Source organism: Phyllobates terribilis, unplaced genomic scaffold (genome assembly GCF_046119375.1).
Source record: "Phyllobates terribilis strain yellow unplaced genomic scaffold, ASM4611937v1 Scaffold_7__3_contigs__length_470593459, whole genome shotgun sequence".
In the NCBI taxonomy this organism is placed as follows: Eukaryota; Metazoa; Chordata; class Amphibia; order Anura; family Dendrobatidae; genus Phyllobates; species Phyllobates terribilis.
Window position 1 is genome coordinate 152,986,617 of NW_027362767.1, and position 215,245 is coordinate 153,201,861.

General features: G+C 40.0%; 2 protein-coding genes across 9 annotated transcripts in view; both read right to left on the minus strand.

Annotated features, from left to right (window-relative positions):
* The window catches only part of LRRC71 (leucine rich repeat containing 71), a 47,541-nt gene extending 23,103 nt beyond the window's left edge, over positions 1 to 24,438 (minus strand). Inside the window, exons 1-14 of one of the 8 annotated variants that reach the window (XM_073637651.1) lie at positions 24,118 to 24,438; positions 23,953 to 24,041; positions 16,025 to 16,054; positions 14,572 to 14,706; positions 10,375 to 10,512; positions 10,197 to 10,272; positions 10,042 to 10,116; positions 9,245 to 9,313; positions 8,930 to 9,068; positions 8,765 to 8,848; positions 5,795 to 5,884; positions 5,584 to 5,715; positions 5,337 to 5,451; positions 5,175 to 5,257 (exon numbers count right to left, since the gene is read on the minus strand). In XM_073637651.1, the coding sequence (XP_073493752.1) occupies positions 5,175 to 5,257; positions 5,337 to 5,451; positions 5,584 to 5,715; positions 5,795 to 5,884; positions 8,765 to 8,848; positions 8,930 to 9,068; positions 9,245 to 9,313; positions 10,042 to 10,116; positions 10,197 to 10,272; positions 10,375 to 10,512; positions 14,572 to 14,706; positions 16,025 to 16,054; positions 23,953 to 24,022 (1,236 nt within the window). In that variant the 5' untranslated portion in view covers positions 24,023 to 24,041; positions 24,118 to 24,438. The other 7 variants (XM_073637650.1, XM_073637649.1, XM_073637657.1 and 4 more) reach the window with 7 other exon arrangements.
* A 5,605-nt stretch (positions 24,439 to 30,043) lies between these two features.
* On the minus strand, positions 30,044 to 204,430 carry PEAR1 (platelet endothelial aggregation receptor 1). The gene is made up of 25 exons (XM_073639448.1): positions 204,284 to 204,430; positions 112,960 to 113,073; positions 112,358 to 112,462; positions 111,903 to 112,003; positions 102,833 to 102,925; positions 102,017 to 102,263; positions 101,815 to 101,938; positions 101,600 to 101,736; positions 53,995 to 54,207; positions 53,685 to 53,859; positions 48,231 to 48,351; positions 47,841 to 48,004; positions 47,294 to 47,396; positions 47,069 to 47,215; positions 46,737 to 46,865; positions 46,430 to 46,558; positions 46,212 to 46,340; positions 36,800 to 36,928; positions 36,468 to 36,596; positions 35,578 to 35,790; positions 35,377 to 35,492; positions 34,306 to 34,420; positions 32,986 to 33,042; positions 32,565 to 32,777; positions 30,044 to 32,183 (listed from the first exon to the last, which is right to left on the minus strand). The coding sequence occupies exons 2-25, from the start codon at positions 113,070 to 113,072 to the stop codon at positions 32,017 to 32,019; spliced, it is 3,369 nt and encodes a 1,122-aa protein (XP_073495549.1). The 5' UTR covers position 113,073; positions 204,284 to 204,430; the 3' UTR covers positions 30,044 to 32,016.
* Between the last annotated feature and the right edge of the window lie 10,815 nt (positions 204,431 to 215,245).

Below are 215,245 nucleotides of genomic sequence, written 5' to 3' on the forward strand. Positions count from 1 at the left end.
GTACATAGGAGCAGTATTATAGTAGTTATATTCTTGTATATAGGGGACAGTATTATAGTAGTTATATTCTTGTACATAGGAGCAGTATTATAGTAGTTATATTCTTGTACATAGGGGGCAGTATTATAGTAGTTATATTCTTGTACATAGGGGTAGTATTATAGTAGTTATATTCTTGTACATAGGGGGCAGTATTATAGTAATTATATTCTTGTACATAGGGGGCAGTAGTATAGTAGTTATATTCTTCTACATAGGGGCAGTATTATAGTAGTTATATTCTTGTACATAGGAGCAGTATTATAGTAGTTATATTCTTGTACATAGGGGCAGTATTATAGTAGTTATATTCTTGTACATAGGGGCAGTATTATAGTAGTTATATTCTTGTACTTAGGGGCAGTATTATAGTAGTTGTATTCTTGTACTTAGGGGCAGTATTATAGTAGTTATATTCTTGTATATAGGAGCAGTATTATAGTAGTTATATTCTTGTACATAGGGGCAGTATTATAGTAGTTATATTCTTGTACATAGGAGGCAGTATTATAGTAGTTCTATTCTTGTACATAGGAGGCAGTATTATAGTAGTTATATTCTTGTACATAGGGGGCAGTATTATAGTAGTTGTATTCTTGTACTTAGGGGCAGTATTATAGTAGTTATATTCTTGTAAATAGGAGCAGAATTATAGTAGTTATATTCTTGTACATAGGAGCAGTATTATAGTACTTATATTCTTGTACATACGGGCAGTATTATAGTAGTTATATTCTTGCATATAGGGGACAGTATTATAGTAGTTATATTCTTGTACATAGGAGCAGTATTATAGTAGTTATATTCTTATACATAGGAGCAGTATTATAGTAGTTATATTCTTGTACATAGGAGCAGTATTATAGTAGTTATATTCTTGTACATAGGAGCAGTATTATAGTAGTTATATTCTTGTACATAGGAGCAGTATTATAGTAGTTATATTCTTGTACATAGGGGCAGTATTATAGTAGTTATATTCTTGTACATAGGAGCAGTATTATAGTAGTTATATTCTTGTACATAGGGGGCAGTATTATAGTAGTTATATTCTTATACATAGGAGCAGTATTATAGTAGTTATATTCTTGTACATAGGAGCAGTATTATAGTAGTTATATTCTTGTACATAGGGGCAGTATTATAGTAGTTATATTCTTGTACATAGGAGCAGTATTATAGTAGTTATATTCTTGTACATAGGGGCAGTACTATAGTAGTTATATTCTTGTACATAGGGGCAGTATTATAGTAGTTATATTCTTGTACATAGGGGTAGTATTATAGTAGTTATATTCTTGTACATAGGAGCAGTATTATAGTAGTTATATTCTTGTACATAGGGGCAGTATTATAGTAGTTATATTCTTGTACATAGGGGCAGTATTATAGTAGTTATATTCTTGTACATAGGGGCAGTATTATAGTAGTGATATTCTTGTACATAGGAGCAGTATTATAGTAGTTATATTCTTGTACATAGGGGGCAGTATTATAGTAGTTATATTCTTGCACATATGGGCAGTATTATAGTAGTTATATTCTTGTACATGGGGCAGTATTATAGTAGTTATATACTTGTACATAGGGGGCAGTATTATAGTAGTTATATTCTTGTACATAGGGGCAGTATTATAGTAGTTATATTCTTGTACATAGGGGCAGTATTATAGTAGTTATATTCTTGTACATAGGGGGCAGTATTATAGTAGTTATATTCTTGTACAAAGGGGCAGTATTATAGTAGTTATATTCTTGTACATAGGAGCAGTATTATAGTAGTTATATTCTTGTACATAGGGGGCAGTATTATAGTAGTTATATTCTTATACATAGGAGCAGTATTATAGTAGTTATATTCTTGTACATAGGAGCAGTATTATAGTAGTTATATTCTTGTACATAGGGGCAGTATTATAGTAGTTATATTCTTGTACATAGGAGCAGTATTATAGTAGTTATATTCTTGTACATAGGGGCAGTACTATAGTAGTTATATTCTTGTACATAGGGGCAGTATTATAGTAGTTATATTCTTGTACATAGGGGTAGTATTATAGTAGTTATATTCTTGTACATAGGAGCAGTATTATAGTAGTTATATTCTTGTACATAGGGGCAGTATTATAGTAGTTATATTCTTGTACATAGGGGCAGTATTATAGTAGTTATATTCTTGTACATAGGGGCAGTATTATAGTAGTGATATTCTTGTACATAGGAGCAGTATTATAGTAGTTATATTCTTGTACATAGGGGGCAGTATTATAGTAGTTATATTCTTGCACATATGGGCAGTATTATAGTAGTTATATTCTTGTACATGGGGCAGTATTATAGTAGTTATATACTTGTACATAGGGGGCAGTATTATAGTAGTTATATTCTTGTACATAGGGGCAGTATTATAGTAGTTATATTCTTGTACATAGGGGCAGTATTATAGTAGTTATATTCTTGTACATAGGGGGCAGTATTATAGTAGTTATATTCTTGTACAAAGGGGCAGTATTATAGTAGTTATATTCTTGTACATAGGAGCAGTATTATAGTAGTTATATTCTTGTACATAGGGGGCAGTATTATAGTAGTTATATTCTTGTACATAGGAGCAGTATTATAGTAGTTATATTCTTGTATATAGGAGCAGTATTATAGTAGTTATATTCTTGTACATAGGGGCAGTATTATAGTAGTTATATTCTTGTACATAGGAGGCAGTATTATAGTAGTTCTATTCTTGTACATAGGAGGCAGTATTATAGTAGTTATATTCTTGTACATAGGGGGCAGTATTATAGTAGTTATATTCTTGTACATAGGGGGCAGTATTATAGTAGTTATATTCTTGTACATAGGGGCAGTATTATAGTAGTTATATTCTTGTACATAGGAGCAGTATTATAGTAGTTATATTCTTGTACATAGGGGCAGTATTATAGTAGTTATATTCTTGTACATAGGGGGCAGTATTATTGTAGTTATATTCTTGTACATAGGGGGCAGTATTATAGTAGTTATATTCTTGTACATAGGGGTAGTATTATAGTAGTTATATTCTTGTACATAGGAGCAGTATTATAGTAGTTATATTCTTGTACATAGGAGCAGTATTATAGTAGTTATATTCTTGTACATAGGGGGCAGTATTATAGTAGTTATATTCTTGTACATAGGAGCAGTATTATAGTAGTTATATTCTTGTACATAGGGGGCAGTATTATAGTAGTTATATTCTTGTACATAGGAGCAGTATTATAGTAGTTATATTCTTGTACATAGGAGCAGTATTATAGTAGTTATATTCTTGTATATAGGGGACAGTATTATAGTAGTTATATTCTTGTACATAGGAGCAGTATTATAGTAGTTATACTCTTGTACATAGGGGGCAGTATTATAGTAGTTATACTCTTGTACATAGGGGCAGTATTATAGTAGTTATATTCTTGTACATAGGAGCAGTATTATAGTAGTTATATTCTTGTATATAGGGGACAGTATTATAGTAGTTATATTCTTGTACATAGGAGCAGTATTATAGTAGTTATATTCTTGTACATATGGGGCAGTATTATAGTAGTTATATTCTTGTACATAGGGGTAGTATTATAGTAGTTATATTCTTGTACATAGGGGGCAGTATTATAGTAATTATATTCTTGTACATAGGGGGCAGTAGTATAGTAGTTATATTCTTGTACATAGGGGCAGTATTATAGTAGTTATATTCTTGTACATAGGAGCAGTATTATAGTAGTTATATTCTTGTACATAGGGGCAGTATTATAGTAGTTATATTCTTGTACATAGGGGCAGTATTATAGTAGTTATATTCTTGTACTTAGGGGCAGTATTATAGTAGTTGTATTCTTGTACTTAGGGGCAGTATTATAGTAGTTATATTCTTGTAAATAGGAGCAGAATTATAGTAGTTATATTCTTGTACATAGGAGCAGTATTATAGTAGTTATATTCTTGTACATACGGGCAGTATTATAGTAGTTATATTCTTGCATATAGGGGACAGTATTATAGTAGTTATATTCTTGTACATAGGAGCAGTATTATAGTAGTTATATTCTTATACATAGGAGCAGTATTATAGTAGTTATATTCTTGTACATAGGAGCAGTATTATAGTAGTTATATTCTTGTACATAGGAGCAGTATTATAGTAGTTATATTCTTGTACATAGGAGCAGTATTATAGTAGTTATATTCTTGTACATAGGGGCAGTATTATAGTATTTATATTCTTGTACATAGGAGCAGTATTATAGTAGTTATATTCTTGTACATAGGAGCAGTATTATAGTAGTTATATTCTTGTACATAGGAGCAGTATTATAGTAGTTATATTCTTGTACATAGGAGCAGTATTATAGTAGCTATATTCCTGTACATAGGGGCAGTATTATAGTAGTTATATTCTTGTACATAGGAGCAGTATTATAGTAGTTATATTCTTGTACATAGGGGCAGTATTATAGTAGTTATATTCTTGTACATAGGAGCAGTATTATAGTAGTTATATTCTTGCACATAGGAGCAGTATTATAGTAGTTATATTCTTGTACATAGGAGCAGTATTATAGTAGTTATATTCTTGTACATAGGAGCAGTATTATAGTAGTTATATTCTTGTACATAGGGGCAGTATTATAGTAGTTATATTCTTGTACATAGTGGCAGTATTATAGTAGTTATATTCTTGTACATAGGAGCAGTATTATAGTAGTTATATTCTTGTACATAGGAGCAGTATTATAGTAGTTATATTCTTGTACATAGTGGCAGTATTATAGTAGTTATATTCTTGTACATAGGAGCAGTATTATAGTAGTTATATTCTTGTACATAGTGGCAGTATTATAGTAGTTATATTCTTGTACATAGAGGGCAGTATTATAGTAGTTATATTCTTGTACATAGGGGCAGTATTATAGTAGTTATATTCTTGTACATAGGGGCAGTATTATAGTAGTTATATTCTTGTACATAGTGGCAGTATTATAGTAGTTATATTCTTGTACATAGGGGCAGTATTATAGTAGTTATATTCTTGTACATAGGGGGCAGTATTATAGTTATCAGGGGTGAAGTGCAGATCTTAGGGTGGTCTCGTCTCTCACCTCGTGCTCGAGTAGTGGCGCTCTTTTGGTAGCAGACTTCACTGCTTTTCCTCGTGTGTTCTTCTCCTCAGTTTTGGACATTTCTATGACATATGATGGCAGTATTCAGTATTACTACTCTGAGACTGTAGCAGTTTTTGGGAAGCAGATCAGGTTTCTTACGTTTTTTGGCGGCTTTAGCGTCCTCCTTCTTAGCGGCTGCAGACTGCGTTCCCACAGTGGAGGGTCCAGTTGCCGCCTGGCTTACATTAGTCTTCTCTTCTTTCTTTTGGGGATCCTGAAACATATTCACACTAGCTCTCAGTGTGTGCGTTCTCCACACAGAGTAAGGCTGGCCATGTGGGATTTCCGGCGTGCTCTCGCACATGGGGAGATCTGGCTATGGTCAGGCCCGGGCCATTGTGCTCACCTTCTCCTTCTTCTTTGTGACGCTCGTTTTCGTCTTCTGCCCCAGCGACTTTTCAGCTTTCTCCACTGCGGAGCCGCTGCGGTGGCTGAGCGGTCGCTCACTCTTGGCGTCGGCGTGCCGCGATGTGGACGGCTGTAAAAATAAAGACAACTATTAATCGTGGCATGAGGAGGTGGCACACATCGCCCACTATGGTGGCGCTGCTCCTCACCGATCTGGGCTGGTCCTGAACCTCCTTCTCCAGGAACAGTCGTCTCCGCTCCACAATTTCCGGATGAGTTAACGCAAAACGTCTCAGCACCTAGGGCAGAGCAGGAGAGGGCGGTGTGCTGTACCCACAGGGCAGCAGAGGGCGGTGTGCTATACCCACAGGGCAGCAGAGCAGGAGAGGGCGGTGTGCTATACCCACAGGGCAGCAGAGCAGGAGAAGGCAGTGTGCTATACCCACACGGCAGCAGAGCAGGAGAAGGCGGTGTGCTATACCCACAGGGCAGCAGAGCAGGAGAGGGCGGTGTGCTGTACCCACAGGGCAGCAGAGCAGGAGAGGGCGATGTGCTATACCCACACGGCAGCAGAGCAGGAGAAGGCGGTGTGCTATACCCACAGGGCAGCAGAGCAGGAGAGGGCGGTGTGCTGTACCCACAGGGCAGCAGAGCAGGAGAGGGAGGTGTGCTATACCCACAGAGCAGCAGAGCAGGAGAGGGCGGTGTGCTGTACCCACAGGGCAGCAGAGCAGGAGAAGGCGGTGTGCTATACCCACAGGGCAGCAGAGCAGGAGAAGGCGGTGTGCTATACCCACAGGGCAGCAGAGCAGGAGAGGGAGGTGTGCTATACCCACAGGGCAGCAGAGCAGGAGAAGGCGGTGTGCTATACCCACAGAGCAGCAGAGCAGGAGAGGGCGGTGTGCTGTACCCACAGGGCAGCAGAGCAGGAGAAGGCGGTGTGCTATACCCACAGGGCAGCAGAGCAAGAGAGGGCGGTGTGCTATACCCCAGGGCAGCAGAGCAGGAGAAGGCGGTGTGCTATACCCACAGGGCAGCAGAGCAGGAGAGGGCGGTGTGCTGTACCCACAGGGCAGCAGAGCAGGAGAGGGCGGTGTGCTGTACCCACAGGGCAGCAGAGCAGGAGAGGGCGATGTGCTGTACCCATAGGGCAGCAGAGCAGGAGAGGGCGGTGTGCTATACCCACAGGGCAGCAGAGCAGGAGAGGGCGATGTGCTGTACCCATAGGGCAGCAGAGCAGGAGAGGGCGGTGTGCTATACCCACAGGACAGCAGAGCAGGAGAGGGCGGTGTGCTGTACCCACAGGGCAGCAGAGCAGGAGGGGCGGTGTGCTATACCCACAGGGCAGCAGAGCAGGAGAAGGCGGTGTGCTATACCCACAGGGCAGCAGAGCAGGAGAGGGCGGTGTGCTATACCCACAGGGCGGTGTGCTATACCCACAGGTCACAGTAGGAGAGGGCGGTGTGCTATATCCAGAGGGCAGCAGAGCAGGAGAGGGCGGTGTGCTATACCCACAGGACAGCAGAGCAGGAGAGGGCAGTGTGCTGTACCCACAGGGCAGCAGAGCAGGAGAGGGCGGTGTGCTATACCCACAGGGCAGCAGAGCAGGAGGGGCGGTGTGCTGTACCCACAGGGCAGCAGAGCAGGAGAGGGCGGTGTGCTATACCCACAGGGCAGCAGAGCAGGAGAGGGCGGTGTGCTATACCCACAGGGCAGCAGAGCAGGAGAAGGCGGTGTGCTATACCCACAGGGCAGCAGAGCAGGAGAGGGCGGTGTGCTATACCCACAGGGCAGCAGAGCAGGAGAGGGCGGTGTGCTATACCCACAGGGCAGCAGAGCAGGAGAAGGCGGTGTGCTGTACCCACAGGGCAGCAGAGCAGGAGAGGGCGGTGTGCTATACCCACAGGGCAGCAGAGCAGGAGAGGGAGGTGTGCTATACCCACAGGGCAGCAGAGCAGGAGAAGGCGGTGTGCTATACCCACACGGCAGCAGAGCAGGAGAGGGCGGTGTGCTGTACCCACAGGGCAGCAGAGCAGGAGAGGGCGGTGTGCTGTCCCCACAGGGCAGCAGAGCAGGAGAAGGCGGTGTGCTGTACCCACAGGGCAGCAGAGCAGGAGAAGGCGGTGTGCTATACCCACAGGGCAGCAGAGCAGGAGAGTGCGATGTGCTGTACCCATAGGGCAGCAGAGCAGGAGAGGGCGGTGTGCTATACCCACAGGGCAGCAGAGCAGGAGAGGGCGATGTGCTGTACCCACAGGGCAGCAGAGCAGGAGGGGCGGTGTGCTATACCCACAGGGCAGCAGAGCAGGAGAAGGCGGTGTGCTATACCCACAGGGCAGCAGAGCAGGAGAGGGCAGTGTGCTATACCCACAGGGCGGTGTGCTATACCCACAGGTCACAGTAGGAGAGGGCGGTGTGCTATATCCAGAGGGCAGCAGAGCAGGAGAGGGAGGTGTGCTATACCCACAGGGCAGCAGAGCAGGAGAGGGCGGTGTGCTATACCCACAGGGCAGCAGAGCAGGAGAGGGCGGTGTGCTATACCCACAGGGCAGCAGAGCAGGAGAGGGCGGTGTGCTATACCCACAGGGCAGCAGAGCAGGAGAGGGCAATGTGCTGTACCCACAGGGCAGCAGAGCAGGAGAGGGTGATGTGCTGTACCCACAGGGCAGCAGAGCAGAAGAGGGTGATGTGCTATACCCACAGGGCAGCAGAGCAGGAGAGGGCGGTGTGCTATACCCACAGCGCAGCAGAGCAGGAGAGGGCGGTGTGCTGTACCCACAGGGCAGCAGAGCAGGAGAAGGCGGTGTGCTATACCCACAGGGCAGCAGAGCAGGAGAGGGCGGTGTGCTGTACCCACAGGGCAGCAGAGCAGGAGAGGGCGGTGTGCTATACCCACAGGGCAGCAGAGCAGGAGAAGGCGGTGTGCTATACCCACAGGGCAGCAGAGCAGGAGAAGGCGGTGTGCTATACCCACAGGGCAGCAGAGCAGGAGAGGGCGGTGTGCTGTACCCACAGGGCAGCAGAGCAGGAGGGGCGGTGTGCTATACCCAGAGGGCAGCAGAGCAGGAGAGGGCGGTGTTCTATACCCACAGGGCGGTGTGCTATACCCACAGGTCACAGTAGGAGAGGGCGGTGTGCTATATCCACAGGGCAGTGAGGATATATGGTTATGTACCAACCTCGGCCAACGCCAGTGCCCCCTGGTCTCCGATCAGGTTACTGGACAGGTTGAGAGACAGCAGTGACCGGTTGAACCGTAAGGCCTGTAATAAAGTATGATTCTGGGTCATGACCTGCCGATTCCCACTCCGGGGGTCCTGGACCAACAGAAGGTCTATCCTTACCTGGGCGATATAGCCTGCCCCCAGGTCCGTGATGTGATTGTAGCTGAGGACGAGGGCGGCCAGGTTCTTGTTGGCAATCTTCAGGCCCTGCAGGGCTCGGCCGATGAGTTGGGCCCCGGCGTCATTGATCTGGTTATTCCTGAGCGATATATGGACCAACCTGTGCAGGTGAAAACATTGCAGAGCCTCTGCTCCCTGTCTTCTCCTCTGCATTCTCCACTAAGCTTTTCCGCCCCTTTATAGTCAGGATATTAATAGATGAAACTGCCCCTAACCATGAAGTGATGGCGGATCCTAGCGGACCCCTGTACTTACCCTAAATCCTCTGAGATTAACCTGTGATACGCCTGGGCGGGCAGGGGGTTTCCTTCTAGTGACAGAACCCTGGAAAACACGGACAGGTATGTGCTATGACATTATATAGGGGGCTTCATCCTCCATACTAGTACATGGGGGGTGTATGGGGCGGGTTTAGCGGCTGTGTAACGCTGACATCACCGCCTGTAGGTGCAGCGACCAGAGCGAGCTCAGAGCGCTGCTATCAATCTCCTACAGGAGCGTTTATAAGGCACAAGGAGGTGCAATCCTCCCCCGAAAACAAGATCATGGGGAACCCCTGGGACAACAAATCCCTCCTCATCAACCTCCACCATCTAGGTCAACCTATGAAGGCAGGAAAGAAATGCGGCATATAGTGCAAAACAATCAAACGATTGCAACCAGGGAGCAAAAATACATTATAAAGTCATAAGAGAAAAAAATAAGAGGAAAAAAAAATGGAAAAAAATATAAAAAAAAATAAAATAAAATAAATTAATTAATTAACGTTTAAATAAAAAAAATAAACAAATACAAATAAGTTTAAATAATAAACAGAAAAAAAAACATTAAAAACATCTGATCCGTCAAAGTCCGATCGATGAGAATGGACATTTATTTAACCTTACGGTGGTCACCTTTTCACAACATTTCAATTCTCCTCCATTTTTGTGTGGAGGGAGAAATAAAAAAAAGCTATAGCTCATGTAAGAAGGGGAGAAAAAAGCCAAAAGCAAAAAAAATGTGCAGGTAGAAAAGAGCGTCTAGAAGCCCCCCGGACCACCCCTACTTACTTGACTCCTGGACAGCGCTGCAGGACGGTCACCAGGGAGGAGAAGGTTGCGTCCGTCAGGCCGACGTTCCACAGACTGGGAAGAGACACAAAGGACGGCAGTCAGGGCTGTGCAGCACTCGGGGAGAGCGTCAGCAATGCTGATGGTTTCCTCACTTGATCTTCTGGAGGTTGGGCAGAGCCGGCAGACACTTGGCGAAGACTCCCATCATCTTCTCGTCAATCTTCCAGCCTGTCATCAGCAGACATGGCGGTGCGGTTTAAGGGATGCTCTGCCTATAAGTGGCAGGGGTCAAGACACGGGCGATAACAAAACTAAGGTGACCCCACTCACCCCTGATGGAGACCTCCTGGACAGATCGCCCGTCCTCACCCTCCAGCTCCACCCGAATGCTCGGCCTGAAGTAGGAGTAGCGGTCTCGGGGGGCCGCACCGCTCAGGCTGTCCTTGTCCCAGGAGTCGGACTCATCTGCTGGAAATCACAGTGCAATAATGGGGGAGAGGTGAAAGGGGAGCTGTGCCCGAGACTTACCGAACCCGCTCCTGTCAGAGGCCGGGGTGCCCGGGGGGCCGCGGGGAAGAAAGAAGGGTGAAAGGGGAGCTGTGCCCGAGACTTACCGAACCCGCTCCTGTCAGAGGCCGGGGTGCCCGGGGGGGCCGCGGGGGAAAAAGAAGAGTGAAAGGGAAGCTGTGCCCGAGACTTACCGAACCCGCTCCTGTCAGAGGCCGGGGTGCCCGGGGGCCGCGGGGGAAAAAGAAGAGTGAAAGGGAAGCTGTGCCCGAGACTTAACGAACATGTTCCTGTCAGAGGCCGGGGTGCCCGGGGGCCGCGGGGGAGAAAGAAGGGTGAAAGGGAATCTGTGCCCGAGACTTACCGAACACGCTCCTGTCAGAGGCCGGGGTGCTCGGGGGGGCCGCGGGGGAAAAAGAAGAGTGAAAGGGAAGCTGTGCCCGAGACTTACCGAACACGCTCCTGTCAGAGGCCGGGGTGCCCGGGGGCCGCGGGGGAGAAAGAAGGGTGAAAGGGAAGCTGTGCCCGAGACTTACCGAACACGCTCCTGTCAGAGGCCGGGGTGCCCGGGGGGCCGCGGGGGAAAAAGAAGAGTGAAAGGGAAGCTGTGCCCGAGACTTACCGAACCCGCTCCTGTCAGAGGCCGGGGTGCCCGGGGACCGCGGGGGAGAAAGAAGAGTGAAAGGGAAGCTGTGCCCGAGACTTACCGAACCCGCTCCTGTCAGAGGCCGGGGTGCCCGGGGACCGCGGGGGAGAAAGAAGGGTGAAAGGGAAGCTGTGCCCGAGACTTACCGAACATGTTCCTGTCAGAGGCCGGGGTGCCCGGGGGCCGCGGGGGAGAAAGAAGGGTGAAAGGGAAGCTGTGCCCGAGACTTACCGAACACGCTCCTGTCAGAGGCCGGGGTGCCCGGGGGGCCGCGGGGGAGAAAGAAGGGTGAAAGGGAAGCTGTGTCCGAGACTTACCGAACACGCTCCTGTCAGAGGCCGGGTGCCCGGGGGCCGCGGGCGGGGGAGAGAGAAGGGAGAAAGGGAAGCTGTGCCCGAGACTTACCGAACCCGCTCCTGTCAGAGGCCGGGGTGCCCGGGGGGCCGCGGGGGAGAAAGAAGGGTGAAAGGGGAGCTGTGCCCGAGACTTACCGAACACGCTCCTGTCAGAGGCCAGGGTGCCCGGGGGCCGCGGGCGGGGGAGAGAGAAGGGTGAAAGGGGAGCTGTGCCCGAGACTTACCGAACACGCTCCTGTCAGAGGCCAGGGTGCCCGGGGACCGCGGGCGGGGGAGAGAGAAGGGTGAAAGGGGAGCTGTGCCCGAGACTTACCGAACACGCTCCTGTCAGAGGCCAGGGTGCCCGGGGGCCGCGGGCGGGGGAGAGAGAAGGGAGAAAGGGAAGCTGTGCCCGAGACTTACCGAACATGTTCCTGTCTAAGGCCGGGGTGCCCGGGGGCCGCGGGCGGGGGAGAGAGAAGGGTGAAAGGGAAGCTGTGCCCGAGACTTACCGAACATGTTCCTGTCAGAGGCCGGGGTACCCGGGGGCCGCGGGCGGGAGAGAGAGAAGGGTGAAAGGGAAGCTGTGCCCGAGACTCACCGAACCCGCTCCTGTCAGAGGCCGGGGTGCCCGGGGAGCCCCGGGGGAGAAAGAAGGGTGAAAGGGAAGCTGTGCCCGAGACTTACCGAACATGTTCCTGTCAGAGGCCGGGGTGCCCGGGGGGGCCGCGGGCGGGGGAGAGAGAAGGGTGAAAGGGAAGCTGTGCCCGAGACTTACCGAACACGCTCCTGTCAGAGGCCGGGGTGCCCGGGGGGCCGCGGGGGAGAAAGAAGGGTGAAAGGGAAGCTGTGCCCGAGACTTACCGAACACGCTCCTGTCAGAGGCCGGGGTGCCCGGGGGCCGCGGGCGGGGGAGAGAGAAGGGAGAAAGGGAAGCTGTGCCCGAGACTTACCGAACACGCTCCTGTCAGAGGCCGGGGTGCCCGGGGGGCCGCGGGGGAGAAAGAAGGGTGAAAGGGGAGCTGTGCCCTAGACTTACCGAACACGCTCCTGTCAGAGGCCGGGGTGCTCGGGGGGCCGCGGGGGAGAGAGAAGGGAGAAAGGGAAGCTGTGCCCGAGACTTACCGAACCCGCTCCTGTCAGAGGCTGGGGTGCCCGGGGGGCCGCGGGGGAGAAAGAAGGGTGAAAGGGAAGCTGTGCCCGAGACTTACCGAACATGTTCCTGTCAGAGGCCGGGGTGCCCAGGGGCCGCGGGCGGGGGAGAGAGAAGGGTGAAAGGGAAGCTGTGCCCGAGACTTACCGAACACGCTCCTGTCAGAGGCCGGGCTGCTCGGGGGGCCGCTGAGGAGAAAAAAGGAAGAAAGGGGAGCTGTGCCCGAGACTTACCGAACACGCTCCTGTCAGAGGCTGGGGTGCTCGGGGGGCCGCGGAGGAGAAAGAAGGAAGAAAGGGGAGCTGTGCCCGAGACTTACCGAACACGCTCCTGTCAGAGGCCGGGTGCCCGGGGGGCCGCGGGGGAGAAAGAAGGGAGAAAGGGGAGCTGTGCCCGAGACTTACTGAACACGCTCCTGTCAGAGGCCGGGGTGCTCGGGGGGCCGCGGGGGAGAAAGAAGGGTGAAAGGGGAGCTGTGCCCGAGACTTACCGAACACGCTCCTGTCAGAGGCCGGGCTGCTCGGGGGGCCGCGGGGGAGAGAGAAGGGTGAAAGGGGAGCTGTGCCCGAGACTTACCGAACACGCTCCTGTCAGAGGCCGGGGTGCCCGGGGGCCGCGGGGGAGAGAGAAGGGTGAAAAGGAAGCTGTGCCCGAGACTTACCGAACATGTTCCTGTCAGAGGCCGGGGTGCCCGGGGGCCGCGGGCGGGGGAGAGAGAAGGGTGAAAGGGAAGCTGTGCCCAAGACTTACCGAACACGCTCCTGTCAGAGGCCGGGGTGCCCGGGGGGATGCGGGGGAGAAAGAAGGGTGAAAGGGGAGCTGTGCCCGAGACTTACCGAACACGCTCCTGTCAGAGGCCGGGGTGCCCGGGGGCCGCGGGGGAGAGAGAAGGGTGAAAAGGAAGCTGTGCCCGAGACTTACCGAACATGTTCCTGTCAGAGGCCGGGGTGCCCGGGGGCCGCGGGCGGGGGAGAGAGAAGGGTGAAAGGGAAGCTGTGCCCAAGACTTACCGAACACGCTCCTGTCAGAGGCCGGGGTGCCCGGGGGGATGCGGGGGAGAAAGAAGGGTGAAAGGGAAGCTGTGCCCGAGACTTACCGAACACGCTCCTGTCAGAGGCCGGGGTGCCCGGGGGGCCGCGGGGGAGAAAGAAGGGTGAAAGGGGAGCTGTGCCCGAGACTTACCAAACACGTTCCTGTCAGAGGCCAGGGTGCCCGGGGGCCGCGGGCGGGGGAGAGAGAAGGGTGAAAGGGAAGCTGTGCCCGAGACTTACCGAACACGTTCCTGTCAGAGGCCGGGGTGCCCGGGGGCTGCGGGCGGGGGAGAGAGAAGGGTGAAAGGGAAGCTGTGCCCGAGACTTACCGAACACGTTCCTGTCAGAGGCCGGGGTGCCCGGGGGCCGCGGGCGGGGGAGAGAGAAGGGTGAAAGGGGAGCTGTGCCCGAGACTTACCGAACACGCTCCTGTCAGAGGCCAGGGTGCCCGGGGGCCGCGGGTGGGGGAGAGAGAAGGGTGAAAGGGGAGCTGTGCCCGAGACTTACCGAACATGTTCCTGTCAGAGGCCACGGTGCCCGGGGGCCGCGGGCGGGGGAGAGAGAAGGGTGAAAGGGGAGCTGTGCCCGAGACTTACCGAACATGTTCCTGTCAGAGGCCGGGTTGCCCGGGGGGCCGCAGGCGAGGGAGAGAGAAGGGTGAAAGGGGAGCTGTGCCCGAGACTTAAAGAACATGTTCCTGTTAGAGGACGGGGTGCCCGGGGGGCCGCAGGCGAGAGAGAGAGAAGGGTGAAAGGAGAGCTGTGCCAGAGACTTACTGAACACGTTCCTGTCAGAGGCAGGGGCCGTGGGTGAGGGAGAGAGGAGGGACAAAGAGGAGCTCTGCCCGAAACTTACCAAACACGTTCCTGTCAGAGGTCGGGGTGCCCGGGGGCCGCGGGCGGGGGACCACTCTAGGGATCTCTGTGAAGCCCAGACGGGAGCACAGCTGAGAGAAGTCCTGCTCCAGGAGGCCAGTGCACTGGTAGTCCTCTGTGGGGGACGGGCGCGAGATGGTTAGACGAGCTGAGCCCCCCAGATAGTGAACCCCCCCAAATAGTGAGCCCACCCCCCCAGATAGTGAGCCCAGCCCAGATAGTGAGCCCCCCACAGATGCAGAGCACCCCCCAGATAGTGAGCCCCCACAAAAAGTGAGCCCACGTCCCCCAGATAGTGAGCCCCCCAGATAGTGAGCCCACCCCCACAGATACAGAGCACCACCCAGATAGTGAGCCCCCACAAAAAGTGAGGACCCCCAGATAGTGAACCCTACCCCACAAATAGTAAGCACCCCCAGATAGTGAGCCCTACCCCTTAAATAGTAAGCATCTCCCCCAGATAGTGAGCACCCCCCAGATAGTGAGCTCTACTCCCCAAATAGTGAGCCCCCCTCCCAGATAGTGAGCACCCCAGATAGTGAGCCCCCCTGCCAGATAGTGAGCATTACCCCCTAAATAGTAAGCATCCCCTCAGATAGTGAGCCCTACCCCCCCAAATAGTGAGCCCCCCTCCCAGATAGTGAGCCCTACCCCCCAAATAGTAAGCAACCCCCCAGATAGTGAGCCCTACCCCAGACAGTGAGCCCCCCTCCCAGATAGTGAGCCCTACCCCACCCAAATAGTAAGCAGTCCCCCAGATAGTGAGCCCTACCCCAGATAGTGAGCCCCCCTCCCAGATAGTGAGCACCCCAGCTAGTGAGCCCCCCACCCAGATAGTGAGCACCCCAGATAGTGAGCCCCCCTCCCAGATAGTGAGCCCTTCCCCCCAAATAGTAAGCATCCCCCCAGATAGTGAGCACTACCCCCTCAAATAGTAAGCATCCCCCCAGATAGTGAGCCCTACCCCAGATAGTGAGCCCTAGCCCCCCAAATAGTAAGCATCCCCCCAGATAGTGATCCATACCCCCCAAATAGTAAGCATCCCCCCAGATAGTGAGCACCCCCAGATAGTGAGCCCTACCCCAGATAGTGAGACCTACCCCCCAAATAGTGAGCACCCCCAGATAGTGAGCCCTACCCCAGATAGTGAGCCCTACCCCAGATAGTGAGCCCCCCTCCCAGATAGTGAGCCCTACCCCCCCAAATAGTATGCATCCCCCCAGATAGTGAGCATCCCCAGATAGTGAGCCCTAACCTCCAAATAGTAAGCATCCCCTAAGATAGTGAGCACCCCTCCCAGATAGTGAGGCCCTGGAGACTAACTACTATACACAGCTATGGTGGCCAGAGGAGCCAGTGCAGGACCACCGACCTACTGACAGACAGGGGGCGAACCAGGCATGTGCTCAGAGGAAAGACCCCACTAATCTTACCGGCCGACAGCAAAAGCTTCTCCGGATTACCTAAGGAGAGAGGACGTATCAGACCAGATTAGATACACAACTCAGCAGGCGGTATCACACAGGATAGGATTAGATACACAACTCAGCAGACAGTATCACACAGGATAGGATTAGATACACGGCTCAGCAGACAGTATCACACAGGATAGGATTAGATACACAGCTCAGCAGACAGTATCACACATGATAGGATTAGATACACGGCTCATCAGACAGTATCACACAGGATAGGATTAGATACACGGCTCAGCAGACAGTATCACACAGGATAGGATTAGATACACGGCTCAGCAGACAGTATCACACACGATAGGATTAGATACACAACTCAGCAGACAGTATCACACAGGATAGGATTAGATACATGGCTCAGCAGACAGTATCACACAGGATAGGATTAGATACACGGCTCAGCAGACAGTATCACACAGGATAGGATTAGATACACGGCTCAGCAGACAGTATCACACAGGATAGGATTAGATACACGGCTCAGCAGACAGTATCACACAGGATAGGATTAGATACACGGCTCAGCAGACAGTATCACACAGCATAGGATTAGATACACGGCTCAGCAGACAGTATCACACAGGATAGGATTAGATACACGGCTCAGCAGACGGTATCACACAGGATAGGATTAGATACACGGCTCAGCAGACAGTATCACACAGGATAGGATTAGATACACGGCTCAGCAGACAGTATCACACAGGATAGGATTAGATACACAGCTCAGCAGACAGTATCACACAGGATAGGATTAGAAACATGGCTCAGCAGTCAGTATCACACAGGATAGGATTAGATACACGGCTCAGCAGACAGTATCACACAGCATAGGATTAGATACACTGCTCAGCAGACGGTATCACACAGGATAGGAGTAGATACATGGCTCAGCAGACAGTATCACACAGGATAGGATTAGATACACGGCTCAGCAGACAGTATCACACAGGATAGGATTAGATACATGGCTCAGCAGACAGTATCACACAGGATAGGATTAGATACACGGCTCAGCAGACAGTATCACACAGGATAGGATTAGATACACGGCTCAGCAGACAGTATCACACAGGATAGGATTAGATACATGGCTCAGCAGACAGTATCACAGGATAGGATTAGATACACGGCTCAGCAGACAGTATCACACAGGATAGGATTAGATACACAGCTCAGCAGACAGTATCACACAGGATAGGACTAGGTACACGGCTCAGCAGACAGTATCACACAGGATAGGATTAGATACACGGCTCAGCAGACAGTATCACACAGGATAGGATTAGATACACGGCTCAGCAGACTGTATCACACAGGATAGGATTAGATACACAGCTCAGCAGACAGTATCACACAGGAGAGGATTAGATACACAGCTCAGCAGACAGTATCACACAGGATAGGATGAGATACACGGCTCAGCAGACAGTATCACACAGGAGAGGATTAGATACATGGCTCAGTAGACAGTATCACACAGGATAGGATTAGATACACGTCTCAGCAGACAGTATCACACAGGATAGGATTAGATACATGGCTCAGCAGACAGTATCACACAGGATAGGATGAGATACACGGCTCAGCAGACAGTATCACACAGGATAGGATTAGATACATGGCTCAGCAGACAGTATCACACAGGATAGGACTAGGTACACGGCTCAGCAGACAGTATCACACAGGATAGGATTAGATACACGGCTCAGCAGACAGTATCACACAGGATAGGAGTAGATACATGGCTCAGCAGACAGTATCACACAGGATAGGACTAGGTACACGGCTCAGCAGACATTATCACACAGGATAGGATTAGATACACGGCTCAGCAGACAGTATCACACAGGAGAGGATTAGATACACAGCTCAGCAGACAGTATCACACAGGATAGGATGAGATACACGGCTCAGCAGACAGTATCTCACAGGAGAGGATTAGATACATGGCTCAGTAGACAGTATCACACAGGATAGGATTAGATACACGGCTCAGCAGACAGTATCACACAGGATAGGATTAGATACATGGCTCAGCAGACAGTATCACACAGGGTAGGAGTAGATACACGGCTCAGCAGACAGTATCACACAGGATAGGAATAGATACATGGCTCAGCAGACAGTATCACACAGGATAGGATTAGATACACGGCTCAGCAGACAGTATCACACAGGATAGGAATAGATACATGGCTCAGCAGACAGTATCACAGGATAGGATTAGATACATGGCTCAGCAGACAGTATCACACAGGATAGGATTAGATACACAGCTCAGCAGACAGTATCACACAGGATAGGACTAGGTACACGACTCAGCAGACAGTATCACACAGGATAGGATTAGATACACGGCTCAGCACACAGTATCACACAGGATAGGGTTAGATACACAGCTCAGCAGACAGTATCACACAGGATAGGATTAGATACACAGCTCAGCAGACAGTATCACACAGGATAGGATTAGATACACGGCTCAGCAGACAGTATCACAGGATGGGATTAGATACACGTCTCAGCAGACAGTATCACACAGGATAGGATTAGATACACGGCTCAGCAGACAGTATCACACAGGATAGGATTAGATACACGGCTCAGCAGACAGTATCACACAGGATAGGATTAGATACACGGCTCAGCAGACAGTATCACACAGGATAGGATTAGATACACAGCTCAGCAGACAGTATCACACAGGATAAGATTAGCTACACAGCTCAGCAGACAGTATCACACAGGATAGGATTAGATACACGGCTCAGCAGACAGTATCACACAGGATAGGATTAGATACACGGCTCAGCAGACAGTATCACACAGGATAGGATTAGCTACACAGCTCAGCAGACTGTATCACACAGGATAGGATTAGATACACGGCTCAGCAGACAGTATCACAGGATAGGATTAGATACACGGCTCAGCAGACAGTATCACACAGGATAAGATTAGATACGTGGCTCAGCAGACAGTATCACACAGGATAGGATTAGATACAAGGCTCAGCAGACAGTATCACACAGGATAGGATTAGATACGCGGCTCAGCAGACAGTATCACACAGGATAGGATTAGATACACGGCTCAGCAGACAGTATCACACAGGATAGGATTAGATACACAGCTCAGCAGACAGTATCACACAGGATAGGATTAGATACACGGCTCAGCAGACCGTATCACACAGGATAGGATTAGATACACGGCTCAGCAGACAGTATCACACAGTATGGGATGAGACACACGGCTCAGCAGACCGTATCACACAGCATAGGATTAGATACACGGCTCAGCAGACAGTATCACACAGGATAGGATTAGATACAGGCTCAGCAGACTGTATCACACAGGATAGGATTAGATACACAGATCAACAGACAGTATCACACAGGATAGGATTAGATACATGGCTCAGCGGACCGTATCACACAGGATAGGATTAGATACACGGCTCAGCAGACAGTATCACACAGTATGGGATGAGACACACGGCTCAGCAGACCGTATCACACAGCATAGGATTAGATACACGGCTCAGCAGACAGTATCACACAGGATAGGATTACATACAGGCTCAGCAGACAGTATCACACAGGATAGGATTAGATACACAGATCAACAGACAGTATCACACAGGATAGGATTAGATACACGGCTGAGCAGACAGTATCACAAAGGATAGGATTAGATACACGGCTCAGCAGACAGTATCACACAGGATAGGATTAGATACATGGCTCAGCAGACAGTATCACACAGGATAGGATTAGATACACAGCTCAGCAGACAGTATCACACAGGATAGGATTAGATACATGGCTCAGCAGACAGTATCACACAGGATAGGATTAGATACACAGATCAACAGACAGTATCACACAGGATAGGATTAGATACACAGCTCAGCAGACAGTATCACACAGGATGGGATTAGATACACGGCTCAGCAGACAGTATCACACAGGATAGGATTAGATACACGGCTCAGCACACAGTATCACACAGGAAAGGATTAGATACGCGGCTCAGCAGACAGTATCACACAGGATAGGATTAGATACGCGGCTCAGCAGACAGTATCACACAGGATAGGATTAGATACACGGCTCAGCAGACAGTATCACACAGGATATGATTAGATACACCGCTCAGCAGACAGTATCACACAGGATAGGATTAGATACACAGCTCAGCAGACAGTATCACACAGGATAGGATTAGATACACAGCTCAGCACACAGTATCACACAGGATAGGATTAGATACACAGCTCAGCAGACAGTATCACACAGGATAGGATTAGATACACAGCTCAGCAGACAGTATCACACAGGATAGGATTAGATACACGGCTCAGCAGACAGTATCACACAGGATAGGATTAGATACACGGCTCAGCAGACAGTATCACACAGGATAGGATTAGATACACAGCTCAGCAGACAGTATCACACAGGATAGGATTAGATACACGGCTCAGCAGACGGTATCACATAGGATAGGATTAGATACACGGCTCAGCAGACGGTATCACACAGGATAGGATTAGATACACAGCTCAGCAGACAGTGTCACACAGGAGAGGATTAGATACACGGCTCAGCAGACAGTCTCACACAGGACAGGATTAGATACACGGCTCAGCAGACAGTATCACACAGGATAGGATTAGATACACGGCTCAGCAGACAGTATCACACAGGATAGGATTAGATACACGGCTCAGCAGACAGTATCACACAGGATAGGATTAGATACACGGCTCAGCAGACTGTATCACACAGGATAGGATTAGATACACAGATCAACAGACAGTATCACACAGGATAGGATTAGATACATGGCTCAGCGGACCGTATCACACAGGATAGGATTAGATACACGGCTCAGCAGACAGTATCACACAGCATAGGATTAGATACACGGCTCAGCAGACAGTATCACACAGGATAGGATTAGATACACAGATCAACAGACAGTATCACACAGGATAGGATTAGATACACGGCTGAGCAGACAGTATCACACAGGATAGGATTAGATACGCGGCTCAGCAGACAGTATCACACAGGATGGGATTAGATACACGGCTCAGTAGACAGTATCACACAGGATAGGATTAGATACACGGCTCAGCAGACTGTATCACACAGGATAGGATTAGATACACAGATCAACAGACCGTATCACACAGGATAGGATTAGATACACAGCTCAGCAGACAGTATCACACAGGATGGGATTAGATACACGGCTCAGCAGACAGTATCACACAGGATAGGATTAGATACGCGGCTCAGCAGACAGTATCACACAGGATGGGATGAGATACACGGCTCAGCAGACAGTATCACACAGGATAGGATTAGATACACAGCTCAGCAGACAGTATCACACAGGATAGGATTAGATACACTGCTCAGCAGACAGTATCACACAGGATAGGATTAGATACACGGCTGAGCAGACAGTATCACAAAGGATAGGATTAGATACACGGCTCAGCAGACAGTATCACACAGGATAGGATTAGATACACGGCTCAGCAGACAGTATCACACAGGATAGGATTAGATACATGGCTCAGCAGACAGTATCACACAGGATAGGATTAGATACACAGCTCAGCAGACAGTATCACACAGGATAGGATTAGATACATGGCTCAGCAGACAGTATCACACAGGATAGGATTAGATACACAGATCAACAGACAGTATCACACAGGATAGGATTAGATACACAGCTCAGCAGACAGTATCACACAGGATGGGATTAGATACACGGCTCAGCAGACAGTATCACACAGGATAGGATTAGATACACGGCTCAGCACACAGTATCACACAGGATAGGATTAGATACGCGGCTCAGCAGACAGTATCACACAGGATAGGATTAGATACGCGGCTCAGCAGACAGTATCACACAGGATAGGATTAGATACACGGCTCAGCAGACAGTATCACACAGGATATGATTAGATACACCGCTCAGCAGACAGTATCACACAGGATAGGATTAGATACACAGCTCAGCAGACAGTATCACACAGCATAGGATTAGATACACAGCTCAGCAGACAGTATCACACAGGATAGGATTAGATACACAGCTCAGCACACAGTATCACACAGGATAGGATTAGATACACAGCTCAGCAGACAGTATCACACAGGATAGGATTAGATACACAGCTCAGCAGACAGTATCACACAGGATAGGATTAGATACACGGCTCAGCAGACAGTATCACTCAGGAGAGGATTAGATACACGGCTCAGCAGACAGTATCACACTATAGAGGATTAGATACACGGCTCTGCAGACAGTATCACATAGGATAGGATTAGATACACAGCTCAGCAGATAGTATCACACAGGATAGGATTAGATACACGGCTCAGCAGACAGTCTCACACAGGACAGGATTAGATACACGGCTCAGCAGACAGTATCACATAGGATAGGATTAGATACACAGCTCAGCAGACAGTATCACACAGGATAGGATTAGATACACGGCTCAGCAGACAGTATCACTCAGGAGAGGATTAGATACACGGCTCAGCAGACAGTATCACACTATAGAGGATTAGATACACGGCTCTGCAGACAGTATCACATAGGATAGGATTAGATACACAGCTCAGCAGATAGTATCACACAGGATAGGATTAGATACACAGCTCAGCAGACAGTATCACACAGGATAGGATTAGATACACAGCTCAGCAGACAGTATCACACAGGAGAGGATTAGATACACAGCTCAGCTGACAGTATCACACAGGATAGGATTAGATACACGGCTCAGCGGACAGTATCACACAGGATAGGATTAGATACACAGCTCAGCAGACAGTATCACACAGGATAGGATTAGATACACGGCTCAGCAGACAGTATCACACAGGATAGGATTAGATACACGGCTCAGCAGTCAGTATCACACAGGATAGGATTAGATACACGGCTCAGCAGACAGTATCACACAGGATAGGATTAGATACACGGCTCAGCAGACAGTATCACACAGGATAGGATTAGATACACGGCTCAGCAGACAGTATCACTCAGGAGAGGATTAGATACACGGCTCAGCAGACAGTATCACACTATAGAGGATTAGATACACGGCTCTGCAGACAGTATCACATAGGATAGGATTAGATACACAGCTCAGCAGATAGTATCACACAGGATAGGATTAGATACACGGCTCAGCAGACAATATCACACAGGATAGGATTAGATACACGGCTCAGCAGACAGTCTCACACAGGACAGGATTAGATACACGGCTCAGCAGACAGTATCACATAGGATAGGATTAGATACACAGCTCAGCAGACAGTATCACACAGGATAGGATTAGATACACGGCTCAGCAGACAGTATCACACAGGATAGGATTAGATACACGGCTCAGCAGACAGTATCACACAGGATAGGATTAGATACACAGCTCAGCAGACAGTATCACACAGGAGAGGATTAGATACACAGCTCAGCTGACAGTATCACACAGGATAGGATTAGATACACGGCTCAGCGGACAGTATCACACAGGATAGGATTAGATACACGGCTCAGCAGACAGTATCACACAGGATAGGATTAGATACACGGCTCAGCAGACAGTATCACACAGGATAGGATTAGATACACGGCTCAGCAGTCAGTATCACACAGGATAGGATTAGATACACGGCTCAGCAGACAGTATCACACAGGATAGGATTAGATACACGGCTCAGCAGTCAGTATCACACAGGATAGGATTAGATACACGGCTCAGCAGACAGTATCACACAGGATAGGATTAGATACACGGCTCAGCAGACAGTATCACACAGGAGAGGATTAGATACCTGCGCCCCTCGCCTCCTCCTCGGTGGTCTCTCTCCCGGTCTTGTCTCTCTTTTCCACCTTCTTCCCCATGGTCACAATGCTGATGATCCTACAGATAGAAGTGTCAGCTCTTAGCTCTGCTATCACCTTGCTGGGATCTGTAGTGCCACGGACTACACACACACCTCCCGCCGCCTCAGCGTCCCGTCACCATGGTAACCAAATAACGCGAGTCCGGTCCAGCTATCAACTAATCAGCTGCAGACGGCACTTTGATACCGGAAGTAGGGCGAGAGAAAGAAACATGGCAGCGGCGGCTTCATGGCGGTTGTAAGAGCAGCAGTTCTGTACAGTGCATAAGTAACCTATGTGCGCGGTGCACGGGACCGGAGAGCCGGGCAGGTCTGGCAGCTCACTGAGCGGCTGTGGTGTCACTACTGGTCAGGCGCACAGCGCTGTAGTGCCAGCCAATGCCGTAAAGTGCCACACACACAGCTCGTCCGCCGTTGTCATGCCAACGCGTCATTGTCATGTTCCTGCCATTAGGAGCCACCTAGTGGCCACACTGTGCCTGCATCATTATTGAAAAAATGTGGGGTTTTTTTGTGGGGGGAGAGTTAAAGGGTTAAATATGTAGCTGAAATTTCTCATTTTTTTAATGAATGTACAAGATTTATAGTGTGTAAGTGACTGAGGGGCTGATAGGCCGTACAATGTGGCGCTCACTGCGGGTTAGGCCCTGGGGGGCGCAGGCAGAGGGGCTCTTGGAGTTGGGGGCGCAGAAGGAGGAGCTCTTGGATTTGGGGGCGCAGGCGGAGGGGCTCTTGGATTTGGGGGCGCAGGAGGAGGGGCTCTTGGATTTGGGGGCGCAGGCGTAGGGGTTCTTGGATTCGGGGGCGCAGGAGGGGCTCTTGGATTCGGGGGCGCAGGAGGAGGGGTTCTTGGATTTGGGGGCGCAGGAGGAGGGGTTCTTGGATTCGGGGGCGCAGGAGGAGGGGCTCTTGGATTTGGGGGCGCAGGAGGAGGGGCTCTTGGATTTGGGGCGCAGTAGGAGGGGCTCTTGGATTTGGGGGCGCAGGCGGAGGGGCTCTTGGATTTGGGGGCGCAGTAGGAGGGGCTCTTGGATTTGGGGGCGCAGGCGGAGGGGCTCTTGGATTTGGGGGCGCAGGAGGAGGGGCTCTTGGATTTGGGGGCGCAGGAGGAGGGGCTCTTGGATTTGGGGGCGAAGGAGGAGGGGCTCTTGTATTTGGGGGCGCAGGAGGAGGGACTCTTGGATTTGGGGGCGCAGGAGGAGGGGCTCTTGGATTTGGGGATGCAGGAGGAGGGGCTCTTGGATTTGGGGGCGCAGGAGGAGGGGCTCTTGGATTTGGGGGCGCAGGAGGAGGGGCTCTTGGATTTGGGGGCGCAGGAGGAGAGGCTCTTGGATTTGGGGGCGCAGGAGGAGGGGCTCTTGGATTTGGGGGCGCAGGAGGAGGGGCTCTTGGATTTGGGGGCGCAGGCGGAGGGGCTCTTGGATTTGGGGGCGCAGGAGGAGGGGTTCTTGGATTTGGGTGCGCAGGAGGAGGGGCTCTTGGATTTGGGGGTGCAGGAGGAGGGACTCTTGGATTTGGGGCGCAGGAGGAGGGGCTCTTGGATTTGGGGGTGCAGGAGGCGTGGCTCTTGGATTTGGGGGCGCAGGAGGAGGGGTTCCTGGATTTGGGGGCGCAGGCGTAGGGGTTCTTGGATTTGGGTGCGCAGGCGTAGGGGTTCCTGGATTCGGGGGCGCAGGAGTGGCTCTTGGATTTGGGGGTGAAGGAGGAGGGGCTCTTGTATTTGGGGGCGCAGGAGAAGGGACTCTTGGATTTGGGGGCGCAGGAGGAGGGGCTCTTGGATGTGGGGGCACAGGAGGAGGGGCTCTTGGATTTGGGGGCGCAGGAGGAGGGACTCTTGGATTTGGGGCTCAGGAGGAGGGGTTCTTGGATTTGGGTGCGCAGGCGGAGGGGCTCTTGGATTTGGGTGCGCAGGAGGAGGGGCTCTTGGATTTGGGGGCGCAGGAGGAGGGACTCTTGGATTTGGGGGCGCAGAAGGAGGGGCTCTTGGATTTGGGGGTGCAGGAGGAGTGGCTCTTGGATTTGGGGGCGCAGGCGTAGGGGTTCTTGGATTTGGGGGCGCAGGCGGAGGGGCTCTTGGATTTGGGGGCGCAGGCGGAGGGACTCTTGGATTTGGGGGCGCAGAAGGAGGGGCTCTTGGATTTGGGGGCGCAGGAGGAGGGGCTCTTGGATTTGGGGGCGCAGGCGTAGGGGTTCTTGGATTCGGGGGCGCAGGAGGGGCTCTTGGATTTGGGGGCGCAGGAGGAGGGGTTCTTGGATTTGGGTGCGCAGGCGTAGGGGCTCTTGGATTTGGGGGCGCAGGAGGAGGGGCTCTTGGATTTGGGGGCGCAGGAGGAGGGGCTCTTGGATTTGGGGCGCAGTAGGAGGGGCTCTTGGATTTGGGGGCGCAGGCGTAGGGGCTCTTGGATTTGGGGGCGCAGGAGGAGGGGCTCTTGGATTTGGGGCGCAGTAGGAGGGGCTCTTGGATTTGGGGGCGCAGGCGGAGGGGCTCTTGGATTTGGGGGCGCAGGAGGAGGGGCTCTTGGATTTGGGGGCGCAGGAGGAGGGGCTCTTGGATTTGGGGGCGAAGGAGGAGGGGCTCTTGTATTTGGGGGCGCAGGAGGAGGGACTCTTGGATTTGGGGGCGCAGGAGGAGGGGCTCTTGGATTTGGGGATGCAGGAGGAGGGGCTCTTGGATTTGGGGGCGCAGGAGGAGGGGCTCTTGGATTTGGGGGCGCAGGAGGAGGGGCTCTTGGATTTGGGGGGCGCAGGAGGAGAGGCTCTTGGATTTGGGGGCGCAGGAGGAGGGGCTCTTGGATTTGGGGGCGCAGGAGGAGGGGCTCTTGGATTTGGGGGCGCAGGCGGAGGGGCTCTTGGATTTGGGGGCGCAGGAGGAGGGGTTCTTGGATTTGGGTGCGCAGGAGGAGGGGCTCTTGGATTTGGGGGTGCAGGAGGAGGGACTCTTGGATTTGGGGCGCAGGAGGAGGGGCTCTTGGATTTGGGGGTGCAGGAGGCGTGGCTCTTGGATTTGGGGGCGCAGGAGGAGGGGTTCCTGGATTTGGGTGCGCAGGCGTAGGGGTTCTTGGATTTGGGTGCGCAGGCGTAGGGGTTCCTGGATTCGGGGGCGCAGGAGTGGCTCTTGGATTTGGGGGTGAAGGAGGAGGGGCTCTTGTATTTGGGGGCGCAGGAGAAGGGACTCTTGGATTTGGGGGCGCAAGAGGAGGGGCTCTTGGATTTGGGGATGCAGGAGGAGGGGCTCTTGGATTTGGGGGCGCAGGAGGAGGGGCTATTGGATTTGGGGCGCAGTAGGAGGGGTTCTTGGATTTGGGGGCGCAGGCGGAGGGGCTCTTGGATTTGGGGGCGCAGGAGGAGGGGCTCTTGGATTTGGGGGCGCAGGAGGAGGGGCTCTTGGATTTGGGGGCGAAGGAGGAGGGGCTCTTGTATTTGGGGGCGCAGGAGGAGGGGTTCTTGGATTTGGGTGCGCAGGAGGAGGGGCTCTTGGATTTGGGGGCGCAGGAGGAGGGACTCTTGGATTTGGGGGCGCAGGAGGAGGGGCTCTTGGATTTGGGGGCGCAGGAGGAGGGGCTCTTGGATTTGGGGCGCAAGCGTAGGGTTCTTGGATTCGGGGGCGCAGGAGGAGGGGCTCTTGGATTTGGGGGCGCAGGAGGAGGGGCTCTTGGATTTGGGGCGCAGTAGGAGGGGCTCTTGGATTTGGGGGCGCAGGCGGAGGGGCTCTTGGATTTGGGGGTGCAGGAGGAGGGGCTCTTGGATTTGGGGGCGCAGGCGTAGGGGTTCTTGGATTCGGGGGCGCAGGAGGGGCTCTTCGATTTGGCGGCGAAGGAGGAGGGGCTCTTGTATTTGGGGGCGCAGGAGAAGGGACTCTTGGATTTGGGGGCGCAGGCGGAGGGGCTCTTGGATTTGGGGATGCAGGAGGAGGGGCTCTTGGATTTGGGGGCGCAGGAGGAGGGGCTCTTGGATTTGGGGATGCAGGAGGAGGGGCTCTTGGATTTGGGGGCGCAGGAGGAGGGGCTCTTGGATTTGGGGGCGCAGGAGGAGGGGCTCTTGGATTTGGGGGCGCAGGAGGAGGGGCTTTTGGATTTGGGGGCGCAGGAGGAGGGGCTCTTGGATTTGGGGCGCAGGAGGAGAGGCTCTTGGATTTGGGTGCGCAGGAGGAGGGGCCCTTGGATTTGGGGGCGCAGGAGGAGGGGCCCTTGGATTTGGGGGCGCAGGCGGAGGGGCTCTTGGATTTGGGGGTGCAGGAGGAGGGGCTCTTGGATTTGGGGGTGCAGGAGGAGGGGCTTTTGGATTTTGGGGCGCAGGAGGAGGGGCTCTTGGATTTTGGGGCGCAGGAGGAGGGGCTATTGGATTTGGGGGCGCAGGAGGAGGGGCCCTTGGATTTGGGGGCGCAGGAGGAGGGGGTTGCTGGATTTCTACACATGTATATTGTTTTGTTTTCCTGCTTTCACACATTAAAAACAGTTTTATAGAAGAGCGCTGTTTTCCTCGCCGTCGTCTGAGGGCTGTATCTGTCTTCTTTCTCGCTGATGGAGCTGTGTGGGGACGAGTATTTTGTGGGACACAATTTCGATTTCAGCGGTACCAATTCTATTCACATACTTTTCATCGCGTTTTATTCCACTTTTTGTTTCACTGTATGATGAAAAAAAAACGTTTTTACCACCTTGTTTATTTGTTATGGTGCACCCTGTAGGGGTTAATATTGGGACAGATTCATAGATCATGTTCTTCTGATCGTGGTGATACCAAATATCAGAACTTTTATATTTTTATATAAAAATACCTATTTATCGTCATTTTTTTGTGATTTTTTTTTTCAGTTCTTTGTGTTTATTTTTTTAATTTTTTTTCCCTTTTTTACTTAGTCTCTCTATAGGACTTCAGCTTTTATTTCTCTGATCAATACCAAGTACATTAAACAGGTGGTGAAGTCTGGAGACCCCCAGCTAGGACCCACGGCGGGAACGCGAGTGGGGACTCCGCGCCTGGAGGGAACCGAGTGTTACTCCACATGGGCGATACTGGTGTAAAGGGCGGAGGAGCATATTAGTGAATCCTACATTTTGAGTGAGTGGGACATTTTGGGGTTTGAATTGAGTCTGCGTTGTGTTTGGAGGAGCCATAATAAGTTATCGAGGGTCAACGGCTGGCATTCAGGGGCTTCCAAGGAAAGCCAAAGAGATGGTTCCAAAGAGGTTTGATATGAAAGATGTGGTCTCATCGTGACAACCCCGGGCTATATACCCCGTGTGAGCAGAAGCACATCAGAGGTGGGACCTCAACTCAAGACCACCAGACATGTAGTTGGGCCAGGTGGCTGGCTGTATTTCTTCAGGTTAGGGATGTATCTTGGTGCACACAGCTTGCTGCTGAATTCTTGGGTTTCTATCTCACCTTCTCCACTTGTCTCGAGCTGTCATTTTCGGTATTCCCCGGAGGTATCTTCTCCTCCTTCGTCGGGTGGTGACTTGTCCTGTGCCCACAGCTGCCTGCTTGTCTGCCTGCTCTCCTTTCAGGACGTGTCAGTGGTGGGATATCAGTATCTGGTCCCCATTCTCCAGTCAATAGACGGACGACTTGTAATCACATGATTTATTAACGAACGTGTCCAGATAACAAAGGACTCACCTGAGCCATCCCCGCCCGTCAGACAGCGCTGCGTGCCTTGTGTACGGCCTCCGGGCGCTCAGCTTGCCCTGTGGTAACAGTATGGGCAGCAATCTGTGACCTAATTGACATATCATGCCTTCCCATTGTCATCGAGTAGCCCAGACCCCAGCTATGTCCCAAAGGGCATTAAGGGCCGATGAAAGAGTGGTCTCATCATGACAACCCTTGGCTATATTGAATATGTGGGTGTAAGAACATCACAGAGGTGGGATCTCCACTCAAGACCACCAGGCACGTAAAGGCTTAATGGCAAATTCAGCTATAGATTAGATGGATGGATCCAAACATGCACATGATATAAGATACAAAACAAAAGGTGTAAAATTCATTTCTTTTAATGAATCACTTATTTTATTAACACGTTGTAATTTCCATGTTATTTTCTACATTTCTACGTCACATTGAGAACTTCAATACAGCAGACACAACGCTCAGTCCGATCCAGATTGATGACCCTTCTCTTCTCCATCTAATAAGTGTCCGCACACATCGTCTGTACTATCTATAATTCTATGTGAGCAGTCTAACATCAAGAAGATTAGATGCCTCATGAAGTATTATCAACGCTTTCATCACGACAAGGTGAGGTGGAACCGTCAACCAACAGACAAACTATCTCCAAGAAAGCAGGGAACATTTTGAAGTAGACTTGTCAAGTCAAGATTCAATTGCCAAGAAATTGAGTGGATGCCTCTAGAGTCTAGAGGTACCACTAGATAAAGTCCGTTTTCCAAACAGTAGATGTTTGACAAACTAGTTGACACCTATAGAAGCTGATGTAGATGCCTACAAGAAGACAGCATATGCATACGAGGTAATTGAAGAAGTCTATATCTAGAACGATTGAAAATGCCTTTGAGATCAATTTTGAGTCTCATCTCTGTTATAACCAGATTTGGTTGATGCCTTCACCAAGACTCATCGGAGTCTCCAGCCTCCATCATGATATAGTTGCCTTCTAGAAAACTGCATCTATATTAGGTAAGATACTGTCAAAGAAGTCTGTTTAGAGGTGTGAAGGGGTGGCCTTATAAGAAACTAGAAGAAGACTTCAAGAATTCTCAGTCCTTTTTATATAAAAGGCGAGATATGGTAGATGACTTCACCAAGACTCATTGAAGAGTCCAGCTTCAATCAAATATCGTTGTCGCCTAGAAGACTGCTCCTGCATAAGATATTATCTAAGACGTCTATTCAATCTTTGGAAGATAGAAGATGGCTGGAAGATAGAAGATGCCATTAGGTACACCTCTGAATCCCATCTCCATCATGGCCAGATGAGATGCCTTCAAAAAGGCTCATCCAGCCTCTCATCCTGACATTGTTGCCTGCTAGAAGACTGCATTTATATTACGCAAGATGGTATCCAAGAAGTTTGTTTAGAGGTCTGATGGTAAGGTTATGTCATAGGAAGATAGAAGAAGCCTCTGAGAACGCTATGAATCCCATCTCTATCGTGGTGAGATGTGGGAAATGCCTTCACAAAGACTCATAGGAGAGCCCAGCCTCCATCATGACATACCTGCCTTCTAGAAGACTTCATAAGATGGTATCAAAGAAGTCTTGTTTAGAGGTCTGGTGGCCAAGTCTCTAACATTAGAAGATGCCTTCAAGACCACTTCTGAGTCCCATCTCTACCATGGTCAGATGTGGTAGTTGCATTCCCAAAAACTCAGAGTCCAGCTTCCATCAGGACATAGTTGGCTTTTTAGAGGAGTACATCTACATTAGGTAAGATGCTATCCAAGAGTCTCTTTAGTGGTCGTCTACATCATAAGAAAATGCCTTTGAAAACATTTATCAGTCCTAACTCTAACATGGCCAGATATGGTAGATGCCATCTCCAAAAATCATAGAAGGGTCCAGCCGCCATTATGACATAGTTGCCTTCTATAAGACTGCACCTATATAAGATGTTATTGAAGTAGTCTGTTTAGAAGGCTGAAGGACAATTCTTTATCATTAGATGATAGAAGAAGCCTTCTAGAACACTTATGCGCCCCATGTCTATCATGACCAGATGTGATGGATGCCTTCACCAAGACTCATCGGACAGTCCAGCCTCCATCATGCCTTCTAGAAAACCTTTGGAGAATCCAGTCTCCAAAGCTAAAACATGTATTTACAGTCATGCAGTTCATTCACAGTGAGGACGAACCTTCATCTTAATTGTACCCCCATCAAAATGTGTGACTCTCATTCTGTAAACCAAGTAAAAATTTGTGTCACAGATAGGGAAGAAGATCCAGAAGATACCACAGGTTCCAGCTTGGGCTTCAACAAGGTCCAAGCGGAGATATCTGACATAAACAGTTCTTGTTGGTGTAATCATCGGGCTTTGCGCTTTGTTCCGGGCGATGGGGGATACTGTCGGACCGGAGGCATGTCGTAGTGGCTGGGAATGTGGCTGTTTTTGGGAGAGTCGTAATGGTTCGTCTGGAGGCTGTTTCGAGGAGAACTGGTTGAGGCGGCTGCTGCTCCTCGTATGAAGCTGTCTACAAGCAAGAAGTAAAGTCTATATTATTGTTATGGTCTGTGGACAATAAAAATATACGTGGCTGAACATGAAATTCTGGACAAGTTTAAACAAATGGGATAAAACCCTAGACCTCTAATCTAGAGTATAAAGGCCAATGGTTTTGACCTACAGCCCCTTTCTTAGAAGCTACTATAGATCCAAAAAAGATGGAAGCCATCTGGTCATAAGGCTCTATTGTTGGATAACCCGGAGAGGCAGCCCAAATCTTGATTCTTTGAGGTATACATCAAGATGTAAGAGCCTAAATTGTTTACGAGACCTGGATCCATTGAATAAGCCACCAGTCCTTGATCTATAGTAGAGTCTAGATTAATAGTTGGTCACCCAGTGATCTCACCTTGTTCCTGTGAATCCACTTGGTACATGGCGTCTTCATCAAAGAGTCCGATTTCTGCGTAGGACATTTCTCGATGGACTGGAGACTTCATCTCCATGTAATTCCCCTCCGAAGTTCTGGACATCAGCATTGGGAGATCTTTGATGGTGGCGTATGGATTCTCACTATTCAGGGAGCTGTTACTGATGCTGAGAGCAGAGTCTTTCACGTATTCTGGAAAGAAAAAGAGGACATTAATTATGGCCGTCATCTGTCAACGAGGGAATTGGAGCTTGCCAAGAGTTCCACTTATTGAAATGGAGATGTTTTTGCTGCCAATCTTTGATCTACGAGAACCAAAAGGGGCACATTTTGCCCAAAAACTGGGCTTTCTAACATCTAAAATCTAGAGGGAGTAAAACACCCATCACTGTGTACTCACCATTTCCTTTATTATAGTAAACTCCAACACTGTAACTTCGGTCTATGCCATGTCGTCCTGAAATTAAGAAAGCATTAAAATTACCTTTTCTTTTACATATTTTAAATCCCCTTTCTCCATGTAGGCACCAATCAAATTGGCTTCAGCCATGGCAGAGCAAAATACTAGTTTAATATGCCATTGTTCCACTAGGAACCAGCAAGTCTTATGTAATAGCAAGCTACTGGACCACCAGAGATCAAAACTCTCAATATTCCACTCGCCAACAGGGATCATGACTCAATATTCCTCTACCCACCGGGGATTAACACTCACTGACCAACAGTGATTAAGACTCTCAAAATTCCAGTAACCACCAGGGATTAAGACATCCAATATTCCACATCCCAAAACAGTTAATGACTTATTATTTCACTAACCACCAGGAATAAAGACTCTTAATATTCCAATGACCACCAGGGATCATGACTCTCAATATTCTACTGACAACCAAGGAACTTTGCTCCCAATATTCCACTGGCCACCAGGGATTAAACCTTTTGATATTCAATTGACCCCCGGGGATCTAGATTTAATATTCAAATGTCTTCCCAATATTTTATTAACCACTAGGGATGAAGATGCTCAATATTCCGCTAACCACCAGGGACTTGGCCTTGACTGCACTATTGACTATCTAGATGATTACTTAATCGTAATGTTCCAGACTTATAAAGAGGTCTTCCAGGACTCTGACCATAGTAACTCAGATTTCCCATAAACCCCATGTATTATCCAAATTAGGCAAGTACGCAAGTGCTATAAAAATACAACTTTTTACCAATAACATATAAAAATTACAATTCTGAGGTGTCATGGATTCTTGAACATGAAAAATAGTGTTGGGGTCAATAGTTATAGGGTCAATGCGCCAACCAGATGTTCCAAACATACAACATGCTTTGTGTGTGGGTCACTGGGGAACAAGGCTGATTCTTTTCAGCTGCTGGATCAAACTATTATGTCTTCCATCATGGCTCCAACGTTCACTATGAAGATAATCCAAGGAGGACACTTCATCTCGAAACTAAATGTATGCATCATAAGAAATGAGATCAAAAGATTGAAGGAGCTACATGAAGAGCTTTTCTAAAGAACCACCATTCCTCAAGGCAAGAGAAGTTTCTGTGATAGTTTCCATGCATGGATCTCAATCAGTATGATGTGCATGAGATAGCTGCACTTCAATGGTCCTCCAAAGTGAGACCCTCGCAACTACAGCAGGTCAGTCATACCATTGGATTGACCTACTATGGACACCTCTTTGATGTTGTTTTGTACCTTTAGGTGCTGTCTGGTGTTTCCAGTCAGCTGGCAATGTGGCATTGTGGTCCGAACAGTAAGAGCTCATTCTCTCTCTTTCCGCGTTCATCACATTAGAAAAATGAGGATTCATCTAGATAAAAAATTAAGAATAGATATTTCATTACTCTATCCATCTCTGTGAACCACCAAGCTTCTCTATGGGCTTCATGTATGAAGAAAAGTAAGTCAAATTTATGAGTAATTTAGATGGTCGAGATGAAGCCATCATGACATTTTCAAAAATATCGCTCAAGTCTTGAAGAAATCGGGAAAACCCTTCTGGTATCTCGAGAGTCCACAATGTAGACTATGCTCGTGGTAACATGATCATAGAGCATGGTCTGTCCTGGCCAAAAATTTGGCTCAACCACGGGGTTACAACCAACAGTTAATCTAGAAGACCCCTCTGGTATTTTGGGTGTCCACAATGTAAACTATATGCTCAAGAAAGACCATAAGGAAATGTTACCTTCTTGGAGCTTGGTCTGTCCAGGCCTAACATTTGTCTCAACCCCTGGTTTACTACCAACCATGGATCTGGAAGACCCTTCTGGTATCTCTAGAGTCAACAATGTAGAATATTTATGCTCAAAAAAGACCACAAGGGCACGTTACTTTCTCAGAGCCTGTTCTGTCTTGACCAAATTGTGGGTTACTAACGACTGTGAATTTTGGAAGATCCATCTGGTATCTCGAGACTCTACAATGTAGACATAGACTATGTATGCTCAAGAAAGACCATAAAGGCATGTTACCTTCTTGTAGCTTGGTGTGTCCTGGAAAAAATTTGACTCAACCCTTGGATTACTACCAACCGTGGATCTGTAAAACCTTTCTGATATCTCAAGAGTCTACAATGTAGAATATGTATGCTCAAGAAAGACCATAAGGACATTTTACCTTTTTGGATCCTGGTCTGCCTTGGCCAAAAATTTGTCTCTAATCTTGGGTTACTACCGACCGTGAATCTAGTAATACCGTTCTGGTATCTCCGGAGTCAACAATGTAAACTATGTATGCGCAAGAAAGAACATAAGGACAGGTTACCTTCTTGGAGCCTGGTCTGTCCTGGTTGCTTGGTACCGGTGGTGGGTTGGGTGCACACTGGGACAGCGTGTGATAGCTGGGGTTGGTGTAGTAGTGCATGTAACTTGGAGGCACGTCTATAAAGATGGAGTGACAATGAGATCATTGACTTGCAGGCATTTTCGTAATGTCCAGTATGGTCACATTTTTGTGTCTACCAACCTGGGACTTCATATACAGAGCTGGCCGGCCTGGTAGACGTGTATGCCACGGCTAAGTTACGGCTCTCCTTGTCTTTCTGCCAATGACGGTAGACCAGAAATAAGGCAATTAACGCTACCACCAAGATGACTAAAGCGATGATGCCAATCATGGGTCCGATGGAGTCAGCGCTCACAGAAGTTTTCGGAACCATGGTAAACGGGACGTCGGGTGCTGAGTAAAAAAGACATTACTACTGATATAACTAGGGGGAAAAGGGAAGGGCACCCACAGAACGAGCATTAAATACAGTGCTATAGAGTAAACCCATTCCCACGCTTTCCTTTTTTTCTTACAAGATCTCTAACTTTTTTATTTTTTAATTTGCGATCACTTTGCAAGGAGGCTGCTGTTTGCACAAAGCAGTGCTGCCCACCCCTGGGTTTGCATGCCTTAGATGCCTTTTATCAGAGATTGACAGCTACATTTAAGGGTTTAAAGGCAGCAAATGGCCTTTGCTGCTGTTAGAGGCAGGTGCTGGCTGTATAACACAGCTGCCAACTCCCAGGTATGATGTAAACTCAGCTGCTAAGACCATTCCATGTGTCACACTGTACGGAAGATATCGGGAAAATTGGGGACCACTATGGGCAACCATAAGGTCCCTTACGTCGCATTCCTCACACAGAAGTGAAAATAAATACATTTTCTGTCTCAAGCACATAATTTTTTTAGTCGTGGTGTGTGACCCTTCAGGGAAATGGGATGGACACACATCACTGAGCCATAAAAGAGGGCATCAGGACGTCAAGCCTCATCCTTAGTCTTCAGAAGATCTTTTAGGCTATGTCTCCATGGCATGAGAGAAATGAGACTTCTGAAGGTCAATGATCCAAAGAAGGTCTCCATACCTTTTTCACAGCGTGCTCCAGACCAACCCGCCTCACATTGGCAATGACCCGTCACGTAGTCGCAGGTGGAATTGTGGAGGCAGTCACAGACCTGGTGGCATCTGAGCCCGTAGGTCCTAGAAGGGCACCCTGATGGTGGAAAATAAGGAAGATATAACTAATGGAGAACCCCTTTCTATAAAGCATGTGATGTATGGAGGATGGAGCAGTCTCAGCCTCTGATTGGACAGAAGGTGGATTTCAGGCTCCCACAGACTCCATTAGATGAAACTGAAGTGCACTTTGACCAGTTGTGGTGACATACATATATATATACTGCCATCTTCACTCACGATTGTCACAATAGGGGCCGTGATATCCGGGCAGACAGGAGCACTTCCCAGTCGTGTGATCGCATTCGGCTCCATTTTGGCATCTGCATTTGCTCATGCAGTACTCACCGTACGTCCCTAGGGGGCAGACTACACAAAGCAGAACACAGTGTACGTTACAAACAATTGGAGGCTTGTGCGTTCCCAAATCAGCGGCCTTAATATAAGGGGTACTGCGTGTCCCGATATTATTGTGAGCAACTGCGATCATGAGAGATCAATGTGATAAACACAACTGTGAGGGGCGGCCCCCCGATCACTATATATTGTGTGTGTATATACACAACTGTGAGGGGCGGCCCCCCGATCACTATATATTATGTGTGTATATACACAGCTGTGAGGGGCAGCCCCCCAATCACTATATATTGTGTGTATATACACAGCTGTGAGGGGCGGCCCCCCGATCACTATATATTGTGTGTGTATATACATAGCTGTGAGGGGCGGCCCCCCGATCACTATATATTATGTGTGTATATACACAGCTGTGAGGGGCGGCCCCCAATCACTATATATTCTGTGTGTATATACACAGCTGTAAGGGGCGGCCCCCCAATCACTATATATTGTGTATATATACACAGCTGTGAGGGGCGGCCCCCCAATCACTATATATTGTGTGTATATATACACAGCTGTGAGGGGCAGCCCCCCGATCACTATATATTATGTGTGTATATACACAACTGTGAGGGGCGGCCCCCCGATCATTATATATTGTGTATATATACACGGCTGTGAGGGGCGGCCTCCTGATCACTATATATTCTGTGTGTATATACACAACTGTGAGGGGTGGCCCCCCGATCATTATATATTGTGTATATATACACAGCTGTGAGGGGTGGCCCCCCGATCACTATATATTCTGTGTGTATATATACAACTGTGAGGGGCGGCCCCCCGATCACTATATATTGTGTGTATATATACACAGCTGTGAGGGATGGCCTCCTGATCACTATATATTGTGTGTATATACACGGCTGTGAGGGGCAGCCCCCCGATCACTATATATTCTGTGTGTATATACACAACTGTGAGGGGCGGCCCCCCGATCACTATATATTGTGTGTATATATACACAGCTGTGAGGGATGGCCTCCTGATCACTATATATTGTGTGTATATACACGGCTGTGAGGGGCAGCCCCCCGATCACTATATATTGTCTGTGTATATACACAACTGTGAGGGGTGGCCCCCCGATCATTATATATTGTGTATATATACACAGCTGTGAGGGATGGCCACCTGATCACTATATATTCTGTGTGTATATACACAACTGTGAGGGGCGGCCCCCCGATCACTATATATTGTGTGTATATATACACAGCTGTGAGGGGTGGCCCCCCGATCACTATAGATTGTGTGTGTATATACACAGCTGTGAGGGGCGGCCCCCTGATCACTATATATTGTGTGTATATACACAGCTGTGAGGGGCAGCCCCCCGATCACTATATATTGTGTGTGTATATACACAGCTGTGAGGGGCAGCCCCCCCTGATCACTATATATTGTGTGTATATACACAGCTGTGAGGGGCAGCCCCCCGATCACTATATATTGTGTGTGTATATACACAGCTGTGAGGGATGGCCTCCTGATCACTATATATTGTGTGTATATATACACAGCTGTGAGGGGTGGCCCCCCGATCTCTATATATTGTGTGTATATACACAACTGTGAGGGGCGGCCCCCGATCACTATATATTGTGTGTGTATATACACAGCTGTGAGGGGTGGCCCCCCGATCACTATATATTGTGTGTATATACACGGCTGTGAGGGGTGGCCCCCCAATCACTATATATTGTGTGTATATACACAACTGTGAGGGGTGGCCCCCTGATCACTATATATTGTGTGTATATACACAACTGTGAGGGGCGGCCCCCGATCACTATATATTATGTGTGTATATACACAGCTGTGAGGGGCAGCCCCCCGATCACTATATATTGTGTGTATATATACACAGCTGTGAGGGATGGCCACCTGATCACTATATATTCTGTGTGTATATACACAACTGTGAGGGGCGGCCCCCCGATCACTATATATTGTGTGTATATATACACAGCTGTGAGGGGTGGCCCCCCGATCACTATAGATTGTGTGTGTATATACACAGCTGTGAGGGGCGGCCCCCTGATCACTATATATTGTGAGTATATATACACAACTGAGAGGGGCGGCCCCCCGATCACTATATATTGTGTGTATATATACACAGCTGTGAGGGGCGGCCCCCTGATCACTATATATTGTGTGTATATACACAGCTGTGAGGGGCAGCCCCCCGATCACTATATATTGTGTGTGTATATACACAGCTGTGAGGGGCAGCCCCCCCTGATCACTATATATTGTGTGTATATACACAGCTGTGAGGGGCAGCCCCCCGATCACTATATATTGTGTGTGTATATACACAACTGTGAGGGGTGGCCCCCTGATCACTATATATTGTGTGTATATATACACAGCTGTGAGGGGCAGCCCCCCGATCACTATATATTGTGTGTGTATATACACAACTGTGAGGGGTGGCCCCCTGATCACTATATATTGTGTGTATATATACACGGCTGTGAGGGGTGGCCCCCCAATCACTATATATTGTGTGTGTATATACACAACTGTGAGGGGTGGCCCCCTGATCACTATATATTGTGTGTATATATACACAACTGTGAGGGGTGGCCCCCCGATCTCTATATATTGTGTGTATATATACACAACTGAGAGGGGCGGCCCCCCGATCACTATATATTATGTGTGTATATACACAGCTGTGAGGGGCGGCCCCCTGACCACAGTATGTTGTGTATATATATTCTCGGCTGTGAGGGGCGGCCCCCTGACTCCAATATGTTGTGTGTATATATATGGCTGTGAGGGGCGGCCCCCTGACCCCAATATTTTGTGTGTACATATATGGCTGTGGGGTCAGCCCCCTGACCACAATATGTTGTGTGTATATACACGGCTGTGAGGGGCGGCCCCCTGACTCCAATATGTTGTGTGTATATATATGGCTGTGAGGGGCGGCCCCCTGACCCCAATATGTTGTGTGTACATATATGGCTGTGGGGTCAGCCCCCTGACCACAATATGTTGTGTGTATATTCTCGGCTGTGAGGGGCGGCCCCCTGACCACAATATGTTGTGTGTATATTCTCGGCTGTGATGGGCGGCCCCCTGACCACAATATGTTGTGTGTATATTCTCGGCTGTGAGGGGCGGCCCCCTGACCACAATATGTTGTGTGTATATACACGGCTGTGAGGGGCGGCCCCCTGACCACAATATGTTGTGTGTATATACACGGCTGTGAGGGGCGGCCCCCTGACCCCAATATGTTGTGTGTACATATATGGCTGTGGGGTCAGCCCCCTGACCACAATATGTTGTGTGTATATTCTCGGCTGTGAGGGGCGGCCCCCTGACCACAATATGTTGTGTGTATATTCTCGGCTGTGAGGGGCGGCCCCCTGACCACAATATGTTGTGTGTATATTCTCGGCTGTGAGGGGCGGCCCCCTGACCACAATATGTTGTGTGTATATACACGGCTGTGAGGGGCGGCCCCCTGACCACAATATGTTGTGTGTATATTCTCGGCTGTGAGGGGCGGCCCCCTGACCACAATATGTTGTGTGTATATACACGGCTGTGAGGGGCGGCCCCCTGACCACAATATGTTGTGTGTATATTCTCGGCTGTGAGGGGCGGCCCCCTGAACCCAATATGTTGTGTGCACATGGAGCCTAGTTCTTGAAAGTAACACACAAGTCCAAACTGATATCTTGTGTTATTAGAAGAGCAGGATCTGAAGGGTCGGAGCATCACAAAGTAATAATCTTCATGGATGGGCATTTGGAGCCCCACAAGCAATGGCGTAGTGTGGAGTAAGCACGAGGGCTTCTGTGCGCCAACATCTACTGTATGTTGAGGCAAAATTATGCCCCATCTACTCTCAAATGAGCGGCGCTGGCAAACGTCTTTTTCTTACAGCAACACAGTGAGTGGCTGCCTACGCAGAGCATAGCAGTTGAGGTGAGCTTGCCATCAGCTGATGTGTTCTGCAGCGACAGAGGTGACAAATCCCATGGTACTGAGCTCTGTCATTGCCTACGCAGAGCGCAGCAGCTAGTGAATGAAATCAGTATTGAACCATCTGTACTGCACATTATTCAATACTGTTTTCATAGGGTGGAAGCTGGTGTTAGGGTAAAGGCTAGGGTTAGTATGAAGGCTAGGGTTAGGGTAAAGGCTAGGGTTAGGGTGAAGGCTAGGGTTAGTATGAAGGCTAGGGTTAGGGTAAAGGCTAGGGTTAGGGTGAAGGCTAGGGTTAGTGTGAAGGCTAGGGTTAGGGTAAAGGCTAGGATTAGTGTGAAGGCTAGGGTTAGTATGAAGGCTAGGGTTAGGGTAAAGGCTAGGGTTAGGGTGAAGGCTAGGGTTAGTGTGAAGGCTAGGGTTAGGGTAAAGGCTAGGGTTAGGGTGAAGGGTAGGGTTAGTGTGAAGGCTAGGGTTAGGGTAAAGGCTAGGGTTAGTGTGAAGGCTAGGGTTAGGGTAAAGGCTAGGGTTAGTGTGAAGGCTAGGGTTAGTATGAAGGCTAGGGTTAGTGTGAAGGCTAGGGTTAGTGTGAAGGCTAGGGTTAGTGTGAAGGCTAGGGTTAGTGTGAAGGCTAGGGTTAGTATGAAGGCTAGGGTTAGTGTGAAGGCTAGGGTTAGTGTGAAGGCTAGGGTTAGTGTGAAGGCTAGGGTTAGTGTGAAGGGTAGGGTTAGTGTGAAGGCTAGGGTTAGTATCAAGGCTAGGGTTAGTGTGAAGGCTAGGGTTAGTGTGAAGGCTAGGGTTAGTGTGAAGGCTAGGGTTAGTGTGAAGGCTAGGGTTAGTGTGAAGGCTAGGGTTAGTGTGAAGGCTAGGGTTAGTGTGAAGGCTAGGGTTAGTGTGATGGCTAGGGTTAGTATGAAGGGGTTAGTGTGAAGGCTAGGGTTAGGGTAAAGGCTAGGGTTAGTGTGAAGGCTAGGGTTAGTGTGAAGGCTAGGGTTAGTGTGAAGGCTAGGGTTAGTATCAAGGCTAGGGTTAGTGTGAAGGCTAGGGTTAGTGTGAAGGCTAGGGTTAGTGTGAAGGCTAGGGTTAGTATCAAGGCTAGGGTTAGTGTGAAGGCTAGGGTTAGTGTGAAGGCTAGGGTTAGTGTGAAGGCTAGGGTTAGTGTGAAGGCTAGAGTTAGTGTGATGGCTAGGGTTAGTATGAAGGGGTTAGTGTGAAGGCTAGGGTTAGTGTGAAGGCTAGGGTAAGGGTGAAGGCTAGGGTTAGTGTGAAGGCTAGGGTTAGGGTAAAGGCTAGGGTTAGTGTGAAGGCTAGGGTTAGTGTGAAGGCTAGGGTTAGTGTGAAGGCTAGGGTTAGTATCAAGGCTAGGGTTAGTGTGAAGGCTAGGGTTAGTGTGAAGGCTAGGGTTAGTGTGAAGGCTAGGGTTAGTGTGATGGCTAGGGTTAGTATGAAGGGGTTAGTGTGAAGGCTAGGGTAAGGGTGAAGGCTAGGGTTAGGGTAAAGGCTAGGGTTAGGGTAAAGGCTAGGGTTAGTGTGAAGGCTAGGGTTAGGGTGAAGGCTAGGGTTAGTGTGAAGGCTAGGGTAAGGGTGAAGGCTAGGGTAAGGGTGAAGGCTAGGGTTAGGGTGAAGGCTAGGGTTAGGGTAAAGGCTAGAGTTAGGGTAAAGGCTAGGGTTAGTGTGAAGGCTAGGGTTAGTGTTAAGGCTAGGGTTAGTGTGAAGGCTAGGTTTAGGGTAAAGGCTAGGGTAAGGGTGAAGGCTAGGGTAAGGGTGAAGGCTAGGGTAAGGGTGAAGGCTAGGGTTAGGGTGAAGGCTAGGGTGAATGCTATGGTTAGGGTGAAAATTAGGCTGAAGGCTAGGCTGAAGGTTAGGGTTAGGGTAAAGGTTAAGGTGAAAGTTAGGGTGAATACTAAGGTTAAGGTTAATGCTATGATTAGGGTGAAGTATAAGGTTGGGCTGAAGGCTAGGCTGAATGTTAGGGTTAGGGTGAAGGTTAAGGTGAAAGTTAGGGTGAAGACTAAGGTTAAGGTTAATGCTAAAGTCATACATGCACACACACACATACATACATATACTACTCACAAAAAGTTAGGGATATTTTGCCTTTGAGTGAAATTTATGGAAAACGTAAAAAGCTACAGTGATATTCTATCAAGTCAGTCGTGCATTTAAGTAGAAGCAGCAATGGTGATTTCCTTATCTCAAAAAATTTATTGAAACAAAAGCCAATAACAGTGGTGGGTATACCCCAACAAATAATGTCCATCTCTCAATAACTTGTCATGTGGCCTTGACCATCAGTTACAGCTTGACAACGATGTCTCCTGCTGTTCACAAGTGGAGTTATTGTCTGCTGAGGCACGGCATCACACTCTTCTTGATGGGCGGCCCTCAGGTGATTGAGGTTCTGGGGTACAGAGTTACAAAGCTCTACACGGCGACTCAGCTGATCCCATCGGTTGTCTATGGGAATCAGATCTGGAGAAAGTGCAGGTCACTCCATTTGAGGTTCCCCAGTCTCCAGCAGCCGTTCCCTAATGATGCAACCTCGATGAGCTGGAGCACTGTCGTCCATGAAGATGAAATTAGGCCTGTGTTGTTTGTGCAGAGGCACAATGACTGTCACTACTAGGGGCTAGTCACTACTATTCACAACGTGTACAGTCATGGCCAAAAGTATTGAGAATGAGACAAATAGTAATTTTTCCAAAGTTTACTGCTTAATTTTTTGTAATGGCAATTTGCTTATACTCCTGAATGTCAAAGAGTGATCAGCTTAACAGCAATTACTGTACCTGCAAAGTCAATATTTGCCCAGAAAATGAACTTTAACCCCCAAAACACATTTCAACATCATTGCAGTCCTGCCTTAAAAGGAGCAGCTAACATCGTTTTAGTGATTGATCCATTAACACAGGTGTGGGTGTTGATGAGGACAGGGCTGGTGATCAATCAGTCATGATTAAGTAAGAATGACATCACTGGACACTTTAAAAGGAGGCTGGTTCTTGGTATCATTGTTTCTCTTCAGTTAACCATGGTTATCTCTAAAGAAACACGTGCAGCCATCATTGCACTGCACAAAAATGGCCTAACAGGGAAGAGTATCGCAGCTACAAAGATTGCACCTCAGTCAACAATCTATCGCATCATCAAGAACTTCAAGGAGAGAGCTTCCATTGTTGTCAAAAAGGCTCCAGGGCGCCCAAGAAAGACCAGCAAGCGCCAGGACCGTATCTTAAAACTGTTTCAGCTGCGGGATGGGACTACCAGCAGTGCCGAGCTTGCTCAGGAATGGCAGCAGGCTGGTGTGAGTGCTTCTGCACGCACTGTGAGGCGGAGACTCTTTGAGCAAGGGCTGGTTTCAAGGAGGGCAGCAAAGAAGCCACTTCTCCAGAAAAAACATCAGGGACCGACTGATATTCTGCAAAAGGTACAGGGAGTGGACTGCTGAGGACTGGGGCAAAGTCATTTTCTCTGATGAATCCCCTTTTCGATTGTTTGGGACATCTGGAAAACAGCTTATTCGGAGAAGAAGAGGTGAGCGCTACCACCAGTCTTGTCTCATGCCAACTGTAAAGCATCCTGAAACCATTCATGTGTGGGGTTGCTTCTTAGCCAAGGGAATCGGCTCACTCACAGTCTTGCCTAAAAGCACAGCCATGAATAAAGAATGGTACCAGAATGTCCTCCAAGAGCAACTTCTCCCAACCGTCCAAGAGCGGTTTGGCGCCCAACAATGCCTTTTCCAGCATGATGGAGCACCTTGCCATAAAGCAAAGGTGATAACTAAATGGCTCATGGAACAAAACATAGAGATTTTGGGTCCATGGCCTGGAAACTCCCCAGATCTTAATCCCATTGAGAACTTGTGGTCAATCATCAAGAGACGGGTGGACAAACAAAAACCAACAAATTCTGGCAAAATGCAAGCATTGATTATGCAAGAATGGACTGCTATCAGTCAGGATTTGGTCCAAAAGTTGATTGAGAGCATGCCAGGGAGAATTACAGAGGTCTTGAAGAAGAAGGGGCAACACTGCAAATATTGACTTGCTGCATTAACTCATTCTAACTGTCAATATAACCTATTGGTCCTCATAATATGATTGCAATTATATTTCTGTATGTGATATAAACATCAGACAAACACTAATAAAAACCAGAGGCCAGCAGATCATGGGAAAATATAATTTTGGTGTCATTCTCAAAACTTTTGGCCATGACTGTAGGGCAGTTCTGTATTGACTAGACACAGCTGTCCACGCTGTAACACCCCCCAAACCCCCAAAGACAACAGTGGCTAACTGATGCATAGCGTTCTCCTTGACGTCTCAAACATTGTTAGTGGCCATCATTTCTGCACAACGTGAGTCGACCTTCATCAATGAACAGAACTGAAGCCGTTGGTCCATCGCTTCCTGGTCCATGCAAGATGATGACGCCTGTGCCTGGTGGGGTGGTCAGGTACCTTGCAGGTCATCTACCAAGCAGATCACACTGACGTGAACGGTTTCGAATGGTCTGACGTGACTCTTGGGTGCCTCTCACCTCCCTTACATGTGCCTAGAGTTGTGTGGCATTCATCATCCGGTTCCTAAGGGCATTGTTCACAATGAAGCGGTCATCAGTGTGGGATGTGGCCAAAGGGCGAGCACTTCTCTGCCGTTCTGTGACTCTTCCAGTCTCGGTATCTCTGTTGCACTCTGCTGGTTACACTGACCCTCTAAGCTCAGTGGCCACCTCCATCTGAGAACATCCTGCTTGAAGCCTCGCAATGGCGAAGTACTGGTGATCAATTGTCAGGTGTCGTCTTGGTCTCATTACGTCAATGAAGACTATTTATTACCAATTCTAATTGATCCCCGAAATGTATAAGCCGATTCATGGATCAAACGCCTGTTGTGTATTTTGCCATTAACCTCCTCGTTAGAGAACAGCAAGTTATGGAAATAGTACTGAGACACTGAACAGCTGGACACGGGCATTCAAGAGTTTAGAGACGTCGCAATAAGTTCTCCTGAAAAGGTTAGAGGGCATTTTTTGGGATCATCCTGAAATTTTGGCCGAAAGACAAACATCCCTAACTTTTTGTGAGTAGTACATTTTTGAAATTTTATGTCAGAATTCAGCAAAAAGCAGAAAAAATTTAAGGGTCCAAGGACAATCGCTAATAGATCAGTATTTCTTAAAGTACAGCACACATGATTGGGGGATGAGGGGCTCAATATTGGACTTGTGGAAGGGACTTTCCTTGCCCCGGGTACTGGCAGCATACAACGCCATTGAGCCATGGTGGCCCTACCTTCAGAACAGGTTTTCCCGGTCCATCCCGCCAGGCAGGCACAGGTGCCATCGATGGCGTTACATTGCCCTCCATGTTGGCAGTAGCAGGTGTTGGCGCAGTCTTTCCCCCATAGTCCTAAAGGACAAGCTGAAATAAAAAGTGCCATGTAGTGAGTGAGTCAATCTAATCTGCCCTCCGATGCTCAAAGATAGGTCCGAAATCCAGGGCTGCGTTACCATCAGAGCACGTCTTTCCAGTCCAGCCCGGTAGACAGTCGCACCTCCCGTCTATAGGACTGCAGAGTCCTCCATAATGACAATAACAAGAACTGGCGCAGTCCTTCCCCCAAAATCCTGGAGAACAGGCTGAAAAGACAACAAGGTCAGACTAATAAGTAAAAGGACCTAAGAGTACTCATATAAAACCGCCATACAGCACCTATGTAATACCACTACAGGTACGAGCTGACCCAGGGTGATAAGGTACCTAAAGGGGCCCCCAAATGGTGCAGAGTCATGGTCTATGGTCCCATTCTGCACTTACGCTCAGAGCAGTCGTTGCCTTTCCAGCCGGGAGAACATGTACAGGAGCCATCGGTGGGGTTACACGTGGAGTAGTTAGAGCATTTACAGTAGAAGGTGCATTTCTTCCCGTAACGTCCAGGAGGGCAGCCTGGAACAGAAAATAGGTTTTTAACTAGGAGAAATAGCGTCACACCTGTTCTCAGGTTTTGTAGGGTAGTGCAGTTCTGACCAATTTACTAAAGTAAAGCTACAGTTCCAGGCACGCACACTAGGAGCGGCCCAGAAGAGGTCATGTCACTCGCATTGCTCAGCAGAGGGCGACACTGAGCATACAGAGAAGCATTTTCTTACTGTTCTGGCAGTTGGTGCCCTGGAATCCGGCGGTGCAGGCGCAGGATCCGTCCTCCGCCGAGCAGGACGCCCCGTTTTTACAGGTGCAAGACATATTACAGCTCCTCCCCCAGTGTCCTTCTTTACAGGTACTCTCACAGTGCTCCCCTAGAGAACAGGATATATAAGGAAGTGTAGAGACCCCGGGATCAGCCATCTACCCATCATCCTCCATGCATCCCTCACCCATCCATCCGGGGAGACATCTGCAGGTGCCGGTGATGGGGTGACAGCCGTCGGCGTTCTTACACTCACACCTCTGGGTGCAGCCAGGCCCGTAGTGTCCCGCCTGTGTACAGAGGAGCCGTCACCGATCGTCCTCTCCGGAGGGACAGCTGACGATTCTGACACTCACCCATCTGGGTTTTTGGAACTCTGTTATGGGGGACCTGGTGATGTTTCCTGACACTGCTATGGGGGCACTGACATTGCTATGGGGGCACTGTCCCTGACACTGCTATGGGGCACTGAAACTGTTATGGGGGCACTGACACTGTTTTGGGGGCACTGTCCCTGACACTGTAATGGGGGCACTGACACTGCTATGTGGGCACTGTCCCTGACACTGCTATGGGGGCACTGTCCGTGACACTGCTATGGGGACACTAATATTGCTATGGGGGCACTGTCCGTGACACTGCTATGGGGGCACTGACACTGTTATGGGGCACTGTTTCTCTAGACCATTAATCTCCGCTATAAACCATAGCCACAGACAAGCAGGTGTTTGTACCTTGCAGGGGAGCTCACACCTCTCCCCGTACCACCCGGAGGTACAGGAGCAGTGCCCGGTGAGGGGGCTGCAGGGCGCCCCGTTGGCACACTCGCACGTCCGGTTGCAGTTGAACCCCCAGCTTCCCGCAGGACATGGCACCGAGCAGTCTCCTTTCTGCCAACCTGAAACACAGAGCATTGATTTCAGTAGGCAGCGAGTAATGCCGCATAGTCTGCAGGGTCCTAGCACCTGACCCCTCGATGATTAGTCCAGTTTTTGGGGGCTACCTCATATCTCCATCTGTACTGACAACATCAGCCCCTCCGTCATCTAGGATTGCCCACAGGGATAGATAGTGGAAGCTGTATGGCGGATGTATGCCCCGCAGTGCGGACAGTGTGCGCTCACCTTCCTTACACACACAGGTGCCGTCTGTAGGGGAGCACGCCAGGTGGTTGATGCACTTGCACGTCTGGGAACATCCTTCTCCGAAGGTTTCATCAGGACAGAACTGAGAACAGTGACTTCCCTGACACAATGTAACGAAATGGCAGTCAGAATGGATTATATAGGGAGGTGGGGTAAAGCAGACAGCAATGAGATGGGAGGAGGACCAGTACTTGCTCACCTTTATCGCTACTTCTGCTTCCACACTGTTAGCTCTCATGCTGCGGATCCTAAAAGCCTCCCTGTCCTCGCCTCATAGTTTAACTTACATAACTAACTTTTATAAAAGTTTTGATATCTTGTCACCACTTTTTATTTGTTTGATTAGTAGGGGCTCGTCTCCTGAGAACCCCACGGACCGCCCGAAATAAGTGGGAGCGCTCAGAGTCTCCTTGAAGAGCGAGCGGAGGAGCACATGTACTGCTCTCTGGTTAGAGAAGGAGGGGGTCTGCAGGGGATATAAGTGTCCCCTCTGCTACATCTGGGCTCACACCCCAATCACAACCTGACATGCACTCAAGACATTGCTCTCATTCTGTTGGCTCTCAGGCTGCGAAACATTACTTCAAGATTTTGCTTTTATCCTGTTAGATCTCAGGCTGCGCACTTAGCTTCAAGACATTGCTCTCATTCTGTTAGCTCTCAGGCTGCACACTTTGCTTTAAGATTTTGCTTTTATCCTGTTAGCTCTCAGGCTGCACACTTTGCTACAAGACATTGCTCTCATTCTGTTAGCTCTCAGGCTGCGCACTTTGCTTCAAGACTTTGCTCTCATTCTGTTCGCTCTCAGGCTGCACACTTTGCTTTAAGATTTTGCTTTTATCCTGTTAGCTCTCAGGCTGTGCACTTTGCTTCAAGACATTGCTCTCATTCTGTTAGCTCTCAGGCTGCACTCTTTGCTTCAAGACATTGCTCTCATTCTGTTCGCTCTCAGGCTGCACACTTTGCTTCAAGACATTGCTCTCATTCTGTTCGCTCTCAGGCTGGGCACTTTGCTTCAAGACATTGCTCTCATTCTGTTCGCTCTCAGACTGCGCACTTTGCTTCAAGACATTGCTCTCATTCTGTTCGCTCTCAGGCTGCACACTTTGCTTTAAGATTTTGCTTTTATCCTGTTAGCTCTCAGGCTGCTCACTTTGCTTCAAGACATTGCTCTCATTCTGTTCGCTCTCAGGCTGCGCACTTTGCTTCAAGACATTGCTCTCATTCTGTTAGCTCTCAGGCTGCGCACTTTGCTTTAAGATTTTGCTTTTATCCTGTTAGCTCTCAGGCTGCGCACTTTGCTACAAGACATTGCTCTCATTCTGTTAGCTCTCAGGCTGCGCACTTTGCTTCAAGACATTGCTCTCATTCTGTTAGCTCTCAGGCTGCACTCTTTGCTTCAAGACATTGCTCTCATTCTGTTCGCTCTCAGGCTGCACACTTTGCTTCAAGACATTGCTCTAATTCTGTTCGCTCTCAGGCTGGGCACTTTGCTTCAAGACATTGTTCTCATTCTGTTCGCTCTCAGGCTGGGCACTTTGCTTCAAGACATTGTTCTCATTCTGTTCGCTCTCAGACTGCGCACTTTGCTTCAAGACATTGTTCTCATTCTGTTCGCTCTCAGGCTGCACACTTTGCTTTAAGATTTTGCTTTTATCCTGTTAGCTCTCAGGCTGCGCACTTTGCTTCAAGACTTTGCTCTCATTCTGTTCGCTCTCAGGCTGCACACTTTGCTTCAAGACTTTGCTCTCATTCTGTTAGCTCTCAGGCTGCACACTTTGCTTCAAGACTTTGCTCTCATTCTGTTCGCTCTCAGGCTGTGCACTTTGCTTCAAGACATTGCTCTCGTTCTGTTCACTCTGAGGCTGGGCACTTTGCTTCAAGACATTGCTCTCATTCTGTTAGCTCTCAGGCTGTGCACTTTGCTTCAAGACATTGCTGTCATTCTGTTCGCTCTCAGGCTGTGCACTTTGCTTCAAGACATTGCTCTCATTCTGTTCGCTCTCAGGCTGCACACTTTTCTTCAAGATTTTGCTTTTATCCTGTTAGTTCTCAGGCTGGATGACTTTGCTTTAAGATTTTGCTTTATTTCTCATAGCACTCAGGCTGCAGGACCTTACTTCAGGATTTAGCTTTCATTCTGTTCGCTCCCAGGCTACAGGAACTTTAAGATTTTGATTTAACATATATACCTTTTCCTGGCTAGAGTACAAAGGGGTCTACACAAAGTATATTTTTCCCCTCTGCTATATCTCTGCTCACATCTGAATCACAAACAGATTCATGATTTTGCTTTTAGGCTATGTTCACATGTCCAGTAATGATCAGTTAGAACGGATCCAACAGAAAGCCTTTTCTTGCCGGATCCGTCACAAATAGACAACTGCAGATGCCGCATTAACGGATCCATTGCTCATTGACTCCAATGGTAAAATAACAGATCCGGCAGAGATCAGTTAGTGAATAACAGACTCAAAAGTTGTGTCAGCCCAACTTGTTTCCTAACGGATTTCTGCTGGATCCGTTCTAACGGATCGTTACTGGACATGTGAACATCGCCTTATTCTGTTAGCTCTCAGGCTGCAGGACTGTAACTCAATATTTAGCTTTTTATCCTGTTAGCTCTCAGACTGCAGATCCCCTCTGCCACATGTCTGCTCACCCCGCAATCACAACCAGAACTGCACTCAAGACATTGCTTTCATTCTGTTCACTCTCAGGCTGCAGGAACTTCAAGACTTAGATTTGGCACATGTCCTACTGTCTGGGTAGAAAAGGACGGGGTCTACATGAAATATACTGTACGTGTCCCCTATGCCATTCCTCTACTCACACCCCAATCACCTCCAGAACTGCACTCTGTATTCTGCTTTCCTTCTGTTGGCTCTCAGAGTGCAGATCCCCTCTGCCATTCCTCTACTCACACCCCAATCACCCCCAGAACTGCACTCTGTATTCTGCTTTCCTTCTGTTGGCTCTCAGAGTGCAGATCCCCTCAGCCATTCCTCTACTCACACCCAAATCACCCCCAGAACTGCACTCTGTATTCTGCTTTCCTTCTGTTGGCTCTCAGAGTGCAGATCCCCTCTGCCATTCCTCTACTCACACCCAAATCACCCCCAGAACGGCACTCTGTATTCTGCTTTCCTTCTGTTGGCTCTCAGAGTGCAGATCCCCTCTGCCATTCCTCTACTCACACCCCAATCACCCCCAGAACTGCACTCTGTATTCTGCTTTCCTTCTGTTGGCTCTCAGAGTGCAGATCCCCTCAGCCATTCCTCTACTCACACCCAAATCACCCCCAGAACTGCACTCTGTATTCTGCTTTCCTTCTGTTGGCTCTCAGAGTGCAGATCCCTTCTGCCATTCCTCTACTCACACCCAAATCACCCCCAGAACGGCACTCTGTATTCTGCTTTCCTTCTGTTGGCTCTCAGAGTGCAGATCCCCTCTGCCATTCCTCTACTCACACCCCAATCACCCCCAGAACTGCACTCTGTATTCTGCTTTCCTTCCGTTGGCTCTCAGAGTGCAGATCCCCTCAGCCATTCCTCTACTCACACCCCAATCACCCCCAGAACTGCACTCTGTATTCTGCTTTCCTTCTGTTGGCTCTCAGAGTGCAGATCCCCTCTGCCATTCCTCTACTCACACCCAAATCACCCCCAGAACGGCACTCTGTATTCTGGTTTCCTTCTGTTGGCTCTCAGAGTGCAGATCCCCTCTGCCATTCCTCTACTCACACCCCAATCACCCCCAGAACTGCACTCTGTATTCTGCTTTCCTTCTGTTGGCTCTCAGAGTGCAGATCCCCTCAGCCATTCCTCTACTCACACCCAAATCACCCCCAGAACTGCACTCTGTATTCTGCTTTCCTTCTGTTGGCTCTCAGAGTGCAGATCCCCTCTGCCATTCCTCTACTCACACCCAAATCACCCCCAGAACGGCACTCTGTATTCTGCTTTCCTTCTGTTGGCTCTCAGAGTGCAGATCCCCTCTGCCATTCCTCTACTCACACCCCAATCACCCCCAGAACTGCACTCTGTATTCTGCTTTCCTTCTGTTGGCTCTCAGAGTGCAGATCCCCTCTGCCATTCCTCTACTCACACCCAAATCACCCCCAGAATGGCACTCTGTATTCTGCTTTCCTTCTGTTGGCTCTCAGAGTGCAGATCCCCTCTGCCATTCCTCTACTCACACCCCAATCACCCCCAGAACTGCACTCTGTATTCTGCTTTCCTTCCGTTGGCTCTCAGAGTGCAGATCCCCTCAGCCATTCCTCTACTCACACCCCAATCACCCCCAGAACTGCACTCTGTATTCTGCTTTCCTTCTGTTGGCTCTCAGAGTGCAGATCCCCTCTGCCATTCCTCTACTCACACCCAAATCACCCCCAGAACGGCACTCTGTATTCTGGTTTCCTTCTGTTGGCTCTCAGAGTGCAGATCCCCTCTGCCATTCCTCTACTCACACCCCAATCACCCCCAGAACTGCACTCTGTATTCTGCTTTCCTTCCGTTGGCTCTCAGAGTGCAGATCCCCTCAGCCATTCCTCTACTCACACCCCAATCACCCCCAGAACTGCACTCTGTATTCTGCTTTCCTTCTGTTGGCTCTCAGAGTGCAGATCCCCTCAGCCATTCCTCTACTCACACCCCAATCACCCCCAGAACTGCACTCTGTATTTTGCTTTCCTTCTGTTGGCTCTCAGGCTACAGGACCCGGCATCTTCCTACGGTTTCACATGTTAAAACCATTTTATAGCTTGTTGGATCAGTAGGGATCCCGGCCCTGACGATCCCAACAATCACTAAAATAAAAGTCAAAAGTGCTCCGCTTACCCTCGAAGCACAAGCTACTATTGGACTCGTATTGCACCGCTGCTCGAAGCTGAGGACATCTGGACTACTACTGTCCCTTCTTCTGGGCAATCATTATGGGCTTCCACCCATGAAAGCTACTAAACTTTGGCTAGAACGTCACATAACTTATTGAACATCTTAAACCAGGAGGAGACAGAAGGAAAGAGCTCGAATCCTGAGAGCGAACAGAAGGAAAGCAAAAATCTCCAATACATCTATGGTTGTGATTGGAGTGTGACCAAAGGAGTCCTGGGTGCAATCAGGAGTCCTGCCACCCTTCTATCTGACAACGTAGAGGTCTGAGCAAGCACTGGGCCTTTACTCTTTAAAGGTGCCGTACCCCCTCATTAAAGGGGCTGTACCCCCTTATTACAGGGGTGCCCATACACCTTATATAGCTGTAGGATGCTCATTCAGCCTCTATACAGCTCACCTTGGGGAAGGGAATAAGCAGCCATGTAGGAGGCTCATCCCCACTTTAAGAATAAGGGATGGGGCATGTTGACATCAATATGCCCAATCTTTTTTTCCTTTTTTGAAAATGATCTGTAGTGCTGTGAATATGACGTACCGTAAAGCCCAGAGCACAGTGGCACTGCCCTGTCTCGCTGTCGCAGGATCCGCCATTGAGGCACAAACATGGCTCCTGACAGTTGGCTCCGTAGTAGCCGTGGGGGCAGGTCTCGTTGCACGTTAGTCCGGCCCAGCCCGTCTTACATGTGCACTCACCGGTCATTGGGTGGCAGCTGTAAGCCAGGGATTAATAAAGTTAGCAATCTACAAGTTTTTGGAAAGTTTTTGAACGGCCACCATTATTTAAAGGGGCAGTACGCTATTAATTTTATTGGGTCAAATAGGATGTCAGGTGCCCTTTAACTCACCTCTTGGTATGCTGGGCATCACACTGACATGGCAAGTGGCATTGTAGGCCGTAGCTGGTATCTGAGCACATCCTTTCCTCACATTTGGCACCAAGGAAGCCGGCCTCACACAAACAGGCCCCGTCAACATGGTAACAGCGGACGGCGTTGACGCAGTCGCACGTCTCCTTACAGTCCCTGCCGTACTTTCCGATAAGACATTCCTCCAGGCAGCTGAGGAGACACAATTTTTTTTGCTAATTTTTAGGTAGTGTTGCCCTTTAATCAAATGACAATTAGCCCTAAAAAGGGCACAATATGTAACTATTGCACAATGAAATGTTCTGTACCTTACTCATATACTTTTTGTTTCGGATTCTAACCAATTTTAATGTCTGTGAGTTAACGCCTTCCAAAAAAAAATCAAAATATTCAGATAACAGAGAACAATAACAGCAATATGTATCCAGTGACTTATTTTTACTAGAAGTGTTAAGGGCCCTTCAAGAAATACTAAACATCTAGTGAGACGCAGCACAAACTGACCCAGGGACCCCCAGACGATGTGAACAGTGACCCCAATGCAAAGCTTATGACAGCCACAAAGCTGATCCCGAGCCCGGTCACTGAGCAGCCAGGTTACTGCAGTGTCACAACGTGTGCGCCAAGGGGACACACTGCAGCTGCTGACCCCCGACACTACTGCGGATCACATTTCCAATTTTGGAATAAAAAGTACAAATATCTTTCACATTTCAGCAATTCCTCATAGACATCCTAAAAACAAACCGTCTCATAGTGCCAAATAATATGTGGATATACAGGGCCTCACAGCCGGGGAAGTATAAATCTACGAGTAGTGTTAATGTAGTTATATATAGTTATATTCTTGTACATGGGGGGCAGTATTATAGTAGCTATATTCTTATACATAGGGGGTAGTATTATAGTAGTTATATTCTTGTACATAGGGGGTAGTATTATAGTAGTTATATTCTTGTACATAGGAGCAGTATTATAGTAGTTATATTCTTGTACATAGGAGCAGTATTATAGTAGTTATATTCTTGTACATAGGGGGCAGTATTATAGTAGTTATATTCTTGTAAATAGGGGGCAGTATTATAGTAGTTATATTCTTGTACATAGGAGCAGTATTATACTAGTTACATCTTGTACATAGGAGCAGTATTATAGTAGTTATATTCTTGTACATAGGAGGCAGTATTATAGTAGTTATATTCTTGTACATAGGGGGCAGTATTATAGTAGTTATATTCTTGTACATAGGAGGCAGTATTATAGTAGTTATATTCTTGTACATAGGAGGCAGTATTATAGTAGTCATATTCTTGTACATAGGAGCAGAATTATAGTAGTTATATTCTTGTACATAGGGAGCAGTACTATATTAGTTATATTCTTGTACATAGGAGGCAGTATTATAGTAGTTATATTCTTGTACATAGGAGGCGGTATTATAGTAGTTATATTCGTGTACATAGGAGGCAGTATTATAGTAGTTATATTCTTGTACATAGGAGGCAGTATTATAGTAGTTATATTCTTGTACATAGGAGGCAGTATTATAGTAGTTATATTCCTGTACATAGGAGGCAGTATTATAGTAGTTATATTCTTGTACATAGGAGGCAGTATTATAGCAGTTATATTCTTGTACATAGGGGGCAGTATTATAGTAGTAAAATTCTTGTACATAGGGGGCAGTATTATAGCAGTTATATTCTTGTACATAGAGGGCAGTATTATAGTAGTTATATTCTTGTACATAGGAGCAGTATTATAGTAGTTATATTCTTGTACATAGGAGGCAGTATTATAGTAGTTATATTCTTGTACATAGGGAGCAGTACTATAGTAGTTATATTCTTGTACATAGGAGCAGTATTATAGTAGTTATATTCTTGTACATAGGAGCAGTATTAAAGTAGTCATATTCTTGTACATAGGAGGCAGTATTATAGTAGTTATATTCTTGTACATAGGAGCAGTATTATAGTAGTTATATTCTTGTACATAGGAGCAGTATTATAGTAGTTATATTCTTGTACATAGGAGGCAGTATTATAGTAGTTATATTCTTGTATATAGGAGCAGTATTATAGTAGTTATATTCTTGTACATAGGAGGCAGTATTATAGTAGTTATATTCTTGTACATAGGGAGCAGTACTATAGTAGTTATATTCTTGTACATAGGAGGCAGTATTATAGTAGTTATATTCTTGTACATAGGAGGCAGTATTATAGTAGTTATATTCTTGTACATAGGAGCAGTATTATAGTAGTTATATTCTTGTACATAGGGAGCAGTACTATAATAGTTATATTCTTGTACATAGGAGGCAGTATTATAGTAGTTATATTCTTGTACATAGGAGGCAGTATTATAGTAGTTATATTCTTGTACATAGGAGGCAGTATTATAGCAGTTATATTCTTGTACATAGGGGGCAGTATTATAGTAGTTATATTCTTGTACATAGGGGGCAGTATTATAGTAGTTATATTCTTGTACATAGAGGGCAGTATTGTAGTAGTTATATTCTTGTACATAGGAGGCAGTATTATAGTAGTTATATTATTGTACATGGGGAGCAGTACTATAGTAGTTATATTCTTGTACATAGGAGACAGTATTATAGTAGTTATATTCTTGCACATAGGGGGCAGTATTATAGTAGTTATATTCTTGTACATAGGAGCAGTATTATAGTAGTTATATTCTTGTACATAGGGGGCAGTATTATAGTAGTTATATTCTTGTACATAGGGAGCAGTACTATAGTAGTTATATTCTTATACATAGTGGGAAGTATTATAATAGTTATATTCTTGTACATAGGAGCAGTATTATAGTAGTTATATTCTTGTACATAGGAGCAGTATTATAGTAGTTATATTCTTGTGCATAGGAGCAGTATTATAGTAGTTATATTCTTGTATATAGGAGCAGTATTATAGTAGTTATATTCTTGTACATAGGAGCAGTATTATAGTAGTTATATTCTTGTACATAGGGGGCAGTATTATAGTAGTTATATTCTTGTACATAGGGGCAGTATTACAGTAGTTATATTCTTGTACATAGGGAGCAGTATTATAGTAGTTATATTCTTGTTCATAGGAGCAGTATTATAGTAGTTATATTCTTGTACATAGGAGGCAGTATTATAGTAGTTATATTCATGTACATAGGAGGCAGTATTATAGTAGTTATATTCTTGTACATAGGGGCAGTATTATAGTAGTTATATTCTTGTACATAGGGGCAGTATTATAGTAGTTATATTCTTGTACATAGGGAGCAGTATTATAGTAGTTATATTCATGTACATAGGAGCAGTATTATAGTAGTTATATTCCTGTACATAGGGGCAGTATTATAGTAGTTATATTCTTGTACATATGAGCAGTATTATAGTAGTTATATTCTTGTACATAGAGGGCAGTATTGTAGTAGTTATATTCTTGTACATAGGAGGCAGTATTATAGTAGTTATATTATTGTACATGGGGAGCAGTACTATAGTAGTTATATTCTTGTACATAGGAGACAGTATTATAGTAGTTATATTCTTGTACATAGGAGCAGTATTATAGTAGTTATATTCTTGCACATAGGGGGCAGTATTATAGTAGTTATATTCTTGTACATAGGAGCAGTATTATAGTAGTTATATTCTTGTACATAGGGGGCAGTATTATAGTAGTTATATTCTTGTACATAGGGAGCAGTACTATAGTAGTTATATTCTTATACATAGTGGGAAGTATTATAATAGTTATATTCTTGTACATAGGAGCAGTATTATAGTAGTTATATTCTTGTACATAGGAGCAGTATTATAGTAGTTATATTCTTGTGCATAGGAGCAGTATTATAGTAGTTATATTCTTGTATATAGGAGCAGTATTATAGTAGTTATATTCTTGTACATAGGAGCAGTATTATAGTAGTTATATTCTTGTACATAGGGGGCAGTATTATAGTAGTTATATTCTTGTACATAGGGGCAGTATTACAGTAGTTATATTCTTGTACATAGGGAGCAGTATTATAGTAGTTATATTCTTGTTCATAGGAGCAGTATTATAGTAGTTATATTCTTGTACATAGGAGGCAGTATTATAGTAGTTATATTCATGTACATAGGAGGCAGTATTATAGTAGTTATATTCTTGTACATAGGGGCAGTATTATAGTAGTTATATTCTTGTACATAGGGGCAGTATTATAGTAGTTATATTCTTGTACATAGGGAGCAGTATTATAGTAGTTATATTCATGTACATAGGAGCAGTATTATAGTAGTTATATTCCTGTACATAGGGGCAGTATTATAGTAGTTATATTCTTGTACATATGAGCAGTATTATAGTAGTTATATTCTTGTACATAGGGAGCAGTATTACAGTAGTTATATTCTTGTACATAGGAGCAGTATTATAGTAGTTATATTCTTGTACATAGGAGGCAGTATTATAGTAGTTATATTCTTGTACATAGGAGGCAGTATTATAGTAGTTATATTCTTGTACATAGGAGGCAGTATTATAGCAGTTATATTCTTGTACATAGGGGGCAGTATTATAGTAGTTATATTCTTGTACATAGGGGGCAGTATTATAGTAGTTATATTCTTGTACATAGAGGGCAGTATTGTAGTAGTTATATTCTTGTACATAGGAGGCAGTATTATAGTAGTTATATTATTGTACATGGGGAGCAGTACTATAGTAGTTATATTCTTGTACATAGGAGACAGTATTATAGTAGTTATATTCTTGTACATAGGAGCAGTATTATAGTAGTTATATTCTTGCACATAGGGGGCAGTATTATAGTAGTTATATTCTTGTACATAGGAGCAGTATTATAGTAGTTATATTCTTGTACATAGGGGGCAGTATTATAGTAGTTATATTCTTGTACATAGGGAGCAGTACTATAGTAGTTATATTCTTATACATAGTGGGAAGTATTATAATAGTTATATTCTTGTACATAGGAGCAGTATTATAGTAGTTATATTCTTGTACATAGGAGCAGTATTATAGTAGTTATATTCTTGTGCATAGGAGCAGTATTATAGTAGTTATATTCTTGTATATAGGAGCAGTATTATAGTAGTTATATTCTTGTACATAGGAGCAGTATTATAGTAGTTATATTCTTGTACATAGGGGGCAGTATTATAGTAGTTATATTCTTGTACATAGGGGCAGTATTACAGTAGTTATATTCTTGTACATAGGGAGCAGTATTATAGTAGTTATATTCTTGTTCATAGGAGCAGTATTATAGTAGTTATATTCTTGTACATAGGAGGCAGTATTATAGTAGTTATATTCATGTACATAGGAGGCAGTATTATAGTAGTTATATTGTTGTACATAGGGCCAGTATTATAGTAGTTATATTCTTGTACATAGGGCCAGTATTATAGTAGTTATATTCTTGTACATAGGGAGCAGTATTATAGTAGTTATATTCATGTACATAGGAGCAGTATTATAGTAGTTATATTCCTGTACATAGGGGCAGTATTATAGTAGTTATATTCTTGTACATATGACCAGTATTATAGTAGTTATATTCTTGTACATAGGGAGCAGTATTACAGTAGTTATATTCTTGTACATAGGAGCAGTATTATAGTAGTTATATTCTTGTACATAGGGGGCAGTATTATAGTATTTATATTCTTGTACATAGGGGGCAGTATTATAGTAGCTATATTCTTGTACATAGTGAGCAGTATTATAGTAGTTATATTCTTGTATACAGGAGCAGTATTATAGTAGTTATATTCTTGTACATAGGAGCAGTATTATAGTAGTTATATTCTTGTACATAGGAGCAGTATTATAGTAGTTATATTCCTGTACATAGGGGCAGTATTATAGTAGTTATATTCTTGTACATATGAGCAGTATTATAGTAACTATATTCTTGTACATAGGGGGCAGTATTACAGTAGTTATATTCTTGTACATAGGAGCAGTATTATAGTATTTATATTCTTGTACATAGGGGGCAGTATTATAGTAGCTATATTCTTGTACATAGTGAGAAGTATTAAAGTAGTTATATTCTTGTATATAGGAGCAGTAATATAGCAGTTATATTCTTGTACATAGGAGCAGTATTATAGTAGTTATATTCTTGTACATAGGGGGCAGTTTTATAGTAGTTATATTCTTGTACATAGGGAGCAGTATTATAGTAGTTATATTCTTGTATATAGGAGCAGTATTATAGCAGTTATATTCTTGTACATAGGAGCAGTATTATAGTAGTTATATTCTTGTACATAGGAGCAGTATTATAGTAGTTATATTTTTGTACATATGGGGCAGTATTACAGTAGTTATATTCATGTACATAGGATCAGTATTATAGTAGTTATATTCCTGTACATAGGAGCAGTATTATAGTAGTTACATCTTGTACATAGGAGCAGTATTATAGTAGTTATATTCTTATACATAGGGGGCAGTATTATAGTAGTTATATTCTTGTACATAGGGAGCAGTACTATAGTAGTTATATTCTTATACATAGTGGGCAGTATTATAATAGTTATATTCTTGTACATAGGAGCAGTATTATAGTAGTTATATTCTTGTACATAGGAGCAGTATTATAGTAGTTATATTCTTGTACATAGGAGCAGTATTATAGTAGTTATATTATTGTATATAGGAGCAGTATTATAGTAGTTATATTCTTGTACATAGGAGGCACTATTATAGTAGTTATATTCTTGTACATAGGAGCAGTATTATAGTAGTTGTATTCTTGTACATAGGGGGCAGTATTATAGTAGTTATATTCTTGTACATAGGGGCAGTATTACAGTAGTTATATTCTTGTACATAGGGAGCAGTATTATAGTAGTTATATTCTTGTACATAGGAGCAGTATTATAGTAGTTATATTCTTTTACATAGTGGCAGTATTATAGTAGTTATATTCATGTACATAGGAGGCAGTATTATAGTAGTTATATTCTTGTACATAGGGGCAGTATTATAGTAGTTATATTCTTGTACATAGGGGCAGTATTATAGTAGTTATATTCTTGTACATAGGGAGCAGTATTATAGTAGTTATATTCATGTACATAGGAGCAGTATTATAGTAGTTATATTCCTGTACATAGGGGCAGTATTATAGTAGTTATATTCTTGTACATATGAGCAGTATTATAGTAGTTATATTCTTGTACATAGGGAGCAGTATTACAGTAGTTATATTCTTGTACATAGGAGCAGTATTATAGTAGTTATATTCTTGTACATAGGGGGCAGTATTATAGTATTTATATTCTTGTACATAGGGGGCAGTAATTTAGTAGCTATATTCTTGTACATAGTGAGCAGTATTATAGTAGTTATATTCTTGTATATAGGAGCAGTATTATAGCAGTTATATTCTTGTACATAGGAGCAGTATTATAGTAGTTATATTCTTGTACATAGGAGCAGTATTATAGTAGTTATATTCTTGTACATAGGGGCAGTATTATAGTAGTTATATTCTTGTACATAGGGAGCAGTATTATAGTAGTTATATTCATGTACATAGGAGCAGTATTATAGTAGTTATATTCCTGTACATAGGGGCAGTATTATATTAGTTATATTCTTGTACATATGAGCAGTATTATAGTAGTTATATTCTTGTTCATAGGGGGCAGTATTACAGTAGTTATATTCTTGTACATAGGAGCAGTATTATAGTAGTTATATTATTGTACATAGGGGGCAGTATTATAGTATTTATATTCTTGTACATAGGGGGCAGTATTATAGTAGCTATATTCTTGTACATAGTGAGCAGTATTATAGTAGTTATATTCTTGTATATAGGAGCAGTATTATAGCAGTTATATTCTTGTACATAGGAGCAGTATTATAGTAGTTATATTCTTTTACATAGGAGCAGTATTATAGTAGTTATATTCTTGTACATAGGGGGCAGTATTATACTATTTATATTCTTGTACATAGGGGGCAGTATTATAGTAGTTATATTCTTGTACATAGGGAGCAGTATTATAGTAGTTATATTCTTGTATATAGGAGCAGTATTATAGCAGTTATATTCTTGTACATAGGAGCAGTATTATAGTAGTTGTATTCTTGTACATAGGAGCAGTATTATAGTAGTTATATTTTTGTACATAGGGGGCAGTATTACAGTAGTTATATTCATGTACATAGGAGCAGTATTATAGTAGTTATATTCCTGTACATAGGAGCAGTATTATAGTAGTTACATCTTGTACATAGGAGCAGTATTATAGTAGTTATATTCTTATACATAGGGGCAGTATTATAGTAGTTATATTCTTGTACATAGGAGCAGTATTATAGTAGTTATATTCTTGTACATAGGGGCAGTATTATAGTAGTTATATTCTTGTACATAGGGGTAGTATTATAGTAGTTATATTCTTGTACATAGTGAGCAGTATTATAGTAGTTATATTCTTGTACATAGGGGCAGTATTATAGTAGTTATATTCTTGTACATAGTGAGCAGTATTATAGTAGTTATATTCTTGTACATAGGAGCAGTATTATAGTAGATACATCTTGTACATAGGAGCAGTATTATAGTAGTTATATTCTTGTACATAGGAGCAGTATTACAGTAGTTATATTCTTGTACATAGGGGGCAGTATTATATTAGTTATATTCTTGTACATAGGGGCAGTATTATAGTAGTTATATTCTTGTACATAGTGAGCAGTATTATAGTAGTTATATTCTTGTACATAGGAGCAGTATTATAGTAGTTACATCTTGTACATAGGAGCAGTATTATAGTAGTTATATTCTTGTACATAGGAGCAGTATTACAGTAGTTATATTCTTGTACATAGGGAGCAGTATTATAGTAGTTATATTCTTGTACATAGGAGCAGTATTATAGTAGTTATATTCTTGTACATAGGAGCAGTATTATAGTAGTTATATTCTTGTACATAGTGGCAGTATTATAGTAGTTATATTCATGTACATAGGAGGCAGTATTATAGTAGTTATATTCTTGTACATAGGAGGCAGTATTATAGTAGTTATATTCATGTACATAGGAGGCAGTATTATAGTAGTTATATTCTTGTACATAGGGGCAGTATTATAGTAGTTATATTCTTGTACATAGGGGCAGTATTATAGTAGTTATATTCATGTACATAGGAGCAGTATTATAGTAGTTATATTCCTGTACATAGGGGCAGTATTATAGTAGTTATATTCTTGTACATATGAGCAGTATTATAGTAGTTATATTCTTGTACATAGGGAGCAGTATTACAGTAGTTATATTCTTGTACATAGGAGTAGTATTATAGTAGTTATATTCTTGTACATAGGGGGCAGTATTATAGTATTTATATTCTTGTACATAGGGGGCAGTATTATAGTAGCTATATTCTTGTACATAGTGAGCAGTATTATAGTAGTTATATTCTTGTATATAGGAGCAGTATTATAGTTGTTATATTCTTGTACATAGGAGCAGTATTATAGTAGTTATATTCTTGTACATAGGAGCAGTATTATAGTAGTTATATTCTTGTACATAGGGGCAGTATTATAGTAGTTATATTCTTGTACATAGGGAGCAGTATTATAGTAGTTATATTCATGTACATAGGAGCAGTATTATAGTAGTTATATTCTTGTACATATGAGCAGTATTATAGTAGTTATATTCTTGTACATAGGGGGCAGTATTATAGTAGTTATATTCTTATACATAGGGGGCAGTATTATAGTAGTTATATTCTTGTACATAGGGAGCAGTATTATAGTAGTTATATTCCTGTACATAGGGGCAGTATTATAGTAGTTATATTCTTGTACATATGAGCAGTATTATAGCAGTTATATTCTTGTACATAGGGGGCAGTATTACAGTAGTTATATTCTTGTACATAGGAGCAGTATTATAGTAGTTATATTCTTGTACATAGGGGGCAGTATTATAGTAGTTATATTCTTGTACATAGGGGGTAGTATTATAGTAGCTATATTCTTGTACATAGTGAGCAGTATTATAGTAGTTATATTCTTGTATATAGGAGCAGTATTATAGCAGTTATATTCTTGTACATAGGAGCAGTATTATAGTAGTTATATTCTTGTACATAGGAGCAGTATTATAGTAGTTATATTCTTGTACATAGGGGGCAGTATTATAGTATTTATATTCTTGTACATAGGGGGCAGTATTATAGTAGTTATATTCTTGTACATAGGGAGCAGTATTATAGTAGTTATATACTTGTATATAGGAGCAGTATTATAGCAGTTATATTCTTGTACATAGGAGCAGTATTATAGTAGTTATATTCTTGTACATAGGAGCAGTATTATAGTAGTTATATTTTGGTACATATGGGGCAGTATTACAGTAGTTATATTCATGTACATAGGATTCGTATTATAGTAGTTATATTCCTGTACATAGGAGCAGTATTATAGTAGTTACATCTTGGACATAGGAGCAGTATTATAGTAGTTATATTATTGTACATAGGGGGCAGTATTATAGTATTTATATTCTTGTACATAGGGGGCAGTATTATAGTAGCTATATTCTTGTACATAGTGAGCAGTATTATAGTAGTTATATTCTTGTATATAGGAGCAGCATTATAGCAGTTATATTCTTGTACATAGGAGCAGTATTATAGTAGTTATATTCTTTTACATAGGAGCAGTATTATAGTAGTTATATTCTTGTACATAGGGGGCAGTATTATAGTATTTATATTCTTGTACATAGGGGGCAGTATTATAGTAGTTATATTCTTGTACATAGGGAGCAGTATTATAGTAGTTATATTCTTGTATATAGGAGCAGTATTATAGCAGTTATATTCTTGTACATAGGAGCAGTATTATAGTAGTTGTATTCTTGTACATAGGAGCAGTATTATAGTAGTTATATTTTTGTACATAGGGGGCAGTATTACAGTAGTTATATTCATGTACATAGGAGCAGTATTATAGTAGTTATATTCCTGTACATAGGAGCAGTATTATAGTAGTTACATCTTGTACATAGGAGCAGTATTATAGTAGTTATATTCTTATACATAGGGGCAGTATTATAGTAGTTATATTCTTGTACATAGGAGCAGTATTATAGTAGTTATATTCCTGTACATAGGGGCAGTATTATAGTAGTTATATTCTTGTACATAGGGGCAGTATTATAGTAGTTATATTCTTGTACATAGTGAGCAGTATTATAGTAGTTATATTCTTGTACATAGTGAGCAGTATTATAGTAGTTATATTCTTGTACATAGGAGCAGTATTATAGTAGATACATCTTGTACATAGGAGCAGTATTATAGTAGTTATATTCTTGTACATAGGAGCAGTATTACAGTAGTTATATTCTTGTACATAGGGGGCAGTATTATAGTAGTTATATTCTTGTACATAGGAGCAGTATTATAGTAGTTATATTCTTGTACATAGTGAGCAGTATTATAGTAGTTATATTCTTGTACATAGGAGCAGTATTATAGTAGTTACATCTTGCACATAGGAGTAGTATTATAGTAGTTATATTCTTGTACATAGGAGCAGTATTACAGTAGTTATATTCTTGTACATAGGGAGCAGTATTATAGTAGTTATATTCTTGTACATAGGAGCAGTATTATAGTAGTTATATTCTTGTACATAGGAGCAGTATTATAGTAGTTATATTCTTGTACATAGTGGCAGTATTATAGTAGTTATATTCATGTACATAGGAGGCAGTATTATAGTAGTTATATTCTTGTACATAGGAGGCAGTATTATAGTAGTTATATTCATGTACATAGGAGGCAGTATTATAGTAGTTATATTCTTGTACATAGGGGCAGTATTATAGTAGTTATATTCTTGTACATAGGGGCAGTATTATAGTAGTTATATTCTTGCACATAGGGAGCAGTATTATAGTAGTTATATTCATGTACATAGGAGCAGTATTATAGTAGTTATATTCCTGTACATAGGGGCAGTATTATAGTAGTTATATTCTTGTACATATGAGCAGTATTATAGTAGTTATATTCTTGTACATAGGGAGCAGTATTACAGTAGTTATATTCTTGTACATAGGAGCAGTATTATAGTAGTTATATTCTTGTACATAGGGGGCAGTATTATAGTATTTATATTCTTGTACATAGGGGGCAGTATTATAGTAGCTATATTCTTGTACATAGTGAGCAGTATTATAGTAGTTATATTCTTGTATATAGGAGCAGTATTATAGTAGTTATATTCTTGTACATAGGAGCAGTATTATAGTAGTTATATTCTTGTACATAGGAGCAGTATTATAGTAGTTATATTCTTGTACATAGGGGCAGTATTATAGTAGTTATATTCTTGTACATAGGGAGCAGTATTATAGTAGTTATATTCATGTACATAGGAGCAGTATTATAGTAGTTATATTCTTGTACATATGAGCAGTATTATAGTAGTTATATTCTTGTACATAGGGGGCAGTATTATAGTAGTTATATTCTTATACATAGGGGGCAGTATTATAGTAGTTATATTCTTGTACATAGGGAGCAGTATTATAGTAGTTATATTCCTGTACATAGGGGCAGTATTATAGTAGTTATATTCTTGTACATATCAGCAGTATTATAGTAGTTATATTCTTGTACATAGGGGGCAGTATTACAGTAGTTATATTCTTGTACATAGGAGCAGTATTATAGTAGTTATATTCTTGTACATAGGGGGCAGTATTATAGTATTTATATTCTTGTACATAGGGGCAGTATTATAGTAGCTATATTCTTGTACATAGTGAGCAGTATTATAGTAGTTATATTCTTGTATATAGGAGCAGTATTATAGCAGTTATATTCTTGTACATAGGAGCAGTATTATAGTAGTTATATTCTTGTACATAGGAGCAGTATTATAGTAGTTATATTCTTGTACATAGGTGGCAGTATTATAGTATTTATATTCTTGTACATAGGGAGCAGTATTATAGTAGTTATATTCTTGTATATAGGAGCAGTATTATAGCAGTTATATTCTTGTACATAGGAGCAGTATTATAGTAGTTATATTCTTGTACATAGGAGCAGTATTATAGTAGTTATATTTTTGTACATATGGGGCAGTATTATAGTAGTTATATTCTTGTACATAGGATCGGTATTATAGTAGTTATATTCCTGTACATAGGAGCAGTATTATAGTAGTTACATCTTGTACATAGGAGCAGTATTATAGTAGTTATATTCTTATACATAGGGGGCAGTATTATAGTAGTTATATTCTTGTACATAGGGAGCAGTACTATAGTAGTTAGATTCTTGTACATAGGGAGCAGTATTATAGTAGTTATATTCATGTACATAGGAGCAGTATTATAGTAGTTATATTCTTGTACATATGAGCAGTATTATAGTAGTTATATTCTTGTACATAGGGGGCAGTATTATAGTAGTTATATTCTTATACATAGGGGGCAGTATTATAGTAGTTATATTCTTGTACATAGGGAGCAGTATTATAGTAGTTATATTCCTGTACATAGGGGCAGTATTATAGTAGTTATATTCTTGTACATATGAGCAGTATTATAGTAGTTATATTCTTGTACATAGGGGCCAGTATTACAGTAGTTATATTCTTGTACATAGGAGCAGTATTATAGTAGTTATATTCTTGTACATAGGGGGCAGTATTATAGTATTTATATTCTTGTACATAGGGGGCAGTATTATAGTAGCTATATTCTTGTACATAGTGAGCAGTATTATAGTAGTTATATTCTTGTATATAGGAGCAGTATTATAGCAGTTATATTCTTGTACATAGGAGCAGTATTATAGTAGTTATATTCTTGTACATAGGAGCAGTATTATAGTAGTTATATTCTTGTACATAGGGGGCAGTATTATAGTATTTATATTCTTGTACATAGGGGGCAGTATTATAGTAGTTATATTCTTGTACATAGGGAGCAGTATTATAGTAGTTATATTCTTGTATATAGGAGCAGTATTATAGCAGTTATATTCTTGTACATAGGAGCAGTATTATAGTAGTTATATTCTTGTACATAGGAGCAGTATTATAGTAGTTATATTTTTGTACATATGGGGCAGTATTACAGTAGTTATATTCATGTACATAGGATCAGTATTATAGTAGTTATATTCCTGTACATAGGAGCACTATTATAGTAGTTACATCTTGTACATAGGAGCAGTATTATAGTAGTTATATTCTTATACATAGGGGGCAGTATTATAGTAGTTATATTCTTGTACATAGGTAGCAGTACTATAGTAGTTATATTCTTATACATAGTGGGCAGTATTATAATAGTTATATTCTTGTACATAGGAGCAGTATTATAGTAGTTATATTCTTGTACATAGGAGCAGTATTATAGTAGTTATATTCTTGTACATAGGAGCAGTATTATAGTAGTTATATTCTTGTATATAGGAGCAGTATTATAGTAGTTATATTCTTGTACATAGGAGGCACTATTATAGTAGTTATATTCTTGTACATAGGAGCAGTATTATAGTAGTTGTATTCTTGTACATAGGGGGCAGTATTATAGTAGTTATATTCTTGTACATAGGGGCAGTATTACAGTAGTTATATTCTTGTACATAGGGAGCAGTATTATAGTAGTTATATTCTTGTACATAGGAGCAGTATTATAGTAGTTATATTCTTTTACATAGTGGCAGTATTATAGTAGTTATATTCATGTACATAGGAGGCAGTATTATAGTAGTTATATTCTTGTACATAGAGGCAGTATTATAGTAGTTATATTCTTGTACATAGGGGCAGTATTATAGTAGTTATATTCTTGTACATATGGAGCAGTATTATAGTAGTTATATTCATGTACATAGGAGCAGTATTATAGTAGTTATATTCCTGTACATAGGGGCAGTATTATAGTAGTTATATTCTTGTACATATGAGCAGTATTATAGTAGTTATATTCTTGTACATAGGGAGCAGTATTACAGTAGTTATATTCTTGTACATAGGAGCAGTATTATAGTAGTTATATTCTTGTACATAGGGGGCAGTATTATAGTATTTATATTCTTGTACATAGGGGGCAGTATTATAGTAGCTATATTCTTGTACATAGTGAGCAGTATTATAGTAGTTATATTCTTGTATATAGGAGCAGTATTATAGCAGTTATATTCTTGTACATAGGAGCAGTATTATAGTAGTTATATTCTTGTACATAGGAGCAGTATTATAGTAGTTATATTCTTGTACATAGGGGCAGTATTATAGTAGTTATATTCTTGTACATAGGGAGCAGTATTATAGTAGTTATATTCCTGTACATAGGAGCAGTATTATAGTAGTTACATCTTGTACATAGGAGCAGTATTATAGTAGTTATATTATTGTACATAGGGGGCAGTATTATAGTATTTATATTCTTGTACATAGGGGGCAGTATTATAGTAGCTATATTCTTGTACATAGTGAGCAGTATTATAGTAGTTATATTCTTGTATATAGGAGCAGTATTATAGCAGTTATATTCTTGTACATAGGAGCAGTATTATAGTAGTTATATTCTTTTACATAGGAGCAGTATTATAGTAGTTATATTCTTGTACATAGGGGGCAGTATTATAGTATTTATATTCTTGTACATAGGGGGCAGTATTATAGTAGTTATATTCTTGTACATAGGGAGCAGTATTATAGTAGTTATATTCTTGTATATAGGAGCAGTATTATAGCAGTTATATTCTTGTACATAGGAGCAGTATTATAGTAGTTGTATTCTTGTACATAGGAGCTGTATTATAGTAGTTATATTTTTGTACATAGGGGGCAGTATTACAGTAGTTATATTCATGTACATAGGAGCAGTATTATAGTAGTTATATTCCTGTACATAGGAGCAGTATTATAGTAGTTACATCTTGTACATAGGAGCAGTATTATAGTAGTTATATTCTTATACATAGGGGCAGTATTATAGTAGTTATACTCTTGTACATAGGAGCAGTATTATAGTAGTTATATTCTTGTACATAGGGGCAGTATTATAGTAGTTATATTCTTGTACATAGGGGCAGTATTATAGTAGTTATATTCTTGTACATAGTGAGCAGTATTATAGTAGTTATATTCTTGTACATAGGGGCAGTATTATAGTAGTTATATTCTTGTACATAGTGAGCAGTATTATAGTAGTTATATTCTTGTACATAGTGAGCAGTATTATAGTAGTTATATTCTTGTACATAGGAGCAGTATTATAGTAGATACATCTTGTACATAGGAGCAGTAATATAGTAGTTATATTCTTGTACATAGGAGCAGTATTACAGTAGTTATATTCTTGTACATAGGGGGCAGTATTATAGTTAGTTATATTCTTGTACATAGGGGCAGTATTATAGTAGTTATATTCTTGTACATAGTGAGCAGTATTATAGTAGTTATATTCTTGTACATAGGAGCAGTATTATAGTAGTTACATCTTGTACATAGGGAGCAGTATTATAGTAGTTATATTCTTGTACATAGGAGCAGTATTATAGTAGTTATATTCTTGTACATAGGAGCAGTATTATAGTAGTTATATTCTTGTACATAGTGGCAGTATTATAGTAGTTATATTCATGTACATAGGAGGCAGTATTATAGTAGTTATATTCTTGTACATAGGAGGCAGTATTATAGTAGTTATATTCATGTACATAGGAGGGAGTATTATAGTAGTTATATTCTTGTACATAGGGGCAGTATTATAGTAGTTATATTCTTGTACATAGGGGCAGTATTATAGTAGTTATATTCTTGTACATAGGGAGCAGTATTATAGTAGTTATATTCATGTACATAGGAGCAGTATTATAGTAGTTATATTCCTGTACATAGGGGCAGTATTATAGTAGTTATATTCTTGTACATATGAGCAGTATTATAGTAGTTATATTCTTTTACATAGGAGCAGTATTATAGTAGTTATATTCTTGTACATAGGGGGCAGTATTATAGTATTTATATTCTTGTACATAGGGGGCAGTATTATAGTAGTTATATTCTTGTACATAGGGAGCAGTATTATAGTAGTTATATTCTTGTATATAGGAGCAGTATTATAGCAGTTATATTCTTGTACATAGGAGCAGTATTATAGTAGTTGTATTCTTGTACATAGGAGCAGTATTATAGTAGTTATATTTTTGTACATAGGGGGCAGTATTACAGTAGTTATATTCATGTACATAGGAGCAGTATTATAGTAGTTATATTCCTGTACATAGGAGCAGTATTATAGTAGTTACATCTTGTACATAGGAGCAGTATTATAGTAGTTATATTCTTATACATAGGGGCAGTATTATAGTAGTTATATTCTTGTACATAGGAGCAGTATTATAGTAGTTATATTCTTGTACATAGGGGCAGTATTATAGTAGTTATATTCTTGTACATAGGAGCAGTATTATAGTAGATACATCTTGTACATAGGAGCAGTAATATAGTAGTTATATTCTTGTACATAGGAGCAGTATTACAGTAGTTATATTCTTGTACATAGGGGGCAGTATTATAGTAGTTATATTCTTGTACATAGGGGCAGTATTATAGTAGTTATATTCTTGTACATAGTGAGCAGTATTATAGTAGTTATATTCTTGTACATAAGAGCAGTATTATAGTAGTTACATCTTGTACATAGGAGCAGTATTATAGTAGTTATATTCTTGTACATAGGAGCAGTATTACAGTAGTTATATTCTTGTACATAGGGAGCAGTATTATAGTAGTTATATTCTTGTACATAGGAGCAGTATTATAGTAGTTATATTCTTGTACATAGTGGCAGTATTATAGTAGTTATATTCATGTACATAGGAGGCAGTATTATAGTAGTTATATTCTTGTACATAGGAGGCAGTATTATAGTAGTTATATTCATGTACATAGGAGGCAGTATTATAGTAGTTATATTCTTGTACATAGGGGCAGTATTATAGTAGTTATATTCTTGTACATAGGGGCAGTATTATAGTAGTTATATTCTTGTACATAGGGAACAGTATTATAGTAGTTATATTCATGTACATAGGAGCAGTATTATAGTAGTTATATTCCTGTACATAGGGGCAGTATTATAGTAGTTATATTCTTGTACATATGAGCAGTATTATAGTAGTTATATTCTTTTACATAGGAGCAGTATTATAGTAGTTATATTCTTGTACATAGGGGGCAGTATTATAGTATTTATATTCTTGTACATAGGGGGCAGTATTATAGTAGTTATATTCTTGTACATAGGGAGCAGTATTATAGTAGTTATATTCTTATACATAGGGGCAGTATTAGTTATATTCTTGTACATAGGAGCAGTATTATAGTAGTTATATTCTTGTACATAGGGGGCAGTATTATAGTATTTATATTCTTGTACATAGGGGGCAGTATTATAGTAGCTATATTCTTGTACATAGTGAGCAGTATTATAGTAGTTATATTCTTGTATATAGGAGCAGTATTATAGCAGTTATATTCTTGTACATAGGAGCAGTATTATAGTAGTTATATTCTTGTACATAGGAGCAGTATTATAGTAGTTATATTCTTGTACATAGGGGGCAGTATTATAGTATTTATATTCTTGTACATAGGGGGCAGTATTATAGTAGTTATATTCTTGTACATAGGGAGCAGTATTATAGTAGTTATATTCTTGTATATAGGAGCAGTATTATAGCAGTTATATTCTTGTACATAGGAGCAGTATTATAGTAGTTATATTCTTGTACATAGGAGCAGTATTATAGTAGTTATATTTTTGTACATATGGGGCAGTATTACAGTAGTTATATTCATGTACATAGGATCAGTATTATAGTAGTTATATTCCTGTACATAGGAGCAGTATTATAGTAGTTACATCTTGTACATAGGAGCAGTATTATAGTAGTTATATTCTTATACATAGGGGGCAGTATTATAGTAGTTATATTCTTGTACATAGGGAGCAGTACTATAGTAGTTATATTCTTATACATAGTGGGCAGTATTATCATAGTTATATTCTTGTACATAGGAGCAGTATTATAGTAGTTATATTCTTGTACATAGGAGCAGTATTATAGTAGTTATATTCTTGTACATAGGAGCAGTATTATAGTAGTTATATTCTTGTATATAGGAGCAGTATTATAGTAGTTATATTCTTGTACATAGGAGGCACTATTATAGTAGTTATATTCTTGTACATAGGAGCAGTATTATAGTAGTTGTATTCTTGTACATAGGGGGCAGTATTATAGTAGTTATATTCTTGTACATAGGGGCAGTATTACAGTAGTTATATTCTTGTACATAGGGAGCAGTATTATAGTAGTTATATTCTTGTACATAGGAGCAGTATTATAGTAGTTATATTCTTTTACATAGTGGCAGTATTATAGTAGTTATATTCATGTACATAGGAGGCAGTATTATAGTAGTTATATTCTTGTACATAGAGGCAGTATTATAGTAGTTATATTCTTGTACATAGGGGCAGTATTATAGTAGTTATATTCTTGTACATATGGAGCAGTATTATAGTAGTTATATTCATGTACATAGGAGCAGTATTATAGTAGTTATATTCCTGTACATAGGAGCAGTATTATAGTAGTTATATTCTTGTACATATGAGCAGTATTATAGTAGTTATATTCTTGTACATAGGGAGCAGTATTACAGTAGTTATATTCTTGTACATAGGAGCAGTATTATAGTAGTTATATTCTTGTACATAGGGGGCAGTATTATAGTATTTATATTCTTGTACATAGGGGGCAGTATTATAGTAGCTATATTCTTGTACATAGTGAGCAGTATTATAGTAGTTATATTCTTGTATATAGGAGCAGTATTATAGCAGTTATATTCTTGTACATAGGAGCAGTATTATAGTAGTTATATTCTTGTACATAGGAGCAGTATTATAGTAGTTATATTCTTGTACATAGGGGCAGTATTATAGTAGTTATATTCTTGTACATAGGGAGCAGTATTATAGTAGTTATATTCCTGTACATAGGAGCAGTATTATAGTAGTTACATCTTGTACATAGGAGCAGTATTATAGTAGTTATATTATTGTACATAGGGGGCAGTATTATAGTATTTATATTCTTGTACATAGGGGGCAGTATTATAGTAGCTATATTCTTGTACATAGTGAGCAGTATTATAGTAGTTATATTCTTGTATATAGGAGCAGTATTATAGCAGTTATATTCTTGTACATAGGAGCAGTATTATAGTAGTTATATTCTTTTACATAGGAGCAGTATTATAGTAGTTATATTCTTGTACATAGGGGGCAGTATTATAGTATTTATATTCTTGTACATAGGGGGCAGTATTATAGTAGTTATATTCTTGTACATAGGGAGCAGTATTATAGTAGTTATATTCTTGTATATAGGAGCAGTATTATAGCAGTTATATTCTTGTACATAGGAGCAGTATTATAGTAGTTGTATTCTTGTACATAGGAGCAGTATTATAGTAGTTATATTTTTGTACATAGGGGGCAGTATTACAGTAGTTATATTCATGTACATAGGAGCAGTATTATAGTAGTTATATTCCTGTACATAGGAGCAGTATTATAGTAGTTACATCTTGTACATAGGAGCAGTATTATAGTAGTTATATTCTTATACATAGGGGCAGTATTATAGTAGTTATATTCTTGTACATAGGAGCAGTATTATAGTAGTTATATTCTTGTACATAGGGGCAGTATTATAGTAGTTATATTCTTGTACATAGTGAGCAGTATTATAGTAGTTATATTCTTGTACATAGGAGCAGTATTATAGAAGATACATCTTGTACATAGGAGCAGTAATATAGTAGTTATATTCTTGTACATAGGAGCAGTATTACAGTAGTTATATTCTTGTACATAGGGGGCAGTATTATAGTAGTTATATTCTTGTACATAGGGGCAGTATTATAGTAGTTATATTCTTGTACATAGTGAGCAGTATTATAGTAGTTATATTCTTGTACATAGGAGCAGTATTATAGTAGTTACATCTTGTACATAGGAGCAGTATTATAGTAGTTATATTCTTGTACATAGGAGCAGTATTACAGTAGTTATATTCTTGTACATAGGGAGCAGTATTATAGTAGTTATATTCTTGTACATAGGAGCAGTATTATAGTAGTTATATTCTTGTACATAGGAGCAGTATTATAGTAGTTATATTCTTGTACATAGTGGCAGTATTATAGTAGTTATATTCATGTACATAGGAGGCAGTATTATAGTAGTTATATTCTTGTACATAGGAGGCAGTATTATAGTAGTTATATTCATGTACATAGGAGGCAGTATTATAGTAGTTATATTCTTGTACATAGGGGCAGTATTATAGTAGTTATATTCTTGTACATAGGGGCAGTATTATAGTAGTTATATTCTTGTACATAGGGAGCAGTATTATAGTAGTTATATTCATGTACATAGGAGCAGTATTATAGTAGTTATATTCCTGTACATAGGGGCAGTATTATAGTAGTTATATTCTTGTACATATGAGCAGTATTATAGTAGTTATATTCTTTTACATAGGAGCAGTATTATAGTAGTTATATTCTTGTACATAGGGGGCAGTATTATAGTATTTATATTCTTGTACATAGGGGGCAGTATTATAGTAGTTATATTCTTGTACATAGGGAGCAGTATTATAGTAGTTATATTCTTGTATATAGGAGCAGTATTATAGCAGTTATATTCTTGTACATAGGAGCAGTATTATAGTAGTTGTATTCTTGTACATAGGAGCAGTATTATAGTAGTTATATTTTTGTACATAGGGGGCAGTATTACAGTAGTTATATTCATGTACATAGGAGCAGTATTATAGTAGTTATATTCCTGTACATAGGAGCAGTATTATAGTAGTTACATCTTGTACATAGGAGCAGTATTATAGTAGTTATATTCTTATACATAGGGGCAGTATTATAGTAGTTATATTCTTGTACATAGGAGCAGTATTATAGTAGTTATATTCTTGTACATAGGGGCAGTATTATAGTAGTTATATTCTTGTACATAGGGGCAGTATTATAGTAGTTATATTCTTGTACATAGTGAGCAGTATTATAGTAGTTATATTCTTGTACATAGGGGCAGTATTATAGTAGTTATATTCTTGTACATAGTGAGCAGTATTATAGTAGTTATATTCTTGTACATAGGAGCAGTATTATAGTAGATACATCTTGTACATAGGAGCAGTAATATAGTAGTTATATTCTTGTACATAGGAGCAGTATTACAGTAGTTATATTCTTGTACATAGGGGGCAGTATTATAGTAGTTATATTCTTGTACATAGGGGCAGTATTATAGTAGTTATATTCTTGTACATAGTGAGCAGTATTATAGTAGTTATATTCTTGTACATAGGAGCAGTATTATAGTAGTTACATCTTGTACATAGGAGCAGTATTATAGTAGTTATATTCTTGTACATAGGAGCAGTATTCCAGTAGTTATATTCTTGTACATAGGGAGCAGTATTATAGTAGTTATATTCTTGTACATAGGAGCAGTATTATAGTAGTTATATTCTTGTACATAGGAGCAGTATTATAGTAGTTATATTCTTGTACATAGTGGCAGTATTATAGTAGTTATATTCATGTACATAGGAGGCAGTATTATAGTAGTTATATTCTTGTACATAGGAGGCAGTATTATAGTAGTTATATTCATGTACATAGGAGGCAGTATTATAGTAGTTATATTCTTGTACATAGGGGCAGTATTATAGTAGTTATATTCTTGTACATAGGGGCAGTATTATAGTAGTTATATTCTTGTACATAGGGAGCAGTATTATAGTAGTTATATTCATGTACATAGGAGCAGTATTATAGTAGTTATATTCCTGTACATAGGGGCAGTATTATAGTAGTTATATTCTTGTACATATGAGCAGTATTATAGTAGTTATATTCTTTTACATAGGAGCAGTATTATAGTAGTTATATTCTTGTACATAGGGGGCAGTATTATAGTATTTATATTCTTGTACATAGGGGGCAGTATTATAGTAGTTATATTCTTGTACATAGGGAGCAGTATTATAGTAGTTATATTCTTGTATATAGGAGCAGTATTATAGCAGTTATATTCTTGTACATAGGAGCAGTATTATAGTAGTTGTATTCTTGTACATAGGAGCAGTATTATAGTAGTTATATTTTTGTACATAGGGGGCAGTATTACAGTAGTTATATTCATGTACATAGGAGCAGTATTATAGTAGTTATATTCCTGTACATAGGAGCAGTATTATAGTAGTTACATCTTGTACATAGGAGCAGTATTATAGTAGTTATATTCTTATACATAGGGGCAGTATTATAGTAGTTATATTCTTGTACATAGGAGCAGTATTATAGCAGTTATATTCTTGTACATAGGAGCAGTATTATGGTAGTTGTATTCTTGTACATAGGAGCAGTATTATAGTAGTTATATTCTTGTACATAGGGGGCAGTATTATAGTAGTTATATTCTTGTACATAGGGAGCAGTATTATAGTAGTTATATTCTTGTACATAGGGAGCAGTATTATAGTAGTTATATTCTTATACATAGGGGCAGTATTAGTTATATTATTGTACATAGGAGCAGTATTATAGTAGTTATATTCTTGTACATAGGGGGCAGTATTATAGTATTTATATTCTTGTACATAGGGGGCAGTATTATAGTAGCTATATTCTTGTACATAGTGAGCAGTATTATAGTAGTTATATTCTTGTATATAGGAGCAGTATTATAGCAGTTATATTCTTGTACATAGGAGCAGTATTATAGTAGTTATATTCTTGTACATAGGAGCAGTATTATAGTAGTTATATTCTTGTACATAGGGGGCAGTATTATAGTATTTATATTCTTGTACATAGGGGGCAGTATTATAGTAGTTATATTCTTGTACATAGGGAGCAGTATTATAGTAGTTATATTCTTGTATATAGGAGCAGTATTATAGCAGTTATATTCTTGTACATAGGAGCAGTATTATAGTAGTTATATTCTTGTACATAGGAGCAGTATTATAGTAGTTATATTTTTGTACATATGGGGCAGTATTACAGTAGTTATATTCATGTACATAGGATCAGTATTATAGTAGTTATATTCCTGTACATAGGAGCAGTATTATAGTAGTTACATCTTGTACATAGGAGCAGTATTATAGTAGTTATATTCTTATACATAGGGGGCAGTATTATAGTAGTTATATTCTTGTACATAGGGAGCAGTACTATAGTAGTTATATTCTTATACATAGTGGGCAGTATTATAATAGTTATATTCTTGTACATAGGAGCAGTATTATAGTAGTTATATTCTTGTACATAGGAGCAGTATTATAGTAGTTATATTCTTGTACATAGGAGCAGTATTATAGTAGTTATATTCTTGTATATAGGAGCAGTATTATAGTAGTTATATTCTTGTACATAGGAGGCAGTATTATAGTAGTTATATTCTTGTACATAGGGGCAGTATTATAGTAGTTATATTCTTGTACATAGGGGCAGTATTATAGTAGTTATATTCTTGTACATAGGGGGCAGTATTATAGTAGTTATATTCTTGTACATAGGGGCAGTATTATAGTAGTTATATTCTTGTACATAGGAGCAGTATTATAGTAGTTGTATTCTTGTACATAGGGGGCAGTATTATAGTAGTTATATTCTTGTACATAGGGGTAGTATTACAGTAGTTATATTCTTGTACATAGGGAGCAGTATTATAGTAGTTATATTCTTGTACATAGGAGCAGTATTATAGTAGTTATATTCTTTTACATAGTGGCAGTATTATAGTAGTTATATTCATGTACATAGGAGGCAGTATTATAGTAGTTATATTCTTGTACATAGAGGCAGTATTATAGTAGTTATATTCTTGTACATAGGGGCAGTATTATAGTAGTTATATTCTTGTACATATGGAGCAGTATTATAGTAGTTATATTCATGTACATAGGAGCAGTATTATAGTAGTTATATTCCTGTACATAGGGGCAGTATTATAGTAGTTATATTCTTGTACATATGAGCAGTATTATAGTAGTTCTATTCTTGTACATAGGGAGCAGTATTACAGTAGTTATATTCTTGTACATAGGAGCAGTATTATAGTAGTTATATTCTTGTACATATGAGCAGTATTATAGTAGTTATATTCTTGTACATAGGGGGCAGTATTATAGTATTTATATTCTTGTACATAGGGGGCAGTATTATAGTAGTTATATTCTTGTACATAGGGAGCAGTATTATAGTAGTTATATTCTTGTATATAGGAGCAGTATTATAGCAGTTATATTCTTGTACATAGGAGCAGTATTATAGTAGTTGTATTCTTGTACATAGGAGCAGTATTATAGTAGTTATATTTTTGTACATAGGGGGCAGTATTACAGTAGTTATATTCATGTACATAGGAGCAGTATTATAGTAGTTATATTCCTGTACATAGGAGCAGTATTATAGTAGTTACATCTTGTACATAGGAGCAGTATTATAGTAGTTATATTCTTATACATAGGGGCAGTATTATAGTAGTTATATTCTTGTACATAAGAGCAGTATTATAGCAGTTATATTCTTGTACATAGGAGCAGTATTATAGTAGTTGTATTCTTGTACATAGGAGCAGTATTATAGTAGTTATATTCTTGTACATAGGGGCAGTATTATAGTAGTTATATTCTTGTACATAGGGGCAGTATTATAGTAGTTATATTCTTGTACATAGTGAGCAGTATTATAGTAGTTATATTCTTGTACATAGGGGCAGTATTATAGTAGTTATATTCTTGTACATAGTGAGCAGTATTATAGTAGTTATATTCTTGTATATAGGAGCAGTATTATAGCAGTTATATTCTTGTACATAGGAGCAGTATTATAGTAGTTATATTCTTGTACATAGGAGCAGTATTATAGTAGTTATATTCTTGTACATAGGGGCAGTATTATAGTAGTTATATTCTTGTACATAGGGAGCAGTATTATAGTAGTTATATTCCTGTACATAGGAGCAGTATTATAGTAGTTACATCTTGTACATAGGAGCAGTATTATAGTAGTTATATTATTGTACATAGGGGGCAGTATTATAGTATTTATATTCTTGTACATAGGGGGCAGTATTATAGTAGCTATATTCTTGTACATAGTGAGCAGTATTATAGTAGTTATATTCTTGTATATAGGAGCAGTATTATAGCAGTTATATTCTTGTACATAGGAGCAGTATTATAGTAGTTATATTCTTTTACATAGGAGCAGTATTATAGTAGTTATATTCTTGTACATAGGGGGCAGTATTATAGTATTTATATTCTTGTACATAGGGGGCAGTATTATAGTAGTTATATTCTTGTACATAGGGAGCAGTATTATAGTAGTTATATTCTTGTATATAGGAGCAGTATTATAGCAGTTATATTCTTGTACATAGGAGCAGTATTATAGTAGTTGTATTCTTGTACATAGGAGCAGTATTATAGTAGTTATATTTTTGTACATAGGGGGCAGTATTACAGTAGTTATATTCATGTACATAGGAGCAGTATTATAGTAGTTATATTCCTGTACACAGGAGCAGTATTATAGTAGTTACATCTTGTACATAGGAGCAGTATTATAGTAGTTATATTCTTATACATAGGGGCAGTATTATAGTAGTTATATTCTTGTACATAGGAGCAGTATTATAGTAGTTATATTCTTGTACATAGGGGCAGTATTATAGTAGTTATATTCTTGTACATAGGGGCAGTATTATAGTAGTTATATTCTTGTACATAGTGAGCAGTATTATAGTAGTTATATTCTTGTACATAGGGGCAGTATTATAGTAGTTATATTCTTGTACATAGTGAGCAGTATTATAGTAGTTATATTCTTGTACATAGGAGCAGTATTATAGAAGATACATCTTGTACATAGGAGCAGTAATATAGTAGTTATATTCTTGTACATAGGAGCAGTATTACAGTAGTTATATTCTTGTACATAGGGGGCAGTATTATAGTAGTTATATTCTTGTACATAGGGGCAGTATTATAGTAGTTATATTCTTGTACATAGTGAGCAGTATTATAGTAGTCATATTCTTGTACATAGGAGCAGTATTATAGTAGTTACATCTTGTACATAGGAGCAGTATTATAGTAGTTATATTCTTGTACATAGGAGCAGTATTACAGTAGTTATATTCTTGTACATAGGGAGCAGTATTATAGTAGTTATATTCTTGTACATAGGAGCAGTATTATAGTAGTTATATTCTTGTACATAGGAGCAGTATTATAGTAGTTATATTCTTGTACATAGTGGCAGTATTATAGTAGTTATATTCATGTACATAGGAGGCAGTATTATAGTAGTTATATTCTTGTACATAGGAGGCAGTATTATAGTAGTTATATTCATGTACATAGGAGGCAGTATTATAGTAGTTATATTCTTGTACATAGGGGCAGTATTATAGTAGTTATATTCTTGTACATAGGGGCAGTATTATAGTAGTTATATTCTTGTACATAGGGAGCAGTATTGTAGTAGTTATATTCAAGTACATAGGAGCAGTATTATAGTAGTTATATTCCTGTACATAGGGGCAGTATTATAGTAGTTATATTCTTGTACATATGAGCAGTATTATAGTAGTTATATTCTTTTACATAGGAGCAGTATTATAGTAGTTATATTCTTGTACATAGGGGGCAGTATTATAGTATTTATATTCTTGTACATAGGGGGCAGTATTATAGTAGTTATATTCTTGTACATAGGGAGCAGTATTATAGTAGTTATATTCTTGTATATAGGAGCAGTATTATAGCAGTTATATTCTTGTACATAGGAGCAGTATTATAGTAGTTGTATTCTTGTACATAGGAGCAGTATTATAGTAGTTATATTTTTGTACATAGGGGGCAGTATTACAGTAGTTATATTCATGTACATAGGAGCAGTATTATAGTAGTTATATTCCTGTACATAGGAGCAGTATTATAGTAGTTACATCTTGTACATAGGAGCAGTATTATAGTAGTTATATTCTTATACATAGGGGCAGTATTATAGTAGTTATATTCTTGTACATAGGAGCAGTATTATAGTAGTTATATTCTTGTACATAGGGGCAGTATTATAGTAGTTATATTCTTGTACATAGGGGCAGTATTATAGTAGTTATATTCTTGTACATAGTGAGCAGTATTATAGTAGTTATATTCTTGTACATAGGGGCAGTATTATAGTAGTTATATTCTTGTACATAGTGAGCAGTATTATAGTAGTTATATTCTTGTACATAGGAGCAGTATTATAGTAGATACATCTTGTACATAGGAGCAGTAATATAGTAGTTATATTCTTGTACATAGGAGCAGTATTACAGTAGTTATATTCTTGTACATAGGGGGCAGTATTATAGTAGTTATATTCTTGTACATAGGGGCAGTATTATAGTAGTTATATTCTTGTACATAGTGAGCAGTATTATAGTAGTTATATTCTTGTACATAGGAGCAGTATTATAGTAGTTACATCTTGTACATAGGAGCAGTATTATAGTAGTTATATTCTTGTACATAGGAGCAGTATTACAGTAGTTATATTCTTGTACATAGGGAGCAGTATTATAGTAGTTATATTCTTGTACATAGGAGCAGTATTATAGTAGTTATATTCTTGTACATAGGAGCAGTATTATAGTAGTTATATTCTTGTACATAGTGGCAGTATTATAGTAGTTATATTCATGTACATAGGAGGCAGTATTATAGTAGTTATATTCTTGTACATAGGAGGCAGTATTATAGTAGTTATATTCATGTACATAGGAGGCAGTATTATAGTAGTTATATTCTTGTACATAGGGGCAGTATTATAGTAGTTATATTCTTGTACATAGGGGCAGTATTATAGTAGTTATATTCTTGTACATAGGGAGCAGTATTATAGTAGTTATATTCATGTACATAGGAGCAGTATTATAGTAGTTATATTCCTGTACATAGGGGCAGTATTATAGTAGTTATATTCTTGTACATATGAGCAGTATTATAGTAGTTATATTCTTGTACATAGGGGGCAGTATTATAGTATTTATATTCTTGTACATAGGGGGCAGTATTATAGTAGTTATATTCTTGTACATAGGGAGCAGTATTATAGTAGTTATATTCTTGTATATAGGAGCAGTATTATAGCAGTTATATTCTTGTACATAGGAGCAGTATTATAGTAGTTGTATTCTTGTACATAGGAGCAGTATTATAGTAGTTATATTTTTGTACATAGGGGGCAGTATTACAGTAGTTATATTCATGTACATAGGAGCAGTATTATAGTAGTTATATTCCTGTACATAGGAGCAGTATTATAGTAGTTACATCTTGTACATAGGAGCAGTATTATAGTAGTTATATTCTTATACATAGGGGCAGTATTATAGTAGTTATATTCTTGTACATAGGAGCAGTATTATAGCAGTTATATTCTTGTACATAGGAGCAGTATTATAGTAGTTGTATTCTTGTACATAGGAGCAGTATTACAGTAGTTATATTCTTGTACATAGGGGCAGTATTATAGTAGTTATATTCTTGTACATAGGGGCAGTATTATAGTAGTTATATTCTTGTACATAGTGAGCAGTATTATAGAAGTTATATTCTTGTACATAGGGGCAGTATTATAGTAGTTATATTCTTGTACATAGTGAGCAGTATTATAGTAGTTATATTCTTGTATATAGGAGCAGTATTATAGTAGATACATCTTGTACATAGGAGCAGTAATATAGTAGTTATATTCTTGTACATAGGAGCAGTATTACAGTAGTTATATTCTTGTACATAGGGGGCAGTATTATAGTAGTTATATTCTTGTACATAGGGGCAGTATTATAGTAGTTATATTCTTGTACATAGTGAGCAGTATTATAGTAGTTATATTCTTGTACATAGGAGCAGTATTATAGTAGTTACATCTTGTACATAGGAGCAGTATTATAGTAGTTATATTCTTGTACATAGGAGCAGTATTACAGTAGTTATATTCTTGTACATAGGGAGCAGTATTATAGTAGTTATATTCTTGTACATAGGAGCAGTATTATAGTAGTTATATTCTTGTACATAGGAGCAGTATTATAGTAGTTATATTCTTGTACATAGTGGCAGTATTATAGTAGTTATATTCATGTACATAGGAGGCAGTATTATAGTAGTTATATTCTTGTACATAGGAGGCAGTATTATAGTAGTTATATTCATGTACATAGGAGGCAGTATTTTAGTAGTTATATTCTTGTACATAGGGGCAGTATTATAGTAGTTATATTCTTGTACATAGGGGCAGTATTATAGTAGTTATATTCTTGTACATAGGGAGCAGTATTATAGTAGTTATATTCATGTACATAGGAGCAGTATTATAGTAGTTATATTCCTGTACATAGGGGCAGTATTATAGTAGTTATATTCTTGTACATATGAGCAGTATTATAGTAGTTATATTCTTGTACATAGGGAGCAGTATTACAGTAGTTATATTCTTGTACATAGGAGCAGTATTATAGTAGTTATATTCTTGTACATAGGGGGCAGTATTATAGTATTTATATTCTTGTACATAGGGGGCAGTATTATAGTAGCTATATTCTTGTACATAGTGAGCAGTATTATAGTAGTTATATTCTTGTATATAGGAGCAGTATTATAGTAGTTATATTCTTGTACATAGGAGCAGTATTATAGTAGTTATATTCTTGTACATAGGAGCAGTATTATAGTAGTTATATTCTTGTACATAGGGGCAGTATTATAGTAGTTATATTCCTGTACATAGGGGCAGTATTATAGTAGTTATATTCTTGTACATATGAGCAGTATTATAGTAGTTATATTCTTGTACATAGGGGGCAGTATTATAGTAGTTATATTCTTATACATAGGGGGCAGTATTATAGTAGTTATATTCATGTACATAGGAGCAGTATTATAGTAGTTATATTCTTGTACATATGAGCAGTATTATAGTAGTTATATTCTTGTACATAGGGGGCAGTATTATAGTAGTTATATTCTTATACATAGGGGGCAGTATTATAGTAGTTATATTCTTGTACATAGGGAGCAGTATTATAGTAGTTATATTCCTGTACATAGGGGCAGTATTATAGTAGTTATATTCTTGTACATATGAGCAGTATTATAGTAGTTATATTCTTGTACATAGGGGGCAGTATTACAGTAGGTATATTCTTGTACATAGGAGCAGTATTATAGTAGTTATATTCTTGTACATAGGAGCAGTATTATAGTAGTTATATTCTTGTACATAGGGGGCAGTATTATAGTAGCTATATTCTTGTACATAGTGAGCAGTATTATAGTAGTTATATTCTTGTATATATAAATGCAGTATTATAGTAGTTATATTCTTGTACATAGGGGGCAGTATTATAGTAGCTATATTCTTGTACATAGTGAGCAGTATTATAGTAGTTATATTCTTGTATATAGGAGCAGTATTATAGTAGTTATATTCTTGTACATAGTAGCAGTATTATAGTAGTTATATTCTTGTACATAGGAGCAGTATTATAGTAGTTATATTCTTGTACATAGGGGCAGTATTATAGTAGTTATATTCTTGTACATAGGGAGCAGTATTATAGTAGTTATATTCTTGTACATATGAGCAGTATTATAGTAGTTATATTCTTGTACATAGGGGGCAGTATTATAGTAGTTATATTCTTATACATAGGGGGCAGTATTATAGTAGTTATATTCTTGTACATAGGGAGCAGTATTATAGTAGTTATATTCCTGTACATAGGGGCAGTATTATAGTAGTTATATTCTTGTATGTAACGGGTCTGGGAGGCGGAACCTCTGGGCTACAATACAAGGGGGCGGTCCTTGTAAGGGAGCGGGTGGCGACCAGGCAGGCAGTCACAGGAGGTGACCTGGACAGTCTCTGAGTGAACGGGACAGTCTCTGAGTGAACGGGGCTGGAGGTCACGGCAAGTGACCGGGGCAGTCTCTAGGTATAGGGTTGGTACGACCTGTGGCGGCTTAAGATAGACGAGAGCTCCCAGGTGAGCAGGCGAGAGTCTCTGGATGAACGGGTGGTCACAGCATGTGACGGCGGAGCCTCCAGGAAGACCAGCGGACAGGCGACAGATGAGCGCTCCCAGGTGAGCGGGCAGAAGTCTCTGGACAGGCGGGTGGTCACAGCACGTGACAGCGGAGCCTCCAGGTAGGCTAGCAGGCAGATAGCAGATGTGCGCTCCCAGGTGAGCGGGCAAGCTGGTCCATAGACAGACTGACAGGAGTTGGTAGGCAGACCGTCGGACCTCAGGCAGGCAGGCAGGTAGCTGATGTGCGCTCCCAGGTGAGCGGGCGAGAGTCTCTGGAATAGCTGGTGGTCACAGCACGTGACAGCGGAGCCTCCGGGCAGGCAAGCAGGCAGGTAGCGGAGAAGCGCTCCCAGGTGAGCGGGCAGGCTGGTCCTTAGACAGACTGACAGGAGTAGTAAGGCAGACCGTCGGACCTCAGACTAGCAGACAGGTAGCAAGTAATCAGGCAGGAATCTGACAGGTAACTGGCAGGTAACTGGCAACGGGACCTGAGGGCTGAAGCACAGGTGAGACACAGGTGCAAACAACATTGCTCGGGCACCTCCATTTTGGAGGAGGTGCCTTATATATGATGAAGTCCTCCGGCCATTGGCCGGGGACTCCTTAGGACGACGCGCGCGGCCCCTTTAAGAGGAGGGGAGCGCGCGCGCCCTAAGCACAGGGGCCGGGAAGGAGCGCGCGCTGAGAGCAGAGCGGGAGGAGGACGCCGGGAAGGAGCGCGCGCTGACAGCAGAGCGGGAGAGGGACGCCGGGCACGGGGCAGAGCGGTGAGGGGAGCAGCGTCCCTGCCTAGCAGAGGGCAGGGACGCCGGCACTACATTGTACATATGAGCAGTATTATAGTAGTTATATTCTTGTACATAGGGGGCAGTATTACAGTAGTTATATTCTTGTACATAGGAGCAGTATTCTAGTAGTTATATTCTTGTACATAGGGGGCAGTATTATAGTATTTATATTCTTGTACATAGGGGGCAGTATTATAGTAGCTATATTCTTGTACATAGTGAGCAGTATTATAGTAGTTATATTCTTGTATATAGGAGCAGTATTATAGCAGTTATATTCTTGTACATAGGAGCAGTATTATAGTAGTTATATTCTTGTACATAGGAGCAGTATTATAGTAGTTATATTCTTGTACATAGGGGGCAGTATTATAGTATTTATATTCTTGTACATAGGGGGCAGTATTATAGTAGTTATATTCTTGTACATAGGGAGCAGTATTATAGTAGTTATATTCTTGTATATAGGAGCAGTATTATAGCAGTTATATTCTTGTACATAGGAGCAGTATTATAGTAGTTATATTCTTGTACATAGGAGCAGTATTATAGTAGTTATATTTTTGTACATATGGGGCAGTATTACAGTAGTTATATTCATGTACATAGGATCAGTATTATAGTAGTTATATTCCTGTACATAGGAGCAGTATTATAGTAGTTACATCTTGTACATAGGAGCAGTATTATAGTAGTTATATTCTTATACATAGGGGGCAGTATTATAGTAGTTATATTCTTGTACATAGGGAGCAGTACTATAGTAGTTAGATTCTTGTACATAGGGAGCAGTATTATAGTAGTTATATTCATGTACATAGGAGCAGTATTATAGTAGTTATATTCTTGTACATATGAGCAGTATTATAGTAGTTATATTCTTGTACATAGGGGGCAGTATTATAGTAGTTATATTCTTATACATAGGGGGCAGTATTATAGTAGTTATATTGTTGTACATAGGGAGCAGTATTATAGTAGTTATATTCCTGTATATAGGGGCAGTATTATAGTAGTTATATTCTTGTACATATGAGCAGTATTATAGTAGTTATATTCTTGTACATAGGGGGCAGTATTACAGTAGTTATATTCTTGTACATAGGAGCAGTATTATAGTAGTTATATTCTTGTACATAGGGGGCAGTATTATAGTATTTATATTCTTGTACATAGGGGGCAGTATTATAGTAGCTATATTCTTGTACATAGTGAGCAGTATTATAGTAGTTATATTCTTGTATATAGGAGCAGTATTATAGCAGTTATATTCTTGTACATAGGAGCAGTATTATAGTAGTTATATTCTTGTACATAGGAGCAGTATTATAGTAGTTATATTCTTGTACATAGGGGGCAGTATTATAGTATTTATATTCTTGTACATAGGGGGCAGTATTATAGTAGTTATATTCTTGTACATAGGGAGCAGTATTATAGTAGTTATATTCTTGTATATAGGAGCAGTATTATAGCAGTTATATTCTTGTACATAGGAGCAGTATTATAGTAGTTATATTCTTGTACATAGGAGCAGTATTATAGTAGTTGTATTCTTGTACATAGGGGGCAGTATTATAGTAGTTATATTCTTGTACATAGGGGCAGTATTACAGTAGTTATATTCTTGTACATAGGGAGCAGTATTATAGTAGTTATATTCTTGTACATAGGAGCAGTATTATAGTAGTTATATTCTTTTACATAGTGGCAGTATTATAGTAGTTATATTCATGTACATAGGAGGCAGTATAATAGTAGTTATATTCTTGTACATAGAGGCAGTATTATAGTAGTTATATTCTTGTACATAGGGGCAGTATTATAGTAGTTATATTCTTGTACATATGGAGCAGTATTATAGTAGTTATATTCATGTACATAGGAGCAGTATTATAGTAGTTATATTCCTGTACATAGGGGCAGTATTATAGTAGTTATATTCTTGTACATATGAGCAGTATTATAGTAGTTATATTCTTGTACATAGGGAGCAGTATTACAGTAGTTATATTCTTGTACATAGAAGCAGTATTATAGTAGTTATATTCTTGTACATAGGGGGCAGTATTATAGTATTTATATTCTTGTACATAGGGGGCAGTATTATAGTAGTTATATTCTTGTATATAGGAGCAGTATTATAGCAGTTATATTCTTGTACATAGGAGCAGTATTATAGGAGTTATATTCTTGTACATAGGAGCAGTATTATAGTAGTTATATTTTTGTACATATGGGGCAGTATTACAGTAGTTATATTCATGTACATAGGATCAGTATTATAGTAGTTATATTCCTGTACATAGGAGCAGTATTATAGTAGTTACATCTTGTACATAGGAGCAGTATTATAGTAGTTATATTCTTATACATAGGGGGCAGTATTATAGTAGTTATATTCTTGTACATAGGGAGCAGTACTATAGTAGTTAGATTCTTGTACATAGGGAGCAGTATTATAGTAGTTATATTCATGTACATAGGAGCAGTATTATAGTAGTTATATTCTTGTACATATGAGCAGTATTATAGTAGTTATATTCTTGTACATAGGGGGCAGTATTATAGTAGTTATATTCTTATACATAGGGGGCAGTATTATAGTAGTTATATTCTTGTACATAGGGAGCAGTATTATAGTAGTTATATTCCTGTATATAGGGGCAGTATTATAGTAGTTATATTCTTGTACATATGAGCAGTATTATAGTAGTTATATTCTTGTACATAGGGGGCAGTATTACAGTAGTTATATTCTTGTACATAGGAGCAGTATTATAGTAGTTATATTCTTGTACATAGGGGGCAGTATTATAGTATTTATATTCTTGTACATAGGGGGCAGTATTATAGTAGCTATATTCTTGTACATAGTGAGCAGTATTATAGTAGTTATATTCTTGTATATAGGAGCAGTATTATAGCAGTTATATTCTTGTACATAGGAGCAGTATTATAGTAGTTATATTCTTGTACATAGGAGCAGTATTATAGTAGTTATATTCTTGTACATAGGGGGCAGTATTATAGTATTTATATTCTTGTACATAGGGGGCAGTATTATAGTAGTTATATTCTTGTACATAGGGAGCAGTATTATAGTAGTTATATTCTTGTATATAGGAGCAGTATTATAGCAGTTATATTCTTGTACATAGGAGCAGTATTATAGTAGTTATATTCTTGTACATAGGAGCAGTATTATAGTAGTTGTATTCTTGTACATAGGGGGCAGTATTATAGTAGTTATATTCTTGTCAATAGGGGCAGTATTACAGTAGTTATATTCTTTTACACAGTGGCAGTATTATAGTAGTTATATTCATGTACATAGGAGGCAGTATTATAGTAGTTATATTCTTGTACATAGAGGCAGTATTATAGTAGTTATATTCTTGTACATAGGGGCAGTATTATAGTAGTTATATTCTTGTACATATGGAGCAGTATTATAGTAGTTATATTCATGTACATAGGAGCAGTATTATAGTAGTTATATTCCTGTACATAGGGGCAGTATTATAGTAGTTATATTCTTGTACATATGAGCAGTATTATAGTAGTTATATTCTTGTACATAGGGAGCAGTATTACAGTAGTTATATTCTTGTACATAGGAGCAGTATTATAGTAGTTATATTCTTGTACATAGGGGGCAGTATTATAGTATTTATATTCTTGTACATAGGGGGCAGTATTATAGTAGCTATATTCTTGTACATAGTGAGCAGTATTATAGTAGTTATATTCTTGTATATAGGAGCAGTATTATAGCAGTTATATTCTTGTACATAGGAGCAGTATTATAGTAGTTATATTCTTGTACATAGGAGCAGTATTATAGTAGTTATATTCTTGTACATAGGGGCAGTATTATAGTAGTTATATTCTTGTACATAGGGAGCAGTATTATAGTAGTTATATTCCTGTACATAGGAGCAGTATTACAGTAGTTACATCTTGTACATAGGAGCAGTATTATAGTAGTTATATTATTGTACATAGGGGGCAGTATTATAGTATTTATATTCTTGTACATAGGGGGCAGTATTATAGTAGCTATATTCTTGTACATAGTGAGCAGTATTATAGTAGTTATATTCTTGTATATAGGAGCAGTATTATAGCAGTTATATTCTTGTACATAGAAGCAGTATTATAGTAGTTATATTCTTTTACATAGGAGCAGTATTATAGTAGTTATATTCTTGTACATAGGGGGCAGTATTATAGTATTTATATTCTTGTACATAGGGGGCAGTATTATAGTGTTTATATTCTTGTACATAGGGAGCAGTATTATAGTAGTTATATTCTTGTATATAGGAGCAGTATTATAGCAGTTATATTCTTGTACATAGGAGCAGTATTATAGTAGTTGTATTCTTGTACATAGGAGCAGTATTATAGTAGTTATATTTTTGTACATAGGGGGCAGTATTACAGTAGTTATATTCATGTACATAGGAGCAGTATTATAGTAGTTATATTCCTGTACATAGCAGCAGTATTATAGTAGTTACATCTTGTACATAGGAGCAGTATTATAGTAGTTATATTCTTATACATAGGGGCAGTATTATAGTAGTTATATTCTTGTACATAGGAGCAGTATTATAGTAGTTATATTCTTGTACATAGGGGCAGTATTATAGTAGTTATATTCTTGTACATAGGGGCAGTATTATAGTAGTTATATTCTTGTACATAGTGAGCAGTATTATAGTAGTTATATTCTTGTACATAGGGGCAGCATTATAGTAGTTATATTCTTGTACATAGTGAGCAGTATTATAGTAGTTATATTCTTGTACATAGGAGCAGTATTATAGTAGTTACATCTTGTACATAGGAGCAGTATTATAGTAGTTATATTCTTGTACATAGGAGCAGTATTACAGTAGTTATATTCTTGTACATAGGGAGCAGTATTATAGTAGTTATATTCTTGTACATAGGAGCAGTATTATAGTAGTTATATTCTTGTACATAGGAGCAGTATTATAGTAGTTATATTCTTGTACATAGTGGCAGTATTATAGTAGTTATATTCATGTACATAGGAGGCAGTATTATAGTAGTTATATTCTTGTACATAGGAGGCAGTATTATAGTAGTTATATTCATGTACATAGGAGGCAGTATTATAGTAGTTATATTCTTGTACATAGGGGCAGTATTATAGTAGTTATATTCTTGTACATAGGGGCAGTATTATAGTAGTTATATTCTTGTACATAGGGAGCAGTATTATAGTAGTTATATTCATGTACATAGGAGCAGTATTATAGTAGTTATATTCCTGTACATAGGGGCAGTATTATAGTAGTTATATTCTTGTACATATGAGCAGTATTATAGTAGTTATATTCTTGTACATAGGGAGTAGTATTACAGTAGTTATATTCTTGTACATAGGAGCAGTATTATAGTAGTTATATTCTTGTACATAGGGGGCAGTATTATAGTATTTATATTCTTGTACATAGGGGGCAGTATTATAGTAGCTATATTCTTGTACATAGTGAGCAGTATTATAGTAGTTATATTCTTGTATATAGGAGCAGTATTATAGTAGTTATATTCTTGTACATAGGAGCAGTATTATAGTAGTTATATTCTTGTACATAGGAGCAGTATTATAGTAGTTATATTCTTGTACATAGGGGCAGTATTATAGTAGTTATATTCTTGTACATAGGGAGCAGTATTATAGTAGTTATATTCATGTACATAGGAGCAGTATTATAGTAGTTATATTCTTGTACATATGAGCAGTATTATAGTAGTTATATTCTTGTACATAGGGGGCAGTATTATAGTAGTTATATTCTTATACATAGGAGGCAGTATTATAGTAGTTATATTCTTGTACATAGGGAGCAGTATTATAGTAGTTATATTCCTGTACATAGGGGCAGTATTATAGTAGTTATATTCTTGTACATATGAGCAGTATTATAGTAGTTATATTCTTGTACATAGGGGGCAGTATTACAGTAGTTATATTCTTGTATATAGGAGCAGTATTATAGCAGTTATATTCTTGTATATAGGAGCAGTATTATAGCAGTTATATTCTTGTACATAGGAGCAGTATTATAGTAGTTATATTCTTGTACATAGGAGCAGTATTATAGTAGTTATATTCTTGTACATAGGGGGCAGTATTATAGTATTTATATTCTTGTACATAGGGGGCAGTATTATAGTAGTTATATTCTTGTACATAGGGAGCAGTATTATAGTAGTTATATTCTTGTATATAGGAGCAGTATTATAGCACTTATATTCTTGTACATAGGAGCAGTATTATAGTAGTTATATTCTTGTACATAGGAGCAGTATTATAGTAGTTATATTTTTGTACATATGAGGCAGTATTACAGTAGTTATATTCATGTACATAGGATCAGTATTATAGTAGTTATATTCCTGTACATAGGAGCAGTATTATAGTAGTTACATCTTGTACATAGGAGCAGTATTATAGTAGTTATATTCTTATACATAGGGGGCAGTATTATAGTAGTTATATTCTTGTACATAGGGAGCAGTATTATAGTAGTTATATTCATGTACATAGGAGCAGTATTATAGTAGTTATATTCTTGTACATATGAGCAGTATTATAGTAGTTATATTCTTGTACATAGGGGGCAGTATTATAGTAGTTATATTCTTATACATAGGGGGCAGTATTATAGTAGTTATATTCTTGTACATAGGGAGCAGTATTATAGTAGTTATATTCCTGTACATAGGGGCAGTATTATAGTAGTTATATTCTTGTACATATGAGCAGTATTATAGTTGTTATATTCTTGTACATAGGGGGCAGTATTACAGTAGTTATATTCTTGTACATAGGAGCAGTATTATAGTAGTTATATTCTTGTACATAGGGGGCAGTATTATAGTATTTATATTCTTGTACATAGGGGGCAGTATTATAGTAGCTATATTCTTGTACATAGTGAGCAGTATTATAGTAGTTATATTCTTGTATATAGGAGCAGTATTATAGCAGTTATATTCTTGTACATAGGAGCATTATTATAGTAGTTATATTCTTGTACATAGGGGCAGTATTATAGTAGTTACATCTTGTACATAGGAGCAGTATTATAGTAGTTATATTCTTATACATAGGGGGCAGTATTATAGTAGTTATAGTCTTGTACATAAGGGCTGTATTACAGTAGTTATATTCCTGTACATAGGAGCAGTATTATAGTAGTTACATCTTGTACATAGGAGCAGTATTATAGTAGTTATATTCTTATACATAGGGGGCAGTATTATAGTAGTTATATTCTTGTACATAGGGGCAGTATTACAGTAGTTATATTCATGTACATAGGATCAGTATTATAGTAGTTATATTCCTGTACATAGGAGCAGTATTATAGTAGTTACATCTTGTACATAGGAGCAGTATTATAGTAGTTATATTCTTATACATAGGGGGCAGTATTATAGTAGTTATATTCTTGTACATAGGGAGCAGTACTATAGTAGTTATATTCTTATACATAGTGGGCAGTATTATAATAGTTATATTCTTGTACATAGGAGCAGTATTATAGTAGTTATATTCTTGTACATAGGAGCAGTATTATAGTAGTTATATTCTTGTACATAGGAGCAGTATTATAGTAGTTATATTCTTGTATATAGGAGCAGTATTATAGTAGTTATATTCTTGTACATAGGAGGCACTATTATAGTAGTTATATTCTTGTACATAGGAGCAGTATTATAGTAGTTGTATTCTTGTACATAGGGGGCAGTATTATAGTAGTTATATTCTTGTACATAGGGGCAGTATTACAGTAGTTATATTCTTGTACACAGGGAGCAGTATTATAGTAGTTATATTCTTGTACATAGGAGCAGTATTATAGTAGTTATATTCTTTTACATAGTGGCAGTATTATAGTAGTTATATTCATGTACATAGGAGGCAGTATTATAGTAGTTATATTCTTGTACATAGGGGCAGTATTATAGTAGTTATATTCTTGTACATAGGGGCAGTATTATAGTAGTTATATTCTTGTACATAGGGAGCAGTATTATAGTAGTTATATTCATGTACATAGGAGCAGTATTATAGTAGTTATATTCCTGTACATAGGGGCAGTATTATAGTAGTTATATTCTTGTACATATGAGCAGTATTATAGTAGTTATATTCTTGTACATAGTGAGCAGTATTATAGTAGTTATATTATTGTATATAGGAGCAGTATTATAGCAGTTATATTCTTGTACATAGGAGCAGTATTATAGTAGTTATATTCTTGTACATAGGGGCAGTATTATAGTAGTTATATTCTTGTACATAGGGAGCAGTATTATAGTAGTTATATTCATGTACATAGGAGCAGTATTATAGTAGTTATATTCCTGTACATAGGGGCAGTATTATAGTAGTTATATTCTTGTACATATGAGCAGTATTATAGTAGTTATATTCTTGTACATAGGGGGCAGTATTACAGTAGTTATATTCTTGTACATAGGAGCAGTATTATAGTAGTTATATTATTGTACATAGGGGGCAGTATTATAGTATTTATATTCTTGTACATAGGGGGCAGTATTATAGTAGCTATATTCTTGTACATAGTGAGCAGTATTATAGTAGTTATATTCTTGTATATAGGAGCAGTATTATAGCAGTTATATTCTTGTACATAGGAGCAGTATTATAGTAGTTATATTCTTGTACATAGGAGCAGTATTATAGTAGTTATATTCTTGCACATAGGGGGCAGTATTATAGTATTTATATTCTTGTACATAGGGGGCAGTATTATAGTAGTTATATTCTTGTACATAGGGAGCAGTATTATAGTAGTTATATTCTTGTATATAGGAGCAGTATTATAGCAGTTATATTCTTGTACATAGGAGCAGTACTATAGTAGTTGTATTCTTGTACATAGGAGCAGTTTTATAGTAGTTATATTTTTGTACATAGGGGGCAGTATTACAGTAGTTATATTCATGTACATAGGAGCAGTATTATAGTAGTTATATTCCTGTACATAGGAGCAGTATTATAGTAGTTACATCTTGTACATAGGAGCAGTATTATAGTAGTTATATTCTTACACATAGGGGCAGTATTATAGTAGTTATATTCTTGTACATAGGAGCAGTATTATAGTAGTTATATTCTTGTACATAGGGGCAGTATTATACTAGTTATATTCTTGTACATAGGGGCAGTATTATAGTAGTTATATTCTTGTACATAGTGAGCAGTATTATAGTAGTTATATTCTTGTACATAGGGGCAGTATTATAGTAGTTATATTCTTGTACATAGTGAGCAGTATTATAGTAGTTATATTCTTGTACATAGGAGCAGTATTATAGTAGATACATCTTGTACATAGGAGCAGTATTACAGTAGTTATATTCTTGTACATAGGGGGCAGTATTATAGTAGTTATATTCTTGTACATAGGGGGCAGTATTATAGTATTTATATTCTTGTACATAGGGGGCAGTATTATAGTAGTTATATTCTTGTACATAGGGAGCAGTATTATAGTAGTTATATTCTTGTATATAGGAGCAGTATTATAGCAGTTATATTCTTGTACATAGGAGCAGTATTATAGTAGTTATATTCTTGTACATAGGAGCAGTATTATAGTAGTTATATTTTTGTACATAGGAGCAGTATTATAGTAGTTATATTCATGTACATAGGATCAGTATTATAGTAGTTATATTCCTGTACATAGGAGCAGTATTATAGTAGTTACATCTTGTACATAGGAGCAGTATTATAGTAGTTATATTCTTATACATAGGGGGCAGTATTATAGTAGTTATATTCTTGTACATAGGGAGCAGTACTATAGTAGTTATATTCATGTACATAGGAGCAGTATTATAGTAGTTACATCTTGTACATAGGAGCAGTATTATAGTAGTTATATTCTTATACATAGGGGGCAGTATTATAGTAGTTATATTCTTGTACATAGGGGCAGTATTATAGTAGTTACATCTTGTACATAGGAGCAGTATTATAGTAGTTATATTCTTATACATAGGGGGCAGTATTATAGTAGTTATATTCTTGTACATAGGGGCTGTATTACAGTAGTTATATTCCTGTACATAGGAGCAGTATTATAGTAGTTACATCTTGTACATAGGAGCAGTATTATAGTAGTTATATTCTTATACATAGGGGGCAGTATTATAGTAGTTATATTCTTGTACATAGGGGCAGTATTACAGTAGTTATATTCATGTACATAGGATCAGTATTATAGTAGTTATATTCCTGTACATAGGAGCAGTATTATAGTAGTTACATCTTGTACATAGGAGCAGTATTATAGTAGTTATATTCTTATACATAGGGGGCAGTATTATAGTAGTTATATTCTTGTACATAGGGAGCAGTACTATAGTAGTTATATTCTTATACATAGTGGGCAGTATTATAATAGTTATATTCTTGTACATAGGAGCAGTATTATAGTAGTTATATTCTTGTACATAGGAGCAGTATTATAGTAGTTATATTCTTGTACATAGGAGCAGTATTATAGTAGTTATATTCTTGTATATAGGAGCAGTATTATAGTAGTTATATTCTTGTACATAGGAGGCACTATTATAGTAGTTATATTCTTGTACATAGGAGCAGTATTATAGTAGTTGTATTCTTGTACATAGGGGGCAGTATTATAGTAGTTATATTCTTGTACATAGGGGCAGTATTACAGTAGTTATATTCTTGTACATAGGGAGCAGTATTATAGTAGTTATATTCTTGTACATAGGAGCAGTATTATAGTAGTTATATTCTTTTACATAGTGGCAGTATTATAGTAGTTATATTCATGTACATAGGAGGCAGTATTATAGTAGTTATATTCTTGTACATAGGGGCAGTATTATAGTAGTTATATTCTTGTACATAGGGGCAGTATTATAGTAGTTATATTCTTGTACATAGGGAGCAGTATTATAGTAGTTATATTCATGTACATAGGAGCAGTATTATAGTAGTTATATTCCTGTACATAGGGGCAGTATTATAGTAGTTATATTCTTGTACATATGAGCAGTATTATAGTAGTTATATTCTTGTACATAGTGAGCAGTATTATAGTAGTTATATTATTGTATATAGGAGCAGTATTATAGCAGTTATATTCTTGTACATAGGAGTAGTATTATAGTAGTTATATTCTTGTACATAGGAGCAGTATTATAGTAGTTATATTCTTGTACATAGGGGCAGTATTATAGTAGTTATATTCTTGTACATAGGGAGCAGTATTATAGTAGTTATATTCATGTACATAGGAGCAGTATTATAGTAGTTATATTCCTGTACATAGGGGCAGTATTATAGTAGTTATATTCTTGTACATATGAGCAGTATTATAGTAGTTATATTCTTGTACATAGGGGGCAGTATTACAGTAGTTATATTCTTGTACATAGGAGCAGTATTATAGTAGTTATATTATTGTACATAGGGGGCAGTATTATAGTATTTATATTCTTGTACATAGGGGGCAGTATTATAGTAGCTATATTCTTGTACATAGTGAGCAGTATTATAGTAGTTATATTCTTGTATATAGGAGCAGTATTATAGCAGTTATATTCTTGTACATAGGAGCAGTATTATAGTAGTTATATTCTTGTACATAGGAGCAGTATTATAGTAGTTATATTCTTGCACATAGGGGGCAGTATTATAGTATTTATATTCTTGTACATAGGGGGCAGTATTATAGTAGTTATATTCTTGTACATAGGGAGCAGTATTATAGTAGTTATATTCTTGTATATAGGAGCAGTATTATAGCAGTTATATTCTTGTGCATAGGAGCAGTATTATAGTAGTTGTATTCTTGTACATAGGAGCAGTTTTATAGTAGTTATATTTTTGTACATAGGGGGCAGTATTACAGTAGTTATATTCATGTACATAGGAGCAGTATTATAGTAGTTATATTCCTGTACATAGGAGCAGTATTATAGTAGTTACATCTTGTACATAGGAGCAGTATTATAGTAGTTATATTCTTACACATAGGGGCAGTATTATAGTAGTTATATTCTTGTACATAGGAGCAGTATTATAGTAGTTATATTCTTGTACATAGGGGCAGTATTATAGTAGTTATATTCTTGTACATAGGGGCAGTATTATAGTAGTTATATTCTTGTACATAGTGAGCAGTATTATAGTAGTTATATTCTTGTACATAGGGGCAGTATTATAGTAGTTATATTCTTGTACATAGTGAGCAGTATTATAGTAGTTATATTCTTGTACATAGGAGCAGTATTATAGTAGATACATCTTGTACATAGGAGCAGTATTATAGTAGTTATATTCTTGTACATAGGAGCAGTATTATAGTAGTTATATTCTTGTACATAGGGGGCAGTATTATAGTAGTTATATTCTTGTACATAGGGGCAGCATTATAGTAGTTATATTCTTGTACATAGTGAGCAGTATTATAGTAGTTATATTCTTGTACATAGGAGCAGTATTATAGTAGTTACATCTTGTACATAGGAGCAGTATTATAGTAGTTATATTCTTGTACATAGGAGCAGTATTACAGTAGTTATATTCTTGTACATAGGGAGCAGTATTATAGTAGTTATATTCTTGTACATAGGAGCAGTATTATAGTAGTTATATTCTTGTACATAGGAGCAGTATTATAGTAGTTATATTCTTGTACATAGTGGCAGTATTATAGTAGTTATATTCATGTACATAGGAGGCAGTATTATAGTAGTTATATTCTTGTACATAGGGGCAGTATTATAGTAGTTATATTCTTGTACACAGGGGGCAGTATTATAGTAGTTATATTCTTGTACATAGGGGCAGTATTATAGTAGTTATATTCTTGTACATAGGGGCAGTATTATAGTAGTTATATTCTTGTACATAGGAGCAGTATTATAGTAGTTATATTCTTGTACATAGGAGCAGTATTATAGTAGTTATATTCTTGTACATAGGGGCAGTATTATAGTAGTTATATTCTTGTACATAGGGGCAGTATTATAGTAGTTATATTCTTGTACATAGGGAGCAGTATTATAGTAGTTATATTCTTGTACATAGGGAGCAGTATTATAGTAGTTATATTCTTGTACATAGGGGGCAGTATAATAGTAGTTATATTCTTGTATATAGGAGCAGTATTATAGTAGTTATATTCTTGTACATAGGAGCAGTATTATAGTAGTTATATTCTTGTACATAGGGGGCAGTATTATAGTAGTTATATTCTTGTACATAGGAGCAGTATTATAGTAGTTATAGTCTTGTACATAGGGGGCAGTATTATAGTAGTTATAATCTTGTACATAGGGGCAGTATTATAGTAGTTATAATCTTGTACATAGGGGCAGTATCATAGTAGCTATATTCTTGTACATATGAGCAGTATTATAGTAGTTATAGTCTTGTACATAGGGGGCAGTATTATAGTAGTTATATTCTTGTAAAAAGAGAGCAGTATTATAGTAGTTATATTCTTGTACATAGGGGGCAGTATTATAGTAGTTATATTCTTGTACATAGGGGGCAGTATTATAGTAGTTATATTCTTGTACATAGGGGGCAGTATTATAGTAGTTATATTCTTGTATATAGGAGCAGTATTATAGTAGTTATATTCTTGTATATAGGGGGCAGTATTATAGTAGTTATATTCTTGTACAAAGGGAGCAGTATTATAGTAGCTATATTCTTGTACATAGGAGCAGTATTATAGTAGCTATAGTCTTGTACATAGGGGGCAGTATTATAGTAGTTATATTCTTGTACAAAGTGAGCAGTATTATAGTAGTTATATTCTTGTACATAGGAGCAGTATTATAGTAGTTATATTCTTGTACATAGGGGGCAGTATTATAGTAGTTATATTCTTGTACATAGGGGGCAGTATTATAGTAGTTATATTCTTGTACATAGGGGGCAGTATTATAGTAGTTATATTCTTGTACATAGGAGCAGTATTATAGTAGTTATATTCTTGTACATAGGGGGCAGTATTATAGTAGTTTTATATTCTTGTATATAGGGGGCAGTATTATAGTAGTTATATTCTTGTACATAGGGGCAGCATTATAGTAGTTATATTCTTGTACATAGGGGGCAGTATTATAGTAGTTATATTCTTGTACATAGGGGGCAGTATTATAGTAGTTATATTCTTGTACATAGGAGCAGTATTATAGTAGTTATATTCTTGTATATAGGAGCAGTATTATAGTAGTTATATTCTTGTACATAGGAGCAGTATTATAGTAGTTATATTCTTGTACATAGGAGCAGTATTATAGTAGTTATATTCTTGTACATAGGGAGCAGTATTATAGTAGTTATATTCTTATACAAAGGGGCAGTATTATAGTAGTTATTTTCTTGTATATAGGCGACATTACCACTTACCCCTCTCCTGTGTACCCCAGGGAGCAGTGACATTGCCCGTTTTCTGGATCACATTGCCCACCATTATGACAAGGGCATCTCTGTTTACATCCAGGTCCAAAGTATCCAGGTGGGCACGGTATGGAGCACATTGGACCCTATAGAGAGAATACAATGAAAGTCTTGTCTGGAATAAGGCGCTGCTATGGAGGTAATGGCTGATCAGAGGGTCTCACCATCCATCCTGGGGGGCAGCTGCACTCTCCGCTGCTCTGGTTACAGATGCCTCCGCTCTGGCACGGACAAAACTCTGGGCACTGGTACTTTGACGGCTGAACTTCTTTACATCTAATTTCACAGCTGCAAAAGGAGCAGAAAAATATGGTTCAAGCCATGCTGGGACTTGTGCTGCCACAGCGGACAGAAAGCAATACTCACTATGGTCCCGTAAATCCTTCCGGACAAATACAAGTCCCGTTCTGAGGCTCGCAGTTGGCGCCGTTCATACACTGGCAGTCCAGTAAGCAGTTCGTGCCATAGGTGCCCGGATCGCAGGGCATTTCACACAAGGAATCCTTGTACCCCGGAGGGCAGATACAGGAGCCCAAAACGGGGTCACACACCCCATTGTTCTGGCAGTTGCAGGAATTGTTGCACCTTGGTCCCCACAGGTGGGGGTCACAGGCTGAAATTAGAAGAACGGTGTAATGAAGGGTTAATCCAGATGACGTCCCCCTACAAAAAACCCACAACGTTCTGGTTATTTCCCAGTACGGGGTGGGGAAGAGGGCACATTGTTTTTTTCCCATAATACATTGGGGCACCAGATGCTTCTTATTACGGGGTTGTAGTTATTTTCTAAGCCAAATCCGTATATCTGCAATATAAAAAATAAAAGACCCCAAGGGACATCGCTGCCTGGGAATATTCAGCGGGCGACGTCTTTCCCTGGCTTCAGTTCCGTCACTCACTGGGAACATGTACAGAGTTACACTGGAGACGATCGGGGCCAACGGGAATTTAGAAAATTCCAATAATCTGCCATTATCTGGTATAAAGCCCCCGTCCTGTGCTCTCCGAGAATCCCCGTGTACCTATTCCCACCACTAGGGGGAGAGCGCTAAACTGCGGAATATGACCACATGCATGTCGCCCCCTAGTGGTCACAACAGGCATCTGTGTCTGGAGGGCGAAAAGAAACCGCAGATCTTATAAATACTGTGCACAGTAGGGGTGCTGTAAACCGTGGCTTACCGCTGGAGCAGTCCCGTCCTCCCCAGCCTGGTTCACACTGGCACTGGTTTGGGGCTTCACACCGGCCATGGACACATTCCCTGCTGCAATGTGCTGCAAAGAGAAGAGATGTCCTCATCAGACCAATAGATGGCGCAATAACGTATGGAAGAGTGGGTGTGGTTCAGGGCAAAGTGACCCGGATATGTGACCCATAATATGTGGCCCCTGCTTGGTAATCCTAGAAACTTGCTGGATGGATGAAAATTAGGCAATTTAAACATTGTACAATTATTAAAGGAGCATTCCAGGGATAAAACAGTGTTTTGTCTAGTGCAAGGAAAAAATCCCCACGTATTGCTCCACCCCTATGTCATACAAGCCCCCCAGCATCATGTTCTGCCCCATGTGACATATTCTTCACTAGTCATCCTCCACCTTGTCTCATATTCTTTGTGTCATCTGCTCTACACCTATCATACTGCTCCTATGTCATCCTCCTCCTCCTGTGTCATCCTCTTGCTCCTTTGTCATGCTCCTTCTCCTGTGTCATCCTCTTATTCCTGTGTGATGCTCCTCCTCCTGTGTCATCCTCGTCCTCCTGTGTCATGCTCCTCCTCCTGTGTCATCCTCTTCCTCCTGTGTCATGCTCCTCCTCCTGTGTCATCCTCTTCCTCCTGTGTCATGCTCCTCCTCCTGTGTCATCCTCTTATTCCTGTGTGATGCTCCTCCTCCTGTGTCATCCTCTTATTCCTGTGTGATGCTCCTCCTCCTGTGTCATGCTCCTCCTCCTGTGTCATCCTCTTCCTCCTGTGTCATGCTCCTCCTCCTGTGTCATCCTCTTCCTCCTGTGTCATGCTCCTCCTCCTGTGTCATCCTCCTCCTCCTGTGTCATGTGCCTCCTCCTGTATCATCCTCCGCTTCTTGTGTCATGCTCCTCCCCCTGGCACCTTCACCTCCTGTGTCAGGCTCCTTTCCCTGCTTAATCCTCAGCCTCCTGTTTTATGCTCCTCCTGTGTCATCCTCTGCCTCCTGTGTCATGCCTTTCTCATGTCATCCTCCGCCTCCTGTGTCATGCTCTGCCCCCATGACATGCTCTGTCCCATGTGTCATACACTTCCTTCTGTGTCTTGTTCACACCCTTATGCACCACCCATGTCATGCTTTTTCTCCTGTCGCCTGCTCTCCCCTTTTTGTTATGCCCCTCCCCCTTTATTATGACCCTCCCCTTTGCATGCTCCTCCCCCACAGGCTCTACCCCAGGCATACCTCACTCTATCACTTCTGCCTGGAGGGCTCTATTAACATTTGATTAATCTCCTCCTCACCATCAGGCCATGATTGTCCTGCAGGACATACATTAACCCCTTCCTCCACTATCTTTAAACCCACCATGTTCAATAATTAAAGGGGTCATGCTGCTTTAAATCTCAGAAGTGAAAATGTAACATCCCAAAAGTAGTGATTCCAGGAGGTGCAGGGCCCGGCTGTAAGTCATCGCTGGTGGTCTGGGATTTTCTTAAGACAGTTTAATAAGGGGTCTGATAAACATGGAGCATCTCCAGCCATATATGGAGCAGACGGCAGAGCGGCATCTTCTATCCACATATGTGAAGAATTACTGCCGACTCCTTCTGAGAACTATACACTTGTTACCTATGTGTTATATTTCGAGGGGGTGTCCATGGTGTCCATTTCAACCCTAAGATCAGGTAATCCATTCTTAAGCACGCGTTGATATCAGCGGGTGGTAGGCATCCTACAAAGCTGTGTCTGTGGAGCCCTAGGGCTCATTTTTGGGGATAGTCCTCTAAACAATCAGAAATGACAATCCATGAGTCTTTGTTTCCGATAGCAACCAATCACAGCTCAGCTCTGATTTCACCAGAACATTTTGAAAAATGACAACTGGGCTCTGATTGGTTGCTATGGGCAACAAGGCCAATTTCCATGTCTTAGTTCCGGTCATAGCTGCCGAGTAGCTGAACGAGCTGCCGAGAGACTATAGGTGATCATACACCTTCGTGTAGTATCTGCTATGCACGTGAACACTCAGTTTGGCTGAGGATACATGCTTTTTTAGTGATCAGCAGGGATATGTAGTTCAACATAGAAAATAAGGACATCCCCCATATTAAATGGTCATGAATTTGTCATAAAGGGTGGAGTTTCTGCACAAACCACTCCCATAACCAGGAGGCTCCACCCAATTTATGGGCGTTACAGGGGGAAGGAATTAACATTTTCCAGATTATGGTAGATTCTGGACTAAACACCTATTGTTGGGTCTACACTGTGCTCCAAATTATTATGCAAATAATATTTTCTCAGATTTTCCCAAATTACCTATATGAATTGCAGTCATTGTAATTTTCCAGTTAAATAACTATTAGAGTACAATTGAAAGGTTTTTGCACAAACTGCCTATGATAACAGTATATTTTTAAAAAAGTAAAAAACTCAAACTGCACTCACAATGCATGTTCCAAATTATTATGCACAGCAGAGTTTTCAACCTTTTCATTTTAATAAAGAACAAAAAAATGGTCATTTTTGAAATTATAAGCATTAGCCGGTTATTACACACTGAAATCAAACAGTTTTCAACTCAAAACTTTATTCTAGGTGATGTTACATTTGCACATAGGACCCCTTGTTCGAAAGGAGCTTCTGAACTCTCTCGTCCATTGAATTTGTCAGGTTTTGGATGGTTTCTGCTTCAATTGTTTTGCATGAGGACAGAATACCCTCCCAGAGCTGTTGCTTAGATGTGAACTGCCTCCCGCCATCATAGACACTCCTTTTGATGATGCTCCAGAGGTTCTCAATGGGGTTGAGGTCAGGGGAGCATGGGGGCCACACCATAAGTTTGTCCCCTTTTATGCCCATAGCAGCCAGAGATGCAGATGTGTTATGTGCAGCATGAGACGGGGCATTATCATGCATGAAATGATCTCGATGGTCCAGATGGATGGAGTGGAGGATGGCTGGTTGATGGGCACCCCATGCAAACACGGCTACGGCGCTAACAAGGAGGAGGTGGAGTAATGTTTTGGGCTGGAATCATGGGGAGAGAGATTGTCGGCCCTTTTAGGATCCCTGAAAGGGTAAAGATGAACTCCATAATGTATGTTGAGTTTCTCAAACAGCACTTCCTTCCATGGTTCAAGAAGAAGAACCGTGCATTCCGCAGCAAGATCATTTTCATGCATGATAATGCCCCGTCTCATGCTGCACATAACACATCTGCATCTCTGGCTGCTATGGGCATAAAAGGGGACAAACTTATGGTGTGACCCCCATGCTCCCCTGACCTCAACCCCATTGAGAACCTCTGGAGCATCATCAAAAGGAGTGTCTATGATGGCAGGAGGCAGTTCACATCTAAGCCACAGCTCTGGGAGGGTATTCTGTCCTCATGCAAAACAACTGAAGCAGAAACCATCCAAAACCTGACAAATTCAATGGACGAGAGAGTTCAGAAGCTCCTTTCGAACAAGGGGTCCTATGTGCAAATGTAACATCACCTAGAATAAAGTTTTGAGTTGAAAACTGTTTGATTTCAGTGTGTAATAACCTGCTAATGCTTATAATTTCAAAAATGACCATTTTTTTGTTCTTTATTAAAATGAAAAGCTTGAAAACTCTGCTGTGCATAATAATTTGGAACATGCATTTTGAGTGCAGTTTGAGTTTTTTATTTTTTTTAAAAATATCCTGTTATCATAGGCAGTTTATACAAAAACCTTTCAATTGTACTCTAATAGGTATTTGACTGGAAAATTACAATGACTGCAATTCATATAGGGAATTTGGGAAAATCTGAGAAAATATTATTTGCATAATAATTTGGAACACAGTGTAGATTGGGTGAGGGTCTACAGGTCTAACTCAACGGGGGTCTACGTGCTGAAATAAAGATACCCTAAAACAAAATCATCCTTGTTCGATATATTCCTTTCTGTAAGTGTTGGGGTCTGAGAGGCACCTTGAGAAAAGGAGAGACCACCCAGGCTTCCTCAGGAGTTAGCAAATCTCCTGGTCTTTGCCAAACCCTCCCAAAAAAGAGAAGTGGATGGAGCACGGAAGGCCTAAAAAAAGGACATGCGAAGGACAAGGAGGGTGTGCTCTTAAAAGTAGGCATGTCTGAACGTACTTTTTGCCAACCCCTTGTGGCCACTCGACGCCCCAATTTAGCCCCCATTCTGGCTACTGCAGAGGTAGTTACTCAGTTTTTAAGATTCCAGAATGGCCCCCCGGCCTAGATATCATATTTTATGGAGGACGATCTATGCTGATCTATGTGGATCTTGGATGCAGGACTTGATAAAAGACAAAACTTCATTGTCCCTTTCCCTTCGCCCCCCACAGGTCACATCTGTAGAAGAAGCCATGAAGAAGCTCCTGCTACCAGTGACCTGTCTTAGTCAGCCCCGGCCATATACTGGGCTGTGTTATCCACTGCCTAGAAAAAGCAATCATAGTCCCGACTGGGATGTCTGAAGTCAATCACGAGGTAGAAGACAAGCTGAGAACTGCCGTAACTGCGGCCAAAAACAACATGGAGGCCTTCAAGTGATCTCCATGGAAACGTCAGATACAGAGGCACAGAGCCAAAACACATGACTCTGCTTGTGAAAAGTTATCACCAGGGAGATAAGAAGAACAGACAGAGGCCTGGGACAGCAGAGAGCGAGCAGGAGCCCACATCTGGTCCCTCATCTCATACCACCGCCCTGAAATAACAACTGATATGTGATCGACTACTTTCTAAAGACGAAACAAACGCCGTTGATAACACAAAGTGCGGATCTGGGCAAAAATGAAAAGTGTGGCCCCCAAATGCCAACACACTGCACCACACGGAACATCTATGGTGCATTTACACAGGACGGTGTCAGCGGTTTTCATGTTCGTCAGGTGATTGCCCACATATTTTTACCTACGAACACTCGTCTGCAGTGCCGGTCATTATCCTGTACCCCGAGTGTCAGTGTCATTATCCTGTACCCCGAGTGTCAGTGTCATTATCCTGTACCCCGAGTGTCAGTGTCATTATCCTGTACCCCGAGTGTCAGTGTCATTATCCTGCACCCCGAGTGTCAGTGTCATTATCCTGCACCCCGAGTGTCAGCATCATTATCCTGTACCCCAAGTGTCAGTGTCATTATCCTGCACCCCGAGTGTCAGTGTCATTATCCTGCACCCCGAGTGTCAGTGTCATTATCCTGTACCCCTAGTGCCATTATCCTGTACCCCGAGTGTCAGTGTCATTATCCTGTACCCCGAGTGTCAGTGTCATTATCCTGTGACCCGAGTGTCAGTGTCATTATCCTGTACCCCAAGTGTCAGTGTCATTATCCTGCACCCCGAGTGTCAGTGTCATTATCCTGTACCCCGAGTGTCAGTGTCATTATCCTGTGACCCGAGTGTCAGTGTCATTATCCTGTACCTCGAGTGTCGGTGTCATTATCCTGTACCCGAGTGTCGGTGTCATTATCCTGTACCCCAAGTGTTAGTGTCATTATCCTGTACCCCGAGTGTCAGTGTCATTATCCTGTGACCCCAAGTGTCAGTGTCATTATCCTGTACCCGAGTGTCGGTGTCATTATCCTGTACCCCGAGTGTCAGTGTCATTATCCTGTGACCCGAGTGTCAGTGTCATTATCCTGTACCCGAGTGTCGGTGTCATTATCCTGTACCCGAGTGTCAGTGTCATTATCCTGAACCCCAAGTGTCAGTGTCATTATCCTGTACCTCGAGTGTCGGTGTCATTATCCTGTACCCGAGTGTCGGTGTCATTATCCTGTACCCGAGTGTCAGTGCCATAATCCTGTACCCCAAGTGTCATTGTCATTATCCTGTGACCCGAGTGTCAGTGTCATTATCCTGTACCTCGAGTGTCGGTGTCATTATCCTGTACCCCGAGTGTCAGTGTCATTATCTTGTACCCGAGTGTCGGTGTCATTATCCTGTACCCCGAGTGTCAGTGTCATTATCCTGTACCCCAAATCTCAAAATTATTGTCCTGTCATAATTCTTGGATTCATATGACCCTCTGACTGCAGGTAACACACATTCACAGTACCCCGTACGTCCTTCCGTGGACTGAGCGTCCCCCCATAGACCACTAGCGCAGGCGCACCTCATCTACAGTCCGTACACAGAGAGTTAGGTTGACCTAGTAAGGGTTAATACCTTCATCTGGAATCATTTAGTTGGAGATTGTAATCCCCTTCCAGCTCTGGAGAGACCTTCCTCCAAATCCCGATGTATCATAGTGGAAACGCAATCCACACATGAAGCAACAAGGATTTCATGTCATCTCTAGGCCACACAGTAGACAATGCAGATCAGGCCGGAGGATGCTGGCAGCGTCGCTGATCACAGATCCAAGCACAAGGGTAGAGCTTTGGTTGGAGTCTCTGCCATTTTGAGACGCTTCCAAGATACATGAAGTACGAAGTTATAGCAAGATGAAGGATGTTTTTCACTGGCTCATGTAGAGCCTTGGAAAGAACATAGCAAAGATCCAAATACAGGCCCTGCAGGGTCAAAAGGATCTTCAGGATCTACAAGTTAATCTTGAGGAACCCCAAGAACTGCTTCTAGGATGGTCATTGTGGAAGAACTAGACCTGGACCTTCTGCTTACCTTCATATCTATATGATGAAAGTAGAGTTATGGCAAGAGCCTTGGAAAGAACCTAGAATGATGTGCTTTACCAAAAAAGTTCTATCTTGATCTCATCTGTCCACAAGACGCTTTCCCAGAATGATTTTGGCTTACACATGTACATTTTGGCAAACTGCAGTCTAGCTTTTTTGTCTGTGTGTCAGCAGTGGGGTCCTCCTGGGTCACTTGCCATAGTGTTCATTTCATTCAAATGACGACAGATAGTTCGCGCTGACACGGATGCCCCCTGAGCCTGCAGGACAGCCTTTAGTTCTTTGGAACTTGATTGGGGCTGCTTATCCAACATCCAGACAATCTTGCGTTGCAACCTTTCATTAATTTTTTTCTGCCGTCCATGTCCAGGGAGATTAGCTACAATGCCTTGATATTTTTCAACAATTGTGATTCTCATGTCCTCAGACAGTTCTCTTCTCCTCTTTCTGTTCTCCATGCTTAGTGTGGCACACACAGACACACAATGCAAACATTGAGTCAACTTCTCCCCTTTTTAATCTGGTTTCAGGTGTGATTTCCATATTGCCCACACCTGTTAATCGCCACAGGTGAGTTTGAAAGAGCATCACATGCTTGAAACCAAGTTGTTTACTCACATTTTTGGAAAGGTGCCAACAATTTTGTCCGGCCGATTTTTGGATTATTGTGTGAAATTATGTCCAATTTGCCTTTTTTTCTCAATACACCCAAAATAAATAAACGTGTATATTGCAATAATTTTCTAGGATAAATACTCCATTTTCTGGAACGCTTTTGGCCATGACTGTATATGAAGCATTTTTTCAAGATGTAGGACAACAAACAAACTTAGAACAAAGCACAGGCTCTACAGCATATATATATATATATATATATATATATATATATATATATATATATATATAAGTCAATGCTGTGGAACCTCAACTGCTTCTTGGATGGTAAAGTGAAAGCAATAGACCTGGACCTTACACCTAACCTCAAGTACCCTCTTATTTCTATAACAAGATGTAGGACACTGTTCGCAGACTCATGAAGAGTCTTGGAAAGAACCTAACATAGATCCAAGTATGGGCCTTTCAAAATTGACAGGTTCCTTAGGATCTATGAGTCAGTGTTGAGGAACCTCAACTGCTTTTTGGATGATCACGGTGGAAGCACTAGACCTGGACATTCTTTCTATCCTTATATCTGTATGAAGAATGTGAAGTTATGGCAATATGAAGGATGATGTTCACTGGCTCATGTAGAGGCTAGGAAAGAACCTAACTTGGATCAAAGTTTTCACCTGTAAAATGGCAGCCAGACATGTCCTTGAGGGCAGATATGTATCGCTGAGATTAGCAGCTTAAGTGATGTAAAATCGGGAAAGCATGCTCCAGCACACATAGTGCTGAGAGGGTTAATAGGGCGTATCAGGGCCGTTTTTTTCGAGCAGTCATAAGAGACGGGTGGGATTGGCTGCTCACATATCACCACCCCAGGGCGTGTGTATAAAATGAAGACCGAGTGTCTCATTCAGTGTGTGTGGCTGGAGGTGTAGAGACCTCCAGCGTGTCTGTGCTAAAAGACACTAACCGTGTGCGAGTGAACCCGCCATATTGTATGGACTGTTTATTTTTCTGTTTCGTTACACTGTGCCAGACAAGGCTGTTTTTTATTTACTTCTAAAAGTGCGGTTTATGCAGGCATAATAAACCGGCCTTGGATGTTTTAAAGAAACAGTATCCTGTGTCTACCTCTAACGATGCTGAGTAACTACCAAACCCTACACACCCTACAGTATACAGGATCTGAGTCAGTGTTGAGGAAGCATTAGACCTGGACCTTCCACCTCTGATACCCTCATATCTAAATACTATGTCTTTGGAAAGTAAGGTGTCTCCAATAAGTATGGTGGCACTCTTGTGTAGTCAGAAGACAATGTGCCACCTTCCCATAATCCTTCCTTGTGTGGTTGGGTTTTTCAGGGGCCTCCAAAGTTCTGTGTCTACCTCTGCCAACCCAAATAGATTTGTCATGTGAGGGGACAGTTCAGAGTGTCACATGATGAAGCGCTGACCATGTATGATGCCCAGTTAGATTTTGAGACGTTTTTCCACATCCTCTAGACCAGGAGCAGACAACCATTTTTGGTCCAATGACCATATTGTCCCACTGAACCACTCCCACCCAAGGTAGTGATAAACCAAAACCTGGCTTATCAAAAGTAGATGTCTTAAATGTCCTGAAGGTGCCACCACCTGGACTCCTAACCACAGTATTGTGATCTGGAAAGCAGAAGACCATATACTTACCCGTCCCAAGAGGAGAACTACAACGCAACATTTGTGCCAAAATGTGGTACTTTGTGTTTGATTTTCCACCGTGTTTGTGGGACACCATGAAATGTAACCATGGATTGTGTATAATTTCCACTTACGCACACACTCGTCATTGCTCTCGTAGTATCCCTGGCAGCAGCGGTGCCTCTTCCTATAGTCCACCTTTACCCCGTGGCGGTAAGCAGTCCGGTACATGATCCTATGTGATACATGAAATTGAATCAACATATGGCACCAGCAAGACAAGGTGTCCTGAAAATGGTCATCTGCCCCTGCACTCTTCTGAAATACTCTGTGCTGCTGGGAAAACTGTCACATTCAGCCCTGTGCTCACTCACATAATTACAGGAATGCGTTATCCACTACCTCTTGCAAGATCAGTAGATTCCTTTCCTGAAATGCTCTGTGCTGCTGACATTCTATAGTTCTTCCACTATCTATTTCCTCCTTACACAATGGCACTAATCCTATCATATAAGATACCATCTGCTGAGCTGTGTATCTAATCCTATCATGTGTTGGTGGCATTACTGGCTGTCATGGGTGTACTCACTTTGGAGGAGTGCATGTCTTGAAGTAACTCCACGTACTGTCACAAGTGTCAGGAGTTGACTGGCTGTAGGGGTGGGCATAGGACTCCTTCACCGCTGTTGTATAGCTGTTAAAGACAAGGATCGTCACATAAGCCATGCTTAAAGGTGAATTGTGTCTAGCTATAATCATTTAAAGGGATGATGTTTCCCATTTTCACATAATATACGTATTATACATATTTTTTCCTTCACTATAAAAATATATGGAACATTACTGTAAAATATTTCATTGCTGACCTTTAACAGTTCAAAAATCAAAATTTTGGCCAGGCCTATCTTTAATACTGGTGGCGCTATCGCATTAAAGTCTATGGAAAAAATAGATCAAAGCTACGGTGGTGAATGCTGGTATTGCAAGTAAATAGAGAGAAAAAATATTTAAAGAGGAAAACACATATTTCTGATACAATGTAATACGTCTGTATCTGATCAGGGTACAAACACAGTGTATGATGGTGGATACAGGAAGATGACAGCCGCCAGCTGTTTCCTCTACAGGCAGTGATAGCCCTGGACTTGCAGCTTAGTGAATTTGTAGAATGCGTGTTTTCTTTGACCTCACCTTTCCCAGTAGCTGCAGACGTTGGGGCCATTGACTTTCAGAGATGTGCCAGTCTGTATGTTCACCAACCACAGTAACCCGGGTATCACTGTGGGCACCCATAGGGACTTCATTCTGCAAAATAATGGAGCAATCGACATCACTTCGGTCTTTTATCATCATTTTCGAGCTCATATAGTCACCAAATTTTAAAGTGCGAACCACCACCAATCAGCATGGAGCCGCTCTGTAAACACAGGAAACCAACCAATGGAAAACAGGAAGGGGATCGAACAGAGGATGTTTTGTCGCCGTGTTTGGGCAGATGGAAAAATTGGCATTCAGTCAGAAATCTAACAAGGAAAATCATGCCGCTGTTTAAATCAGTACTGTCCCTTTAATTGTCAGGATCACATTAGCATTAACGGTGCATGTGGGCTGTCATGTGGAGGTTACTACCTAAAAGACTTCCCTTGGTGTGCTAAAATGTTACAGGGCTAGGAAAATTGGGAAAAATAATACATATACATGCCAACTTTCCAAAATATATATTTTTTAATTTTTGACAATTTTTTTTTTCACTATTGTGCAATTAAAAATGATACAGAAAGATACTGTAATATGATGGAGTTTAAAGGGGTATTCTAAGCTTAAATATAGCAACATTTGAGTTTAAAGGGGTATTCTAAGCTTAAATATAGCAACATTTGAGTTTAAAGGGGTATTCTAAGCTTAAATATAGCAAAATTAGAGTTTAAAGGGGTATTCTAAGCTTAAATATAGCAAAATTAGAGTTTAAAGGGGTATTCTAAGCTTAAATATAGCAACATTTGAGTTTAAAGGGGTATTCTAAGCTTAAATATAGCAACATTACAGTTTAAAGGGGTATTCTAAGCTTAAATATAGCAAAATTAGAGTTTAAAGGGGTATTATTAGCTTAAATATAGCAACATTTGAGTTTAAAGGGGTATTCTAAGCTTAAATATAGCAAAATTAGAGTTTAAAGGGGTATTCTAAGCTTAAATATAGCAACATTAAAGTTTAAAGGGGTATTATTAGCTTAAATATAGCAAAATTAGGGTTTAAAGGGGTATTCTAAGCTTAAATATAGCAACATTTGAATTTAAAGGGGTATTCTAAGCTTAAATATAGCAAAATTAGAGTTTAAAGTTGTATTCTAAGCTTAAATATAGCAAAATTAGAGTTTAAAGTGGTATTCTAAACTTAAATATAGAAAAAAATGCGTTTAAGGGGGATTCTAAGCTTAAATGTAGCAAGATTAGAATTTTTTTTAGAATTTAAAGGGGTATTCTAAGCTTAAATATAGCAAAATTAAAGTGTAAAGGGGAAAGTGGTATTCTAAGCTTAAATATAGCAAAATTAGAGATATTGTAATATTGTAGAGTTTAAAGTGGTATTCTAAGCTTAAATATTTATGGTCTAACCATAGGACCAATCACAAGAAGAAGGGCGTGTCTAGGGATGATGGGGAAATAAGTATCGGAGCATGCTCATGCCTGTCTTCTATAGTCTGTAATGGAGAGTGCCCCCACATGTGTAGAGAAGTCTTTGGTCTTATTCATCTATAATTTATATCCTGGAGGTTATATCAACTTGTCAATGATCAGAAAACCCCTTTAAGGTTTGTCTATGGAAAGGCAGACCCTTTAATGTTATGAGAAGCCCTAAGTTATAGGGTAGATGAGCATCCACACAAGTGCCCCCGAAGAGAAGGATGTCTGCCAAATCTATGGAAGCCTCCTGGGTAAAGTTGAGACCTCCAGGGCTCCATAAAGAATTGACAAACCTCCCCAAAAGTTTTCTTGTGTGATATAGGGATGGTTCATCATCATATAAGGCCTTCAGGGGAGGAGCTTTACACGTACAACAAAGGAGCTTGTGTGTGCTGCTCATCCCCCGCGGAACCGGAACACGACACATGAGACTCGGAGTGTTCTATGTGGCCTTCAGGGGAGGAGCTTTACACGTACAACAAAGGAGCTTGTGCGTGCTGCCCCGCCCCCACGGAACCGGAACACGACACATGAGACTCGGAGTGTTCTATGTGGCCTTCAGGGGAGGAGCTTTACACGTACAACAAAGGAGCTTGTGCGTGCTGCCCCGCCCCCGCGGAACCGGAACACGACACATGAGACTCGGAGTGTTCTATGTGGCCTTCAATTAAGCACAAGAGTATACTGAAGACACAAATCCGCATGTGCCTCCTGTCCTATAAGCATACCGCACTTCATATTAAGTCAATTTTCCCAGGCCTTGAAATTTCAAAGCCTGTAAATGGGTTTAATAAAATCCAGGAGGGAATCTTGTTTTACTTAAAGGCCCATTACTCTTTTAATTCCCTTCTTAAGCTGATCTCAGAATTTGGCCAAGGCTTTGGAGCTGATTAGGTTTGACGAGAGATTGTTTGTCTGTGACCTGGAACGTATAAGTCTTGGATGCGGTGACCACCCAGAGCAGCAATCGCTATTCTCCCCCAAACAAGCAGTTACTTCAATCCCCAGGACAATAGAAGGTGGGAGGCAATCAGGGGGTCTTAGGGTTGGGAAAAGAATTCTGGGCTTGGTTCTAGTTTTTTTCATATGTGTTGGATCTGTGCCTACAGCTTCCAGAGGTACAGTAAGGAGTGGCCGTCAGGAGAAAGCGTGGGCGGACAACGGGTCTATCAAAAGTAGTGATATCCAGGGCTGCTGAGCATGCAATTCTCTGTGTTACATCCTGTGTCGTAACCCTGGTCTGACTTCTCCTGCTTGTTCACTGACAACATGTGTCTGAGATTATAGATAATGTATATGCATGCAAACATAAACATACTATATATACATATATATATATATATATATATACATATATACACATATATCCCTGCAAAATATCTATACTTCAAAAAGAATCATAAGAATAAATACCATAGTACTATAGTAATAATATTTTACCTACTATAATACTGCCCCCTATGTACAAGAGTATAACTACTATAATACTGCTCCTATGTTCAAGAATATAACTACTATAATACTGCCCCCTATGTACAAGAATATAACTACTAGAATACTGCCCCCTATGTACAAGAATATAACTACTATAATACTGCTCCTATGTACAAGAATATAACTACTATAATACTGCCCCTATGTACAAGAATATAACTACTATAATACTGCTCATATGTACAGGAATATAACTACTATAATACTGCCCCTATGTACAAGAATATAACTACTATAATACTGCCCCTATGTACAAGAATATAACTACTATAATACTGCCACTATGTACAAGAATATAACTACTATAATACTGCTCCTATGTACAAGAATATAACTACTATAATACTGCTCCTATGTACAAGAATATAACTACTATAATACTGCTCCTATGTACAAGAATATAACTACTATAATACTGCTCCTATGTACCAGAATATAACTACTATAATACTGCCCCCTACGTACAAGAATATAACTACTATAATACTGCCCCTATGTACAAGAATATAACTACTATAATACTGCTCGAATGTACAAGAATATAACTACTATAATACTGCTCCTATGTACAAGAATATAACTACTATAATGCTGCTCCTATGTACAAGAATATAACTACTATAATACTGCTCCTATGTACAAGAATATAACTACTATAATACTGCTCCCATGTACAAGAATATAACTACTATAATACTGCTCCTATGTACAAGAGTATATCTACTATAATACTGCTCCTATGTACAAGAATATAACTACTATAGTACTGCCCCTATGTACAAGAATATAACTACTATAATACTGCCCCTATGTACAAGAATATAACTACTATAATACTGCCCATATGTACAAGAATATAAACACTATAATACTGCTCCTATGTACAAAAATATAACTACTATAATACTGCTCCTATGTACAAGAATATAACTACTATAATACTGCTCCTATGTACAAAAATATAACTACTATAATACTGCTCCTATGTACAAGAATATAACTACTATAATACTGCCCCTATGTACAAGAATATAACTACTATAATACTGCCCCCCTAGGTACAAGAATATAACTACTATAATACTGCTCCTATGTACAAGAATATAACAACTATAATACTGCACCCTATGTAAAAGAATATAACAACTATAATACTGCTCCTATGTACAAGAATATAACTGCTATAATACTGCCCCTATGTACAAGAATATAACTACTATAATACTGCCCATATGTACAAGAATATAAACACTATAATACTGCTCCTATGTACAAAAATATAACTACTATAATACTGCTCCAATGTACAAGAATATAACTACTATAATACTGCTCCTATGTACAAAAATATAACTACTATAATACTGCTCCTATGTACAAGAATATAACTACTATAATACTGCCCCTATGTACAAGAATATAACTACTATAATACTGCCCCCCTAGGTACAAGAATATAACTACTATAATACTGCTCCTATGTACAAGAATATAACAACTATAATACTGCCCCCTATGTACAAGAATTGTAACAACTATAATACTGCTCCTATGTACAAGAATATAACTGCTATAATACTGCCTCCTATGTACAAGAATATAACTACTATAATACTGCTCCTATGTACAAGAATATAACTACTATAATACTGCCCCCTATGTACAAGAATATAACTACTATAATACTGCTCCTATGTACAAGAATATAACTGCTATAATACTGCCTCCTATGTACAAGAATATAACTACTATAATACTGCCCCCTATGTACAAGAATATAACTACTATAATACTGTCCCCTAAGTACAAGAATATAACTACTATAATACTGCCCCCTATGTACAAGAATATAACTACTATAATACTGCTCCTATATACAAGAATATAACTACTATAATACTGCTCCTATGTACAAGAATATAACTACTATAATACTGCTCCGATGTACAAGAATATAACTACTATAATACTGCCCCCTATGTACAAGAATATAACTACTATAATACTGCTCCTATGTACAAGAATATAACTACTATAATACTGCTCCCATGTACAAGAATATAACTACTATAATACTGCTCCTATGTACAAGAGTATATCTACTATAATACTGCTCCTATGTACAAGAATATAACTACTATAGTACTGCCCCTATGTACAAGAATATAACTACTATAATACTGCCCCTATGTACAAGAATATAACTACTATAATACTGCCCATATGTACAAGAATATAAACACTATAATACTGCTCCTATGTACAAAAATATAACTACTATAATACTGCTCCTATGTACAAGAATATAACTACTATAATACTGCTCCTATGTACAAAAATATAACTACTATAATACTGCTCCTATGTACAAGAATATAACTACTATAATACTGCCCCTATGTACAAGAATATAACTACTATAATACTGCCCCCCTAGGTACAAGAATATAACTACTATAATACTGCTCCTATGTACAAGAATATAACAACTATAATACTGCCCCCTATGTAAAAGAATATAACAACTATAATACTGCTCCTATGTACAAGAATATAACTGCTATAATACTGCCCCTATGTACAAGAATATAACTACTATAATACTGCCCATATGTACAAGAATATAAACACTATAATACTGCTCCTATGTACAAAAATATAACTACTATAATACTGCTCCAATGTACAAGAATATAACTACTATAATACTGCTCCTATGTACAAAAATATAACTACTATAATACTGCTCCTATGTACAAGAATATAACTACTATAATACTGCCCCTATGTACAAGAATATAACTACTATAATACTGCCCCCCTAGGTACAAGAATATAACTACTATAATACTGCTCCTATGTACAAGAATATAACAACTATAATACTGCCCCCTATGTACAAGAATATAACAAATATAATACTGCTCCTATGTACAAGAATATAACTGCTATAATACTGCCTCCTATGTACAAGAATATAACTACTATAATACTGCTCCTATGTACAAGAATATAACTACTATAATACTGCCCCCTATGTACAAGAATATAACTGCTATAATACTGCCTCCTATGTACAAGAATATAACTACTATAATACTGCTCCTATGTACAAGAATATAACTACTATAATACTGCCCCCTATGTACAAGAATATAACTACTATAATACTGCTCCTATGTACAAGAATATAACTGCTATAATACTGCCTCCTATGTACAAGAATATAACTACTATAATACTGCCCCCTATGTACTAGAATATAACTACTATAATACTGTCCCCTAAGTACAAGAATATAACTACTATAATACTGCCCCCTATGTACAAGAATATAACTACTATAATACTGCTCCTATATACAAGAATATAACTACTATAATACTGCTCCTATGTACAAGAATATAACTACTATAATACTGCTCCGATGTACAAGAATATAACTACTATAATACTGCCCCCTATGTACAAGAATATAACTACTATAATACTGGCCCCTATGTACAAGAATATAACTACTATAATACTGCTCCTATGTACAAGAATATAACTACTATAATACTGCTCCTATGTACAAGAATATAACTACTATAATACTGCCCCCTATGTACAAGAATATAACTACTATAATACTGCTCCTATATACAAGAAAATAACTACTATAATACTGCTCCTATGTACAAGAATATAACTACTATAATACAGCTCCGATGTACAAGAATATAACTACTATAATACTGCCCCCTATATACAAGAATATAACTACTATAATACTGCTCCTATGTACAAGAATATAACTACTATAATACTGCCCCCTATATACAAGAATATAACTACTATAATACTGCCCCCTATGTACAAGAATATAACTACTATAATACTGCCCCCTATGTACAAGAATATATCTACTATAATACTGCTCCTATGTACAAGAATATAACTACTACAATACTGCCCCCTATGTACAAGAATATAACTACTATAATACTGCTCCTATGTACAAGAATATAACTACTATAATACTGCTCCTATGTACAAGAATATAACTACTATAATACTGCTCCTATGTACAAGAATATAACTACTATAATACTGCTCCTATGTACAAGAATATAACTACTATAATACTGCTCCTATGTACAAGAATATAGCTACTATAATACTGCTCCTATGTACAAGAATATAACTACTATAATACTGCTCCTATGTACAAGAATATAACTACTATAATACTGCTCCTATGTACAAGAATATAACTACTATAATACTGCTCCTATGTACAAGAATATAACTACTATAATACTGCTCCTATGTACAAAAATATAACTACTATAATACTGCTCCTATGTACAAGAATATAACTACTATAATACTGCCCCTATGTACAAGAATATAACTACTATAATACTGCCCCTATGTACAAGAATATAACTACTATAATACTGCTCATATGTACAGGAATATAACTACTATAATACTGCCCCTATGTACAAGAATATAACTACTATAATACTGCCCCTATGTACAAGAATATAACTACTATAATACTGCTCTTATATTCAAGAATATAACTACTATAATACTGCCCCTATGTACAAGAATATAACTACTATAATACTACCCCTATGTACAAGAATATAACTACTATAATACTGCTCCTATGTACAAGAATACAACTACTATAATACTGTCCCCTATGTACAAGAATATAACTACTATAATACTGCTCCTATGTACAAGAATATAACTACTATAATACTGCCCCCTATGTACAAGAATATAACTACTATAATACTGCTCCTATGTACAAGAATATAACTACTATAATACTGCCCCCTATGTACAAGAATATAACTACTATAATACTGCCCCCTATGTACAAGAATATAACTACTATAATACTGCTCCTATGTACAACAATATAACTACTATAATACTGCCCCCTATGTACAAGAATATGACTACTATAATACTGTCCCTATGTACAAGAATATAACTACTATAATACTGCTCCTATGTACCAGAATATAACTACTATAATACTGCCCCCTACGTACAAGAATATAACTACTATAATACTGCCCCTATGTACAAGAATATAACTACTATAATACTGCTCGAATGTACAAGAATATAACTACTATAATACTGCTCTTATGTACAAGAATATAACTACTATAATACTGCTCCTATGTACAAGAATATAACTACTATAATGCTGCTCCTATGTACAAGAATATAACTACTATAATACTGCTCCTATGTACAAGAATATAACTACTATAATACTGCTCCCATGTACAAGAATATAACTACTATAATACTGCTCCTATGTACAGGAGTATATCTACTATAATACTGCTCCTATGTACAAGAATATAACTACTATAGTACTGCCCCTATGTACAAGAATATAACTACTATAATACTGCCCCTATGTACAAGAATATAACTACTATAATACTGCCCATATGTACAAGAATATAAACACTATAATACTGCTCCTATGTACAAAAATATAACTACTATAATACTGCTCCTATGTAGAAGAATATAACTACTATAATACTGCTCCTATGTACAAAAATATAACTACTATAATACTGCTCCTATGTACAAGAATATAACTACTATAATACTGCCCCTATGTACAAGAATATAACTACTATAATACTGCCCCCCTAGGTACAAGAATATAACTACTATAATACTGCTCCTATGTACAAGAATATAACAACTATAATACTGCCCCCTATGTAAAAGAATATAACAACTATAATACTGCTCCTATGTACAAGAATATAACTGCTATAATACTGCCCCTATGTACAAGAATATAACTACTATAATACTGCCCATATGTACAAGAATATAAACACTATAATACTGCTCCTATGTACAAAAATATAACTACTATAATACTGCTCCAATGTACAAGAATATAACTACTATAATACTGCTCCTATGTACAAGAATATAACTACTATAATACTGCTCCAATGTACAAGAATATAACTACTATAATACTGCTCCTATGTACAAAAATATAACTACTATAATACTGCTCCAATGTACAAGAATATAACTACTATAATACTGCTCCTATGTACAAAAATATAACTACTATAATACTGCTCCTATGTACAAGAATATAACTACTATAATACTGCCCCTATGTACAAGAATATAACTACTATAATACTGCCCCCCTAGGTACAAGAATATAACTACTATAATACTGCTCCTATGTACAAGAATATAACAACTATAATACTGCCCCTTATGTACAAGAATTGTAACAACTATAATACTGCTCCTATGTACAAGAATATAACTGCTATAATACTGCCTCCTATGTACAAGAATATAACTACTATAATACTGCTCCTATGTACAAGAATATAACTACTATAATACTGCCCCCTATGTACAAGAATATAACTACTATAATACTGCTCCTATGTACAAGAATATAACTGCTATAATACTGCCTCCTATGTACAAGAATATAACTACTATAATACTGCCCCCTATGTACAAGAATATAACTACTATAATACTGTCCCCTAAGTACAAGAATATAACTACTATAATACTGCCCCCTATGTACAAGAATATAACTACTATAATACTGCTCCTATATACAAGAATATAACTACTATAATACTGCTCCTATGTACAAGAATATAACTACTATAATACTGCTCCGATGTACAAGAATATAACTACTATAATACTGCCCCCTATGTACAAGAATATAACTACTATAATACTGCCCCCTATGTACAAGAATATAACTACTATAATACTGCTCCTATGTACAAGAATATAACTACTATAATACTGCTCCTATGTACAAGAATATAACTACTATAATACTGCCCCCTATGTACAAGAATATAACTACTATAATACTGCTCGAATGTACAAGAATATAACTACTATAATACTGCTCTTATGTACAAGAATATAACTACTATAATACTGCTCCTATGTACAAGAATATAACTACTATAATGCTGCTCCTATGTACAAGAATATAACTACTATAATACTGCTCCTATGTACAAGAATATAACTACTATAATACTGCTCCCATGTACAAGAATATAACTACTATAATACTGGTCCTATGTACAAGAGTATATCTACTATAATACTGCTCCTATGTACAAGAATATAACTACTATAGTACTGCCCCTATGTACAAGAATATAACTACTATAATACTGCCCCTATGTACAAGAATATAACTACTATAATACTGCCCATATGTACAAGAATATAACTACTATAATACTGCTCCTATGTACAAAAATATAACTACTATAATACTGCTCCTATGTACAAGAATATAACTACTATAATACTGCCCCTATGTACAAGAATATAACTACTATAATACTGCCCCCCTAGGTACAAGAATATAACTACTATAATACTGCTCCTATGTACAAGAATATAACAACTATAATACTGCCCCCTATGTAAAAGAATATAACAACTATAATACTGCTCCTATGTACAAGAATATAACTGCTATAATACTGCCCCTATGTACAAGAATATAACTACTATAATACTGCCCATATGTACAAGAATATAAACACTATAATACTGCTCCTATGTACAAAAATATAACTACTATAATACTGCTCCAATGTACAAGAATATAACTACTATAATACTGCTCCTATGTACAAAAATATAACTACTATAATACTGCTCCTATGTACAAGAATATAACTACTATAATACTGCCCCTATGTACAAGAATATAACTACTATAATACTGCCCCCCTAGGTACAAGAATATAACTACTATAATACTGCTCCTATGTACAAGAATATAACAACTATAATACTGCCCCCTATGTACAAGAATATAACAACTATAATACTGCTCCTATGTACAAGAATATAACTGCTATAATACTGCCTCCTATGTACAAGAATATAACTACTATAATACTGCTCCTATGTACAAGAATATAACTACTATAATACTGCCCCCTATGTACAAGAATATAACTACTATAATACTGCTCCTATGTACAAGAATATAACTGCTATAATACTGCCTCCTATGTACAAGAATATAACTACTATAATACTGTCCCCTAAGTACAAGAATATAACTACTATAATACTGCCCCCTATGTACAAGAATATAACTACTATAATACTGCTCCTATATACAAGAATATAACTACTATAATACTGCTCCTATGTACAAGAATATAACTACTATAATACTGCTCCGATGTACAAGAATATAACTACTATAATGCTGCTCCTATGTACAAGAATATAACTACTATAATACTGCTCCTATGTACAAGAATATAACTACTATAATACTGCTCCCATGTACAAGAATATAACTACTATAATACTGCTCCTATGTACAAGAGTATATCTACTATAATACTGCTCCTATGTACAAGAATATAACTACTATAGTACTGCCCCTATGTACAAGAATATAACTACTATAATACTGCCCCTATGTACAAGAATATAACTACTATAATACTGCCCATATGTACAAGAATATAAACACTATAATACTGCTCCTATGTACAAAAATATAACTACTATAATACTGCTCCTATGTACAAGAATATAACTACTATAATACTGCTCCTATGTACAAAAATATAACTACTATAATACTGCTCCTATGTACAAGAATATAACTACTATAATACTGCCCCTATGTACAAGAATATAACTACTATAATACTGCCCCCCTAGGTACAAGAATATAACTACTATAATACGGCTCCTATGTACAAGAATATAACAACTATAATACTGCCCCCTATGTAAAAGAATATAACAACTATAATACTGCTCCTATGTACAAGAATATAACTGCTATAATACTGCCCCTATGTACAAGAATATAACTACTATAATACTGCCCATATGTACAAGAATATAAACACTATAATACTGCTCCTATGTACAAAAATATAACTACTATAATACTGCTCCAATGTACAAGAATATAACTACTATAATACTGCTCCTATGTACAAAAATATAACTACTATAATACTGCTCCTATGTACAAGAATATAACTACTATAATACTGCCCCTATGTACAAGAATATAACTACTATAATACTGCCCCCCTAGGTACAAGAATATAACTACTATAATACTGCTCCTATGTACAAGAATATAACAACTATAATACTGCCCCCTATGTACAAGAATTGTAACAACTATAATACTGCTCCTATGTACAAGAATATAACTGCTATAATACTGCCTCCTATGTACAAGAATATAACTACTATAATACTGCTCCTATGTACAAGAATATAACTACTATAATACTGCCCCCTATGTACAAGAATATAACTACTATAATACTGCTCCTATGTACAAGAATATAACTGCTATAATACTGCCTCCTATGTACAAGAATATAACTACTATAATACTGCCCCCTATGTACAAGAATATAACTACTATAATACTGTCCCCTAAGTACAAGAATATAACTACTATAATACTGCCCCCTATGTACAAGAATATAACTACTATAATACTGCTCCTATATACAAGAATATAACTACTATAATACTGCTCCTATGTACAAGAATATAACTACTATAATACTGCTCCGATGTACAAGAATATAACTACTATAATACTGCCCCCTATGTACAAGAATATAACTACTATAATACTGCTCCTATGTACAAGAATATAACTACTATAATACTGCTCCCATGTACAAGAATATAACTACTATAATACTGCTCCTATGTACAAGAGTATATCTACTATAATACTGCTCCTATGTACAAGAATATAACTACTATAGTACTGCCCCTATGTACAAGAATATAACTACTATAATACTGCCCCTATGTACAAGAATATAACTACTATAATACTGCCCATATGTACAAGAATATAAACACTATAATACTGCTCCTATGTACAAAAATATAACTACTATAATACTGCTCCTATGTACAAGAATATAACTACTATAATACTGCTCCTATGTACAAAAATATAACTACTATAATACTGCTCCTATGTACAAGAATATAACTACTATAATACTGCCCCTATGTACAAGAATATAACTACTATAATACTGCCCCCCTAGGTACAAGAATATAACTACTATAATACTGCTCCTATGTACAAGAATATAACAACTATAATACTGCCCCCTATGTAAAAGAATATAACAACTATAATACTGCTCCTATGTACAAGAATATAACTGCTATAATACTGCCCCTATGTACAAGAATATAACTACTATAATACTGCCCATATGTACAAGAATATAAACACTATAATACTGCTCCTATGTACAAAAATATAACTACTATAATACTGCTCCAATGTACAAGAATATAACTACTATAATACTGCTCCTATGTACAAAAATATAACTACTATAATACTGCTCCTATGTACAAGAATATAACTACTATAATACTGCCCCTATGTACAAGAATATAACTACTATAATACTGCCCCCCTAGGTACAAGAATATAACTACTATAATACTGCTCCTATGTACAAGAATATAACAACTATAATACTGCCCCCTATGTACAAGAATATAACAAATATAATACTGCTCCTATGTACAAGAATATAACTGCTATAATACTGCCTCCTATGTACAAGAATATAACTACTATAATACTGCTCCTATGTACAAGAATATAACTACTATAATACTGCCCCCTATGTACAAGAATATAACTGCTATAATACTGCCTCCTATGTACAAGAATATAACTACTATAATACTGCTCCTATGTACAAGAATATAACTACTATAATACTGCCCCCTATGTACAAGAATATAACTACTATAATACTGCTCCTATGTACAAGAATATAACTGCTATAATACTGCCTCCTATGTACAAGAATATAACTACTATAATACTGCCCCCTATGTACTAGAATATAACTACTATAATACTGTCCCCTAAGTACAAGAATATAACTACTATAATACTGCCCCCTATGTACAAGAATATAACTACTATAATACTGCTCCTATATACAAGAATATAACTACTATAATACTGCTCCTATGTACAAGAATATAACTACTATAATACTGCTCCGATGTACAAGAATATAACTACTATAATACTGCCCCCTATGTACAAGAATATAACTACTATAATACTGGCCCCTATGTACAAGAATATAACTACTATAATACTGCTCCTATGTACAAGAATATAACTACTATAATACTGCTCCTATGTACAAGAATATAACTACTATAATACTGCCCCCTATGTACAAGAATATAACTACTATAATACTGCTCCTATATACAAGAAAATAACTACTATAATACTGCTCCTATGTACAAGAATATAACTACTATAATACAGCTCCGATGTACAAGAATATAACTACTATAATACTGCCCCCTATATACAAGAATATAACTACTATAATACTGCTCCTATGTACAAGAATATAACTACTATAATACTGCCCCCTATATACAAGAATATAACTACTATAATACTGCCCCCTATGTACAAGAATATAACTACTATAATACTGCCCCCTATGTACAAGAATATATCTACTATAATACTGCTCCTATGTACAAGAATATAACTACTACAATACTGCCCCCTATGTACAAGAATATAACTACTATAATACTGCTCCTATGTACAAGAATATAACTACTATAATACTGCTCCTATGTACAAGAATATAACTACTATAATACTGCTCCTATGTACAAGAATATAACTACTATAATACTGCTTCTATGTACAAGAATATAACTACTATAATACTGCTCCTATGTACAAGAATATAACTACTATAATACTGCTCCTATGTACAAGAATATAGCTACTATAATACTGCTCCTATGTACAAGAATATAACTACTATAATACTGCTCCTATGTACAAGAATATAACTACTATAATACTGCTCCTATGTACAAGAATATAACTACTATAATACTGCTCCTATGTACAAGAATATAACTACTATAATACTGCTCCTATGTACAAAAATATAACTACTATAATACTGCTCCTATGTACAAGAATATAACTACTATAATACTGCCCCTATGTACAAGAATATAACTACTATAATACTGCCCCTATGTACAAGAATATAACTACTATAATACTGCTCATATGTACAGGAATATAACTACTATAATACTGCCCCTATGTACAAGAATATAACTACTATAATACTGCCCCTATGTACAAGAATATAACTACTATAATACTGCTCTTATATTCAAGAATATAACTACTATAATACTGCCCCTATGTACAAGAATATAACTACTATAATACTACCCCTATGTACAAGAATATAACTACTATAATACTGCTCCTATGTACAAGAATACAACTACTATAATACTGTCCCCTATGTACAAGAATATAACTACTATAATACTGCTCCTATGTACAAGAATATAACTACTATAATACTGCCCCCTATGTACAAGAATATAACTACTATAATACTGCTCCTATGTACAAGAATATAACTACTATAATACTGCCCCCTATGTACAAGAATATAACTACTATAATACTGCCCCCTATGTACAAGAATATAACTACTATAATACTGCTCCTATGTACAACAATATAACTACTATAATACTGCCCCCTATGTACAAGAATATGACTACTATAATACTGTCCCTATGTACAAGAATATAACTACTATAATACTGCTCCTATGTACCAGAATATAACTACTATAATACTGCCCCCTACGTACAAGAATATAACTACTATAATACTGCCCCTATGTACAAGAATATAACTACTATAATACTGCTCGAATGTACAAGAATATAACTACTATAATACTGCTCTTATGTACAAGAATATAACTACTATAATACTGCTCCTATGTACAAGAATATAACTACTATAATGCTGCTCCTATGTACAAGAATATAACTACTATAATACTGCTCCTATGTACAAGAATATAACTACTATAATACTGCTCCCATGTACAAGAATATAACTACTATAATACTGCTCCTATGTACAGGAGTATATCTACTATAATACTGCTCCTATGTACAAGAATATAACTACTATAGTACTGCCCCTATGTACAAGAATATAACTACTATAATACTGCCCCTATGTACAAGAATATAACTACTATAATACTGCCCATATGTACAAGAATATAAACACTATAATACTGCTCCTATGTACAAAAATATAACTACTATAATACTGCTCCTATGTACAAGAATATAACTACTATAATACTGCTCCTATGTACAAAAATATAACTACTATAATACTGCTCCTATGTACAAGAATATAACTACTATAATACTGCCCCTATGTACAAGAATATAACTACTATAATACTGCCCCCCTAGGTACAAGAATATAACTACTATAATACTGCTCCTATGTACAAGAATATAACAACTATAATACTGCCCCCTATGTAAAAGAATATAACAACTATAATACTGCTCCTATGTACAAGAATATAACTGCTATAATACTGCCCCTATGTACAAGAATATAACTACTATAATACTGCCCATATGTACAAGAATATAAACACTATAATACTGCTCCTATGTACAAAAATATAACTACTATAATACTGCTCCAATGTACAAGAATATAACTACTATAATACTGCTCCTATGTACAAGAATATAACTACTATAATACTGCTCCAATGTACAAGAATATAACTACTATAATACTGCTCCTATGTACAAAAATATAACTACTATAATACTGCTCCAATGTACAAGAATATAACTACTATAATACTGCTCCTATGTACAAAAATATAACTACTATAATACTGCTCCTATGTACAAGAATATAACTACTATAATACTGCCCCTATGTACAAGAATATAACTACTATAATACTGCCCCCCTAGGTACAAGAATATAACTACTATAATACTGCTCCTATGTACAAGAATATAACAACTATAATACTGCCCCTTATGTACAAGAATTGTAACAACTATAATACTGCTCCTATGTACAAGAATATAACTGCTATAATACTGCCTCCTATGTACAAGAATATAACTACTATAATACTGCTCCTATGTACAAGAATATAACTACTATAATACTGCCCCCTATGTACAAGAATATAACTACTATAATACTGCTCCTATGTACAAGAATATAACTGCTATAATACTGCCTCCTATGTACAAGAATATAACTACTATAATACTGCCCCCTATGTACAAGAATATAACTACTATAATACTGTCCCCTAAGTACAAGAATATAACTACTATAATACTGCCCCCTATGTACAAGAATATAACTACTATAATACTGCTCCTATATACAAGAATATAACTACTATAATACTGCTCCTATGTACAAGAATATAACTACTATAATACTGCTCCGATGTACAAGAATATAACTACTATAATACTGCCCCCTATGTACAAGAATATAACTACTATAATACTGCCCCCTATGTACAAGAATATAACTACTATAATACTGCTCCTATGTACAAGAATATAACTACTATAATACTGCTCCTATGTACAAGAATATAACTACTATAATACTGCCCCCTATGTACAAGAATATAACTACTATAATACTGCTCGAATGTACAAGAATATAACTACTATAATACTGCTCTTATGTACAAGAATATAACTACTATAATACTGCTCCTATGTACAAGAATATAACTACTATAATGCTGCTCCTATGTACAAGAATATAACTACTATAATACTGCTCCTATGTACAAGAATATAACTACTATAATACTGCTCCCATGTACAAGAATATAACTACTATAATACTGGTCCTATGTACAAGAGTATATCTACTATAATACTGCTCCTATGTACAAGAATATAACTACTATAGTACTGCCCCTATGTACAAGAATATAACTACTATAATACTGCCCCTATGTACAAGAATATAACTACTATAATACTGCCCATATGTACAAGAATATAACTACTATAATACTGCTCCTATGTACAAAAATATAACTACTATAATACTGCTCCTATGTACAAGAATATAACTACTATAATACTGCCCCTATGTACAAGAATATAACTACTATAATACTGCCCCCCTAGGTACAAGAATATAACTACTATAATACTGCTCCTATGTACAAGAATATAACAACTATAATACTGCCCCCTATGTAAAAGAATATAACAACTATAATACTGCTCCTATGTACAAGAATATAACTGCTATAATACTGCCCCTATGTACAAGAATATAACTACTATAATACTGCCCATATGTACAAGAATATAAACACTATAATACTGCTCCTATGTACAAAAATATAACTACTATAATACTGCTCCAATGTACAAGAATATAACTACTATAATACTGCTCCTATGTACAAAAATATAACTACTATAATACTGCTCCTATGTACAAGAATATAACTACTATAATACTGCCCCTATGTACAAGAATATAACTACTATAATACTGCCCCCCTAGGTACAAGAATATAACTACTATAATACTGCTCCTATGTACAAGAATATAACAACTATAATACTGCCCCCTATGTACAAGAATATAACAACTATAATACTGCTCCTATGTACAAGAATATAACTGCTATAATACTGCCTCCTATGTACAAGAATATAACTACTATAATACTGCTCCTATGTACAAGAATATAACTACTATAATACTGCCCCCTATGTACAAGAATATAACTACTATAATACTGCTCCTATGTACAAGAATATAACTGCTATAATACTGCCTCCTATGTACAAGAATATAACTACTATAATACTGTCCCCTAAGTACAAGAATATAACTACTATAATACTGCCCCCTATGTACAAGAATATAACTACTATAATACTGCTCCTATATACAAGAATATAACTACTATAATACTGCTCCTATGTACAAGAATATAACTACTATAATACTGCTCCGATGTACAAGAATATAACTACTATAATACTGCCCCCTATGTACAAGAATATAACTACTATAATACTGCCCCCTATGTACAAGAATATAACTACTATAATACTGCTCCTATGTACAAGAATATAACTACTATAATACTGCTCCTATGTACAAGAATATAACTACTATAATACTGCCCCCTATGTACAAGAATATAACTACTATAATACTGCTCCTATATACAAGAATATAACTACTATAATACTGCTCCTATGTACAAGAATATAACTACTATAATACAGCTCCGATGTACAAGAATATAACTACTATAATACTGCCCCCTATATACAAGAATATAACTACTATAATACTGCTCCTATGTACAAGAATATAACTACTATAATACTGCCCCCTATGTACAAGAATATAACTACTATAATACTGCCCCCTATGTACAAGAATATAACTACTATAATACTGCCCCCTATGTACAAGAATATATCTACTATAATACTGCTCCTATGTACAAGAATATAACTACTACAATACTGCCCCCTATGTACAAGAATATAACTACTATAATACTGCTCCTATGTACAAGAATATAACTACTATAATACTGCTCCTATGTACAAGAATATAACTACTATAATACTGCTCCTATGTACAAGAATATAACTACTATAATACTGCTTCTATGTACAAGAATATAACTACTATAATACTGCTCCTATGTACAAGAATATAACTACTATAATACTGCTCCTATGTACAAGAATATAGCTACTATAATACTGCTCCTATGTACAAGAATATAACTACTATAATACTGCTCCTATGTACAAGAATATAACTACTATAATACTGCTCCTATGTACAAGAATATAACTACTATAATACTGCCCCCTATGTACAAGAATATAACTACTATAATACTGCTCCTATGTACAAGAATATAACTACTATAATACTGCCCCTATGTACAAGAATATAACTACTATAATACTGCCCCCCTAGGTACAAGAATATAACTACTATAATACTGCTCCTATGTACAAGAATATAACAACTATAATACTGCCCCCTATGTAAAAGAATATAACAACTATAATACTGCTCCTATGTACAAGAATATAACTGCTATAATACTGCCCCTATGTACAAGAATATAACTACTATAATACTGCCCATATGTACAAGAATATAAACACTATAATACTGCTCCTATGTACAAAAATATAACTACTATAATACTGCTCCAATGTACAAGAATATAACTACTATAATACTGCTCCTATGTACAAAAATATAACTACTATAATACTGCTCCTATGTACAAGAATATAACTACTATAATACTGCCCCTATGTACAAGAATATAACTACTATAATACTGCCCCCCTAGGTACAAGAATATAACTACTATAATACTGCTCCTATGTACAAGAATATAACAACTATAATACTGCCCCCTATGTACAAGAATATAACAAATATAATACTGCTCCTATGTACAAGAATATAACTGCTATAATACTGCCTCCTATGTACAAGAATATAACTACTATAATACTGCTCCTATGTACAAGAATATAACTACTATAATACTGCCCCCTATGTACAAGAATATAACTGCTATAATACTGCCTCCTATGTACAAGAATATAACTACTATAATACTGCTCCTATGTACAAGAATATAACTACTATAATACTGCCCCCTATGTACAAGAATATAACTACTATAATACTGCTCCTATGTACAAGAATATAACTGCTATAATACTGCCTCCTATGTACAAGAATATAACTACTATAATACTGCCCCCTATGTACTAGAATATAACTACTATAATACTGTCCCCTAAGTACAAGAATATAACTACTATAATACTGCCCCCTATGTACAAGAATATAACTACTATAATACTGCTCCTATATACAAGAATATAACTACTATAATACTGCTCCTATGTACAAGAATATAACTACTATAATACTGCTCCGATGTACAAGAATATAACTACTATAATACTGCCCCCTATGTACAAGAATATAACTACTATAATACTGGCCCCTATGTACAAGAATATAACTACTATAATACTGCTCCTATGTACAAGAATGTAACTACTATAATACTGCTCCTATGTACAAGAATATAACTACTATAATACTGCCCCCTATGTACAAGAATATAACTACTATAATACTGCTCCTATATACAAGAAAATAACTACTATAATACTGCTCCTATGTACAAGAATATAACTACTATAATACAGCTCCGATGTACAAGAATATAACTACTATAATACTGCCCCCTATATACAAGAATATAACTACTATAATACTGCTCCTATGTACAAGAATATAACTACTATAATACTGCCCCCTATATACAAGAATATAACTACTATAATACTGCCCCCTATGTACAAGAATATAACTACTATAATACTGCCCCCTATTTACAAGAATATATCTACTATAATACTGCTCCTATGTACAAGAATATAACTACTACAATACTGCCCCCTATGTACAAGAATATAACTACTATAATACTGCTCCTATGTACAAGAATATAACTACTATAATACTGCTCCTATGTACAAGAATATAACTACTATAATACTGCTCCTATGTACAAGAATATAACTACTATAATACTGCTTCTATGTACAAGAATATAACTACTATAATACTGCTCCTATGTACAAGAATATAACTACTATAATACTGCTCCTATGTACAAGAATATAGCTACTATAATACTGCTCCTATGTACAAGAATATAACTACTATAATACTGCTCCTATGTACAAGAATATAACTACTATAATACTGCTCCTATGTACAAGAATATAACTACTATAATACTGCCCCCTATGTACAAGAATATAACTACTATAATACTGCTCCTATGTACAAGAATATAACTACTATAATACTGCTCCTATGTACAAAAATATAACTACTATAATACTGCTCCTATGTACAAGAATATAACTACTATAATACTGCCCCTATGTACAAGAATATAACTACTATAATACTGCCCCTATGTACAAGAATATAACTACTATAATACTGCTCATATGTACAGGAATATAACTACTATAATACTGCCCCTATGTACAAGAATATAACTACTATAATACTGCCCCTATGTACAAGAATATAACTACTATAATACTGCTCTTATATTCAAGAATATAACTACTATAATACTGCCCCTATGTACAAGAATATAACTACTATAATACTACCCCTATGTACAAGAATATAACTACTATAATACTGCTCCTATGTACAAGAATACAACTACTATAATACTGTCCCCTATGTACAAGAATATAACTACTATAATACTGCTCCTATGTACAAGAATATAACTACTATAATACTGCCCCCTATGTACAAGAATATAACTACTATAATACTGCTCCTATGTACAAGAATATAACTACTATAATACTGCCCCCTATGTACAAGAATATAACTACTATAATACTGCCCCCTATGTACAAGAATATAACTACTATAATACTGCTCCTATGTACAACAATATAACTACTATAATACTGCCCCCTATGTACAAGAATATGACTACTATAATACTGTCCCTATGTACAAGAATATAACTACTATAATACTGCTCCTATGTACCAGAATATAACTACTATAATACTGCCCCCTACGTACAAGAATATAACTACTATAATACTGCCCCTATGTACAAGAATATAACTACTATAATACTGCTCGAATGTACAAGAATATAACTACTATAATACTGCTCTTATGTACAAGAATATAACTACTATAATACTGCTCCTATGTACAAGAATATAACTACTATAATGCTGCTCCTATGTACAAGAATATAACTACTATAATACTGCTCCTATGTACAAGAATATAACTACTATAATACTGCTCCCATGTACAAGAATATAACTACTATAATACTGCTCCTATGTACAGGAGTATATCTACTATAATACTGCTCCTATGTACAAGAATATAACTACTATAGTACTGCCCCTATGTACAAGAATATAACTACTATAATACTGCCCCTATGTACAAGAATATAACTACTATAATACTGCCCATATGTACAAGAATATAAACACTATAATACTGCTCCTATGTACAAAAATATAACTACTATAATACTGCTCCTATGTACAAGAATATAACTACTATAATACTGCTCCTATGTACAAAAATATAACTACTATAATACTGCTCCTATGTACAAGAATATAACTACTATAATACTGCCCCTATGTACAAGAATACAACTACTATAATACTGCCCCCCTAGGTACAAGAATATAACTACTATAATACTGCTCCTATGTACAAGAATATAACAACTATAATACTGCCCCCTATGTAAAAGAATATAACAACTATAATACTGCTCCTATGTACAAGAATATAACTGCTATAATACTGCCCCTATGTACAAGAATATAACTACTATAATACTGCCCATATGTACAAGAATATAAACACTATAATACTGCTCCTATGTACAAAAATATAACTACTATAATACTGCTCCAATGTACAAGAATATAACTACTATAATACTGCTCCTATGTACAAGAATATAACTACTATAATACTGCTCCAATGTACAAGAATATAACTACTATAATACTGCTCCTATGTACAAAAATATAACTACTATAATACTGCTCCAATGTACAAGAATATAACTACTATAATACTGCTCCTATGTACAAAAATATAACTACTATAATACTGCTCCTATGTACAAGAATATAACTACTATAATACTGCCCCTATGTACAAGAATATAACTACTATAATACTGCCCCCCTAGGTACAAGAATATAACTACTATAATACTGCTCCTATGTACAAGAATATAACAACTATAATACTGCCCCTTATGTACAAGAATTGTAACAACTATAATACTGCTCCTATGTACAAGAATATAACTGCTATAATACTGCCTCCTATGTACAAGAATATAACTACTATAATACTGCTCCTATGTACAAGAATATAACTACTATAATACTGCCCCCTATGTACAAGAATATAACTACTATAATACTGCTCCTATGTACAAGAATATAACTGCTATAATACTGCCTCCTATGTACAAGAATATAACTACTATAATACTGCCCCCTATGTACAAGAATATAACTACTATAATACTGTCCCCTAAGTACAAGAATATAACTACTATAATACTGCCCCCTATGTACAAGAATATAACTACTATAATACTGCTCCTATATACAAGAATATAACTACTATAATACTGCTCCTATGTACAAGAATATAACTACTATAATACTGCTCCGATGTACAAGAATATAACTACTATAATACTGCCCCCTATGTACAAGAATATAACTACTATAATACTGCCCCCTATGTACAAGAATATAACTACTATAATACTGCTCCTATGTACAAGAATATAACTACTATAATACTGCTCCTATGTACAAGAATATAACTACTATAATACTGCCCCCTATGTACAAGAATATAACTACTATAATACTGCTCGAATGTACAAGAATATAACTACTATAATACTGCTCTTATGTACAAGAATATAACTACTATAATACTGCTCCTATGTACAAGAATATAACTACTATAATGCTGCTCCTATGTACAAGAATATAACTACTATAATACTGCTCCTATGTACAAGAATATAACTACTATAATACTGCTCCCATGTACAAGAATATAACTACTATAATACTGGTCCTATGTACAAGAGTATATCTACTATAATACTGCTCCTATGTACAAGAATATAACTACTATAGTACTGCCCCTATGTACAAGAATATAACTACTATAATACTGCCCCTATGTACAAGAATATAACTACTATAATACTGCCCATATGTACAAGAATATAACTACTATAATACTGCTCCTATGTACAAAAATATAACTACTATAATACTGCTCCTATGTACAAGAATATAACTACTATAATACTGCCCCTATGTACAAGAATATAACTACTATAATACTGCCCCCCTAGGTACAAGAATATAACTACTATAATACTGCTCCTATGTACAAGAATATAACAACTATAATACTGCCCCCTATGTAAAAGAATATAACAACTATAATACTGCTCCTATGTACAAGAATATAACTGCTATAATACTGCCCCTATGTACAAGAATATAACTACTATAATACTGCCCATATGTACAAGAATATAAACACTATAATACTGCTCCTATGTACAAAAATATAACTACTATAATACTGCTCCAATGTACAAGAATATAACTACTATAATACTGCTCCTATGTACAAAAATATAACTACTATAATACTGCTCCTATGTACAAGAATATAACTACTATAATACTGCCCCTATGTACAAGAATATAACTACTATAATACTGCCCCCCTAGGTACAAGAATATAACTACTATAATACTGCTCCTATGTACAAGAATATAACAACTATAATACTGCCCCCTATGTACAAGAATATAACAACTATAATACTGCTCCTATGTACAAGAATATAACTGCTATAATACTGCCTCCTATGTACAAGAATATAACTACTATAATACTGCTCCTATGTACAAGAATATAACTACTATAATACTGCCCCCTATGTACAAGAATATAACTACTATAATACTGCTCCTATGTACAAGAATATAACTGCTATAATACTGCCTCCTATGTACAAGAATATAACTACTATAATACTGTCCCCTAAGTACAAGAATATAACTACTATAATACTGCCCCCTATGTACAAGAATATAACTACTATAATACTGCTCCTATATACAAGAATATAACTACTATAATACTGCTCCTATGTACAAGAATATAACTACTATAATACTGCTCCGATGTACAAGAATATAACTACTATAATACTGCCCCCTATGTACAAGAATATAACTACTATAATACTGCCCCCTATGTACAAGAATATAACTACTATAATACTGCTCCTATGTACAAGAATATAACTACTATAATACTGCTCCTATGTACAAGAATATAACTACTATAATACTGCCCCCTATGTACAAGAATATAACTACTATAATACTGCTCCTATATACAAGAATATAACTACTATAATACTGCTCCTATGTACAAGAATATAACTACTATAATACAGCTCCGATGTACAAGAATATAACTACTATAATACTGCCCCCTATATACAAGAATATAACTACTATAATACTGCTCCTATGTACAAGAATATAACTACTATAATACTGCCCCCTATGTACAAGAATATAACTACTATAATACTGCCCCCTATGTACAAGAATATAACTACTATAATACTGCCCCCTATGTACAAGAATATATCTACTATAATACTGCTCCTATGTACAAGAATATAACTACTACAATACTGCCCCCTATGTACAAGAATATAACTACTATAATACTGCTCCTATGTACAAGAATATAACTACTATAATACTGCTCCTATGTACAAGAATATAACTACTATAATACTGCTCCTATGTACAAGAATATAACTACTATAATACTGCTTCTATGTACAAGAATATAACTACTATAATACTGCTCCTATGTACAAGAATATAACTACTATAATACTGCTCCTATGTACAAGAATATAGCTACTATAATACTGCTCCTATGTACAAGAATATAACTACTATAATACTGCTCCTATGTACAAGAATATAACTACTATAATACTGCTCCTATGTACAAGAATATAACTACTATAATACTGCCCCCTATGTACAAGAATATAACTACTATAATACTGCTCCTATGTACAAGAATATAACTACTATAATACTGCTCCTATGTACAAAAATATAACTACTATAATACTGCTCCTATGTACAAGAATATAACTACTATAATACTGCCCCTATGTACAAGAATATAACTACTATAATACTGCCCCCCCTAGGTACAAGAATATAACTACTATAATACTGCTCCTATGTACAAGAATATAACAACTATAATACTGCCCCCTATGTACAAGAATATAACAACTATAATACTGCTCCTATGTACAAGAATATAACTGCTATAATACTGCCCCTATGTACAAGAATATAACTACTATAATACTGCCCATATGTACAAGAATATAAACACTATAATACTGCTCCTATGTACAAAAATATAACTACTATAATACTGCTCCAATGTACAAGAATATAACTACTATAATACTGCTCCTATGTACAAAAATATAACTACTATAATACTGCTCCTATGTACAAGAATATAACTGCTATAATACTGCCCCTATGTACAAGAATATAACTACTATAATACTGCCCCCCTAGGTACAAGAATATAACTACTATAATACTGCTCCTATGTACAAGAATATAACAACTATAATACTGCTCCTATGTACAAGAATATAACTGCTATAATACTGCCTCCTATGTACAAGAATATAACTACTATAATACTGCTCCTATGTACAAGAATATAACTACTATAATACTGCCCCCTATGTACAAGAATATAACTACTATAATACTGCTCCTATGTACAAGAATATAACTGCTATAATACTGCCTCCTATGTACAAGAATATAACTACTATAATACTGCCCCCTATGTACAAGAATATAACTACTATAATACTGTCCCCTATGTACAAGAATATAACTACTATAATACTGCCCCCTATGTACAAGAATATAACTACTATAATACTGCTCCTATATACAAGAATATAACTACTATAATACTGCTCCTATGTACAAGAATATAACTACTATAATACTGCTCCGATGTACAAGAATATAACTACTATAATACTGCCCCCTATGTACAAGAATATAACTACTATAATACTGCCCCCTATGTACAAGAATATAACTACTATAATACTGCTCCTATGTACAAGAATATAACTACTATAATACTGCTCCTATGTACAAGAATATAACTACTATAATACTGCCCCTATGTACAAGAATATAACTACTATAATAAAGCTCCTATATACAAGAATATAACTACTATAATACTGCTCCTATGTACAAGAATATAACTACTATAATACAGCTCCGATGTACAAGAATATAACTACTATAATACTGCCCCCTATATACAAGAATATAACTACTATAATACTGCTCCTATGTACAAGAATATAACTACTATAATACTGCCCCCTATGTACAAGAATATAACTACTATAATACTGCCCCCTATGTACAAGAATATAACTACTATAATACTGCCCCCTATGTACAAGAATATATCTACTATAATACTGCTCCTATGTACAAGAATATAACTACTATAATACTGCCCCCTATGTACAAGAATATAACTACTATAATACTGCTCCTATGTACAAGAATATAACTACTAAAATACTGCTCCTATGTACAAGAATATAACTACTATAATACTGCTCCTATGTACAAGAATATAACTACTATAATACTGCTTCTATGTACAAGAATATAACTACTATAATACTGCTCCTATGTACAAGAATATAACTACTATAATACTGCTCCTATGTACAAGAATATAGCTACTATAATACTGCTCCTATGTACAAGAATATAACTACTATAATACTGCTCCTATGTACAAGAATATAACTACTATAATACTGCTCCTATGTACAAGAATATAACTACTATAATACTGCTCCTATGTACAAGAGTATATCTACTATAATACTGCTCCTATGTACAAGAATATAACTACTATAATACTGCCCCTATGTACAAGAATATAACTACTATAATACTGCTCCTATGTACATGAATATAACTACTATAATACTGCCCCTATGTACAAGAATATAACTACTATAATACTGCTCCTATGTACAAAAATATAACTACTATAATACTGCTCCTATGTACAAGAATATAACTACTATAATACTGCTCCTATGTACAAAAATATAACTACTATAATACTGCTCCTATGTACAAGAATATAACTACTATAATACTGCCCCTATGTACAAGAATATAACTACTATAATACTGCCCCCTTAGGTACAAGAATATAACTACTATAATACTGCTCCTATGTACAAGAATATAACAACTATAATACTGCCCCCTATGTACAAGAATATAACTACTATAATACTGCCCCCTATGTACAAGAATATAACTACTATAATACTGCCCCCTATGTACAAGAATATAACTACTATAATACTGCTCCTATGTACAAGAATATAACTACTATAATACTGCCCCCTATGTACAAGAATATAACTACTATAATACTGCCCCCTATGTACAAGAATATATCTACTATAATACTGCTCCTATGTACAAGAATATAACTACTATAATACTGCTCCTATGTACAGTACAGACCAAAAGTTTGGACACACCTTCTCATTTAAAGATTTTTCTGTATTTTCATGACTTTGAAAATTGTACATTCACACTGAAGGCATCAAAACTATGAATTAACACATGTGGAATTATATACTTAACAAAAAAGTGTGAAACAACTGAAAATATGTCTTATATTCTAGGTTCTTCAAAGTAGCCACCTTTCGCTTTGATGACTGCTTTGCACACTCTTGGCATTCTCTTGATGAGCTTCAAGAGGTAGTCACCGGAAATGGTTTTCACTTCACAGGTGTGCCCTGTCAGGTTTAATAAGTGGGATTTCTTGCCTTATAAATGGGGTTGGGACCATCAGTTGTGTTGTGCAGAAGTCAGGTGGATACACAGCTGATAGTCCTACTGAATAGACTGTTAAAATTTGTATTATGGCAAGAAAAAAGCAGCTAAGTAAAGAAAAACGAGTGGCCATCATTACTTTAAGAAAAGAAGGTTAGTCAGTAGGAAAAATTGGGAAAACTTTGAAAGTGTCCCCAAGTGCACTTGTGAAAACCATCAAGCGCTACAAAGAAACTGGCTCACATGAGGACCGACCCAGGAAAGGAAGACCAAGAGTCACCTCTGCTTCTGAGGATAAGTTTATCTGAGTCACCAGCCTCAGAAATCGCAGGTTAACAGCAGCTCAGATTAGAGACCAGGTCAATGCCACACAGAGTTCTAGCAACAAACACATCTCTTCAACAACTGTTAAGAGGAGACTTTGTGCAGCAGGCCTTCATGGTAAAATAGCTGCTAGGAAACCACTGCTAAGGACAGGCAACAAGCAGAAGAGACTTGTTTGGGCTAAAGAACACAAGGAATGGACATTAGACCAGTGGAAATATGTGCTTTGGTCTGATGAGTCCAAATTTGAGATCTTTGGTTCCAACCACCGTGTCTGTGTGCGACGCAGAAAAGGTGAACGGATGGACTCTACATGCCTGGTTCCCACCGTGAAGCATGGAGGAGGAGGTGTTATGGTGTGGGGGTGCTTTGCTGGTGACACTGTGAAGGATTTATTCAAAATTGAAGGCATACTGAACCAGCATGGCTACCACAGCATCTTGCAGCGGCATGCTATTCCATCCGGTTTGCGTTTAGTTGGACCATCATTTATTTTTCAACAGGACAATGACCCCAAACACACCTCCAGGCTGTGTAAGGGCTATTTGGCCAAGAAGGAGAGTGATGGGGGGCTACGCCAGATGACCTGGCCTCCACAGTCACCAGACCTGAACCCAATCAAGATGGTTTGGGGTGAGCTGGACCGCAGAGTGAAGACAAAAGGCCAACAAGTGCTAAGCATCTCTGGGAACTCCTTCAAGATTGTTGGAAGACCATTTCAGGTGACTACCTCTTGAAGCTCATCAAGAGAATGCCAAGAGTGTGCAAAGCAGTCATCAAAGCAAAAGGTGGCTACTTTGAAGAACCTAGAATATAAGACAAATTTTTAGTTGTTTCACACTTTTTTGTTAAGTATATAATTCCACATGTATTAATTCATAGTTTTGTTGCCTTCAGTGTGAATGTACAATGTTCATAGTCATGAAAATACAGAAAAATCTTTAAATGAGAAGGTGTGTCCAAACTTTTGATCTGTACTGTATATGAATATAACTACTATAATACTGCTCCTATGTACAAGAATATAACTACTATAATACTGCTCCTATGTACAAGAATATAACCACTATAATACTGCTCCTATGTACAAGAATATAACTACTATAATACTGCTCCTATGTACAAGAATATAACTACTATAATACTGCTCCTATGTACAAGACTATAACTACTATAATACTGCTCCTATGTACAAGAATATAACTACTATAATACTGCCCCTATGTACAAGAATATAACTACTATAATACTGCCCCTATGTACAAGAATATAACTACTATAATACTGCTCCTATGTACAAGAACATAACTACTAAAATACTGCCCCCTATGTACAAGAATATAACTACTATAGTACTGCTCCCTATGTGCAAGAATATAACTACTATAATACTGCCCTTATGTAGAAGAATATAACTACTATAATACTGCTCCTATGTACAAGAATATAACTACTATAATACTGCCCCTATGTACAAGAATATAACTACTATAATACTGCCCCCCTAGGTACAAGAATATAACTACTATAATACTGCTCCTATGTACAAGAATATAACAACTATAACACTGCCCCCTATGTACAAGAATATAACTACTATAATACTGCTCCTATGTACAAGAATATAACTACTATAATACTGCTCCTATGTACAAGAATATAACAACTATAACACTGCCCCCTATGTACAAGAATATAACTACTATAATACTGCTCTTATGTACAAGAATATAACTACTATAATACTGCTCCTATGTACAAGAATATAACTACTATAATACTGCTCCTATGTACAAGAATATAACTACTATAATACTGCCCCTATGTACAAGAATATAACTACTATAATACTGCCCCCTATATACAAGAATATAACTACTATAATACTGCCCCCTATGTACAAGAATATAACTACTATAATACTACCCCCTATGTACAAGAATATAACTACTATAATACTGCCCCCTATGTACAAGAATATATCTACTATAATACTGCTCCTATGTACAAGAATATAACTACTATAATACTGTTCCTATGTACAAGAATATAACTACTATAATACTGCTCCTATGTACAAGAATATAACTACTATAATACTGCTCCTATGTACAAGAATATAACTACTATAATACTGCTCCTATGTACAAGAATATAACTACTATAATACTGCTCCTATGTACAAGACTATAACTACTATAATACTGCTCCTATGTACAAGAATATAACTACTATAATACTGCCCCGATGTACAAGAATATAACTACTATAATACTGCCCCTATGTACAAGAATATAACTTCTATAATACTGCTCCTATGTACAAGAACATAACTACTAAAATACTGCCCCCTATGTACAAGAATATAACTACTATAATACTGCTCCCTATGTGCAAGAATATAACTACTATAATACTGCCCTTATGTAGAAGAATATAACTACTATAATACTGCCCCTATGTACAAGAATATACTACTATAATACTGCCCCCCTAGGTACAAGAATATAACTACTATAATACTGCTCCTATGTACAAGAATATAACAACTATAATACTGCCCCCTATGTACAAGAATATAACTACTATAATACTGCTCCTATGTACAAGAATATAACAACTATAATACTGCCCCCTATGTACAAGAATATAACTACTATAATACTGCTCCTATGTACAAGAATATAACTACTATAATACTGCTCCTATGTACAAGAATATAACTACTATAATACTGCCCCCTATGTACAAGAATATAACTACTATAATACTGCTCCTATGTACAAGAATATAACTGCTATAATACTGCCTCCTATGTACAAGAATATAACTACTATAATACTGCCCCCTATGTACAAGAATATAACTACTATAATACTGTCCCCTAAGTACAAGAATATAACTACTATAATACTGCCCCCTATGTACAAGAATATAACTACTATAATACTGCTCCTATATACAAGAATATAACTACTATAATACTGCTCCTATGTACAAGAATATAACTACTATAATACTGCTCCGATGTACAAGAATATAACTACTATAATACTGCCCCCTATGTACAAGAATATAACTACTATAATACTGCCCCCTATGTACAAGAATATAACTACTATAATACTGCTCCTATGTACAAGAATATAACTACTATAATACTGCTCCTATGTACAAGAATATAACTACTATAATACTGCCCCCTATGTACAAGAATATAACTACTATAATACTGCTCCTATATACAAGAATATAACTACTATAATACTGCTCCTATGTACAAGAATATAACTACTATAATACAGCTCCGATGTACAAGAATATAACTACTATAATACTGCCCCCTATATACAAGAATATAACTACTATAATACTGCTCCTATGTACAAGAATATAACTACTATAATACTGCCCCCTATGTACAAGAATATAACTACTATAATACTGCCCCCTATGTACAAGAATATAACTACTATAATACTGCCCCCTATGTACAAGAATATATCTACTATAATACTGCTCCTATGTACAAGAATATAACTACTACAATACTGCCCCCTATGTACAAGAATATAACTACTATAATACTGCTCCTATGTACAAGAATATAACTACTATAATACTGCTCCTATGTACAAGAATATAACTACTATAATACTGCTCCTATGTACAAGAATATAACTACTATAATACTGCTTCTATGTACAAGAATATAACTACTATAATACTGCTCCTATGTACAAGAATATAACTACTATAATACTGCTCCTATGTACAAGAATATAGCTACTATAATACTGCTCCTATGTACAAGAATATAACTACTATAATACTGCTCCTATGTACAAGAATATAACTACTATAATACTGCTCCTATGTACAAGAATATAACTACTATAATACTGCCCCCTATGTACAAGAATATAACTACTATAATACTGCTCCTATGTACAAGAATATAACTACTATAATACTGCTCCTATGTACAAAAATATAACTACTATAATACTGCTCCTATGTACAAGAATATAACTACTATAATACTGCCCCTATGTACAAGAATATAACTACTATAATACTGCCCCCCCTAGGTACAAGAATATAACTACTATAATACTGCTCCTATGTACAAGAATATAACTACTATAATACTGCCCCTATGTACAAGAATATACTACTATAATACTGCCCCCCTAGGTACAAGAATATAACTACTATAATACTGCTCCTATGTACAAGAATATAACAACTATAATACTGCCCCCTATGTACAAGAATATAACTACTATAATACTGCTCCTATGTACAAGAATATAACAACTATAATACTGCCCCCTATGTACAAGAATATAACTACTATAATACTGCTCCTATGTACAAGAATATAACTACTATAATACTGCTCCTATGTACAAGAATATAACTACTATAATACTGCCCCCTATGTACAAGAATATAACTACTATAATACTGCTCCTATGTACAAGAATATAACTGCTATAATACTGCCTCCTATGTACAAGAATATAACTACTATAATACTGCCCCCTATGTACAAGAATATAACTACTATAATACTGTCCCCTAAGTACAAGAATATAACTACTATAATACTGCCCCCTATGTACAAGAATATAACTACTATAATACTGCTCCTATATACAAGAATATAACTACTATAATACTGCTCCTATGTACAAGAATATAACTACTATAATACTGCTCCGATGTACAAGAATATAACTACTATAATACTGCCCCCTATGTACAAGAATATAACTACTATAATACTGCCCCCTATGTACAAGAATATAACTACTATAATACTGCTCCTATGTACAAGAATATAACTACTATAATACTGCTCCTATGTACAAGAATATAACTACTATAATACTGCCCCCTATGTACAAGAATATAACTACTATAATACTGCTCCTATATACAAGAATATAACTACTATAATACTGCTCCTATGTACAAGAATATAACTACTATAATACAGCTCCGATGTACAAGAATATAACTACTATAATACTGCCCCCTATATACAAGAATATAACTACTATAATACTGCTCCTATGTACAAGAATATAACTACTATAATACTGCCCCCTATGTACAAGAATATAACTACTATAATACTGCCCCCTATGTACAAGAATATAACTACTATAATACTGCCCCCTATGTACAAGAATATATCTACTATAATACTGCTCCTATGTACAAGAATATAACTACTACAATACTGCCCCCTATGTACAAGAATATAACTACTATAATACTGCTCCTATGTACAAGAATATAACTACTATAATACTGCTCCTATGTACAAGAATATAACTACTATAATACTGCTCCTATGTACAAGAATATAACTACTATAATACTGCTTCTATGTACAAGAATATAACTACTATAATACTGCTCCTATGTACAAGAATATAACTACTATAATACTGCTCCTATGTACAAGAATATAGCTACTATAATACTGCTCCTATGTACAAGAATATAACTACTATAATACTGCTCCTATGTACAAGAATATAACTACTATAATACTGCTCCTATGTACAAGAATATAACTACTATAATACTGCCCCCTATGTACAAGAATATAACTACTATAATACTGCTCCTATGTACAAGAATATAACTACTATAATACTGCTCCTATGTACAAAAATATAACTACTATAATACTGCTCCTATGTACAAGAATATAACTACTATAATACTGCCCCTATGTACAAGAATATAACTACTATAATACTGCCCCCCCTAGGTACAAGAATATAACTACTATAATACTGCTCCTATGTACAAGAATATAACAACTATAATACTGCCCCCTATGTACAAGAATATAACAACTATAATACTGCTCCTATGTACAAGAATATAACTGCTATAATACTGCCCCTATGTACAAGAATATAACTACTATAATACTGCCCATATGTACAAGAATATAAACACTATAATACTGCTCCTATGTACAAAAATATAACTACTATAATACTGCTCCAATGTACAAGAATATAACTACTATAATACTGCTCCTATGTACAAAAATATAACTACTATAATACTGCTCCTATGTACAAGAATATAACTACTATAATACTGCCCCTATGTACAAGAATATAACTACTATAATACTGCCCCCCTAGGTACAAGAATATAACTACTATAATACTGCTCCTATGTACAAGAATATAACAACTATAATACTGCTCCTATGTACAAGAATATAACTGCTATAATACTGCCTCCTATGTACAAGAATATAACTACTATAATACTGCTCCTATGTACAAGAATATAACTACTATAATACTGCCCCCTATGTACAAGAATATAACTACTATAATACTGCTCCTATGTACAAGAATATAACTGCTATAATACTGCCTCCTATGTACAAGAATATAACTACTATAATACTGCCCCCTATGTACAAGAATATAACTACTATAATACTGTCCCCTATGTACAAGAATATAACTACTATAATACTGCCCCCTATGTACAAGAATATAACTACTATAATACTGCTCCTATATACAAGAATATAACTACTATAATACTGCTCCTATGTACAAGAATATAACTACTATAATACTGCTCCGATGTACAAGAATATAACTACTATAATACTGCCCCCTATGTACAAGAATATAACTACTATAATACTGCCCCCTATGTACAAGAATATAACTACTATAATACTGCTCCTATGTACAAAAATATAACTACTATAATACTGCTCCTATGTACAAGAATATAACTACTATAATACTGCCCCCTATGTACAAGAATATAACTACTATAATAAAGCTCCTATATACAAGAATATAACTACTATAATACTGCTCCTATGTACAAGAATATAACTACTATAATACAGCTCCGATGTACAAGAATATAACTACTATAATACTGCCCCCTATATACAAGAATATAACTACTATAATACTGCTCCTATGTACAAGAATATAACTACTATAATACTGCCCACTATGTACAAGAATATAACTACTATAATACTGCCCCCTATGTACAAGAATATATCTACTATAATACTGCTCCTATGTACAAGAATATAACTACTATAATACTGCCCCCTATGTACAAGAATATAACTACTATAATACTGCTCCTATGTACAAGAATATAACTACTATAATACTGCTCCTATGTACAAGAATATAACTACTATAATACTGCTCCTATGTACAAGAATATAACTACTATAATACTGCTTCTATGTACAAGAATATAACTACTATAATACTGCTCCTATGTACAAGAATATAACTACTATAATACTGCTCCTATGTACAAGAATATAGCTACTATAATACTGCTCCTATGTACAAGAATATAACTACTATAATACTGCTCCTATGTACAAGAATATAACTACTATAATACTGCTCCTATGTACAAGAATATAACTACTATAATACTGCTCCTATGTACAAGAGTATATCTACTATAATACTGCTCCTATGTACAAGAATATAACTACTATAATACTGCCCCTATGTACAAGAATATAACTACTATAATACTGCTCCTATGTACATGAATATAACTACTATAATACTGCCCCTATGTACAAGAATATAACTACTATAATACTGCTCCTATGTACAAAAATATAACTACTATAATACTGCTCCTATGTACAAGAATATAACTACTATAATACTGCTCCTATGTACAAAAATATAACTACTATAATACTGCTCCTATGTACAAGAATATAACTACTATAATACTGCCCCTATGTACAAGAATATAACTACTATAATACTGCCCCCTTAGGTACAAGAATATAACTACTATAATACTGCTCCTATGTACAAGAATATAACAACTATAATACTGCCCCCTATGTACAAGAATATAACTACTATAATACTGCCCCCTATGTACAAGAATATAACTACTATAATACTGCCCCCTATGTACAAGAATATAACTACTATAATACTGCTCCTATGTACAAGAATATAACTACTATAATACTGCCCCCTATGTACAAGAATATAACTACTATAATACTGCCCCCTATGTACAAGAATATATCTACTATAATACTGCTCCTATGTACAAGAATATAACTACTATAATACTGCTCCTATGTACAGTACAGACCAAAAGTTTGGACACACCTTCTCATTTAAAGATTTTTCTGTATTTTCATGACTTTGAAAATTGTACATTCACACTGAAGGCATCAAAACTATGAATTAACACATGTGGAATTATATACTTAACAAAAAAGTGTGAAACAACTGAAAATATGTCTTATATTCTAGGTTCTTCAAAGTAGCCACCTTTCGCTTTGATGACTGCTTTGCACACTCTTGGCATTCTCTTGATGAGCTTCAAGAGGTAGTCACCGGAAATGGTTTTCACTTCACAGGTGTGCCCTGTCAGGTTTAATAAGTGGGATTTCTTGCCTTATAAATGGGGTTGGGACCATCAGTTGTGTTGTGCAGAAGTCAGGTGGATACACAGCTGATAGTCCTACTGAATAGACTGTTAAAATTTGTATTATGGCAAGAAAAAAGCAGCTAAGTAAAGAAAAACGAGTGGCCATCATTACTTTAAGAAAAGAAGGTTAGTCAGTAGGAAAAATTGGGAAAACTTTGAAAGTGTCCCCAAGTGCACTTGCGAAAACCATCAAGCGCTACAAAGAAACTGGCTCACATGAGGACCGACCCAGGAAAGGAAGACCAAGAGTCACCTCTGCTTCTGAGGATAAGTTTATCTGAGTCACCAGCCTCAGAAATCGCAGGTTAACAGCAGCTCAGATTAGAGACCAGGTCAATGCCACACAGAGTTCTAGCAACAGACACATCTCTTCAACAACTGTTAAGAGGAGACTTTGTGCAGCAGGCCTTCATGGTAAAATAGCTGCTAGGAAACCACTGCTAAGGACAGGCAACAAGCAGAAGAGACTTGTTTGGGCTAAAGAACACAAGGAATGGACATTAGACCAGTGGAAATATGTGCTTTGGTCTGATGAGTCCAAATTTGAGATCTTTGGTTCCAACCACCGTGTCTGTGTGCGACGCAGAAAAGGTGAACGGATGGACTCTACATGCCTGGTTCCCACCGTGAAGCATGGAGGAGGAGGTGTTATGGTGTGGGGGTGCTTTGCTGGTGACACTGTGGAGGATTTATTCAAAATTGAAGGCATACTGAACCAGCATGGCTACCACAGCATCTTGCAGCGGCATGCTATTCCATCCGGTTTGCGTTTAGTTGGACCATCATTTATTTTTCAACAGGACAATGACCCCAAACACACCTCCAGGCTGTGTAAGGGCTATTTGGCCAAGAAGGAGAGTGATGGGGGGCTACGCCAGATGACCTGGCCTCCACAGTCACCAGACCTGAACCCAATCAAGATGGTTTGGGGTGAGCTGGACCGCAGAGTGAAGACAAAAGGCCAACAAGTGCTAAGCATCTCTGGGAACTCCTTCAAGATTGTTGGAAGACCATTTCAGGTGACTACCTCTTGAAGCTCATCAAGAGAATGCCAAGAGTGTGCAAAGCAGTCATCAAAGCAAAAGGTGGCTACTTTGAAGAACCTAGAATATAAGACAAATTTTTAGTTGTTTCACACTTTTTTGTTAAGTATATAATTCCACATGTATTAATTCATAGTTTTGTTGCCTTCAGTGTGAATGTACAATGTTCATAGTCATGAAAATACAGAAAAATCTTTAAATGAGAAGGTGTGTCCAAACTTTTGATCTGTACTGTATATGAATATAACTACTATAATACTGCTCCTATGTACAAGAATATAACTACTATAATACTGCTCCTATGTACAAGAATATAACCACTATAATACTGCTCCTATGTACAAGAATATAACTACTATAATACTGCTCCTATGTACAAGAATATAACTACTATAATACTGCTCCTATGTACAAGACTATAACTACTATAATACTGCTCCTATGTACAAGAATATAACTACTATAATACTGCCCCTATGTACAAGAATATAACTACTATAATACTGCCCCTATGTACAAGAATATAACTACTATAATACTGCTCCTATGTACAAGAACATAACTACTAAAATACTGCCCCCTATGTACAAGAATATAACTACTATAGTACTGCTCCCTATGTGCAAGAATATAACTACTATAATACTGCCCTTATGTAGAAGAATATAACTACTATAATACTGCTCCTATGTACAAGAATATAACTACTATAATACTGCCCCTATGTACAAGAATATAACTACTATAATACTGCCCCCCTAGGTACAAGAATATAACTACTATAATACTGCTCCTATGTACAAGAATATAACAACTATAATACTGCCCCCTATGTACAAGAATATAACTACTATAATACTGCTCCTATGTACAAGAATATAACAACTATAACACTGCCCCCTATGTACAAGAATATAACTACTATAATACTGCTCCTATGTACAAGAATATAACTACTATAATACTGCTCCTATGTACAAGAATATAACAACTATAACACTGCCCCCTATGTACAAGAATATAACTACTATAATACTGCTCTTATGTACAAGAATATAACTACTATAATACTGCTCCTATGTACAAGAATATAACTACTATAATACTGCTCCTATGTACAAGAATATAACTACTATAATACTGCCCCTATGTACAAGAATATAACTACTATAATACTGCCCCCTATATACAAGAATATAACTACTATAATACTGCCCCCTATGTACAAGAATATAACTACTATAATACTACCCCCTATGTACAAGAATATAACTACTATAATACTGCCCCCTATGTACAAGAATATATCTACTATAATACTGCTCCTATGTACAAGAATATAACTACTATAATACTGTTCCTATGTACAAGAATATAACTACTATAATACTGCTCCTATGTACAAGAATATAACTACTATAATACTGCTCCTATGTACAAGAATATAACTACTATAATACTGCTCCTATGTACAAGAATATAACTACTATAATACTGCTCCTATGTACAAGACTATAACTACTATAATACTGCTCCTATGTACAAGAATATAACTACTATAATACTGCCCCGATGTACAAGAATATAACTACTATAATACTGCCCCTATGTACAAGAATATAACTTCTATAATACTGCTCCTATGTACAAGAACATAACTACTAAAATACTGCCCCCTATGTACAAGAATATAACTACTATAATACTGCTCCCTATGTGCAAGAATATAACTACTATAATACTGCCCTTATGTAGAAGAATATAACTACTATAATACTGCCCCTATGTACAAGAATATACTACTATAATACTGCCCCCCTAGGTACAAGAATATAACTACTATAATACTGCTCCTATGTACAAGAATATAACAACTATAATACTGCCCCCTATGTACAAGAATATAACTACTATAATACTGCTCCTATGTACAAGAATATAACAACTATAATACTGCCCCCTATGTACAAGAATATAACTACTATAATACTGCTCCTATGTACAAGAATATAACTACTATAATACTGCTCCTATGTACAAGAATATAACTACTATAATACTGCCCCTATGTACAAGAATATAACTACTATAATACTGCTCCTATGTGCAAGAATATAACTACTATAATACTGCTCCTATGTACAAAAATATAACTACTATAATACTGCTCCTATGTACAAGAATATAACAACTATAACACTGCCCCCTATGTACAAGAATATAACTACTATAATACTGCTCCTATGTACAAGAATATAACTACTATAATACTGCTCCTATGTAGAAGAATATAACAACTATAACACTGCCCCCTATGTACAAGAATATAACTACTATAATACTGCTACTATGTACAAGAATATAACTACTATAATACTGCTCCTATGTACAAGAATATAACTACTATAATACTGCTCCTATGTACAAGAATATAACTACTATAATACTGCCCCTATGTACAAGAATATAACTACTATAATACTGCCCCCTATATACAAGAATATAACTACTATAATACTGCCCCCTATGTACAAGAATATAACTACTATAATACTACCCCCTATGTACAAGAATATAACTACTATAATACTGCCCCCTATGTACAAGAATATATCTACTGTAATACTGCTCCTATGTACAAGAATATAACTACTATAATACTGTTCCTATGTACAAGAATATAACTACTATAATACTGCTCCTATGTACAAGAATATAACTACTATAATACTGCTCCTATGTACAAGAATATAACTACTATAATACTGCTCCTATGTACAAGAATATAACTACTATAATACTGCTCCTATGTACAAGACTATAACTACTATAATACTGCTCCTATGTACAAGAATATAACTACTATAATACTGCCCCGATGTACAAGAATATAACTACTATAATACTGCCCCTATGTACAAGAATATAACTTCTATAATACTGCTCCTATGCACAAGAACATAACTACTAAAATACTGCCCCCTATGTGCAAGAATATAACTACTATAATACTGCCCTTATGTAGAAGAATATAACTACTATAATACTGCCCCTATGTACAAGAATATACTACTATAATACTGCCCCCCTAGGTACAAGAATATAACTACTATAATACTGCTCCTATGTACAAGAATATAACAACTATAATACTGCCCCCTATGTACAAGAATATAACTACTATAATACTGCTCCTATGTACAAGAATATAACAACTATAATACTGCCCCCTATGTACAAGAATATAACTACTATAATACTGCTCCTATGTACAAGAATATAACTACTATAATACTGCTCCTATGTACAAGAATATAACTACTATAATACTGCCCCTATGTACAAGAATATAACTACTATAATACTGCTCCTATGTGCAAGAATATAACTACTATAATACTGCTCCTATGTACAAAAATATAACTACTATAATGCTGCTCCTATTTACAAGAATATAACTACTATAATACTGCCCCTATGTACAAGAATATAACTACTATAATACTGCCCCCCTAGGTACAAGAATATAACTACTATAATACTGCCCCTATGTACAAGAATATAACTACTATAATACTGCCCTCTATGTACAAGAATATAACTACTATAATACTGCTCCTATGTACAAGAATATAACTACTATAATACTGCTCCCTATGTACAAGAATATAACTACTACAATACTGCTCCTATGTACAAGAATATAACTGCTATAATACTGCCTCCTATGTACAAGACTATAACTACTATAATACTGCCCCCTATGTACAAGAATATAACTACTATAATACTGTCCCCTATGTACAAGAATATAACTACTATAATACTGCCCCCTATGTACAAGAATATAACTACTATAATACTGCTCCCATGTACAAGAATATAACTACTATAATACTGCTCCTATGTACAAGAATATAACTACTATAATACTGCTCCTATGTACAAGACTATAACTACTATAATACTGCTCCTATGTACAAGACTATAACTACTATAATACTGCTCCTATGTACAAGAATATAACTACTATAATACTGCCCCTATGTACAAGAATATAACTACTATAATACTGCCCCCATGTACAAGAATATAACTACTATAATACTGCTCCTATGTACAAGAACATAACTACTAAAATACTGCCCCCTATGTACAAGAATATAACTACTATAATACTGCTCCGTATGTGCAAGAATATAACTACTATAATACTGCCCTTATGTAGAAGAATATAACTACTATAATACTGCCCCTATGTACAAGAATATACTACTATAATACTGCCCCCTAAGTACAAGAATATAACTACTATAATACTGCTCCTATGTACAAGAATATAACAACTATAATACTGCCCCCTATGTACAAGAATATAACTACTATAATACTGCTCCTATGTACAAGAATATAACAACTATAATACTGCCCCCTATGTACAAGAATATAACTACTATAATACTGCTCCTATGTACAAGAATATAACTACTATAATACTGCTCCTATGTACAAGAATATAATTACTATAATACTGCCCCTATGTACAAGAACATAACTACTATAATACTGCTCCTATGTACAAGAATATAACTACTATAATACTGCCCCTATGTACAAGAATATAACTACTATAATACTGCTCCTATGTACAAGAATATAATTACTATAATACTGCTCCTATGTACAAGAATATAATTACTATAATACTGCCCCTATGTACAAGAACATAACTACTATAATACTGCTCCTATGTACAAGAATATAACTACTATAATACTGCCCCTATGTACAAGAATATAACTGCTATAATACTGCCCCCCTAGGTACAAGAATATAACTACTATAATACTGCTCCTATGTACAAGAATATAACAACTATAATACTGCCCCTATGTACAAGAATATAACAACTATAATACTGCTCCTATGTACAAGAATATAACAACTATAATACTGCCCCCTATGTACAAGAATATAACTACTATAATACTGTCCCCTATGTACAAGAATATAACTACTATAATACTGCCCCCCTAGGTACAAGAATATAACTACTATAATACTGCTCCTATGTACAAGAATATAACAACTATAATACTGCCCCCTATGTACAAGAATATAACTACTATAATACTGTCCCCTATGTACAAGAATATAACTACTATAATACTGCCCCCTATGTACAAGAATATAACTACTATAATACTGCTCCCTATGTACAAGAATATAACTACTATAATACTGCCCCTATGTACAAGAATATAACTACTATAATACTGCTCCTATGTACAAGAATATAACTACTATAATACTACCTCTATGTACAAGAATATAACTACTATAATACTGTCCCTATGTACAGGAATATAACTACTATAATACTGCCCCCTATGTACAAGAATACAACTACTATAATACTGCTCCCTATGTACAAGAATATAACTACTATAATACTGCCTCCTATGTACAAGAATATAACTACTATAATACTTGCTGGGCCTAGGCTAGCACATACTCATAGAAAGGTATGAATGAGTAGAATGGGATGACTAATCTTCAGTCCACCACCTTTTACACCTTGAGATGACACGAGTCGTCACATTCTGTTACCCAGGACACCCTAAGATCTCAGTTCTAGCGTCTCCCAGGACGTCATTGTGCTTTTGCTCCATGAAGTTCCTGATAGACTTGCGTCAATCAATAAAAGTGCCGATGATTGGGTCACACCTCATTATAACACATCAGATTATAAAAATACATGTCCGTTGTCAGGGGGGGACTGGAAAGAACGAGTGCGAAAGATCAAAATGGAGTCATGGAAACTTTTAATCCGCAGCCGGATTCTTTTTACAGTTTTGGCTCAGTCTCCTCCTTCTTCTGACAGATTGTTTTGAGGAAAGTTGGACATTGTGTGGGAACGAAAAAAAAACAGTTGACACTGGAGTGAATGGAAATATCTGTACAACGGGGCAGGTAGAGTCTGAATAGTTTATATTATTGTTCTACCCTTCTATTGGTGAAGCTCATGGGATGTTTCTACCACTAGTGAAACTCATCAGATATTTCTGGCAATGGTGAAGCTCATGAGATGTTTTTACCAGTGGTGAAGCTTACCAGATGTTTAGGGCAGCACGGTGGCTCAGTGGTTAGCCTTGAAGCGCTGGGGTCCTGGGTTCAAATCCCACCAAGGACGACATCTGCAAGGAGTTTGTATGTTCTCCCCATGTTTGTGTGGGTTTCCTCACACAATCCAAAGACATAGTGATAGGGAATTTAGATTGTGAGCCTCAATGGGGACACTGCTAATAATGTGCCTGAATTGTAAAGCACTGAAGAATAAGTTGGCGCTATATAAATGAAAAATTATTATTATTATTACTAGTGGTTAAGCTCCTGAGATGTTTCTACCAGTGGTGAAGCTTATGAGATACAAGTGTTTCTCACTAAAATAGAATATTGTCAGAAAGTTAATTTATTTCAGTTCTTCAATAGAAAAAGTGAAACTCCTATATTATATAGAGTCATTACACGCAGAGGGATCTATTATATAGAGTCATTACACGCAGAGGGATCTATTATATAGAGTCATTACACACAGAGGGATCTATTATATAGAGTCATTACACACAGAGGGATCTATTATATAGAGTCATTACACACAGAGGGATCTATTATATAGAGTCATTACACGCAGAGGGATCTATTATATAGAGTCATTACATACAGAGTGATCTATTATATAGAGTCATTACACACAGAGGGATCTATTATATAGAGTCATTACACGCAGAGGGATCTATTATATAGAGTCATTACACACAGAGGGATCTATTATATAGAGTCATTACACACAGAGGGATCTATTATATAGAGTCATTACACAGAGGGATCTATTATATAGAGTCATTACACACCGAGGGATCTATTTCACGTGTTTATTTCTGTTAATGATGATGATTATGGCTTACAGCCAATGAAAACACAGAAGTCATTATCTCAGTAGATTAAAATAATTAATAAAAAACACCTGCAAAGGCTTCCGAAGCATTTAAAAAGGTCCCTTATTCTGTTTCAGTAGACTCCACAATCATGGGGAAGACTGCTGACTTGACAGATGTCCAGAAGGCAGTCATTGACACACTCCTCAAGGAGGGTAAGCCACAAAAGACCATTGCTAAAGAAGCTGGCTGTTCACAGAGTGCTGTATCCAAGCATATTAATGGAAAGTTCAGTGGAAGGAAAAAGTGTGGTAGAAAAAAGTGCACAAGCAACCGGGATAACCACAGCCTTGAAAGGATTGTTATGAAAAGGTCATTCAAAAATTTGTGGGAGATTCACAAGGAGTGGACTGCTGCTGGAGTCATTGCTTCAAGAGCCACCACACACAGACGTATCCAGGACATGGGCTACAAGTGTCGCATTCCTTGTGTCAGGCCACTCATGACCAATAGACAACGCCAGAAGCGTCTTACCTGGGCCAAGGAGAAAGACCTGGACTGTTCTCAGTGGTCCAAGGTGTTGTTTTCAGATGAAAGTAAATTTTGCATTTCATTTGGAAATCAAGGTCCCAGAGTCTGGAGGAAGAGTGGAGAGGCCACAATCCAAGCTGCTTGAGGACTAGTGTGAAGTTTCCACAATCAGTGATGGTTTGGGGGGCCATGTCATCTGCTGGTGGAGGTCCACTGTGTTTTATCAAGACCAAAGTCAGCGCCGCCGTCTACCAGGACATTTTAGAGCACTTCAAGCTTCCCTCTGCCGACAAGCTTTTTGGAGATGGAAATGTCATTCTACAGTGTTACGCTCACGCCCGGACTGACTGGCGTGAGCGTGATTAGTGATCCCACTGTACCATGAATCAACGAGTGCCTGGAGGGGCGTAACTAAGTATCAACCCGATCAGACCAAGGTCGCACGGCGGCTTAGTCGACTCTGTGGACCAAGGAGGAACCGAGCAGAGGGGCCAGGTGCGACTCCAGGTCAGACCCCGGTCACAGTTGTTGACCCACACCGGGGAATGCAGGAACAGGCAGGTTAGACTGGCATACAGGCAGGTGGGTATTGGCAAGTATGGCTGGTATGCAGACAGGTGGGTACTGGCAAGTACGGCTGGTATGCAGACAGGTGGGCACTGGCAAGCACGGCTGGTATGCAGACAGGTGGGCACTGGCAAGCACGACTGGTATGCAGACAGGTGGGCACTGGCAAGCACGGCTGGAGTGTAGACAGGGAGATACTGGCAAGCATGGGTGGAGTGCAGACAGGGAGGTACTAGCAGGTTGGAGCGCAGGCTGGATAGGGTCCAGTACAGACTGGGAGACAGGTACTGGGAGACAGGTACAGAGCCGCAGATGCGGTAGACAAGCAGAGTAAAGCGAAAAAAGCAGGTGCGGTGGGCAAGGCAGAGCAGAGCGGAACCGCCGGAGCGGTGGACAAGGCAGAGCAGAGAGAAACCGCAGGTGTGGTGGACAAGGCAGAGCAGAGCAGAACCGCCGGAGCTGTGGGCAAGGCAGAGCAGAGAGAAGCCGCCGGAGCGGTAGGCAAGTCAGAGCAGAGAGAAGCCGCCGGAGCGGTGGGTAAGGCAGAGCAGAGGGAAGCCGCAGGAGCGGTGGGCAAGTCAGAGCAGAGAGAAACCGCCGGAGCGGTGGGCAAGTCAGAGCAGAGAGAAATCGCTGGTGCGGTGAGCAAGGCAGAGCAGAGAGAAGCCGCCGGAGCGGTGGGCAAGGCAGAGCAGAGAGAAGTCGCCGGAGCGGTGGGCAAGTCAGAGCAGAGAGAAACCACTGGAGTGGTGGGTAAGTCAGAGCAGAGGGAAGCCGCCGGAGCGGTGGGCAAGTCAGAGCAGAGAGAAACAGGCGGAGAGGTGGGCAAGTCAGAGCAGAGAGAAACCGCCGGAGCGGTGGGCAAGGCAGAGGACAGGGCTCTATTCACATGGAACAGACTGGAAAATACAGGAAGATACGGAGGAAGGGAAAAGGGACAAGCAGAACCAGATACACACAAGGTACTTCCTATGAAGTAGCGAGTGGACACAAAACTCACAAACAGAAGTACAGAGACAACGAGTTGGAGTTAGGTGCAGGTTCAGATACTGCAGGAAAAGGGAAGGTACGGACATAGAGACAAACAGGTAACAGGCTAGGATACAGTTCAGACAGGAACTGCTACTGCAAAGAGATACAAGAACAAGCCTGGGTATACAGCCCTCAGAGATGGCGGAAATAGACAAGAAGTCATAGATAACAGGTCTGGGTATGCAGCCCCCAGAGATGGCGGAAACAGACAAGAAGAAGAACTGGACCTGGCAACTTCACAGTCAAGGAGCACACTGAATGTTAGTGTTGCTCAGGCACCTCCTACTGGGTGAAGGGGGTTTAAATATCCAGGGACTCACAGCAATAGGCTGGAGACACATTAGGGGTGCGCCCACAGCAGCTATAAGAATCAGGAAGTAACCGGGCTGCCGCCCTAAGCAGTCAGTCAAGAGGCATGCACACAGCCTGAACTGGAGCAAGATTTGCAGGCTGGACTGACAGGTAAGATTGCGGTCTTGCATAGTGGGAGGTGGTGCACTATGCAAGCACGCCGCCAGGAATGTTACATCCAGCTGGACTTGGCCCCTGTCCACACTGCCAAAAGTACCAAAACCTGGTCTACACACAACAGTATCACTGTGCTTGATTGACCAGCAAACTCACCTGACCTTAACCCCATAGAGAATCTATTATAGAGAATCTATGGGGTATTGTCAGGAGGAAGATGACACCAGACCCAACAATGCAGATGAGCTGAAGGCTGCTATCAAAGCAACCTAGGCTTCCATAACACCTCAGCAGTGCCACAGGCTGATTGCCTCCATGCCACATTGCCGCATTGATGCAGTAATTGATGCTAAAGGAGCCCTGACCAAGTATTGAGGGCATTTACTGAACATACAGTGCCTTGTGAAAGTATTTGGCCCCCTTGAACTTTTCTACCTTTTGCCACATTTCTGGCTTCAAACATAAGATATAAAATTCTAATTTTTTGGGGAAGAATCAACAACAAGTGGGACACAATTGTGAAGTGGAACGAAATTTATTGGATATTTTAAACTTTTTTAAAAAAAATTAAAAACTGAAAAGTGGGGCGTGCAATATTATTCGGCCCCTTTACTTTCAGTGCAGAAGTTCAGTGCGGATCTCTGAAGGATCCAATGTTGTCCTAAATGACTGGTAATGATACATAGGATCCACCTGTGTGTAAACATCTCAAGGAGCACTGTGCAAGCGATCATATTGAAATGGAAGGAGTATCAGACCACTGCAAATCTACCAATACCCGGCCGTCCCTCTAAACTTTCATCTCGAACAAGGAGAAGACTGATCAGAGATGCAGCCAAAAGGCCCATGATCACTCTGGATGAACTGCAGAGATCTACAGCTGAGGTGGGAGAGTCTGTCCATAGGACAACAATCAGTCGTATACTGCACAAATCTGGCCTTTATGGAAGAGTGGCAAGAAGAAAGCCATTTCTCAAAGATATCCATAAAAAGTCTCGTTTGAAGTTTGCCACAAGCCACCTGGGAGACACGCCAAACATGTGGAATAAGGTGCTCTGGTCAGATGAAACCAAATTCGAACTTTTTGGCCACAATGCAAAACGATATGTTTGGCGTAAAAGCAACACAGCTCATCACCCTCAAAACACCATCCCCACTGTCAAACATGGTGGTGGCAGCATCATGGTTTGGGCCTGATTTTCTTCAGCAGGGACAGTGCAGATGGTTAAAATTGATGGGAAGATGGACGGAGCCAAATACAGGACCATTCTGGAAGAAAACCTGTTGGAGTCTGCAAAAGACCTGAGACTGGGATGGAGATTTATCTTCCAACAAGACAATGATCCCAAACATAAAGCAAAATCTACAATGGAATGGTTCAAAAATAAACGTATCCAGGTGTTAGAATGGCCAAGTCAAAGTCCAGACCTGAATCCAATCGAGAATCTGTGGAAAGAGCTGAAAACTGCTGTTCACAAACGCCCTCCATCCAACCTCAATGAGCTCGAGCTGTTTTGCAAGGAAGAATGGGCAAGAATTTCAGCCTCTCGATGTGCAAAACTGATGGAGACATACCCCAAGCGACTTGCAGCTGTAATCGCAGCAAAAGGTGGTGCTACAAAGTATTAACTCAAGGGGGCCGAGTAATATTGCACACCCCACTTTTCAGCTTTTATTTTTTTTAAAAAGTTTAAAATATCCAATAAATTTTGTTCCACTTCACGATTGTGTCCCACTTGTTGTTGATTCTTCCAAAAAAAATTAGAATTTTATATCTTTATGTTTGAAGCCAGAAATGTGGCAAAAGGTAGAAAAGTTCAAGGGGGCCAAATACTTTCACAAGGCACTGTACATTTCAGTAGGACAATATTTTGGATTTTAAAATCATTTTTCAAGCTGTTGTTATAAAGTATTCTAATTTACTGAGATAATGACTTTTGTGTTTTCATTGGCTGTAAGCCATAATCATCAACGTTAACAGAAATAAACACTTGAAATAGATCACTCTGTGTGTAATGACTCTATATAATATAGGAGTTTCACTTTTTGTATTGAAGAGCAGAAATAAATTAACTTTTTGATGATATTCTAAGTGAGAAGCATTTGTATTTTTACCAATTGTGAAGCTCATGAGATCTTTCTACCAGTGGTGAAGCTTAATGAGATATTTCTACCAGTGGTGAAACTCTTGAGGTGTTTTAGTAGTGGTGAAACTCATAGAATGTGTCTACCAGTGGTGAAGCTCATGAGATGTTCCTTATAGTGATGAAGCTCATGAGATCTTTCTACCAGTGGTGAAGCTTATGAAATATTTCTACCAGTGGTGAAACTCTTGAGGTGTTTTAGCAGTGGTGAAACTCATGGAATGTGTCTACCAGTGGTGAAGCTCATGAGATGTTCCTTATAGTGATGAAGCTCATGAGATGTTTCTACCAGTGGTGAAGCTCAAGAGATGCTTCCACCACTTGTGAAGTTCATGAGGTGTTTCTACCAGTGGTGAAGCTCATGAGGTGTTTCTACCAGTGGTGAAGCTCATGAGGTGTTTCTACTCCATTGATTTGTCCTAATTCCTTGAACCAGGTATTTGCCCTTTGAGAACATAATCAAATTTGATGATGTCACATCCCCTGTGACATTGGTGATACCTTGATGATCTCATATTCGTGTTGAGGTAAGGTAATTGATATGTACACCACAGACAGTTGGTAATGAATATAGCTAGTTGACCATACTGGCCAAAATATCATGGTCAGATCATTGGAGGGGTTACTCCACCTCTGACGAGTGGAACAACTTGCCCAGAGGAACAGTCTTTTCAGGCTACTCAAAATTTGAATGCAGCAGCTTGGTCAGTATTTTTTGAAACCCCCACCAACATTGCATGTCCTCATAGAAGTTGGTTACGTTCACTTACATATGGTGGGATTACTCCTTTCGACTTGTCAGTTCAAGGAAACCCCTGGGCTATATCAGCAATTCATCATTAATTATGGGATTTCTGCCAAAAGTTTGACATGAACGCTGGGCGCCACAGAGAGTCGGATCCGCTTAGAGTGGAGTCATTCTGGATTTCATTAAGGTTTGTGAATGAAGAACATTCGTTCCCCTCTCCTGCTCCCTTGTTCTGTGCAGGAAATAGACTCTTCCAGGATTTTATTATAAGGACTTTTAGTGTGGGAATCAATTCAGCGGTTTTAATCATATTATGTCACCATCATTTATCTCTACGTCTCCGAGACCAGATGGGCAATGTCTGCCATTAACTTCAATACATATAAAGATATCATGCTCAGTGAGCCTCATTTACTGAAGTAGTGGGTAAGAAAGTTGGGGTAAAAGATTTTGGGTCATCACAGCACCCCTCACAAGTATGGAGCAAAAACACTGGTGAATTTGGATCTGGTGCAAACCAATTTAAACTTTACTCCAGATGGAGTACAAAGCTGAAAGCTTACAACCAGTGGCAGGCACTTAGCTGTTGGTTACAGTCTATAGTACACAGCTTGTTGGTTACAGTCAGTGGCAAACACCTAGCTCCCATTAAATGAAAGGGGGACTTTGGCAGAGCCCTTCCCAGGCCTACTGTCACCGGACAACTGGCATCTGGTGATGCGGTCGGTGCCTAGTCAAGAACCAGGTGAGTACCTGTGCAAAAACCCCAGGAAGTGAAACAGAAGAGAAAATGAAAAAACCTATAAAAGATAGCAAACCTAATGCTAGCACCACCCACCACCACAGCACACACATAGGAACTGCAATAAACAGCAAAGCACTGAGCAGGGAGCAGGATTAAATAGCCCTCCTAATGATCAGGCATTGAACACCTCCCAATCACCCCCAGACAGCCACTCCCTGCTAGCTTGCACAGCAGAATGAACATAATTCCACCACTGCTTAGTGCCAGACAAAGCAGAGTCCAGTGTTGCCTGGCAACCAGGGAAATCAGTGAGAGGCACGGCATCCCGCGTCCTCACACATCTTACAACACCAGAACAGTTTCTGTGCATGCGTAGTAGCTCCGCCTCCGAGGTCAGGACAATGACGGTGCCTGTGACCGGAGTAGCGCAGCACCGGACCTGCTCCATTCCCAGGTGGGAGCACAGAATCACGATTCCTAACAATGGAACACAACTTGCCAGTTACAGTTTATGGTACATAGTTTGGTGGTTATAGTCTATGGTGCACAGCTTGGTGGTTACAATCTATGGTACACAACTTGGCGGTCACAGTTACGATAACTAATTATAACACAGCTTTGTAACGTAAGATCCAGGAAGGCAGGGGTACTCACTAGCTCTTTCCTTCTGATTAAGAACATCGGTAATCCATAGAAAAGCTACCCCTACATATGTCTTGCACAAAGCTTCATCTGACCTGTATCTGTGGGGGGAATTTAGGATCATTCTACGGGACCATTATAAAGAGAAATCCACTACAATAAAGCTCTTACACTTTACATAGCTTTGTTGGCTCAGTCTAGTTTTCATTTGTTTTCAGTAAGGGTGTTTTGTCTGGCATCTGCTTTTCTCCTGCAGGAAAATCAGAGAGGACATGCTAAAATCCAACATGCCCAATCCTTATTTTCCTAACATCTGCTATCAGAGGACGACACCAACACATATTTTTTTACAACTGGTCCAGGCGAAAGTGATGTGTTGGGATGACTTTACTCATCTAGCCGTCTGTCTGAGAGGGAACATAGTCTGGTCCTTCCATCTTCTTCACTCAACCTTTATCAACTTCTATAGGCTTACGAGAAGCTAAAAGCTCCTAACTAGACCATCTTGAAATGATTTTTTTTCCACATCGCACATCACTTCTAGTCTCCACCTCTGGAGTCTTGGACGCTCGGAGAGGTCACCACCAGATGTTTGGTGTAGGAGGTGATGATTCAGCTTCTTGAGAGGTGAAATTAATAGTGGGCAGTTATTAGACTTATGAGACTATAGGAGAAAAAAATATTTAGAAACCGGTAACATATGGAGGATGTTAGCGATTTTCTGTAGTTATTCAGTCATGAAGCCTGAGGTCTACAAGATCACAGTGGAGGTCAAGCCCTTTGGCCATCATTTTCTGAACTCAGTGGTATCGGGATGTTGAGATGACAACACTGTATGGCTTCCTCTTGAGTTGTCATACTTATTACTTTTCATTTTTAGTATCTCGTCGTCAGTGATGATTCCTTCAAGTCTTGTTGACCCTCCCGTCTCTGCATAGTCATGATGAACTATCGGAAACCACAAGAGACCGAAGCATCTGTTCCCGCTGCTCGAAGATTGCCAGTAATGCAAGAAATACTTGTATTCAGGGTCATATATCATGTATTTGTCAGTAGATGTTTGTGTGGTTTATGATAAAGAAAACCACAGTTTGGGCATAAGTTACTGCATGGGAGATGGTATTATATAAGCCATCCACCAGTGTGCACACGTGTGCTGCTAATCCATCCTAAGACTATGGCAGCTTGCCTCCACTATCGTCGCCTGTGCCATACACCTAGAATGGAGCGACGGGACGCATGTGCGATCAGCCCCTCCATTCAGGTGAACAGAGGACCTCTCGAGATCCCCACTGATGGGAGCTTGTGTCCCCAAGGCCATGGCCAGGAGAGGTGTAAGGCAGCGGCTGGTCATGGTACCATGCTGCTCCATTCTATGTCCAAGTCATTGAAGATATGAAGATAGCCAAACTGATGGGCCACGCTATTTATCACCATGGCCGTGGTCTTGGGGCAAAAGAACTATCAGATGGGAATGGAGGACATAAATCTTCTGTCCTGATAATGTAACCATGACCACTGAACACCAGGGACTTGAGAACTAAGTCACTGAACACCAGGGACAGGAGAACTAAGCCACTGAACACAAGGGACAGGAGAGCTAAGCCACTGAACACCAGGGACAGGAAAACTAAGCCACTGAACACCAGGGACAGGAGAACTAAGCCACTGAACACCAGGGACAGGAGAACTAAGCCACTGAACACCAGGGACCGGAGAACTAAGCCACTGAACACCAGGGACCGGAGAACTAAGCCACTGAACACCAGGGACAGGAGAACTAAGCCACTGAACACCAGGGACAGGAGAACTAAGCCACTGAACACCAGGGACTGGAGAACTAAGCCACTGAACACCAGGGACAGGAGAACTAAGCCACTGAACACCAGGGACAGGAGAACTAAACCACTGAACACCAGGGACAGGAGAACTAAGCCACTGAACACCAGGGACAGGAGAACTAAGCCACTGAACACCAGGGACTTGAGAACTAAGCCACTGAACACCAGGGACTGGAGAACTAAGCCACTGAACACCAGAGACAGGAGAACTAAGCCACTGAACACCAGGGACAGGAGAACTAAGCCACTGAACACCAGGGACAGGAGAACTAAACCACCGAACACCAGGGACAGGAGAACTAAACCACTGAACACCAGGGACAGGAGAACTAAACCACTGAACACCAGGGACAGGAGAACTAAACCACTGAACACCAGGGACCGGAGAACTAAGCCACTGAGCACCAGGGACAGGAGAACTAAGCCACTGAACACCAGGGACAGGAGAACTAAGCCACTGAACACCAGGGACAGGAGAACAAAGCCACTGAACACCAGGGACAGGAGAACTAAGCCACTGAACACCAGGGACAGGAGAACTAAACCACTGAACACCAGGGACAGGAGAACTAAGCCACTGAACACCAGGGACAGGATAACTAAACTAATGAACACCAGGGACGGGATAACTAAACCACTGAACACCAGGGACAGGAGAACTAAGCCACTGAACACCAGGGGCAGGAGAACTAAGCCACTGAACACCAGGGACAGGAGAACTAAGCCACTGAACACCAGGGACAGGAGAACTAAACTAATGAACACCAGGGACGGGATAACTAAACCACTGAATACCAGGGACAGGAGAACTAAGCCACTGAACACCAGGGGCAGGAGAACTAAGCCACTGAACACCAGGGACAGGAGAACTAAGCTACTGAACACCAGGGACAGGAGAACTAAGCCACCGAACACCAGGGACAGGAAAACTAAGCCACTGAACACCAGGGACAGGAGAACTAAGCCACTGAACACCAGAGATAGGAGAACTAAGCCACTGAACACCAGGGACTGGAGAACTAAGCCACTGAACACCAGGGACAGGAGAACTAAGCCACTGAACACCAGGGACAGGAGAACTAAGCCACTGAACACCAGGGACAGGAGAACTAAGCCACTGAACACCAGGGACAGGAGAACTAAGCCACTGAACACCAGGGACAGGAGAACTAAGCCACTGAACACCAGGGACAGGAGAACTAAACCACTGAACACAAGGGACAGGAGAACTAAGCCACTGAACACAAGGGACAGGAGAACTAAACTAATGAACACCAGGGACGGGATAGCTAAGCCACCGAACACCAGGGACAGGAGAACTAAGCCACCGAACACCAGGGACAGGAGAACTAAGCCACTGAACACCAGGGACAGGAGAACTAAGCCACTGAACACCAGGGACAGGAGAATTAAGCCACTGAACAGCAGAGACAGGAGAACTAAGCCACTGAACACCAGGGACAGGAGAACTAAGCCACTGAGCACCAGGGACAGGAGAACTAAGCCACTGAACACCAGGGACAGGATAACTAAGCCACTGAACACCAGGGACAGGAGAACTAAACCACTGAACACCAGGGACAGGAGAACTAAGCCACTGAACACAAGGGACAGGAGAACTAAACTAATGAACACCAGGGATGGGATAACTAAACCACTGAACACCAGGGACAGGAGAACTAAGCCACTGAACACCAGGGACAGGAGAACTAAGCCACTGAACACCAGGGACAGGAGAACTAAGCCACTGAACACCAGGGACAGGAGAACTAAGCCACTGAACACCAGGGACAGGATAACTAAGCCACCGAACACCAGGGACAGGAGAACTAAGCCACTGAACACCAGGGACAGGAGAACTAAGCCACTGAACACCAGGGACAGGAGAACTAAGCCACTGAACACCAGGGACAGGTGAACTAAGCCACTGAATACCAGGGACAGGTGAACTAAGCCACTGAACACCAGGGAAATGAGAACTAAGCCACTGAACACCAGGGAAAGGAGAACTACACTAATGAACACCAGGGACAGGAGAACTAAACCACTGAACACCAGAGACCGGTGTACAAAGTCACTGAACACCAGGGACTGGAGAACTAAGCCACTGAACACCAGGGACAGGAGAACTAAGCCACTGAACACCAGGGACAGGAGAACTAAACTAATGAACACCAGGGACAAGATAACTAAACCACTGAACACCAGGGACCGGTGTACAAAGCCACTGAACACCAGGGACCGGAGAACTAAGCCACTGAACACCAAGGACTGGAGAACTAAGCCACTGAACACCAGGGATTGGGAAAACTAAGCCACTGAACACCAGAGACAGGAGAACTAAACCACTAAACACCAAGGACCGGAGTACAAAACCACTGAACACCAGGGACTTGAGAACTAAGCCACTGAACACCAGGGACAGGAGAACTAAGCCACTGAACACCAGGGACAGGAGAACTAAGCCACTGAACACCAGGGACAGGAGAACTAAGCCACTGAACACCAGGGACAGGAGAACTAAGCCACTGAACACCAGGGACAGGAGAACTAAGCCACTGAACACCAGGGACCGGAGAACTAAACTAATGAACACCAAGGACGGGATAACTAAACCACTGAACACCAGGGACCGGAGGACAAAGCCACTGAACACCAGGGACCGGAGAACTAAGCCACTGAACACCAGGGACCGGAGAACTAAGCCACTGAACACCAGGGATTGGAAAACTAAGCCACTGAACACCAGAGACTGGAGAACTAAGCCACTGAACACCAGAGACTGGAGAACTAAGCCACTGAACACCAGGGACAGGAGTACTAAGTCACTGAACACCAGGGACTGGAGAACTAAGCCACTGAACACCAGGGATTGGAAAACTAAGCCACTGAACACCAGGGACTGGAGAACTAATCCACTGAACACCAGGGATTGGAAAACTAAGCCACTGAACACCAGGGACTGGAAAACTAAGATACTGAACACCACGGACTGGAGAAGAAAAACCACTGAATACCAGGGACCAGAGAACTGAACCACTGAACACAAGGGACCGGAGAACTAAGCCACTGAACACCAGGGACAGGAGAACTAAACCACTGAACACCAGGGACCAGAGAACTAAACCACTGAACACCAGGGACTGGAGTACAAAGCCACTGAAGACCAGGGACCAGAGAACTAAGCCACTGAACACCAGGGACTGGAGAACTAAGCCACTGAACACCAGGGACAGGAGAACTAAACCACTGAACACCAGGGACCGGAGTACAAAGCCACTGAACACCAGGGACCGGAGAACTAAGCCCCTGAACACCAGGGACTGGAGAACTAAGCCACTGTACATCAGGGACTGGAGAACCAAGCCACTGAACACCAGGGACTGGAGAACTAAGCCACTGAACATCAGAGACTGGAGAACTAAGCCACTGAACACCATGGACTGGAGAACCAAGCCACTGAACACGAGGGACTGGAGAACTAAGCCACTGAACACCAGGGATTGGAAAACTAAGCCACTGAACAAGAGGGACAGGAGAACTAAGCCACTGAACACCAGGGACTGGAGAACTAGACCACTGAACACCAGAGACAGGAGAACTAAGATACTGAACACCAGGGACTGGAGAACTAAGATACTGAACACCACGGACTGGAGAAACAAACCACTGAACACCAATGACAGAAGTACAAAACCACTGAACACCAGGGACTGGAGTACAAAGCCACTGAACACCAGGGACCGAAGTACAAAACCACTGAACACCAGGGACTGCAGTACTAAAACACTGAATACCAGGGACTAGAGTGCTAAACTACTGAATGCCATGGACTGAAGTACAAAACTATTAAACCCCAGGGACTAGAGTACTAAACACCAGAGCCTAGAGTATTAAACCACTGAATACCAGGGTCTAGAGTACTTAAAGACTGAACATTAGGGACTGGAGAACTAAACCACTGAACACCAGGGACTGGAGTACTAAACCACTGAACAACAGGGACTAGAGCCCTGAACCACTAGACCTCCGGGACTAAGGCTTGAACCTCTAGTCACCAGGGACTACATTTTCCAAGTAGTCCCTTTTAACAGCTTTGTTCTTGGCCATGGAGCAGCTTGAAACAATCCCTCCTTGATATAACAGAAGGTATTTTTTCATTTCCTTTGTTATATGTAGACTAAACATTCACATCTTCGATATGAAGCAGGACTGATGTGAGCGAGGAGACATCTATAAATATGCGGTGAGTATGGCGCACACCGCCTGCATGAGGGCCCGGGCCGGGTAACAGGATAAGTAAGCGGGAATGTGTCAGAATTCTAGAAGGAGGTTTCCTGTGACCTGACTTCCATAGGGAGAAGCAGCTCTTAGTGTATCACTCTCTAGCTGTGTGTTCCCTGTCAGTAATCTACAAAGAAGCCAACTCTGGGGGCTGCTGGGCCAATGAGAACTGTGGAAAGTATGGAAACTTCTCCAGTCCTGCTCCTGTGACAGGTCACAATGCGATGAGAAGGGGTCTGCTATTAGCACTTAAAGGGGTATTCTGGTCTACATAAAGTCTCACAAAACCATGCACAAATCTGTGTGACCGCGCAGAGCCCACCATGCCATGTGTATGGGGCCCTGTACCTGGGGCCGCTGCCCGGCCATGCTGCCAACAAGCCACTTTTCCCACTACAATCAGGGGACAGGCAACACATCTCTATGGAGGACACTCAAGTGGCCACTCCAAACCTCTGACCCCTAATTATATTTTCCTGCAGAGCCCCCCTTTGATGACCATTTAGTGCCGCATACACATTTGTAGGACCCCTGATTACTGGCTCCGTAAGGTGAGCGCTCTCTATGGATGGACGCTGTAGAGCAGTGTTTCCTAAACCCCATCCTCACGGCCCCCCACAGGTCATGTTTTCAGGTTCTCCTTAGTATTACACAGGTGAGAGAATTCCTGATGCCTTGATGATACTTCAATCACCTGTGTTATACTAAGGAGATCCTGAAAACATGACCTGTAGGGGGCGTGAGGATGGGGTTTGGGAAACAGTGCTGTAGAGCAGGGTTCCCCAACTCCAGTCCTCAAGGCCCACCAACAGGTCATGTTTTCAGGATTTCCTTAGTATTGCACAGGTGATGTAACTATTGCCTGTGCTGATGATGGAATTATCACCTGTGCAATACTAAGGAAATCCTGAAAACATGACCTGTTGGTGGGCCTTGAGGACTGGAGTTGGGGAACCCTGCTGTAGAGGGTCGCTGGAAAAATTAAAAGCAGATTTTCTGTAGCATCAGCAGCGCTGTCGTCTCCACTCCCTGCCCACTCACTTCACCCTTGTGGCTCACGCTCCTGGAAGAATGGGGAGTGCAGCTCTGGAGTAGAATACAGGATGTAACTCAGGATCAGTAATGTAATGTATGTACACAGTGACTGCACCAGCAGAATACGGAGTGCAGCTCTGAAGTATAATATAGGATGTAACTCAGGATCAGTAATCTAATGTATGTACACAGTGACTGCACCAGCAGAATAGTGAGTGCAGCTCTGGAGTATAATACAGGATGTAACTCAGAATCAGTAATGTAATGTATGTACACAGTGAATGCCCAGCAGAATAGTGAGTGCAGCTCGGGGGTATAAAACGGGATGTAACTCAGGATCAGTACAGGATCAGTAATGTAATGTATGTACACAGTGACTGCACCAGCAGAACAGTGAGTGCAGCTCTGGAGTATAATACAGGATGTAACTCAGGATCAGTAATGTAATGTATGTACACAGTGACTGCAGCAGCAGAATAGTGAGTGCAGCTCTGGAGTATAATACAGGATGTAACTCAGGATCAGTAATATAATGTATGTACACAGTGAATGCCCAGCAGAATAGTGAGTGCAGCTCTGGAGTATAATACAGGAGGCAACTCAGGATCAGTAATGTAATGTATGTACACAGTGACTGCACCAGCAGAATAGTGAGTGCAGCTCTGGAGTATAATACAGGATGTAACTCAGGATCAGTACAGGATTAGTAATGTAATGTATGTACACAGTGACTGCACCAGCAGAATAGTGAGTGCAGCTCTGGAGTATAATACAGGAGGTAACTCAGGATCGGTACAGGACCAGTAATGTAATGTATGTACACAGTGACTGCACCAGCAGAATAGTGAGTGCAGCTGTGGAATATAAAACAGGATATAACTCAGGATCAATACAGGATCAGTAATGTAATGTATGTACACAGTGACTGCACCAGCAGAATAGTGAGTGCAGCTCTGGAGTATAACACAGGAGGTAACTCAGGATCAGTACAGGACCAGTAATGTAATGTATGTACACAGTGACTGCACCAGCAGAACAGTGAGTGCAGCTCTGGAGTATAATACAGGATGTAACTCAGGATTAGTACAGGATCAGTAAAGTAATGTATGTACACAGTGACTGCACCAGCAGAATAGTGAGTGCAGCTCTGGAGTATAATACAGGATGTAACTCAGGATTAGTAATGTAATGTATGTACACAGTGACTGCACCAGCAGAATAGTGAGTGCAGCTCTGGAGTATAATACAGGATGTAACTCAGGATCAGTACAGGATCAGTAATGTAATGTATGTAGACAGTGACTGCACCAGCAGAATAGTGAGTGCAGCTCTGGAGTATAATACAGGATATAACTCAGGATCAGTACAGGATCAGTAATGTAATGTATGTACACAGTGACAGCACCAGCAGAATAGTGAGTGCAGCTCTGGAGTATAATACAGGATGTAACTCAGGACCAGTAATGTAATGTATGTACACAGTGACTGCACCAGCAGAATAGTGAGTGCAGCTCTGGAGTATAATACAGGATGTGACTCAGGATCAGTACAGGATCAGTAATGTAATGTATGTACACAGTGACTGCACCAGCAGAATAGTGAGTGCAGCTCTGGAGTATAATACAGGATGTAACTCAGGATCAGTACAGGATCAGTAATGTAATGTATGTACAGAGTGACTGCACCAGCAGAATAGTGAGTGCAGCTCTGGAGTATAATACAGGATGTAACTCAGGATCAGTAATGTAATGTATGTACACAGTGACTGCAACAGCAGAATAGTGAGTGCAGCTCTGGAGTATAATACAGGGTGTAACTCAGGATCAGTAATGTAATGTATGTACACAGTGACTGCACCAGCAGAATAGTGAGTGCATCTCTGGAGTATAATACAGGAGGCAACTCAGGATCAGTAATGTAATGTATGTACACAGTGACTGCACCAGCAGAATAGTGAGTGCAGCTCTGGAGTATAATACAGGAGGTAACTCAGGATCAGTAATGTAATGTATGTACACAGTGACTGCACCAGCAGAATAGTGAGTGCAGCTCTGGGGTTTAATACAGTATGTAACTCAAGATCAGTACAGGTTCAGTAATGTAATGTATGTACACAGTGACTGCACCAGCAGAATAGTGAGTGCAGCTCTGGAGTATAATACAGGATGTAACTCAGGATCAGTGCAGGATCAGTAATGTAATGTATGTACACAGTGACTGCACCAGCAGAATAGTGAGTGCAGCTCTGGAATATAATACAAGATGTAACTCAGGATCAGTACAGGATCAGTAATGTATGTACACAGTGACTACACCAGCAGAATAGTGAGTGCAGCTCTGGAGTATAATACAGGAGGTAACTCAGGATCAGTAATGTAATGTATGTACACAGTGACTGCATCAGCAGAATAGTGAGTGCAGCTCTGGAGTATAATACAGGATGCAACTCAGGATCAGTACAGGATCAGTAATGTAATGTATGTACACAGTGACTGCACCAGCAGAATAGTGAGTGCAGCTCTGAAGTATAATACAGGATGTAACTCAGGATCAGTAATATAATGTATGTACACAGTGAATGCCCAGCAGAATAGTGAGTGCAGCTCTGGGGTATAATACAGGATGTAACTCAGGATGAGTAATGTAATGTATGTACACAGTGACTGCACCAGCAGAATTGTGAGTGCAGCTCTGGAGTAGAATACAGGATGTAACTCAGGATCAGTAATGTAATGTATGTACACAGTGACTGCACCAGCAGAATACGGAGTGCAGCTCTGAAGTATAATATAGGATGTAACTCAGGATCAGTAATCTAATGTATGTACACAGTGACTGCACCAGCAGAATAGTGAGTGCAGCTCTGGAGTATAATACAGGATGTAACTCAGAATCAGTAATGTAATGTATGTACACAGTGAATGCCCAGCAGAATAGTGAGTGCAGCTCGGGGGTATAATACGGGATGTAACTCAGGATCAGTACAGGATCAGTAATGTAATGTATGTACACAGTGACTGCACCAGCAGAACAGTGAGTGCAGCTCTGGAGTATAATACAGGATGTAACTCAGGATCACAAATGTAATGTATGTACACAGTGACTGCAGCAGCAGAATAGTGAGTGCAGCTCTGGAGTATAATACAGGATGTAACTCAGGATCAGTAATGTAATGTATGTACACAGTGAATGCCCAGCAGAATAGTGAGTGCAGCTCTGGAGTATAATACAGGAGGCAACTCAGGATCAGTAATGTAATGTATGTACACAGTGACTGCACCAGCAGAATAGTGAGTGCAGCTCTGGAGTATAATACAGGATGTAACTCAGGATCAGTACAGGATTAGTAATGTAATGTATGTACACAGTGACTGCACCAGCAGAATAGTGAGTGCAGCTCTGGAGTATAATACAGGAGGTAACTCAGGATCGGTACAGGACCAGTAATGTAATGTATGTACACAGTGACTGCACCAGCAGAATAGTGAGTGCAGCTCTGGAGTATAATACAGCATGTAACTCAGGATCAATACAGGATCAGTAATGTAATGTATGTACACAGTGACTGCACCAGCAGAATAGTGAGTGCAGCTCTGGAGTATAACACAGGAGGTAACTCAGGATCAGTACAGGACCAGTAATGTAATGTATGTACACAGTGACTGCACCAGCAGAACAGTGAGTGCAGCTCTGGAGTATAATACAGGATGTAACTCAGGATTAGAACAGGATCAGTAATGTAATGTATGTACACAGTGACTGCACCAGCAGAATAGTGAGTGCTGCTCTGGAGTATAATACAGGAGGTAACTCAGGATCAGTACAGGACCAGTAACGTAATGTATGTACACAGTGACTGCAGCAGCAGAATAGTGAGTGCAGCTCTGGAGTATAACACAGGATGTAACTCAGGATCAGTACAGGATCAGTAATGTAATGTATGTACACAGTGACTGCACCAGCAGAATAGTGAGTGCAGCTCTGGAGTATAATACAGGAGGTAACTCAGGATCAGTACAGGATCAGTAATGTAATGTATGTACACAGTGACTGCACCAGCAGAATAGTGAGTGCAGCTCTGGAGTATAATACAGGATGTAACTCATGATCAGTACAGGATCAGTAATGTAATGTATGTACACAGTGACTGCACCAGCATAGTGAGTGCAGCTCTGGAGTATAATACAGGATGTAACTCAGGATCAGTACAGGATCAGTAATGTAATGTATGTACACAGTGACTGCACCAGCATAGTGAGTGCAGCTCTGGAGTATAATACAGGATATAACTCAGGATCAGTACAGGATCAGTAATGTAATGTATGTACACAGTGACAGCACCAGCAGAATAGTGAGTGCAGCTCTGGAGTATAATACAGGATGTAACTCAGGACCAGTAATGTAATGTATGTACACAGTGACTGCACCAGCAGAATAGTGAGTGCAGCTCTGGAGTATAATACAGGATGTGACTCAGGATCAGTACAGGATCAGTAATGTAATGTATGTACACAGTGACTGCACCAGCAGAATAGTGAGTGCAGCTCTGGAGTATAATACAGGATGTAACTCAGGATAAGTACAGGATCAGTAATGTAATGTATGTACACAGTGACTGCACCAGCAGAATAGTGAGTGCAGCTCTGGAGTATAATACAGGATGTAACTCAGGATCAGTAATGTAATGTATGTACACAGTGACTGCAACAGCAGAATAGTGAGTGCAGCTCTGGAGTATAATACAGGGTGTAACTCAGGATCAGTAATGTAATGTATGTACACAGTGACTGCACCAGCAGAATAGTGAGTGCATCTCTGGAGTATAATACAGGAGGCAACTCAGGATCAGTAATGTAATGTATGTACACAGTGACTGCACCCGCAGAATAGTGAGTGCAGCTCTGGAGTATAATACAGGAGGTAACTCAGGATCAGTAATGTAATGTATGTACACAGTGACTGCACCAGCAGAATAGTGAGTGCAGCTCTGGAGTATAATACAGGATGTAACTCCGGATCAATAATGTAATGTATGTACATAGTGACTGCACCAGCAGAATAGTGAGTGCAGCTCTGGAGTATAATACAGGATCAGTGCAGGATCAGTAATGTAATGTATGTACACAGTGACTGCACCAGCAGAATAGTGAGTGCAGCTCTGGAGTATAATACAGGATCAGTACAGGATCAGTAATGTAATGTATGTACACAGTGACTGCACCAGCAGAATCTTGTTGTATACCCGGTGTGGTCCTGCTGTATGGAGCGGGTATCTCTATATTAGGACCTTCTGGAGATGATAATCTCTGTACTGGGTGATAGAATTCATGTGAGGGGAATGTTCGCAGGATCTGTACAGGGCGGGGAGTGTGGGGGAGTAGACTGAGCGGTCCCAGGTGTCTTGTGGAGCTGTACAATGTGGTTTTCATTGGGTCGGGTCCATGTTGCTGGATGCTGAGCGCAGGTGGTGACTGCGCTGTGTGCACTGTGTTCTGTATAAGAGGCTGTCTGTTTCATTAGTACAGCACTGCCGGGCATCATTAGTGCCAGTGTCTATACCCTGGTCATGGGGTCACTGATGGCAGTGGTGGCAGCCACGGCATATGGAGTCGTTATCATGCCACACGAGGAGTCGGTAAACCAGAAGGCAGAAACATCATATGTCTGAGAGCGGGGGCACGGGTCTGTGCAAGGAAAACAGCTCAGCAGACAGTATCACACAGGATAGGATTAGATACACGGCTCAGCAGACAGTATCACACAGGATAGGATTAGATACACAGCTCAGCAGATAGTATCACACAGGATAGGATTAGATACACAGCTCAGCAGACAGTATCACACAGGATAGGATTAGATACACGGCTCAGCAGACAGTATCACACAGGATAGGATTAGATACACAGCTCAGCAGACAGTATCACACAGGAGAGGATTAGATACACGGCTCAGCAGACAGTATCACACAGGATAGGATTAGATACACGGCTCAGCAGACAGTATCACACAGGATAGGATTAGATACACGGCTCAGCAGACAGTATCACACAGGATAGGATTAGATACACGGCTCAGCAGACAGTATCACACAGGATAGGATTAGATACACGGCTCAGCAGACTGTATCACACAGGATAGGATTAGATACACGGCTCAACAGACAGTATCACACAGGATAGGATTAGATACACGGCTCAGCAGACAGTATCACACAGGATAGGATTAGATACACGGCTCAGCAGACAGTATCACACAGGATAGGATTAGATACACGGCTCAGCAGACTGTATCACACAGGATAGGATTAGATACACGGCTCAACAGACAGTATCACACAGGATAGGATTAGATACGCGGCTCAGCAGACAGTATCACACAGGATAGGATTAGATACACGGCTCAGCAGACAGTATCACACAGGATAGGATTAGATACACGGCTCAGCAGACTGTATCACACAGGATAGGATTAGATACACGGCTCAACAGACAGTATCACACAGGATAGGATTAGATACGCGGCTCAGCAGACAGTATCACACAGGATAGGATTAGATACACGGCTCAGCAGACAGTATCACACAGGATAGGATTAGATACACGGCTCAGCAGACAGTATCACACAGGATAGGATTAGATACACGGCTCAGCAGACGGTATCACACAGGAGAGGATTAGATACACGGCTCAGCAGACAGTATCACACAGGATAGGATTAGATACACGGCTCAGCAGACAGTATCACACAGGATAGGATTAGATACACGGCTCAGCAGACAGTATCACACAGGATAGGATTAGATACACGGCTCAGCAGACAGTATCACACAGGATCGGATTAGATACACGGCTCAGCAGACTGTATCACACAGGATAGGATTAGGTACACGGCTCAACAGACAGTATCACACAGGATAGGATTAGATACACGGCTCAGCAGACAGTATCACACAGGATAGGATTAGATACACGGCTCAGCAGACAGTATCACACAGGATAGGATTAGATACACGGCTCAGCAGACAGTATCACACAGGATAGGATTAGATACACGGCTCAGCAGACAGTATCACACAGGAGAGGATTAGATACACGGCTCAGCAGACTGTATCACACAGGATAGGATTAGATACACGGCTCAGCAGACAGTATCACACAGGATAGGATTACATACGCGGCTCAACAGACAGTATCACACAGGATAGGATTAGATACACGGCTCAGCAGACAGTATCACACAGGATAGGATTAGATACGCGGCTCAGCAGACAGTATCACACAGGATAGGATTAGATACACGGCTCAACAGACAGTATCACACAGGATAGGATTAGATACGTGGCTCAGCAGACAGTATCACACAGGGTAGGATTAGGTACACGGCTCAACAGACAGTATCACACAGGATAGGATTAGATACACGGCTCAGCAGACAGTATCACACAGGATAGGATTAGATACACGGCTCAGCAGACAGTATCACACAGGATAGGATTAGGTACACGGCTCAACAGACAGTATCACACAGGATAGGATTAGATACGCGGCTCAGCAGACAGTATCACACAGGATAGGATTAGATACACGGCTCAGCAGACAGTATCACACAGGATAGGATTAGATACATGGCTCAGCAGACAGTATCACACAGGATAGGATTAGATACACGGCTCAGCAGACTGTATCACACAGGATAGGATTAGGTACACGGCTCAACAGACAGTATCACACAGGATAGGATTAGATACGCGGCTCAGCAGACAGTATCACACAGGATAGGATTAGATACACGGCTCAGCAGACAGTATCACACAGGATAGGATTAGATACATGGCTCAGCAGACAGTATCACACAGGATAGGATTAGATACACGGCTCAGCAGACAGTATCACACAGGAGAGGATTAGATACACGGCTCAGCAGACAGTATCACACAGGATAGGATTAGATACACGGCTCAGCAGACAGTATCACACAGGATAGGATTAGATACATGGCTCAGCAGACAGTATCACACAGGATAGGATTAGATACACGGCTCAGCAGACAATATCACACAGGATAGGATAAGATACATAGCTCAGCAGACAATATCACACAGGATAGGATTAGATACACGGCTCAGCAGACAGTATCACACAGGATAGGATTAGATACACGGCTCTGCAGAGAGTATCACACAGGATAGGATTAGATACACGGCTCAGCAGACAGTATCACACAGGAGAGGATTAGATACACGGCTCTGCAGACAGTATCACACAGGATAGGATTAGATACACGGCTCAGCAGACTGTATCACACAGGATAGGATTAGATACGCGGCTCAACAGACAGTATCACACAGGATAGGATTAGATACACGGCTCTGCAGACAGTATCACACAGGATAGGATTAGATACACGGCTCAGCAGACTGTATCACACAGGATAGGATTAGATACGCGGCTCAACAGACAGTATCACACAGGATAGGATTAGATACACAGCTCAACAGACAGTATCACACAGGATAGGATTAGATACGCGGCTCAGCAGACAGTATCACACAGGATAGGATTAGATACACGGCTCAGCAGACAGTATCACACAGGATAGGATTACATACGCGGCTCAACAGACAGTATCACACAGGATAGGATTAGATACACGGCTCAGCAGACAGTATCACACAGGATAGGATTAGATACGCGGCTCAGCAGACATTATCACACAGGAGAGGATTAGATACACGGCTCAGCAGACAGTATCACACAGGATAGGATTAGATACACGGCTCAGCAGACAGTATCACACAGGAGAGGATTAGATACACGGCTCAGCAGACAGTATCACACAGGATAGGATTAGATACACGGCTCAGCAGACAGTATCACACAGGATAGGATTAGATACATGGCTCAGCAGACAGTATCACACAGGAGAGGATTAGATACACGGCTCAGCAGACAGTATCACACCGGATAGGATTAGATACACAGCTCAGCAGACAGTATCACACCGGATAGGATTAGATACACAGCTCAGCACACAGTATCACACAGGATAGGATTACATACACGGCTCAGCAGACAGTATCACACAGGATAGGATTAGATACACGGCTCAGCACACAGTATCACACAGGATAGGATTAGATACGCGGCTCAGCAGACAGTATCACACAGGATAGGATTAGATACGCGGCTCAGCAGACAGTATCACACAGGAGAGGATTAGATACACGGCTCAGCAGACTGTATCACACAGGATAGGATTAGATACACGGCTCAGCAGACAGTATCACACAGGATAGGATTAGATACACGGCTCAGCAGACAGTATCACACAGGATAGGATTACATACGCGGCTCAACAGACAGTATCACACAGGATAGGATTAGATACACGGCTCAGCAGACAGTATCACACAGGATAGGATTAGATACGCGGCTCAGCAGACAGTATCACACAGGATAGGATTAGATACACGGCTCAGCAGACAGTATCACACAGGATAGGATTAGATACACGGCTCAACAGACAGTATCACACAGGATAGGATTAGATACGCGGCTCAGCAGACAGTATCACACAGGGTAGGATTAGGTACACGGCTCAACAGACAGTATCACACAGGATAGGATTAGATACACGGCTCAGCAGACAGTATCACACAGGATAGGATTAGATACACGGCTCAGCAGACAGTATCACACGGGATAGGATTAGGTACACGGCTCAACAGACAGTATCACACAGGATAGGATTAGATACATGGCTCAGCAGACAGTATCACACAGGATAGGATTAGATACACGGCTCAGCAGACTGTATCACACAGGATAGGATTAGGTACACGGCTCAACAGACAGTATCACACAGGATAGGATTAGATACGCGGCTCAGCAGACAGTATCACACAGGATAGGATTAGATACACGGCTCAGCAGACAGTATCACACAGGATAGGATTAGATACATGGCTCAGCAGACAGTATCACACAGGATAGGATTACATACGCGGCTCAACAGACAGTATCACACAGGATAGGATTAGATACACGGCTCAGCAGACAGTATCACACAGGAGAGGATTAGATACACGGCTCAGCAGACAGTATCACACAGGATAGGATTAGATACACGGCTCAGCAGACAGTATCACACAGGATAGGATTAGATACATGGCTCAGCAGACAGTATCACACAGGATAGGATTAGATACACGGCTCAGCAGACAATATCACACAGGATAGGATAAGATACATAGCTCAGCAGACAATATCACACAGGATAGGATTAGATACACGGCTCAGCAGACAGTATCACACAGGATAGGATTAGATACACGGCTCTGCAGAGAGTATCACACAGGATAGGATTAGATACACGGCTCAGCAGACAGTATCACACAGGAGAGGATTAGATACACGGCTCTGCAGACAGTATCACACAGGATAGGATTAGATACACGGCTCAGCAGACTGTATCACACAGGATAGGATTAGATACGCGGCTCAACAGACAGTATCACACAGGATAGGATTAGATACACGGCTCAGCAGACAGTATCACACAGGAGAGGATTAGATACACGGCTCTGCAGACAGTATCACACAGGATAGGATTAGATACACGGCTCAGCAGACTGTATCACACAGGATAGGATTAGATACGCGGCTCAAGAGACAGTATCACACAGGATAGGATTAGATACACAGCTCAACAGACAGTATCACACAGGATAGGATTAGATACGCGGCTCAGCAGACAGTATCACACAGGATAGGATTAGATACACGGCTCAGCAGACAGTATCACACAGGATAGGATTACATACGCGGTTCAACAGACAGTATCACACAGGATAGGATTAGATACACGGCTCAGCAGACAGTATCACACAGGATAGGATTAGATACGCGGCTCAGCAGACATTATCACACAGGAGAGGATTAGATATACGGCTCAGCAGACAGTATCACACAGGATAGGATTAGATACACGGCTCAGCAGACAGTATCACACAGGAGAGGATTAGATACACGGCTCGGCAGACAGTATCACACAGGATAGGATTAGATACACGGCTCAGCAGACAGTATCACACAGGATAGGATTAGATACATGGCTCAGCAGACAGTATCACACAGGAGAGGATTAGATACACGGCTCAGCAGACAGTATCACACAGGATAGGATTAGATACACGGCTCAGCGGACAGTATCACACAGAATAGGATTAGATACACGGCTCAGCAGACAGTATCACACAGGATAGGATTAGATACACGGCTCAGCAGACAATATCACACAGGACAGGATTAGATACATGGCTCAGCAGACAGTATCACACAGGATAGGATAAGATACACGGCTCAGCAGACAGTATCACACAGGATAGGATTAGATACACGGCTCAGCAGTCAGTATCACACAGGATAGGATTAGATACACGGCTCAGCAGACAGTATCACACAGGATAGGATTAGATACACGGCTCAGCAGACAGTATCACACAGGATAGGATTAGATACACGGCTCAGCAGACAGTATCACACAGGATAGGATTAGATACACGGCTCAGCAGACAGTATCACACAGGATAGGATTAGATACACGGCTCAGCAGTCAGTATCACACAGGATAGGATTAGATACACAGCTCAGCAGACGGTATCACACAGGACAGGATTAGATACACGGCTCAGCAGACAGTATCACACAGGATAGGATTAGATACACGGCTCAGCAGTCAGTATCACACAGGATAGGATTAGATACACAGCTCAGCAGACGGTATCACACAGGATAGGATTAGATACACGGCTCAGCAGACAGTATCACACAGGATAGGATTAGATACACAGCTCGGCAGACAGTATCACACAGGATAGGATTAGATACACAGCTCAGCAGACGGTATCACACAGGAGAGGGTTAGATACACGGCTCAGCCCCTGTCGATGTCAGCAGTGACATTTTTCTGGTTGTGGCTTCGCCTCCCCTGTACATTTTAGGGTTCGCCCGTGTCGCCCGGTGTTTCTCCACTATGATCGCCCGTGTCGCCCGGTATTTCTCCGCTATGATCGCCCGTGTCGCCCGGTATTTCTCTGCTATGATCGCCCGTGTTGTCCGGTGTTTCTCCGCTATGATCGCCCGTGTCGTCCGTTGTTTCTCCGCTATGATCGCCCGTGTCGCTCGATGTTTCTCCGCTATGATCGCCCGTGTCGCCCGGTGTTTCTCCGCTATGATCGCCCGTGTCGCCCGGTGTTTCTCCGCTATGATCGCCCGTGTCGCCCAGTGTTTCTCTGCTATGATCGCCCGTGTCGCCCGGTGTTTCTCTGCTATGATCTCCCGTGTCGCCCGGTGTTTCTCCGCTATGATCGCCCGTGTCGCCCGGTGTTTCTCTGCTATGATCTCCCGTGTCGCTCGATGTTTCTCCGCTATGATCGCCCATGTCGCCCGGTGTTTCTCCGCTATGATCGCCCGTGTTGTCCGGTGTTTCTCCGCTATGATCGCCCGTGTCGTCCGTTGTTTCTCCGCTATGATCGCCCGTGTCGCTCGATGTTTCTCCGCTATGATCGCCCGTGTCGTCCGTTGTTTCTCCGCTATGATCGCCCGTGTCGCTCGATGTTTCTCCGCTATGATCGCCCGTGTTGTCCGGTGTTTCTCCGCTATGATCGCCTGTGTCGCTCGATGTTTCTCCGCTATGATCGCCCGTGTCGCCCGGTGTTTCTCCGCTATGATCGCCCGTGTCGCCCGGTGTTTCTCCGCTATGATCGCCCGTGTCGCCCAGTGTTTCTCCGCTATGATCGCCCGTGTCGCCCGGTGTTTCTCTGCTATGATCTCCCGTGTCGCCCGGTGTTTCTCCGCTATGACCGCCCCCCCCCACAGGGCGATGTGAGCCACATTCCTGTGTCATGGGGGAAATTGTCATCTTCATAAGAAAAGCAGGAAACTGACAAGTTATTGGGGGGAGGGCAAAGAAAGTTTTTGGGCTCAGAAATACAGGAAGGAAAAGGAAGCGATCAGGTGGTAGAACACGCGGCATCAGGCGCCAATCACCGGAAGAGGAGACGGGCACCAGCGCCCACCAGTGACATGAGGAAGAACGTGACCTCCGAGCGTTCATGTGTTCTCTATGGGGAGAGCGGAGAAAGCTGCTGTCAAACACCTCGGAGAACAAAAGGATGGGGCAGATGTATTCAACATGTCCGATCCTTCTCTTCCTTGACGCGGGAGAGTGGGGATTCCCCATACACATCAGTCAGCTGATCCCATCAATATCAACAGCTCCGGCCGACATTAACCCCGTAATGCCTGCACCCGCTCCTTGATATAATAGTAATATAATAATGTGGCCTCTCATTCTCCTAGCAGCCAATCACAGCACAGCTTTCATTTTACCGGAGCTGTGTGAAAAATAAAAGCTGAGCTCTGATTGGTCGCTATGGGCAACGAAGGCCTTGTGTATAAATGAGGCCTAGTGGCTTCTGCAGGCATTTTATTTTACTCACGGAGAATCAATTTTCTGTCACATGTGAGACATTACAGACACCAATTACGTTCTTCTTAGACATTAGCATTTCAGGGACGGACATATCATTGGTGCAACCTGTGCGGCCACACAGGGGCCCAAGAGGTGAGGGGGCCCATTTCTACCCCCAAATCAGGTGCAATTTTGCATTTTTAGGAGCTCTTGGGCTGCTAAGGGCCCATATATTGTTCTTTCGCAGGGGCCCTTTTCCGTCTGTGCCCGCCAGTGTAGCATTTAATCGGGGGGCGTCCATTGGTGCAACAACTCCTGATCGAGGGGTGCCGACAGGTCGCCACAAAAACCAACGGCCATTTCAGCACTCCTACTGCAATATTGATCCTGTAACGTGGACTAAATATATATATATTTAAAAAATATATATATAGGAAAAGTAAACAATTTTTAGTATTGTCACATCCATAAAAGTCCGATCTATCAAAATTACGTAACAAATAAGGTAAATACTGTAAAGCAAAAAAACCCATCAAAACGCCTGAATTGCCTTATTTTGGTCATCGTTCCTCAAAAAAAAATACAGTAAAAAGCGTCCATATGTAAACCCAAATGGTAGCAATAAAATTCTCTGCTTGCCACGCAAAAAAAAAAAAATAGCGTTTGTACGGCCATCTATGTCACCAGAAAAGAAAGTTCTGGCTCTCAAAAGAAGCAAAAACGAAAAATAGCCACTGCAGGAAAGGGTTAAGTTCCTCTTCCCATACAGTGTATATGGTTCTAGTCATTTGTGTGTATTCACTATCAGTGCACTGGATGCTGATGACCCCTCTGTATATACACACTGGGGGGACCTCCTGTTACAGCGGGGGTCTCCACTGTGTTCTGTGAGGGTCTGTAATAGGAAACAACATGCCTGACATTCCTCTGGGCTGAGTAACAATGTCACCCCTCTCCTCTGACATCAGGCGGACTACACCCAGCAATCGTTTCCTACTGCAGATCCTGACAAGGGTTAATAATCAGAGTGTGTTCACACTACTGCTACTACCCTACTACAGAAAACATGTTAAAGGGGTTTTAATGGCCTTTACTAGATGACTTATGGGTCGGATAGTTCCTCACTCCCAAAATGGTGGGATCCCCACCGATCAGCTGATTGACGAAGACACAGCGCATCATATATGGAAGAGCGCCATCCGTAGGCAGTGGTCGTGAATGGTACAGCAGTTTTCTCTCGTTCACTTGTATGGGACAGAACTTGCAATACCATTTATGGCCACTAAGCTGTGTATGGAGTTGTGCCCCTACAGTCAGCTGATCAGTGATGGAGCCAAGAGTCAGATCCGGACTGATCACAAATTATTGACCTATCACAATGTCACGGCTGATAAGATAGGTATGTTTAAAGAGGAACTGTCAAAAGTGGCCAGTTTTATTATTATTCCTGCTGCTTCTCTGAGCATTCAGTATTTTTTTTTCTAAATCTGTCATATGGTTCCAGAGATATGGGCCTTTTTATTCAGGGCTACATTTTATTGTCTTTATTATGGGGCGCGTCTCACAGGATCTTTGGGGGCGTGACTCACGGGATCCTCGGGGTGTGACTCACGGGATCCTCGGGTGTGGCTTATGGGATCCTCAGGGCATGGCTAACAGGACCCTTGGGGTGTGGCTAACAGGATCCTCAGGGGCGTGACTCACAGGGTTATAGGGGTGTGGCTCACAAGGTCATTGGGGGCATGGCTCACAGGGTCCTTGGGGGCGTGGCTCATAGGATCCTCATGGGCCTGACTCACAGGACCTTTGGGGTGTGGCTCACGGGATGCTCGGATGTGGCTCACAGGATCCCCAGGGGCGTGGCTCACTGGATCCCCAGGGGTGTGGCTCACTGGATCCCCAGGGGCGTGGCTCACTGGATCCCCAGGGGTGTGGCTCACTGGATCCTCACTGTGTGGCTCATAGGATCCTCATGGGCATGTCTCACAGGTCATTGGGGGCGTGTCTTTAGGCTCTTATATATTAATACCCTGTGTTTGTAGAACATGAATGAGTTGGAGCTAAACTGTTGTCTGTTTCCCAGGGCAACCAGCAGAATTTTGAATGCAGCTCTGGATGTGAATGGAGAAAATAACATAACATGACTTAGAAACTAAAAAAACAATGAAGTAAATCACTCAATGAATTTCTATCAAAAGTGGAATTACCCTTTAAAATATTAATTATATTGAAAGTAACATTGGAGCAGCTGTTGAAGCAACCAATCAGATCCTCTTACATTGTGGGGCCAAATATAAGCTGGTTTCTGATTGGATGGAATGTGTCTTCTGGTATAATGAAAAGGAAACACCTGATTGGCTGTCACAGGCAGCACCATTATGTCCTGGTGCTGGTCCCTATTGTGTGACTGACATACAGTAAATGGTTTAGCTTGTTCCCCACTGGATTGTATTCGGCTGGAGGAGCAGATGTCGGCTGTGTACTGTCTTGTGTAATAGAAGAGTATCGGCCAAGTGACCTGTTACCGTACAAGCTTCCTTCTCCTACATCTGCTCTATATAATAGTGACACCGTCCACAAAACCTAGTGATACTCTGTATAATATACTGTACGTGTCAAAGGTGATATAGAAACCAGCAGTACATATATCATTATATACAGAAGATGCCCAGGTTATACCAGCTGTACATATATAATTATATACAGGAGAGGCCCAGGTTATACCAGCTGTACATATATCATTATATACAGAAGATGCCCAGGTTATACCAGCTGTACATATATAATTATATACAGGAGATGTCCAGGTTATACCAGCTGTACATATATCATTATATACAGAAGATGCCCAGGTTATACCAGCTGTACATATATAATTATATACAGGAGAGGCCCAGGTTATACCAGCTGTACATATATCATTATATACAGGAGATGCCCAGGTTATACCAGCTGTACATATATCATTATATACAGAAGATGCCCAGGTTATACCAGCTGTACATATATAATTATGTCCAGGAATTGCCCAGGTTATAGCAGCTGTACATATATAATTATATACAGAAGATGCCCAGGTTATACCAGCTGTACATATATAATTATATACAGAACGTACCCAGGTTATACCAGCTGTACATATACAATTATATACAGGAGATACCCAGGTTATAGCAGCTGTACATATGTAATTATATACAGGAGATGCCCAGGTTATACCAGCTGTACATATATAATTATATACAGGAGATGCCCAGGTTATACCAGCTGTACATATATAATTATATACAGGAGATGCCCAGGTTATACCAGCTGTACATATATAATTATATACAGGAGATACCCAGGTTATAGCAGCTGTACATATATAATTATATACAGGAGATGCCCAGGTTATACCAGCTGTACATATCTAATTATATACAGGAGATGGCCAGGTTATACCAGCTGGACATATAAAATTATGTCCAGGAATTGCCCAGGTTATAGCAGCTGTACATATATAATTATATACAGGAGATGCCCAGGTTATACCAGCTGTACATATATAATTATAAACAGGAGATGCCCAGGTTATACCAGCTGTACATATATAATTATATACAGGAGATGCCCAGGTTATACCAGCTGTACATATATAATAATATGCAGGAAATGCCCAGGTTATACCAGCTGTACATATATAATTATATACAGGAGATGCTCAGGTTATACCAGCTGTACATATATAATTATATACAGGAGAGGCCCAGGTTATACCAGCTGTACATATATAATAATATGCAGGAAATGCCCAGGTTATACCAGCTGTACATATATAATTATATACAGGAGATGCCCAGGTTATACCAGCTGTACATATATAATTATATACAGGAGATACCCAGGTTATACCAGCTGTACATATATAATTATATACAGGAGATGCCCAGGTTATACCAGCACGTCTGTATACCACTGTTAGGGCTGTATGTGACAACAGATTTGTTGACTATTTCCATTATTACCCTTTCTGGGTCTCCCCAGTATTGCTCTGCACCCCTGTCCTTTCCTTTCTACATTGCTCACAGACGTGGTTGGATTGCTCCCCGAGATGTCAGACACGTTTCCCCTGTGTGGCCTTGTCATCAGATGCTGCACAGGACCAGGGCGATACCCACATGAGGAATGGAAACTTTCTAAGTATTTATAATTTGTATAGAGGGAAACTTCCAGGAGCCGGGGGCTGGTGAAGACAGATTGCGGGAGCTCATTCCTGGGCACCTCAGTGGGAACACATGGGTGCAGGGAAACCCAAGCTTTTTACTCTCAGGTGCTCGTAGATCAAGCAGTCATGTCAATGTGACATCTGATGGAGGAGCCGCAGTAAGAGGTCAGAGCAGAGGCTGTGCATCGCTATGAAGCAGGGGGGAGACAAAATAGTGGTTTCATAGCTTCTAAAAATGGCTGAATATTTGCCAATATTTAGGGTTGACAATCCCAGGACATTCTGTAGTGTGGCACACTAACTACCCCTCCAAAAAATGTTCCCCTAACCTTGTCCAATTTTACTTGCCACACCCCACACTTCCTCCAAAGCCCAATTTCCTACCTCTAAAAGTTTGTTTGGCTCCATCTGATAATTATACACACAAGAACCCCCCTGGGCTGGTGATTATATCCTTTTTACAAGGGGAGAAGGGTTCACTGCGTCCAATACTGCTTTCCCGAGTCCTATAGCTGTAATTGATACACACCATGAACTGGTGGCATGGGGCCAGCAAGATACAGCACACGGAATAGCAGAGCTGGATATTCTGGTTAGCTCCGGAAACTGTGGAGCTGGCTCTGTTGGACAGCACATGGAACAGTGTGAACAACAGAGCTGGATATGCTAGTCGGCATTTGGAAAAGCGTGTAACAGTGGAGCTGGTTATACTGGGCGGCACTTGGAAAAGCGTGGAACAGTGGAGCTGGTTATACTGGGCGGCACTTGGAATAGTGTGAACAGTGGAGCTGGTTATACTGGGTGGCACTTGGAACAGTGTGAACAGTGGAGCTGGTTATACTGGGCGGCACTTGGAACAGTGTGAACAGTGGAGCTGGTTATACTGGGCGGCACTTGGAACAGTGTGAACAGTGGAGCTGGTTATACTGGGCGGCACTTGGAACAGTGTGAACAGTGGAGCTGGTTATACTGGGTGGCACTTGGAACTGTGTGAACAGTGGAGCTTTTTATACTGGGCAGCACTTGGAACTGTGTGAACAGTGGAGCTGGTTATACTGGGCAGCACTTGGAACTGTGTGAACAGTGGAGCTGGATATACTGGGCAGCACTTGAAACTGTGTGAACAGTGGAGCTGGCTATACTGGGCAGCACTTGGAACTGTGTGAACAGTGGAGCTGGTTATACTGGGCAGCACTTGGAACTGTGTGAACAGTGGAGCTGGTTATACTGGGCGGCACTTGGGACAGTGTGAACAGTGGAGCTGGTTATACTGGGCAGCACTTAGAACTGTGTGAACAGTGGAGCTGGTTATACTGGGCGGCACTTGGGACAGTGTGAACAGTGGAGCTGGTTATACTGGGCAGCACTTAGAACTGTGTGAACAGTGGAGCTCGTTATACTGGGCGGCACTTGGAATTGTGTGAATAGTGGAGCTGATTATACTGGGAAGCACTTGGAACTGTGTGAACAGTGAAGCTGGTTATACTGGGTGGCACTTGGAACTGTGTGAACAGTGGAGCTGGTTACGTTGGATGGAATTTGGAATAGCATGAACAGTGGTGCTGGCTATGCTGGGCGAGACTTGGAACAGTGTGGAACAGTGGAGCTGGATACGCTGGACAGAACATGGAACAGTGGAGCTGGCTATAGTGGGCATACTTGTGATGGCATGAACTGCGCAGCTGGTGATGCTGAAAGGCACTTAGAACAATACAGAGCTTAGTATGTTGGATGGATCCTTGGCTGTGGAATTGGAAAGCGGAGTTTGCACACATTTTGGAATAGCAGAGTTGAGTATGCAAACTGTCACCTTTGGAACAGCCGATCTAAGTATGTAGAGTTGTAGAGAGTCACCGTGGAACAGCAGAGCCGAGTATGCAATCAGGCACCTTAGGAAAAGCAGGATTTGCAGAGCTGTGTTTAGCAGATGGCACAGAGTGCAAAAGTAAAAGGAACATGTTAACGACATGGAAGACCAACTACCTGAATACTCATGTGGCGTGCTGCAGCCTGAGCCTAGTCATGTAAGTCGAAGAGTAACGAAACAGACACATCCGCCTGCTAGAGAAGGAGGATGTGGAGCCCGGCACTGGAGCAGAGTCAAGTGGATAACAATGGAGGGTGACCAAGGTCCCTTCTCGATAGCTATAAAAATGGCTGTCAGTGGCTGCTCCTTCCTGTCCCCAATTAAGAAATAGGAATAGAGAGAGACAAGTGAAATACCGTGTAGACTAAGAGATGGACACTTAGGTGGTAACTGACCACCAAAACGCGTTTCAGGGTTGTCCCTTATCCGAGTAGTCACAGCTGCTGCAGCCTGATGAGGGGAGTAGTCGTTCTCTGCACATTACTTGTATTATCCTAATGTGCACATTATAAACAGTATATGATTATCACTTCCTGCCGCCGGTCGTATCACGCAGCACAGGCGGGTGACGGGCAGCGGAGACGTCAGGGCTTGGTGTCCTTGTATGAGGTCACAAAAATGACCCCCTCTTTATACTGTCAGATTTAATGAGTCACACTCCTGTCCCTGATAAAATGCTTCTACGTGTCTTTCTCAGAGATCATTTTCATCATGTCAGAAGGGTTATGGGAAAACATGTAATGCTGTCCCTCACATATCGCGTATTGATGGGAACCGCAATCATGTTTTTCCAAAGTAAATTTATTTTTATGAGAACTTAAAATGCTACAAGCTAAAAGATGCAAGCGAAGATATCAAGAAACCATACTGAGAAACGCCTGTCACATATCACCGTGATCCTTCCAGATCAGATTCATGGTCTTGTACATAGGGGGCAGTATTATAGTAGTTATATTCTTGTACATAGGAGCAGTATTATAGTAGTTATAGTCTTGTACATAGGAGCAGTATTATAGTAGTTATATTCTTGTACATAGGAGCAGTATTATAGTAGTTATATTCTTGTACATAGGGGGCAGTATTATAGTAGTTATATTCTTGTACATAGGGGGCAGTATTATAGTAGTTATATTCTTGTATATAGGGTGCAGTGTTATAGTAGTTATATTCTTGTACACAGAGGGCAGTATTATAGTAGTTATATTCTTTTACATAGGGGCAGTATTATAGTAGTTATATTCTTGTACATAGGGGTAGTATTATAGTAGTTATATTCTTGTACATGGGTGCAGTATTATAGTAGTTATATTCTTGTACATAGAGGGCAGTATTATAGTAGTTATATTCTTGTACATAGGAGCAGTATTATAGTAGTTATATTCTTATACATAGGAGCAGTATTATAGTAGTTATATTCTTGTACATAGGGACAGTATTATAGTAGTTATATTCTTGTACATAGGGGCAGTATTATAGTAGTTATATACTTGTACATAGGAGCAGTATTATAGTAGTTATATACTTGTACATAGGGGCAGTATTATAGTAGTTATATTCTTGTACATAGGGAGCAGTATTATAGTAGTTATATTCTTGTACATAGGAGTAGTATTATAGTAGTTATATTCTTGTACATAGGAGCAGTATTATAGTAGTAATATTCTTGTACATAGGGGCAGTATTATAGTAGTTTTATTCTTGTACATAGGGAGCAGTATTATAGTAGTTATATTGTTGTACATAGGGAGCAGTATTATAGTAGTTATATTCTTGTACATAGGGAGCAGTATTATAGTAGTTATATTCTTGTACATAGGGGCAGTATTATAGTAGTTATATCCTTGTACATAGGAGCAGTATTATAGTAGTAATATTCTTGTACATAGGGGCAGTATTATAGTAGTTTTATTCTTGTACATAGGGGCAGTATTATAGTAGTTATATTTTTGTACATAGGAGTAGTATTATAGTAGTTATATTCTTGTACATAGGGGCAGTATTATAGTAGTTATATTCTTATACATAGGGGGCAGTATTATAGTAGTTATATTCTTGTACATAGGGGGCAGTATTATAGTAGTTATATTCTTGTAGATAGGGAGCAGTATTATAGTAGTTATATTCTTGTATATAGGGAGCAGTATTATAGTAGTTATATTCTTGTACATAGGGGGCAGTATTATAGTAGTTATATTCCTTGTTCATAGGAGCAGTATTATAGTAGTTATATTCTTGTACATAGGGAGCAGTATTATAGTAGTTATATTCTTGTACATAGGGGGCAGTATTATAGTAGTTATATTCTTGTACATAGGAGCAGTATTATAGTAGTTATATTCTTGTACATAGGGGCAGTATCATAGTAGTTATATTCTTGTACATAGGAGCAGTATTATAGTAGTTATATTCTTGTATATAGGGTGCAGTGTTATAGTAGTTATATTCTTGTACACAGAGGGCAGTATTATAGTAGTTATATTCTTTTACATAGGGGCAGTATTATAGTAGTTATATTCTTGTACATAGGGGTAGTATTATAGTAGTTATATTCTTGTACATGGGTGCAGTATTATAGTAGTTATATTCTTGTACATAGAGGGCAGTATTATAGTAGTTATATTCTTGTACATAGGAGCAGTATTATAGTAGTTATATTCTTATACATAGGAGTAGTATTATAGTAGTTATATTCTTGTACATAGGGACAGTATTATAGTAGTTATATTCTTGTACATAGGGGCAGTATTATAGTAGTTATATACTTGTACATAGGAGCAGTATTATAGTAGTTATATACTTGTACATAGGGGCAGTATTATAGTAGTTATATTCTTGTACATAGGGAGCAGTATTATAGTAGTTATATTCTTGTACATAGGAGTAGTATTATAGTAGTTATATTCTTGTACATAGGAGCAGTATTATAGTAGTAATATTCTTGTACATAGGGGCAGTATTATAGTAGTTTTATTCTTGTACATAGGGAGCAGTATTATAGTAGTTATATTGTTGTACATAGGGAGCAGTATTATAGTAGTTATATTCTTGTACATAGGGAGCAGTATTATAGTAGTTATATTCTTGTACATAGGGGCAGTATTATAGTAGTTATATCCTTGTACATAGGAGCAGTATTATAGTAGTAATATTCTTGTACATAGGGGCAGTATTATAGTAGTTTTATTCTTGTACATAGGGGCAGTATTATAGTAGTTATATTTTTGTACATAGGAGTAGTATTATAGTAGTTATATTCTTGTACATAGGGGCAGTATTATAGTAGTTATATTCTTATACATAGGGGGCAGTATTATAGTAGTTATATTCTTGTACATAGGGGGCAGTATTATAGTAGTTATATTCTTGTAGATAGGGAGCAGTATTATAGTAGTTATATTCTTGTAGATAGGGAGCAGTATTATAGTAGTTATATTCTTGTATATAGGGAGCAGTATTATAGTAGTTATATTCTTGTACATAGGGGGCAGTATTATAGTAGTTATATTCCTTGTTCATAGGAGCAGTATTATAGTAGTTATATTCTTGTACATAGGGAGCAGTATTATAGTAGTTATATTCTTGTACATAGGGGGCAGTATTATAGTAGTTATATTCTTGTACATAGGAGCAGTATTATAGTAGTTATATTCTTGTATATAGGAGCAGTATTATAGTAGTTATATTCTTGTACATAGGAGCAGTATTATAGTAGTTATATTCTTGTATATAGGAGCAGTATTATAGTAGATATATTCTTGTACATAGGGGAGCAGTATTATAGTAGTTATATTCTTGTATATAGGTGCAGTATTATAGTAGATATATTCTTGTACATAGGGGAGCAGTATTATAGTAGTTATATTCTTGTACATAGGGGCAGTATTATAGTAGTTATATTCTTGTACATAGGAGCAGTATTATAGTAGTTATATTCTTGTATATAGGAGCAGTATTATAGTAGTTATATTCTTGTACGTAGGAGCAGTATTATAGTAGTTATATTCTTGTACATAGGAGCAGTATTATAGTAGTTATATTCTTGTACATAGGGGCAGTATTATAGTAGTTATATTCTTGTACATAGGAGCAGTATTATAGTAGTTATATTCTTGTACATAGGGGGCAGTATTATAGTAGTTATATTCTTGTACATAGGGAGCAGTATTATAGTAGTTATATTCTTGTACATAGGGGGCAGTATTATAATAGTTATATTCTTGTACATAGGGGCAGTATTATAGTAGTTATATTCTTGTAGATAGGGAGCAGTATTATAGTAGTTATATTCTTGTAGATAGGGAGCAGTATTATAGTAGTTATATTCTTGTATATAGGGAGCAGTATTATAGTAGTTATATTCTTGTACATAGGGGGCAGTATTATAGTAGTTATATTCCTTGTTCATAGGAGCAGTATTATAGTAGTTATATTCTTGTACATAGGGAGCAGTATTATAGTAGTTATATTCTTGTACATAGGGGGCAGTATTATAGTAGTTATATTCTTGTACATAGGAGCAGTATTATAGTAGTTATATTCTTGTATATAGGAGCAGTATTATAGTAGTTATATTCTTGTACATAGGAGCAGTATTATAGTAGTTATATTCTTGTATATAGGAGCAGTATTATAGTAGATATATTCTTGTACATAGGGGAGCAGTATTATAGTAGTTATATTCTTGTATATAGGTGCAGTATTATAGTAGATATATTCTTGTACATAGGGGAGCAGTATTATAGTAGTTATATTCTTGTACATAGGGGCAGTATTATAGTAGTTATATTCTTGTACATAGGAGCAGTATTATAGTAGTTATATTCTTGTATATAGGAGCAGTATTATAGTAGTTATATTCTTGTACGTAGGAGCAGTATTATAGTAGTTATATTCTTGTACATAGGAGCAGTATTATAGTAGTTATATTCTTGTACATAGGGGCAGTATTATAGTAGTTATATTCTTGTACATAGGAGCAGTATTATAGTAGTTATATTCTTGTACATAGGGGGCAGTATTATAGTAGTTATATTCCTTGTTCATAGGAGCAGTATTATAGTAGTTATATTCTTGTACATAGGGAGCAGTATTATAGTAGTTATATTCTTGTACATAGGGGGCAGTATTATAGTAGTTATATTCTTGTACATAGGAGCAGTATTATAGTAGTTATATTCTTGTATATAGGAGCAGTATTATAGTAGTTATATTCTTGTACATAGGAGCAGTATTATAGTAGTTATATTCTTGTATATAGGAGCAGTATTATAGTAGATATATTCTTGTACATAGGGGAGCAGTATTATAGTAGTTATATTCTTGTATATAGGTGCAGTATTATAGTAGATATATTCTTGTACATAGGGGAGCAGTATTATAGTAGTTATATTCTTGTACATAGGGGCAGTATTATAGTAGTTATATTCTTGTACATAGGAGCAGTATTATAGTAGTTATATTCTTGTATATAGGAGCAGTATTATAGTAGTTATATTCTTGTACGTAGGAGCAGTATTATAGTAGTTATATTCTTGTACATAGGAGCAGTATTATAGTAGTTATATTCTTGTACATAGGGGCAGTATTATAGTAGTTATATTCTTGTACATAGGAGCAGTATTATAGTAGTTATATTCTTGTACATAGGGGGCAGTATTATAGTAGTTATATTCTTGTACATAGGGAGCAGTATTATAGTAGTTATATTCTTGTACATAGGGGGCAGTATTATAATAGTTATATTCTTGTACATAGGGGCAGTATTATAGTAGTTATATTCTTGTACATAGGAGCAGTATTATAGTAGTTATATTCTTGTACATAGGAGGCAGTATTATAGTAGTTATATTCATGTACATAGGGGCAGTATTATAGTAGTTATATTCTTGCACATAGGGGCAGTATTATAGTAGTTATACTCTTGTACATAGGAGCAGTATTATAGTAGTTATATTCTTGTACATAGGGGGCAGTATTATAGTATATATATATTCTTGTACATAGGGGCAGTATTATAGTAGTTATATTCTTGTACATAGTGGCAGTATTATAGTAGTTATATTCTTGTACATAGGGGGCAGTATTATAGTAGTTATATTCTTGTATATAGGAGCAGTATTATAGTAGTTATATTCTTGTACATAGGAGCGGTATTATAGTAGTTATATTCTTGTACATAGGAGCAGTATTATAGTAGTTATATTCTTGTACATAGGGGACAGTATTATAGTAGTTATATTCTTGTACATAGGAGCAGTATTATAGTACTTATATTGTTGTACATAATGGCAGTATTATAGTAGTTATATTCTTGTACATAGGAGCAGTATTATAGTAGTTATATTCTTGTACATAGGAGCAGTATTATAGTAGTTATATTCTTGTACATAGGGGGCAGTATTATAGTAGTTATATTCTTGTACATAGGGAGCAGTATTATAGTAGTTATATTCTTGTACATAGGGGGCAGTATTATAATAGTTATATTCTTGTACATAGGGGCAGTATTATAGTAGTTATATTCTTGTACATAGGAGCAGTATTATAGTAGTTATATTCTTGTACATAGGAGGCAGTATTATAGTAGTTATATTCATGTACATAGGGGCAGTATTATAGTAGTTATATTCTTGCACATAGGGGCAGTATTATAGTAGTTATACTCTTGTACATAGGAGCAGTATTATAGTAGTTATATTCTTGTACATAGGGGGCAGTATTATAGTATATATATATTCTTGTACATAGGGGCAGTATTATAGTAGTTATATTCTTGTACATAGTGGCAGTATTATAGTAGTTATATTCTTGTACATAGGGGGCAGTATTATAGTAGTTATATTCTTGTATATAGGAGCAGTATTATAGTAGTTATATTCTTGTACATAGGAGCGGTATTATAGTAGTTATATTCTTGTACATAGGAGCAGTATTATAGTAGTTATATTCTTGTACATAGGGGACAGTATTATAGTAGTTATATTCTTGTACATAGGAGCAGTATTATAGTACTTATATTGTTGTACATAATGGCAGTATTATAGTAGTTATATTCTTGTACATAGGAGCAGTATTATAGTAGTTATATTCTTGTACATAGGAGCAGTATTATAGTAGTTATATTCTTGTACATAGGGGGCAGTATTATAGTAGTTATATTCTTGTACATAGGGGGCAGTATTATAGTAGTTATATTCTTGTACTTAGGGGGCTGTATTATAGTAGTTTGGCTTTCCCTTGCATAGTGTCTGAAGCTTTGGAGGACCTAACATCAACCTGTACAACATGACCACCCACTGAATTGAGCGGAGACCCCGTAGGTCCTCTGTTCTCCGGTGCCTGTTGGCAGTTTCCCCACATCGCTCTCATATTAAACACTCATGGCTCCTTCAGGTTGATTCCACCAATGTGGAAGGTGTCGGGCAGTAGATGGATCTAGGACTTCTTAGTAAACTTGGAATAATTAACCTGTTAAACACTCTGCCCTTTCGGAAACATTCAGCACCTCCTGGATCAGAAATTGTACAATTGTAGACCCGAAGCATTGTCCATTTCCTAATTTCCTACTTGTGTGATGTCACTGCCCAGGAGGTGAAGTTCAGCCGATGTCTATAAGGTTGTGGTGTCCTATAATATGTCTGATTCAATGAGAGATGCCCTCTTTGTACAGGAAGGTAAAACACCCATATTACTGCTTAGTCGGACTTGGTTTAAAGCAGAACTCCACCCAAAAGTGTTCAGCCCCTCCACTTACACTATTATTTACACTGGAAACCTATTTGGCTTAGCTTCTAGTAAATCTGGATAAAATATGTTACATACTGCTGGTTGTCATTAGCCAGAGGATCCCTGCTCTACATGCAGATCCCTTACAGTGCCTAATAACAGTGCCGTACATTGGCCAAATAATGCTGCCATATAACAGGCTAAATAACAGTGCTATACTGTGTCACTACCATCATATGGTCTGCAAAATAATTTACTACCATATGCAATATCTGTATAACAATACCACACAATGTCTAAGCAAATAATAGCTTAAATAATGTAACCATACAGTGCATAAATAATACCACCATACTCAAATAGAAACTCCATACATTAATCAAATAAAACCTCCATACAGTGCATAAATAATATCACCATACCATGCTCAAATATAAACTACATGCATTAATCAAATAATACCTCCATAAAGTGCATAAATAATACCACCATACAATGCTCAAATAGAAGCTTCATGGATTAATCAAATAATACCACCGTACAGTTCTGAAATAATACAACCATACAGTGCTCAAATAAAAGCACCATGCTTTGATCAAATAATACCACCATACTGTGCATAATAATACCCCCATACAGTGCTCAAATAGAAACACCATACATTAATAAAATAAATACCACCATGCAGAGATGAAATTAAACTACCAAAAATATCTGGTTAAATAATACCACCATGGTTTGGTTAAATAATACCCTCATACAGAGCTTAAAAAGACTGACATTCAGTTGTTAAAAAAAGACCACCATACGGCTCTCAACTATAACCATCAAAGCTGCAATAAGTTTATCATACAGTAAATAAGACCACCATAAAGAGCTTAAAAAGCCCACCATACAATGCTCACATAAAAGCTCCTCACATACCAGTGGTGTGCAGTGTAATACAGCATAATACTGCTACTAGTATTGGGAGAATGGACGTCAGTTCAGTCCCTTCAGTAAGGACAGGTGATGTGTGACCCCACAAGTCCTACACCCCCAGGGTCTCCTCTCTCCATAGATTCCAACGTCATACCGCCATTCTCTTCTCAAAAAGAGAACACGCACTGCAGTATGTACTGCTGTATACAGTATATACACTGACAGTACCGGGCGTATGCTGCTTCGGGATTGTCCTCTTAAATACTTACTACATTGTAAATCTGATCCCAAAAACTGTCCACGTGCCCACAATGACAGCTGGAGTGCCCACATTCACTATTCAAGTCAGACTGCCCGATAAACACTATCAGAGTGCCCCATAAACACTATCAGAGTGCCCCATAAACACTATCAGAGCGCCCCAGAAACACTATCAGAGCGCCCCAGAAACACTATCAGAGCGCCCCAGAAACATTATCAGAGCGCCCCAGAAACACTATCAGAGTGCCCCAGAAACACTACCAGAGCTCCCCATAAACACTATCAGAGCGCCCCATACACACTATCAGAGCGCCCCATAAACACTATCAGAGCGCCCCATAAACACTATCAGAGCGCCCCATAAACACTATCAGAGTGCGCCATAAACACTACCAGTGTGCCCCATAAACACTATAAGAGAGCCTCATAAACACTACCAGAGCGCCCCATAAACACTATCAGAGCGCCCCATAAACACTATCAGAGCGCCCCATAAACACTATCAGAGCGCCCCATAAACACTATCAGAGCGCCCCATAAACACTATCAGAGTGCGCCATAAACACTACCAGTGTGCCCCATAAACACTATAAGAGAGCCTCATAAACACTACCAGAGCGCCCCATAAACACTATCAGAGCGCCCCATAAACACTATCAGAGCGCCCCATAAACACTATCAGAGCGTCCCAGAAACACTACCAGTGTGCCCCATAAACACTATAAGAGAGCCTCATAAACGCTACCAGAGCGCCCCATAAACACTATCAGAGCTCCCCATAAACACTATCAGACCTCCCCATAAACACTATCAGAGCGCCCCATACACACTATCAGAGCGCCCCATAAACACTATCAGAGCGCCCCAGAAACACTACCAGTGTGCCCCATAAACACTATAAGAAAGCCTCATAAACACTACCAGAGTGCCCCATAAACACTATCAGAGCGCCCCATAAACACTATCAGAGCGCCCCAGAAACACTACCAGTGTGCCCCATAAACACTATAAGAAAGCCTCATAAACACTACCAGAGCGCCCCATAAACACTATCAGAGCGCCCCATAAACACTATAAGAGAGCCTCATAAACACTACCAGAGCGCCCCATAAACACTATCAGAGCGCCCCATAAACACTATCAGAGCGCCCCAGAAACACTACCAGTGTGCCCCATAAACACTATAAGAAAGCCTCATAAACACTACCAGAGCGCCCCATAAACACTATCAGAGCGCCCCAGAAACACTACCAGTGTGCCCCATAAACACTATAAGAAAGCCTCATAAACACTACCAGAGCGCCCCATAAACACTACCAGAGCGCCCCATAAACACTATCAGAGCGCCCCAGAAACACTACCAGTGTGCCCCATAAACACTATAAGAAAGCCTCATAAACACTACCAGAGCGCCCCATAAACACTATCTGAGCGCCCCATAAACACTATCAGAGCGCCCCATAAACACTATAAGAGAGCCTCATAAACACTACCAGAGCGCCCCATAAACACTATCAGAGCGCCCCATAAACACTATCAGAGCGCCCCAGAAACACTACCAGTGTGCCCCATAAACACTATAAGAAAGCCTCATAAACACTACCAGAGCGCCCCATAAACACTATCAGAGCGCCCCATAAACACTATCAGAGCGCCCCATAAACACTATCAGAACGCCCCATAAACACTATCAGAGCGCCCCAGAAACACTACCAGAGCGCCCCATAAACACTATCAGAGCGCCCCATAAACACTATCAGAACGCCCCATAAACATTATCAGGGTGCCCCATTAGCGATGCCAGTCGGCGTGCCCCATTAGCAAAAGTGCCATCCAGAGAGTACTCCATAAACACTGCCATAGTGCCTCATAACCAGTGTTAGCTTAGTACCCACAAACACTTCATGAGTTCCCCTATAAGCAGTGCCAAGAGTGTTTCTGAGTGCTGTCACCCAGAGCTGAGGAATAAACCACCAGACAAAGTGCCCACACAGAGTGTCAGTTCAGTGACATCCAGAGGGCTCCCCCATAAACAGTGTCACATTCCTTTTCTGTCACAGGGATTGGCCAGTCTCTTCTCCTGAAATACTCTGTGCTACTGTGAGAAGAGGTAACCCAGGTGGGACTCCTCTGCTGGCTGGAATGTGTGACATGGGGGACCATTAGTTTGATCCAGGAATTGTGAGCACTTACTGTGCACGGTCCCTGCGGATCAGCCCTGAGGGGGTCCAGTATCTATAGACCCCCTACAATGTGCATAGACCCCCAGCGTGATACAGTCCCAGATCAGAAGCCTAAACTGTATGGGCAGGAGGCTCCATGGCAGCAGGTAGGGCTGCACTCACCTGTGCGCTGCTGATGGGGGTCCTGACTGTGTGGGGGGCTGTGCTCCGGCCGTGTAGTGAGGACTGCAGGCAGGGGCTGTGGCACAGCTTATCTGGGGAGGAGAGGAGAGGAGAGGAGAGGAGAGGAGGGGGCAGGAAAGCGAGGAACACAGAATTTACAGGAAGTTTTCACAAGGAAACTACAGAGGATGCGGAGCAAAGACTCCATGTGTAATGCTGGGACTGGGAGGGGAGGATGAGACCCCAGGGGGGGCGACCCAACCGCTGCCCTGATTACATACAGCGGGGACCCCATTACTACACTGAGACGTAAGCGCTATGGTGGGGTCTGTGGGCGATGAGGACACCCAGCATATCCCTAACAACCCTACTAATAATCCCTACTAATAATCCCTACTAATGATAATAACTCACATCCCTACTAATGATCCCTACTAATAATCCCTACTAATGATCCCTACTAATGATAATAACTCACATCCCTACTAATGATCCCTACTAATAATCCCTACTAATGATAATAACTCACATCCCTACTAATGATCCCTACTAATAATCCCTACTAATAATCCCTACTAATAATCCCTACTAATGATCCCTACTAATGATAATAACTCACACCTCTACTAATAATCCCTACTAATGATCCCTACTAATGATCCCTACTAATGATCCCTACTAATAATCCCTACTAATGATCCCTACTAATGATAATAACTCACACCCCTACTAATAATCCCTACTAATAATCCCTACTAATGATCCCTACTAATAATCCCTACTCACACCCCTACTAATAATCCCTACAAATGATCCCTACTAATGATCCCTACTAATGATCCCTACTCACACCCCTACTAATAATCCCTACTAATGATCCCTACTAATAATCCCTACTCACACCCCTACTAATAATCCCTACTAATAATCCCTACTAATGATCCCTACTAATGATCCCTACTAATAATCCCTACTCACACCCCTACTAATAATCCCTACTAATGATCCCTACTAATAATCCCTACTCACATCCCTACTAATAATCCCTACTAATAATCCCTACTAATGATCCCTACTAATGATCCCTACTAATAATCCCTACTCACATCCCTACTAACTACTAACGATCCCTACCAAGAATCGTAACTCACATAACTACTAATTATTCCTCAGTAGACAGTATCACACAGGATAGGATTAGATACTACACAGCTCAGCAGACAGTATCACACAGGATAGGATTAGATACACGGCTCAGCAGACAGTATCACACAGGATAGGATTAGATACTACACGGCTCAGCAGTCAGTATCACACAGGATAGGATTAGATACACGGCTCAGCAGACCGTATCACACAGGATAGGATTAGATACCCGGCTCAGCAGACAGTATCACACAGGATAGGATTAGATACACGGCTCAGCAGACAGTATCACACAGGATAGGATTAGATACACGGCTCAGCAGACAGTATCACACAGGATAGGATTAGATACACGGCTCAGCAGACCGTATCACACAGGATAGGATTAGATACCCGGCTCAGCAGACAGTATCACACAGGATAGGATTAGATACACAGCTCAACAGACAGTATCACACAGGACAGGATTAGATACACGGCTCAGCAGACAGTATCACACAAGATAGGATTAGAAACACGGCTCAGCAGACAGTATCACACAGGATAGGATTAGATACACGGCTCAGCACACAGTATCACACAGGATAGGATTAGATACACGGCTCAGCAGACAGTATCACACAGGACAGGATTAGATACATGGCTCAGCAGATGGTATCGTGCAGGATAGGATTAGATACACGGCTCTGCAGACAGTATCACACAGGACAGGATTAGATACACGGCTCAGCAGACAGTATCACACAGGATAGGATTAGATACACGGCTCAGCAGTCAGTATCACACAGGATAGGATTAGATACACGGCTCAGCAGACGGTATCACACAGGATAGGATTAGATACACGGCTCAGCAGTCAGTATCACACAGGAGAGGATTAGATACATGGCTCAGCAGACAGTATCACACAGGATAGGATTAGATACACGGCTCAGCAGACAGTATCATACAGGATAGGAGTAGATAAACGGCTCAGCAGACAGTATCACACAGGATAGGATTAGATACACGGCTCAGCAGACAGTATCACACAGGAGAGGATTAGATACACAGCTCAGCAGACAGTATCACACAGGATAGGATTAGATAAACGGCTCAGCAGACAGTATCACACAGGAGAGGATTAGATACACGGCTCAGCAGACAGTATCACACAGGATAGGATTAGATACACTGCTCAGCAGACAGTATCACACAGGATAGGATTAGATACACACCTCAGCAGGGAGTATCACACAGGATAGGATTAGATACACGGCTCAGCAGACAGTATCACACAGGAAAGGATTAGATACACGGCTCAGCAGACAGTATCACACAGGATAGGATTAGATACACGGTTGAGCAGACAGTATCACACAGGATAGGATTAGATACACAGCTCAGCAGACAGTATCACACAGGATAGGATTAGATACACAGCTCAGCAGACAGTATCACACAGGAGAGGATTAGATACACAGCTCAGCAGACAGTATCACACAGGATAGGATTAGCTACACGGCTCAGCAGACAGTATCACACAGGATAGGATTAGATACACGGCTCAGCAGACAGTATCACACAGGATAGGATTAGATACACAGCTCAGCAGACAGTATCACACAGCATAGGATTAGATACTCGGGTCAGAAGACAGTATCACACAGGATAGGATTAGATACACGGCTCAGCAGACAGTGTCACACAGGATAGGATTAGATACACTGCTCAGCAGACAGTATCACACAGGGTAGGATTAGATACACGGCTCAGCAGACAGTATCACACAGGATAGAATTAGATACACAGCTCAGCAGACAGTATCACACAGGATAGGATTAGATACACGGCTCAGCAGACAGTATCACACAGGATAGGATTAGATACATGGTTCAGCAGACAGTATCACACAGAAGAGGATTAGATACACGGCTCAGCAGACAGTATCACACAGGATAGGATTAGATACATGGTTCAGCAGACAGTATCACACAGAAGAGGATTAGATACACACCTCCACACACAGAATCACAAATGGCTGGTCTGAAAGGTTTAGATACACCAGTTCAGTAGACAGTGTTACACAGCATTAGATACACCACTGTTTTGATACATGCATACATTTGTGTAACACCTAATAGTATATACTGTATATCAAGACCATCCTCATAGTGTATGTTTCTTCTACTGTTCTATCGCCATCTAGTGGCTGATTCTTACAATGACCTGTAACAAATGGGACTGGTTTCTTGGTTGGAGAAATCAGTTTCTGACAAATCCACTGCGAAAAATGTTTTTTTCTGCGGGATCAAAGCTGGTTACACCTCAGGGCTGAGGCACATAGCTTGGTGGTCGCACTTCAGAGCTGAGGCACAGAGCTTCATGATTTTACTTCAGAGCTGAGGGACAGAGCTTTATGGTTACGCTTCAGAGCAGAGGCACAGAGCTTTATGGTTACACTTCAGAGCAGAGGCACAGAGCTTTGTGGTTATACTTCAGAGCAGAGGCACAGAGCTTTATGGTTACACTTCAGTGCTGAGGCACAGAACTTTGTAGTTATACTTCAGAGCTGAGGCACAGAGCTTTGTGGTTACACTTCAGAGCTGAGGCACAGAGCTTTGTGGTTACACTTCAGTGCTGAGGCACAGAACTTTGTAGTTATACTTCAGAGCTGAGGCACAGAGCTTTGTGGTTACACTTCAGTGCTGAGGCACAGAACTTTGTAGTTATACTTCAGAGCTGAGGCACAGAGCTTTGTGGTTACACTTCAGAGCTGAGGCACAGAGCTTTGTGGTTACACTTCAGAGCTGAGGCACAGAGCTTTGTGGTTACACTTCAGAGCTGAGGCACAGAGCTTTGTAGTTACACTTCAGAGCTGAGGCACAGAGCTTTGTGGTTATACTTCAGAGCAGAGGCACAGAGCTTTGTGGTTACACTTCAGCTCTGAGGCACAGAGCTTTGTGGTTACACTTCAGTGCTGAGGCACAGAGCTTGTGGTTATACTTCAGAGCAGAGGCACAGAGATTTGTGGTTACACTTCAGTTCTGAGGCACAGAGCTTTGTGGTTACACTTCAGTGCTGAGGCACAGAGCTTGTGGTTATACTTCAGAGCAGAGGCACAGAGATTTGTGGTTACACTTCAGTGCTGAGGCACAGAGCTTTGTAGTTACACTTCAGAGCAGAGGCACAGAGATTTGTGGTTACACTTCAGTTCTGAGGCACAGAGCTTTGTGGTTACACTTCAGTGCTGAGGCACAGAGCTTGTGGTTATACTTCAGAGCAGAGGCACAGAGATTTGTGGTTACACTTCAGTGCTGAGGCACAGAGCTTTGTAGTTACACTTCAGAGCTGAGGCACAGAGCTTGTGGTTACACTTCAGAGCAGAGGCACAGAGATTTGTGGTTACACTTCAGTTCTGAGGCACAGAGCTTTGTGGTTACACTTCAGTGCTGAGGCACAGAGCTTTGTGGTTACACTTCAGTGCTGAGGCACAGAGCTTGGTTATACTTCAGAGCTGAGGTGTAGAGCTTGTGGTAACAATTCATAGCAAAGGCACAACGATTTGTGGTTACATCTCAGAGCTGAGGCACAAAGTTAGGTGGTTACACCTCAAAGCTTAGGTACAGAGCTTAGTAGTTACACTTCAGAGCTGAGGCACAAAGCTTGGTGGTTACACTTCAGAGCTGGAGAAACCTAGAGATTGGCAGAAATCAGTGGCAACATATGTCTACCTTGCGTCAGCTTCATTATTAGGATGTTAGAAAAATTAGTTTAGCAGTAATTTTAGATTTGTTTTTCAAAAAAACGTAAAACCACCAGCACCCCATGACTGCGATCTTGGGGTACTAAGTGCCTATGGGGTTAAAGAGGAAGCCCCATGACTGGGTTAACCTACTAGATACTTTGTTCGGTATTAGGAGGTTTACCCAGTTACAATTTATCACAACACTGATCTTGGCTGATGCAGCAGGTTGCTGAAACCTGCAGTATTTTTTTTCGTTGAGAGGGTGCAATTGTCATATTCTTCAGGTCAGTAAAAAAGGTATATAGGCGGCCATTGAGAGGTTAAAACTTCACACCTAAATGAGTGTGATTATCTATCGACTGAGCTAACTGGGCTGTAAAGTAATGGAGATGCTTGAAACCAATAAGCTCTAGCTACATATTGATTTTCCTTCATCTTCTTTTTAGTGTACTTGTCTAAGAAAAAGGGCTAATTCCACAAAGGAAATCCTCCATCAAAAACCAGATCCAGTCTCCATGAGGCTCTGCACATGCTATGCCCTACGGCTTCACAACCATTATGCCTGGCAGAGCCTTGGTGTAGGTCCCGGAGGACAGATGGGATCTACCATGCCCACAAGACTTCAACAGAATAACTGTGCTCTGGAGAGGTTACAACAGGATCCAAGAATTGATAAGATCAACCATGCCCACAAGACTTCAACAGAATAACTGTGCTCTGGAGAGGTTATAACAGGATCCAAGAATTGATAAGATCAACCATGCCCACAAGACTTCAACAGAATAACTGTGCTCTGGAGAGGTTACAACAGGATCCAAGAATTGATAAGATCAACCATGCCCACAAGACTTCAACAGAATAACTGTGCTCTGGAGAGGTTACAACAGGATCCAAGAATTCATAAGATCAACCATGCCCACAAGACTTCAACAGAATAAATGTGCTCTGGAGAGGTTAGAACAGGATGTCGTTCACTTGAAAAAGCCTGGAGCACAGAGAAATTTGGTCCAGGTTCAGGGGCTAAAAATATGGAGGATGAACATGCCTCAAGCAGGAGAACAGCCAACTGTATCTACCTCCTTGCTGTGCGGGATGGGTGTTAAGAAGTCCTCATCTCCTCATCTGGTCATTAAAGGGTAGAAAAAAACAGAAGAGAACGAAGGGAGTTGAGAGAGTCAGAAGGAGGAAATTTGAGAAGATGTCCAAGGAAGAAGAAAAATTGTTGGGCAGTGTCCTGGGTATTGATGCTGACGGTTTTGACTGTGGAGCAGATCGAAGTCCTCGTTCTCTTCCACACTAATCTTGCTGTCAGTAGTTTTTTTTTCGACTCCTGACAGTTAAGAGACATTTTTCTATTGAGGATTGAGCAGAAACCTTGTGTAAAGCAGATTCTAGTTCAGGAGTAAATCCCTTAATGACCCGGCTGCTATGAGCTGTATGTCACTTTACAGTGAGTGGCAGGAATGGGGGGGTTGGGGGCGTTTTGTGTCCCTGATTTTTTTAAGAACCTATTAACGCCCCTGGTTTTACATATTAGTGGCTGTTACTCTCAAAGGAAGAAAAGAGGTCTAAGACATTAAGAACATTTTTTGAAAAAGCTGAATAGAAAAAGGCACAGCTAATATCAGGCACATCTTTGTACACAGCAGTTCTGCGCATGCAGAGGAAAAGGCTTAGTGGTTTCAGGTGGCGGTACAAGGCATTGCAGTTTTCTCCAGCTGCATAATCTCATATCTATCTTGGATAAAAGCAGTCTACACACCTCCTAGACCAATTTTTTTTTCTTGCCTTTCCATTAGTGATGAGTGAGTGTGCTCTCCACTGCTCGGTACTTGCCCGAGCATCTCATTGCTCAACATGCTCGGCGAGTATTTCCGGGGTTGCTCGGCGGGAGCTCGGATCCCCTCCCTGCATGCTTGGTGCTCTTCAGAGAGCCAATGAACATGCAGGGATTGCCTGCCACGCACTGTAATGCCGTAGCCATGTTGGTTGTGGCATTACAGTGATTGGCTGGCCGCACAGCGTCATCAGGTCTATATAAGACCTGGCGCCGCCATGTTCGTCACGGTCTACTCTGGAACCAAGCAGAGTATGGAGAGCTGCTGCTGAGCTAGGGAAAGAATTGGCGGTGTAATAGTTAGGTATATGTCAGGGACGTCAGTGACGACACCGGGGAGATCACACAATATCCCACCGCTGCCGTCACTTTGTCAGAATTGAGCTGAGATTCGCACGCACTCGATCCCGATTACTCACTACGTAGCTATCGGCAAGCGGCCAGTGAGCGTATGGCGTACACACCTCCGGATTCCAACGCATGGAATATGTGTATATGCCCCCAGTACGGTCACTGCCGGATTCACGATAGCCCAATTAATATTATTCGCTGCCACCACTGACCTGCTTTTAAATATAATACAGGCCTGGTTGGACGCCTGCGTTCTGGTAGCGCATGACTTCGGGTAGGGAACGATTGCAGAGCAAAAGAAACAGGATTATTAAATTTTATATTTAATCCAAAAGGGAGGCAGTGTTTATGAAAAATATACAAGATTTTACAACTGGAGACATTACAGTACATATGCAGTTACACAAAATAATAAGGATTAAAGAAGATTTACTATAAGATCGCAGAGATGATTCAGTATAGCTGGAGGGGGGGGGGGGTGCCCCACTTTGATTTGACCATTATCGAATGGGATCCATTGCTTATAGAATTTATACCCACCGGCAATGAATACTGACCCATTCTCATTGGCGTCTTTTATGCCAAAGGGGAAGACCTGCCCACACACCCCCTGGGATGACATCATGTGGGCTGGACTCCAGCCTTTACATTTTTATTAAAATAGCTGGCTTCTGCGATAACTTATCGCTGATTGATTGGACAAGCCCGAAATGATACCATATTTTCTATTATGAATTTACCTTTCTCCAGAGACCACACACGATATAGCTGCGGTCTGCTATTTGGTACTTTTGCATTACCGCTCGGCTACGGGAAAATAAGCATATTGTTCCTTAGCTGACCCTGTCACTAAAAATATGGGCACCATTATTATTGGACGTATGGAACTTTAGTTATTCCATATTTTGTGTCGGCGCCGGCCCGGCTGCAGACCTCTTAAATTCCTTTTGACATCCTGGCAATATAAAACTTCTCACCTACATGTACAGTGGTGGCCAAAAGTATTGGCACCCCTGCAATTCTGTCAGATAATACTCATTTTCTTCCTGAAAATGATTGCAATCACAAATTCTTCTGTATCATTATCTTCATTTCATTTGCTTGCAAGGAAAAAACACAAAAGAGAATGAAGCTAAAATCAAATCATTGATCATTTCACACAAAACTCCAAAAATGGGCCAGACAAAAGTATTGGCACCCTCAGCCTAATACTTGGTTGCACAACCTTTAGCCAAAATAACTGCGAACAACCGCTTCCAGTAACCATCAATGAGTTTCTTACAATGCTCTGCTGGAATTGTAGACCATTCTTCTTTGGCAAACTGCTCCAGGTCCCTGATATTTGAAGGGTGCCTTCTCCAAACTGCCATTTTGAGATCTCTCCACAGGTGTTCTATGGGATTCAGGTCTGGACTCATTGCTGGCCACCTTAGAAGTCTCCAGTGCTTTCTCTCAAACCATTTTATAGTACTTTTGGAAGTGTGTTTTGGGTCATTGTCCTGCTGGAAGACCCATGACCTCTGAGGGAGACCCAGCTTTCTCACACTGGGCCCTACATTATGCTGCAAAATTTGTTGGTAGTCTTCAGACTTCATAATGCCATGCACACGGTCAAGCAGTCCAGTGCCAGAGGCAGCAAAGCAACCCCAAAACATCAGGGAACCTCCGCCATGTTTGACTGTAGGGACTGTGTTCTTTTCTTTGAATGCCTCTTTTTTTTTCCTGTACACTCTATGTTGATGCTTTTTCCCTAAAAGCTCTACTTTTGTCTCATCTGACCAGAGAACATTCTTCCAAAACGTTTTAGGCTTTCTCAGGTAAGTTTTGGCAAACTCCAGCCTGGCTTTTTTATGTCTCGGGGTAAGAAGTGGGGTCTTCCTGGGTATCCTACCATGCAGTCCCTTTTCATTCAGACGCCAACGGATAGTACGGGTTGACACTGTTGTACCCTCGGACTGCAGGGCAGCTTGAACTTGTTTGGATGTTAGTCGAGGTTCTTTATCCACCATCCGCACAATCTTGAGTTGAAATCTCTCGTCAATTTTTCTTTTCCGTCCACATCTAGGGAGGTTAGCCACAGTGCCATGGGCTTTAAACTTCTTGATGACACTGCACACGGAAGACACAGGAACATTCAGGTCTTTGGAGATGGACTTCTAGCCTTGAGATTGCTCATGCTTCCTCACAATTTGGTTTCTCAAGTCCTCAGACAGTTCTTTGGTCTTCTTTCTTTTCTCCATGCTCAATGTGGTACACACAAGGACACAGGACAGAGGTTGAGTCAACTTTAATCCATGTTAACTGGCTGCAAGTGTGATATAGTTATTGCCAACACCTGTTAGGTGCCACAGGTAAGTTACAGGTGCTGTTAATTACACGAATTAGAGAAGCATCACATGATTTTTCAAACAGTGCCAATACTTTTGTCCACCCCCTTTTTTAGGTTTGGTGTGGAATTATATCCAATTTGGCTTTAGGACAATTCTTTTTGTGTTTTTTTCATTGAAGACAAATTAAATGAAGATAATAATACCAAAAAATTTGTGATTGCAATCATTTTCAGGAAGAAACTGAGTATTATCTGACAGAATTGCAGGGGTGCCAATACTTTTTGCCAGCACTGTACATTTATCGCAAGCCTGTGTTAATTGAGTTGGTAGCACCCTTTGTGCTAGCATATGCTACAAGATATTTCTCCTGTGTGGGATAATTTGCATGGGGACAGCTTGCCAAAGTGTCAGCTCTTCTCTTTTGACAAATACTATAGGGGAGGTGGGGGATGAAGAGGGGTCTGGGAGGGAGAAATCCTTAATATTTCTTAATAGTATAGGTATTCCACAGCTATATATACACATCTGAACTAACCGTCCTTCTAAGGACTAATCCAGATGCATATATTATTATTCCTGGTGATAGCAGGAGTTCACACGTAGTGTTTTTGATGCATTTTTTCACTATTGTATTGCTTTCAAAGGTAAAAAATACATTAACCAGTAAATGTAATTTTAACATTTAACTACCTTATCTGGCCATGTGATGTGTGAGACATGATCAGACACATCCTGTTTCATTTATGAAGGAGGGATTCTGACCATCACAAAGCCTATTTTTACAGGGCCATCAGGCGGCCCTTACTATTCTTAAAGGGCCAGCAGTTAGCCCTCACTATTTTTAGAGGGTCATCAACCAGCTACGCTTTTCATAGCCGCACATTGCCACTGGAATATAACGGATCCATCTGAGGTGGTCACATTTTCTTTTTTGTATATATTCTGTCTAGTTTGAAATTTTGTTGTCAATCAGTTGGCCCTCACAATTTATGGATGTCCAGCAGGCCGCCCTCACAGTTTATAGAGTGACAGCAGGCAGCCACCACTATTTTTAGAGGGCCAGCAGGCATCTTGGGAACAGATGAGACCAAGATAGACTTTTTTTTTGTAAAGCAGCATATCATCCAACTGTTTACTGTAATTGGAATGAGGCCTACAAATAAAAGAACACAGTACTTACAGTCAAATACGATGGAGGTTCAAAGATATTTAGGGGTTGTTTTGCTGGCACAGGGTACCTTGACTATGTGCAAGGCATCATGAAATGTGAAGATTCCCAATGGATTTTGGGTCACAATGTAGTGCCCAGTGTCATAAACCTGGATTTGCATACTAGGTCATGGGTCTTCCAGCAGGACAATGACCCCAAACATACTTCAAGAAGCACCCAGAAATCGATGGAAACAAAGCACTGGAGAGTTCTGAAGCGGTAATTCCAGCTCCAGGAGTGTCAAGTCTGCCACCACTACCTCTTACATTCAGAAGCTGTAGAGAAACTGGCAATGACACATGTTTTGCTCCGAGAACTCCGAGGATTGGGCATCTTACTTGCCGTTGGCCGAATTTGTTAA

What these genes read in the sequence shown, in the direction of transcription:
- PEAR1 (XM_073639448.1), bottom strand. Translation starts at nt 113,072, where the DNA reads ATGAAGTCCCTATGGGTGCCCACAGTGATACCCGGGTTACTGTGGTTG. An exon ending in AGGACGGGACTGCTCCAGCG is followed by an intron (nt 102,264 to 102,832) that starts GTAAGCCACGGT and finishes TTCTAATTTCAG; the next exon opens with CCTGTGACCCCCACCTGTGG. An exon ending in GAAGGATTTACGGGACCATA is followed by an intron (nt 101,939 to 102,016) that starts GTGAGTATTGCT and finishes CTCCTTTTGCAG; the next exon opens with CTGTGAAATTAGATGTAAAG.